The sequence below is a fragment of the Lagenorhynchus albirostris genome, chromosome 11 (genome assembly GCF_949774975.1).
Source record: "Lagenorhynchus albirostris chromosome 11, mLagAlb1.1, whole genome shotgun sequence".
NCBI lineage: Eukaryota > Metazoa > Chordata > Mammalia > Artiodactyla > Delphinidae > Lagenorhynchus > Lagenorhynchus albirostris.
In genome coordinates, this window is record NC_083105.1 from 99530082 (window position 1) to 99790832 (window position 260751).

The following is a 260751-nucleotide window of genomic DNA, read 5'->3' on the forward strand; positions in this document are numbered from 1 at the left end:
ATCGTGCCCTGAAAGTGTCAAATGGGGCGGCCCCGGTGAGGCGGGGAAGGAGGAGGCGTGGCCCCTGCGCTCGGGACGCTCTTCAAGGAGAAAACTCGGACCCAGGGGACTGGAGGGGGCGGGGACTAAGAGAGAAAAAGTAAGGATGAGAAAGGATGCCGTCGTGGAACCGGAGCAGGTTCCGTCCGGAGCCTTGGCTCTTGCTGTTCCTTTTTCCTGGCGTGTCACCAGCTCAAGTCTTTGCGGGTTGGTGACTTCGGAGACGACTTGTCTGACGTCTTCTATCATTCCACCTGTCCTTTAATTACTCTGATTTATCATAGCCTTTATCTCACCACCTGACATGAATCCAGGAATTCTTAACTTGGACTGCCACCCAGGAGTGGGCTTCAGGGGACTTCCCTGGTGGTCCATTGGTTAAGATTCCGTGCTTCCACGGAAGGACCCAACACAGCCACCCACAGGCGGTGCCCGTTCGAACACTGTTCTGGGAACTAAGGTCCTGCAGGCCGCATGGAGTGGCCAAAGAAAAAGGAGTGGGCTTCAGGAAGTCTGCGAACTTCCTGAAGTGTCATGTAAAAGTTAGTGGGCGTGTATGCCATCTGCACGTTTTTCTAGGAGGAAACTTAAGATGGCTCTCTCTAGGGCAAAGGTTTGCAATTTTTTTTTTAAACTGTGGATCCGTTGGGAGTCTACATTGTTCCAGAAAGTATAATAGTATCCAGAGCTTATGGAAATTCCAGAAAGATTTGCATTTTTGAATACTTTCTTCGGGGCAACCTTTCAAGCTCCCTGAGTAGGGACAGCGATCAGCAACCTGTCGTGAGACATCTACCTAGGGCGTATCAGAAAACAGAATCGTTTGGGGGAATCTTTCTAGGCTCGGTCATTTCTTCAGTGCTTTGTGTTTTCAGGAAGAAAGGAATGTGCGTTGCTGGGATAGACAAAAGACATGTAGTGATCAGAAGTGGCCTGTTATTAGGCTTGTAAGGTTGGTTGGTCCCACTCTACCCCACCCCCTCCGCTTACTGAAACGTCATCTTCCACAGTGAATTGGAAGAGGAAAGAAACTCTTGAAGAAATTTTATCAGAGAAGTTTACTAATGCTACACTATCACATTTCTTGGTCTCATCCTATGTTCACTCAGCACTTACATTTTGCTAATATTTGATTCTGGAGTCGATATGAATAAAAACATACCTTCCTGATTCTGATGAATTGATAGATCCCATTATCATTGGCCGCATCCTAACACCTGTGTAATATTGCCAATTATGTTTCATCTCCACGTCAAAGAGTGCTTCACGTTCTCAATACTACTTTCAAGGTGGCATGATATTGCTGAAACAGCATCGACTTAAAACTCAAAAACTCAGAACGTTAGAGCCCGGTTCTAGTCTACCAGGTATCTGTTGTGAGCTGGGTAAGCTTCTACATCTGTCTAACAGGGAAGAGAACACTTGTCCTGTTTCCTCAGAATGCTACCGGAAGGATCAAGTGACATGGACGTGAAGGCGCTTTGTCCGCTGCAAAGCGCTGTATGAGTGTACGTGTGTTCTGTTCACATCGCACTCAAGTGTCAAAATCACAGAATGTTAGAGCTGGAGGGGATCTTAAGAGATCAGCAAACTCAATTTCTTTATTTTAAAGATGAAGAAACTGAAACAATATAAAAGATTATCAGTAGATAAATAACCTTGTTGAAGGAAGCTTGTAAACCAGTAAGTCGTTTTTGAATTCATTAACAATTGTAATCTTTATCCTGTAGCGGTGTTCAGAGAGTCATTAAGAGTACCTAAGGTAACATTCCAAAGAGAGTGTACTGCTAATAAAGTCTCCTCAAGCCTAGAAATGGCCAACCAAACGCTCTTGGTCTGATCAATCTCAGTATGGTTCCTCAGGTCGAGAATTGCAGAGGATGGATTAGTGCTACTGCATATGACCATCTAAGATTTATTATAACCCAGAGATGGTCAGTTTAGGCAAAATATCTCAGAATTTTTTTTTAATATAAAAGTTAAGATGCTTATAGTCAAGAAGAGTCCAGGCTGGACCCCACAAAATGAAGTGATTCCATGGGCTTTGCATAAAAAAATTTAGTAGACCCTCAATTCCTTAATTTCTTATTCTCTGCACCCATCTGGATTTGTTCATGTGTAATACTTTCTTTGTTCTTTTAAATGGAATCCATTGGCATAACTTCCCCCTCCCATATCCCCTACCAAAATTAGACACTTAAATGAGAAAATTAATCTGGAGAAAGCAAGGCCAGTCCTTCCCAACTAAGCATCCGAGCCTTGGAATGTATCTTCACCCCTCCCCTTGGCCTTTGATCACTCAGTTTCTGGCAGCCTCAGCACTGTTGCCATGGAGACAGTGATATCACCAGTTGTGATTCTGATGTCACTCTCCATTCCCAACAAGGGGGAGGTACACGGAAGGCTGAGGGGAGGAAACAAGATCTTGAGCTGAGCACGAACATCCCAGCAACTTCATTGACTTTAAAAGTATACTCTGGAGTCTTCTGTGGTTCACTATTCCAGCTCTACAGAGGTAGGAAATCCCACTGGCCTGAGAAAACAGCCCATTTTCTGATCCTCTGTGGTTAAAAGGGAGAATTCAGTGATAAGTGCTGGGCTAACTTTTAATGTTCAACCTCGCCTCCCTCTTTGCCCGGTCAATTTTAGTTTCACATCAGAATCTTCTGGAAATAAATGAGCCTCTCCCTCAGTACCATGATAGCTGAATGTACCATCTTTGCTGTTGAAGTTTTAATTTTGTTGCAGACTGATCAGATCTCCTTGGCCATACTTTTGGGTACATGAGGGTGTCTTACTGTCTGCTTTCCAATTTCATGATGTGACTGGAAGCTTGACTGTGTGCTGACTTTTCCTATTCATGTGTGGCTGTTCCAAGAGTTGTTGTTTTTGTTTTTGTTGTTGTTATTGTTGTTCCCAGTGCTCTAATAGCAAAGTCAGACTGGTATAGCTCAGAGCCCCAATTCTCATCCACTTCCATCCTCTCACTGTTAGTTCTGGCTCGGTGGCTAGACAACAGAGAACTGGGGGAAGGCACGATATATGTAGCTCTGGAGAAAATGTCTGTACTAACAGGGCAATGGAGGAAGAGGTTATTACTAAGGGAAAGTGAAACTATAGGAGAACCACAGGAAAGCTGAACAGTGAGTGGTACCACTGAGAAAAAGATACACACACACACACACACACACACTTTTCTAATCCTTATTTAAACAAAATCGCATGAAACTGATTTCATCAACAACCAAATTTATTGAGTGTCTACTATACGCCAGGCACTTAGAGAAAGGGAGTGAGAGAGAAAAAGAGAATGGATGTAATAGAATATATTCTTCCTTTTTTAAACTAGTAATAAAAACTAGTCGAGGGGTGGGCTGGGAAAAAAAAACAAAACAAAACTAGTCGAATAAATTTCAAAACTTGATCAGATATGTATCAACCCTGCAAAAGCTTCATTTATGCTGCCTGTAAATTTGAGTTTTTCTGTGAGCTTAGGAACCTTGAGTAAACAAGAGCTCATCCTTATGATGAATACAGGAAACATGTCTCGAGAGGGAGCTGTGGTCTGGGATACAGCACCATAACCAAGCCCCTGTATTGTTGTGCACTCCTGATTCATGACAGGCACTCCTCAGTTATCTCTGAGGTAATAATCACATTGACATTTTTAAGGAACATTTTAGGTCAGTCCTTCCATTGTCCACAGGGTCCCTCTATTGGCCATAGAAAAAATTCTTAGCTTCCGGAATGTTAACCTGCAGAGCTGTAAATATTTCAATGAATATATCCATTGTGTTTTTTTAAAAATTTATTTATTTATGTATTTTTGGCTGTGTTGGGTCCTCGTTGCTGCGCACGGGCTTTCTCTAGTTGCAGCGAGCGGGGGCTACTCTTTGTTGCAGTGCAGGGGCTTCTCATTGGGGTGGCTTCTCGTTGCAGAGCACAGGCTCTTCAGTAGTTATGGCACGCGGGCTCAGTAGTTGCGGCTTGCGGGCTCTAGAGCACAGGCTCAGTAGTTGTGGCGCACGGGCTTAGTTGCTCCGCCGCATGTGGGATCTTCCCAGACCAGGGATCGAACCCGTGTACCCTGCATTGGCAGGCGGATTCTTAACCACTGCGCCACCAGGAAAGCCTTATCCATTGGTTTTAATATTCCCTTTATGGGCCTCAATTTCCTAATCTTTAAAATGAGTATGTTACAATAAATGGTTCCTAAGGTCCATTTATCTTCACATTGTATATAGTTAGCCTTCTTTCCTCATCAAATTTAATAGATAACACAAAGCATCCTTTGCGTCTTTTATTTTCCACCCTAACTCCAGGATATTATTCACCAACTTTGAGGTTAAGAAATGGATGAATCCACTCCTTGGCTCCATTAATCTCTAGACTCTGCTCTCTTTTCCATTTCGTTATGAGACAGGTATACAGATTTAGGAGTCTGAATATCACTATCATCCAAAGGTATTTAAGTACCTCTTTATATACACTATTATCCAGGACAGTTTAGGGAATTTAAAGTCTAAAACAAACTTCTTGGATGCAGACCAACATACAGAAGATATAGAAAATAGAATAAAAACCTCAGGACACATGTAAGTGGAAGTGTTTGCTGACTCTATATAACTAGCAGGTGTGAAAGAAGTACAAGAGTGCTTTTGGCATATTGATTTATTTGTTTTATTGGGATAGGAGGTCTATTAGTAAATCATTGGATAAATATTTACACCTTCGATAAGTCCCTGGGGTGAACATATCCCCAAAAAGAGTCAAGCTTCATGCAGGTCTTAACCAGCCTAGCACACTTGAGCAAGTCATTTCTTTTTTTCTCAGATTCTCCACCTTAAGAAAGAAAAATTGAGCCATCTAGAATTAGAAATAGGCTGTATTCGTATATTCATTCTTTCAGCAGGCAATTAGAAGGAAAATAATTGATCTGGAAGCTGGTTTTGAAGTTAATTATGAATTCCCTTTGTAACATGAGGATGTATATTTCTCCCGAGTCCTCAAAGGAGTGCCTACAAAGTGTTTTGATTTTTTGTTTTATCTTTTTGGCCGCTGCCGTGCAGCATGCGGGATCCTTAGTTTCCCAACCAGGGCTCTAACCTGCGCCACCTGCAGTGGAAATGCTGGAAGCGCGGAGTCTTAACCACTGAACTGCCAGGGAAGTCCAAAAGTGTTTTGAGATTCACGAACTCAGGGCACTTCTTCTCCATTCTAGCTACTTATCTTCTGACTTCCTATTTAAGCCAGGTTTGAGATTAGGCTAAAAACTTTCAGCATCCTCGTTGTTAAATTAGTCTGTCTACCAACGATTTGAAGGTGGAGAATAACAGTAGTCATTTCAGAAATTATTGGCCAGATGAGGAAACCTCTGTTGTCACGTAGGAACCGTCAGACTGCACCAAGAATGAGACCTGGAATTTGAATGTGAATGTCATTTTGTGCTCATCACTTATGTACCCCATGTGAAAAATCATAGGTCAAAATCATTATTTGGTAATAAGAGCAATAAAGTTCATATGTAAAATCAGCCATTTTTATTTGTGTCTTTCCATTGCAGGTTCCTTATATTTCATGGCAGGAGGAGTGGATAAACTTAGGAATAGTGAAGACAACAAGAAATTAATCCAGAGCTTTCCTCATAGCTCAGAACCTGTCCTCAGTAAGAGTAAGTGATCACACAACTTCCTTCCTTTCTGTACTTCATTTCCATCCTTGCTTTTTAATTGTGCTATATAATCTAAGGTCAGTAGATCCTATTGATTTTGTCATTTTCTATTAGAAGTCACTCATTAAGATGAAATGTAAACTGGAGATTAAAAGACCTGCACTGTCAACAGTCCAGGACAGCCTGTTTCCAAGTCTTCTGATTCTTTGGCCAAAGAACAGTGCCCTCCCTTCCTTATGCATGGTAATGGTTCAAGGGTTCGAATATATACACAAAATAGTGAGCTGCTGAGAAACAATACAGGGTTTAACTTCATTGACATTAAAAGCTTCCTTGTTAGGGTTTAAAAAAAAATTAAAATAAGGTACCAAGAAGGTTAGGAAATCTCAGAGAAAATTTTTAAAGAAAAGAATAATTATCTTTCCGGAGCTTGCAAGTCTACTGCGGAGAGGATCTCTCCATATAAGCCCAGGCCCAGGGGTTCTCAATTCTAGATGTACATTAGAATCACCCAGAGAGCTTTTAAGAAATTCAGTGCCTACATTGCCACAGCCTAAAACCACTGAAATAAGATTCTATGGGGATTGGTCTCTCAGATACAGTATTTTTAAACAGTTGATCCTAAGTTTCAGTATTTTTAAACAGGGCGATTCTAAGGTCTAATCAGGGTGGAAAACCCATTGCTTATTCAAGGAATCTACTGTATTGCAGTGTTAGGAAGAGAAAAGAAAGCAGTTTCCCCAGCTCAGTAATCTAAGTTAGTGGGGTGTGAAAACAGGAACGCATTCTTTTGGGAGCAAAGAACAGGTGGCTCTTGAAAGATCTTATATTTTCTTTTTAGTAATTACCCATAATGTTACGTATAACAAAAATAATAAATCCACTTACAATTAAGTTTAAATCATGTGTAATCTGTGTTTGAGTTGTGTTGGTTTTATCTGTGGGGGAGATGTATAGCCCACCACGATCTAAAGTCCTTTAAAGCAAATATTTCCAATTAACCAGATATTCAACCGCTAATAATGCTCCATTTATTTCAAGCAATTATTTTTACAACACAATTTCATTGTTAAAAAAATTAGGGTAAGCTTTTGGACTTTATTATAACAGAATTTTAAACCAGTATATTTGTTGGAATTAAAATATAAATATATATGCCTGTTTCACAAAGATGTTTGTGAGGCATTGGGGAGGAAAAATTGGCCATCTTATCCCATGTTGCTTATTAAGAAGTATAGATCTAAGCAACATTTATAACACAAGAAGGGAAACTTCAGTGTGGAAGCCTGGTAATGGCATTCTGTCATGGAAAAAGAGGGCAGAGAGAAGCTGCCCATACTTGTAGATGATCAGTGGGCAAATATGACAACTAGTCCTGTTTCCAAGAACTAGCAAAGATGTGGTGCTGCAGAAAGTGGATGAGACTAAGGCCAAAGGCCAAGGAGTAAGTGGATTAGGGACCATGATGCTCACTTGTGAGATGAGGCAGTGAGAGCAGCGAGTATAAGCAATTCTTCCAAGAAAAATGACTACAAATGAGAGAAGAGAGAAATAGTAGCTAGAGGAGGCTCGGGAGGGAAGAATACATGTAAAATAAATTTCAGCTTTCTGGAAGACCAAGTAGATGGCGGTGCCATTACAGAGGTTAGGGAACAGAGCAAAGAGTCGGGAAGCTTATGAAAAAATCAACGTCAGCGAAAGGACATCACTGCCTCCAGGGCCCTTTAGATGGTGCATATGACGTCTCCCTTCTCCTGGCATTCAGATACTTGGTGGAACCTTGGAGAATGAGAATTCCTCCAGGACCCCTGGCTAATTGGAAGAGGGATTAAGGAAGCCCTTAATCTTAAGGAAGAGATACTAGACTTGCTGCTAATATAAGTAAGTTAGTGCTCTAGGAATTAATTACAGTGAAGCCTACGTTACTGTAAAAAGTTGGTGGAGGCAAGAACAGAGAGGGACAAGTAAATTAATTCTACTCTGATCACATTGAGCTTTGAGCCCGTACTGAAAATCCAAGATCTGGAAGGTCTGTCAAGCCAGGACACAGAGAGCAGGACACGTCTGCTTAGGTTCATTCATGAGCAAATCTATATCAAGCACCTCTAGAATACACCAGCCTCTGGCCTCTGCACTAGAGATACATATGCTTAAGAAATCTTCCTGCAGTTGGGAGCTGAGGATGAAAAGGTCCAAAGTTAAGTGGGTGTGGAGTAGCTCTTGGGACAGGTCTCTGTGGAGACCTGTTTTCCACATCTCAGCCTTTTACCTTATTTCTCCTTCCGTATAACTAGCCCTTTTGATGACCCATTCTCATTTTTTTTTCTTCTTGCAGATGTCGGATAGGGTTGACTGGTTACAAAGCCAAACTGGAGTTTGCAAAGTTGATGTCTATTCCCCCGGAGATGACCTACCCCAGGACTGGAAAATGGTAAGTGTGAGCCACCTCATAAGTACTGAGTTAGGAATCTGTGCCATTAAGAGTAGCTTTATTCTCTCCACCACCACCTCTTATTCTTGAAGATGAAGTTATTGGGGGGAAAATGAACTCCTTTAGAACAAGTGATATTGTCATTCTGCCTACATCATTCAACTTAGTATCAGGCACCGTAAGTCAGAGTCCTGTCGGAAGATGGAAACCGCACCAGTAACTGAATATTAAAAACCTGTTCAGTGAAAAGTATTTAACTAAGTTAACTACTAAAAGCTGTGAAAGAAGACTCAAAGAGTTCCAGAAGCAGCAAACGCAGAAGGCAGCTACTACCCCTAGGCTGAAAGAGTAAACAAGGAAGAAACTAAGGCTCACGAAAGCTCCCTCGCCCTCAACCAAGGCTGCTTCAGATCTCCTTGGAGAGAGTGAGCTGCAACAGGACAGCCACCTGCATCCCAGTGGTGCTGAAGACACTTGCCAGAGGGTACAGGGGGGACAGAAGGGAAACGCCTCCCACCTGTGATGACCACATAGTGCCCCTCCAGTGCCCTATGTCAACAAAGCCAGCTGCCAAAGGAGAAGTGTTTAGAGAGTCCAGTTCCAGAGTCACAAAGCAAGACAAAAAAGGGTGGACCTGGAGTTGAGAGACAACAATGAATAACTGGCACAGACACTGTGCTGAGTCTTAGGGTCAGAGATAGATAGAAAAATAAATTAGAATTCTCTCCCTTTAAGGATCTCACAATCTAATGGAATCCCCATTGTAATCCTCATCCTTAGTACTAACATTTATCAAACATCTACTTGCATGTAATGTTACATGATCCATATTCTGTTTGTCCACAGTCTTTGGTCTGCCTTATATAGCCTAAGAAAGAAAACATTAACAAATCTACATTAAGACATTCGGACATACAGATACTAGATATCCAATTAATGTAGAATGAGTGCTAACCAAAACTGCTTCCACTAGATCTTTTATTTACTTCTGCCCTTTTCTTTAGAAAAACAACAAAAAAATGAGTTTCAATATTAAATTAACAAAAATTTCTCAATTTTTCAATAAGTGAGAAGCACTCTAGCGGATGTAGTAAAGAATTAAAGTTTCTGTCCTCGTAGACCGTATCATTCATTTGGGAAAATAAAAAATACGCATGTGCTCTAAATAACTAGTAGACACCAATTATAAGAAGTTCGTGGTAGTTGGCCAAATGGATTTTCTGGACAGCAATTGCTCTGGGTGTTTACAGAACAGATCATTTAGAAGTGGGAGATAGGGAACATTTTATAAAGTATGTTTAATTGAGTTAGAGGTGAAGAATAGGACGGGAGGTGTATGTGTTGACTTAACACTAAGCTACTGAAGCAGAAGACGGCTGAGGAGAGAAAATTAAACCCCTTAACCCTTTTCATATTCTCCTTCAGGGCCATGAAAATTTTCCCTGTTCTTAATTAAGAAAGACTCAGAAATAATGGGGCATCCACCTTCCCCAACTGTTCAAGATGCTAGTCTATAAGAAAGTTAAAGGATGCAAGAGGGCAAAAGGTTTGGAGGAGATGGGTGTTTGATTGTCAACTCCATCAACAGAAAAAGAAACAGGGTTAGTCTTTCCGCCAGTCACTCTGACTTCATCAGCTACTTCTGCAAAATTCTTCTGGATTGAGTGGAGTCATGCACATAGGGTGCACACATTTTAGTTTAAAAAACGTAAATAGAGACAATTGAAAAGCTAAAACCCACCAAGCTAACACAGCTCTTCAGACTCCATCACGAAGCTCGCTGCTGTGCTAGAGGGTTGTTTTTCCTTAATGTTCTGTGAAAAGGATTGAAAAGTAAAATCTACGTCTGCATTATAATAAGACTGTACATGTTACAGCCTAATTTTGGAAGCATGCCTATTTGCAAATAGTGTGCCCATCTGTAAAAGTAGGTAACATTAAGGAATAATTTTCAAAAGGCAAAATCGAGACTCTTAATTAGATACAAAAATGAATGCATGTTAAAGATTTTTTCAACTAATTAATGAGGAAATTGGTGAGACGTATTACAGCCAGTGCAAAGGAGAATTTTTTTAAAAGGTATACTTACAGATCAGGAATGTTGAAACGAATGTGCAAATCAAGGCAAAACTGGCCTCTTCCACAGCTAAACCTCCACTGGACAGAAGTTACATGTTTGTAGACACGTTGAATTATTTTGCATTGCTATCAATTATCTGCAGCATACAGAGTTGCAAAGTAGCTCACACAGAATCAGAATCAGGTTATGTGGACAGCTATATGCAATGCTCAGTCTACAGACTATGGACTATAGATAGTGCATAGTTTTCTATTGAAGCACAAATGTTTTTCCTACACTTACCTCCATTTTTATTGAAAAAATCTCAAAATAAGATAAATTTTGATCACAAAATAAGGCTAGTCTCGTCAGATTTGGTCTGATTATTTATATACTTGTAGCAACCAGATAAGCCCTAAGTTTGCTTTACTGGAACTTTTTATAAGGAGTCACAGATTGGCCTTTAACAGGATCTTTTATTTTATTTTAGTTTTGCCTGCGCCGGGTCTTAGTTGCAGCACGCAGGATCTTCACTGCAGTGCACAGGCTTCTCTCTAGTTGCAGCATGCGGCTCCAGAGCCATGGGCTCTGTAGTTTACGGCACGTGGGCTCAGCAGTTGTGGTGCGAGAGCTTAGTTGCCCCGTGGCATGTGGGATCTTAGTTCCCCAACCAGGGATCGAACCCACGTCCCCTGCATTGGAAGGTGGATTATTAACCACTGGACCACCAGGGAAGTTCCAAATTGGCTTTTAAAGGCCTCCATTGTTTGCTGTCCTGAGAGCAGGGAGTCAAAACTAAGAAACTCTCTCCACCAGGTTTCACCTGCAGTCCCTAGAAAAATAGGCATGCATTCTGTTGGATTCCTGTGAAACTATTGTTCCTAAATAGAGTCTCAGCCACTTATATTAATCATAATTTTTAACCTAAGTAGTTTCCAATCTATTTCACAAAGAAACCTGGGAGAGAGGAGGTTTACAATGGTGAACTGTCACATAGCAGCTGAAGTGCAGACTAACAGAGCTTATGGACCAGACAGGACGACTCTCTACAGACATACACATCCCTTATACAATCTAAGTGGCAAAAACAAACACATTCATTAACAGACCCAAAGATTTAACCTCTCTATAGTAAAAAAATAGAAAGCAAAAGCATATAAATTATGCTTAGCTATTAGTGTTTCACTATTCTTACTTAGAAATGATCTAAGTATCCAGTGAATATCCATTAATTAGCTCAATTTAATACCAGTCCAGTGTTTTAAGTTACATAAAGATGTTGGAACTTTATCATCAAGCTGACATACTATAAAACATAATAACTGTTGAAACAAAGTTGGTCAGGATAAATATTCAATTTGATTAAACACATTTATATTTTTCATGATCTTAAACATTAAGTACAAGTAATACTAGCTGATTGGATCTGCATAACCTGTATAAGTTTATGAAGAGCACATCAACATAAAATAAAAATGCATACTTAATGTTATACCTAACTCTGGTAAATCAGAAAAGATGTAGCTGTTTTTATTAAATCAAAGTTATTAAACTAATCTTATTTACCAAAAATTTACCCAACTATGTGAACTTAGACTCCTAAAATATTTCTGAGTTAGGCTCTATAAGAATACTTTTTCCAGTCAGAATAGAGATTCTTTTGCTCAAGAAACGTTATAATATTAACTTGTTAATACCATGTGGAGGTAGGAAGACATTATTACTTACACTTAATGCTTTTCTGAATGGCAGACACATAATGATTCAAACACTGATAAACAGCTTAGAGCCTCAATTCTAAACTTTCATCCAGTAGATTCAAATGTCCAGTGTTTTTTTTTTTTTTGTGGTACACAGGCCTCTCACCGTCACGGCCCCTCCTGTTGCAGAGCACAGGCTCCGGACGCGCAGGCTCAGTGGCCATGGCTCACGGGCCCAGCCGCTCCGCAGCACATGGGATCCTCCCGGACCGGGGCACGAACCCGTGTTCCCTGCATCGGCAGGCGGACGCTCAACCACTGTGCCACCAGGGAAGCCCAAATGTCCGGTTTTTAACCAAAAAAAATTCACAAGCCATACAGAGAAACAGGAAAGTATGGCCCATTCAAAGGAAAGAAAGAAATCAACAGAATCTGTCTCTGAAGAAGACCCAGTGGCAGATCTACTAGACAAAGACTTTAAAACGACTGTCCTAAAGATGCTCAAAGAACCAAGGGAAAAATGTGGAGAAAATCAAGAAAATGATGTATGAACAAAGTGGAAATATCCATAAAGAGATAGAAAACCTAAAGATAAACTAAAAGAAATTCTGGAGCTGAAAAGTACAATAACTGAAATGAAAATATCACTAGAGGGATTCAAAGGCAGATTTAAGCAGGCAGAAGAAAGAATGAGCAAAATTGAAGATAGGACAATGGAAATGATCAAGTCTAAGGAACAGAAAGAAAAAAAGGATTGAAGAAAAGAAACAGAGCCAAAGGGCTCTGTGGGACACCATCAAGAGAACAAACATGCAGCATGGGAGTCCCAGTAGGAGAAGACAGAAAAAAAGGGACAGAGAGAATATTTGGAGAAATAATGGCTGGAAACTTCCCAAATCTAATGAAAGATGTGAATATAAACATCCAGAAGTTCAGTGACCTCCCAATAGGATGAAATCAAAAGACCCACACTGGGGTACATCATAATCACAATTTCAAAAGGCAAAGACAGGGCTTCCCTGGTGGCACAGTGGTTGAGAGTCCGCCTGCCGATGCAGGGGACACGGGTTCGTGCCCCGGTCCGGGGAGATCCCACATGCCACGGAGCGGCTGGGCCCGTGAGCTGTGGCCGCTGAGCCTGCGCGTCCAGAGCCTGTGCTCTGCAATGGGAGAGGCCACAACGGTGAGAGGCCCGCGTACCACAAAAAAAAAAAAAAAAGGCAAAGACAAATGGAATATGGGTAGAAGTGATGTTTGTCACTTCCAGGCCTGGACAACAAAAGTTTCTCATTCAATCCTCCACAGTCTCTGGTGTTTCCCATACACTGGCTCAAAGGAAAGATTCTGAGTCCCTAAGGGAGGGTGAGACCATGCAAAAGCAGAGCCTGAGTCCCTGAGTCACTGCAGAGAAGGCTGCTCATCAAATGCCCTCTCTAAATGACATTACACACAGACACTATATACATATTGAATTGTTTTATTATAGTTTATGATACACATCATTCATCTCCCCTAAATCACCTCCGCAAAGTGGGCTATCAGGTTGGTCCCCCTGGTGAATAGTTTGTACACTGGAACCCACTGAGTTTTCCATTTCTTGGAAGTCTTTGCTCTGACTCCACCACCTTTTCTCTGTCCCTTTCTCAGACATGCATACAGGCAGCTCTCTTTCCTACAGCTTCTTCTTAAAACTAAATTTTGTCCTTTTAGAAGTTCACCCTTGTTACTGACCTTTGGTTCAGAAAAATAATTTTTTAAAAGATTCATATGGAAACTCAGTAGTCTCTTCACACCTCCCACCCAGGCTGATGGGAATGAATTGCAGGACACACCCCTAGCCATGCTCTCTTCCAGCACTTCTGTTTTCACCCAGAGCACTACTTCCCATACACGTAGGAAGTCAAGTTATATTCCCTAGTACTCCACAGTTGGTTAACCGTGTTTCACCACATTACCCTACGATCAAGCGTCTTGACTTCTCCTCCTCTTCTCTTACCCTTCTGAAGTCTAATCTTCACTTGACATGTTTAAGGAGTACTACCTGTCTGATACATTCCATTTCAAGGGTACAGATTATTTTGCGCACATTATCTCATTTAATCTTACAATCATATGAGGAAATTATTTAAAAATAATAGTAACTACCATATCCAGCAATTCCACTTCCTGGTATATATCTAAAGGAAACAAAGTCACCATCTCGAAGAGATATCTGCACCTCTGTGTTCATTGCAGCATTATTAACAACAGCCAAGACATGGACAACAACCCAAGTGTCCATTGACGGGCAATGAATAAAGAAAATGTGGTTCATATATACAGTGGAATATGAGAAGAAGGAAACCTTGCCATTTGTGACAATAGCTGCTATGTGAAATAAGTAAGACAGAGAAAGACAAATACCATATGATCTCACTTATATGTGGGCTCTAAAAAAAAAAAAGGACACATAAACTCATAGGTGCAGAGAACAGATTGGTGATTGCCAGAGGTGGGTGGGCAAAATGGGTGAAGGAGGTCAAAAGGTACAAATTTCCAGTTATAAAATAAATAAATCCTGGGGGTATAACGTACAGCATGGTGACTATAGTTAATAATACTGTAGTATGTATTTTGTATATTTGAAAGTTGCTAAAAGAGTAGATCTTAAAAGAGCTCAGCACAAGAAAAAAATTTTTGAACTATGTGTGGTGATGGTGGACGTTTGACTTGTGAGATGATCATCTCACAATACGTATACAGATATCGAATGATTACAGGTGTTGTACACCTGAAACTCATGTAATGTTATATGTCAACTATATGTCAATGGAAAAAAAAACTTTTAGTCATGTGTCAAAGGTAAACATAGAAACCCCAAACTCACCTGTCCGGAGGTTAAAGAACCCTTCTCCTTCCAACTAGGCACAAAATTCCAAACTGATTTGAGCTTAAGGTAGGCAAAAAATACTAGCAAAATAGATTTTCTGTTGTCTGTCACCAACAGAGAATAGATCTCTATAAACCATTAATCCATTAAAGAAATCACCAAATGGTGATACAATAAAACCACATTCTCAAGCATTGCTGCCACTGGTGATTATTGGCCATGGAAGAACCAAAATGAAAACCAAAACCAAAATTCGTAGAGAGGAAAATTAAAACTAAAAAACAGAACGTCTGCAAAGTTCTGTTGCCCTTTGGATTCACCTCTGGGGGCCTAAGGAAAGACGCACCTGGTACACCATCCTCATGATGACGTTTACCTCTGTTAGGCAAAGCTGCTGGACATCTGGCAGAGACTTCCAAAACTGTTAAAAGATCATTTTCAGAGAAAGGTGAAATAATGACTCTCCTATGAATATAAAAATAAATCGTGAAAGATTTTATTTAACTCATTAATGAGGAGCTGGTGCAGTTCAAAGGAGAATCAAAGGAAAGAGACATATATAGATCAGGAATATTGAAGTGAATGTGCAAACGGAAGCAAAACTGACCTTTTCCACAGTGGGAGAGACAGTAAGTAATTCTTCCCTGGTCAGAATTAACATGTGTGTAGACAAGAATTATATTGCATTGCTATCAGTTATCTACAGTTTACAGAGTTATCAAATAGCTCTGAGAGAATCAGAATCAGAAAATGTGGAAAGGTATGCTATAGATTATGCGTAGTTTTCTACTAGAGCACAAATTTCCTTATAGTAGCTATTATTCAAATTAGCAGAACCATTTAGGAGGACTCTGAACCAAGCTCGGTAGCCCACAAGCAACTTAAACCAGCCTGTAGAGGTCCAGCTGCTTTTCTCTTCTTCCCAAGTAATCCAAACATAACAGAATACTGTAGGGGTGGAGAGTGCCAATTTTAGAGTCCAAACTAGATTTGAATCCTAGCCCCCATCGTGTAGTAGCTGTGAGATGTTAGTCAGTATTTAACTTCTCTAAGCCTCTTTTCCACCTGTGAAACTGGTAGAGGGATACCCACCTTACAGGGTATGTATGAGAATTAAATAAAATAACATGCATAGAGCACTAAGCACAGTGCCTGGTAGTAGACCTAAGTATTGAACAAATAGTAGCCAGCAATTCTATGATACTTGGTAGTTAAAATAGCAAATTATGCTTTAAAGATGGGCAGTACCTGTGGTCATCCCCAGATAGATATAACTCGTTATTACAATGATCCCTTACATTTGATGGTAAGTAGGATACTTTTACATACATTCTTACTTTAGCCTATGTTCAAGTGAAGATTGTAGATTACAGTAGGTGAACATATAAATATGTCCATGTGCTTATCACAGCTAATGTCCACTGAAGAATCTGCATTCACTCAAAACTAATAAATTGTCCACAGATACTAAGTCCTCAATTACAAATCAGATTTTTAACTTCAGTCACGTCAAAGAGTCCACTGGAAGCCATTGAACATATCAGATTGTGCTTGTGTAGCCCAGTAAAGCGATGAATTGGGCACAACTGTCCTTGAATTTTCTAATTTTTTGAAAACTATGCTGGAATAAAGAGACCTAAACAAAACAGATCAACCATAAAAAAATAACAATTAGTAGCAATACATGAAATCTCTGATTCAGCTCAAATGCTACCTCTGTAGCTGCTGACAGTCAGATCTTTTTTTATATATAAATTTATTTATTTAATTTATTTTTTGGGCTGCATTGGGTCTTCATTGCTGTGCACGGGCTTTCTCTAGTTGCAGCAAGTGGGGCCACTCTTGGTTGCGGTGCACGGGCTTCTCATTGCGGTGGCTGCTCTCTCTTTTTTTAAAGTATTTTAAAAATTTGTTTATTTATTTATTTATTTTTGGATGCGTTGCATCTTCATTGCTGTGTGCGGGATTTCTCTAGTTGCAGCAAGTGGGGCCACTTTTCATTGCGGTGCCCGGGCTTCTCATTGCAGTGGCTTCTCTTGTTGCGGAGCACGGGCTCTAGGCGCACGGGCTTCAGTAGTTGTGGCACGCGGGCTCAGTAGTTGTGGCTCTTGGGCTCTAGAGCTCAGGCTCAGTAGCTGTGGCACATGGGCTTAGTTGCTCCACGGCATGTGGGATCTTCCCAGACCAGGGCTCGAACCCATGTCCCCTGCGTTGGCAGGCGGATTCTTAACCACTGCACCACCAGGGAAGCCTGCAGTGGCTATCTTGTTGCGGAGCATGGGCTGTAAGTGCGTGGGCCTCAGTAGTTGTGGCACACGGGCTCAGTCGTTGTGGCTCACGGGCTCGAGAGCGCAGGCTCTGGAGTTGTGGCGCACGGGCTTTGTTGCTTCTCGGCATGTGGGATCTTCCTGGACCAGGGATCAAATCCATGTCCCCTGCTTTGGCAGGTGGATCCTTAACCACTGAGCCACTGGGGGAGCCCTGACAGTCATATCTTAAGGACAGTTGTTTTTGGAGTCAGTATAGTGCAGTGGCCAAGAGCATGGGCCCTGGAGTCACTTCCTGGGTTGGAATTCCTCCTCCGTCAATGATTATAGCTGTATAACCTGAGGTAAGAAACTGACTTAAATCTCTCAGTTCTTCAATTTCCTCTTCTGTAAAATGTGGGTAATAAGAGAGCTAGCATTTAAGTTTACTGCCAGAATAATATTAAATGAGATAACAGGCCTAAAATACTTGCAGCAGTGCCTGATACCTAGTAAGCACTCAATAAATGTCAGTTACATCTATGGGGCTGACGGAGCAGTTAAGACTTGAGAGAGGCGACCATTTTTGTAACTGCTCTTTGAGGTCGTCCTGAATATCCCATATCTTTGCGTTGTTGTAGTTGGATGAATCCTTGTCTGTTTTTCAGGAAGACTCACATGATCCCATCAGGGTGCTCAGCTGGCTCCGCAGAGACCTGGAGAAAAGCACAGCAGAGTTCCAAGATGTTAGATTCAAGCCTGGAGAAGCATCATTAGGTGGGGAAATGGTCCACTCAGGAGACCCACACAAAAGTTTCTGTGTGGACTATTATAACACCACCAGCAAGGGCAGTCCAGGGAGATTGCATTTTGAGATGAGTCACAGAGAGAACCCTTGTCAGGGCCCCAGTGCCCACGCTGGTAACAGGAGCTCAGTAGACGAAGTTTCCTTCTACGCCAATCGCCTCACAAATCTCGTCATAGCCATGGCCCGCAAGGAGATCAACGAGAGGATTGACGGCTCTGAGAGCAAATGCATCCATCAGTCAGTGTACGTGGGGGATAAGCCCGCACCCAAAAAAAGCCTGAGCAAGGTGGCATCAGAGCTGGTGAACGAGACTGTCTCTGCCTGTTCCAGAAACTCCACCTCGGATAAGGCTCCTGGCTCCTATGACAGAGCCTCAGGAACATCACAGAGTCCCGTGAATGTAAAATACAAAAGTGCTTTGAAGATCAAGGACAGCACCAAGGAAAGCAGGGGTCCAGACGACAAGCCTTCTTCTAAGAAGTCTTTCTTCTATAAGGAAGTGTTTGAATCTTGTAACGCAAGTGATGCCACAGAGGGCAGAAGGTCCTTACCCGCAGAGGGAGAGATGTTGAGAGAGCAGGAAAAGCCCAATGACTTCACAGCTTCTGTCAGTCAAGGGATCATCACCTATGCTAACAGTGTGGTGTCTGATATGATGGTCTCCATCATGAAGACACTGAAGATCCAAGTGAAGGACACGACCATTGCCACCATCCTGCTAAAGAAGGTCCTGATCAAGCACGCGGAAGAGGTGGTCTCAGATCTCATCGACTCCTTCATGAAGAACCTCCACGACGTCACAGGGGCCCTCATGACTGATACGGACTTTGTCTCGGCCGTGAAAAGAAGTCTCTTCGTTCATGGAAGCCAGAAGGCCACAGATATCATGGATGCCATGCTGAGTAAACTCTACTCAGTGATATTTGCCAAGAAACCTCCTGAGACTGTCAGGGAAACCAAGGACAAGTCTGAGAGTTATTCCCTCATGTCCGTGAAAGGAACGAGTGACCCTAAAAACCGAAACGTCAGCTTTGCATCCATGAAATCTGAAGGTAAATTGAGGGAAAAAATAGGCTCTCCTGCACCCAAACCCGAGAAGGAGAAGACTTGTGTTGAAACTCTGGGCGAGCACATCATCCAAGAGGGCCTGTCCCTGTGGCATAAAAACCAGCAGAAAGAAGGAAAATCTCCAGACCTCCAGTGTGCACCGCTTGCAGCTTCCAACAAACAGCATAAACCTGCGCCAGACTCTCCCTCGGGAGTTCCTCTCGATCCTAGCAACCTCAGTCCCTCTACGCATCACCCAGAGAAACTGGAGAATTTTATGCATGACTCTGAGTCCTGGGCCAGGGACCTGATCGTATCCGCCTTACTTCTGATTCAGTACCACCTGGCCCAGGGGGGAAGCATGGATGCACAGAGTCTCCTTAAAGCTGCTGGTGGCACCAACTTGCAGGCCAACAACAAGTCCCCTGCAGTTTCTGATGAGTCCGGCCTTAGGTCTCCTCATATGGGGGTTGACCAAGAAGCAGCAGAAAAGAAGGATCTAATGAGCGTTTTCTTCAACTTCATCCGGAACTTACTCGGTGAGACCATTTTCAAGAGCGACCGTAGCTCTGAACCCAAGCCAACTAAGGAAGAAGACAGTCCCCAGTGTGAAAGACCTGTAAGTCCTTCTCCCATCAAACTAAATGAAGGCGATGAGGCTGGAGGTACTTTTGCTGGGCTGACCAAGAAGGTTGCTAACCAGCTAGATGACCACATGAACAAGCAAATGGTAGAACATCTGATGGACTCAGTGATGAAGTTGTGTCTCATTATTGCCAAGTCCTGTGACTCTCCATTGGCAGAAGTAGAAAGTAATAAGTCTGGGGATACCAACAGGCCAACTTCATCCTCCCCAGATAGTCTACATGAGTGTTTGTCAACCAAGGGCACAGGGGCAGCAGAGATCCTCCTGAAGAATGCTTATGAAGCTATCTACAACGAATTGAGAGGCATATCAGCACCGCTCCCCGAAGGGTCTGCAGCACCCAAAGTGATTGTCAGCAGTCACAACCTAGCCGATACGGTTCAGAACAAGCAACTCCAAGCCGTTCTTCAATGGGTGGCCGCCTCTGAGCTCAATGTCCCCGTGTTGTACTTTGCTGGTTATGATGAAGGAATCCAGGAGAAGGTAAGGAAGTAGAATCGGGAATTTGGGAAGATTTTTTCGGGGTTAATTAGGGTTTTAAGTTCTTTTTTTCTTTCTGAATGGAAAGAGAGCCACGAGAAGGGTAGAATGGGGACAGTAAAAATTTGAAGCTCATGCCTCATGGTAGAGATAACGGGTAAATTAAAATTAAATTTTGCCCACTAGGAGGCGTATCAAAGGGTAAAAGGGAGATAAATCATTTTTTTTCCTCTTTTTTTTTTCTGCGTATATTGATGGAAGTGCACAAATAAGGAACCTCCAAGAGACTTGGTGAAAGAATCAGATTAAGGTCTGGGCTCAGATTGAATTCTGCATGACAGCTTTGCCCAAAGAACGAGAAGGAGCTGCTGGGAAGCATCCCATCCTGGGGATGTGCTGCTGGGCCGGGGAGGCGGGGGGGTGAAGGGTGGACTGATGGCCTTTTCAAGCCTGTCATTCCTCTCTTAGCTGGTGGTCTAGGAAGTGTTGGGGATTTGAAGGGATTCAATAAATAACATCCCTCTTCCCCTCACCGTGGGTTCTGAGTCAGTTGAGAAGTAAGACCAAAGAATAAGGCAGATGGAAAATCAGCTTATTACTGTTCTTACTGGTAAAGGTAAGTGTGCCTTCTAACTCCTTTCTTCTCCCAGGTTAGGCCTTGGAACTGCTCACTGAAGGGAAATTTGGGGTCCAGAAAGCTTTTGTTTATGTAGTTGCCGTTTCATGCTAGTGTGGGAGAATTAAGAGAGGCCATCTCCACAGCACGCACGCACACACACACACACTCAGGATTTTTTATTATTTTCCCTCAATTGAGAAAAGTAGAACAATGGCATTTTAAGTAGTAGAAGGTGGCACGAGAGGCTGGGATTATTTATAAAAAGCATTCATCTTCTTAGAAACCAGAGGATGTGGAGAAAGAGGCTTTCTCTGTTTAATATGGGGTATTAGTAACCCTCGTAACTGGGTTACTTGGTTTATCTGATGACCGGGAAGACACAGAACTGTGTAGCATACAGAATAGGCCACACTCAGGCTAAGCGAGAAACTGTGTCATCTGTAGACTTGCTACTCGTGCGGTCTGTGGACCGACAGCATTGGCATCGCCTGGGAGCTCAGTACAAGTGCAGAATCTCAGGCTCCACTCCTGACCTACTGAATCAGAGTCTTCGCTTTAGCAAAATCCCCAGGTGATTTGTGTGCATATGTTCCACTTGGGCTAAAGGACAGAACGTGGAGATCCAATCTTAGGTTTATCCCTAAGAGTCCTCGGCCAGTTCTGTCTCTTTACAGTTTTTCCAGTCTGTACAACAGACAAGTGTTTTGGCACGTAGTAATTAGCGGATGGGCCTGTATTCACAAAAGCTGTAGACTGATGCAAAAAATCTAAAAAGCCTAGCTTTCATGTGTACAGTGTGAAACGGGCTTTGTTCTGACACCATCTTTTAAGTCATTCCCATCATACATAACACATTCTGATTTTAGGTTATTTTGAATTAGAATGTCTGTGATAGAATTCTCTAAAATGGGGACAGTGGACTTGCAGGCCTCCTTGTTCTACACACACGCACGTCTTTGCCCGAAGTAAAGACTGTCATCTCTTTCCTCGAAGAGTGGAAGGGTTGAGCAGCAGCATGTCCAACTTCAACTGAGTGGATTTGCTCTGAGCGTCAGTATATGTTTAAGAACAGCTGGACGAAGTATACATCAAAGAAACTACCTAAAAATGAGTCACAATTTGTTTTTGGAAAGAGATTTAATTAACATATGCAAACATTTTCATGCGATGCAGGTGATTGAACCTGGTAACACTGGGATGCCCATGAGCCCAATTCCTTTAAACAAATTTGCATCCATTTTTGAAGAAGTATGTGTGCATAGTTCAAAATCCAAAGGCACAAAAAAAGATGCACACTTAAAATTAAGGGCTTTTTCTCATCTTTATCTCCCATCCCATTGCCCTCCCTGGAGAAAACCATTCTGATCAATTTCTTGTTTATCCTTCCAGAAATGCCTATGCATGTACAAGTTAATACTTTTATATACTTATCTTTCTTTAAGTCACAAATGGTAGTCTTTTATCTATGTGTATATATTCTCTTCTGCAACATATAGAGTTGCCACATTCTTTTCTAATGGCTGCATATTTACTGTATGCAGGTGCTGTATGTAACCACTCTTCTATGGATGGACATTTCAGTTACCAGTATTTTGCTGCTATAAGCAATGCTATATGCACAGATTCAAATGTATCTGAACATGTGCTTGTAGATTGGATATGTATTCCCCAATGCCTTTTATAGAGCTTGCACCAACAATATGACAGTGTCTACTTGCCACAGTTTAACCAACAGTCCATTCCAGACTTTTGACCTTTGCCAAGTGTCGCCTTACTTTTCACATATCTTATTAGGAACGAGGGTGAATACCATTTCATATGTTTAAGAGCCATTTTTCAGTCCTTTTTCATGGATGAATTACTTGTTCATGCCCTCTGCCCATTTTTCTGTTGGGTTGTTGGTCTTTTTTTGTTTATCTCTGAGAGTTTTTTTATATACAAGGAAATTAGCCTTTGTGATATTTTTATCATTTGACTTTTGATTGGTGTTTTTTGTTGTTTTTGCCATACAGAATTTTGAAAATGTTTATGTAGTCAAATATGACAGTTTATCTTTTCGTATTTTGGAAAACATTCTCTACCACAAAATATTAACAAGACTTCCCCATGTTTTTCTTCTAGTATCTTTATGATTTTTTAAAAAAATGTTTAAAACTTTGATCCATGTTGAATTTGTTTTCACATAAGGTGTGATGTAGGGATGCAATCTCTTATTTTGTTTTCCAGATAGCTGTCTTTTTTTTTTTTAACATCTTTATTGGAGTATAATTGCTTTACAATGTTGTATTAGTTTCTGCTGTATAACAAAGTGAATTAGCTATACATATACGTATATCCCCATATCCCCTCCCTCTTGCGTCTCCCTCCCACTCTCCCTATCCCACCCCTCTAGGTGGTCACAAAGCACCAAACTGATCTCCCCGTGCGATGCAGCTGCTTCCCACTAGCTCAGATAGCTATCTTTGTTTTTTTTTCAAAGCCTTCTATTCCATTGAATCATTTGTCTATTCTTACTAGTTTAATACTATTTTCATAGCATATTGATTTAATTACTGTAATTCTATAATATGTTTTAATATCTGATAAGGACTAGAGACTCCTTACTTCTCTGTCTCAGAAATTTTCTAGGCGCTATTTCTCAGTTTCACCCCCAGCTGCAGGCAACCATCAACCTGCTTTCTAGCATTACAGATTTGCCTCTCCGACATTTTACATAATGGAGTCATAAACTGTGCAGCCTTTTCCATCTGCCTCTGTACACCTAGCATAACGTTTTTGAGGTGTATCCATACTGCAGTATATGTCAGTAGTTCATTTCTTTTATTGCTGAATATTTTATATGTTTTCCCTATCCACTCACCAGTTAACAGACATTTGGGTTGTTCCCACTAGTTGGCTATTATGAATAACACTTCTGCGCACATTCACATGCACATCTCTGTGTGGACATAACGTTTTCATTTCCCTTGGGTGACAAGGAGTGTAACTGCTGCATCTTACGGTAGGTGTACTTTCTTAAGAAGCTGTCAAACTGTTTTCCAAAGTGGCTGTACCATTTTACGTTCCTACCAGCAATTTTTGTTGATTTCAGTTTCTCATTATTCTTTTTTTTTTAAATTATAGCTGTTACAGTGGTTTCTGAGTGTGGATTTAATTTGACATACATACATTAAAATGACTAAAGATGTTGAACATCTTTTTTATGTGTTCATTAGCCATTCATATATACTCTTTGATGAGTTGTCTGTGGAAATCTTTTGCCCATATTTTGACTGGGTTACAAGAATATAAAGTTACAAGAATGCTTTATGTATTCTGGGTACAAGTCCTTTGTCAGATATGTATGATTTGCAAATATTTTCTCTCAGTATGTATCTTGTCTTTTTACTTAATGGAGTGCTTCAAAAAGCAAAAGTTTTTAATGATGACATCTAATTTATCACTTTTTGCTTTCATTGCTTGTGCTTTTGATGTCATATCTGATAAATCTTTGCTTAACTCAGTGGTTCTCAACTGGAGGCAGTTTTGCCCCCAAGGGACATTTGGCAGTGCCTGGAGACGTATTTTCTTGTCACAACTGGGAAGGGGGAGTCTAGTGGGGAGAGGCCAGGGATGCTATAAACATCCTACAGTGCACAGAACAGCCCCTCAGCAAAGAATTACCTGGTCATAAGGTCAGTAGAGCCAGATTGCGAAACCCTGACCTAATAACCAGGGTCATGAAGATTCTCTTGTTTCTTTTCTTCTAAATAATAATTTCAGCTCTAATATTTAGGTCTGTGACCCATTTTGAGCTCATTTTCATGTATAATATGAGGTAGGTGTCTAGATTCTAGATTCACACTTCTGCGTGTGGGTATGCAGTTGTCTTCAGCACCTTTGTCGAAAAGACAAATGGACATCTGGCCCTTTTGAATTCTTCCCCCTTTATACCAACAGAATCACCACAAATGTTGAGGTTCAAGCTCTCTTTTGATTGGTGTTTTCATGGTACGTCTTTTGCCATAATTTTACTTTTAACTTACCTATATCACAAAATGGTACAGCCACTTTGGAAAAGAGTTTGACAGTTCCTTAAGAAAGTATACTTACCATAAGGTGGTTCACGTTACCATTTTCCATAGGCAACGTAAGTAGGGTCATTTTTTTTAAACTATTCTGACAGCAGTTGGTGTGTTTAGACCATTTACAGTTAGCCTAATTATTGATATGCTTGGATTTAGGCCTATTATTTTAATGTTAGTTATGTTTATTCTCTCTGCTTTTCCTGTTTTTCCTTTTGTTGCCTTCTTTTGGATTATTTAAACAGTTTTTAGTTGTCCATTTTAATCTATCGTGTTTTCGTCTGCATCTCTTTGTGTAGTTTTTTAGTGGTTTCTCTGGGGATCACAATAACATACCTAACTTTTCAGAGTCTAACTAGAGTCAATAGTTACCACTTAAATTGGAATGTAGAAATCTTCCTACCATATAGGTCCCTTTACTCTTCTGCCTTAGGTTGCAGTTATTTTATGTATTTAGTTGCAAAAATCCTTAGGCAATGTTATTTTTGCTTTCAACCGTAAAGCACATTTTAAAGAATGGAGGCGAATCGTTTATCGTTTATCCTGAGATTTTGACTCTCTCTTTTGTTCTTTGTTCACTCCTTATGTTCCCAGTTTCCTTCTGATACCATTTTCCTTTTGCCCGAACAACAAGAGTGCATTTTCTGGCAATGAATTCTCTTAATTTAATACGAATTTTTCTTTATTTGACCTTCATTCCTGAAGTATATGTTTGCTGGACATAGAATTCTGGTTTGATAGTTCTTTTCTTTTAGTGCTTAAAAAGTGCTGTTTCACCTCCTCTGTCCTCTATGGTTTCTGACGAGAAACCTGCTGTCGTTCGAATTGTTCCCTTTCACAAAATGTGCCATTTTTCTCTGACGGCTTTTAGATTTTTTTTTCTTTTTCTTCAGTTTTCAGCAATTTGATTGCAGCGGGTCTTGAAGTGAATTTCTTTGGGTTCATGTTGTTTCAGCTTCACTACGCTTCTTGAATGTGTCAGTTATGTCTGTTGGCAAATAGGGGAAGCTTTCACTAAGTATGTTTTCTGTACTCCCCTCTTTCTCCTCTCCTTCTGGGATTCTAATGACATAGATGTAAAACCTTTTGGAATTGTTTATCTTCTCAGTCTTTTTGAAAGAGGTTGAATCAGTCTCTTACCCTGTTCAGTGCGACGCATTTCTATTGCTCTTTCTTCAAGTTTACTGGGTTTCCTCTCTCATCTCCGTCCATTTAGTTTTCATTTGGGATTTTGTATTATTGTTTAGTTCCAAAATTTCCATTTGGGTCTTCTTTATATCTCCTCTTTGCGGAGACTTTGTCTTTCCATTTGTTTCAGGAGTATCCTCATTATTGGGTTGGCCAAAAAGTTCATTTGGGTGTAGCCGAAGATGTGATGGGAAACCCCGAACGAACTTTTTGGCCAACGCAATACTTCAGTCTGCACGGAATTTCCCCTGAAACAGTTCCTGATTTTTGGCCTGTTCATTTGCCCTTTGACTTTCTCACACAGTCAGGTGCGGAATGCACAAAATATAAACTTTGATTCCTTTGTTGCTGCGAGGATTCCGGGTGGGATAGCAATGGACTGTGCTCACATTAGAATACTTGCTTTGGCTCATTGTTTCTCATTTTAAGCTTGGGAAGAGACCTGGGTATGAGTATTACCTCCGCTAATTTCTAGCATTGTATTACTGACAGTCTTCACCTCTCCGGGCAGCGTTTTCGTGGGGGTTGAATGGATCTTTGAGTCACCTTCCTGCTCTAACATCCCAGTGTTGTCTGGTCTATGGGGCAGGGAAAGCAGCACCCACATTTGTCCTTTGTCTCTTTCTCTCCTGCCCTTGTCAGTCTTGGGACAATGGTGGAGCCCGTTTTATGATGCTACAGTGAACTTAAGAACTTTAGAATCCTGAGAAGGCAAGAAGACCATTGACCAAACACCCACTGGGAGCAGGAGGTTTTTAGTCTTAGTGGGAAATCACATTTTCCGTATCACGGACAGGGGGATGTTACTTAAATTAAGGGCGATGTAACCACCTTTCTTTTGTCAGACAGGCCAGTGAGCGGCCCGGTTACGGACATCTCCTCAGCGTCTCCCTCGGGGTCCCCCCGCTGCAGGGGCTCTTTTGCCCTCGCCTCGGCAGCCCTTCCCCGCCCTCGGTGGGATGCTCGGCCGCTCACCACTGCTTTCCTTCCCTCCCTCAGCTACTTCAGCTCTCGGCAGCCGCCATGGAAAAAGGGCGCAGCGTAGGTGAGGTTCTGCAGTCGGTGCTGCGCTATGAGAAGGAACGACAGCTGCACGAGGCGGCGGGCAACGTCACGCGGCTGCAGCTGCTGGACTGGCTGATGGTGAACCTGTGATGGGGCCGCTGCCCTCCCCTCTTCCCGCGCTGGGCCCGGCCCTCGTCCCCTCCCTGCCTTCTCACCTCCGCAGCCCCCGCCTCCGTATCATCACAGAGCCCCAGCGTCACCTTCATACCACTCACATCCAAGACACGTCATCTTGTGCTAGTCCCTGGATTTCGCATTTTCCTGTCCATGTGAGCAAGGACATAAAAAAAAAAAAAAAAAAAGGCTTCGGGTATTTTGTTTCCTTGGCATCCAATGGGACGGTAAGGTGAAGCAATCTCAGCAAGGAGAAAGAACCCGATGGCTAATAGCAGAAGAAAACTGCTGCCGGCCTGAGAGACCCCAGCAGACGCCGTTTGGCCTGTTGTCTCTGGATCCCCCCGTCAGTGCCTTGCAGCTCCCCTGCGTTCAAGTGGTCCCTAAAAATAAGCCACAATTCATCAAGCGTCATTTCAGCCCTTTATAACCTTGTAAATATTTTTCAGTATCCGATCTAAATCCTCCTAATTAGGCTACCAGGACTTGGCTCCTTGTCCTGTCTCCGCAGCACAACTGTCCACCTCAGCTCTATCCGTGGTTGCAGACAGTCGGTGTCAAAAAAGGTCCAGAACACCTGAGTTCTGTTGCCAGTTCTGAACCTTTCTGGCTGTAGGACCTGGGACGAGTCACCTCTTCTGCTCTGACTTAATGTCCATGTCACCCCGCTTTAGAAGCATTTTCTGAAGTTTACATTCTCCAGCTATTTTTTATTCTCCATCCTTCCTTTTAGAAACGTCCTCCTCCTCTGGTTTCTAGTTTCCCTATTTTTCTACGTCTCTCAGGGGCTCTACTCGACTTTGTCAACCGCTTACATGTTTGTCTTTCCCAGGACTTTCTCTTGACCCTCTGCTACTCTCTACCATCTTCCCTAGGTGATCTCATCCAAACCCATAGCTTCAATTACCTGGTGTCTCCCTTCATGGACAGTTACACACTGATTAAAATGAAAACTACGAAGCCATGTATGATGTTTATGATGTTATGATCTTGAGTGCCTTGTACACATTTATCTGTACTATAATTACAACCATATACAGACTGAGTTCGTGTAGGTAAAGACTAGAAGGGCAGGTGGTGGATGAGTGGATACATCCTGTAGTTTGCTCATCTTCCGTCCTTTGGGAGAGCTGTTGTGTCCTACTCCACGTGGTCCTGGAGAAGCATCAGTCATGGCACTGCCACCACACCACACCACACTGTGGGCTTGTGACCCAGGCTGGCCAATCAGAGGACCCCAATATCTCAGACACAGTGATGAGTTCAAGTCTGATCAATCACCTCTGAGACTTTCCCACCAGCAGGAAGACTGCATCTTCTGACTGGCCGAGAGTGGTCACCTTAACTTCTGGGCAGAGCTTGTCTTCAGAGTGAAGTTAACCATAAAAAGAAGCAAGACTAACGCGGGAGAGGGAGTCTGAGATCCATGATCTTGTCTGAACTCCTAGATGTTCCTGTGTCTACACTTAGCCTCCTGATTCCCCAGTCACATAAACCGATAAATGTCCTTTAAACTAGTTGGAACTCAGCTTCTGTCATTTTCAAACCAGAATCCTGACTGTCTTGGGCAAGAGGAAAAAAGTGTTTTTTTATTATTTAGCGTCCTCTCAGTGATGCTGTAACACTGAGTACTTAACCCTCTCCCCACCCCATCTCCCCACACATGCACCCATTGTTGTATTTGATTGAGGGCATAAGGAAGGAGCATGGGTGCAAGGACATCCTTTCCAATCCCTCATCATAGGAATCATGCCAATAGGCCATGTGAATAGAGGGTTTTTTTTTAAAACCTTTATGCATTAAAAAACAACAGTCTTAAGTATTGTACAATATAAGTGCTGTCTCTAATACAAATCACTGGTGGAAAGAAACAGGACACACCCTCCTCTCAGGTCACACAATAGGTGGTAAAATGTTTGTGTTCTCGGGGGAGCAGTTTTTGTTTTGTTGTCCTGTGGAGGCCTTGGACTCCGCTGGCCCAACAACTGCCTCGGGCTTTCCGGAAGCTTCTGCTAGATGAGGCAGCTGGACTTCAGCTGTGTGCTGGACAGAGCCCTGCTGACTACCTGAGTTCTGACCCTGTTTAGTGGCGCCTTCGTTGATTTTGTCTTTAGTCTCTATTTGAAGGATCACCTCTGCCAAAGAGGAGAGAGCAGGAACAAGTAAGTGTTCAAATATGAATTACATTCTAACTGTCCATTAGGCTGTAAGTCATTTGGGGGAAATCTGGTTGTAATGATACAAAAACAAGTCATTTGTAAAGCACATTCTGTGTGCCAGGCATCATTCTAAGCCCTTTACACTTACTGGTTCCTTTGCTCCTTCCTGCAACCAGAGAGAATAGGCATTATTCTCATTCTCATAAATGGAGAAACTGCGGCACAGAGAGGTTAAGTAAATTGCCCAAGGGCCCACAGCTGGTAAGTGGTAGGGCCAGACTTTATCCCAGGCAGCCTGACTCCAGTGACCGAGTACATAACCATGAGGCTATATTGCATATAAAAGATCCTCGCATAATTCCATAATCTGATCAAAATTCAAAAGGTAATTATAGGGCTTGCAGAGGAGGACGCATTGAAAGAAAAGGAAAGGAGGGGAATAGGAATTGGAGATAGGAGAAACACAGAAATTCCTAACGATGAGAGGGCAAAAAAAGAGGAGAACCCAGCCACAACCAAGTTTCCTGAAAGAGGAAAATCCCCAAATTACGAAGTGTCAGGCCAGTAGTGATGAAACCAGAATAATTAACCGAGGTTGAGCTCAGAGAAATTGGCAGGCAATCCTCCAGAGACGGCTGACCCCCTGGATTATGGAAATAGGACTGGCTATTTGAGGGACTGGACCTTGTTTGCCCAAGTGATGTTGCCCTTGAACCTTGCCCTTCCTGGCCTCAGAAGGGAAACAGAGACTGGCTTTCCTCAAGGTCTGAAGCCTGGGCTGTGCTTTGAGGTTCCGCGGCTCATGAATCCAAGCATGCTTGAGGGCCTGGTCAGGGGTCACGCGAAGAGAAGGCTCCCAGCTACACACCAACAAAGCCCAGCATTGGTTAGGGTTTTATTTCCCTTTTTAATAATGAAATATTTTCAAAGACCCCAATAAAGAACCTAAATAAGATGTAAAAATGGTTCATTTTTAAAGAACCCATTTAAGCTATGTTAAAACTCAAAGATACCATAGAACAGAGCTCATGACATATAATTTTAAAGTACCTGGAGGCAACTATTGGAAATGAGCTTTGTAGAAAATGTGTATGACAAGCCGAGGAATACCTCACAGCCCAAATTCCGTTACAAGAAATATTATAGAAAATCGAAACCAGTGGGATTTAGGGTTTAGTAAACTAAGAACATCAAAATGAAGAGATGCTTAACTGTGATTCCCAAACTATGGAATTTGGACCTCCAAGTATATCACAAAGAACATTATAGAACACTAGAATATTAAGACCATGAGGGGACTTGGAGATAATCCAAACTGCTAATGCAGTAACAAGATACACTTGACAAAATACACTTGACCCACCATGGAATCATCTTGCCTTTCTTGAGTAATTTTAGTAACATGGCACTAACTCACAGAACTAGCTATTCCAGTTTTAAAAAACTCCAATTCTTTAAAAGTTGTTCATTTTGATTGAGCCAAGATTCACTTCTCAGGAACTTTTAGCCTAGTAACTTTGACCCGGTCTTAAATTCTACCCATTAGCATCATACAGAATGAGACAACTAATCCATCTTTTATGTCACAACCCTTCAACTATCTGAAAACATTTACATGACTACTAGTTATTGATCATATGACATGATCAGTTCCTTCCTAGATAGGAAATCTCAGCTGTTGTCTAACTGGTGTCCATCATGCTGGGAATAGCTACTAACTGCGAGGAGATGGCATTAATATTTCAGACTCATCGAGGTCTAAACAACTCAAGTTCCCAGTTCTTTGTCCAATGAACTGCTGTTAAGCTACACCTCGCCTCTCCTGAACTCCTAGAGTTAGCCTATAAAATCTAGACACAGAACTTTACCTTTATCCCTATTAAATCTGACCCAAAACTTTTAGTCTCTCAAAGACTTGCTAATTAGCCAAATACGAAGTAATAAAACAACAGGCCCTGACAGCATGACTGCCTCTTACAAGGTGTGAGCAACCAGCCCTTTGCGCTAAAAAGGAGAATAATTTCATTCCTGGCTCTGAGTTTCTGGATTACCCACCTCTGTCTCAGTACTGAGTTTCTGTTACGAGTTAATGGCCATTCATTCTATCGCCTCAGCAAGAGGCTGGGGTGGAGTGGGGGTCATGATGGGGTACAGGATCCTTCTCTGTCTCCAGTTTTCAGATGGGTAGCATGACCCCGCAGATTGGAAAACTTTCGGCAGGCCCTGGTGGTTTATTTTCTGAGCTAGTACCTAAACTCCAGATGCACAAATGCCAGAAGAGTAGTATTTTGCTAAAACTACTTCATCCCACTGAAGGAATGAGAGAACATAAAGATATGGTCCTCTAAAACTACTAAACAATTATAGGACTAATACAGCTGGAAGAGACCTTAGGAATACCCCACTCTACAGAAAAGGAAACTGAAGCCCAGAGAGACAATGACTTGTCCAATATCACGTGGCTAATTTATTTGCCACTCAGTGGAGACAGACTTGCATAACCTCTTTAAAATTGGTGACAACAGCTAGTATTTTCTAAATACCTTCTAAACTAGGTACAGTTCTAAGGTGCTTTATGGACTATTGGGTTTTTTTTTTATCAATACTATGACGGGTGAAGTACAGAGCCTACTATCTAAGATTCAAAATATGCCTATAGATTCTAAAAAGCTGTACATAATAAATGGTTTATAGATCACCCTTTCCCTAGTTCCCTAATATGAGAGGATTTAGACTCTAAATCCTAGGGGAATGGGTGGGAAGGGGCCTGAAACCAGCTTGTACTGGGCATGTATGCAAATAGTTATTGATACAACAGACTCTCTGAAGACCTGGGCTTCAGTCCATGAAACAGAAAACACGGAGGACTTGCCTACAACCTTGCTTCCAGGCAGTCAGGGCAAGAAGGAAGCAAGCTCGACCCACACGCTGTGTAATCCAGGGCAAGTCACTTAATCTCTCGAGCCTCAGGCTCCACGTCTCAAAACATCAGGTCGTCTGTCCCACTGACCACACAGGATGGACAGTGGAGACAGCAGTCTGATGAGGCAACAGATAGGAAAGCATCTCGTAGACCCTAAAGATCTATGGTCCGTGTTTATTATGTCCCATGACTGCCTCCCAGCCCCAGACTTTCACCCGCAAACGTGTGGGAAAGTACAGTGTTTAAGAGGAAACCCAGAAGCAAAGACACCCTGACAAAACTCACACCAAACACTTTCTCAGAAAGTCCAGGAAACCGGTGTCGTATGTTTTCAGCACCATGGTGAGATCCTTGGAATCCGGGTATCTTTTTTTCCCCTTTTGTTGGTTATATTTTTAGGAAAACCTTTGGAATCTTTAGAGATACAACATTATGTGTTTAGTTCCAGGTGTGAATATGCATTGGTCACATCACAGCTGTTCACTCAACCTTGCTGCTTCTGGGAGTGGTCTCTGCAGCTCTCCCGCCCCCTCACACACAGACAAACACACCCTCAGTCTTAGTTTAAAATAACCACATGTACATTATCCAATGAATACAATTTACTTTTACAAATAACTTCCTACTACTCGGCATGTTCTGAGCCACCACCTCCTCCTCCTGGAATCAATCAAATGATTTTAATGGTTTAACATTAACCAACGTAAAACAATAGTGATGATGATGATGATGACGATGATAATAGTAAAGTAAATCTGAAGTGACAGAAACGGTCCGCTGTGAACAAAAAGCATGTTGTCCATTCTTGGCTTTTCTATGCCCTTGATCCTCCCTCACCCCAAAACGTGAGAATTTGGGACACCCATGGGGAATAACAGCAAAGTCATTTTAGGAGAAGGATTGACTTTCAGAGCTCATGTACAAGCCACACAAGCAAGTTAACCTCATTTCTTATTTTTAGTCATGTCAAAATTTTGTCCGTAACTGGAATGATCAAACTTGGTGGTGGCTTAAGACACTGCTTGGAATGATTTTCTTCAGCCATTTCCACGGATTAAAGCCCTCACCAAATGTATCTTCTGTCATTGCTGAAAAGAAACCCCTGAAGACAGGTCCAAAGGTGGCCTGAGAACACAGTGCAATGCCTTGAAGGCAAGACCATTCGTTTGGACATCTAGGTCGTGGTGAGCATGTTCAGAAAGGTGACCACGTATGCTCACACCTTGTAAATATACATGTGAAAGGGCGGATATGTATAAACACACATGCAAAATGGACACATTCCATGAAATTCTCACAAAAACTCAGGGTTCATACAATGGACATCCTGGAAGGTACATAATGAAATGCTTCTAATTACTTTTGCAATCAATACAATTTGCAGGGCGTCCAACAGAACACCTGCTCTTACTGAATTCCTATAAGAGCCCATGAATGTGTGTATGTGTGTATATACACACATGGGTATCTGTGTGTTTATATAGAAAAAAATGGGCTGGGGGTACTGCATAGGGCATAGGTCCTGTGAACTCCTTTTTGACTGTGGCACCACGGCTCCCACCTTATCCTAGATTGTCTTTTCATAAATGGTCAAAGAAGAATTAGATTCACGGGCTTACAAATAACATAGCTCCTGCAGTCATCTTTATGTAATTGCTTTTCTTGTACAAGTTTTTCCTACCTCTCTGACCTTCCCCAATATCTCATTATTCTCCCCACCTCCTCTTGCTGTCTGGACCACCTACATATCTTGCTACCTTTGAACTTTCCTCTTAATTAAGGGTATTAACTAGGAGTGGCTAGGGGCTGAGGACCTGTTGGCAGCCCAAACCTGGGGAAGGGAGAGCCAAGAACTTAAGTGGATATAGTGTTTCCAAACTCGCCTCATCGTAAGCTGCTGTAAAAAACATACAGACTTCTGAGTCCCACCTCAAACACACTATACCATAGGAGGATCCTGGGGATTAGCATTTTCCCAAGAACCCAAATGATTCTTATAATCAAATAAAATTTGGGAAACACGGATGAGGATGCAGCTCCCAATAACGTCCTTTCTTACGCAGGAAGGGAAGATGTGTGCTTTTGCTACCAAAATCACATTCGGAAGCTTAGTGCTGATGGTAAAAATCGGGTACTCTATGAAAGGGACATGTGTCTGTCTTTGGTACCCTCTTACCAAAATGCCTATATTCCCTTCCTTTTGATTCCCCCAAGTACAATCTCTTGAGTTCAGGGTTATAGGCTTGAGATGTGACTCTTCCCACATTGTCTTTGTCTAGCAGGAGGGAACACCAATGCTCCTACTTGTCTTTCCCTAAGTCCTTTGAAATCCAAAAGGCTGAATTCAAAGTGGTGGATGGGAAAAGGACATCTGGGGTCAAGAGACCAGTTCCATTGCCCCATGCATAAGTTATACCAGCGAGTCGGCCAGATGCTCTGCTCTGGTATGGGACTGACCAATCCGAGTGGACGACAGTCTTGGCATTGGAGGGGGATCCTGGAGGACCTTTTCTTGCCAGACCTTAAAATTTTAGTTTCTGGATCGTGGGCTCAGGGCTGTGGCTTTTTAACCAACTGGTACAGAAATAGACTACATTTTAACCCCTAGGTGGCTGAACCAATATATACCGACTGCCCATCACCATGACTGAAACACTTTTGTCCAGGAGGGTCCCCCAGGGTGGTGTTTTTTGACTTTCCTATTGATGGGAAAAGATGTGGAGAGAAATTATGATTTGTCTACCCATTTTGAGGCCACCGTTGGGTGAAAATAAGAGGCAGGAGGGCTGGGAACGACAGTGTGAGCCTGTGAACTAAGCTGACGACAATGTCGTTCCGGATGGCAGGGAGCCCGTCTGTGGAGCCCTCGTTCCTCACATCTGGCTTCACTCCACTTGGCTGACATTAGGGCCACTACGGCTTTTTGTACACAGGAATCCCTTAGCAAAGGGATTTTAGATCTGGGACTGGCTTCATCTTCTGGTTCACAGTGGCTCAGAAGCCCTGCCCGAGTTGGACTTCACTGATCCCCCGGTCTGTCCTGTACAGCACAGCTTGGCTTGAAAGACAGAGGATCATAAAATCCAGGGTCTGGGAACTGGGATGGCGGGGGGGTGCAGCATGGAGACTGTGGATGAAGCTTCATTCCAGCTATTAGGCAGATGTCCTATACAAAACTGACAAGCCATAGCTGACAGCCCTTGCTTACCTATTTTATACCAAAGTTGCAATGAATCTGGAATAGCGAGGGACTGGGGGATTAGGAGAATTACAGCAGGAAAGAATAAGGCTCCATTAATGATAAACTGTAGCAATGGAATTTTCCACTGTTCTTGCAAAGACGCTTCTGCGCTTTGATTTCCTTCACGGTGCATAGTGCGCGCGGGCAGGCAAGCTGCCAGGGGAGGTGGGGAGAACTGTTAGGAGAGGGTAGAGTTCTAATCTTTTGGGGTTTCAAGATCTGCTGGTAGGCCTTCTGAGCAGGAACCTGGTCATTCTTGGCACCTGTGCATTTTCACTGCCGAGACCTCGCTCCCAGTGACTGCCCCACCCATCTCCATCATGCCCCTGGTACCACGGCTCAGCATCTTTTTACTTTTCTGAAAGAAACCTCTAAGCACAGCCTGCCTTTTGGGGTGTGGCCAGAGGAAGAGCATCATATGGGGTGTAGGGCATGGAAGGTGTCTTCCGGGGCTGGGAAACCTCATCAGCTACAACAGGAAAAAGAGAGTCAGACCTGGGACTCACCAAAGAACGTCTGTCTCCTGGAGGCCGTCTGGATGAAGTGGGTCGGTGGCAAGCCCAGCACCTTCAACAAGGACAAAGCAGTGGATTCACTCCTCTGGACTCACACATTCCAAGACTGTTAGAACTGGGTGGGACTTCAGCTAAATGTTGTCTTCTACAGATAAGGACCCAGGATATGAAGCGATAACCTCAAGCCAGTGGCAGAGCAGGTCCAGAGCCTGAGACTCGACTCCTGATCCAGGGCCGTTTCAGTACCCCGAGCACTGACACCACCCACATTATTCTAAACAGACATCAGCACCTACTAGACAGGCCACTCGTGATAGCAGGCAGATCACACTGTCCAAGCAAGTAAACCAGTGCAGCTGCGGACCACCCCTGAATTAAGGAGTGACACATCCCAGCTCAGAGCATGGGAAGGGAGGAAAGGAAAAGGAGATGGAAATCACCAGATGGGCATCAGACCACGATATGACAAAGTATCTCCTGAAAAGACAAGGGTAACACCTGCTTGGTCACCTTTCCCCACTGCCACCTATAGGGGTGCACACAGAAGAGAGAAACGACAGGTGTCCCCCTCAGCTCTGGGCCCCTGTCCTTGCAGCCAGGTTCCCAGGTTGTCCCTTCACGACCCTGCCCTCCTGTTCCTGAGCCGCGCTGACTGAGGTCAGGAGGAAGCTGCAGTTCAGGGGCAGCAGGAACCTCCACCCAGATCCCATGCCCTCCATTGGAGGAGAAAATTGGAGGATTGGCTCCGGGATGCTTCACTGAATCGTCCATCATCAACCTTAGAAGCCATGGACTCTGGTCCCCTCATCTTACAGACATCAGACCAGGGAAGTGACTTGCCAAAGAGGACTAGCCTCCGGGTTTACTGATCTCCAGGGCAGTGTTCGTCCCACCATAGCTATCATTTATAGCTACTGTTAACTAAATTAGTGGAATACTTTATTATCAGTTTCAACCATAAGATGAATCTCTACATTAATTCCCAAGGATGTATGTGTCTCCCCAACCAACCTTTAACTTTAAGACAATCTAGAAAATGGGGATTTGGGATGAATGGATAGATAGGTTGAGAGAGAGAGGAATTAGATACGTCTTTGTTCAGAGTCAAAATATCTTTGTTCCCTGGGGAAATCCTAAAATGTGAAATTTCCAATTTTTAGGATTATTTTCTCCCATGTCATCTAATTTGGCGTAACAAGATGCCTTTAGGCAAAAGAAGAGCAGGTATAATGAATAACCATGTGAGAGTCTTGGTAAAGCCTTTTCATGGCATGATATTCTTCCCAGAAAGTTAAGATGGTAAGTAACAACTGAACAGTGCACAGATTTCAATGGGTGTCATGTCAGCCTGGTTTTTAGATTCTTTGGAATATATTTGAAAGACCGGTATAACAGTTTTATTTTAAATGTTACTATTCACAATATGCTGGAAGTTACATCCTTTGCAGTTACTTACATTTATGATAAAAAGGTTAGATGTCGACTCAAAAGTGTACATAATTTCAAAACATCCAACCCTGTCCCGTAAACAGATGCAGGCCATTGCCCTAGAGCGAGTCCGGTGCAGCCTGGAGTCTGAGAGCGGAAGTTACCCCTCCCGAGGGCATCGGGGGGAAGGCAGCCGGGTCCGCCTCACCTCCATGATGCAGGCTAGCTGCTCCACCTCGTTCTCCCCAGGGAACAGGGGGGTAGCCCGTGTACAGCTCGGCCATGATGCAGCCCAGGCTCCACATATCAATGGCCATGTTGTAGGGATGGCCCAGGATCACCTCTGGGGATCGGTAGAACCGGCTTTGGATGTAGGTGTAGACTGCAGGGGAAAGAAAGAGAAACCTCACGTGGAAATCTCCTCTCCAGAGCACGCGGCTCCACATACCTGCTCAGGCCGGGGTGGACGATAATTAATTAAGAACCCCCCCTACCCCCGACTTCTTTTCACTCTCCGGGCTTTGCAGGGAGAAGGAAGTACAAATGGTCAGCACTTATGAGTCCCATCCCACATCTAATCTCATCACATCCTCAGAGCAAACTGATTATCATGAGGGGCTGTTAGCCTCACGTTACTGATAAAGAACTCTAAAGTAGGCATTGTTCTAGAGAAGTAAATTTGTCAGGAAAGCTTTCAAAAAAGAAAACATAAGACGCATATAAAGCTAAGTTTTCAAATTGTCTGATTAATCTGGGGTACACGCTCTCTGAAGTATTGCGATTTGGCAAGGGAAGACGTGTATGAAAGTTGAAAAAGCAGCGTGCAAAATGCATAATGTAAAAATGTATATTCCATATATTATGTGCATTGTGTTACATAAAGTATAGAAAGAAAAGTTCAACAAAATCTCAGCAGACGAGGATGTACAGAGGATATTTAGTATTGCAGGCAGTCTAGATTTTACAGAGGAGGAAACTGAGGTTGGAGAAATGGGACATTACAGGTATTTGCAAATGCTGTTAACTGGTTACCTAGATGGGGGCAGGGCAAGGGATTTTGTAGTCACTTCTCTGTTGTTTGACTTGGGTACAGTAAGGATGTAATAATTTTTAGTGATTTAAAACAAAGATTTAATAAAAATGACTTTGTACCCTGTCTGTTTCCAAAATGGACATGAGGCACTTTGCAATCAAAGTACGAATATACAGGAAAGATTTTTTAAATGAATTTAATGACAGAGGAAGACAAATACAGTATGATTTCACTTACATGTGGAATCTAAAAAACAAGTGAACAAACAAAAGGAAAGAGAAATGTCTATTTAGGTCTTCTGCCCATTTTTGGATTGGGTTGTTTGTGTTTTTGATACTGAGCTGCATGAGCTGCTTGTATATTTTGGAGATTAATCATTTGTCAGTTGCTTCGTTTGCAAATATTTTCTCCCATTCTGAGGGTTGTATTTTTGTCTTGTTTATGGTTTCCTTTGCTGTGCAAAAACTTCTAAGTTTCATTAGGTCTCATTTGTTTATTTTTGTTTCCATTTCTCTAGGAGGCGGGTCAAAAAGGATCTTGCTGTAGTTTATGTCAAGAGTGTTCTGCCTATGTTTTCCTCTAAGAGTTTTATAGTGTTTGGCCTTTATATTTAGGTCTTTAATCCATTTTGAGTTTATTTTTGTGTATGGTGTTAGGGAGTGTTCTAATTTCCTTCTTTTACATGTAGCTGTCCAGTTTTCCCAGCACCACTTACTGAAGAGGCTGTCTTTTCTCCATTGTATATTCTTGCCTCCTTTATCAAAAATAAGGTGACCATGTGTGCATGGGTTTATCTCTGGGCTTTTTATCCTGTTCCATTGATCTATAATTCTGTTTTTGTGCCAGTACCATACTGTCCTGATTACTGTAGCTTTGTAGTATGGTCTGAAGTCCAGGAGCCTGAATCTTCCAGCTCCATTTTTCTTTCTCAAGATTGCTTTGGCTATTCGGGGTCCGTTGTGTTTCCAAATTGTGAAATTTTTTGTTCTAGTTCTGTGAAAAATGCCATTGATAGTTTGGTAGAGATTGCATTGAATCTGTAGGTTGCTTTGGGTAGTATAGTCATTTTCACAATATTGATTCTTCCAATCCAAGTAATGGTATATCTCTCCATCTGTTGGTATCATCTTTAATTTCTTTCATCAGTGTCTTATAGTTTTCTGCATACAGGCCTTTTGTCTCCTTAGGTAGGTTTATTCCTAGGTATTTTATTCTTTTTGTTGCAATGGCAAATGGGAGTGTTTCCTTAATTTCTCTTTCAGATTTTTCATCATTAGTGTATAGGAATGCAAGAGATTTCTGTGCATTAATTTTGCATCCTGCTATTTTACCAAATTTATTGTTTAGCTCTAGTAGTTTTCTAGTAGCATCTTTAGGATTCTCTATGTATAGTATCATGTCATCTGCAAACAGTGACAGTTTTACTCCTTCTTTTCCGATTTGGATTTATTTCTTTTTCATCTCTGATCGCTCTGGCTAAAACTTCCAAAACTATGTTGAATAATAGTGGTGAGAGTGGGCAGCCTTGTCTTGTTCCTGATCTTAGTGGAAATGGTTTCAGTTTTCCACCATTGAGAACGATGTTGGCTGTGGGTTTGTCATATACGGCCTTTATTATATTGAGGTAAGTTCCCTCTATGCCTTTCTGGAGAGTTTAGCATAAATGGGTATTGAATTTTGTTGAAAGCTTTTTCTGCATCTATTGAGATTATCATATGGTTTTTATCCTTCAATTTGTTAACATGGTAAAAGCAGGAAAACTAAATAGTTGAATGACAGCAGCATCACCTGGAGGAATATACAGTCTGGTCCATGGAGGAAACAGACGTTCAAATAAAATTTTTTTAAGGAGCCAAGTTGATTTTCAGTCTTCAAGGACAAGTAGGAATTAGCAATGGAAAAAAGGCAAATAAGAACCATCTGAAGACCTGGAGCCATGGGTACTAGCACCCAGTGTGGCGTGGCAGGGGGTCAAAGGTGAACGTGGGCAGTGTACGTGACAAGGTTGAAGAAGCGGACAGGGGCCAGCCTGATTCGAAATGGCTTGTGAACTAAACAGTCTAAGGGGTATGTGTGTGGATTTTAAGCAGAGGGATGTTTGGGCTCAGATTTTATTTTAGGAAACTCCCTCTGGCTAGAGTGGCTTGATGGGTAGGCCCAAGTAGGTTACCAGTCAAGGCAAGGATGCCAGTTAGTAGTCAGAGTAAAGGCAGCAAGTGGAAGGAGAGAGCAGTTTTGAGAAACGCAGGAAATGGACTAGAGCTTGCTGAACGGATGTGAAGGGTGCAAGTGCCTGAGGCACCTCAGCTGACTGACGGTGATGCTATTTACTAACAGAAAATATAGGAGGGAAAACGCCTGGGGAGGGGGAGACGTTATTGATTCAGTGATGACTTACGTCAAATGATCAAGTGGTCTGTGTCAAGGGCAAGGTCTGGGCTTAAAGATCCTGACTTGGCAGTCACCGTCACACTGGTGACCATTGAACTTGAAGTTGCCCAAGCTTTGAAAGAAAAAAGGACCAGGGGGGAAAAGAATGGAATCTCACAGAATATGGTATGGTAGTGAGAGCTGTGGGTGTAGGTGACACAAAAGATTAGCAAGCCACAAACAATGAAGAGAGGCAGGGAGGCAGGGAGAAAAGTACAAAAGAATGGTGTCATACGCGCCCAGAAATAAAATGTACTAAGCAGGGTATAATGAATAGGGTCTATAAGATACGGTGAGAAAGTGCACCCTGGGTTTGGCAACAGAAAGGTCATGAGTGCTTTCTGCAAGGCCAGTTTTGACGCACATTAAGGTAATTTTCAGTGGAAAGTACTATCAATAGCATAGAGAAAACAGGTTCATCAAGCTCGTCCAGATGACTAATTAATGACATTAGTACTAACACAGGGTAGGCTCTTAATAAACGTTTATTGTTAAACTGCCGCACACAGAGTACCTCAATACCGTGTCCCTGGGAAACATGTTTCCAAGAAGGGGTGGGGCGGGGTAGGTAAGGGGGTGTAAGACAGTAGAAAATATATACTCGATAAGAAAAAATATATATAATAGCAGTAGGATCATAATTCCTACATAAAATCATCACTTTAATCACAATTCTAAATACTTATCTTCACATTAACATAGATATTTCATTAACCAAGAAGAACTGAGCTAAGTATTATGTATTTTTTAATGGTTAACATGATTCAAAGTATTTTTATTAAAAATTGAAATTTGGTTTGGTTGAAGTTCTCACCATAAAGTATCACTATTTTTACTCACAGTGAATTAGGATGTAAGCTTCTGAAAGGGCTGTACTATCTAATACAATAGGGGTGACAAGTACTTGACAGCCACCCTCTAGAGCACGGGCTTAATGTAAAAGTGACGACTTTAAGAAACAGCTCTTCCCTTTATATTTACAACAAAAAGGCTAACTTTTTTTGCAAAGCACTCATTTTATCATGAAATGTAGACAGAGACAGATGGATGCATTAGCATCAAGGAAAAGTGCATATCACAACTTTTTCACTTTTATTAAAGGTTTTGACAATGAGGGCTTCATAAAATGTCACAAAATTCTATTTGCTATCTAACCATCTACTTCGAAGTAGGAGACATACGCTATAGTATAGCAACTGTTTTGGGTTTTTTTGTTTTTTTTTTCTTTTGCGGTACGCGGGCCTCTCACTGCTGGGGCCTCTCCCGTTGCGGAGCACAGGCTCCGGACGCGCAGGCTCAGTGGCCATGGCTCACGGGTCCAGCCGCTCCGCGGCATGTGGGATCCTCCCAGACTGGGGCACGAACCCGTGTCCCCTGCATCGGCAGGCGGACTCTCAACCACTGCGCCACCAGGGAAGCTGATCAACTGTTTTAATATGGAAAATTATTCTGAATTCTCAATATAAAAACATTTGACTAAAATATGAAACATCATTGCAACAAAACTGACAATGCAGGTTAAGTAACTTATAAGATTTCAGAAATGTCTCCTGGGAGAAATGGGAATTTTCCTTTTGCCAGATAAACTGTGCACAGTTAAATTTCAGGTGCCATAAACTAGACAAAGCCAGAAAGAAGCATCGGGCATGTTACTAGGAAAGAACAACATGTAACGGGGACATCCTCCATGTCAAACTGACAGCCACGTAATGACAGTGACTTATTATATACATATAAGGGAAAGAGAATATGCTCTTCAGAAGGGGATGACATTCCAAGATAATTCTTATAAACAAACCTCTTACTGAAGTCTCAGATAGCTTTTCAGAGAACAATCACAAAACAGGTAGAGATCATTTATACAACTTTAAAGGATTCATTTATGTTACAATACCCTCCTCAAATATAAACACAAATATATACATGCTTATAAAAGTGAGATCTTCTCGATCAAACATTTTCTTGCCACTACACTCAGCTACTAGCAGCATTTGGATGCAAAGGTTTAACTCGTGCTAATCGGGACAAGCCAAGGCGGAGACTCTGAGTTGGAGACTTCACAGACACTCTGGCCAGTGGGCTACGGCTGCTGCTTCCAGACACCGCTGCAAAAAGACAGATCACCTGGTGCTGAGAACGTCAGAAATCTCGTAACAAAAGTCAGTTTATAAAACAGAAGAGGCCAAAAAAAGGAGTTAAGCATTATTCTGCTATGCAGGTTCTATCCAGGTACATATTAGATCAAGAGAATGGGAAGTACTAAAGAGCAGAAAATATGTAGCATTGCATATTTTCAAACATCCTCAGAGGCCAAGGTAATGACACCGAAACTTTAAATGTGAAAGCTAAATAGGAAAGTTGGGAGCAAAGAACACTGATTGTAAAGACATAAAAAAATGAATGGAATTATAATTTCTAAAGTAGTAGCAAAATCTAACGCATTTTTACAAAATTCTGCAACTTTTACAAGTACTCCTTACAGAATCTATTTTTTCAAATATCACATAAGTTTAAATATGACAAATACCATTTTTCTTTATTTATACTAGTTTCATTTATGCTACCACTCTAATACAGCAATCATTTCCAACAAGTATTAAATTTCAGAATTTATCCACATGTATGTCCGTAGCTGGTCATGATTTTAGCCGTAAAAAGTACAAGTGTGTGTGTACTTTTTTCATACAAAGGTTTTGTGAACATTGCCATGTTTCCAGCCATCTGATTTATCATTCTTAGTTGCACATACGTGCCACATATTGGTCAAATTCCTACAACAAACTTCTGGGTTGTTTCTAGTTTTTCACCACTTTTCTACAAATGGCTATAAAGAAATCACTTAGTATTGACCACTTGCTACTCTTCCTTCTTTTGAATTCTTTTTAAGGATAAATTCCCAAGATTAGTTCCTAAGTCAAAAGGCCGATTTATTTTTATGGCTCCTGTCAAGCTGTCCTGTAAAGGGATTATAAATTTATAATAAATAATTATACCTGCTACCCCACAACCCAGAGTGCACTGCTTGATACAGCTTTGTTATTTTCTAGTTTGAGAGGTATAAAACAGTATTTTATTATTTTAATTTACATTTCCGTGATTACCAGCGAGGCTGCAATTCTTTTCATATTGGTTTCTAGTTGTACTTCTTGGGGTCAGTGGTATGTTATGTCCTTGGCTCATTTTCCCATTGGAATCTTGCTGGTCTTCTCACATTCGTATAAGACAGGAGGCTAGCTGGCAACCTGAGGGTCAAATCCTGCTCTCAGATATACTGTTTGGTCCATATGGTGTTTTAAAAAGTCTACTTTTAAGAACTAGGAGATTTCACACTAAAATCTGTACTTCTGGCTTCTCTTGGAAAACTCAGACGTGGAAATCCGAGGTCCATAATCCTGCATGTTAACAGCCAGGTGGAGCAAAGGAACGGCGGCTTCCTTCCAGAGGGCTCACGCTCTCGAGGGCAGCAACGCCCACTCACTCACGCTTCCTCCCCAGGCCCAATTCCCTCACCTCTGTCACCTGCCCGGCCCGTCCCCACAATGAATTAATAAGCACTTCATGTTTTATGACGTGACTCTTTACCCATCAATCCATTATTTCTTTTTTATCTTTTTGCTTATGCTACCTTCAAATTTCTACAGTCATTATATCAATACTTTTAAAATTCTTTTGTTGCGGAATCACTAATTATTCTCATAAGAAATACACTAAGGATTATCCTTGAACTGACAGAGCTTCATTATTTCAATAACTAATCTTCCGGAACTTTCCTGGTGGCACAGTGGTTTAGAATCCGCCTGCCAATGCAGGAGACACAGGGTCGAGCCCTGGTCTGGGAAGATCCCACATGCCGCAGAGCGGCTAAGCCCGTGTGCCACAACTACTGAGCCTGCGCTCTAGAACCTGCGAGCCACAGCTACTGAGCCCACATGCTGCAACTACTGAAGCCCACGTGCCTAGAACCCACACTCTGCAACAAGAGAAGCCACCACGATGAGAAGTCTGCGCACCGCAACGAAGAGTAGCCCCCACTCGCCGCAACTAGAGAAAGCCCGTGCGCAGCAACAAAGACCCAACACAGCCAAAAAAATTTTTTTAAATAAATTAAAAAAAAAAATATGAGCAAGTGCTCATATGTAACATTTACAACTAAGAAAAAACAAATCTACTCGTGGTAATTTTCCAAGCCCCTGCCCTTGAGCAGTAAATAAATATACTGTACCTGGTGGGACCCACTTAGGTCTCTTGCTTTCAGCTGGAGGACTTTGTATTTGTAACGGCTTCCTAGTAGCCTCTGAAGAAGGAGAAACCTTTTTCGGTGAGGGCCAAGATTCTGACTTGACAGCAGCAGGAGCAGAATCTACTGAAGTCACTTATTTGAAAAATATACATAAAAAAGGGGTCACAGAGGAAGATAAAGTCTAGCATGTATGTGTGAAAATTATCAAGTTACATAAGCTTATAAGAATTAAAGAAGCAGAATCATAAATTTGAAAAACTCATTCATCAACATTTATTGGGAGTCTAAGAATAGCCATCTTTTATGAGCATTACATGCTAGGAAGTATGGTAAGCATATCATATACATTACCTCTAACCCGTAGAGCAACTCCGATACAGAACTGACTATCCATACTGTCAGTTAAGGAAACAGAGAGGTTAAACAATCTGCCTGTAGTATGAGAGCTAGTAAGTGTCTGAGTCCAGAGTCCACACTTGTAATCATCACACAATAGTGTCTCATCGGAATATGTCAGTGAGACATTTTATTAGGCTCTAGGGATTTACGGTCCAATCACTAGACTCTAGTAGAAAGGGCAGAAACGTACAGAGACGCATACAGTGCAACGTGGCGAGAGAGATGACAGACTCTAGAGGCGGTCACGGGGCAGGGAACCTACATCCAGAAGCATCTTGCCGATGGCGGTGTAAAAGCAGACCGCCTAGACGGCTCTACGGTAACCCAGGCGAGAGGGGATCAGGGCCTGGACTAAGGGGAGAAAGGAGGGAAAACAGCAGAGTGGACGGCTTTTAGTAATCAGAAGGGGGAGGCGTGCTGGAGATGAGGGAATCATCATGATTGGCAAGTTCCTGTCAGGAACACACCATCTGATGCCGCCATTTACCCAGAGAATGAACACAGAATGGGAGTGGGTTTGGGTTTTTTGTTGGTTTGTTTTTGATGGAGGGAGGAGAAGCAGAATACAAATTCACTTTCAGATAATGTTTGCTTCGAGATACCTAAGTGGCATTTACGTGCATGTGCGTATGAACATTTTCACTATACACTCTTCTTAACGTTAACATCTACATTCTCTAGGTCAGCCCCATCCCACAGACTTTTGTGCCGTGATGGGAACGTTCTTTATTTCGTGCTGTCCAATACGGTAGCCACAAGCCACATACAGTTAGTAAGCACTTGAAATGTGGTTAGCAAAACCAAGGAACTGACTTTTAAATTTTATCTAATTTTAATTAATTTAAATATGATAGAGCTACTTTGGCTAGTGGCTACCATATTGGACACCATAGCTCTTGCAATTTTCTCTATTCAGGGAAAAATTATAACACCTGCCAGGTCAGAGACGCTTAGAGGTTATCAGTACATTATTAGTGGGACTAGAAATATAATCCATCTTTCCAAATTCTTAATCTCCTTATTTAGCTGTTAAACTTTACTTCTAATATTACATAGGAAATTTTCTCGGGAAGCAACTTGCTCCAGGGTATATGGAAGACTTTAAGCGGCAAACTCCAACCTGGAAGCTGAAATTTTATCGTTAGTTTTTAGAATGTTTTGGTGAGCAAGCATAAACAAACACCTGAAGAAAATATGAAATATATTCATGTTAGGTTTTTTTCCTGTTGTCAATGACTTTTTCATATCAGTTTGTGGTAGGCGGTCCCTTAAAGAGACCTGTCTCCTAATTCCCAGAATGTGTGCACATGTTACCTTACACAGCAAAGGGACTTAGCAGGTGTGACTAAATTAAGGATCTGGAGATGGGGAGATTATCCTGAATTATCCGATGGCCCCAGTGTACTCACAAGGGTGCTTATAAGTGCAAGTGAGAAGTAGGAGAATGAGAGAGTTATGTGATGGCTCTGAAGGGAGAAGTGGACCACCCGTCAGAGAGCAGGCGGCCTCTAGAAGCTAGAAAAGGCAGGAAAGGGGGTTCTTCTCCCCTTGAACTTCCACAGAGGAACACAGCTCTGCCAGCAGCTTGATTTTAGCTGAGTGAGGAAAATTTTGAACCTATGACCTGAAGAACGGTAAAGTAATAAATTTGTGTTGATTTAAGCCACTAAATTTGTGATAAATTTTTACAGCAGCAATTGGAAACTAATACACAGCTTTATCTCTAAAAACCCCTACATTTAAAATCTAATTTCTGGAAACCAAATGAATTTGCCAATTGCAAAAAAACACCAATTAAAACCTGGCTAATTGAGAATACAGTGGTGGGAGGAATACGACTCAATCAGTACTTAGTTCTCATTTCTTAGGTAAGTACTCAGCACCACGCTATTTAAGGTGAGAGCAACGCCCACCCTTAACGAATCGGGTCTGAATAATGGAAGTTTAGTTTCAAACAGTACATATATTAAACAACCAAGACATAAAAATATCTATCAATAAGTAAAACAAAGCAGGTTAATGGAAGTTATATTTTACAATAATCTAATGTATATTATGAACTCAAAACTATCCTAACTTCTTTTACACAAGAAACAAATATTCCACATTCAAGCCTTCACAAATTCCAAAAGTTTTATTGTAAGACTGGTTTCTCCTAACTGAATTCATTCTGAAGAAACCACAGGGCCCTAAACACATGACAAAAGTGTTCTCAACTCAAAGACTGAGTCATGTGCAACAGCAGAAAATGAGAATCACGCCAACTTCCCCGTTTAATCGTGTGGAGAAAATGTGGTCTAATGGACAGATTTATGCTCTGAATGGACAAGCCTGGTGCAAATTCTAGCCCCTCGCTTACCAGCTATAAGAATTCCAACAAACGGTCTAACCTCTCAGAGCCTCAGTTCCGTCGCTGTGAAATGCAGGTGACAGGGGCCACTCAGAGGGAGGCCCAGCATGAAGGGGGACAAACAGTCTGTGATGGAAGGGTTGGGGGGGGGGTCAGTGCCCCTATCTGCCCTCTGCCTTCCCCACCCCAGCCTGCTCTCTTCCACGGATCTTAACAAGAAACGAACGCTGGCGAAAGGTTAAGGAGACTGAAGGCAAAGGTGAGAGAAGCACGGTGAGTAAGCGAGCACATATGAAGTGGCGTACGGGGGCTGCTCTTACCCACATCATGCGGTTTGGATTTCTTCTCTTTCTTTTCAACTGGAGATTTCCCTTTCACTTCTTTCTTTTTAATTTCTTTAACTTTACTTTTTCTCACAGTGAAACTTTCATCATCTTCACTCTCACTAAAATCAGAATCGTCCTCAGAATCCTCACCTGAAACAGAAGATTACATACCTCATCTCTAAAAAGTTCTAAAAAGTGAGGCTTCTAGGACTTCCCTGGCGGTCCAGTGGTTAGGACTCCACGCTTCCACTGCAGGGAGTTCAATCCCTGGCTGGGGAACTAAGATCTAAGATCCCGTATGGCGCTTGGCGTGGCAAAAAAAAAAAAAAAAAAAAAAAAATGGTGAGGCTTCTAGTGCCTCGACTTCATCTTCTGCACCAGATTCTTGTGCCCCTTTGTGCTATGCTGTTTCCAGGGGCAAAACAATGCATGGTGCCTGGGTCTGGATCCTGGCCTCTCCACTGACATGTCGTGTGACCTGAGACAGGTCCCTAACTTCACCGTGCCTCAGTTTCCTATGTATAAAATAGGGAGAGCCCTAAAACCTGCATCACAGGGTTGTTGTGCAGATTAAGTGAGTTAATATAGGTAAAGAATAACATCTGGCATATAGCGAACAGAAGAGCATTGCTTGCTATTGCTATTATCATTAATTTCCCATCAGTAATCCTTACTTCTGATTTTACCAGTTTAACTCAGCAACTTTTGAGAAGAATGGTTGGGTATAACATTAGCTGCTCTTCCAAAACGATACCCTTGATGGTAATAATAACCGTATGCCTTTCCTTAATCACACCAGCTTCAACATGCCAGAACAGAAACCCCCTGGGAACTGAGAAGAGACTGACCGTACCATAACCATCTTAACTGACAATCCTGTGTATGATTTCACCTGGGACACACCTCTGATTTCCCACAAACTCCTTTCTATTCTGCATGGGATGATACAAGCCAGTGATGGAATATGTTAAGTAGCTACAGGTTCTGGAAAAAAGCATAGAGAATACTCGAGAGTTAAGCAATGATTCTCCTATTTTTCGGGGGAAGAGAGGATCAGAAAATCATGTCCTATAAATACTAAACTCTGAAAATTAAGTGTAAATAAGGATTAGCCCTATATTCATAAAAAACCTTTTTACACTTTTTTTTTTTTTTTTTTTTTTTGCAGTACGCGGGCCTCTCACTGTTGTGGCCTCTCCCGTTGTGGAGCACAGGCTCCAGATGCGCAGGCTCAGTGGCCATGGCTCACGGGCCTAGCCGCTCCGCGGCATGTGGGATCTTCCCAGACCGGGGCACGAACCCGTGTCCCCTGCATCGGCAGGCGGACTCTCAACCACTGCGCCACCAGGGAAGCCCTTTACACTTTTTTATACATTATTAGAAATGCAGTACATGCTTACTGTAGAAAATGCCGACCATACCAAAAAAGTATTAAGGAAGAAGAAAGCCCACGCCCAAATCTCCTCACTCAGAGATAACCACTGTCATACCCACCATATATAATATCTACCTAACTATCTATATGGAATAATATATTTTATGTAAAAAAGGATATATATGAAAAATTTCAAACATACTCTACAGTAGATAATCATCAATATTTTGCAACATTTGTTTCATCTATCTATCTTCTCTTCCCTTTCCTTCTCAGAGTATATAAAAATAAACCCAAGGTACTGCATTATTACATTTCTACATACTTCAGAATGCATCTCTTAAAAACATGGACTTATAAAAAACACATTATTAGCATATCTAACGATATCAACAATAGTTTCTTGGAATCATCTTCTATCCAGCCCATATTAATCACTTTTAATATAGGGCAATATCCCATCCCTTTTTCCCCCATGCCTTTGACATGTTGAAGCAACCAGGTCAGTTGTCCTATGGAATGTCCTACATTCTGGATTGGTCTGTTTTCTTCCTCATGGTGTCATTTCACTTACTCCTGCGTTTCCTGTGAGCTGGAATTTTCTCAAGGCTCAATGAGAATCAAGCTCACATTATTATTATTATTACTTTTGGGGGCAAGAATACACATCATAGGTGATGCTCTGTTCTCCATATTATGTCAGTCATATCAGAAAGCACAGAATGTATGGCTGCCCCACTCCTGGTTGGTTCAGCTGACGCCGGCCTGAATTCTCCATTGTAATGATCCTCGCCAGCCTTCTATTGATGATCTTTGTCTAAATCAACAATGTCACTACAATCTTCAAATTGTGATGTCCTTATTCTATCATTCTTCCCACACAAATAAAATTTTAAAAACAGATAATCAACCCATGTATTCACATAATAGTTACCGTGTTATACAGAATTCACCATATAAGGCCAGCAGATCACATGAAGGCCGCTATATATAGTACCTTGCAAAATCAAATAATTATTTCTGGATTCCCAAGAGGATCTAGGTTCAGGGAGGGCAAGCAGTGGAGAAGTTTCTCCAAAATTTCAGACTATAGAATCTAGGAGGATACAGTTTCCTATAACCCCAACAGTTACGGTATCTCATGTGTTCTTTTCTTGGCTTGAGAGGGTAACTGTAGGAGCGGGCTATCATGCTATTTAAATAAACTGGAGGTGGGGAAATGGAGCTCCCAGAATCCCAAGTCATTAGCATCTCATACTGGGAAATCTGGAAGGTCCAGACACTCAGGTTATAGATTTGGGGTATCTTTAGATGTCCTTAAGAAAAGCCTTGATTCTCTCCACTTTCACTTTTCTTTCCCCACTGAAGGTCACAGAAGTTCCTTTCTCTTCTCATCTAGGGTGAGCCAGTGCAGGAGGAAAACTCTGAAATGTCACTTAAAGAAGGGACCCTGTCCCAGATAACTCAGGTTGTCTGAAATGAATCCAGCAGCACATTCAAGTATGATAAACAACCAGCTCTGAGGGGATGGCAGAGTGAGTCATTCCTGGCTCAGGGCAGATGGAAATAAACTGGTAGTATTGCTCCCTGAAGTACACTGAGTGTATCGGGGAACATGTCTGTCCTTCCATTTAAGGTAAAGCAGGCTGGAGACCGTTCACGATCTGGCGCCAGGCGGCCTCTCCAACCTCCACCACATTCTCCCTTCCCTGCAAACCTCACTGAACTCTGTGTGTGTGTGTGTGTGTGTGTGTTTCTATGTCTTTTTCTCTTGTTTCTTCCAGCTTTACTGAGATATAACTGACATGCAGCACTGTGTAAGTTTAAGGTGTATAACATAACGATTTGACTTATGTACATCGTGAAGTGACTATCACAAGAAGTTTGGTGAACCTCCATCATCTCACAGACACAAGATTAAAGAAATCGAAAAAATTGCTTTTCTTGTGATGAGAACTCTTAGGATTTACTCTCTTAACTTTCATATGTAACACACAGCTGTGCTCATCATCTTCGTCCTGTTGTATGTTATAGCCCTAGTGCTTATTTATCTCATAGCTGCACGTGTGTACTTACTGACTGCCTCCATCCCATTCCCCCTCCCCCAACACCTGCCTCTGGTAACCACAAACCTGATCTCTTTTTCCATGAATTTGTTTGTTTGTGAAGTATAATTGACCTAAAACACTGTGCTAGCTCCTGGTACACAACACAGTGATTCGATATTTCTATACACTTCAAAATGATCACCACGATAAGCTCGTTACCATCTGTCACTACACAAAGATATTACATAATTATTGAGTATATTCCCCACACTGTACGTTCCATGACTCATTTAATTTGCAACTGGATGTCTGTCCCTCTTAATCTCCCTCAACTATTTCTTTCCTCTCCTCACCCTCCTCCCCTCAGGCAACCACCTGTTTGTTCTCTGTATCTGTTTCTCTTTTGTTGTCTGATCATTTGTTTTTTAGATTCCACATATAAGTGAAATCATATAGTTTTTGTCTTTCTCTGACTTATTTCACTTAGCACAATGCCTTCTAGGTCCACCCATGTTGCTGCAAATGGCATGTTTTCTATGGCTGAGTAATAGTCACTGTGTGTGTGTGTGTGGACACACGCATATACCACATCCTCTTTATCCCTTCATCTACTGACGGGCACTTAGGTTCCTGTCTCTTCTTGGCTATTGTGAATAATGCTGCAGTGCACATGCGGGTGCAGATATCTTTTCTAATTAGTGCTTTTGTTTTCTTTGGATAAATACTCAGGAGTGGAACTGCTGGATCCTGAGGTGGTCCTAGTTTTAGTTTTTTGAGGAACCTCCAGTGCCACTGAGCTCTTGTATGTGCACTTGCCTGTTCTCTTGTTTATGCCCTTCTATCAGTCAAAAGTGCTATTTCACCCCTAAATGCTACTCACTTTTCAAGGCACGGCTTAAAGGTCTCCTCTAGATAAAGCTTTTCCCCCAAATGCCATAGCTGAATTGAACTGTCCTGGGTATTACTCAAGTTTGCACACACCAGACGTTTAGCAGTGCTTTGCATACGTTCATGGTCTCCAAGAGCTTTCTACTGACTCTCCGTAGGGTTAATTTTGAGTTAGGACATAACCTACCAGTTGCAAAGTCTGGTTCGGAGTCATCGGCACCGTCTCCATCGCTGTTTTCCAAAAGAATCTTCCTCTGCTGGACCACGGCTTGGGATGCCGCTTTTCTTCTCCGCTGAGGACCCTGGGAATCATCCTCCTCAGTGATCTTATCCAGATCTTCAGGATAAAAAAAATCAACGAAACTTTTTGTGCCAGGTAACATTTAAAGAACTGTGGAGTAGACGTCTGTTACACCTGCTCTTGTTATTTGCCCAGCTTTGTCCTTCCTGTGCTTCTAGTAACAGACCACACAGCCCAGTCTGGGTCAATCATAATACGTCAGTCTCCTGGCAATAGTCTGAGTTAAGCAAAAGTGCAAGGCCCACACTGAAAGAGTCTTTCCCCAAGAATTTTCAAACTGGAGCTGGGAAGATAGAGCCCCTTTCTTCAGTGTTCAACTGATGTCAACTAGAAGCCATGGGTAGTCGTGACCCTCCACCAGGGAAGAAACTGGGTCTGCAGTTAAAAGAGAGGAAAACTAAAACAGAAAGAAACAAAGGAGAAGGGGTGAAGAGAACCTTCACAAATGTGAAGACCTTGGTTCTAGTTACAGTTTCAGGAATTTAAATAAGAGTTAGAAAATGTCAATGGAAAAAATATTATTAATATCAAAAACTTACCTAAATAATCACTGGCTACACTGCAATTGGAGATATGAGGAGACTTACTCATTGCTTCTGTTTCACTACTGCCATGTTTGTCAATGTCTAAATATAAGGAAGAAGAAAGCACCCTAATCAACCAATGTCTAGAAATAGGAAGATAAGCACTAAAATCTAATACCATTTAGATACAGATACAGATAAGTGATCCCTGGGCCGTGGACTGGTGCCGGTCCGCAGCCTGTTAGGAACTGGGCCGCACAGCAGGAGGGGAGCGGCGAGTGAGCGAAGCTGCATCTGTATTTACAGCCGCTCCCTATCCTTGCCCATCAATCGCATTACGGCCTGAACCATTCTCCCCCCTCCCCCCCGTGGAAAAACTGCTTTCCACAAAACCGGTCCCTGGCACCAAAAAGGCTGGGGACCGCTGATCCAGGCTCGGACTAGCACAGTGACTTTACTTGGCGAGGCTAACATATGGTTAGAAGTTTTGGTTCTGAAATCACACAAACTTTAATCAGACTTAAGTTCAAATTCAGGCTCTTAAATCGGCACTATACCAGGGGAAAGTTGCTTATCCTCTACAAAACCTAATTTCCTCATCTATAATGTGGAGATAAAAACAGTCTGGGGGGCTTCCCTGGTGGCGCAGTGGTTGAGAATCTGCCTGCCAATGCAGGGGACATGGGTTAGAGCCCTGGTCTGGGAAGATCCCACATGCCGTGGAGCAACAAAGTCCGTCTGCCACGACTACTGAGCCTGTGCTCTAGAGTCCACGAGCCACAACTACTGAGCCCGTGTGCCACAACTGCTGAAGCCCGTGTGCCTAGAGCCCGTGCTCCACAACGAGAGAAGCCACCGCAGTGAGAAGCCCGTGCACCGCAAGGAAGAGCAGCCCCCGCTCGCCGCAACTAGAGAAAGCCCAGGCACAGCCACGAAGACCCAACGCAGCCAAAAAAACCCAAAAACCAAAAAAAAAAAAAACAGTGTGGGGATTAAATGAGGCTATTGTGGGGAATTAAATGTTGACTGAATGTGGAAATTGCTTATTGTGGTGCCCAGCACAAAGGAAACAGTGGACGAATATTAACTATCATTTTTGTGTAGGCAGATCTGTGCTTTTACTAATGTAAAGACTCTTCAATCATTATCACAACTTTAAAACGATCTAGAGTATTTTAAGAGAACTTTAAGTTATGATGATTGGTACTATTACTCTCGGAGAAGTGGTACTTCCAAGGAAACCTTGCTATACAATGCCACGATCTCTTACAGGAAAGAGATTTTCATTTTCTCAGTTTTAGATATATGACAATTCTCTTTTTCAGTTTGACTCCTGATTACTAAAAGGGCCCCCTAATCAACACTATCTCACTTATTTTCAAACAGGAGGCACTACTGACTTAAACATCTATACCCCTAAATAAGCAAATGGGCTAAAACTATCCTCCAAGATAAAAGAAGTTAGGCCAAAGCAGTTTAATCCAAAAAGCAACTGAGCAATTTTAATGTCATCTCCGGGAATAATGATTTCTGCTTCTCCAGAATATCAATGTTGCCATCTGCTGACCAATTGCCAGAAAAATCCACAGAGAAAAACCCACAGATAAAGCCAGCAGTCATAAATCTATCAAGTCTACTGAGCTTGCTAACCAAATTAGTACCTTTAGCCTCTGTAAGTAATAGAAATGACCACCATTAGATTATGTTTAACTAATCTGGATTTGGAGAGAAAGCAGGTGGATTGCTCGCATGTTGAGGTCAGTTTACTTGGTCATGAAATTAACTTCTCACTGCACATAAAGATGAGCTTCGGACATGCAGGGTCACGGCCCACGTCCTCCAGTTGGAGCTGAGTGTCAGGCAGAGAGGCATCTATGTGTGGATGAGATTTACGCAACTGAATAAACTGAATCCAACGGCACCCTCTGCAAATTGCTCCTTTTTAGTCCAAAGTTTTAAAACTACATTCTTCCCTCTGTAAAGGCTCATCCAACGAAATGATGGCAAAAGCAATAGAAGGTTTTAAAGACAATTATCGAAAATAAAGTTACTTTTATCTCGAGACTCCTCCACATCAATGGTGACGGCTGGAAGTTCCTTCACTGATAAAGCCAGTGCGACTTCTAGGTCTCTCTGGTAGAGCTTATCATCTAAAGGCATTCTAAAGTAGACACACAAATAATAATGAGTTTGAAAACTATCCACCTCAGCTAAAATCTGAGATTTTCCTCAGTGACTAAGAGTTTCTTTCCAGCCTCAGAAAGATGTTCTTCAACAATAATCATGATAATTGCTCCTTAACAAGTTAAGTGTCATGTTGGACCCAGCAGAACAGATTTGAAATAGGAGCATCACGTGACAATGCCTATTTCATTGTGATGTCTCTTCCTCACCACCAGCTCCGTCCCGGTGGGAAGCACCTGCCCAACTGAGAACGGACGTGGCTCAAACATCACTTCCACTTAGAAATGTTCCTTGACCTCACCCACACCTCTTTAGACAGCTGTTATAGCTCTTTTATTAAACTGAAATTACTTTTTTTTTTTTTTACATCTGTTCCGCCCAATCTGGACTTTGACAAATATTTCAGCAAGTACTTACCCTGTGAGGCATTGCACTAGACAGGATATTAAAAGTGCCCTCAAAGAGTCTGCAGTTAATGAGGAGGTAGGAAAACAAGTCCCATAATAATTACCCGATATAAAAAGATTATCACGTCTCCTGTTCAAGGCGGTCAAGAGTGCTATAGTGCTTGAGAGGAAGAGAAAGCAAAGAAAGGTGTGAAAAGGTGTGAAGGTAAGAAAAGGCTAAATAAAGGAGGTAATACTGAATGTACCTTGAAGGATTTATTTTTTAAAATAGCAATTTTATTGAGATATAAGTCGCACAGTATAAAATCCACCCTTTTGAAGCATACAATTCAGCAGTTTTTAGTATATTCAGAGAGCTGTGAAACCATCACCACTATGTAATTTCAGAACACTTTCATCAACCCAAAAAGAAACCTCATATTCACTAGCAGTCAATCCCCGTTTCCCCCTCCCCAGCATCTGGCAACCACTAATCTACTTTCTGTTTCTATGGACTTGTCTATTCCGGACATTTCGTATTACTGGAACCATATAATATGTGGCCTTTTATGCCAGCTTCTTTGGCTCCCTACAATGTTTTCAAGGTTCATCCATGTTGTAGCATATATCAGTACTTCATTTCTTTTTTTTAACATCTTTATTGGAGTATCATTGCTTTACAATGGTGTGTTAGTTTCTGCTTTATAACAAAGTGAATCAGCTGTACGTATACGTATATCCCCATATCCCATCCCTCTTGCGTCTCCCTCCCACTCTCTCTAACCAACCCCTCTAGGTGGTCACAAAGCACCGAGCTGACCTCCCCGTGCTATGCGGCTGCTTCCCACTAGCTATCTATTTTACATTTGGTAGTGTGTATATGTCCATGCCACTCTCTCACTTCGTCCCAGCTTACCCTTCCCCCTCCCTGTACTTCATTTCTGTTTACTGCTGAATAATATTCCACTGTATGCATATATCACATTTCACTTACCCAGTCATTAGTTGATAAACATTTGGATTACTTCCATTTTTTGGCTATTATGAATAATGCTCCTATAAATATTCATGTACAGGTTTTTGTGTGGGCATAGATTTTTATTTCTCTTGGGTATATACCTAGGCTGGGTCATATAATAGCTGTTTATTTCAAGGAGCTGCTACTCTGTTGTCCAATGTGGCTGCACCATTTCGTATCCACAGCAGCAATGTGTGAGGTTTCCATTTCTCCACATCCTCCTCGACACTTGCTGTTGTCTGTCCTTCTGCTTACAGCCATCCCTCTGGGCGTGACATGTGACATGTTATCTTATCGTGGTTTTGATTTGTATTTCCCTGATGGCGAGGGATGTTGAGCATCTTTTCATGTGCTATCGGCCATTTGCATATATTCTTTAAAGAAGTGTCTATTCAAATCCTTTGCCCATTTCTAACTTGGTTCATTATTCTTTTTATTGTTGGACTGTACGAGTTTCCTATATATTCCAGATACAAGTCCCTAATGGGTTCTATGATTTGCAAATATTTTCTCCCATCCATTGGTTGTTTTGTTAACTATATTTTAAAGGTAGTACAAGAAGCTCAAAAACAAAAAAGAAAAAAGTAAGGAGAAGGACATGGGCTAAGTCTCTCTACGTTAATTAACTTTCCTCACGTTTATTGTAGGAGTAAAGCATCCCACATCCCACGTTCCATTTGTCAGTATCCCTCCTCTGCCCATCTCCTCCCCATAGTGCAAGTCTGGGGCCTCTTGGGGCTTCCTTCCCTCATTTTACCCTCTCTCGGTACTGACTAATGGAACTCCAGGGTGGGTCTAGAAACCACAGGTCCTGCTCACTGCTGGACAAAACTCAGTAAGATAAAGAGAAAATATTTTTTCTCTCTAGAAAAATACATAGTTTAATTTTTTTCTTCCAGTTTTACTGAGATATAATTGACATCCAGCACTGTATACGTTTAAGGTGTACAACACAGTGATCCACAGTGATCTGACTTACGTGCGTCATGAAATGACGTCCACAAGCAGTTTAGGGAACATCCATCATCTCATACATTACAGATACGTGGTTTTAAATTTTATAAAACTGTCCTTACAAATGTAATTTTTAACGAAGTAGTCTTGTAAAACCTGAGGATTTCAGAGACAGGTACTAGCTCTTGTAAATGCAAGTCACACCTTCTAAACTGGTAATTATGATTGTCTTCATACTTAAATGGGTATTTCCTCGTACATTTGTGAACTTAAAGAAGTTCGGAAAGTCAGAAGGGGATTAGTGGTACATCCCCGTTCTCCTACATGCACTAAATAAAATAAGACCCATGATGCTGCTCAAATTCTAATTTAGACCAAGAATTGGAATTTATCTCTCTTTTAAATTAACACACCTAATGTCATATGTACTGTATGTCTTACCTCTCACCTTTTTTTAGGGGTTTTCTCTTGTAGTGGGATGTCTTTTTCCTGGAGATTCTTCAGTTTAGGTTCTGGTTTTTCTAGTTTTAACTCCTTTTGTGTACTTCTGGATTTTTTATTTAACGGTGCGGTTGCAGGAACAAAATCATCTATTCATGTGTGAATTAAAAAAAGAATATATGAAATTGCTTTTCCTTAGGAAGAAATAAATAAAATTACTTTCTTGGTAGCTGAGATTCATTACCACGTGTGTTCAAGTTTTAAAGATAAGCAAATTGGGGCTTCCCTGGTGGCACAGTGGTTGAGAATCCACCTGTCAATGCAGGGGACTCGGGTTCGAGCCCTGGTCCAGGAAGATCCCACGTGCCGCGGAGCAACTAAGCCTGTGCACCACGACTACTGAGCCTGCACTCTAGTGCCCACGAGCCACAACTACTGAAGCCCGCATGCCACAACTACTGAAGCCCACACGCCTAGAGCCCGTGCTCCGCAACAAGAGAAGCCACCGCAATGAGAAGCCTGCGCACGGCAACGAAGAGTAGCCCCCGCTCGCCGCAACTAGAGAAAGCCTGTGCGCAGCAACAAAGACCCAGCACAGCCAAAAATAAATTAATTAAAAAAAGAAAAAAAAGCAAAAACAAGCAAATTGCTTGCTTTCCACAGTTTAAAAAATACTGTTGGTACACTGTTTGTCTTTATTCTCCCTCAAGCTTCTCAACTTTGTTCTAGTGGCCTTGATTTTTTAAAATATCAATCTATCAAAAACGAATCCCCCAAAAAGCTGCAAAGGCAACTAAGCTAATATGTGCAAGTGGCAAAGAAAAGAACAATTAATTAAAAATCTGTAAAACCATTAGAAAAATTATTAAAATTCCCTTTATAATTTTATCATATTGACAAGTGGAAGAATATGATTTTTGACAAAGGGATGCTCTTTTCCAGCCCATTCTGTTCTCCCAGAGTCTTCTGTCCTACCAATCCTCAGAAGTGAGGTAGTTCTTCTATTGACACTCAAGCTAAGACTGCTGCTCTAGCGTTCTAACTCATACATGACACATGTATGCATACCTTCATGTGCGTGTAGTCTGAATCACGCACTTTCGCATTTATTAATACCTGTCGTCTCTTTTATGCTTCCCCAGGTAGGAATATAATAATCTGTGACGCGCCCCCCACCCCCACGCCACAGTCTCCAGAATACAACCAGCAATTTATAACAATTTAGTGACAGACTGATGACAATAATTAAGAAGCTAGAAGCTATACCCTATGCTCTTTTCTCCCAAGTATTAGACACACGTAAGACTGGGCTCACGGTGAAAAACAGATTCCTTCAAACTGAGGAATTACTAAATATCTGACCCGCAGAAAACTCCAATGGTCTAAGAAAGAAACACAAAACTTACCTTTAAGTATAATGTAATCTAACAATGTTTCTCAAACTTTTTGACCAAAGTTCTCTTAATAGCAGAGACAAGCAAATATATATGTACACACACACACACACACACACACACACACACACACACACACACACACACACACACACACACACACACACCATATATAAAAAACACAATAGGGTAAAGTTTATGCCTGATCTTTTTTCAATGTCTTGTTTTATTGTACAATTAATGGGGATTTCACATTATACTCTGTAACACATTTGTATCTCAGAAAGACAGTGTGTTCTTCTTACAGTAAGGGATAAAAGGGTACAAATCCCAGTGAGAAACATGGACCTCACAGAGTTTAGATACAAAAAGCCATTTTACCTGCCCTAGTTGGTTATGATTTATGCCAATAATTCTGGTCAGTGTAATTATCAACATAAGTATCCTAAGTGCTTAGAATATTATTTTTCCAGACCTACCTCATATGCAATTGGTACTAACCATATTGTAGCCATACACACACACACACACACACACACACACACACACACACCCTATAAATTGTGAGGAAATAAATTTCCAAATCTTTAAAGAAGACATAAGAAGCTCTACTTACCATCACTGTCAGAGTCCTCAAACTGGGAGTAATTCACTGGCTTCTTGTGCCTGTGAACAAAGCAGAAATTTTCATTTACACAAATGTCAATTTCTCACCTCCATTCTTTAAGGTCATTAATAGTCTTGAGTAAATAAAAATATGTTTGGATTCCCTTAAGAATATATAAATATATAAACCAAGATGGCGGAGCAGAAGGACGTGCTCTCATTCCCTCTTGGGAGAACACCAGAATCACAACTAACTGCTGAACAATCATCGACAGGAAGACACTGGAACTCACCAAAAAAGATACCCCACATCCAAAGACAAAGGAGAAGCTACAATGAGATGGCAGGAAGGGCACAATCATAGTAAAATCAAATCCCATAACTGCTGGGTGGGTGACTCACAAACTGGAAAACACTTATGCCACAGATGTCCACCCACTGGAGTGAAGGTTCTGAGCCCCACATCAGGCTTCCCAACCTGGGGGTCCGCCAATGGGAGGAGGAATTCCCAGAGAATCAGACTTTGAAGGTTAGCGGGATTTGACTGCAGGACTCTGACAGGGCTGGGGGAAACAGAGACTCCACTCTTGGAGGGCACACACAAAGTAGTGTGTGCTTCAGGACCCAGGGGAAGGAGCAGTGACCCCAGGGGAGACTGAACCAGACCTACATGCTAGTGTTGGAGGGTCTCTTGCAGAGGCGGGGATGGGGGCTGTGTCTCACCTTGAGGACAAGGACACTGACAGCAGAAGTTCTGGGGAGTACTCCTTGGCGTGAGCCCTCCCAGAGTCTGCCATTAGCACCAACAAAGAGCCTGGGTAGGCTCCAGTGCTGGGTTGCCTCAGGCCAAACAACCAACAGGGAGGGAACCCAGCCCCACCTATCAGCAGACAAGTGGATTAAAGTTTTACTGAGCTCTGCCCACCAGAGCAACACCCAGCTATACCCACCACCAGTTCCTCCCATCAGGAAACTTGCACAAGCCTCTTAGATAGCCTCATCCACCAGAGGGCAGAGAGAAGAAGCAAGAACTAGAATCCTGCAGCCTGTGGAACAAAAACCACATTCACAGAAAGATAGACAAGATAAAAAGGCAGAGGGCTATGTACCAGATGAAGGAACAAGATAAAACCCCAGAAAAACAACTAAATGAAGCGGAGACAGGCAACCTTCCAGAAAAGAATTCAGAATAATGATAGTGAAGATGATCCAGGACCTCGGAAAAACAATGGAGGCAAAGATCAAGAAGATGCAAGAAACGTTTAACAAAGACCTAGAAGAATTAAAGGACAAACAAACAGAGATGAACAATACAATAACTGAAATGAAAACTAAACTAGAAGGAATCAATAGCAGAATAACTGAGACAGAAGAACAGATAAGTGACCTGGAAGACAGAATGGTGGAATTCATTGCCATGTAACAGAATAAAGAAAAAAGGATGAAAAGAACTGAAGACAGCCTAAGAGACCTCTGGGACAACATTAAATGCAACAACATTCGCATTATAGGGGTCCCAGAAGGAGAAGAGAGAGAGAAAGGACCTGAGAAAATATTTGAAGAGATTATAGTCGAAAACTTCCCCAACACGGGAAAGGAAATAGCCACCAAAGTCCAGGAAGCACAGAGAGTCCCATACAGGAGAAACCCAAGGAGAAACACGCCAAGACACATAGTAATCAAATTAGCAAAAATTAAAGACAAAGAAAAATTATTGAAAGCAGCAAGGGAAAAACAACAAAAAACATACAAGGGAACTCCCACAAGGTTAACAGCTGATTCCTCAGCAGAAACTCTACTAGCCAGAAGGGAGTGGCATGATAAACTTAAAGTGATGAAAGGGAAGAACCTACAACCAAGATTACTCTACCCGGCAAGGATCTCATTCAGATTCGATGGAGAAATCAAAAGCTTTACAGATAAGCAAAAGCTAAGAGAATTCAGCACCATCAAACCAGCTCTACAACAAGCTGGAGAAGCAAAACTCATATCAGATAAAATAGACTTTAAAATAAAGAATGTTACAAGAGACGAGGAAGGACACTACATCATGATCAAGGGATCTATCCAAGAAGATATAACAATTATAAATATATATGCACCCAACATAGGAGCACCTCAATACATAACGCAACTGCTAACAGCTATAAAAGAGGAAATCGACAGTAACACAATAATAGTGGGGGACCATAACACCTCACTTACACCAATGGACAGATCATCCAAAATGAAAATAAAGAAGGAAACAGAAGCTTTAAATGACACAACAGACCAGATAGATTTAATTGTTATTTATAGGACGTTCCATCCAAAAACAGCAGATTACACTTTCTTCTCAAATGTGCACGGAACACTCTCCAGGATAAATCACATCTTGGGTCACAAATCAAGCCTCAGTAAATTTAAGAAAACTGAAATCATATCAACATCTTTTCTGACCATAACGTTATGAGATTGCAAATGAATTACAGTGAAAAAAACGTAAAAAACACAAACACATGGAGGCTGAACAATACATTACTAAATAACCAAGAGATCACTGAAGAAGTCAAAGAAGAAATCAAAAAATACCTAGAGACAAAGGACAATGAAAACACAACGATACAAAACCTATGGGATGCAGCAAAAGCAGTTCTAAGAGGGAAGTTTATAGCTATACAAGCCTACTTCAAGAAACAAGAAAAATCTCAAATAAACAATCTAACCTTACACCTAAAGGAATTAGAGAAAGAAGAACAAACAAAACCCAAAGTTAGGAGAAGGAAAGAAATCATAAAGATCAGAGCAGAAATAAATGAAATAGAAACAAAGAAAACAATAGCAAAGATCAATAAAACTAAAAGCTGGTCTTTGAGAAGATAAACAAAATTGATAAACCATTAGCCAGACTCATCAAGAAAAAGAGGGAGAGGACTCAAATCAGTAAAATTAGAAATGAAAAAGGAGAAGTTAAAACAGACAGCACAGACATACAAAGCACCCTAAGAAACTACTACAAGCAACTCTATGCCAATCAAATGGAAAACCTGGAAGAAATGGACAAATTCTTAGAAAGGTATAACCTTCCAAGACTGAACCAGGAAGAAACAGAAAATATGAACAGACCAATCACAAGTAATGAAATTGAAACTGTGATTAAAAATCTTCCAACAAACAAAAGTCCAGGACCAGATGGCTTCACAGGTGAATTCTATCAAACATTTAGAGAAGAGCTAACACCCATCCTTCTCAAACTCTTCAAAAAAATTCCAGAGGAAGGAACACTCCCAAATTCATTCTATGAGGCCACCATCATGCTGATACCAAAACCAGACAAAGATACTACAAAAAAAGAAAATGATAGACCAATATCACTGACGAATATAGATGCAAAAATCCTCAACAAAATACTAGCAAACAGAATCCAACACATTAAAAGGATCATAAACCATGATCAAGTGGGGTTTATCCAAGGAAGGCAAGGATTCTTCAATATAAGCAAATCAATCAATGTGATACACCATATTAACAAACTAAAGGAGAAAAACCATATGATCATCCCAATAGACGCAGAAAAAGCTTTTGACAAAATTCAACACCAATTTATGATAAAAACCCTCCAGAAAGTAGGCATAGAGGGAATTTACCTCAACATAATAAAGGCCGTATATGACAAACCCACAGCAAACATCATTCTCAATGGTGAAAAACTGAAAGCATTTCCTCTAACATCAGGAACAAGACAAGGATGTCCACTCTCACCACTATTATTCAACATAGTTTTGGAAGTCCTAGCCATGGCAATCAGAGAAAAAGAAATAAAAGGAATACAAATGGGAAAAGAAGTAAAACTGTCACTGTTTGCAGATGACATGATACTATACATAGAGAATCCTAAAGATGCCACCAGAAAACTAACTAGAGCTAATCAATGAGTTTGGTAAAGTTGCAGGATACAAAATTAATGCACAGAAATCTCTTGCATTCCTATACACTAATGATGACAAATCTGAAAGAGAAATTAAGGAAACACTCCCATTTACCACTGCAACAAAAAGAATAAAATACCTAGAAATAAATCTACTTAGGGAGACAAAAGACCTGTATGCAGAAAACTATAAGACACTGATGAAAGAAATTAAAGATGATACCAGCAGATGGAGAGACATACCATGTTCTTGGATTGGAAGAATCAATATTGTGAAAATGACTATACTACCCAAAGCAATCTACAGATTCAATGCAATCCCTATCAAATTACCAATGGCATTTTTTACAGAACTAGAACAAAATATCTTAAAATTTGTATGGAGACACAAAAGACCCTGAATAGCCAAAGCAGTCTTGAGGGGAAAAAATGGAGCTGGAGGAATCAGACTCCCTGACTTCAGACTATACTACAAAGCTACAGTAATCAAGACAATATGGTACTGGCACAAAAACAGAAACACAGATCAATGGAACAGGATAGAAAGCCCAGAGACAAACCCACACACCTATGGTCAACTAATCTATGGCAATGGATATACAATGGAGAAAAGACAGTCTCTTCAATAAGTGGTGCTGGGAAAACTGGACAGCTACATGTAAAAGAATGAAATTGGAACACTCCCTAACACCATACACAAAAATAAACTCAAAATGGATTAGAGACCTAAATTTAAGACTGGACACTATAAAACTCTTAGAGGAAAACATAGGAAGAACACTCTTTGACATAAATCACAGCAATATCTTTTTTGATCCACCTCCTTGAGTAATGGAAATAAAAACAAAAATAAACAAATGGGACCTAATGAAACTTCAAAGATTTTGCACAGCAAAGGAAACCATAAACAAGATGAAAAGAAAACCCTCAAAATGGGAGAAAATGGGGCTTCCCTGGTGGCGCAGTGGTTGAGAGTCCGCCTGTCGATACAGGGGACACGGATTCGTGCCCCGGTCCGGGAAGATCCCACATGCCGCAGAGCGGCTGGGCCCGTGAGCCATGGCCGCTGAGCCTGCGTGTCCGGAGCATGTGCTCCGCAACGGGAGAGGTCACAGCAGTGAGAGGCCCGCGTACGGCAAAAAAAAAAAAAAAAATAGTAAAAAAAAAACATTGAAAATATTTGCAAACGAATCAACGGACAAAGGATTAATCTCCAAGATATATAAACAGCTCATGCAGTTCGATATTAAAAAGCAAACAACCCAATCCAGAAATGGGCAGAAGACCTAAATAGACGTTTCTCCAAAGAAGACATACAGATGGCCAAGAGGCATATGAAAAGCTGCTCAACATCACTAATTATTAGAGAAACACAAAGCAAAACTACAATGAGGTATCACCTCACACCAGTTAGAACGAGCATCATCAGAAAATCTACAAACAACAAATGCTGGAAAAGGTGTGGAGAAAAGGGAACCCTCCTGCACTGCTGGTGGGAATGTAAATTGATACAGCCACTATGGAGAACAGTATGGAGGTTCCTCAAAAAACTAAAAATAGAATTACCATATGATCCAGCAATCCCATTCCTGGGCATATACCTGGAGAAAACTCTAATCCGAAAAGATACATGCACCCCAATGTTCACAGCAACACTATTTACAATAGCCAAGGCATGGAAGCAACCTAAATGTCCACTGACAGATGTGTATATGAAGAAGTGTGGTATACATATACAACGGAATATTACTCAGCCATCAACAAGAATGAAATAATGACATTTGCAGCAACATGGCTGGACCTAGAGATTATGATACTAAGTGAAGTAAGTCAGAAAAAGAAAGACAAAAAAACCCATATGATATCACTTATATCCGGAATCTAAAATATGATACAAATGAATTTATTTACAAAACAGAAACAGACTCAGAGACATAGAAAACAGACATGGTTACCAAAGGGGAAAGGGGATGGGGAGGGATAAGTTAGAGTTTGGGATCAGCAGGTACAAACTACTATAAATAAAATAGATAAACAACAAGGACCTACTGTATAGCACAGGGAGCTATATTCAACATCCTGTAATAAACCAGAATGGAAAAGAATATGAAAAAGTACATACATGTATATATAAAACTAAATCACTTTGCTGTACACCAGATACACAACATTATAAATAATTATACTTCAACAAAATTTTTTTAAAATTAAAATTAAAGTAGGGCTTTTCTCCTCCTCACTCTCTCTCACATTGCCATGTTTATTTTCCGTCTCCTAACTTCATCCCTTGACTAGACTGCAACCTCCAGCACCTAGTAAATATATATATCTAGTAAATATATACCTCCAGCACAAAAGTAAATATATTCAAAACTCTACTAAATGAGCGGCTGACCCTAGGCCTCCACGGTGCTCAACTGAGGTTAACTGGAGCAATAGTTTCAAACAGTACATTTAATGGAAAACAGAGGATCTGGCGCCAGCTGGCTTAGGTTTGCATGTTATCCTGTAACTTACTAGCTGTGTGACTCAGCTAAACTGGCTTTCGTGCCCAAAAGTTTAAATTGATAAGATAGGGAGACCCAAACTTTCTATCTCAAAGAAGTATAGGGACGAACAAATGAAATAACACGTAAGCAGAAGCTTGGTGAAATGCAAAACGCTGTAACCAGGCCTTATTTGAACGGGGTGGGTAAAAGAAACGGCAGTAACTGTCAAAGGAGCCAAGAGAAGGAAACAGCTTGGATGCTAGGACCTTTCCGAGGAGCGGCAGCTCTCCCTGGAGTCTAGAGCGTTTAGCTGTCGGTCCCACCATCGCTACCCTGGTCCTCGGGCCCTTCCCTCCATTCCATGCAGGTGACGCGGCCTCCAGCGTCTTCCTGCCCTTCCTCCCCATCCGCGCCGGATGCCATGAACTACTCACCTCGCAGGCCGCACCATGGTCCCCTCCAAGGCTGGAAACCTGCAGCTCGCAGCCTCCTGTCGGCAGCGGCGGCGGCCGTTCCAATTCCCGCGCAAAACCAGACTCGAAGCTCTCCGCCCCGCCGCCAGGCCTCCAATCCTCTCCGGCCATCCCCGCGGGCGCGCATGCGTTCTGAGAAGCGCGCGTTAGTTCACGCCCCCTCCAAGCACCGCCCTTCCGCATCCGGTCTGCCAGAGCCGAGCCGGTGCTTCGCCGCTGCACTTTCGTCACTTCTGCGCCGTCTCTGAAATGGACAATAACAGTAGAAATACACATTCTTACACTTTTTAAATGATTCAACTCAGGTATTATGGAACAAGGGGACACTTATACAGAGGAATTTTACACGGGGTGCCGGGAAAGAGGAAAAGATGCGGACGAATCTGCCGGAGCTGATCTTCCGGCTGTAAAAACAAGGCGGCAGTCAGCTGACGGTTCCTGCACCGCGGCTGGTTGACAGCGCCGGGTGTGCGGACAGCAGGAGACTCGGAACAAGGGGAGGTGAGCCCGCGACCCGATCGAGGAAGCCCCCTCAGACCGAAACCCTCTAACCGGGGGCTGTTCCCCTCACTCGGCCGTGGCTTCTCGGCCCTTTGTCTGCCCTCCCTTCCCTGACTCATTTAAGCCTCAGTACCTCCACTCGACTGGCTGCATGAGTTCGGTTCAGCTCTCCTCCTCGCATCCCATAATTGTACGGAAACCTTGCTTGATTTCAGCCCTGCTGTTCATAACAGATCGGGGAGAGAGAGCTAAAGTATCAATTTGTTGAAACACAATAAGGCTAAAGGTTGAACCAACTGAAACCAGAGCTAATGGTTTTTGTTTGCCGAAAATTATGACTCGAAACAAGATGAGACCATGAGCCCCTATTTCCGTAATTTTCAGTTCCCTGCAAAATGTTTTTTTACTGTCTTTGCCTGCATCATGTGTGCTCATTTAGCAGCCTTTGATTTTTTTTAATTGATATGTTCTTATAGAGCTTCCTGTTATTGTTTATTATTTTTACCAGCTTCCATTTATTGGTCATCTTAAGTTTGTCGGATGCTTCGTATTTATTATATGATTAAGCCTAATGACAGTCCTACAAGTTAAAAGGTTTCCTGTGGCCTAGCTCAGCTGAGATGTGGCCAAGGAAAGAAGGGCAGTAAGCGTGTGCTAGGCAAAGGAAAAACATTCAGAAAGGTTGGGAGTGGAAAGAGAGGTTTGGTATTGAAAGAAGTTTAGTATGGCTGGAAAATAAAGTTTTTGGATTTGTGTGTTGGAGAGGACGGGGTGCAGGTGCTGAAATAAGAGTTTGGAGGTATAAGCAGGGGCGTGGTAAGCTCCGTTAACGAGTTTGTATTGTATCCTGAGTCCTACAAGGAATGTCATAGAAGGATTTAAGCAGATGAGCAACGTGGTCAGATATGCACTTGAAAACGATTGCTGTGACTTCAGTGTAGAGAATAGTGTGAGAACTGATTTGATGGGGAAATGTCTGGGGACAGGAGTCCAGTTAGGAGGCTAATAAGTAAATCTTCAGTTGATGTATTCTTTTTGACTAGATTTTCTTCTTTATGAATAGTGTCCACTTTGCCTTGTGGGCTGTCCTGTACTTTCCACTTTCTGTGTATCTTTTTCCTTCATGGAAATCTTTCCAGCACCATCTCCCTTCTCTCCACCCCCAATCAGATCGCATACCCACCACCTCTAAGCTCTTCAAGATGAATTGGTCCCTGATCTGTTTCTTTGACTTTGTATTCACCAGCTGTTTCATGAACTGTATCCACCCACCATGCATCTGTTCCTAAGAATCCTCTCTGTTCTTCTCTCCATGGTCCTTACCTATTCCTGAGAACTCTGCCTAGGAATGCTAAGTATTTTGTGGGCATAATTTTTTTCTTAAATGAAGTTTAGAAGAACCTTTTCCTTAAAAGAAGAAGCATTTTGTTTTCATCATGAAGATGAAAATGCAGGGATAAACGTAGGGAAATAGAATAATCAACTCAGAGTCACACAAATAAAACCTCTGAGTGGGGGAACATCTTAGAAGTGGAACAGCAATAATGAAACATCATGTTTTTTTTAAATGGACTTATAACCCGCTGAGTTTTTTTGTTGTTGTCAGTGCTATAGAAATCCTGCCAAAGAAGATGAAGAAAAACAGAGAAAGATTCTGCAACAGAGGGAGGGAATTTGTGTATGAATTCAAAGTGGGAAGTCAGTGCTTAGAACTGACGGTGCCTCTCAAATTTCCTGTTCAAGAGAATGCCAGTCATTTACATGGCCGTCTGATGCTGCTGCACAATTTACCATGCTTTATAGAAAAAGGTGAGGGTTGATTTCTTTTAAAATATCACTTCGTTATTTTCCTATAATCTCTGTCATTAGAAGTTTTATATTAGAAAGCATAAACCTAAGAAGCATTGGAAACAACTACAAAATGTGAAGCTTTCAAGAATAAAAAGGTTCCCCAGACCTTTGTTTTATGGAGTGTTTTTTTTTGTATCCCTTGTAATTGTTTATTAGGCATTTTAGTATAAAAATTAAATTAAAATATGAAAAATCACCGAGTCTGGATTAGAACTCTTAACCTCCTAATGTAGTTGGATGGATTCATAAGGTGTGTCCGCTATCACTAGCTATGTGCTAAATGCGTTGCCCTTTTAATGATTCGGTCCTCAATTCCTGAGATGTCATGGGAGAGAAGGGGTACCTGTCTTTCAATAATCTTTGCTCACCTAAATTAATTCCATAAAGTCATTAATAAAGTGTGTATTAAACCATGTTAAAAGGTCTGTGTTCTGTCTACAGATGAGGGAAAATGTTTTAATTGAGAATATGTTGGATCATAGAAGGTCGAAGTTACAAGGGAACGTAGAAACTTCCCAGCACAATCTCTTTGTACAAATAAGGAAACTGGTACCTAGAAAGGTTAAATTATTTGCCCAACGCAATGATTCTCAAAAATTGTTCCCTGATCAGCAGCTACAGTATCACTTGGGAACTCGTTAGAAATGTGGATTATTGGGCGGGCTCCACCCAGTTCCCTTAGAATCAGGAACTCTGGGAGCGCATGCGGCAGTCTATTCCAGTAAGCTCTTCAGGGAACTCTGATGCATCTTAACGACTGAGAACCTCTGGTCCGAAGTTATATAATGACAGAGCCAAAACCAGAACCCAGGTATCCTGGTTTCTATGCCAGTGCTCTTCAATCAGTCTTTTTTTAAAAAAAAAGCGGCATAAAGCAACAAATATGTATTATCTTGTCCTTACTGTTACTGTCGTTCAGGGATGCAGGTGCAACCTAGCTGGGTGCCTCTGACTCAGGGTTTCTCATGGGGTTGCAGCCATACCATCAGTCAGGGCTACAGTCTCATCTGAAGGCTCTACTGACAGAGGATTGTTTCCAAGATCCCTTGTGAGGTTGTTGTCAAGCCTTGTCATGTGGGCCTCTTCATAGGGTCACCTCAGGACCTGCAGCTGGCCTCCACCAGGGCCAGCAACCTAAGAGAGTGAGGGAGCAAGTGTCCAAGATGAAAGCCATGGTCTTCTTATATCCTCAAAGCAGTCTCTGAATAGTGTCTCTAAAGTTGGAATTGTAGATCATCTGAAATAAACCAGTTTTAATATGCTAATCACTCAATTTCTCTCTCAGATTCAAAGACTGTAACAATATATACCCTTGAAAGTTAAATAGGAAACTCATTTAAATACAGAAACCTTTAGCCGCTCTAAATCTGTAGGAGGTCTTTATGTGCTTTTCCCTACTCACTTTCAGATAAAGAATCAGGCTTAAGAAATTAACATTTTTAATATTTTTTTGATGTGGACCATTTTTAAAGTCTTATTGAATTTGTTACAATATTGCTTCTGTTTTATGTTTTGGTTTTTTGCCCGTGAGGCATGTGGGATCTAAGCTCCCCGACCAGGGATTGAACCCACACCCCCTGCATTGGAAGGCGAAGTCTTAACCCACTGGACGGCCAGGGAAGTCCCAACATTTTAAATTAGTATCAGGGTTGTATATCAGAGTTAAGAATTTTGACCATTCAATAACCTGTAATTGTAAAGAAGAATAATTGTGAGATTAGTTAAATGATCCCCTAAGCTGATTTTATTTTAGTTAGACATTCTCTTAAGGGTTAAGGGTATTCTCATTGTCTCATTCTGTTAAGACACTGTTTTAGTTAGACATTCTGTTAGGCTTGATAAAATAAAGTTTGACATTGGAATGCTTAGCCAAGTAAAATGTTCCCTATTTATGTGTACTGACAATGGTATTTGCTGTCCCTGTTACAGACTTAAAAGAAGCTCTGAGCCAGTTTATCGAAGAAGAATCCCTCAAAGATTATGACAGAGATGCTGAAGCAGCCCTGGAAGCTGTGAAGTCAGGTGAAGTAGACTTACATCAGCTGGCAAGTACCTGGGCCAAAGCTTATGCGGAGGTAAAAAAATAGATCCCATTGTAAATTTTGAGGATATTCTGAACTTTGATGAAGATTTCTTTCCTTACAGCTTTATTGAGATGTAGTTGACGTGCGACATTGTGTAAGCTTAAGGCATACAGCATAGTGCTTTGATTTACACACATCACGAAGTGATTATCACAAGTTTAGTGAACATCCATCCTCTCATATAGATACAAAATTAAAGAAATAGAAGATGAAATACTTTTTTTGTGTGGAGAACGCTTAGGATTTACTCTCAACAACTTTCATATATACCATAAGGCAGTGTTAATTATATTTATTTCATTGTACATTACGTGCCTAGTACTTACTGTAACTGGAAGTTTGCATCTTTTGATTGCAGTCATCCAGTTTCCCCTTCCCCTATCCCCAGCTTCAGTTAACTGCAAATCTGATCTCTTTTCCTGTGATTCTGTTTGTTTGTTTTTAAAGTATAGTGATGGAGGAGACAGAGAAGTCCAGATGGGCCCGGTCGTGGAGTAGTTTCTCCACAGGCCCTTACTCAGTGCCCATTCCTCTCGGCTATCCCAGTCCCCTTTTTAGGGTCACCTCTCCTGAGGGAATATGGCGCGAGTTAGGTCAGATAAGAACTCCGTTCAGTGCTTCTCGTGTAGGTAGCTTCTGCCTATTCACAAGACTCACTCTAGGCTGGGTTTTAAATTGATGCTGAAAATTATGTAGTGAGCAGACCTGGTTCATGGGGTTTCCAAATGTCTGGTGTTACGTAGGGCCAAGCAGATCCCCGTGATTTGGCCCTGGCTCCTTCCTGCAAAACTTCAGCCCAAGCCTGATGTGAATTTGGAACAAGGCTTAAGTCACATGGGCTGGTTATAATTTCTAGAGCAGTGCCGGGGTCTAGAGATGTAGAGCAGTTATGAGAATGCGGGTTCAGGATTTCAGAGGCATGGGGTAGATGAAATCCGCCTTCTAGATTCAGCTGGTCTTCTGAAACTCTTCTCTCCTGATCTGGCAGCCAATCGAAGTATAAGTGAAAGGAAACAAGGGGAAAAGTTTACCCTATTGACCCAGTTCAAAATACCTGTTTCTGTCATTTATCCATTTGTTTTATTTAAGGTAAATTATTACTTAGTCCTGTCATAGATTCTAGTTTTTGACATTTTCCCTTTGAAAAGGGAAGAATTTAGATTATTCTTTTTTATAGATGTCTGTCTGCAAAGATCAATAATAGAAAAAATATTTCCACTTTTGCCTTTAAATTGTATGACCTTTGACAGGGGGCTTCCCAGCATGCCAGTCTCCTCCCCTGGAGAGCAGTGTGTGTGTCAGATGTGCTGGCATGGCACACGTCTGGGGCAGGCATCTGTCCCCTGGATGGATTTGTGTGTGTGCTTGGGGTGTCTCCATTCTGCCTCTCTGCATGTTTCTCTTTTTCTTGTTTATTGGTGTTTACTCAGTCCCTTTATCATTTTGATAGCTACTGTTTTCATACACTTTAAAACGTGCTTACATTTTATAAAGAAAACAATACTTGCGAAGTTCAGAGTAAGAAAATTGCAAATGTACATCTTGATATAAAATCCTGTGCATGAATTGGGTTTTCAAGGTCAGTGTTATTGCATAGGTAACCTCATTCTCTAAATATATAGCCTACAAAACCTTTCGTAGCAATATATTTTTAATAATGGAAAGCCTCTTCTGATTATATAATTAATATATGCAAGTTAGTCTGTTATGCAGCACCTTAGAATACAAAGTAAAGGTCTTCAGAAGTCCCACTCTGCCAAAACAGCCCCTTTGAGCGTGTTTGGGTTTCACAGAAATGGGATCTCAGCTTACTCACCATTTTTTTTTTTTTTTTATTGTGGGCATTTCCTATTTCTTCCTCCACATTAACGCCTTCCCCTTACCCCTGCCTCCAGGTAACCCACATGAACAACTTAGCTGACATCTTTCTGTATCTTTTTCATATATTCAGATAATCCTATGTAACCTATATACACATATATGGATGGAGGGTCTTTCTGTCCTTTGATGTACAGAAATGGAATCATAATATATGCACTTCTCTAGTAGTGTGTTCAATAAAAATACTACATCAGGATTTAAGACTGTTCGTGTCTCATCTCGTAGACCACATTGGAGCATGCAAGGCCCGAGGAGCCCAGCTGGGATGAAGATTTCGCAGACGTGTACCATGACCTAATCCATTCTCCTGCCTCTGAAACTCTCCTAAATTTGGAACACAATTACTTTGTTAGTATCTCAGAACTGATTGGCGAAAGAGATGTGGAGCTGAAAAAATTACGAGAGAGGTATTTCAGAGTTCTTGCATGATCATGATTAAATGTTACGTCATCAAATATTGATGGGCTGCAGGACAGCTTGTTCTCATTTTGTTATAAAATGGAAGAATAGAATAAAAAGAACCTTTAACTTTAGAAATTAATTTTCTTACGCGTTTAAATCTGTCATTTCATCTGGGAAGATGAGGTCCTCATAGGTTTATAGAACTTCTCCAGTGATTTACCTAAACAAGTACGGTGGTCTTATCTATTCTTAGTTCTAATAAGAGGAATAGCTTACCTCTTTTGAAGGTCTGCTTTGTTCCAGGCACTGTGCAAAGTGCTTTGGATGCTGTCTTAGTTCAGGCTGCTGTTGAAAAAAATATACCACAGACTGGGTGGCTTAAACAACAGAAATTGATTTCTCACCGTCTGGAGGCTGGAAGGTCCAAGGTCAAGGTGCCAGCAGACTCTGTGTCTGCTGAGGACCCGCTGCCTGGCTTGCAGACCGTGCCTTCTTACTGTCGCTCACGTGGCGTTTCCTCAGTGCGGGCTCCTGGTGTGTTGCTCGTAGACAGACAGCTGTAGCACCTCTTCTTCTAGGCACTAATTCCATCAGGACGGCTCCAACCTCTTGAGCTCACCTAAACCTACTTACCTCCCGAAGGCCCCACCTCCGGATACCATCACATTGAGGGTTAGGGTTTCAACGTATGAATTCTGGGGAGACACAAACATGCAGTCCATAACTGATGCCCTGTCTCACTTGATCTCTTAGCACAACCCTACTGTTATCATCCCCATTTTACTGAGGCAAAAATGTGATTTTCTTCTAGTTCTTTATTATGTAGACAGTAATATTGTGAACATACTTTAAGAATGAAATAGAGATTAGATTTTTTTAAATATGTAAGAGTATAATTACCTAACAATAATGAATTACCTTCTGTTGAACTACATTTGTTTGATTTTTCCTACCAGGGCTTCAAATAATATAACCTTTATCTCATTCTGAATCTGTCCTTGGATCTCAGGTTTTCTGGGACTGCACTCATTCTGCCCATCTAGGTGTATTAGAAAATGCCCAGCCTGGCTCTCTGTAGTTCCTGTCAGTAGCCATCACTCCTGCTTTCATTCAGCTGGTGAGCTGCTCTAAACTGTGGTCGACTTTGCTGCCTGCTCACTCCACCTCCCAGAAGATTTCATCTCTGGCCATCAATATTCTACAATTGTTTTTTTTCTAAATTGGAAGAAGATTCTCATTCCACAAAACTCTTCAGTTTTGGGGAATCTGAATTAACTTACTAATTATCTGCATTTACTGGTACTTCATATACATTTTCTGTCGTGGAGCGGTTTTTCATCAGGGGTTTGTCTTGGTTTACGTTATTTTTTGAAATGTCCTTTGGCCAGACTTCTTGACGGGGCTTTGCTTTTTCCCACCTAAACGTATAAACGTTATTTGAATACATTTATTTTAAGAACAGTTTTATAGTTTATTTTTCACAAGTCCAAACTGGTAGCTTAAAAAATAAAAATAAGCTATGTTCCCTTTAAGGTAGGTAATATTTTTTGCAAAGGTGAACAGTATAACTAATGGTGAGTTGGAATTCATTGATGGAAGTTCACCCACAATTTTGGTGCTTAATTCATTTATCTAATTCATGAGCAAAAGTGACACCTTTTCTCATTTCTCCTTTCATTTTAATTCCATTTTACATCTTTAAAATAACTTTTCTCAGTATAGCATCAGTAGTTATAATGATCTTCTTTCCTAAGTTTTTTCAAGATAATATACAGGTTGTCAGAATCACCCCACCAGACATACTGAGCCAATAGATAGTTAGTATTTCATCTGAAAAATAATAAAATTTTCTTTGATCTTAATCATAGAAAATATATATTGTATCATTAACTACTTGCACTTCTAAAACATTTAGGGTGAAATAAATGTTCGTGAAATTTTATTTGTTGAATTATTATTTATTGGTCTTCTTTTTCCTCACTGGAAATTTGTTTCTTTTAGCAAATCAGATTCAAGATATTTCTTTGAAACTTAAAAGTGGCAATGATACTCTTTATCCACTAGAGGGAACATGTGTAATATAAAATATTAATATATTTGTATCGAAGTTTATATTTATTAATGCTTAGTAGTTATTTCTGTTTTAAATAACAATCTTACTTGCAAGCACATCCTTCACCTGACCTCTAGTAGTTATTAAAAAATTAATGGGGTCACCTGCCCACTTATAGTTAAGTAGGAATTAAGTGATATTGAATATTTAATACTAGAAGGTACACATAGAAATGTATAGAAGTATAACATATGAATGAGTTTCATTTATCATATACATGTAAGTATCTTAATCAGTTGTTATAAATAAGTATAAGTTCTCTTTTAAGAGCAATTTACTTAAATTGACTAGAATGATAGTAAAATCCTTTTAGTTCATGTCTGTGTTTCATTGTTTACAAGTTTGTTTGAAATATGTTTCAGAACAAATTTTTTAAACACATTTTTATTAGAAGATAATTTTAATGAACTTACTAAAATATAATACACATACAGAAAAGGTAATAAACAATAGGTATACAGCTCCGTACATTTTCATAAAGTAAGTACACCCATGTGCTCATCTCCCAGATCAAGAAATGATTTCCAGCCCTACAGAAGGCTCCCTCCTGCCCATCCGGCAGTCACCACCCATTTCCCCCGTAAATAACCATTATCTGAACTTCTAACACCACTGATTAGTTTTTCCCGTAGAGAAAACCATTCTTAATTTCTGCATGTTTATTTGGATAAATGAAGAAGACTAAAATGTATCTTCAGAATGTATTTCATATTCCTCTAAAAAGGGAACCCTGTGACTTAATACCAGCTTGATTCTTAGAACCTAATTGGCAGCTTCTGGTTATAATATAAAGTACCTTTTGAAGGTTGAGGTCACTTTAACTCATGTTCAAATAAAAAGAAAATGTATTTAAGCTGGAATTGCAGAGTATCTTCTTTGTGTAAATCTGCAGCCTCTTAAATATTAGCCATGGAAGTTGAAAGATCACCTAGAATTTGAATGCTTTCATTTGTGCATTAAATTTAGATTCCAATTTAGCTGCACAAATGACGTTGTTCATATTATATGACATTATCATTATTATTTCCACATCTCCATTGGCAAGGCTTCAAAGTGCCTTCCAGTTAGTATAGTTGCCCTAACTGGACATAGTCCTAGAAAACAAAAATTTTCTTTTGACTTTGTAGAGGTTGTTCAATAAATCCAGAGTGGTTGTATTAAAAATTTGATGGATATATCTGATCTGCTTTATTTATGGTTCAGACAAGGCATTGAAATGGAAAAAGTGATGCAGGAACTGGGAAAATCACTGACAGATCAAGATGTAAATTCACTGGCTGCTCAGCATTTCGAATCCCAGCAGGTGAGTGAAGTATAATGACTTTTGGATTGCATTTTCCACTTATTTGTTTTTGTAAAAGAACTAGTTAGTCAGTGTACTGTCTCTTTTTAGGACTTGGAAAATAAATGGTCCAATGAATTAAAACAGTCGACTGCCATTCAAAAGCAAGAGTATCAGGAATGGGTGATGAAACTTCATCAAGACCTAAAAAACCCCAAAAACAGCTCTCTCAGGTATTAATCGGGTGTTGTTTTTATTAGATGAAGGTCATTCTCAGTAGTAGTTTGTATTTATTGTAAAACTGGACCTTTTCAGTTGTAGATATTTTTAAGTTGCCGGTGAAAATTCAAGATAATTTATACTTCCTGTAACACCTTTCATTTTATAGACTTTATGTGGGTGATTTGCGGGGTGGGGTGGGTAACTGGCTGTTTTACAGTAGTGATTTCCCTGCTAGAACTTAGCCGTAAATCTTGTGGGTGTGTATACCTAAATACCGCCATCACTGTCTCTTGTTTCCTTAAGTTGGTTTCCTTTCAGCGCAATACACACTGGTCGACTACACCTTAAATGCCAAGCACTCTTTAAGCAGAAGAGCAAAAAAAAGATAACTGCCCATGTGGAGCTTATATTCTAGAGACACTGACCTGTGAATAAAACAGTACTGTACAGAATGATGTGTGCAGTAACAGAAGCATGTACAAGGTACCAAAACAGTCTAGAGGACTTTCCATAAGTCACAATTTGTGTGGTGCCTTATGGCCTAAATACATTGTGTTTCATGTGTTGCCCTAGAGCTCGCCAGTGCCTGTTCTTTCCTGGCTGTGTACTCACCTTTGAGAATTTCTTCTTTCAAATCCTAAAGTATATCCGATTGGGAATATATTTAGTACAGTATAATAATCCTATTTCCAGCATCTTCTAGTGTATGCTATAAACATTTAGATATTGCCCTTTATTTGTCTAATGTCATTCTCCCCCACCTGTCTTGCCTTGAAGACAAAAACCATGTCTGTTCTTCTGCTGTTGTATACCCAGGTTTTGTCAAGTGTCTAGCTCTTGACACAGGCATATAAATAAATATTGATGGGATGGGTGTAAACCAGGCAGATGGATGGATTATCATTAAACTATTTACCTGACACAGTCTGTATCATCTCTTATTATAATCTGTCATTTGTGTTGTTGTTTTCCCCAAGCCAACACCTTAGAAATATTTAAACAATGTTTTATAATTAGAAATGGGATAACCTCCTGGACACTAACATATATATACCCCTCATTTCAAATGAAAATAGTGCTGAACACAATACAAAGGGACAGGTGAGGCGACAGACAGGCTGGGAACACCTGTGTACTATGAGGTCCAATGGTGTTTCTCAAATTGCTGGTTGCAGTCTGCCAGGGACCATGCTGGATCCTTTACTTTCCAATTGGACTTTTTAAAATGACAATAAAATGGAATGGAATTGAATGGAAAGAACTGAGTAGAATAGATTAAGGAAAAAAATATCAGCACGTTACTCATGTGTGCGTTGAGCCACAATGTGAAATATGTACTCTATACTGTGGTCAGAAAAGTAGGAAGTCATCAACCTATGGACGCTAGGAAAGCCCCTTGCTACAAAAATTATCTCCTGCTTTGCTACTCTAGTTTCAGAAATTCATTCTATAGGATCAATTCCTTTGTGTAAATACTGGCCTCTAGCTGCTGCTGCTTTAAAAACCAACTATTCCTGGGAAAGAGTATTTTTACTGTGACTTGGTTAGTTTGTTTTCCCTTTTGATAGGGATTTCCTTTGGGAGCAGAAACCTGTTTTCAACATAACTACGTATAGAACTCCTGTATGAGATTGATCCATTTAAAAAGTTTATTTATTTATTTATTTTTTAACATCTTTATTGGAATATAATTGCTTTACAATGGTGTGTTAGTTGCTGCTCTATAACAAAGTGAATCAGCTATACGTATACATATATCCCCGTATCTCCTCCCTCTTGCGTCTCCCTCCCACCCTCCCTACCCCACCCCTCTAGGTGGTCACAGAGCACCGAGCTGATCTCCCTGTGCTATGCAGCTGCTTCCCACTGGCTATCTGTTTTACATTTGGTAGTGTATATATGTCCGTTTTTGCCCTTTTGTTTAAAGTCAGGTCTATTGAAGGATAAATTACATAAAGTAAAAGTCACTTGTTTTAGGTTTACATTTTGATGAGTTTTGACAAACTTAATGAGTCATGAAACCATCACTGCAATCAGGACATAGCATTTCCTTTTTATACCTTTGTATTAACCCCCCTTCTCCTTGCCCAGCTTGTGGCAACCTGCTCTGATTTCTGTCCCTGTCATTTTGATTTTTACAGAATGTCATATAAATGGAATCAAACTGTATGTAGCAGTTTGTGTCTTGCTTCCTTCACTTGACATAACGCTTTTGAGACTCATTCATGTTGTTGCATTTATGAGTGGTTCTTCCCTTTTTATTGCTCTGTTATTCTTTGTTTATCCATTCACTCAGTGGTGGACATTCAAAGTATTTCGGCAATTATAAATAAAGCGGCTATAAACACATACTGGTCTTTCTATAGACATATGTTTATAATTTTCTTATGTAAATACCTAGGAGTGGGATTGCTGGAAAACATGGGAAGTAAAATCCATGGTGTGCTTAATTTTATAAGAAGCTGGTTCTCCAAGGTGGCTGTACCATCTTGCACTCCCAGCACCACTGTGGGAGGGTCCCACAGGCTCCTCACCCTCGTCAGCACCTGGTGTTGATATCTAGCAATTCTAGTAGGTTTTGTAGTGGCGTCTCATTGTGGTTTTACTTTGCATTTCCCGGACGGATACTAACGTTGAACATTTTTTCACGTGCTGATCTTCTATCCATACCTCCTCTTTTTTTTTTCCATTATTATTATTGAGTTGTGAAAGTTCTCTATATATTCTGGATACAGGTCTATCATCCGATATGTGTTTTACAAATATTTTCTCTCACCCTGTGGCTTATTGTTTCATTTTCTTAATGGTTTCTTTTGAAGAGCAAAGTTTTTCATTTTAATTAAGTGCAATTTATCAATTTTTAAATGGTTTGTTTCTTATCTCAGTTATCATTGCCTAATTCAAGATCACAAAGATTTTCTCCTATGTTTTCTTCTAGAAATTTTATAGTTCAGACTTATACATGTAACTCATGATGTATTATTTCATATATATTATATGTAAATTTAAATATATCCACTATAAAATAGTAAATAAATACATCCACTATATATATATTGGTCTGTAACTTTGTTTTTCTTATAATATCTTCATGTGGTTTTGACATCAGGGTAATGGTGGCCTCATAAAATGATTGGTGGTCTGCTGATGAGCCTGTCAAAGGAATTGACGTCTGTGATCATCGATCTGATAACATGTTTTATTTCTAGTACTTCTCTCTTTGCTGAAATTCCTTATCTGTCCTTGTGTGTTGTTTTACACTATATCTTTTAGCATATTAGTCATAGTTATTTGAAAGTCCCTTTCTTTTAGCCCCAGTATCTGGGTCATCTCTAAGTCTGTTTCTGTTGATTGCTTTCTCTCTTGACAGTGGGTTATTTATTTATTTATTTTTGCTTGCTCTTTTGGGTCTTTCCCCCTCTCTGTTTCTCTCTCTCTTTTTTAAACTGAATGCTGGCTGTTGTGTGTATTAGAAAAGAAGAGACTGAGGTCAGTAGTACTTATGCCCAGAAACGAGCAGGCCGTTAACGTGAAGGCTATGGAAATTTAGTCAGCAGTCGGGCTGTGTTTGGTTTCTGCTCTTCAGTCCACCATAGGCTTCATTTTCTACAGCAGTGCACTGCTGCCACTTTGTGTTGAGAGTGGGGCTTTGGCTTCTAGACTGTTCTCCTCTGTCATCCTGCTCCACCCTCAGCTTTCAGTAGCCTTTGCAGGCCTGTGCCACAGCAGGAGGTCCCCGTGTGTGCTGTTGCTCTGCCCACCCGCCAGCAGCAGACTAACGTTGTTGTTACTTGATGCCAGGCTCCTGGTCGGCGGTGGGAGGCGGGTCTCTGTGGTCTTTGTCCAGCTTCAGTCTTAGCCTAAGTCCAGCAGATCTGGGCCTTGGGCTTGGGGCACTCTTAGCACATCTGCCTGTGCCACCGAGTGGGCTGTCTCTTCTCTTGCCCTGCCCCCAAGGTTTTCTTGGAAGCGCCTGGTGGAGGCCAACAGGAAGGAGTTTGCAAGAGCATATGCAAAGTCCCCCGGTGCCTGGAGCTCATAGCTGTTCTAAATGGACATGCTAGCCCCTACTTGACCTTCAAGAATTTGTTAAAATTTTAGCTGATTTTTTCTTACCCTCTTACATACATTACAGCAACCTATTTCTACTGTGCCCTGCCCAAAAGAAAACTATCTGTGTGTCCTGTCTCTCATTCTAAAGCGTGTCACAGTTTAGAATTTAGTTTCTTGGTTGCCTTGTTACCTCAAATCTCTGATGAGCTCCAGAAAAGTTACGATCTTATAGGTTATCTGGGCTTTTCTTGCTATTAGCATGGGAACATCATTGTCTTGTGGCTTTCTGTGTCCTAAGATGAGGATATTTTATTAATATAAATTTATATGAATTTACTTCGGGGTTTAAATTTGCCATATTTACTAATGAAGTCAATCAGTGATGCTAATGAGACTGTTTGGATTTACCCCAAAAATGTAGTCAGGGGAGTGGATGACTGTTCCAGACTTATACCATCTTCAGATCACCATGAAATTTGAATTGAACGGTTGTACAGTTCTGGTGCCTCCATGGAAACCTTTTCCGGAAGTGCAAGGGCAGAGTAGAGCAAAGAGAGAAGTCCTTTAATGGGAGACTGTTGGTGGTGAAAAAACAGGAAATGGTAAAACAACAAAAAAAGAGAGGATGTGAATACATCAAAACGAACTACATCTCTTTTTATTATTTGACATTTATTTGACATTTTAATTTTTAATTTTCCTTTCTATCACTTCACTTATTTTCTAGTTTCGCCAGCCCTAAGGCTGATATAGGATATATTAAAATGTCATTTTAAACAAGTTAATGTTAGTCACTTCATTTAATCATTCTCTTAGGCTACTAAGAAATATTAAATGATGACATATAATCGATATTGTAATGACTAAAAAAATATGCATAACTTACTGAAAGAAATAACCAAAGAAATGAAAGAATAAGTAGGAATTTTACAACCTGTGTTAATGATCTTACTCATCCCCATGGATAAAGGATAAATTTAGGAATAAATTAAGTGCTACTTTCTGCTGTTTCATCTCATTTAACTGTAAAGCTTTCTTTCCTTTAGGAAAGGTTTTTGACAAACATACAAAAAAGAAAAAAAAAGCGTATCAATAATTTTTTCAATTTCAGTGAGGAAATTAAAGTTCAACCAAGTCAGCTCAGAGAATCCGCTGAAGCAAATGGAAGGATCTATGAGGAACAGAGAAAGTTAGAAGAAAGTTTTACCATTCACTTAGGTAAGTATATTAATTTTTTGCAGTCACAATTTATTGTAACCTGTGAAACTTTTTTTAATGCTGTAAGAGAAAACTCCCTAGCATGTGAGTAGAATATACCCAGGTTCTTTTTATTAAAAATTGTGTTCTGCTCCAAGAAAGCCTATAGTTTATTGGCTATAAGTTTTCTATTTTAGCTCATGTATTATTTCTCTGCAAATAGAAAGATGCAATGTTAATAGTTATTCAAATAGAAAATTGCAAAAGGCCCATTTTAATTATTCGTAGCACAGATGTATCTGGATTCTTGCCACAGAGATTTGCCTCCTGCCCTGCGGGCTTTCTGCAGCTGTCTAAGTATCTTTCTGGGCTTGTTGCCTACCCCCAGGAGCCCAGCTGAAGACCATGCATAACCTGAGGTTGCTGAGAGCAGATATGCTGGATTTCTGTAAGCACAAGAGGAGCCACCGAAGCGGCGTGAAGCTGCATCGACTCCAGACGGCGCTGTCGCTTTACTCCACGTCCCTCTGTGGCCTGGTGTTGCTAGTGGATAACCGCATCAATTCATATAGTGGTATTAAAAGAGGTAAGTTAGCATTATGCATATTTATGCCATTAAAGTTCTCCATTTAATGCCATTCTAAAAAGAAAGGAATTAGTGAAAAACTTAAAAAAAGGCTTGAGTCACCCCAGTATTCAGGTAGACCAAACAGCACACATACCCAGGCACTGCCATTTGAGGTTTGTTTCATACTTTAGCAGGCCTAGGGTGCTTCAGGGTATTTCATTTTTCTTAAAATTCTATCACATTGTAGATAATACTCTTACAGGATCCTTGTTTCAAGGTATAACAGAAAGAATAATCAAGATATAAATGTATTTTTCAAAAAGGAGCAGATCCTGACTCAGTGAATTTTAGTTCATCCATTTGTCCTTTTTTTCTTTCTTTTTTAAAATAACCTATTTCTTAAATATGCTAGGTAAAATTCTACTTTCCCTCTTAGTACAATTAATTTTTTACGATTATTTTAAAAATTTTAATATGTAAAGTATATTCAGATGTATAACTGTTTTTAAAAGAAGCTTGAATAGAGTTTATTTTCTATGATAAATAAAAGAACCTTATATTTCTTAGCACTTTTGGGGACTGGATTATGATCAAAGTATATATTATTTAAAGAAGGTTTGGACTTATATTAAAATTGCCTTGCCTATTAATTGTTTACTCTTCTGGGCGATTGAGAGATTGAGTTTCTGATCAAAACCAAATTGTTGTCCCCTAACTTAGTAAGACATAATTATTGAAAGGACAAGTATGAGAAGTCGTCCTTGTGAATGCTGTATTCTCTTGCTGCTAGATCTCATTGTCTGTAAGTAAATACTAAATACTTGATACTTCACCTTTAGAAGTTCGTAACTGTGTTGGGTCCCTTAGATTTCGCCACAGTTTGCCAAGAATGCACTGACTTTCATTTTCCCCGAATTGAAGAGCAGCTGGAGGTTGTCCAGCAGGTGGTACTTTACGCCAGAACCCAGCGCAGGAGCAAGCTGAAAGAATCTCACGGTCAGTGAAACTCAGATGTTCTTAAATTTCACTTTCAGGATGTTCTGTCCCTAAGCACTCTTCTAGCATATGGGCCATCTGAAGTAGAGAAAGTTGTATCGGTGGGAAGATGCAAGAAAGAAATTAAGAACAAAATTCAGGGTCTTTAGAAGTGTGAATTCTGTTCTTAATTTCCTTGTTTGTGTGATTTTGTTCAAGATCCTTAGAAAAACTGTGTTTAAAATTCAATTCACTAGTTATACTTGAAGTAGGCACTCAGTGGAAAGTTGGTGATCTTTTGATCCAAGTTCTGTATCTCTAAAATGGATATAATTAGTACTATAAAGGACATTGAAATCATAGGGTAAATAGCCCAAAATATACACTTTTTATATGTTCCATCTTTGATCCACTTAGGTAGCACAAAGTCAGTTACAAGAATTGGTTTTGGTTGTTCTTTTAAAAAATTACTACGTTTAGAATTATGTCCTGCTTTTTCTATATTTATCCACAATCTGAACATCCTTCTAGGAAATTTACTGGAAGATGATTTTAAAGCTATGGAAGAAGTTCATGGCATTTTTCTTCGGAAGATTTCTATTTATTTATGCATAAGGAGACCTTAGGGAAGACATAAAAGAAAACACTCTGACTCAAATTATGGAGTAGTTCTGCTCTTTAATTGAAAAATGAAAGTTTAAAGAGCAGTCTTTTTAAACATTAAATTGGCGCCATAAGTCTGTGTAGTTGGGAGCTGAACATAAGGGTGCGCTCATTTGAAAATATAGGGGGGCCTCCCTGGTGGCGCAGTGGTTGGGAGTCCGCCTGCCGATGCAGGGGACACGGGTTCGAGCCCTGGTCTGGGAGGATCCCACATGCCGGGGAGCGGCTGGGCCCGTGCGCCATGGCTGCTGAGCCTGCGAGTCCGGAGCCTGTGCTCCGCAACGGGAGAGGCCACAACAGTGAGAGGTCCGCGCACTGCGATGAAGAATGGCCCCCGCTCGCCTGCCGCAACTAGAGAAAGCCCTCGCACAGAAACGAAGACCCAACACAGCCAAAAATAAATAAATAAATAAATGTTTAAAAAATATATATATATATATATATATATATATATACACACACACACACATAGAGTGTGTTTTTCTTATTTTTCTGACATTTCATATTATGTCACAGGCATAAAATTATAATACATGCTCCCATCTGACTTGAGTGCATACTCAGTGTTTTATTATTTCTTATGGAAACTTGATGTCTTGCGCAGGAAATGAAATACGGCAGGGTTTTAAACGGTTGCTGGTCAGACCTTTAAATCTACCTCTGGTACTTTGGATGTCTGTCTTGTTTGTTTGTTTTGCAACTGCAGTGTTTCAAAGAAACCCTTATATACTTTGGGTTCACATGTTTTGTATTTTTTAGTAAACAGAGAGAGAGACTGCTGTATCTTTGCTTGGTGTCTTTGTTCTCTATCCCATGAGGAATTCCTCCCATTCTCTTGATGCTAGAATTCTAGAATGCAGCTCTCTAGGCTCAACTAGAGAGCTGTGATTAGCAGTCACGGTAGTTTTCGTGTTCATTCAGTAGATGTAAAAAAAAAAGCGTTTTATTTATATTTTAATCATTTCTAAAATAGGTAAAACAATCTGAAGATTCACAATTCAAACCGTACAGAAGAGCATACAGTGAAAAGTCTTTGTATCTCTGTCCACCAGCCATCCAGTTTCCTGCTCCAGAGGCAGCCAGTGCTGTGTCACATGTACCTTCTGGACGTGTTTATGTGTGTGTGTGTGTGTGTGTGTGTGAACGGGTGTATGTGTGTATTTATGTATTTTGCCTTTTCACACAAATGGCAACTTTCTCTGCACACTTCTCTGTCCTCTGCTTTTTTTCACTGAATAGTTTATCTTGGACATCATTTCATATCTGTACAGAAAGAGCATCCTTAGAGCTTTTCACTGCTGGATAGTGTTCCACTGCAGGATATCCCATTAGTGATCAGTTCCCTATTGATAGACATTCCCAAGTTTTGCTCTTATAAGTAATAGTGCATGAATAACCTTACACATATATTGTCATGCGTGACTGAGCATATCTATGGAATAGATTTGTAAAGAGAAATTCCTGAGCTGAAGGGCACATACACTTGTAATTTTGATAGTGTCAGCAACTGCTCTCCGTAGCGGCCCCACCAGTTTGTATTTCCACTCCGGGTAACATGGCTTTGTAGTGGCGACGTCTGTCACATACGACAGAGCCAGGCTGAGTCTTAGGAAATCAGTGTGGAAGTGTATCCCAACGAAGGGCCTTTCAGAAAATTACAGTCTGTCCTCTTATTCTTCTGCCATCTCCTTCCTCCATCTCATTCAAACTAGCAAGGATGTGATCAGACACATTCAACTCTTATTCTTAGTAGTAACTAAAAGCATGAAGATTGAGATCATGACAGGTGTGGGAGAAGGCGGAGGACGCAAAGTTTATGAGAGGAAGTTTTTAAACCACATACGGTTAAGGCAACGTGTGTACATCATGGTAGTATTTTGTTCTTGTTCAAGCAACTATTTTGTGGTTTAAGTGAGTCAGTGAAACAAGTAGGTTTATAAAAGACTACTTTCTTAGAGGAACCCGCGTGTTGTTATAGAAGAGTTTTGCGAAAATACTTTCTCCATCTTTTCCTTTTCTGAGCATGCCCACGTGTTTGTTCTACACGTTTACATCCTGATACGCAAGTACTGTCTATTCTAAGACATTCTGTTGTTTTTCTCACTGTGCCTATTATATCAGCATCTTTATATTTCTGTGGTTCATGATAAGCCAAAAGCAATTTCATTTTTTGTTTTATATACATTAAAAAATTTAGCCATCTTCTTAGTATTATAAGGTATTACCATTGAAACACGGAAAGGGAGATGGACTAGAAACTGTTCTTTCTTGTTTACTTAGTAGGGATTCTGTCTGTTCATATTCCACATGAACAAAATGAGAGTCTTCATTTATTGTTTTTGTTTTCTGCGCTGTGAGCAGACATTTATTCGAAGCCTGTCGATTACATGGGTCTGTATGAGAATCAGACTGTTGCATTACATGTGGATTCTGGCAACACAGAGCCTTCTCTCTATGCCTCTCTCTCCCTCTGTCTGTTTATAAAATATATGCATTTACAAGGTATGATGTTGTAAATCAGTTACTCACAGTAGTCAGTGGGTAAAAATATTAGGTTACTTTTATTCAGAACTTGTTTGAAACCATAAGGCTCCCTTGGTATTTTCAGTTTACTCATTTGAAGTTCTGACTGTTTTCAAGTGATTTTCTGATGTTGAAGGCCATTTCAATATAGTTTTATATTTAATTTGAATAAATATACAGCCTCTTAAAGATAGCTACTTTGAGTGCTAATATTCATCCTGCAGTTTTCAGTTCTCATAGAATTCTTATAAAATTCAGATGTATCTTGTATTAAAAATATATGTACATGTATAAAATAATTTGTGTTCAACCATAATAATGAATGATCAAATGTGATATATCTTATTTTACCAACATTTATCCCTCAAAGTAATATCATGCCTTCTAAAAAGGAAGAACTATTGAATATCTGAAAAAAAAATTCCATTTGAAACAGAATCTCACCTGTCTGTTTGAAAGAAATTGTATACAGTGTTAGATAAGAAGTAACAAATTTCAGGAATGGGCTGAATAGCAGGTGATTCCTGGTGCTGCTAACCATTAGCTGATCGTCCTGAACAAGTTATATCAACAGCAGTGACTCAGATTCTAAAAATAAAGCTGGCCACCCCACAACTGTCTAATGAAGTCATTTTATGTGTAGTTAGCTTAGTGCCCTGAACCTCCCAGATGAAAAATAGGGGATTGGCAAGTCTAAAGTGGTCAAGACCACAGGCTTTGGAATCTGAGTATGTGGGATCGAGACCTGGTTCCACCACTTACCTGTGTCTTCCCCGTTAAGTGAATTAACCTATCTAATCCTCTCTTCTCGTGTATAACGTGACGAGAACACTAGTCCCTCATAGGGTTGTGGTTAGAGGGGTTTTGTAAGAATTAAATGAGACCATCCATGTAAAGCATGTATCTGACTACCTGGCACCTAGAGATCCTTAGTAAATTTTTGCTGTTGTGGTGGTTGTTTGGGGAATAGTAGTAGTAATGTGTTTTCATATGTTATTGTGTTCTTTCCCGTTGCATAACTACCTTATGAATAGATTCTGGAAACCGAAATGGAGGAAGTGATGATAAGACTAAGAATGCAGATAGAAACTATTTAAACATTCTACCTGGTAAGTATTATTTTACTTTAAACTGCAATTTTCTTAGAATCACATACATTGAAATCATAGATTTGAAACATAAGTGCTTATGGTGTACCTTATAAAAATTTGTTAGTCAGTGTATCACTTTAGAACATTGTATCTATCATCTATAAACACACTGTCACAATGTTCTGCAATTAAATCTTTATTCTTATAGTAGCACTGACTTTTCCTGGATCCAGGAAAAATTGAGAAAAATTCCTCAAGCCGTTGCATAAGTCTAATCATTATTTGCTATTTCAAATGTCCTCTTTTATACGTTGTTTCTTAGTTTCTTAAATGAACCAAAAAATAATTTTTACTATGAAATAAACAATAGTAAGTAGAGGTGTGAACAGTTGAACATGTGGAAAGAACATGGGTCATCTGATTTAGCATCTTTCTTATTGCCATTGCCCGGTAAATTCTCCTGCTTTATTATTCTGGGATATATTGTTTATCAGCTGGAAATTCGCTCTCTTGATCCTCTTCCAGATTGAATGCACTCTGATGATCCTTAGTAGTGTTTGTATGACAGGGCATAACAGGGAAGTCCTATTTGTAGACGTTATAAGTGTAAAGTCTTTTAAACCAAACGGTAAATGTTGCAGGTTCATACACAACCAAGTTTGTCTCCTCACATGTCCTCCCCCGGATTTTCTGCACATAGGTCGTCACATTCCGTTTATTCCTGGTGCTCATTTTGTCTCCCGGCCAGTTCGCTTGTGGCCATCAGCTTCCGAATATGCTCCCACTTCAGATAGCCCACCTTCGCGGATAATGTTAGTGGCAGATTGCATCACCACATGCTGTTTCCTCCACTTTGTGGAACAGGAAACTGTCCTCTGCTCCATCTAAAAATACCTTCATTGAGACAGGATTTATTGTATTTCTCTTCGTAGATCCATAATTTAAATCATCTATATTTTGTGGCTTTCTTAAAATGTGCCAATCTTACCTCTTCCGGAGGTACCAACGTCTGATTTTTTTTAAACTTAACTCTTTACTGCTGTATTTCTGTTCCTTCTTGCTCCTTTTTGGAAAAAGCCTATAGGTTAGTATCTCATTATTACCAGCAAATCAGAAGACTATGTCAGAAGTCCTCATCAGCAAAGAAGTAGTGACAATTCAGTGAGCTATGCTGATAGCATCTGAATTTCCATTTGGGTAAAGGACGCTGCATGGCCAGGAAGTGTACAGGAGGTGAGAAAGATCCAAATCACAAAGTGCCTTTAGATTTTGAAGTTGCAAAGAAAAAGTTTGATTTATGTATCTTTTAACCAGTGGGTTTGCTTTATCATTATCTAAGTATTTGTAGTTTATATCATCTAATTCTCAAAACGATTTTGTAAGGAGAGCAGTCAGGCATTATTTTCCCCATTTAATTCACGAAGTACAGAGGATCTGTAAGTTGAATTGATTTGCCCAAGATCATTCCACCAATAAATGCTAGAGACCAGATCCTTTTAACACCCAGTCTGGTCCCTTTTCTACCATATTATGTTATTTTGATTACTACTACCAGCTCCAAGACCCCCGTCTTACTAACGGGTAAAATGAGGCCCAGGACAGGTTATCTGAGGTCAAGCGAAGCAGTGCCAGTTTGGGGGTTAGGAGCACCTGACTTGTCCACCAAGTCCTCGGCCTCAGTCCTGGGCCGTAGCCCACGTTTAATGCTATGAGTACCACCGTGTGAACCATCAGGAGGAGTTCAAGAGGTGACACGCTTCATTGGAGATACTGGGTCTCTGATAAGCAGTCTGCGTCTTGTATTGCCTGCCAGGGAAATTGCTATACTACTCCTCGCCGGACAATTTTTTTTTTTACTTTTCCTTTGTCTGGTTTGTTTAGATCTGTCACTGGCCTTTCTCTTTGTATTTATTTATTTATTTATTTATTTATTTTTGGCTGCGTTGGGTCTTCGTTGCTGCGCGCGGGCTTTCTCTAGTTGCGGCGAGCGGGGGCTATCCTTCGTTGCAGTGCGCGGGCTTCTCATTGCCGTGGCTTCTCTTGTTGCAGAGCATGGGCTCTAGGCGCACAGGCTTCAGTAGTTGTGGCATGAGGGCTCACTAGTTGTGGCTCACAGGCTCTAGAACGCAGGCTCAGTAGTTGTGGCACACGGGCTTAGTTGCTCTGCGGCATGTGGGATCTTCCCGGACCAGGGCTCGAACCCGTGTCCCCTGCATTGGCAGGCGGATTCTTAACCACTGTGCTACCAGGGAAGTCCCTGGCCTTTCTCTTTTACTGCTTATCTAGTCCTTTTATTGTGTAAGTTAAAGAAAAAAAAAAAAAGACCTTTGCCTGGGGCCTTTCAGTGGCATCCATGGGCACAGCTTCTGTACACTAGTAATTGGAAATGGTTAAACATTGTGCCAAAGTATATTCAGTACTTAAAAAATACTATGTGTTTATAAATAAATATAAGTAAAATCCTAAGGTAAGGACTTTGAAGCCAGGATGAGCAGAATTTGTGAGGACGTGGGTTAGTGATAGAAGAATAGTTCTTAGAAGAGCAGAGTTTTCCTAGAAGGACGTAACAGATTTTCCAGTGAGTCAGGTGTGTTTATAAAAACATATTTTTTATATATTTTATTTATTTATATTGACAGAAACTGCAGAATATAAAAGCCAATGGCTAGCATGGCTACATAGAAAATAGAGTGATTGTAGAAAGCCTGGATGTTAAGGTTCGATAAACACTGCACCGGCATTCAGTCCAAAACGTTTGTTTCCCATTCAGTGAACAGATGTTTACTGAGTACCTTCTATGTACCAGGCCCTGTTGTTCCACATGCCAGAGATAGAACATTAAACAAGAGAGAAAAAAATCCCTACAGTCATGGCATGTAAACAGTGGTCCCTTTAAAATAACCTCATAAACAAATAACAGAAGAATTTCAGTGCTGAGAAGAACATAGAACAATGTGAAAGAGAATAAGTGAGGGGTGAGGGAGTCCTATATCAGTCAGATGGGTCAGTCAAGGAAGACCTCTGGGAAGAGGTGACCTTCACTCTGAGGTGTGCTTGGCGAAAAGCAGTCAGTCAACAAGAATCTTGGGGGAAAGCTTCTCTCAGGGAGCAGCCCTGGATGGGGAACAAGCCCTGTGTGTCTGAAGATCTTAAGGAGAGTCTGTGTGGCTGAGGCAGGAACAGAGGGTGAGATAAGAGGACGGAGTTTGGATTTTTTCCTGAGTGTCATGTGAGCCACGTTAAATGGGAGAGTGATATAATCTGATTTATACTTAAATCGTTTGAACTGCAAATGTGGATGTGGTTTGTAGGTGGGCAAGAATAGGAGCAGAGGTTAATTAAGAGGCTATTACAGAAACCTAAGTGAAATGATGGTAGCATGAACTAGGGTGATAGCAATAAAAATGGAATGGTCAGATTTGAGATATTTGAGGTATGTGTTGCAGATAACACAAAATAGCTGGTGGTGAATTGGATTGGGGAAGAGGCAGTGAGAGAAAGAAAGTAATTAAGGGCAACTCCTGGTTTCTATCCTGTGCAGCTAACGGGAGGGGGACTGGACCCATAAACCGAGATGGAGAGAAGCAGGTTCAGGGTGCAGGAAAGACAGGTCATCAAGTAGCCTGTTTTTACATGTTAAGTTTGAGTTAAGTATGACGTTTTGAGCATTTCCATCAAAATAGCGATGATGAGTACTCATTTGACCTACTTATGAGTAAATAAGCTTGGTGGTCTCTTCATACCAATTTAGGAACCTAAGGTAAATTTGGCCTCTTTTTTCATCACCCTTCTTTCCAAGAATGAAGGAGCACTAATTATATTTGCTTCCTGAGTCCAACACAGGTTCGTGATAACACCTCTGCTGGTTCAACACATTGGCTGCCCACTACAGTTGTTTATGAAGCCCACTGATGACTTATGTGACTTATGCATTTGAAAATCATGATTGTATCTGCTGTTCACAGGAGAATTTTACATTACTCGGCATTCTAATCTCTCAGAAATACATGTTGCTTTCCATCTCTGTGTGGACGACAACGTGAAATCGGGAAACATCACTGCGCGGGACCCTGCCATTATGGGTCTCCGAAACATACTCAAGGTTTGCTGCACCCATGACATCACAACAATAAGTATCCCTCTCCTGCTGGTGCATGATATGTCAGAGGTAAGCAGGTAGAAAAATACCAACGTTTTCTGAAAATGTTAAAATATTGTATAATAATAATAATCCACTTTACATTTTAAAAGCTCTGTTGAACTAATGAGGCTTTGCATCTCCTATCTGCATCTCCTATATGTCATCAATAGAATTGAGTGACATATAACATGAAACAGTGAATAATCCTTAACCAAATGTGTTCAAAAGAATTCTAGCATTATCCTATAGTAGGTAAACTAGAAAGCCAGACTTCTTTTTAGCTTTGGGTAAGTCATGTGCCCCTAATCCTCCCCCTTCTCGTCTATTTTTGTCTTAAGTAGCTTTAGATTTACCTCCACATTTGTATTTGGCTTCGGCTAACATTAGAATTAGTAGGCATTAATAGGCAATAGAAAGAGAAGCTAGATGACGGGAAGAAGCCAGCCTCATTTTGACATTGTCTCAAGGATGCTCTTAGGATAATACAAGTACTGGCTTCTACGACCAAAATGTGGTGTCATCATTCATTCATTTTATGATGTACTGAACTTTATTTTACATGTTTAATTTAAAAATCTCTTTCCATGGCTGTTTGCTTTCTCTCCTGCTTTCGTCCCTTACCTACATAAAAACCAGTTAGAAGGGATAAGTTGTAGAAATAATACAGAGACTAAAAATTCAACTTCAGATAGTCTGGAGGAGCAAAGCAGCCTCTGAACAAACGGGTGCAGGCAAGTCCTTCTGGGAGAGCCAGTGGCCAACGTGGTGCCGGACCCATGTCAGCAACATGGTGCCTGCTTGTTCTGAGTGGCACTTTTTAAAAAAGCAAGATGGCTAACTGGCAAGCACAGCTTGTGAAAGGAAGGAAGTGCAATCATCGATTATTAAAAGCTGTCTACCAAAATAATAGATGTATATAAATACTGTATCGTAAAGTGCAGGGTAAGAGATCTCATACTGTACTTTTTAGAGTGACTCAGTCCCCAGTTAGACTCATCACGTTATAGGACACCTCATTTTAAATGCAATACTCTATATAAACACACACACAAAAATCAATTCCATATAAGACAGGATGATTTTAAATGGTTTCCCACTTACAATTCTTTTGTATTTTTACCAGACACACTATCGTTTTGATTAAAAGAATTCTGGCTCCATCAGATGCAAGGTGCATCAAACTCTTTAATTCCTCAGCCTCAGTCACACCTAATACGGCCTTAGGAGAGATTGACCAACATGTTTTGTTTTGTTCTATTTTTCCCACTGTAGCTTTATAAAGTTTTAGTCCCATCAGGAATTTTTAGCCATTGTTAGCGTCACTAACTAGTCCATCTATAAAAGAGTCTTTGGGGAGTGACAAAGAAAGTTTGTGATGAATTCCAGCCACACGGAAACATCCGAACGTTCCTGCAGCTGGACTCCTGGTTAACCAGTTTATAAAAATGGTCATATGTAGGTGGGAAACAACCTCAAAAACAGTGTTTCCAAAAGTCACTAAGTTCAGATTTACTTCCAGACATCTGATACTATAGCGTGCCCTCTCCCACAGTGTCACAAAGGTTACATGTTTTAAATTGGGACAGCCAGCTGCAGAACATTAAGTCTGTTTCCAGAGTGTCCATTTTAATTCACGAAAGTATATTGAGCCACGATCCTCCCATTGGTCGTATTTAAACATCCATTCAGGTCAAGAAGTTTATCCTACAAACTCAGACAACACTGCACAGGATATAGAGGCAGTATTTGTCTTAGCTTCCGTGCAAGGATCCCAAAGCGTTTCGGCTCTTGTTTTCTTCCTGTAACAGACTTGCCAGACTCTCAGTTACCATATTGCAGTGTGTGCAAGGTAATGATGACAGTGTCGGAAACAGTCCATGTCCCAGCGTCGATAAAAACAGCTGTAGAAATGAATTGCAGTTTAAAAAAACAGGAAAAGAAAAAATAATCTATCGGCAAGAAGGAAGACATCCTGCTCTTACCAGTTTTATCTCTGTAGATCTTTGTGATCTGAAGACACTGTCATCCTGGAGTTCAGTCTAACCTGATAGATGGGGAGTGAACCTGCAGGTCACAAATCCTGAGTTCCTGACCTTTCCTTTTGTTTGTGCTGTTAACTTGTTGAATCAGTTGGGACTGAAGGGTTTTAGTTGTTATAATTGTTGTGGTTGATGCAGATGTTGTTCTTAACCTTTTATTAGCATATAATACACATAAAGAAAAGCACACATAAATATACAGCTCACATTTTCGCCACCTGAACACCAACATCACCAACGCCCAGAATATGAAACAGAACGTCACCAGCCAGCACCCCAGCGTCGCCCTGTGCTCCCTTCCCCTCGCTTAACCCACATTCCCTCCCTCCACAAGGGTAACCACTGTTTTCACTTTGAAAAGCATAGGTTAGTTAGGTGTGTTTTTGTAATTTATGTGGGTGGAATCCTGTTGTGCATACTCCCGTATCTGGCTTCTTTCACTCAGTATTGTGTGTGTGAAATTTATCCATAGTACTGTTTGAGGTTGTAGATTGCTCATTCTCATCGTTACGTAGCGTTCCATTGCATGACTGGACCACAGTTGTTTAGTCATTCTACTGTTTGTGGACATTCGGTTGGTTTCCAGGTATTGATTATTGCGACGAATGTTGCTGTGAACATTCTAGAACATATGTTTTGGCGTTTCTGTTGGATACATACTTAGGGGTGGAATTGGTAGACGGTAGGCCAGGCACCCGTTCAGCTTTGGTAGATCCAGTCAAATAGTTTCCCAGAGCGATTGTTGAATGTAAAAAAAGAGAAAGCCAGACTGCTGTTGCTCACCTTCAGATGATGCTTATGAAACCGATTAATATGAGTATTTCAGGAACCTCCGAGGCACAAGCTTGAGATAAAGGATAGTCTTGCAGTTTCCCTCAGGGGTGCATAAACCCAGGAAATAATTCTTATATCTACCGTCTAAGACACACCGTGAAGACCTAAAAGTACATACCAGTTAGTCACCTCTGCAGTTCAGCCTTACTCTGATTGGAAGATTCAGGCTGGGTAGTCAAAGTGCGGCCACTGACTTTAGATACAAGATGTTGTCTGCGATCATAATTAGAACTGGCATCCTCATTTCAGTTTCACAGGTTTAGAATTTACTCTGTGTGTGCCGTGCCCACTTATCATCTAAAGTATAGCCACCGGGCCCAGTTTCCTGCCTCATTTCCAAAGTCTGAAGTGTTTCACATGATCCGTTCAGCTTCTTCAATGGATTTCTTTCCCATGTACTCTCACAGATGTGACGCTAAGATTTAGTCACTTGGCTGTTAGTTAGAACTCATGATCAAAAGCGTTCTGTGCTTCCCTGACCCACTGTGTTGTAGACGCCGCCTACTGTATGATATATACTAAGGGTTACTTCCAGAAGAGAGCTCCTTACAGGACTACAGGCCACATCCCACGATGACACCCAGTAAATCATGTCTTCTTGTGACCTTGTTGACTTCTCAAGCTTGCGGTTTAGAGTCCTCAAAGCCATTCTTTTTAGGCACTGCTTTCGATCAGAGAACAAATGACAGGGGTGCTTGGGGTGGAGCCTCTGTGTGGGCAAATGGGGGTTTTAAAAACCACCTGGGTGTGTATTTGTGCAGGTGCCTGCAGCTTTCTAGTTTCCTTTCTGATCCACCTGCTGCTAAGTAGCACTAAGCGAAGGTAAACAGAATATGAGTGTTCATATCATGTGAAAATTAAATTGTCTGTCACTTCGAAGATATCCTGGGATCCTGCCCGGAGCTGGTATTTTGGTGTGTTCTCTATATAGCACTGATGAAACTTTGCGTTAATTCACATCATTCTGAAGAGTTCGTATTAATTTGGCTCATAGATATTTGCTCTAGACCACACTATTAACCACACATACCAAAAGCAAGAAAGCAAGCTATTGAGGGATAAAAGGGGATGATCTTTGGAGAAGTGGGGCAGTGAAGGGACTTGATTTTTTCCATCTACTTTTGGTCAAACCACTAGAACTATCCCTGTTCTAACTTGTGCTTCAGTCTTTCATCATTTCCATCACGATCCTGACTTTAATGCAGTGAGATCATATGTATTCTGTATGTTGATGTTGAAGGCTGGCCCTTCGGAAGCTCTGTGCTCACTCACACTGCACAATGGCTGTCCTCGTGTAAGTAGTGCTTAGCCTTGGCCTTAGCCTGAGATGTTTCAAAGGCTAATCGTAGATGACAATAAATTACAGATAAGACAAGCTACTGTCAGATAATGCTTTTTTATATGTAAAAACAAGTGCTTTATTATAATAGTATGAATAGTAATAATTCCTTGATTCTGATTATTTCCATGGTATTTCGAAAAAATGTTATGTTTTAGAGTAGCATTTTAAAGTGATGCAAATACTCAGTTATACTTTAGCATTTATTCCCACATATGATCCTTCAATAAAATGTTTAACGCAAGTGAAGGGTAAGTAAATAAAACACCACTAATGAAAACCAGCAGAAACAACGAAACCTAAAAACAGATGCGCAAAGACTTTTGAGGCACTGGAATTGTGAGACACGGACCATAAAATAGTTGATTACTGTGTTTAAAGAGCTTGAAGACAAGCTTAAAATGTCTTCAAGTAAAAAGATGCTGTGAAAAATGACCTAGCAACTACAAAATTGAGTTTTTAGTTACTGAAAGAAATTTAAAAGACCTAAATAAATAGATATACTATGTTCATTGGTTGGAAGACTCAGTACTGTTATCTGTTCTCTTCAAACTGATCCATAGATTTAAATCCCAGTCAAAATCCTTATAAGGTGATTTTGGAGATAAAGCTAATTCTAAAATTTATATGAAATACACAGGACCTAAAACAGTCAAAACAATTTTGAAAAAGAACAAAGTTGGGGAACTTACAGCAATTGATTTCAAGGCTTACAAGCTTAGCAAGCTACAATAACCAGTGCAGTGTGACATTGGCAAAAGAATAGACTGTGGATCAAAGGAACAGAATAAAGAATCCAGAAATAAATCCGTGCATATATGGTCATTTGATTTACAGCAGAGATGCCAAGGCAGTTCAGTGTGAGAAAGTGTAATGTTTCCAACCAGTGGTGTTGGAAAAATTGGGTATTTATACAGGAAAAAACAACAACAACAACAAAACAAACCTTGAGCTTTACCTCACAACCATACATAAAAATTAACTTCAAATGGATCATAGACTTAAGCCAAAAAAGCTAATAGTGTAAAACCTCTAGAGGAAAACACAAAAGAAAATCCTGGTATCAGATTAAGCAGAGATTTGTTAAGACACCAAAAAAACATAAACCATAAAAGAAAAGCTTAATAAATTGTACTTCATTAAAATTTAAAACCTTTCTCATCAAAAGATACTGTTAAGAAAATGAAAAAATGCAGGTCTCAGACTGTCACATGACCTTGAGTGGTTCACTCTACCTTTCTCAGTGTCCTTTTTAGTTTATAAAAGTTGTTTTTTGTGAGATACAAATTATGTATATTGTAAAGTTCTATGTAAATGTAAGACATTATTATTGTAGTTTTCAGAGCTATCAGCATTTCCTCTTAGCCGCAGGTAGATATTTCTTAGTCACCTTGCTCCCTCTGTACATTTTTTTAAACTAGGCAGAAATAAGACAAAAGACAAAAACTTGTCACTCCATGCATATGTGTACTCCCGTAAGGCATCGTGGCTCTCTTATAACAGCCTTGTCAGTTACAAGGAAATATTCTTCCTGAACTTTGAAGCTAAGACATATTATAAACTTAATTTAAACATCAGGCAATTCTACTAGTCATTTTTATAAGCGTCCAGAGTCTTGGAAAAGAGGATTCTTTACTTTTTAGCCCTTTTGGCAACTAGACCCCTTTTATTTATCAATCTTAATTAAAAGTATCTTGGACACAAAAAAGTAGTTTCCTGAGAATTCCCTGCAGTTCAGTGGTTAGGACTCTGCACTTTTCTGCTGAGGGCCCGGGTTCGATCCCTGGTCGGGGAAGTAAGATCCCGCATGCCGCGAGGCACAGCCAAAAAGAAAAAGAAAACAAAGTAGTTTCCTCTCAAAGCCTAATTCTAGCTACAGAGAAAGTCACTTTCTTTTTAAATTTCCATGGATAATAAATGGTTCACTCACTCAACCTGTATGCCTGAGCATCTGTATGCTCAGTGTTGCAGGAGGCATCATCATAAAGGTAATAAAGGTAAATAAAAAGTGGTTCCTGCCCTTAGAGAGCACACACTTTAATAAAGAAGACATAGATCCCATCTCCCTACCTGTTCCTCTACCACCACCCCCTCCCCCCAAAAAAGAGTAAAATGTGATCATGGAGATAAAAAAAAACAAAGTACTCTGGGAGTTCAGAGACACCATTTGTAGCTGGGGAACTGGGAAGTACTTCATGAAGGAGAGGACGGTTAGGGAGGGAAGAGCAGGTTTCAACAGATGGGAAGAATGGGGAGGGCATTCTAGGCAGAAGAAATGGCTTGAGGAAAATGGGAGGAGTGGGTGACAGGCATTGCAGATCATGTTCAGGCAAAGGCGGACAGGCAGGCTGGAGTGAAACCTCATTTTTTTAATTTAAAAGTCATAGAAGCTGAGATAGTTTGGGTCCTAAGGTAATTAGCCTTAAATACTAAAGAAAGTCTTAGATGTTATTCATGCGGCAGCAGGAAGCAATTGCAACTTACTAAACAGGAGTGTAAGGTGATCAGAAAGGTATTTCAGATAAATCAACCAAATCAGTTAGCAGGGGAAATTCTGGGGTCCAGGAAACTACATGGGAAGCGATAGCAATACTAGACCTGAAATCACAGAGACCGTCAGAGATGGGAAGGCCTGGGATAGCTCAGTGACACTCAGCCCGGGAGAGGGGCTGCCACGTTGCATGAAGAGCGTGAATAATGCCGGAGAAGCCAGTTAGAGCAAGACTGAGAGAAGGTTAGGTAATTATAACCCCAAATATAAAGTAAATATCCATGAGTCCATACTGAGATAAACAAATGCTCGAATAAATAAATGAATAGGGGAGAAGAAACAAACCTCCCATGCAGAAAAATTCCAAGTAACTTACGTAGATACTCCATCCTCAAGGAGGGGAGCACAAAATCTCCACCGCTTAAGTGTGGGCTGCCCACAGTTAGTGACTTCTTCCCACAGAGGTCAGAGGGGAAGGTCAGGGCTGGGGACCTTAAAAACACCACCCCAGCCAGGTGTTCCAGGCTTACATCGCTAGTCATAAATCGCATTGATTATCTACCCTTGATATGGTATGATGAAAATGATACTTCACCTCTGTAGTCTTCCTGCCCAAATCCATAGCTCCTGTCTAATCATGATGCAAACATCAAATTCTAATAGGGGGCGTCCTACAAAATACCTGACCAGCCCTCCTCAAAACTCAGGCTCATCAAAAACAAGGGAAGTCTGAGAAACTCAGGGCAAGAGGAGCCTCGGGCGACGTAATGACTCAATAGAGTGAAGTGTCCTGGACGTGGTCCCCGAACAGAAAACGCCATTAGGTAAAAGCCGGGGAAATCTGCGTGCACTGTGGATTTGAGTTAATAATAAGGTGTCAATAGTAGTTCAGGTTTTTTTCTGGTTTTTAAGTAATTTGTTTATAGTACTGCATTTACAAAGAGAATAGTGCACCCGGTAGAAAGAATAAAAATGTATTTGGGGTTTTTTTTTTTTTTTTTTGCAGTACACGGGCCTCTCACTGTCGTGGCCTCTCCCTTTGCGGAGCACAGGCTCCGGACGCACAGGCTCAGCTGCCATGGCTCACGGGCCCAGCTGCTCCATGGCATGTGGGATCTTCCTGGACCGGGGCACGAACCCGTGTTCCCTGCATCGGCAGGCAGACTCTCAACCCCTGCGCCACCAGGGAAGCCCTGGGGTTTTATTTTTAACTGACTGCAAATAGAAATCCTTTAGTGACATCATGGCAATTTGACAGTTATGATTAAGTTCAATAAAAGTACATGGGGTACTTGGAAGATCACATTCAAGCTGCTGCTTTCTAACAGCCTCTGATTCATCTGGCTCCTTAAATGATACGGGCTAAAGCCCTTATTTGGTGGGGAAACATTTCCAAAATGAACTTTTAGGTTCTCCTTAATAATTTTCTCCTGTCAATTGTTAAAAATAGGACTTTCTGTTTCTGTGTCTGTGTGTGTGTTGGTTATTTCACCGAAGTGTCATCACCCGAATTCCTATAACTTCACAATAGTGATTTTACAATGTAGAAAAAAGTTCAGTTGTTGTCGTCTGCTATTGCTTTAGATGTACATATCGCTGAAAACCCAAAGTAGATTAGAACTGCTAAAGGATTTTTCTGCCATTGTTTGATGTAGTCTGGTTTCTTTATTCCTTTTTAAAAATTTTTATTGAAGTATAGTTGGTTTACAGTGTTGTGTTTAATTTCTGTTATATAGCAAAGTGACTGTTATACATATATTTACATTTTTTTCATATTCTTTCCCATTATGGCTTATCACAGGATATTGAATATGGTTCCCTGTGCTAAACAGTAGGACCTTGTTGTTTATCCATCCTATATGTAATAGTTTGCATCTGCTAATCCCAAACTCCCAATCCTTCCTTCCCCCTCCCCCCTCCCCCTTGGCAACCACAAGTCTGTTCTCTATGTCTGTTAGTCTGTTTTTGTTTTGTAGATAAGTTCATTTGTGTCGTATGTTCCCTTTACTCTTGATAGGTACGTGGACAGCCTCACTTCTAGTGCTCTACTAATATAAGATGTTAACAGGGGAACCTGAGTGTGGGAGGGTATGGCAATTCTCGGTACCATTTTCATAATTTTTCTGTCAACCTAAAACTGTTTCAAAAAATAAATCCTATTTTTTAAAAGCCATCAGGGTGATACCGTTTTGGATCTATTAAATTAGTAAGTATGTTAAATAATCTTTTAAATAATATTTAAGTGTCCAAATGCTGGTGGACAATATGATGAAATTGGATGATGGCCATCAGCCATTGCTGATGGCTAATGTAAATTGATATTACCTTTTAGGGAAAAACTTGAATTTTATTTCACTAATCTATAGGAGTAAGTATCCCAGGAAATTATTCAAAAAACAAGACATCTATAGATGTAGATACACACATGCGTCATATACATAAATATGTCCACTGCAGTGTTATTAACAAAAAGGGGAAATTGAGTTATAAGAGGCCATTTTAAATAAATTATGATGCATTAACTCAAAACAGCAGTTTTTAAATTGTGTTCTGAAGATACCCCCAGGATGCTAGCCCCCTCTGGGGGTCAGCAAGACTAAAAATATCTTCATGATAATACTAAGACACTCTGTGCCTTTTGCATTCTCATTCTTGCATGAGCGTCACTGAGTTCTTCCCGAGGCTGTATGATCACACAGCAGATTGATGCAGAGGCAGATGTGAGAGTCCAGATGTCTTCCGTGAGGCCAGGCATTAATGAGATTTGTAGATATGTAAGGCATTGCCCTTCTTCTCACTCAGATTTTTTTTGTTTTGGAAAAGATAGTAACTTTACGTTTTTAAAAAATACGTTACATTAACGTATGGTGGGTTTATCGTTTTTAAATGAAATTAAAATTTTCTCAGTTTTAATTTCTAATGCAATAAGTATCAGGAGACATAATCCACATAGACAGAAGCTCAGTGCAGTCTTCAGTGATTTTCAAGAGTGTAAAAAAGATCCTGAAGGATCACCGTAATGAATTAATAAACATATTTTATTGTTACAGTTACAAAGACTTGCAGCGTGGGAAAGTAATTCGGTAACAGTGAAAAGAAATAGAATTAAAAATGGCACAATCGCTGATCACGACCACAGAAAAGTATAAATGTGTGGGTTGGTTGGTTCGCGGCGCGCATGTGCTCACTTGGTCAAGGGTTAGGAAGGAGCATCCAAAAAAGAGCTCATTGGTCGGTTAGGTGGCTGGGATACGGCGCTTGTTTGTTTCTGGTACTTTGTAATAACATGTCATACACAGAAAACATTTTTTTTTAATTTAAATTTATTTATTTATTTTTGGCTGCATTGGGTCTTCATTGCTGCGTGCGGGCTCTCTCTAGTTGCAGCGAGCGGAGGCTGCTCTTCGTTGCGGTGCGAGGGCTTCTCACTGAGGTGGCTTCTCGTTGCGGAGCACGGGCTCTAGGCGCGCGGGCTTCAGTAGTTGTGACTCGCGGGCTCAATAGTTGTGGCTCATGAGCTCAAGAGCACAGTCTCAGTAGTTGCGGCGCACGGGCTTAGTTGCTCTGTGGCATGTTGGATCTTCCCAGACCAGGGATAGAATCCGTGTCCCCTGCATTGGCAGGCGGATTCTTAACCACTGCGCCACCAGGGAAGCCCCAAGGAAAACATTTTGATGCATTGCTTATTCAAATATTGTACAATTTAATAGAATTATTCATTCTAACATATTGAGAGAAGTAGGTGGGGTTCCTATGTCACATATATTTGTCTTTAGAGTTAATTATGTAGAAAGTTTTAAGGGAATGTTCATTTTTAACATTATACTGACTAGGCTAATTCAGTTAGTTTGCATTCCACAAGTATAGTCTAACAGCTGGAACAGGTTACATGCCTAAAAACCAGAGGAAATCTAGCTGAAATTAGCCAATGGTTGCCTGTAAGTGGATGGTCAACATTATAGATAAATTAAGATCTGACCATATATATATTTTTTTCTTTTTTACAAAGTTCAGTTAAAAACATGATTTGTTTTGTTTCTGTTTTTAGGAAATGACTATACCGTGGTGCTTAAGGAGAGCAGAACTTGTGTTTAAGTGTGTCAAAGGTAAACACAACCTTATATTTAACAACAACGACCTATATTTCTTCCTTGAAAATATTGAAAGTAGAGCAAACCAGGAGAAAGAATTGTAGCAGTTACCCCTGTCATCTGGTGCCTCAGTTAAATGGTTTAACAAGCACATATTTCATAGCGGCTTTTTTATCTACCTTTTTTCCAATCAAAAAATAAAATCTCCAGCCCTCTTTTTTTGGGCCATGTCACACGGCCTGCAGGATCTCAGCTCCCTGACCAGGGATTGAACCCCGCTCACAGGAGTGAAAGCCTGTAATCCTAACCACTAGGCCACCAGGGAGCTCCCTCCAGACCTCTTGAAATGTGAGAATATTTGGACATTGGTGGAGCTTACTCTCTGTTACCTTTTATTTTCTTGAAAAGAAAATAGAACCACGTGTTTAATTAATCTTTAATAACCTGTTTTGGCTTCATTGTGTGGAGGCAAAATAGGACTTAAGAAATGACATTACAAGTATTTTGACGGAACTATGTGCAACCTCTCTGGCCTGGAGAAATAAGGATTGCAGAAGTTTATCTGGCCTTCAGGCTTAACCTTTCCTACAGGCAAGTAGCTACCTTAAAAGTCAAGACGTGCAGCTCCACGATGAAAATTCAGTTTATTTTCAATAAAGGACTGGTAGGTTTGAAGACCAGAACTCATAATTCAGCAAAGTCTGTTGTTCTATTTTAGGTTTCATGATGGAAATGGCTTCGTGGGACGGAGGAATTTCTAGGACAGTGCAATTTCTGGTGCCACAGGTGTGTTATCTGGGTAGCTCTCACCCCAGTTCAGTCTCTGTTGTGATATTCCTCGCAGACATAGCTAGGCACGCTGCCGTAAACTCAAAAGAGCATAAGAGAAAAAAAAAAGAGAAAAAAAAAAAAAAGAGCATAAGAAAATGCTAGCAGCTTTCTGTGTTTTAAGGGGAGAAGTGTTTGCATGCCATCAAGGCACTTAGTTTACTGTCAAAGATGTTAGTATCTGCCACTCAGGGGATCTTTGATTAAACCCCAAAGCTGAACTTAACTGATCTTTCCTTCCCCGCCCCACATTTATGTTATATCGATTCATAAAGGACATGAGCAGAGGATGATTCCGTGTTCTATGTAAAATTTAGCAAAACTTATCACTGAATGCACTACTGTTATCTAGGGGTTTTTCTGGTAATCAGACTTATTACTTGACAGAAATAGCGTAGGTTCTCAGAGGCTGGATCCAGAGAAACAGCCCTGCCCACAGCTGTGCAGTTAAATCAGCTCTGAAAGATAGTGTTCACATATTACACTCCATGTCTAGAACTACTGCCATTACTTCCATGTTTTAAAATACTTAAACATTTTTTTTAAATCAGTGATGATTTAACAAGTGCAAACTTTTTTTTTTCTTACCTCTTAACAGAGCATTTCTGAAGAAATGTTTTACCAACTTAGTAACATGCTTCCCCAGATCTTCCGAGTATCATCAACACTCACCCTGACATCCAAGCACTAAACCCCCTAGATTGATATCTGGCAGAAGAGGATGCGTAAACTATCCAGGAACTTGAGATGTGCTGGGATTCTGTCAAGCAAAAGATGCCCAGAAAGAGGACTTGCCACCCAAGCCACGAATCAAATCATGATAAACATCTGTTAAACGTTCCAAAATCCACATGCCGTACAGACTAGTGCTCAGCCCCTTACTTATACATTTATTCTTTTTTTTCTCTCTCTCACACACACACACACACACACACACACACACACACTGTATTTTATTTTTACAAGAGATAAACTGACACCAAGCATTTTAAATGAATGACCACAACAAAAGCAACAATGACTGCAATTATCAAACACGAAACACACTCATACTATTTCATAATATTGACATTCAGTCCAGTAATCCTCCACTGTAACAGCTCCTTTACTTTGCAGAGAAAATTGATTTGTATATTTTTTGCCTCTGAGTCCTTGTGGGATTTTTTTTTCTTTCTTCAAACAGAAGGTCACAAAAATTATAATCATCCCCATCAGTTCACTAGTCCCATGTAATTGATTTTTTTTCATCTTTATCTTTTGTTAGCACTTTTATGAATTCATCAGTTTTCCATTAGAGTTCTGAAAATGCTTATTCATTCAGTTCAACAGTATAGTCAGTTACCAGAAACCTGTACTTGTCAGAGTCTTTTCCATGAATTCCCTGAAGATGAAACCCTTTTATAGGAACATTTTTGGGAAAGCGTCGGAGTACACCCAGAACTGTCTGTAAATGACAAAAGACTTAAAAATGACCACGGTTAAAGATTTGATGAAAGTTCATTATAATGCAATTGACAAGGAAATTTAGTTATTTGAGATATACATTTTAAAGTAATAACTAGAATTATGACTTATAACATTATACCAGAACATATAAGATTTTTAGAAATTTCATGTAATGTCTGAAACATTTATATTAACATATTTCCATACAAATAACCCAAAGAAAGTTTAGTATTAGTTGTTTTTTTTGTTTGTTTGATTTTTTACACTGCAGATTCTTATTAGTCATCAGTTTTATACACATCAGTGTATACATGTCAATCCCAATCGCCCAATTCAGCACACCACCATCCCCACCCCACCGTGGTTTTCCCCACTTGGTGTCCATACGTTTGTTCTCTACATCTGTGTCTCAACTTCTGCCTTGCAAACAGGTTCATCTGTACCATTTTTCTAGGTTCCACTTACATGTGTTAATATACGATATTTGTTTTTCTCTTTCTGACTTCACTCTGTATGACAGTCTCTAGATCCATCCACGTCTCAACAAATGACTCAATTTCGTTCTTTTTTATGGCTGCATAATATTCCATTGTATATATTTACCACAACTTCTTTATTCATATGTCTGTCAATGGGCATTTAGGTTGCTTCCATGACCTGGCTATTGTAAATAATGCTGCAATGAACACTGGGGTGCATGTGTCTTTTTGAATTATGGTTTTCTCTGGGTATACACCCAGTAATGCCAGTAATGGGATTGCTGGATCATATGGTAATTCTATTTTTAGTTTTTTAAGGAACCTCCATTCTGTTCTCCATAGTGGCTGTATCAATTTACATTCCCACCAACAGTGCAAAAGGGTTCCCTTTTCTCCACACCCTCTCCAGCATTTGTTGTTTGTAGAATTTCTGATGATGCCCATTCTAACTAGTGTGAGATGATACCTCATTATAGTTTTGATTTACATTTCTCTAATAATGAGTGATGTTGAGCAGCTGTTCATGTGATTCTTGTCCATCTGTAAGTCTACTTCGGAGAAATGTCTATTTAGGTCTTCTGCCCATTTTTGGATTGGGTTGTTTGTTTCCTTAATATTGAGCTGCATGCGCTGTTTATATATTTTGGAGATTAATCCTTTGTCCATTGATTTGTTTGCGAATATTTTCTCCCATTCTGCGGGTTATCTTTTCGTCTTGTTTATGGTTTCCTTTGCTGTGCAAAAGCTTTGAAGTTTCATTAGGTCCCATTTGTTTATTTTTGTTTTTATTTCCGTTACTCTAGGAAGTGGATCAAAAAAGATATTGCTGTGATTTATGTCAAAGAGTGTTCTTCCTATGTTTTCCTCTAAGAGTTTTATACTGTACGGTCTTACATTTAGGTCTCTAATCCATTTTGAGTTTATTTTTGTGTATGGTGTTACGGAGTATTCTAATTTCATTCTTTTACATGTAGCTGTCCAGTTTTCCCAGCACCACTTATTGAAGAGACTGTCTTTTCTCCATTGTATATCTTTGCCTCCTTTGTCATAGATTAGTTGACCATAGGTGCGTGGGTTTGTCTCTGGGCTTTCTGCCTTGTTCCATTGATCTATGTTTCTGTTTTTGTGCCAGTACCATATTGTCTTGATTACTGTAGCTCTGTAGAATAGTCTGAAGTCATGGAGTCTGATTCCTCCAGCTCCATTTTTTCCCCTCAAGACTGCTTTGGCTATTCAGGGTCTTTTGTGTCTCCATACAAATTTTAAGATAATTTGTTCTAGTTCTGTAAAAAATGCCATTGGTAATTTGATAGGGATTGCATTGAATCTGTAGATTGCTTTGGGTAGTATAGTCATTTTCACAATGTTGATTCTTCTAATCCAAGAACATGGTAGATCTCTCCATCTGTTGGTATCATCTTTAATTTCTTTCATCAGTGTCTTATAGTTTTCTGCATACAGGTCTTTTGTTTCCCTAGGTAGGTTTATTCCTAGGTATTTTATTCTTTTTGTTGCCGTGGTAAATGGGAGTGTTTCCATAATTTCTCTTTCAGATTTGTCATCATTAGTGTATAGGAATGCAAAAGATTCCTGTGCAATAATTTTGTATCCTGCAACTTTACCAAATTCATTGATTAGCTCTCGTAGTTTTCTGGTGGCATTTTTAGGATTCTCTATGTATAGTTTGTCATCTGCAAACAGTGACAGTTTTACTTCTTTTCCAATTTGCATTCCTTTTATTTCTTTTTTTCCTCCGATTGCCGTGGCTAGGACTTCCAAAACTATGTTGAACAATAGTGGTGAAAGTGGACATCCTTGTCTTGTTCCTGATCTTAGAGGAAATGCTTTCAGTTTTTCACCATTGAGAATGATGTTTGCTGTGGGTTTATCATGTATGGCCTTTATTATGTGAGGAAGGTTCCCTCTATGCCCACTTTCTGGAGAGTTTTTGTCATAAATGGGTGTTGAATTTTGTCAAAAGCTTTTTCTGCATCTATTGCGATGATCGTATGGTTTTTATTCTTCAGTTTGTTAATATGATGTATCACATTGATTTGTGTATATTGAAGAATCCTTGCATCCCTGGAATAAATCCCACTTGATCATGGTGTATGATCCTTTTAATGTGTTGTTGCATTCTGTTTGCTAGTATTTTGTTGAGGATTTTTGCGTCTATATTCATCAGTGATATTGGTCTGTCATTTTCCTTTTTGTAGTATCTTTGTCTGGTTTTGGTATCAGCATGATGGTGGCCTCATAGAATGAGTTTGGGAGTGTTCCTTTGCAATTTTTTTGAAGAGTTTGAGAAGGATGGGTGTTAGCTCTTCTCTAAATGTTTAATAGAATTCACCTGTGAAGCCATCTGGTCCTGGACTTTTGTTTGTTGGAAGATTTTTAATTACAGTTTCAATTTCATTACTTGTGATTGGTCTGTTCATATTTTCTGTTTCTTCCTGGTTCAGTCTTGGAAGGTTATACCTTTCTAAGAACTTGTCCATTTCTTCCAGGTTGTCCATTTTATTGGCCTAGAGTTGCTTGTATTAGTCTCTTAGGATGCTTTGTATTTCTGCAGTTTCTGTTGTAACTTCTCCTTTTTCATTTCTAATTTTGTTGACGTGAGTTCTCTCCCTCTTGATGAGTCTGGCTAGTAGTTTATCAATTTTGTTTATCTTCTCAAAGAACCAGCTTTTAGTTTTATTGGTCTTTGCTATTGTTTTCTTTGTTTCTATTTCATTTATTTCTGCTCTGATCTTTATGATTTCTTTCCTTCTCCTAACTTTGGGTTTTGTTTGTTCTTCTTTGTCTAGTTCCTTTATGTGTAAGGTTTGATTGTTTACTTGAAATTTTTCTTGTTTCTTGAGGTAGACTTGTATAGCTATAAACTTCCCTCTTAGAACTGCTTTTGCTGCATCCCATAGGTTTTGGATCGTCGTGTTTTCATTGTCATTTGTCTCTAGGTATTTTTTGATTTCCTCTTTGATTTCTTCAGTGATCGCTTGGTTATTTAGTAACATATTGTTTAGCCGCCATGTGTTTGTGTTTTTTATGTTCTTTTCCCTGTAATTCATTTCTAATCTCATAGCATTGTGGTCAGATAAGATGCGTGATATGATTTCAATTTTCTTAAATTTACTGAGGCTTGATTTGTGACCTAAGGTGTGATCTATCCTGGAGAATGTTCCATGTGCACTTGAGAAGAAAGTGTAATCTGCTGTTTTTGGATGGCATGTCTTATAAATATCAATTAAATCTATCTGGTCTGTTGTGTCATTTAAAGCTTCTGTTTCCTTATTTATTTTCATTTTGGATGATCCGTCCATTGGTGTAAGTGAGGTGTTAAGGTCCCCCACTATTATTGTGTTACTGTCAATTTCCTCTTTTATAGCTGTTAGCAGTTGCATTATGTATTGAGTTGCTCCTATATTGGGTGCATATATATTTATAATTGTTATATCTTCTTCTTGGATTGATCCCTTGATCATGATGTAGTGTCCTTCCTTGTCTCTTGTAACATTCTTTGTTTTAAAGTCTATTTTATCTGATATGAGTATAGCTACTTCAGCTTTCTTTTGATTTCCATTTGCATGGAATATCTTTTTCCATCCCCTCACTTTCAGTCTGTATGTGTCCCTAGGTCTGAAGTGGGTCTCTTGTAGACAGCATATAGATGGGTATTGTTTTTGTATCCATTCAGCAAGCCTGTGTCTTTTGGTTGGAGCATTTAATCCGTTCATGTTTAAGGTAATTATCGATATGTATGTTCCTATGGCCATTTCTTAATTGTTTTGGGTTTGTTTTTGTAGATCCTTTTCTTCTCTTGTGTTTCTTGTCTAGAGAAGTTCCTTTTGCATTTGTTGTAGAGCTGGTTTGGTGGTGCTGAATTCTCTTAGCTTTTGCTTATCTGTAAAGCTTTTGATTTCTCCATCAAATCTGAATGAGATCCTTGCCAGGTAGAGTAATCTTGGTTGTAGTTTCTTCCCTTTCATCTCTTTAAGTGTATCATGCCACTCCCTTCAGGCTAGTAGAGTTTCTGCTGAGAAATCAGCTGTTAACCTTATGGGAGTTCCCTTGTATGTTATTTGTCATTTTGCCCTTGCTGCTTTCAATAATTTTTCTTTAATTTTTGCCAGTTTGATTACTATGTGTCTTGGCATGTTTCTCCTTGGGTTTCTCCTGTATGGGACTCTCTGTGCTTCCTGGACTTGGGTGGCTATTTCCTTTCCCGTGTTGGGGAAGTTTTCGACTATAATCTCTTCAAATATTTTCTCAGGTCCTTTCTCTCTCTCTTCTCCTTCTTGGACCCTTATAATGTGAAAGTTGTTGCATTTAATTGTTGTCCCAGAGGTCTCTTAGGCTGTGTTCATTTGTTTTCATTCTTTTTTCTTTATTCTTTTCCACAGCAGTGAATTCCACCATTCTGTCTTCCAGGTCACTTATCCGTTCTTCTGTCTCAGTTAATCTGCTATTGATTCCTTCTAGTGTAGTTTTCATTTCAGTTATTGTATTGTTCATCTCTGTTTGTTTGTTCTTTAATTCTTCTAGGTCTTTGCTAAACATTTCTTGCATCTTCTCGATCTTTGCCTCCATTGTTTTTCCCAGGTCCTGGATCATCTTTACTATCATTATTCTGAATTCTTTCTCTGGAAGGTTGCCTATCTCCACTTTATTTAGTTGTTTTTCTGGGGTTTTATCTTGTTCCTTCATGTGGTATATAGCCCTCTGCCTTTTCATCTTGTCTGTCTTTCTGTGAATGTGGTTTTTGTTCCACAGGCTGCAGGATTGTAGTTCTTCTTGCTTCTGCTCTCTGCCCTCTGGTGGATGAGGCTATCTAAGAGGCTTGATGGGAGGGACTGGTGGTGGGTATAGCTGGGTGTTGCTCTGGTGGGCAGAGCTCAGTAAAACTTTAATCCACTTGACTGTTGATGGGTGGGACTGGGTTCCCTCCCTGTTGGTTGTTTGGCCTGAGGCAACCCAACACTGGAGCCTACCCGGGCTCTTTGTTGGGGCTAGTGGCCGACTCTGGGAGGGCTCACGCCAAGGAGTACTCCCCAGAACTTCTGCTGTCAGTGTCCTTGTCCTCAAGGTGAGACACAGCCACCCCCTGCCTCTGCAGGAGACCCTCCAACACTGGCAGGTAGGTCTGGTTCAGTCTCCCCTGGGGTCACTGCTCCTTCCCCTGGGTCCCGATGCACACACTACTTTGTGTGTGCCCTCCAAGAGTGGAGTCTCTTGTTTCCCCCAGTCCTGTCAAAGTCCTGCAATCAATTCCCACTATGCTTCAAAGTCTGATTCTCTAGGAATTCCTCTTCCCGTTGCCGGACCCCCAGGTTGGGAAGCCTGACGTGGGGCTCAGAACCTTCACTCCAGTGGGTGGACTTCTGTGGCATAAGTGTTCTCCAGTCTGTGAGTCACCCACCCAGCAGTTATGGGATTTGATTTTACTGTGATTGCGCCCTTCCTACCATCTCATTGTGGCTTCTCCTTTGTCTTTGGATGTGGGGTATCTTTTTTGCTGAGTTCCAGTGTCTTCCTGTCGATGATTGTTCAGCAGTTCGTTGTGATTCTGGTGTTCTCGCAAGAGGGAGTGAGAGCACGTCCTTCTGCTCCGCCATCTTGGTTCCTTTCCTCTATACAGTTATTCTTAAAGTCTCTTTATGAAAAAAAGTGTCCTTTTTTCCTACGATTATGTCCTATCTGTGAATATTCGTGAGTTAAAACTTCCTATGTGTCACACACAGATACTAGGTGTAGGAGACTATTCACTACAATTTCATGGAGATATTTGACTTTTCCAAAAGATTTGCATCATTCCGGGTACAAGGCTTAATTAACATACAAATAAAACCTTCCCTCTACCTTATTTTCCAATTAAATTTTAAAAATTACAAAGCAGTGAAATATACATTGCAAGTATGGATTTCCTGTGATAATCTTTTTATAGAAGTGTATGAGACAAATGTGACTGTTTTAAATCCCTCCCTTTCAAAAACTTGCTTTTAAGGTACTCTTTCTAAGATTTTATAAGAGTCAAAATAGGACTTTGGATTCTTTACCCCTGTCTCATCTTCCCTTTGTGACCTCGCCCTTGTCCATTAATAACGTTTTGTGGACTGGGAAAGTAGTGTGCCTACATGCAGGCCTGGTGGAAGTTGGTCTAAAGCAGCAACTGGCAGTGTTTTAGTGACACTGAGTCAACATGGTGATGATCAGACAGTGGGGAGCATCTTTATTTCTGCTTACTGTGCTCTCAGCTTCCTTAATCCTTTGGCTTCCTGCGTTACTTGGCCAATAACTGTGTCCCCGTTTCTGTCTCTGCTGTTTTGCCACCTTTTCCACTGTCTTTCCTTGTAGAACTACATTCTCAGATGCTCCCTATCCCATCTAGAACATATTTGCTACAAGTAGTGACTACAACGAATAAAGGCATCTACAAAAGCAATAGTTTCATCCAATCCAAATTGTATGCAGATTGTAACTGGCCAGCAGACTGAACTGGAGGACGTCTGACATCATCATAAGATGGTCTGTCTTGATTCCAAGAAACAAAAAGCACTCTATTAGTATGCCCAAATGTAATAACTTATGGAAACTCCTTTGGCACAGAGAAAACTTTCTCATAGAATGTGTCTTGATTTTCTACTCAAGGAAACAACTGTCCAGTAACAACCCTAAGGAGAACACCACTCCAGACTGGGTCCATTACTCACTAACACTTTCCACATCCTTTTCCAAAGAGCCTGGTGATCCCACCAAGAACAAGGTAGGTGCTCTGTCCTTGGAGCAAGAAATTGTCTTCTGAGCATGAATGCTACCATTGCAACTGCTTCTAATGCAAAGCCATGTAGACAGACAGAAAACTGGGCTATGCAGGACCAGGGTCAGAGACTGTCAGGGTTTGTACTATGACAGGTCGAGTTGAAGTGGGTGTAGTATGATCAAAAGATGTTCAGTTTATGCCTATTCAATAAATTAGGAGTTTGGGATTAGCAGATACAAACTACTATATATAATATAAAATAGATAACAAGGTCCGGTTACCTATAGTACAGGGGACTATAGTCAATATCTTGTAATAAACTATAATGGAAAAGGATCTGAAAAAGTATGTATCTGAATCACTTTGCTGTATACCAGAAACTAACACAACATTGTAAATCAACGATACTTCAGTAAAATCAAATTTAAAAAAAAATTTTAGTAAACGAATAAAAGGCATTCAAAAAGAGGAGGATGTTTTCACAGAATTCCTGTAACTAGGTGTAAAGCCAACAGCTTGAAGGGTGCAGTCAGGTGCAGGGATAAGGCTTCATTCACAAAAGGTGGGTGAGAGCTGCTACCCAGCTCTTCCTTTGTCACCTCAAGTCTGTTTTATTAGGTTTTATTAGGTATTAAGTGGTGGCTTTCACAGCAGGGCAATTTAAAGGTACCATTTGGCCTATGAAATCAAAATAAATGTATTAGGTATCTGTTTTTCACATGGTGCTGTATTATGAAATATACAGAAGCGGTAAGACTGGAAAAAATCAAGCTATGGTGTTATATGAAGACACACCAAACACTAAGCCAATAACAAATACATAATTTACATACTTTAAAATACTAAATGGTAAAGATTTTAGATGAAGTCTGTAGTTTTGTATTTGGACTGAGAAGGACGAGATTAAGACTATTTCCCTGAGTGTTCTAGAAGCCTTCTTGGACGGGAGTGGTCTCAGACACTCCAAGTATAATGTGAAGAAGATGGCTTGGCCGGCTGAGAAGACAAGGGGCATCCTCGGTGTCGGGTCCAGATGCGAGCAGGAGTAGATAAAGGAGGCGGGATACACAGCCCGGATGGTGAAGAAGCTGATCGCAAGAGCCTTCTGCGGATACCGGGCAGGGCCCGGGCCTTCGTGCAGACACTGGGGAAGACTGTCTCACTGAGCGTCGGGTTCTCTATTTGTACAAACAGTTAAGCATGCCTACGACAGACAACAAGGTCCTCAAGGCTTTAAAAACACACTTTGGAAATGAGGCAGGCACTGAGCCTGAGGTCTCCAGTCCCTACTGCCCTTTCCTCCCCTGCCCCCATTTCTGTTCTCAAAGCACAAAACCCGGCGAGGCTGTAACCTTGCCTCGATGGGGAAGGGTAGCACCAGCTGTTCCTCAGAATGCCACTGCGACGGGAATGGAAGAAATGCACGAAAAGGAGTTTCAAGAGAAACACAACTTAGGTTGCCTGGGCGCTGGCAGATCTCTTACTGGAACAGTCCATGCTGTCTGTGCCACTGCAGTTGGATCCTGGCTGATTCTCACAAGAAGAAAGAACGTTCCACAAAGGAAAGGTGAATTCACGGAAAGCCTCCTGTTCAAGAGGCCCTTGGGAGAATCAGCAGAGCCGTGTGGAAAGAACGAACAAAGCTGAAGGAGTGGCTCCTCAGGCCTGTTCTCCAGCTTCCAGGTGAAGGAGTTCGCTTCTGCTACTTAGTTTTCCCATTTAGGTGGAGTTGGACTGCTTTGCCCAAAAGAAGTCAGGGCAGTGTAAACATCCTTATCATTATTTAGAAACAATAAACAATATTTTATAACACCTATTTACAAAAAGGTCCGTGTGTTCAGAACCATTTAGATGGATGGTTTTCTATCCTTGAACCATCAAAGAACATTTCCATTATCTCCCCCATATTTCCCTGAAATGTTCTGAAAACTTTCCCTTAGCAAACAATTTGAGCAGTTATCTGTTTTTCATTCATCAAAGACATGTCTGTGGAGCTGAGAGATAGATGGTATTAGCAAGCAATAGATAGTATCATGGCATAGGATTATCACTGTACAGGGACTTCCCTGGTGGCGCAGTGGTTAAGAATCCACCTGCCAATGCAGGGGACACAGATTTGAGCCCTGGTCCAGGAAGATACCACGTGCCACGGAGCAACTAAGCCCGTGCACTGTAACTACTGAGCCTGTGCTCTAGAGCCCGTGCGCCACAATTACTAAGCCTGCGTGCTGCAACTACTGAAGGCCGTGCTCCTAGAGCCCGTGCTGTAAAAAGAGGAGCCACTGTAATGAGAAGCCCGCACACCGCAACGAAGAGTAGCCCCCGCTCGCCGCAACTAGAGAAAAGCCCATGCGCAGCAACAAAGACCCAACTCAGCCAAAAATAAATAAAATAAAATAAATAAAATACTGATGAATTACAAAAACAAAAAAAAATTGTCACTCTGTAGTTCCAGGCAGGTTCACAAAATCAAAAACAAAACCTTGCCATTTTATGTTAACCTGTGAAGTCTTGTCCTAGTGAAATGTATTTTTGGAAATATTTTTTTTCAATAGCTCAGTGACATATTTAAGACAACTCTAAGGACCACTAATTCCAGAAACCTCAAGGTGGGAAACACAGCTTTAGAAGGAAATGTTTACATGAGAATATGTTACAAAGGGAGGGTGGGGTAAGGACCACGTAGCGGCAGATTGACCTGAGTCCTGTTCAATACACAGCAAGTGTTTGCCGAGTTTCTTCTGTACACGAAGGCACAGAGCTGAGCAAGATGCAGCCTCTAGAAGGCAGTACAAAGGCAATGGACTTGAGGAGCGATTTGATTAAAGTAAGAAGATTTAGACTTTTCTGTGGCCTGTGATGCTGACAGTCTCTCATGACCAGAACAAAATCCCAACTAAACCCGGGAATGGATGGGTAGCCTCCTGAGGTTCCCTGCAGGACTAACACGTGAGGTCCTGTTCCATATGCACAGCTACAGTTACTACTACTGCTGCTTTTCCTGTCTTCCCAGAAGAAGCAGAGTTCCTCCCGTGTCCGAGTCTGAGAACTGGCTCAACTTCATGTTACGTGCAGTGAATCCTCACTCATCGTGGCCTCTACGTTTGCAAATTCTCCTGCTTGCTAAAATGTATTTGTAGCTCCAAAATAATAAAGCATTTACAAAAGCAATAGTCTCATCACCTCCAAGTTGCATGGATATTGTAACCGACCCTCAGGATGAAAGGGGGGCCCTTTGGCACCGTCTTGGGCATCATTTGTGCACATGCACAGAGCAGCGGAAAACCGAGTCGCCGGACACACACACACTCCCAGTTGAGAGAAGAAGGGTGACCCTCCACCTTCCGGTCTCAGCTCCACTAACATAAACAAGTGTCCTTTTCAAGGTCTATTTCCTGCCACATTTTTTACATTTTTGTGCTTTTTCTTGGTGATTTTGCTGTTTAAAATGCCCCCCAAGTGTAGTGCTGAAAGGCTATCTGGGGTTCGTAAGTGCAAGGAAGGTGTGCTGTGCCTTATGGGGAAATACAGGTGTTACGTGAGCTCTGTCCACTTAGGCATCAGTTGCGGCGCGGCTGGTCGTGAGTTCAGCGTTAATGGGTCAACGACCTGTATTAAATAGGAGTCTTTAGAAAGGATCGCACATAAGAAAGGGTATGTATTGACTGGCAATGAAAATGTGATGAGAGGCTTGCAGGATTTGTAACTCAGGGTCCACAGCGCCAGAGTCGACTGTCTGCCTGTCTTCTCTCACAGGCAGGAGAGCATGACGAGCTCTCTGCGGATGCCTTTGGCACATAGAGAATGAAACCCAGAACACAGTACCCAAGAAGCACGCAGATCCTTTCTGGAGGCGTCGAGGGATGAAGCAGAAACCGTGCAGTTTCAGTGTGACACCTGTGTTAGTGGGTCTCTCCCTCCCTCTGTGTTCTCTTCTGCTTTCTATCCTTCTTTCCTTTTCTTTCTTTATGGTGAAGTCCTGGGTCCTTGTTATCTGCTCCTCTGTGCTCAAAACTCTCAGCATGACAGTCTGACATCAGAGATGGGAACCCAGTTAAATCTGCCTCAAAGACTGCCTCCCTGATTTACTTGCCATGGCTTGTCTCCAGGCATATTAGCTACCCTCGGAAGCGTGTTTCCTCAACTGTAAGCTAGGAAACATTAATAATAGTATCTACCTCACTTAGTAGTTGGGAGGATTAAAGAAGAAAGCGCACACGACCTGGCATATAACCATTCTATAAATATGTGCTGCTATTATCCTTCCTTCCTTTCTTCCTTCCTGTCTGACCTTTCTCCTCTTTTCCTTCTTTCCTTTCACTGGATTGTAGGGACACGAAGTCACTTACCTCACTGTGTCCTGAGGCAGCGTGCAGCCCAGTTGAGTTGGGACAAGAACTCAGGGTAACTCGCAGGACCAGTCCGCACACAGGAAGGTACACAGTCAGTGCAGAGCGCGATGCACATAGTTGGCTGTGGACGTCCAAACAGAAACACGAGCAATGCGTTGGGCCAAGAGGGATGTTGAGCCCCTTGGGAGCAGACGGCCTGGCCCTTTCTCTCTCTGGCATGGAGTGCGTATCCCCTGGAGCTTTCGTCCCTCTCGATGGGCAAGCGCAGATCTCCTGGCAGACACACAACGCCACCTGTGCCAGGAGTGGCAACAAATTCAAAGGGCGGGGGGGCAGGTGAGAGTGTCAGGAGGAAGTCACAGGGTAGGTGACTGACCCTGTATTTGATGGAGGAAGGACTCTCACATTTTTATCGGGTGAATCTGGATTTTGGATGTAACGATAGTATGAAGTAGTTCGGAGGTTTGAAGTCCGCTGCCCCCGGAGCAGGAGCATAGAATTTGCCCCTGTGATGCTTTCTTCCCTGGTTCGTCCCTGAGGATCTCCTGTCTGTGAGCTGATCAGCTGTGTGCTGTTGTGCAGATGACTCACTGAGGCCAGAGGATTAAATACTGGCAAAGGATTCAGTTCCAGGACGGTTAGGGAAGACGTCCCAGGGATGAGAGAAGAGAATGTGAACTCAGAAATCCCTGGTCCACTCCTTCGGCTCTGCGTGTGGTGACAGTGAAGTAGGGAGGGGGCAAGAGAGCAAGTTCATCTCTTTGTTCTTTTCTAAAACCCTCTAGGCCACCTTGTCTGGTGTAGCACATTGGACATTTACTCTTCTGTGTAAATTTTCTTTTATTGTGAAATACTTCACACATACAGAGAAGCTAGGAGAATTAGATAACAAATCCTCATTTCTCTACTACCTATGTGCAATCTTAACATTTTGCTGTGTTTGCTTCGGGTCTCTCTTAAGACATAAAACATCAAAGACACAGTTGAACCCTTGTCCCTTTTGCCCCTCCTGCCTTCTGTGCTCCTCCTAGGTCAGCTATTTCTCAGTAACAAACCACCTGGAAACTTAGTGGCCGAAACAATAAGCCCTGTTACTCCTCATGACTCCTTGGTCGCCTCGGCTGCTCTGGTCCTACCTGGGCTCCGTCTTCAGATCCGCTTCAGTAGGTCAGGTGGGTGGCTCTGATGATCTTGGCTTGTCTCTCTCAGGTGGTTGGAGGTCAGCTGGCTGTAGGCTGGAATAGGCTGACCTCAGCTGGGACACCTGGACTGTCCTTCACTGGGTCTCCTCCTGCAGGAGGCTGGCCCCAACTTGCTCACGTGCGTCAGTAGTTCGGAAAAGACAGAGGGATCGTGCGATGCCTCTGAGGCCTAGACTCGGAACTGACACACATCACTTGTATACCACATTCCGTTGGTTAAAGCAAGTCCCAAAGCCATCGCATATTCTAGGAGTGAGGTAATAGGCTCCCTGTTTTGATGAGAAGTGCTACTAAAGTCCCATAGCAAAAAGCATGGACACAGGGTGGGGAGAAAATGTGGGAATATTTCTGCTACCAATGTGTCAGTCTTTCCTCAGTAGTGATTGCTGTCTTAACTCTGATGTTCTTCATTCTCCTGGGTTTATTTATAGTTTCAGTGCATATCTGTATAGTGTACATCCATGTCTATATAGTGTGGCCATAAAACGTGTCGTATTGAGATGTGCCGAAGGTGTCATACTGAAAGCATTATCTTCTACGTGTCACTCAACAACTTGCTTTTGTTAAACCCCATATCATGCTTTTGAGATTTAACCATACTGATACAGATAGAGCCACTTCATTCATTTTAGCTGCTATATACTACTTTTGAGTACTCTGAATTATATGCTTACGGCCCAGTTTGTTTATTTGTTTATTCTCCTCTTGATGGACAGTGAGACGCTTTGCATTGTGCATGCACGTTAGCTTCTCCAGGGTGTGTCTCTGTGAGTGGAATTGGTGGATTCTAGAGTATTAACAACTTCGAATTTGTTAGTTCCAAATTTAACTCCAACGTGTTTGTCCCAAATAACCCTCCCACTGACAGCATATGAACACTCCTTTTTTCCTCCATATCCTTGTAGAAACCAGGTAAGAACTTTCAGAAATTTTAATTTTTGCCATTCCAGTAAGAAATAGTGCCATTTGGTTTTGCATTTCTGTTGTCACTGGTGATGTTGTGTAGCATAGCAACATGTGTAGCATAGCAACACTGGTGATGTTGTGTAGCATAGCAACATGTTTGTTGGCCATTTTGATTTCCCTGGTCATGAACTGTTTGAATAATTTTTGAGGAACCTCCAGACTGTTTTCCACAGTGACTGCACCTGTTTACATTCTCATCAACTGTGCACAAGGGTTCCCTTTTCTACACATCTTTGTCAACACTTGTTGTCTCTTGTCTTTTTGATAGTAGCCATTCTCACAGGTGTGAAGTGATATCTCATTGCACTTTTGATTTGCATTTCCCTGATTATTAGTGATATTGAGCATCTTTTCATGTACCTATTGGCTATTTGTATGTCTCTTTGGAAAAATGCCTATTCAGTTCCTCTGCCGATTTTTTAATTGAGTTGTTTCTTTGTTTTTGTTATTGAGTTGTATGAGTTCCTTATATATTTTGGATATTAACCCCTTATCAGATACATGATTTGCAAATATTTTCTCCCATTCCATACATAGGTTGCGTTTTCATTTTGTTGATGGTTTCCTTTGCTATGCAGAAGCTCTTTAGTTTGGAATAGTCCCACTTGTTTATTTTTGCTTTTGTTGCCTTTTAGTGTCAAATCCAAAAAATCATTGCCAAGGCCAATGTCAAGGAGCTTATGCCATACGTTTTCTTCTAGGAGTTTTATGGTTTCAGGCCTTAACATTCAAGTCTTTAATACATTTTGAGTTGAATTTTGTGAGTGGTTTAAGATGAAGGTTCAGTTTTATTCTTTTGCCTGTGACTGTCCAGTTTTCCCAACACCATTTATTGAAGAGCCTGTCCTTTCCCCATTATATATCCTTGGCTCCTTTGTCATAAGTTAATTGACCATTTGTGTGTGGATCTATTTCTGGGCTCTCTATTCTGTTTCACTATTTTATGCCAATACCCTACTCTTCTGAGTACTATGGCTTTGTAATGTAGTTTGATCAAGAACTGTGATGCCTCCAGTCTTATTATTTCTCAAGATTGCTTTTGCTATTCAGAGACTTTTGTGGTTCAACACAAATTTTAAAATTATTTTTTCTATTTCTGAGAAAAATGCTGTTGGACTCTTGACAGAAGACTACATTGAATCTGTAGACTGCTTTGGGTAGTATGGAATTTTAATAATATTAATTCTTCCAATCCTTGAGCACAGAATATCTGTTTATTTATTTGTATCTTCTTCAGTTTCTTACATCAGTGTCTTAGAGTTTTCAGTGTAGAGATCCTTCACCTTCTTGGTTAAATTTATTCCTAGATATTTTATTCTTTTTGATGTAATTGTAAATGGGATTCTTTGCTTAATTTCTCTTCCTGATAGTTTGTTGTTAGTGTGTAGAAATACAAATGATTTTTATATTGATTTTGTATCCTGCACCTTTACCAAATTTGTCTATTGGTTCTAACTTTTTTGGTGGACTCCTTACAGTTTTTTAACATATAATACTATGTCAATTTTACTTTTTTTTTCTTATTTGGACACCTTATTTTTTTTCCTGCTAATTGCTCTGGCCAGGACTTCCAGTGCTATGTTAAATAAAGGTGGCAAGAGCAGGCATCCTTGTCTTGTTCGTGGTCTTAGAGGAAGAGCTTTCAGCTTTTCACCATTGAATATAATGTTAGCTGTGGGCTTGACATGTATGCCTTTTTTGCATCTATTGAGGCGATCAAATGATTTTTATCTTTCATTTTGTTAATGCAGTCTATGATGTTGATTGATTTGTGGATGTTGAACCATCTTTTCAATCCTTCAATAAATCCCACTTGATCATGGTGTATGACCCTTTTTATGTATTCCAGTTTGCTAATAATTTGTTGAGGATTTTTGCATCTATGTTCGTCAAGGATATTGGTCTGTAATTTCCTTTTCTGATTTGTTATCAGGGTAATGTTGGCCTCATAAGATGAGTTTGGAAGTGTTCCCTTTTCTTCTATTTTTTCGGAAGACTTTGAGAAGCATTGGTGTTAATTCTTTAAATGTTTGGTAGAATTCACCAGTGGGGCCTTCCTATCCTAGGCTTTTCTTTGTTGGGAGATTTTTGGTTATGGCTTCAATCTCCTTACTATTAATTGATCTGTCTGAGTTTTCTATTTCTTTACGATTCAGTCTCAGTAGAGTGAATGTTTCCAGGAATTTACCATTTCTTCTAGGTTGTCTGATTTTTTTTGTATATAATTGTTCATAGTAGTTTTTTATGATTTTTTGTACATGTGTAGTATTAGTTGTAATGTCTCCTCTTTCACTTCTAATTTTGAGTCCTCTCTCTTTTATTCCTGGTAAGTCTGGCTAAAGGTTTATCCATTTTGCTTATCTTTTTTAAAAAACAGCGCTTAGTTTCACTGAGCTTTTCTATTCTCTTTTTAGTGTCTATTTAATTTATTTCTACTCTGATCTTTGTTATTTTCTTACTTCTGCTAACTTTGGGCTTATGTTGTTCTTTTTCTAGTTCCTTGAGATGTAAGGTTCAGTTGTTTATTTAAGCTCTTTCTTTTTCCCTTAATGTATGAATTAAAGACCATTCAATTATCTCAAGTTCTTAGGAATCTCTTCTGTTTATGGAGTCTGCATGTTCTCATACACTGTTGACTGTGTCCTTGTTTGCTTTGTAATTTTTTATTATGAAGTTACCTTCATTGGATCTTTGTAGTAAGTCTGTATAAACTGGTTTGAGAATTTGTCCCTCCAGAAAGATTTAATGTATTTTTCTTTTAGGCTACCCAAGGGTATTTTTAGCCTCGGACCAAATTTTATATTAGTTTATTAAAAACTGGTTGTTCCCAAAACACATGGATAGTGTAAACTTGAACTCCAAACCTACTCATGATATGGACTTCTTCCCCACATTCAAATCAAGCTATGTCCATGTTAATGAATGAGGCTTAACAGAAACGTGCAGATTATACTTACCAATATCTTACCAGTATTAAACACTTACTCTCTTCTAAGCCCTACGCTCCTTTACCTACTGCATAAGTTTAAGATGTAAATTCAACTTCTGTGACCAAGTATCAAGGTTATGTTGGTGAAGGAAAGATACAATTTTACTTTACTTTTATATTCAAGTCCAAGTTAGAATGCCAGCTCTGCTCTGGAAAGGTATCAGGGTTCCAGGGCTCCATCTTCTGTTCAACTGTCGCTAAGGGGCTGCGCTTATTTCATGCCCCAAGAGATCCTGCCACTATGTCTGCATTCCACTCAGTAAGAAGGGGAAAGTGGTAATGGGATACAATCCAAAAGTCGTGCATATCACTGCCACTCACATCCCATTGGCTAGAACATAGTTACATGTTCACACCTACATGCAAAAGAGTTGGGAAATTGAGTCCCTTTTTTGGGTGCCATGTCCCAAATAAAAACTGGTATTCCTATGTCTATAGAAGAAGAAAACAAATATTAAGGACAACCAGCAGATTGCCTTACCTACATTATATCATTTTAATCTTTAAGCAAGCCTATGAGATAGATATTGTATCTGTTTTATATCTAAGGAAAGGTAATTTGCCCAAGGTAATACAGTTACTAGAGAGGAGTTTAGACTCAAAGCCAGATGTCTGTGACACCAAAATTCTTCAAAGTGCTGTTGAAAGTCAGACCTGAATGCGTGGCTGGTTACATTTGATTAGAGCTCTCTGTCAAAATATTGAAGGAGACTTTGGAGTCAAAAAGACCTGAGCTGATCCACCAGCAGGGCCAAGGCTAAGAAGAGGTAAACAAAATGCCAAGAGTGAAATATATAAGAAAGCATTCACTCTCAGGGGTGTGCAAGCATTCACAACCCTGAGAGTAAATGCTCCTTAAATTTGGTCCATAGCCGTCTCACTTACCTCACCCTACTGCCAACCCTACTCATCATTTCCATTACTAACCAGATATGGCCTTGGACAAATATTTCATGTCTTTGACTCTTTGTTTACTTGTCTCTAAAGTACATTTTCCCCCCTCTCAACTTCATAAAATCAGGCAAGAAAAAAAAAAGGAAATGTGAGAATGCTTTACAAATTATAAAGTTATGAAAAGATAAGATTTAATTTGATTCTTGAGAGCCAAAGCCATTTTTGCATATGAGGATCTTAATATCTTTTGGGGGGTGAGGCAGGACATGGATGGGTGGGTGGGAAGATGGAAGGAAATTAAATAAGTAAATAAGTATGTGTTGAGTATGTCTTTTATGTCACAAACTGTTTTAAATATAGAAATATTACATAAAGGTGAACAAGACACATCATCTCATCTCCTATCCAGTAGGAGAGATATATTAGATCAATAAACAAATACATATGTAAGCATATGGGAAGATAAGGGGAACATAAATGATATGACAATAAGGGAAGGCTTTTAGGATAAAATGACATTTAAGCTAAGACCTGAAAAGTTAATATTAGTTAGCCAGACAGAGTACAGGAAGATGCTTTCCCAGGTTGAGGAAATAAAATGAAACAAATAAACAAAAATTTTAAAAACAGCAGTTGCAAGTACACTGAGTAGGGAAACTAAATTCCCAGATTTCTGGTACAGGGTATGTACCAGGGAAATCATAGAGAGGGAGAAGTTGAAACCTACACCATAAAGTAGTTGATGAGCTCCAGAGACGTACCAGCATGGACCTGATCCTAAACCTCATACTAAAAACTTCGAGAGTGGAGTGACGAGATAGACCACCACCCAGATTCCAGGCTGTCCGCTGGGAAGCACCATGCAAGAAAACTTGTAATAGCACTGCAAAGACTTTGAAAAGGGAACTGTCATTCAAACCATAACCCACAACATGTTTGTCTGAACTTGTGGCCTGAAACAAACCAGGTTGATTTCCTGCTAGGAGAAAAATATCAACATTCTCCATAGGATTTGAACAAAACCTAGAATCTGATAACATAATATTTTAAATGCCCTGCATACAATCTAAAAACACTTGCCGTACAAAGAACCAGAAAAACCTCAACTCCCAAAAGACAACCTAAGATGGCACAGACGTTGGGATTACACCACAAAGCTATTAGTAAAACATGCCTATGAAATAAGTGCAGACTCTCTTGATGAATATAAAGAATTCTTAGCCAAGAAATAGATATAAAGAAGAACCACATGGAAACATCAGAGCTAAAAAATTCAGTCTTCAAAATAAAGGAATCCTGAATAGGATCAGAAGCAGAATGGAGATGACAGAGAGAGGAATTAGTGAACTTGAAGACAGATTGATAGAACTTCTTCATGCTGAACAACAGAGAGAAAAAAAGGTTGGTGAAAAAATGAGCTGAGCCTCAGGGGACTGTGAGAAAATAGAAAAATGTCCAACACTCATGTCATTAGAGTCCCAAGAGGCGAAAGAATGTGGTGCTGAAACAATATTCAGAGAAATATTGGCTGAAAACTTCCCAATTAATGAATGATATAAACTTACAGATTCAAGAAGTTCAGTAAATCCCAAACAGGATAAATTCAATGAAATCTACACCCAGACACATCATAATCAAACTGCTGAAAACTAAACACAAACAAAAAACATCTTGAAAGCAGCCAGAAAATAACAATGCATTACCTACAGGGCAACACCAATAGGAGTGGCAGTAGATTTCTCATTAGAAACCATGGAAGCAGGAGGAAGTGGAAAAAGACCATCAACCCAGAATTCTACCCAGTGAAGACATCTTCAGGCATGAAACTGAAATAAAGACATTCTCTGATGAAGAAAGACTAAGAGAATTTGTTGCCAGAAGACCTGCTTTAAAAGTATTGCTAAAGGAAGTTCTTCAGACATTAGAAGTTCAGGAGGAAACTTGGGGCATCAGGAATGGAGGAAGAGCCACAGAAATGGTAAATGTCGCGTACATATGATAGACTATTCTCCTTTTGAGTTCTTTAAAATATACTTGACCGTTGACAGCAAAAATTGTAACATTGTGTAATGAGCTTTTCAGTGTATGTAGATGGTATGCACAAAACAACTACAATGTGAAGGGACCTATATGGGGATAAGGTTTCTACATCCCATGAAAGTGGGAATACTGAGCCTAAGCAGACTGTAAAAACAAACAAATCCTGAGACAAGGAATTTGATGCATTCAAGTAACGAATGCAAAGAAGTCAAATTTACACAGATACTTGTCTGTCTTCTCCCACGTGTCTGTAAGCCTCTGGAGGGCAGAAACTATATCAGGCCCACACTTTAATCCCTAGTGCCTGGAAGAGTACTTGGCACATGTACGAACTAATAAAACTTTAATTTTTTCCATTGAGTGAATGGAAGGCCAGTAGCTCTCTGGCTGGCCCAGCCCCAGTCTTCAAACTTCAGAACTGGGAAAACACTGCCTGGCTAGATGGTTGCATCGTCATGGAAGCTGTGGTCTGTTTGGTGTAAGCCATCCCTTCCCTTTGGCCTGGCTTCCTATTCCAGGGAAGCAGAGGTCCAAAATTAAGGGCCAACCCCTCTATCTCCTCTCAGACAGCACCCATCCCATCCACCGGCAGCTCAGAGCTGTCTGACCCCACTTCTGGCAGGCATTCTCAGCCACTGATTTTAAAAATAAGCCCCGTGGGGGAAATTACTACATCTCTTTCCAAAGACTGTTGTAGATGCCAAAGTGGTGGTCAATGAACAATTTGTGGTTAAGGGTGGAGCAACGACCATTCAACCAGGCATCCTGGGGACTCTCCCTGCCTGTTCAGCATCCTCCCTTTCCAGCCCATCACCAATGAAATGGGAAAGGGCAACTTTCTCTGCTAAACCATCAGGTAACTAGAGTAAGTTCCCTACGTTCTGAGAGCGTGTTCATAAGTTCAGTGTGTTCATAAGTCCAACAAAATTAGCCTAGGTACCCAACTAACACAATCAGCTATATAATACTATACTATAATAGGTTTATAATGCTTTTCACACAAATAATACATAAAAAACAAACACACACAACAAATATAGAAAACATTTTTAATCTTGCGGTACAGTACCTTGAAAAGTATAGTAGTACAGCACAAGAGCTGGCATACAGGGGCTGGCATTGAGTGAACAGGTAGGAAGAGTTACTGACTGGAGGAGGGAGAGGAGGTGGGAGATGGTAGAGCTGAAGGATCGCCAGCAACAGGAGATGGAGAACAAGCTGCAATTCCACTCACGCCTGACGTTGATGGTGCAGGTTCTGGTTCCTTGCTGGGTTCAATTCTATCTATAAAGATACTGTACTATATACAGTACTGTACAGTAAAAGCACAAAAGCACAACCACTTGTAGAGGATGCATGCACGTGACAATGTACGCCAGACATGTGAACTAACTTAACGTGATTGGACACGCAAATGCACATTCACACCTTTGAAAGTTCACAGCTTGAAGGTTCGTATGTAGGGGACTTACTGTAGCTGAAGGGTCAACCAGGTATCCTGTTCTGATCCAGTGCTAAATATCAAGTGAAGACCTGGACCCTTCCTGCAGGACCTTACAGTCTAGTTGAAAAAACAAGACAGGCACATGTGAACCATTTAGAGATTAGGGAAATGCATTTATTCATTCACTCATTCACTTTTTTTTTTTTTTTTTGCGGTACGCGGGCCTCTCACTATTGTGGCCTCTCCCGTTGTGGAGCACAGGCTCCGGACGCGCAGGCTCAGCGGCCATGGTTCACGGGCCCAGCCACTCTGCGGCATGTGGGATCTTCCCGGACCGGGGTACGAACCCCTGTCCCCTGCATTGGCGGGCGGACTCTCAACCACTGCGCCACCAGGGAAGCCCCACTCATTCACTTTTAAAAGTGGCTACTCAATGCCAGGCACTGTGGGATGCTGAGTCACAAAGATAAAAAGGAAGAGTCCCTTCACTCAAGGAACAGTCTACTAAAGTTTATGCCAAAGTAGGAATACCTCATGGAAAAGGGGTTAGAATAGAAGAGATCCATGAAGCCTAAGGTCAGAGAAAGTTCCATCAAGGAGGAAGAACTCAAACTGGTCTTGAAGAAACTATGAGATAGAGATTTATGAACGGAAGGGGAAGAGGATTTTAGGTCGAGGAAGTGACAGGACCAGAGGTCGGGAGAACTGAGCTGAAGAGTGGAGAAGAGAGGTGAGTAAAGGGAAATAAGTCTGGAGAAATAATGAAGGATCATATTGTGGAAGACCTTGAAGACTGGGCATTTAACTCCGAGGGTGAAGACGATAATAGCCTTCTTTTAAAAAACTGAGCTCTAATTCACATGCCATAAAACTCACATTTTTAAAGCATAAGTTTTTACTGTTGTCACAAAGTCATGCAACCCTCACCATGATCTAATTCCAGAACAGATAGTATCCTTCTGAACAGAAAATGCATGGGATAAAGTTGTGTTTCAAGCAGATCACCCCAGCTACAAAAGCAGGGATGGTTACGTGAGGAGAAACAGGGCACAGAAACAAACTAAGAGGCTCAGAGGCATGGGGACCTGGACAGGATATGACATAGTGCCACCTCCTGCCTACAGTCTTCTCACTCCATCCAGGACAGCAGGATGTGTGGCAGGATAATTTATTGAGATAAAAAGCTATGTCTTCTTTCCTTTGTATCTCCCTCCCTCATTCCTGGATGGTGGAGACATTGTGTTCCCTCATGGACGCAGTTTGGGGGAACGAGGCCAAAAGCAACTTGCCTGTGGACAACCCTCCTGTTTAGAAATTCTGAACTCAATGTTGGGATGCTGTTGGGATGAGGGAGAGCAAGGAGACCCTTTGAGAGTAATGAGAGCTGAAACTGAGAGGGCAGAGAGAACAGAGTGGGAGGTTCCCCCAAACTTTGAAGAACCAGTGATTTCTTGTTCTGACACTAGTAGGGAACTCAGAGCGGGTGATGGTGCTGCATCTTGGAAGCTTGACCCCAAGCCCTAGGGCTCCAGGGCTCCAAGCCTCCAAAGGGACTCCTGTACCCAAGGGAACGTATGAGCTCGACTAAGTGGACCAAAGACCAGAAGGGCCTCTCTCCTAAGCATTCTGTTCTGCATAAAACTCCTGGGATTTTGTCCTGCCCTGAGGAGTGAGGACCCAAAATGATGAAGGGGCCTCCATTAACCAGCATGGCAGGATGGGGCTCAGTGTCACAATTAGACAAGTTGAGGTACTGTGGACCTTCTTGAGAGCTAGCATAGCATAGTGGTTAACAGCACGGACGCTGGAGGACTGAGTCTTGGCACTGCTACTTATTAGCTGTAGAGCCTGGGCATGTTACTAAACCTCTCTGTTCCTGGGTTTTTCCTCAAAATGGGGATAATGAGAGTCAATTACCTCACGGTGGTGTCATGAGGATTAAATGAATGAACATATGTAGAACAGTTATAACCCTGCCTGGTACATAGAAAGACTGATTGCTTGTTATTACTAACTAATGAGAGGAAAACAAATAGTTACGGGGAGAGAGGAGTTTCCCTGTAAAGGAAGAATACTATTGCATGGAAATAAGGGTGGGAAAAAGAGTAGAGGGAATAAAGAAGAAAAATTGGGCGAATTTTAAGGATGAAAGACTTAATTAAGGTAGATAACCATTTAGACATGAAGGAGAAAGGAGAGGAAATAAAAACAGGTGGATGAAGATAAATGAGGCTCGAGAAATAGATGGTTTGATAGACAACAGATAGATAGATAGATGAGAATAGATAGATAGATGGATAGTAGATAGATAGATAGATTGATATAGACAGATAAAAAAATATTGAAAAATAGGGCTTCCCTGGTGGTGCAGTGGTTGAGAGTCCGCCTGCCAATGCAGGGGACACGCGTTCGTGCCCTGGTCCGGGAAGATCCCACATGCCGCGGAGCAGCTGGGCCCGTGAGCCATGGCCACTGAGCTGGCATGTCTGGAGCCTGTGCTCCGCAACGGGAGAGGCCACAACAGTGAGAGGCTCGTGTACCGCAAAAAAAAAAAAAAAAAAAAAAAAATTGAAAAATAAATAGATCACAATGAAAACGTTATAGAGGTAGAAAAGTGGTGGCAAAAAGTAACTGATTAAATTATATAAATGAGAGAGATCAACTATTATAGATGATAAACTCAGAATAAAATATAAACAATAGCATCAGATACTAAAAGGAAAAAAATCATACAGGGAAAACGAAAGGGAGGGTGGCGGTGAGGACCAGGTCGGGAGGGACTGGATGACTTAGTCTGTGGGTGGAGGGGCTGCTCTCCCTCTGCCTAGCCCTGCCCCGCTCCTCTCCACCCACCCCACTCCTACGATGCTCAGCCCCGGCTTCTCTGGTTTCCAAACCATGCTCCTCCACTTGGGAACTCCCTGTTCCCTGTTCCACACAGTTCAGAAATGGATTTTCTTCTGTCTGGTTTTCTAATTGCTTTGTGGATGCAATTCTTGTCTCCATTCCAGAAGACTATGTCCCCAATGGGAGTAAATCCACCCCTCACTCCACTTTCTTGGTATCCCGCCCCATGTGGGGCTGAGAGAAAAATGGGTTGAAGCGAAGTCCTGGTGTAGAAGTGGGGATCGTAGGGGCAATCCAATCTCCAACTGCCACTGTTACCCCCCTGCAGGACATCATCAACCACCCCTGGAAGGTTCAGCTCTAAAATCTTAACCTGGAGGAGATTGTTCAGCCTGCCCTGCACAGAAAACACGCATACAGTATCTGATGGGCCTTCTCAATTGTGCCTCTCAAGGGTCCAGTCCTCTGTAATTCAGCATTTTCCTATAAACAATTGGTCTCCCTTACAAAACTGTGAGCTCCCAGAGGGCAGAGACTATGTGGATAAAGTTACAAAAATGGTACAGGATGAGGGACTTTCCTGGTAGCTCAGTGGTTAAGAATCCGCCTGCCAATGCAGGGGGCACAGGTTCAAGCCCTGGTCCGGGAAGATCCCACATGCCGCGGAGCAACTAAGCCCGTGCACCACAACTACTGAGCCTGCATGCCACAACTACTGAAGCCTGCGCCCGAGTGCTCTAGAGCCCGTGCTCCGCAACAAGAGAAGCCACCGCAACGAGAAGCCTGCGCACCGCAACAAAGACCCAACGCAGCCAAAAATAAATAAATAAAATAATAATATAAATAAATAAATAAATAAAATAAAGTAATAAAATTTAAAAAAATGTTATAGGATGAGCAGGTGCTTGTATTCTGTATCCATCACTTTTAAGCATCTGAAAATTTCCACCACCGTGCAGTTAATGTGCTTCGTCCTAAGGACAGAAATTGTGGGGTAAAGAGAAGGGAAATGTTGGTATAAGAAAAGAGACAGGAGATTCTCTGTTTACATAGGTACTGAATATAGGACAGAGGCCCTGGTAGTATCCAGAGAGGGTTCTGGTCACCTCAGCCAAGTGAAACTCCCCCAGATTGATCTAAACCCGTTCCTTTCCTTCTAGACAAGAGGAAGGAAAAGTCCCATTCATAACCATGGACAAATAAAAGTCTTCCTCCCTGATTATATACAATTTACAGAAGAGCATTTCATTTGGTGCCCAGGAGCCTGTAATAGCTGGAATTACCCTTGTTCCTCTTCCTCTTTGAAGGGCCAGAGCTGAGAAGTGCTCTGTGATTATGGGTCAGGGTATGACATCTCCATGCCAAACTTACTTGGCCTGGTTTTCTGTGTGAGTGTGAGTATGAGTGTGTGTGTATGTGTGTTTCCAGAGTAAAATTTTCCCCTCTCCTTGCATTGTTTCTCAATTCATAAGAAATGAATTAAAATATTTTTACCACTTCACGCATCCTTAGTGGAGAGAAAGAAGGAAGGAAGGAAGGAAGAAGGAAAGAAAGAGGGAAGGTGAGAGGCTGGGAGGGAGGGAGGGAATGGAAAAAATAAAAAGAACCATTCCCTTACCTTGAAACCTCACATGTGGATTGAGAACTCCAGTATCAACAGAGCAGAAGAGCTGAATTAGTTGGGCTGTGATGTGCTGATGTCTACAGAACAGGAGGTGAGACCCGGAGAGGAACAGAGTCCCTAGATTGGGAAGGTGAACACTGCCACACAAAGGTGGTTGTGACTGGTTCTCCCCTGGAGTTTTGCAACACGTATAAAATACTGGAAACCCTAATGCTGGGGATGCAAGCTTTTTCTGTTAAGGGCCAAACAGTACATATTTTAGGTTTGTGAGCCACATGGTTTCTGTCACAACTACTCAACTCTGTAGTGCAAAAGGAGACATAGACAATAAGACAAGTGAGCACGGCTGTGTTCCAACTAAACTTCATTTCACAAACAGGCAGAGGGTCGGATTTGGCCATCAAGATGTAGTTTCCTGACTCCTGCCCCGAATGATTTAATACTATGAGGACCTGGTTTTGAAAAATCTAGGAAGGAGAAGAAAAGGAAGAGGTGAAGACTAGGCAATAGTTGTTTTTAGAACAGGGACCATGTGGTGCATCTGGACTTATGGGCTGGGTGCAAAAGGACAAAAAATCGCCGTGTGAATCATTTCTGGGGGAAATTTAGGAAATCAAGAGGGGTTTTGTGTACTTGCAAGGAAAGCATTTGTGACCAAGTACTGAGGAGAAGTATTTGGGTCCTAACATAAAAAGATTTTCTCCCTGTATCCATTATCTATTTCTGTGCAACAAATTAGCCCAAAACTCAGTGACTTAAATGGTGATCATCTCCCATAGTTTCTGTGGGTCAAGAAGTCAAGAGTGGCCTGGCCAGGTGCTCTGGCTCATGGTTTCCCACAAGGTGAAGTCAGAGATCAGCTTCAGAGCTGTAGCCATCTGAAGGCTTGGCCTCAGCTGGAGGACCTGCTCTACTCACATGCCTGATCAGTTGACGTGGCTGTTGACTGGAGGCCTCAGCTCTCCTCCACGTGGTCCTCTCCCCAGGGCTGCTTGAGAGTCCTCACAACACGGCAGGGACAAAGCAAACCAAGAGACCCAGATGGGAGCTACAGTCTTTTCATGACCCAGCATCAGACATCATACACCTTCACATCTACCATAGTCTGTCGGGTCAGAGTGACCTGTCCTGATTCATTGTCGGGGGAGGCTAGCCAAGGGTGTAAACACCAAGAGGCAAAGATCAATGGGGCCCATCTTAGAAGCTGGCTACCTACCACCTAAATACAAAGAGAGCTAAAAGATGTATCTCTGGTCTCAGTCTAGGATCTGCATGTTAGGATGGCTTAGGAATTTGTGTTTAGTTTGAATGCATCTGTCTGGGGAAAAAGAACAAAATAGAACATCCAACTTAAAGGTACTTCAACAATGGGATTTATTTCATTGTTGAAAGCGTCTAGATGTGGGAGATTTCAGAGTTGTTTAATTCAGCAGCTCAACGATGTCAGGCTCTTGTTCAGCCTCCTGCATTTTTCTTGGCTTTGTGGAAACTTCATGGTCACAAAAGGGTTGCCACTGCCCATACTACATGCATACACAGCTGCATGTGAAAGCAGAAAGAAAAGAAATCTGTTGGGTAGCCAGCTAACATTGCTTGTCACAGAAGCCTGATATGTATGGCCATGTGTGACACTCTGAATTGACTAGTATGAACAGTGGATTGTAACTTTCCTAAAACCACAGGATCTCAGAAATCACTATGTCCAGCTCCCATCAGATGTTTGCATCCCTTCTTTCGAATCGAGGGATTACACCAAGATTTCCTCTCCCGTTAATAAATTAGCTTGGGCACCATAAACATATGACAGAGCCTTTTGGTCAAAGTGCAGAATTGCAAGAAAGGTAAAGAGTTGAGGCCAAGCTAGTTGAGGGACAATCCTTGAGCCCCTGGCTGTTAGCAGGAGCGTGGTAAGCACTAGTGGAGTCTTTTATTAGGGGCAGCACTCTGACCGCCATGGAGATGGATATCTCTCTTGCCCTGAAAGTGAGTTTCAGGAGAGGCACATCCCCCTAAATGACGTTTGCTCATAACAGTAAAACACCAAAATTGGATAACTAAGACCCATGGATAAAAGTCACCAGGAGAGAGATTACCAGTTCAAGAATTTTTAAACAATTAGAATAGACCAAAAATGGATTAACTTTGTAGGGTGGTATCTGCAAGAAGCGGCTCTGTGATGAACTATAGAAGATTCTATCATAGGGATTCCTAAATAGAATGCAAAGTTGTATAAGATGACCACCAATTTCCCTTCTAACTCCCAAATCAATTATTCTATATTTACTCCTAGGAATTTCTGAGCTTTCAACCTCTTTCATGAAGTTGTGGAATATTGGAGCTGAGGTCACCTTGGGACTGTGTATGCCTTTATTTCTCAAGTATCTTGAGTCAGTGCTCAGTCTGTTTTATCTATTCAGATAGAATCAATAATGTATGGCCTTCCTTTCATTATTTGAAATTTCAAAGTCATATTTCATCAACTTTCTTAAATATAATTTACATAGAATAAGATACAGTCCTTTGAAGTAAACTATTCAATACGTTTTGGAAAATGTGTACCACCACAGTTAAGATATAGAAGATTTCCACACACCCCAAAATGTTCCCTCATGCCCCATCACTGGCTGAGGACACCACTGCTCTGCCTTCTGTCATTTTAGACTTTTTGGGGGGCCTGTTCTAGCATTTCATTTTCCATAGGCAGTCATAAAGTATGAACCCTTTTGCGTAAATTAGCTTGGGCTCAGCAAATTGTTTTTCAGATTCATCCAGGTTTACTTCATATTACAGTAGTTCCTTCCTTTTTATTATTCAGCAGTCTTTCATTGTGTGGCTGGATCGAAGTTTGTTAATCATTCTCTTGCTGATGTGCGTTTGAGTTGTTTCCAGTTGGGGCAATTGTGTATAAATCTGCTAGAATTTCCACATAAAGTTTACCATTTTCATGTACAAGTTTACACTTCCAGTGTGAAACATGTTTTCGTTTCTCACAGGTAAAGACCTCCAGGTGAAATTGCTGAGTCGAATAGTAGGTGTGTGCTTTAACTTCAGAAGAACTACACAGTGGTTGTATCATTTTACATCCCCAGCAGCAGGGTTTGAGATTTCTAAGTTGCTCCACAGCCTGTCCACCACTTGGCATTATCAGATTTTTAAATTTTAGCCATTCTAGTAGGTGTGAAGTTGTATCTCCTAGTGGTTTTAATTCGCCCTTCCTTGGCAAACATTGATGTAAAGCATCTTTTCATCTGCTAATGGACCATTTGTGTATTTTTTATGAAGGTTCTGTTCAACTCTTTCATTCGGTCAGGTTATTTACTTTATTATTGAGCTGTCAGAGTCCTTTATTTCTCTTATGCTGTGGCTTGGTTTTCACGTTCTCAACATTGTTTTTGAAGAGCAGAAGTTTTTAATTTAGATGAAGTCCAATTTTAAAGTCTTTTCTCGTATGGATCCTACTTCTGTGTTATACCTAGAAGTCATTTCCTAAGGCAAGGTCATAAGTGTTTTCTCATATGTTTTCTTTTGGAAGTTTCACGGTATTAGTTTTACATTGAGGTAGTTTTTATATACGATATGAGGTATGGATCAAAGTAGCTACAATAACAAATTACTGTATATTTAGTAACTCAAAACAACACAGACTTACTCTATCACAGTTCTCTAGTTTAGAAGTCCAACACAGGTCTCACTGGGCTAAGGTCAAGACGTCCGCAGACCTGCGCTCTTTTCTGGAGGAGATGAAGGACAATCTATTTTCTTGCCTTTCTGGCTCCTAGGAGCCACCCACATTGCTTGGTTCATGGCCTATTCTCTTCATCTTCAAATCCAGTGATGTTGCATTGCTCTGTATCTTTTTTCTGTAATCACATCATCCTCTGACTCTTTTTCTGCCTCTCTCTTCTATGTTTACGGACCCTCGTAATTACATCGGGCCCACCTGGATAATCTTGGATAATCTTCCCACCTCCCCAAATCTTTCATTCAGTCAGGTTATGTATCATAACAGTGAAATAAACAATAATATCAGTACTATTAAGGTCTTTAATTTAATCACATATGCACTATCTCTTTTGCCATGTGAAGTAACATATACTCAGGTTCCGGGGATTAGAACATGGACATCTTTGGGGTGGGGGGATATTATGCGGCCTACCACGTTTGTGGATTGTCCTGGCACCATTTGTTGAATGACCTTGGCATCTCTGAGGAAATCAGTTGTTTTTACATGTGTGAATCTATTTCTGGGCTGTATTCAGTTCCATTGATCATGTGTCTGTCGCAAGCCAATACCACACCCTCTTGATTTCTGTAGCTTTAAAGAAGTCTTGAAATCAGCTGGTGTAAGTTTTCCAACTTTGTTGTTCTCTTTCAAAAAAACAATTTAGCTATTCTAGGGCTTTTACATGTCTTATAAGTTTTAGAGGCAATTCATCAGCTTCTGCGAGAAGCCCTCTTTTCTTTTTAACAGGTTTATTGAGGTATAATTTGCATACCATAAAATTTATTCATTGTAAGGGTAAAATCCAGAGTTTAAGTACTTTATAGAGTTGTACAACCAACACCACAATTCAATTTTAGAATGTTTCCATCATCCCTAAAAGATCCCTCATGTACATTTGCTATAACTCCCCTTTCCAACCCCCAACCCCAGGCAACCACTAGTCTTCTTCTGTGTTTATGGATTTGCCTTTTAGGGACATCTCAGGTAAATAGAGTCATATAATATGTGATTTTTTTTTCTGGCTTCTTTCATTTAGGATAGTATTTTCAAGGTTCTTTTATTTTGTAGCATGTTTTGGTACTTTGTAACAGTTTATTGCCAAATGGTATTCATGTTTTGTTTCTGCCTTCACCAGTTGATGGACATTTGAAGGTTTCTACTTTGGGATAACTGTGAATGATACTGCTACGAGCACTCATATACAAGTCTTTCTGTGGACATATATTTTAATTTCACTTTATGTTTATCTTTTTGAGGATCTGCCAAACTGTTATTCAAGACTGCATCATTTTACATTCCCACCAACAGTGTTGAGGGTTCCATGTTTTACCAGACTCTCACAAACTCTTGTTACTATCTGTTTTGTTTTGTTTGTTTTGTTTGGTAAAGTCATCCTGGAGGGTGTGAAGGATTATCTTGTAGTTTTAAATTGCATTTCTCTGACAACTAATGATCTTGAGCATCTTTTCATTTGCTTTTTGGCTATTCATATATATTCTTTGGTAACATCTACTAAAATCTCTCGCCTATTTTTAATTGGGTTATTTATCTTCTTGTAATTGGTTGTAAGAGGGCTTTATATATTCTGGATATAAGTTCTTTATCAGATATATGATTTGCAAATGTTTTTCCAAGTCTGAGGCTCCTTTTACTTTTTTTTTTTTTATACAGTAGGACCTTGTTGTTTATCCATCCTATATATAATAGTTTACATCTGTTTCTTTTACTTTCTTAATGAAAGTAAAATGAAGCACAAACACATTTAATTTTGAAGAAGTCAAATTTATCAGATTTTTAAAGTTAACTTTTGTGTATGATGTGATGTTGTTCTAGAAGAATTCATGTTCTTACATATGGACATCCAACTGTCTCAGAACCATTGTTGAAAAGATTACCAGCTCCCCCCACCCCGACCCACCCCAGCCACTGAATTTCCTTGGCCACTGTGTCTAAAATCAACTGACCGCAAATGTACAAGTTTATTTCTGGACTCTCAGTTCTGTTCTATTGATCTATGTTTCTATCCTTATGAAAAAGATTTATTTAAAAAAAACTTACTAGAAATCGAATCTTGCAATCAAGATGGTAAGTTTTAAAATCAATAAGTTCTCCCATTTTGTTCTGTCTCAAAAAGGTTTTCCTTTGGCTAGTAGGGGGTTTTGCATTTTAATATAAATTTTAAAATTACATTGTCCATTTCTGAAAAAAAACAGTTGAAATTTTATAGCTATTACACTGAATCTATCACTTAGGGAAGAATTGCCGTTTTAATAACACTGAGTGTTACGATCCATGGTCGTGGAATGTCTACCCATTTATTTAGCTCTTTAATTTCTTCCAGCAGTGTTTTGTCTTTTCAGTGTACAAGTCTTGAATGTCATTTGTTAAATTTATTCCTCAGTACTGTATTCTTTTTGGTGGTGTTGTTGTGAATGGAATTATTTTCTTAGTTTCATTTGCAGGCTGTTCATTGTTAGTACATAGAAATACAATTGATTTTAATACATAAACTTATGGAACTCGCTTATTAGTTTTAATACTGTTTTGTGTGGTTTTTTTTAACTTCTTTAGATTTTCTACCTACAACATAATGACATAATGTCATCGGCAAATACAGTTTTAGTAGCTCCTTTTCAATCTCAGCACCTTTTACTTTTTCTTGCCAGGTTGCACTGGTTAGAACCTCCAACGGCAATTTTTTTTTTTTTTTTTTTTTTTTTTGCAGTACGCGGGCCTCTCACTGTTGTGGCCTCTCCCGTTGCGGAGCACAGGCTCCGGACGCACAGGCTCAGTGGCCATGGCTCACGGGCCCAGCCGCTCCGCGGCATGTGGGATCTTCCCGGACCGGGGCACGAACCCGTGTCCCCTGCATTGGCAGGCGGACTCTCAACCACTGCGCCACCAGGGAAGCCCCTCCAACGGCAATATTGAATGGAAGTGAGAGAGAAAACATGTTTGCCTTGTTCCTGATATTAGGGTGAAAGCATTCAGTCTTTCACCATTAAGTATAAGGTTAGCACAGGTTTTCATAGATACCCTTTATCAAGCTGAGGAAGTTCCAATTTATCCTTGCTTGTTCTGAGAACTCAAAAGCTGAGGTCATTGATTTGAGATCTTTCTTCTTTTCTAATATAGGCACTTAGTGCTGTAAATTTTCCTCTAAATACTATTTTAATGGAATGCCACACATTTTGGCAAGTTGTATTACCATTTTCATTCAGTTCAAAACACTTTTAAATTTCCCTTTAGATTTCTTCTTTTACCCATGGATTGTTTAGAATTGTGTTATTTCATTTTTAAAGCATTTGGGGATTTTCCAGATATTTTCTGTTACTGATTTCTAATTTCATTGTTGTCAGAGGACATACTTTATATGACTTGGATCCTACCATCACTTGTTTTCTGGCCCATACCCTAATCTATCTTGATAAATGTACTATGTGCCCTTGAAAATAACAGTATTCTGCTGTTTTGGGATGGAGAGTTTTATAAATGTCAGCTAGGTCAGGTTGGTTGATAGGGCTGTTCACGTCTTCTCCATCCTTACTTATTTTCAGTCCCCTTGTTCTGTGAATTGTTGCAAGACAGTATTGAAATATTTGCATGTAATTGTGGATTTGTCTATTTCTCACTGTAGTTAAATCAGTTTTTGCTTCATGCTTCCTGAAATTCTAATGTCAGGTGCATAATAATTTATGGCTCTTATGTCCTCTTAATTAATTGCCTTTTCTCCATTATGAAATGATCTTCTTTATTTTTTATGCTATTTTTTGACATGAAATCTACTATGACTGACATTAACATAGACATTCCAGCTTTATTTTGATTTATTTTTAATGAATTTGTATATTTATAGTGGGTTTTTCCTAGGCAGCATCCTTTGAGTCATGCTTTTTTTATCCAATGTGACAATCTCTACCTACTAATTGACATACTTAAACTTTTTGCATTTAATGTGATTATTGATACAGTTAGGTTTAAATCTAACATATTGCTATTTGTTTTCTTTGCTCTTTCATTTTTTTCTTCTGCCTTCTTTTGAGTTAACTGAGTATTTTTTAGGATTCCATTTTAACTCATTTGTTAGCTTATTAGCTGTAACTCTTTGTTATTTTTTTTAGGGTGTATAGGGTACATTTTTGACTTACACCCTACCTTCAAGTGATATTATCCTACGTCACATACAGCATAAGAACCTTATTGCATTTCTCTCCTCCTGGACTTTCTACTATAGTTGCCATACATTTTATGCAATGTACATTCTACATATATTATAAATTCAAAGATAAAGATAGTTGATGGATTAAACACAAATAATAACAATAATCCATCAACTATCTTTTAAAGAGATTTAAATAACAAATTTAAAAATCTTGTGTTTTTGCCAACATATTTACCATGCTGGAGCTCTTCATTCCTTTATGTAGACCCATACTTTCACCTAGTACCATTTTTCTTCTCCCAGAAGGACTTCCTTTAACATTTCTTGCAGTGTGGGTCTGCTAGTTATAAGTTCTTTCAGCTTTTGTTAGCTGAAAATGATATTATTTTTCCTTTTTTTAAAAAAAAAGATGTTTTGCTGACTATAGAGTTCTAGATTGACAGTGTTTAAAGTATTTTAAAGATGTTGGTCCACTGTCTTCTCATTTGTCATATTTCCTATGGGGGGAAAAAAAAACTGCTGTCATCCTTCCCTTTGTTTCCTGTATATAATATGTGTTTTTTCTTTGGCTGCTTTTAAGATTTTCGGTTTGTCACTGGTTTTCAGTAATTTGATTACGATTGCCTGATAGTTTTCTTTATATTTCTTGTGCTTGGGGTTTATTGAGCATCTTGAAACTGGGACTTTATAGTTTCCCTCACATTCAGAAAAATCTCAGCCATTATTTCCTCAAATATTTTTTGTCCCTTCCCGTTCATCAGAGGCTCCAACTCCACATATATTAGGGTGCCTGAATGATGTTCTGTACAGTTTAAAAATTATCTTTTCCCTCTATGATTCATTTTGCATAGTTTCTATTATTATGGCTTTGATTTTACTAACCTTTTCTTCTGCAATGTCTAATCTGTCATTGATCCCATCCAGTGCAGTTTTCATCTTAGGCATTGTGGTTTTCATCTCTAGAAGTTCAGTTTGGGTCTTTTTTATATCGTCTGTGTCTCTACTTAACATTGTTTATTTTTTCCTTTAGCATTTGGAATTATAATAACTATTATAAAATAGAATTATAATAGCTATTTCAGTGTGCTTATCTGATAATGCTAGCATCTGTGTCAGTTCTGTGTTAGTTTCTACTTTTAAATTTTTTCTCCTTATTATGACTCTCATACTGTCCTGCTTCTTTGTATGACTGGTAATTTTTTATTGTACGCCAGACATTTGAACTTTGTCCTGTTGGGGTCCGGATAGTCTTGTATTTTTATGAATATTCTTGAGTTTTTCCGGGAGTGAATTTAAGTTACTTGGAAACAGATTGATCCTTTGGGATTTTTCTTTTAATATTTGTTCGGTATTAGAACAGCATTTGGTCTGAGGATAACCATCTCCCACTATTAAGGTGAGACCCTTGTGAGTACTCAAACCAATGTCCTGTGAATTATTGTATATTTCCCTCTGTCTGGTGGGAACAGGAGCTGTCTCCAGTCCTATGTGAACTCCAGCTACCGTGCTGTCTAATTCTTTGCGGGGGAGTCTTTCCCCAGCCTTGGGTGGCTTATACGTGCACTAATCAGAATTCTGCTGATCCCTCAAGGGGGCTGTCCTCTGCATGTCTCTGAGTTCTCCACGCATTCTCTCTTCTCTGGAATTCTGCCCTGAAAACTCTCTTTTCCTTGGTCCCCTCAGTCAGCTTCCCCTCCTCAATTCATGGTGTCTACCAGGCTCCACCTAGGTTTCTCCTCCCTGTGCCATGCCTGAAAACTCTCTTAAGACAGTAAGTGGGGCAAGTGTAGGACTCACCTTGCCAACTTCTAATTTCTCAGGAATCACTGTTTTTTCTTGCCTGATGTCTAATATCTGGAAAACTGTTGTTGGACTAATCTTTTCCAGTTTTTTAGTTGTTTGGATCAGGAGGGTAAGTCCAGCTCCTGTTATTGCCTCTGGGCCCGAGTAGAAGTCTTGACAATGTTGGGGAGAGTCCAGAGTCTTACCCCAGATCCCATTTATCTCCACTGCTAAGGTGTGGCTCTTCTGTGCTCTCTACTGAGAAAATCTAGTGCTCTCCACTCTGACTGGTCTGAACACACACAGCCCAGGGTGAGTGTTGGAAATCGTTCCGCTTACAGCTGTCTGGCAGGGCTTTTCCTGGTTTCATGGAGTTTCATCCTGTACTTGTGTGGCTTAGTATCCAGCAGTAGACTTAAGGGAGGATGCATACCGATTTCTGGAGCTCTTTCTCTACACACTGTCTCTTCTTTGGTACGCAATCCTGCAAATTCTGCCTGCCTCATCCTCCCCACACTCTGGTCTCTGTATCCTCAACTCAGGGGCCTGTAGGCTCTGCTTAGGTTCTTTCCTGCTCTGTGACCCAGAAGGTGCCTCCACACAGAAAGAAAAGGTGACCCTAGGGTCCATCTCATTTGTTTCCTTCCTTTCAGGGGTCACGGTCCTGGGCTGCCTGTCACCAGTATCTAAAAATTTGTTTCATCTATTTTTCCAACTTTCGCTTATGGGAGCACAAGGCCAGTACAAGTTTCTCCATCACAGTGGAAGCCGATGTCACCAGTGTAACTGTTTTTTTTAATGACAGAAGGCAAATCGTAATATCAAAAGTGGTTTTTCAAATGAATATGCCCCACCAAAATTCTGATCACACCTCCACAGAGGGCTTGGAACTTGTTTGAGAATCACTCATCTAGTGAAATCCACAGATTCAAAGCCTTTAATTCAATACCATTTATTCAAATATTTCATGAACCTTATTATGTGGCAGGTACTGTGCTAGGTTCTGAACATACAGAGACGAATACGGCTCCATTGCTGCCTCCAAGACTTCACTATCAGAACGATTACCTAATCAGATTATTACGGTATAAGCCGGTAGAGGTAGTGATAGAGAAACATGCAAAACATTAATGAAGGGGGAGTGGGGGAGGGGAGACAGAGGTACCAAGTCCAGCTTAGTGACAGGTGGAAAGTTGTCAGGGATTGCTTCCGGAGGTGACATTTCAGCTGAGTCTTTAAAGATGGGAAGCAATTTGCCAGGCAAAGAGAGGACAGCTTGAGCAAAGACACGGAAGCAGAAGCAGCACAAAGCGTGCCCAAGAGCCACTGGCCATTCCAGCAAAATTTCCCAAAGAGGGAGAGACAGGGGATGGAGCAAGAGAGGCCAGCAGAGGTCAGGACGTGCAGGGCCTGTCCTGCCACACTGGGGAGCCTGCCACCGAGGGCTGAGTCTTTTACATAACTCTGTACGGTGGCTGGCAGGGTGCGCTCCTGCCTCAGCCCGCAGCAGGTATTATTCGAGGATGATCATGAAAAGCAAATCTGAGAAACCTCAAAACTCTGAGCCAAGCCAAGATCCCTTACGTTCCCAGGTTCCAGAAAGTTATCTGACTCCTCTGCCCCTTTGCAAATTCAGCTGAGGTGTTTGGCCCTGGTGGTCAACCCACCCTGAGGTGCTGCCTCCTTGGCAGTTGGCTCACGCTCTAGGCTTGTATATGAGGCTGGAGAATAGTCAGAGGGAGAGGGGAGAGGGTGGGGGGAGAGAGAATCGGTGAGACCCAGAGAGAAGAGAGAGAGAGGGAGACCGGGAGACACAGTAGGATGGGTTTCAGACTGAAGGGGGTCGATCAGGAAGCCCTTGAACCCACAGTGGTGATTTCTGGGGTGGAGAGGATGACACGGCCCCTCCCAGCAGACTCTGCAAATCCTTGGACAACCAGGCCCCAAAGCTGAGCACCCAGCCTCACCCCTCCCCAGCAGAGGACGCCTGGGAGAGGAGCAAGGCCTCTAGTCTGAACTTATGCATCTAGACCACGGGTGGGCTAGCCCCAGCAGAAGTCTATTTGCCTGAGCTTTGAGGGGCCCCCTGAGAAAGAACCCATCCTATGGGCTTGACCCATAACGAAGATTGGTCCTCTGCAGGCAAGGAGTCTGAATATAAAATCCCAAAGAGGAAATCCCCAGGGCACAAGTAGCTCTGGTCAGACATTCCTCTAACAAGCATCACTATAGGAAGGGACAGAGGTACTCGTCCTGGTTTTGAAACAGAACATAAAGCAGCACTGGCTCCCTGAGGGCTTGGGGTCCTCAGCTTTGGAAGGAAAAGAAATACCCATCAGCGGCCCAGCAGGAGGTGGAAGGCTGGTGGATGGGTGTCCTGGCAGGTGCCCTGTGGTGGTCCCAGACAGTGCTCACCCACATGCATGAGGCGTGCTCTGGACTTCTAGAAATAATTTGGGGCCCCTTATAGTGGGGTGAAGCTCCACCTAAGCTGGTAGAGGTCAGAACTAGGGAAACTTGGGTTAGACTTCTAATGGGGTCTCACTTACGTGGGTGAGACCTGGGGAGAGCTGAGTTCCATTAGGAAAGTGAAAAGTAGGGACCAGCTAGCAAGGTAAGACCTGACCCCTCCCACAGAAGTCCAACCTGGGGACCTTTGTTCTGGAAACGTTTTCTCTTGAATCTTCCCACTTGTAGCAAGTGTCACGGGCCCTAAATGTCAGCTTTGGACAGGGTTCTTCCTAGTCTCTCCCCTCTGCCCGTGGCCATCTCAGACCCATCAAGACCCCTGATCAAACGCTACCTCTGAACACCAGGTGTGGGTGCATGGGTGTCTGAGCAAGAGAGAGGGAGAGAGCAAGTGAGGCGGCAGCCCCATTGCCCAGGCAGCTCTGAAAGACCAAGGTAAAAGACAGGAAGACGCTAAACACAGCTATTTTATTGTCTACCTGATAATTTTCTGTAATTTCCGAATTACTTTCTGTAATTCCAAAAAGGCAAATGTTGGGACTTCCCTGGCGGTCCAGTGGTTAAGACTCCACGCTTCCACTGCAGGGTGCACGGGTTCGATCCCTGGTTGGGGAACTAAGATCCTGCATGCCGTGTGGTGTGGCCAAAAAATAATAATAAAATAAAAAAGAAAGAAAGAAAAAGGTAAATGTTACTTTTTCTAAATTAAATGTAAAAAGTACAAATAAGCAGTACTTTCCACAAGTTTCTGTGCTTTCCCTATGGTCACTCCTGAGGTGTTTGAAGTTCTTTATGTAATAACCAGCAGGCGTAGAAGGCATCCTGCCTGGTTGTGACAGAAGCCGTTCGGCTGGGCAGGTCAAACTTGACCAATGTCTACCACGTGGTACCCCACTTGGGGACAAGGACCTGTTGTGGAAGGAGACGGACATTAGCATTTTTCCCCACTCACCTCCACCGACTCTCAGCTCATCCAGAGAGAGTGATTGACAGCCCCAAAGGCTGCTGGACAGCTATTTGAAAGAGGGGTCCACAGAGAGGCCTCCTCCACCTGTTACTCTTTTCTCTATCACTTCACATCCATAGGGGTCCCTAAGCCCCGGGAGAAGGGTCAGGTGCAAATCTGGTAAACCAAGAAGCCCTAGCAGTTGTCAACTTAATTAGTCTTCAGGAAAAATCTATGGATATATGAGCACAGTGGAGTTGCTATGGAGACAGACCCAGGAGGCGAATTTAGAACAGGGCCTCATCACATCACCTGATAAAAATAAGACCCAGGCTTTTTAATAGAATGAATTACTTAAGTTTTATATTTAACAGGGGACAATACCAAGGCTATTACTGGTTTTCAGAATATTTTAGGAATCCGAGCTGCCTGCTTCTGCATATGTTGGCAGCCATCATAGTATATGCTTGGCTGGCCAGCATTTAGGAACTGGAAGGCCACGTGTCTCTCCCATCCTTGAGATGAGAGATGGTCCTTCTCACTTTGGGCTTGTCCTCCTTTAACTGGGTGAGTGATTTTCAATGTGTTTCTGAGAAAAGACTGTATTGTGCTCTGCATTGGCCCCTTGCATGTATTGTTGCTGATATATAATAACCCTATGTAGTAATGGTCTCATTTTGCAGATGAACAAACGAGGCTCAGAGAGGTTCAAAATTTTTCCAAGGTCACACAGCTAACAAGTGATGCAGTTGGGATTCAGATCCAGGCGTCCCCCATTCTGAAGCCCTTTGTTTTATAAGATGCCAACCACGATCTCTGCCTGAAGAATCTAAATGAATCTAAAGAGAGTCACTATTTTTGTTGATATTTGACACGGACCTTGTCATGGTTTAATCTCTCCTCCAAAGTGGTCCCACAGTGGGTGGGTTCCAAGAAGAAATCCGCAGAGATTCTGACCCCCCACTGATGAGCACCTCTCCAGTCATTCAAGGCAAGTGTTCATTTCAGACTAACTTCTTACCATCCAACAGGCTGCCAGGCTGCCTCTTCCTTAAGTCAGAACACCAGCATCATGAACACAAGATCCCGAAGTGAACACGGGTAAGGGAGTGTCTCCGCTGCTCTTGCATGCAAGAGAATGTAAATGTATGAAATCTAGCTGGAAATCCAACATGACGGTTCTTTTTCTGACAGTTTTGCCTTTGGATTATTCAAGACCCTCCTACTTTGCAGAGAGATGCTTTCTTATTAATTATTTTTTTTTTTTTTGCTAGTTTTCTAACGAAGACCTACCTGTGCCCATAGGGTGCAGTCTTTCCTTGTTGTGGGAAAGATGGTGCTGGTGATGATAAAGCTGGGTGTGAGGTAGTGCAGGTGACAGGGAGGGGAAAGGTGGTAGGGAAGCTAGGGGCCCAATGGTGAGGGCTATGCTAAGCAGAGGTTCGTATATTCCCTCCCCAACTCCCCACATTTTAGCAGCTGCAGGTAATGAGAGAAATCCCCTGGGCTTCAAGGGATCTGGGCAAAATTGACATGCCAGGCTTGGTGGAAATCCTAAGCAAGACATCAATCCAATGGACCAGGCAGAGGGGCAGAAGGCAGGTAGACTCCACAGACTGGAGGCCGGGACCCAGGCCAGGGCAGGAGCTTGGAATCAGAGCGGAGGGAGTGGGGTCTCAGGGCAGGCCCTGAGCAGTGTGCCTCATCCTAGGAGCTTCCCCAGGCTGCCCACAGCCTCCAGCACGGGTGCTGGGCGAAGCATCCTGTGCTATTGAAATAATGCCATGAGTACCCTTGGCATGTAATGAGCTCAGTGGACTCCGTGCAAATCGAACTTCTACATCAGGCCATCGCGCAGAGGTTCAAAGCACAGGCTTTGGACTCAGGCCGACTTTATACGTTCTGGCTTTGCCACTTACTAGCTATGGTTACCCAGCACCTAAGCTCAGTCACTTAAGCTCTCCCCACCTCAGCTTCCTCATCTGTAAAATGGGAATGAATGACATCAGTCAGATGCCAAGGGTGAGCCCAGACAGGAAAATGGCCAGTGGCCATGGCAAGGGCCAGATGCAACTCCCACCCTGTTGGCTGGGTGAATTCCATGCCCGGGACGGAGAGCACAAGACCGCCCCTAGCCTTGCCTCCCTCCACGATCCTCAGGACCCTTGCATACCGCACCCCCATCTCTGTCCTCTCTTGCTAAAGGGGTTCAGCCTTTCAGCATCCCCCCAGGCTCTGTGGCCCTCAACCATGAGCTCTTTCCATGAATAGGGTAACGCGTGTGCCCCGGTCATTGCCTGCCACCAAGACTGCCCCATCCCTGTCTTTACCCTTTGCCCTCTAAATGAGGAAGCCAGCGCTGCCAGGCCAAGAACTTCTGCCCAATTTGGGTCTTGGGTGGCCTCTGGCCTCCCTCTTCCCCGGGTCCCCTGGCCAACTCCTCCCTCCCCTCAGGGATGCTCGCTGCTCACTTCATTCCTGCTTCATAGTTGGAATGACAGTGGCTCCCAGCATCCCTGGGTGCCGGGGGTCTGGGGAGGCCGCCAGGCCCAGCAGCAGGTTAGTGTTTCAGCCCTGGATGAGTGAGCCAGGCCAGCTGACGTCAGGGTGATGAAGGGCAGCGGGGCGGGCCAGGCTGCTGAACTATAAAGATAGGTCAAATCGAGCAGAACCAACTCGGGTCGGAGTGAGCGGGCCAGCTAGACCGCGTCCCCAAGCCATGGTCCGTACCGGCCGCGGCTCAGCCCGGGTCCCTCTGCTCCAGACCCGAGTGCCCAGAGCAGGCTTTCGTTTCATGTCAGCAGCCTTCAACTGCCTTCCAAAAATAAGCCCCTGCCGCCATGCGGAGGGGAGGAAAACAAGAAGGGCGGTATTTTTAGGGCCATTAATTCCGACCACGTGCCTGAGAGGCAAGGTGGATGGCCCTGGGACAGAGGCAGCTCATCACTATGTCCCGGGGAGCAGGACGTCTGCAGGGCACGCTACGGGCTCTCGTCTTCCTCGGCGTCCTCGTGGGCATGGTGGTGCCCTCCCCTGCGGGCTCCCGCGCCAACAGCACGCTGCTGGCTTCGAGGGGCTGGGGCACCCTGCTGTCCAGGTCTCGGGCTGGGCTGGCTGGAGAGGTTGCTGGCGTGAACTGGGAAAGCGGCTATTTGGTGGGGATCAAGCGGCAGCGGAGGCTCTACTGCAACGTGGGCATCGGCTTCCACCTCCAGGTGCCCCCCGACGGCCGGATCAGCGGCACCCACGAGGAGAACCCCTACAGTGAGTGCCGGTTGCAACCGGTTGGGAAGCTGGGGGCTGGGGCTCAAGCAGGGATGAAGGATGGAGGGGCCTCGCCCTGGTGCCTGGAGCCCTGTTATGAAGGGGGAAGCGTTATTCTTATGGATGCCCATAAGCTTAGCCACCGCCCCTGACTCGCTTTGACCCTGCCTCGTGCAGGCTTAAGTGTGCTGAGGTCCGAGCATCCTGGTGTCTTCTGCCATCACCCCACAGAGCCCCTGAGGCACTAATTCCTTCAGCATTACGGGCCCAGCCAGGGCCTTGTAGGACCACAGGGAACCCCCAACCTGGGGGAGCCATGAAACAAGGGTTGGGAGAACCGCTGAGGATGCTTGGACCGAATTAGACACACGCTGCTTTTTATTTAGCGCTTCTCTTTGAGAGGAAAGGCAAGTTGTTTGCAAAATTTCCAGCTGAAGCACATCCTTTTTTTATTTCAACTTGCCCCCTCTGTCCTACAAGTTGATGGGTTGCTGCCTAGGTGGGCTCTCCCCAGGAGGGGATAGGGCTGCAGGATCCAGTGTTTGCAAGATATTTTTTTGTTTGCAAGATTAGATGGGCTATTTGTTGAAACATGAGGCGTATACATTGTTAACAAAGCTAATCAGAATTCACTTCCTTTACCCACGTCAAGGATGTGGTGTGATGAAGCCCAGATTCAAAGCTGACTTTAGGTAGATGCCTAAGTGGCCACTGTGAACTCTAACTCTGACGTCAGAACTTTCCCCTGCAGAGCTGGATTTGTAGCAGGACTGGCCGAGCCTGGCAGCCGATTTCCCAAAGTGAGATCAAGGGTGGAGGTGATGGAGGGTCTGACTTTCTAGAAGCAGGGGGACGGGCCTAGATGCCCTTGGAGGGTCACCTTTAGGTTGGCGTCCTGCTCTGATCTGCACAAGCCTGGGGTAAAGCAGCTCCCATTTCTTTGTCAGGCCTGCTGGAGATTTCCACAGTGGAACGAGGCGTGGTGAGTCTCTTTGGGGTGAAAAGTGCCCTCTTCGTTGCCATGAACAGTAAAGGAAGATTATACACCACGGTGAGTTCATCAGGCCAGGGGAAGCTTCAGGCTGTACGAGGCCTGAAGATTACGCAATTGAAGAAAATAATGCAAAATCTTGAAGAGGGGCGTGAATGTTTATCTAGAATGGGTCGGGGGGTTGCTGTGGAAGGAGCTGGTGCGAGTGAAGGGCTTATGCCTTCTTAGCTGCACGGTGAGTCAGCCTGTGCGCTGGACCATGTCTTCCCTGATCCCACCCACCGCCCCTGACTCACCTTGACCCTGCCTCGGTGCAGGCTTAAATGTGCTGAGGTCATTTAAGACAGAAACCGTAGCTCAGAGGGCTTCTGGGTCCGAGGGAAACCCACGTTCTGGCATAAAGCTGTTTGTCCAGGCTTACGGTCAGGTCCTGAGCAGGAGAGGCCCAGAGAAGCAGGCCTGTCTTTCAGCCTGGGCACGCTGTTCCCACGGCTCACCCTCCGAGGCCCCCAGCCTGGAGCACAGCAGGAGGAGAAGACACGAAGCTCTTTTCCTCGCCTTCATCAGTGCGTGGACATTTTACTTTAAGGTTTTAAGTCCTCTGGTCTCTGATCCCAAGAGCTGGAGAAGCATCCTCCCCTAGGGGATATGAGACTCTCTTGGCTGGCCCCAGATCCCACCCCCTGCCTTCTCCCATCACAGATCATCCCTGGCGGGGCGGAGTGGGGGGTGTCAATGCTAGCACTTTGGTTAACCTCACCAACTTCCATATTTACCGAAATCTCTGACCTCTCTGACCCCCTCGTTCCTGGGTCTCTCAGCCCATAGTTTGGCATATTGCAAAATATGGGCTGGGAAAGCGTCCCTACGAAGGCAAAGAAACTGGGTGTTCTTTCGGCAGAAATAAGGTTAGAAAGGAAGACCTCCGAGCCGTGGTCAAGGAATAGCAGAGTGGCCATTTATGGGGAGGGTTTGGAGGGCTGTTCTACCTTTGCGTGGGGACAGACAGGATCCGAATGTGAACAGGGGCGTCTGGGATCGGTGCTGGGGTCCGGGGAGGCTGTCCCAACAGACCAGGGCTGTGAAATACCCGAACGGGGTGCTCGGGTGGCCTCGGCCGGTGATCTGCAGTGCTGACACCTCTCCATTTGGGCTCGTTTACGTGGAGACAAGACGTGCATCAGAATCAGTGGGCCTCTGGAGACAAGCGCTGGAGGGGAGGCAGGCGGGAGCTGGAACTAGGGTCCTGGTCTGTACCGCCAAATGCTCTCCTCCTTCTGGCCTGCAGGCATCACCTGCCGAGCCCGGAGACAGGTTTGCACACAGCCCCGATTCACCTGAGACCTGGGAGAGCCAGGTCTGCAAAGTGAGGATGAAGGTCAGATGCACCTCTGGGGGTGCTGGGGGATAGTGTGCTCAGAAAACATCCCCAGGGCACCTGACAAACAGGAGGTGCTCAATACAGGGGGGTCATTTATATTGTCTGAACACTGCCATAGGCTCTGCACCCCTCTTTCCTAGAGGTGGGTCTTGTGGGAGGACCGTTTGCATCCACATCGCCTTGGTAACTTGTTAAATGTCCAGATCTCTGGGGGCCTTCCTCAGAGATGCTTAGTCAGTAGGGCTGGAATGGGGACCTGCAAATCGGTTTGTTTTTATTTTTTAATAAGTTTCCCAGGTATTTCTGAGGTGCAGGCAGGCTAGGGACCACCAGGCTACCTGGCTTTCCGAGGGCAAGGAACCCTCCCTGCCCCAGGGTTACACTAGCGCTGAGGGCTGCTGGGAGATGAAACAGCCATGAGATTGGGATTCTCAGACGCCCTTTTCACCGCTCTCTGCGTATGTGATGGAGAGGACGAAGCAGCTGGGACCAAGGAGGTCCTGGTGGATTAAGTGCCCCCTCCGTGTGGCGGGTCGCCCCAAAGAGCCCCTTCCCTGCAGCCGGCGTAGTGCCTGGAATCCCACTCGTCGCAGAGCCAGGAACGGAGGCTGTTGGCTCTGGGGTTCTACGCAAGGTGAATCTTTTGGAAGGAAGCACAAATTACATCAACCCTTATCTCTGCCACCTTCATTAACAAGCTATTTAGTATTTTTTTCTCCTTATCCCGAAAGAAATTGAACTGTGAGCTGGGGAAAGGGTGCAAAGAGAAGGTCAATGCCTCCACTTCCCACTTGAAACCTGGGGTCCCCGTAGGAGAAGCCGGGGAGGCTGGGAACAGGGGACCTCACAGCGAGAGTGCTGCAGGTGGATAGAACGTTCCAGGAGCACGAGGAAGGGGGCAACTCTGAAGTGTGGGCTGACCCCTGATGTCGGTGACGCCCCTGACCCCTCACTCCTGGGCAGATGACTTCAAAGGGGGTCCGCAGGGCTCACTAAAGGAGAGGAGTCCCGGAAAACGGGGGCTTCCGTAGGAGAAGCCCCCCCCACGGTCTACACCCCAATCTCCCCCCCACACACACACACACCCGGGAGCATCTGGCCCAAAGGCACCTTCTTGGAGGCGGAGATTGCCCTCCCTGGCGCCCCGAGCCCGGCACCAGGTGCTTCTGAACCACCTATCCACTCCCTGCTACGCCCCCCAGAGGCCATTATCACAGTCTAAAATCCAATGCCCCCTGATCCAAAGAGCTGGGAAAACTCCCACTGGGTGATGATTTCATTCACACTATTTCCTTTTAAGACCCAAGAGCTGCCTCCCCTCCCTGTGGCTCAGCTGCTATGGCCCCTCAGTGGGGTTTCTCCTGGGGGGAGGGGAACCATGCTGGGGGGGAAGGAGGGGGGAGCAGGGGCAAGGTAGGAAAATAAGAGCCAGGAAAACCCACCTAGGTGCCTCCCGCAGGTCTCATCCCTTGGAAAGAGGGGTGCAGAGCCTGTGGCCGTGTTTCGACAGTGTAAGTAGCTCCCCTGTATTGAGCACCTCCTGTCTGTCAGACGCCCCGGGGATGCTTTCTGAGCACACTATCCCCCAGCACCCCTGGGAGGCGCATCTGGCCTTTATCCTCACTTTGCAGATGTGACCGTGGGTCTCCGGGGTCTCAGGTGAATCAGGGCTGTGTGCCAACCTGCTTCCAGGTTTAGCAGGTGATGCCCGTAGGCCGGCAGCAGAAGCGCACCTGGTGTGCAGACTAGGAGCCGGGTTCCAGCTCCTGCCCGCCCACCCTCCAGCTACTGTCTTACTTCGGGCAAAGTCTGTGACCCTCTCTGAGACCAGACCTCTCTCTGCTCTCTCTGATGTGGACCGAGGCAGGAATCAGTGAGTTCCAGTCTCCTTGATCTTTTTAAAATTTAAAAGATAAAAATCAAAGATCTCCACCTGGCAGTGGTTCTGTGAGAATCCCTGTGCTTTAGAATCAGTTATGCTTCTGAGCGATTTTGGTTTTACTAATTAGAACTGTGTCTCCATCCTTTTCATCAATAGTACTATGACAACTGGCAAAGCACAGCATTTGTTTCATCCACAGAGGCCGTTGACCATTACCTAGGACGTTACAATTGGGGAGGGGAGGACCAAGCCTTTCCCTCGCTCAGTTAGCTGCACCCCTCCCCTAGAGGAGAACGCATTCCTGAGGGGATGAGGCAAAGGGTCCCTGGTGTTAGACTATGTGGAAGGGCCGGGAGATGGGACCCCTGAGCAGGGAGGGGCTGGTGCTACAGCGAGGGGCCCGGGGGACCCTGCAGACGGTCTCACAAACAGCTTTGTCTGCAGCCCGCCTGCTACCCAGAGCGATACAGGAATGAGAAGCCATGATAGGCCTGGCGGAGACATCTTCAGACACTTCTAAATTGCTGGTGCGATTGTGTGTTAGGAACGGGGATTAGAGCAGACAGATGTCTTCAGAGCCGGGAGATGTTATTTCTCCATTTCAGCTAAGGACCAGAAAAGTAGCAGTCAGGGACTGCAGGAGGAAAGGGTCTTAGGACAAGGAGTTTTCTGGTTTTTTCTCACCACCCGCCTCCTTACCCATCCACACCCCTCCCCAGCTCCCATGCACACACGCAGCCAGGAGTAACGGGGGCAAGTGGCCCAGGGCAGGCCTAGAAGGAAGAACTTTAAAGATAAAAAGACACTTTCATTAGTCCGGGTGACCTACTGACCAAAGACAAGATGGGATGGATGTCTGGTCCACCGCAGACTCTAAGGGGTATTTCCGCCAGAGGTAACTCACGCTGAGAGACACCCCTGTATGTACCCCCCTGCAAAACGCCCTTCTCCACTGCGAGAGCCAAATACTTTAGAGTTTGGGTCCTCATAAGTCTGATTAGACCTATGTGGAATTGAAGACATTGTCATGCTGGGGCTTGGGACCCGGCAGGCCCAGGCAATGTGATCTGGGGGAATTCTTTTCATTTGTTCAAGTAATAATATACGGTAGCTGCTTTTATTAACATGTCGTTCGCTTGGCTTTTCTCAGCAGAGCTCAGGAGCCAACGTTCCTGAGCCATGAGACTCAGCGCAGGGGCACGAATGGAGAGATGAATCGAGGGGCTGGTCCTGATGCCAGCTCGAGCCTCCGTGTGGGCAGTGGAGCATCGGGCTGCAGGGAGCAGTTCAGGGCCATGGTCTTGGCCTCGCCCCCAGCCGCGTGGCCACCTGAACACCAAGGATGGGGTGGAGAGGGGTGCGGGGAGGAACGGGCAAGGGCGAGGTAGAGAGGCTTCCATAGCAAACTTCACGCATTTCTCCTTTCTCACTTCAGATGGACACAGAATTCGGGGGAAGGCTAGGGACGTGAGGTAGGCTAGGGAAAGAAACAGGGGTCGGAAACTTTTTGAAAATTTGGGGTTGGGGGTTGAATAATCAAAATCTGACCATCAGAGAACAAAGCACAGTGTATATGCAACCACTGTCTTGCACATTTAAACAAATGTGTTTTAGGAGACTCAGACCTTAGCAAAGGCTGGATTCTTCAACTGGACACATTCTAGATCAGAGGATCGGGGCAAATGCCCTGAGTTTCTGGTCCCCAATCGCTCAATTCCTCCCCCTCCCCCACCCCCACTCCCCCCAGGTCCTTCGCCCCAAGATCTGCATTCCTCTCTAGAGTTTGCAAACCACACGCGAAACCTCTCCCTTGACCACCATCCAGATCAGAAATGAAGTCTCCTGGAAACTGGTGGGCAGGGTGCTCTCCAGGGTCATAAACAGTTAGAACAGAGGGGAGAGAAGCAGGGGATGGACAGGGGGAAGGACAGGACCCGGGGGAGAGAACGGACCAGTCTCTGATGCAAAGGTTCTCTCACTCCATTTTCTGGCCCATCTTCTATCCTGAATTCCCTTCCCATTTTCAATAATCTACTAACATGACGAGGTAATACATGGACGTGGTTTAAGGGGGAAAACGTGCAGAAGAATATACCACGGAAATGAAGTCTCCCTCTCACTGTTGTCTTGAAGCCACCCAGACCCTCCCCAGAGCAGCCACTGTTGCCAGGCCCTGTGTACCTACCGTCCCAGGAAGTCCCAATGTCCCTGTGCCTGTTCTCACACTGGCCTCAGTTTTTAAAACCACACGAACTGGGGCAGACTAGCCACACAATTTGAATCTTGCTTCTTCACTGAACAACATGCCTTGGAGACCGTTTCAAATCCGTGCGCAAGGAGGTTCTGTTTCTTATGGCCGAGAGTATTCCATTGGGTGGCTCTCCCAACACTGAGCTAACCACTGCCCTCCTGGTAGACACTTAGGTTGTTTTTGGTCTCCCACTATTACAAATGGTGCCGCCGCACGTGACTTTTGTACATGAGTGGGAGTGAACCAGTAAGATAAATTCCTAGAAGTGGAATTACTATCCAAAGCTGTAGTTATTATTTTATTCTAATAAATATTGTAAAATTTCTCTCTATAGCGGTTATAACAATATACACACCAACAGACAACAAATGAGAATTCCTAGTCCCCTTGCCCTCATCAATGAAAGCCCATTGTCAAACAGTGTTCTTTCTGCAACCTGACAATTAAAAATGTGATCACACAGTTATGGTTGATGTTTCTCTGTTAGGCACATGTTCTTATGTTTAAATGCTATGTGTATTTCCTTTTCTGTGAACTGTCTGTTCATAAACGTCTATTTTTCAGTGAGTTCAGGGTTCTGGATATAGTAGCAAAATTCAATCTATTGCAAAATATATTACAAAATATAATGCATTGTAAATATTTTTAATCCGGTTTGCTATTTATATTTTTATTTTGTTTAAGGTGATTATTCTTTTCCAAGCAGAAGTCTAATTTATTCATCTTCGTTTTTAAAATGCCTTCTAGTTTTTTGTGTCCTACTTAGAAAGACCTTTCTGACTTATTTTAAGGTTCTCTTCTCTTTCTCTCCCTTATTTACTTACTTACTTACTTACTTACTTATTGCTGTGCCCACGCGTCTTGTGGTGTCTCAGTCTCCCCACCAGAGATTGAACCCGGGCCTTGGCAATGAAAGCCTGGAATCCTAACCACTCAGCCACCAGGGAACTCCCCTTAAGGTTCTCTTTTTAACATTTAAATCTTTGTTCCTTTTGGAATTTATTTTAGTGTTAGGAATAAAATCATACATCAAACCTTATTATTATTACTATTATTATGATGATTATTAAAGATAGCATCCAGTTCTTCCAACACCACGTTTCGCCAGTGATTGGAAATGCCACTTGTATGTTATGTTCATTTCAGATCCACCTTTATTTTATGTTCCTGTTTGGATTTACTTCTGGACTGCATTTTGTTAGTTGATCCACACCAGACTATTAAGCCATGTATCATTACTTCTACTCAACTTTTACCATTGATCCCAACTTTATTTTTCCCTTGTGCTGTTTCTCCAGAGTTTTGCCCATCGACAGCCTTAGGTCCTGTGGCTGCCCCGACCCCCCCATGTCCAGAGAGGCCCCAGGGGTGCGGGGCCAGAGCCCAGTCAGCTCTGTGCCCTCCTCCCCCAGGCTCACCTCCTACTGCCACTCAGGCAATAAATGCAGGACTTAGAAGGTAAATTGTCCTGCAACCCACAGCAAGTTTTACAGGAATGATGATTCTGGGTAAGACAAAGTCTTTTAGTGCTTTTAATTTAAACTAACTCATGAATCAATTGGAGAAGCATCACTATGGCAATACAAATAATTTTTTATTTTACTGTGTGCCAGGCATTATACCAAGGACTCTCCGTGCATTATTTCAATGAATGCTCCCTCCAGGGCTAGGACGGAATTATTCTCACTGTTCCCATTTTACAGATGAGGAAGCGGAGGCTTAGGAGGTAAACTCATTTGCCAAGTTCACACAGCTGTGTAAGAGGTGAATCGTCACATGCTCTTTGCCTATTTTGATGAGTTTTTTTTTTTCCTACTTTGGGACATTCCTTTCTTCATTCTACAAGTGTTTTTGAGCACCCATAACAAGGGAGATGAAAACTTGTGAAAACAGAGCTTCCTGGCATGGTCTTCAGAAGCCAGTTGATGTGGCTGGTGGAAGCTCGCAGGGTCATCTCAAGCAAATTCACATCACAGGAAGGTGCTCTGTACACAGTAACCCAGGGGCGTGAGAGGGAAAGGGGGGATGCGTTCATTCAGCTGGGGCAGAAGGGACCAGCGACTGGTACTACCCGACGTGTTTCCTAAACAACGCCGCCTGTCCCTTGCCAGCTCTCGCTGCATCAGAGAGAAGCCACCCCTGCAGGGGCATCCGTGGGTGGCTGTGCCGTTCCAATTAGACCATCATTCATTCAGCATCACGTGCTCAACAGGACCCAGTCCTTGTCTCAGGGAGCCGGGAGTCCCCTGGGATGGTGCACTGTTTTCCGTGCTGCCGGACTGGTCCACTCGGAGCCCCAAGGAGCTGGCTCATCCTCCTCCGTTCATAACAGGAAGAGGCTCTCGTCCACCCTACGGCTGACAAGGCCAGGTGCTCATAGTATAATTCCTTTTAAGAAGGTCAGGCGATACCCCTAGCACAGCCGCTTAGCCACTGAGTGGGTTTTTTATAGCCGATGGCCTCAGTCGGCAGGAAGGAGTCGGGTGTTATGCTCAGCTCTGTTTCGGTTTCATTCTACATTTCTTTAATGACTAGATCCCAGGCCTCCTGGCTCCCAGGGAGCGACCCCCATCGGAAGCCCAGAAACCCCTCCAGTCCGGGGCAGTGACCCGGGTGGGCTTGGGAGGAAGTGGTTCTCTTTTCTAGGAATAAAGGAAGACTTGGGTGATTTATTGGGGCTGAACTTGTTGATGTGTCCTTGGCACTGCTGGTCACAGAGGGAACCAGGTTCTTTCCCCCATGAAAGTTGCTGCTCCTCGCCATCTCTGTCCCTGCCCTTCCCTGGCGACCTGTGGACGCCCAGGAGGCACTGGGCATGTTGTTCAGTGAAGAAGCAAGATTCAAGTTGTGTGGAGAGTTTGCCCCAGTTTGTGTGGTGTTAAAAACTGAGGCCAGTGCCCCCCATTCTGGGCTCAAAGGCAAAACCGAGAATGGGCCCCTTTAAGGGCCAGCAAACTTGGCCCTTAAACTGGGAGAGACAGGGTGAGGGAACACAAGTGGAGAGACAGTTACCATATTAAACAGATGCGCTGGGAAGGACTTAGAAAGCCATCCATCTCGCCCTCCACTCGCCGCCCCCGCCCCCCGCAAATGCTCCGCAACCGTATGGTTTGCAGAAAAGGGAATCAGGCTGGGAGGGGAGGCGCCTGCCCCAAGGTCACACAGCTAGAGCCACCAGGCAAACCCCAGCTCTCTATCCTGCCGCACTAGGTCCTCTCGCAGTGGACTTGAGAAAACAGCTTCTTTTATCCTTCCCTGGTCCTTTCTCTGAATAAACCATCATCCCTGTTCTTGGGAGAAAGTGTCTGGGACTGGCAGTCAGGAGAACCCCCAGCCCCCTTGTGACACAGGCTGTCCACCCCCATCCCCGGGCCTGGGCTTCCTCGTCGTGAAGGAGGGGAGGTGAGGGGAGACCGTGAGAGCTAAGGCTCCCCTGTTCTCAGCTTCCATGTTTCTGCTCACCCAGGATGGCCCAGGGCTCCTGGAGGCTGTCTGACATGGGAAAGCGAGGGACCCACCGCAGATGTGCCTGTGGGCCTCACGCATCACTGACGCTCTGCCGTTTGTCCATTTCTTTCACAGCCCAGCTTCCAAGAGGAGTGCAAATTCAGAGAGACCCTCCTGCCCAACAATTACAACGCCTACGAGTCAGACCTGTACCGAGGCACCTACATCGCGCTGAGCAAATACGGGCGGGTGAAGCGGGGCAGCAAGGTGTCCCCGATCATGACCGTCACTCACTTCCTCCCCAGGATATAAGGACCCTGAAGGAAGGCTCACAGGTGGAAAGCAATGTCTTTTCTGTTGGAATTTTGCACAAGTGAACAATTCCCCCCTCCCCCCATGCCCCCCTATTCGGGCTCCTTTTATGCCTGGGGGGACCTGAGTCGGTTCCCTTGGCCACCGGACCCCATGACACGTGACCCACCCAAGCGAGGGGTTGCAGCCGGCATCCTAGAATGGCAATGGATCCCATGCTCTGACCTCATCTGAGGAAAGACGGTCCAGAGACACTTGGGGGGTGTGACCTTGGGCACAGGAAAAGGCAGGGAGGAAGCGTGTGTGTGCGCTGATGCGTATCTGTACATCTTGGTATATATCGTCAGAACCAAGGCATCTCGGAACAGCAGGCTCCTTCCTCCCGGGGTCATCGCTTCAGGAATCTGCCTGCAGGAATGTCACCTGTCAACCCAGCAGGATTGACACGTGCTCCCGTTCTGCCTCTTTCCAATCACCTTTCCATTCAGAGGCCACTGACTGCGCGGGTTGCATGGAGGTGGGGGCAGCAGCTGTCCTCTAAGTGCAGGGAGGGCAGGGTGCAGGCAGTAAGATTTAGCTGCTGACCAGAAGGAGTGGGCAGGTACTCCGGGCATCCTGCGTGTGAGGGCTCTGGGGACACTGGGACACATCGTCAGGGAGGCTGGGGGAGAAGGGATCCCCCTCTCAGAGGAAAGGGTAGAGCAGCGTCTCTGGCAGCGGGGGGAAACCTGCTCGAAGCAGCGGGAGAGACTGAGTGTTCTAGAGAGAGCCTTTCTGCCTGGAAGTCAGTGCTGCGCGTAGCTCGAGAACAAGCTGGGGCCAGGCTGCCTGCCCATAATTTTTCCTCACCTTGAACCAGGTCTTATTTTAACCTCAGATGACAGGGATCCTAATAATGGCAACCTCTTTGGCGAGGGTTGAGGGGGTACAAAATAGGCCACGAAGGAAGTAGAGAGGCTTTGGACTACAGATGCTAATTCCTTTCCAGCAACGTCCAGGAAACTCACCCAAGTTCTCATCTGATACTCTCACTTCCTTCTCGGGCGTCCTCTGCCACATGCGCTGGTGCCTGGGCGCAGCGGAATGGGGCATCGTGACCTCCGGAGGTTGCCCCCTCTGACCCCCCTACAGTAGGAGAGGAGTGATAATCCCGTGAAACAGAGCAGCCCAGCTGAAGCAGCTCCTTGCCGTACCATGCCTCCTTGCCTCCTGTCCTCGGAGAGTATTTAAAGAAGAGGTGCCCCAAGCGACTATAAATGTTGTCCTCCTGGAGCCTTCAGATTCCTGAACCATTGGAACGTTCCTAAACCTGAAACAAGAGAGACCCGTATCAGAGCACAGATATTTTCAGTGTCTGTGGCTTTGCAGAACGAGCTGACACCCTCTGCGACTCTCGGGGGCCCCAGCCTGCGAGACAAGCCCTCATCTGCTGCAAATACCTTCGCCTTTGACATACCTCTCTATTTGCAGAGGTGGCCATCTATAGATTGACCTGAGATGAGCTGAGGATAGAGGCTGGCGATCCAAGGAAGAGACGCCCTACCGGCTGCCTCCCCTGCCTGGCACATATCAGGGCAGGTGCATGCTGGGGGAGGAAGGAAAGGCTGCACCACGGGGGGCGAAGACGGAACGGACAGTAAGAGCTCAGGACGAGAGTGGTGAAACCTTGGATAGAAACTGGACCGAGTTGAGGTCTTGGTCAAGCAGAAGGGGGAGAAAATTGGTCCATCTTGACTGTTCAGAAGATTTCAAGTGTAGGTCTGCTTGGAGGCAGGGGACAAAGCTGATTGTTTTTCAGGAGGTCTTGTCCTGAGTAACTGGTCTTTTTTAACAGGGTACCTCGGAAACAGATGCTCTCAGGACCTGAGCTGCATGTCAGTTCCAGATGAGACGTGGTGGGCATGTAGGAGGGCTGGGTGGACGGATGGACCGCGATCTGGAGAGGAGAAGAAAGTCACAGGTCCCAAACCGTTCATTCCCTTCTTCCCAGGTCTTGAGCTCCCTTGCAGGAGAGACTCTTCTAAAGAGAGTCGAGAGCCTTCGGATGGTTAGATCTTTCCTGCAACTCCCTAAAGGCTTATAAAAGTGCCCAGATCCTGACCAGGAGTTTCCCCAAATGTCCACTCCCATCTCTCGTGTTAGGAGTGAGAATGAGAAACTCTGAAATCCCAAAGCCAGCCGGGCTTGATACCCGTCACTCTAGCATACGGGTTGTCTAAGGTTGGCATCACTATGGGCAGCTGGGCGTCTGTTCTCACTGGTACCAGGGCCGTGCTGTACCAGTGGGTCCATACTTTGAAGGTCACCTCTGGAGGTAGGGATGCATCACTGAGTGTTTCAAATCCTTCCCATCCAAAGGAATTCTCCCAAGGGCTTTCGCTTTGACCTGTGAGTGACTTAGACTTAGGAAAAGTCAATCCCCATCCGCAGAAGTGGGTTACGGGGCGGGAACAGAGTGAGATCAGCACAGGTGTGCAGAATCCTCTCCTAGCTGATCCCCATCTGAGTTCTGAACTCACCTGTCAGCCCCATCGGACCCAAAAGGCTGCAGAAGAGGTGGCAGAAGCAGGAGAACAGGGGTGTCCCCACCTTCCCACTGAGGATGTACTAAGAATGACTTGGGTCTTCCCTCCCTCCCCCAGATCCTGAGCTTTGACCCTGGTTCATAGAGTTTTGTAGATAACTGGCCTCTCTTCCTTCCTGAACCTTCTCTAGCAGCTCCATGCAAAGGTGGGGCTCCAGGAGCCCAGAGGCTGCCTTATTCCCTCTTCAAGAGCAAACGATGAAGAAGAGAGCAACACACGTGCACCCCTTGAGATGGCTTCCTAGCTGGGACGAGGTTAGCTCAGAACAAACTGGGGGCCCAGGACCACAAAGAATCGGCACCCTCCTCGCGGGGCCGTGGATAGAGCTCAGAGGAAACCAGAAAATGCCCTGCTAGTTCCTGCTGTTGACTACAGTGACCATTTGCTGCCTTCTAAGCCCTTCCCTCCCCGCTTCCCAGATGGGTTTGCACCTCCCTGGGAAAGCAGCTTATAGCTTTGTGATGGATACCCTGCGGTTCTCCTTCACAGCCTCCTCTCCGCCCCCACGTCCCCTGCACCTCCTGCGCACATAGCCCAAGCCCCCAGTCAGAGCCGTTCTATGGCTTAAGAAAAAGGGGATTTTCTCCTTCCTCCATCCAGGCTGTAAACCTCTCTCCTTAAGACGCACTGCTTTCTCCCCAGGCCTGGAATTCTCTCCCAGCCCCATCCGACCCGGGACAGCTGGGGTTCTCCTGCTCAGGCTGGCTCTGGTCCTCTCTTGTCCAGGACCTCGGATCTTTCATATTCTGATCCTACAAGGGTCCTGGGGGAGGAAGGAAACACAAAAGGCCGTGAGCTGTCGGTCTCCTTCTCCCCGGGGTTGGACATCCATTGCCTCGGCCCACTTTGGACCACAGCCACTCGTACAAAGCAAATGCGTCTGGCCTCCAAGACACCAGGATGTCCTCTCTGCCCTCCCTTTCCTTTTTTGCCCCTTTTCAGTGGACACAAGCTAGAAAACTCCTACATATTTCTATCCCAATGCTTTCCCCCAAGGGCTCTGTGTCTCTTGCCACAGAGAAGGTATTCTCTGCCACCCGCCATTCGTGCACCTGTGAAGTGGGTCTCTAATACTTGCCCCCCACCTCTCCTCCCAGCAAGAACCCAGCCACTCGTTCTGCTACCTCCCAGGAAAACTCCAATGGTAGGAATGTTTGGGTCAGGGCCGGAAGGATGGATAGAAACACTTCAACCTGCACTTGCCCCTCAGCTGGTGTTTGCTCTTCCCAGGACGGGAGGGAGCGGTAATCATGCCCAGAACATCCCGAATCTAGTCCCTCCTGCGGGTAGCTAACGCAGACCCACGTTTGGATGCCTCATGAACTACCAAAATTCCACCATCCGGACAGCCGCGTCTTTGCACGGGTTTCCCTTTCTGAAAATCCATCAGTACCTCAGGCTGGGTCCCAGGGCAGAGCTGTCCTCAAGCTTGGGTCTAGTGGGTAGGAAAACTCAGACTTTGTTCAGTCACGTGTTTGTAAGATGTGAGGCTTCTATTTTTTTAATATGTATGTGCTGTGCACAAACCGTATCGTGTTCCAGCAACAAAGGAAAAGCTCTTTTTATACGATCCTCTAAACTGTTTGACTCCACCCCTCTTCCTCTAAACTGTTTGACTCCATCCCTCTTCCTCTAAACTGTTTGACTCCACCCCTCTTCCTCTACACTGTTTGACTCCACCCCTCCTATTAAAACCGACGACGCATCTCTGGGTTGCGGTCGCTTCTCACCTGGATTCTTCTTCACCCGTCAAGGAGGCAGGCGTGTTGGAAACAGAAAGCATGATGGCACGGTGCCGTGGACCTTTAAGGCCAAAAGTCACTTCAGCCAGTGCCGTATTTTACAAAAGGGGAGCTTGGCCCAGAAGAGAGGAGGGAGATCCCGTCGACCATAGTGGGGCAGGAGCCCTGTTCCACCTTGTCAGAGCCGGTTAGGCACATTTCTGTGACTGTCACGTTATTCACTCATCCACTATTCACCCGTCAAGGAATAGCTCTGGAGCAGCCGTCTCTGTGCTGCCTTGCGCTAGGTTTGGAGGTATGTGAGTGAACAAGGCAGAGACAGTCCTCTGGCCCCTCACGAACTTGCATTAAAAAATAAAAATCACCCATGAGTGTGTTAAAGTGTAGATTCCCAAGTCACACGCGCAGAGTCCAGGCCTGGGTGGGCTCAGGAATCTACCCTTGTGACACACACCCCAGGCCACCCTGACGTTGCAAAGCCCTGGCCTAGTAGGATGACTGGACTCGTAGGAAAAAAGATATCTTTTCATAGGTTAAAAGAAGAAGGCCAGGGAGTTTAAGTTTCTTAGCCAGGATTGCCCAGCCAGATGAGACCCCCTTCCCTCTTCCTGAGTCCCCCTTCCCCCGCCCCACATCATCAGCCTGGGAAACTCCCCACAGTGCGTTCCTGCACCCACCACCCACCCTCTTCTATCTCGTCACGCAGCCTCTGGGGGAGATTGCAACGTGCCTTCTGCTGAGTGATGCCAGGTTCTGAATAAACCTGTACGCTCTTGGAAGAGCTGCCTGGCCCCATGGCCTCTGCACCTCACTCCCATGTTTATTCATGCAGTTGACATCTCCGAGATCCTACTACGTGCCAGAGACCACACTGGGCCCTGCAATAGCGCTATGACAAGTTATCTGTGGGCTCATGTACTAGCAAGGAAGACAGACATTAAAGAAAGAATTCAGCAAACAGTGGTAAGTGGCATGAAAGAGAAAGTCCAGGGGTAGCACAGGGGCACAGAACGGGGTCCTGATCATCTGGGTGGATAAGGCAATCCACCCCAGGGAGAGCTGAGCTGTGAGGGGCAGCAGCCAGGTGTCGGGTGGGAGCCAGCAGTCAGGGGAGGACGGGTCCTCTGGGGGACGGAGGCTGCAGCAGGTGTTTGAAGGTGCAGGTGGCTGAGCGGGGAAGATGTAGCCCCTCTGAGGCTCTGGACCAGGAAGAGAGTGAGGAGAGCTGGGCAAGACAGGCCTCGAGACAGGTCTTTAGGAGCCATAGTACGGAGTGCCTGCTGGCTAGGATGAGGTGCTTGAATAATTTTTAATTTTGCATATCATATAATTCACCCTTTTCAAATATACAATTCAATGATTCTTAAGTACATTTACCAAGTTGTGTGACCATCACCATAAACCAGTTTGAAACCCTTTTATGACTCCAGTAGGATCCTTCCCGCACATTGACTCTGAATCCCCACCTCCCCGCTTCCACCCAGGCGACCACTAATCTGCTTCTGTCTCCACAGTTTTGCCTTTTCTATTTCACGCAAGGGAATCATGAAATATGGGGTTTCTTGAATTTGCCTTCTTTCACTTTAATCTAAAAAGGAGAGCTCCTTGCTGAGTTTCAGAAGTGACAGGACCGGACAGGGGCTTTAGAAAGGTCCCTGGAGCCGTCTTGTGCAGAATGACTCCAGGGAGAACAGTTTGGAGGCGGCTGGAGTCCCAGGCTGGAGAAGACAGAGGCTGCACTGAGCGGTGACAGGCGACGGAAAAGGGCTGTCATTTCTCAGTCCTGACTCCCCGGGGGCTCTCTGGAGTCTCGATACCGACCAGGGGTCCTGGCCTTCCCCAATCAGTAGAAATTGACCAGAGGCCAGACAAGAAATTCAGGCAAGGCTTTATTGGGGTCCCTGCTGCAGCAGGGGGGAGCAAAAAGAAGTAACAAGTTCCCTTGCTCACTTGCTCTCTGAAGCGGGTAGAGCTGGTTCCTTATATGGGGTGAGGGCAGAGGTGTGTCCAGGGGTCGGGCTGGAGCGGCAGCTTAGGTGTTTTGCCCGCCTCTTTGTGGTGTTCAGTGCAGAGGGCATGCCCAGTGCCCTGCTTTCGCTCCCAGCTCTTCAGAAGTGGCAGTTGGGGTTTTTTTGGGTCTTTTTGTATCTTTTGGTCCAGAATTTGCCTCAACTGCACATGCTCGCAGTTATTTTTAGTCCCATACAGTTTCTTTGTACAGTAAGTCCCCTACATGTGAATGAGTTCCGTTCTGAGAGCGTATTCCTAAGTCCAATGTGTTGGTAAGTCCAACAGAGTTAGCCTAGGTACCCAACTAACACAATCGGCTATATAGTACTGTACTGTAATAGGTTTATAACACTTTTCACACAGATAATACATACAAAACAAACACAAAAAATAAGAAAGCATTTTTAATCTTACGGTACAGTACCTTGAAAAGTACAGTAGCACCAGTACAACAGCTGGTACACAGGGGCTGGCATCGAGTGAACAGGCAGGAAGAGTTACTGCCTGGAGGAGGGAGAGGAGGTGGGAGATGGTAGAGCTGAAGGGTCGCCAGCAACAGGAGACGGAGGAAGCTGCAGTTTCACTCATGCCTGACATTGACGGAACACACATTCGCATCTATGAAATTTCGCAGCTTGAAGGTTCATGTATAAGGGACTTACTGTGTTTTGCTGTTCCAGAAGACGTTTGCCCAGCTGCAAGCAGAGCAGCACAGGGTGCCAGGTCCCAGGCCTGTCTCAGGCTGAAGCTGATTCTTCTGAAATGCGGGAACCAGCCCTCACCATCTTCCGAAATGAGTCTCTAGAGATATCCTTCTCTCTGTCTGACACTCGAATCCCTCCATGGACCCACCAGGAGGCTCCCTTGCGGGAGTCTGTGTCGGTCACTGGGGGCCCGACGCCAGCAGGATGACACAGGCGAGAGGACCTCATTCAGTATCATGTGCTTGACCCGGACGGCTGCTACGCCTCCTTCCCTCGGGTGTGAAGAGAAAGAGCTGGAATGCCAAGACGACACACTAAGAAGAGGTGTCCAACTGCTTAGGATGTGAAAACAATATCCCAGGGATATTCCGGACTCGGTCCACACTCCGTCAGACTCCCCTACCGCATTTCTGTCTATACTACAGAAATAACGCTTGGGGTGGAAACCCCGAGACCTGCAAAATCCTCGGTCGACAAAGGTGCTTGTGAAGGAATAAATACATGTTTTTTTAAAAGATTTTTAACACAAAACTTTGGACGCTCCTCCCAAAGAGTTTCATGCTCAGTTTTAAAAAAAAATCAGCCCAAATACTCCATTTCTTGAACGTTCCTCCTTTGTTGCCCTGAAAGAGAGAAGGGAGACTGTCGACTGGCCCTTTGGGAGGCTGCAGAGCCGCTCGCCCGTGGCTGCAAATACCGACGGTTAATCGCTACTTCCTCTTACGAGGAACACGAGAGACCTCCCACCCGTTCTGGTGGGACGCCCTCCACCCAGCCGGCCAGCGTATGTCCCCATGAGGCAAGGCTACTCGGGGTTTCCAGGGACCACAGGGACAGCCTCTCCCTCCCTCTTGGAGCAGCTCCCAGCCCGTCTGGGTCTGCCCGGCTGCCTTCACAAGATGCCACAGACTCGGGGGCTCGAACAACAGACATTTACTATCTCACAGTTCTGGAGGCTGGAAGTCCAGGATCAAGCCCAGCAGAGTCCGTTTCTGGCGAGACCTCTCTTCCTGGCCTGCGGACAGCTGTCTTCTCATTGTGTTGTCACGCGGCCTTGCCTCTGGGCGCACACGTGGAGAGAGGAAGAGAGAGCATTGGTGTCTCTTCCTCTGCTTATAAGGACACCAGCCCTGCAGGATTAAGGTCAAGCCCTTATGACCTCATTTAACCTTAATCACCTCCCTAAAGGCCCCGTCTCAAAATATAGTCACACTGGGAGTTGGGTCTTCAATGTACGAATTTGCAGGGGACACACTCAGTCTATACAGTGTCCGCTGCCGCCTGGAGATGTCTGACCCTAGACATGCTGTCATCCTAACAGAATTCCAGAGGGAGATGGTCAGTCATGCCATCTACTGGACCCCAAGGGGTCTGTTCTAATCACACCTAGCCCTAATCCGGAGGCCCAGTTTTTTTGAGCGGGTAAGATAGGCAGCGCCCTCTAAGGGAATGGTTGTCGGCTGGGGGTGACATGGCCTCTGGTAACTTCTGAAGACATTTTTGATCATTGCAAGTTGGGGTGCAGAGTGTGTAGTGCTACTGCTTCTAGCGCGTAGAGACCAGGGTTGCTGCAAGACATCCTACAATGCATAGCACAGCCCCGGACCACAGAGAACGTTCCAGCCCTAAACGCCAGTAGTGCTGGGGTTACGAAAGCCTGCTGCCAGGTGTGGCCCGCCTCTTACTTGGCCTGAAATTCTCTCTCTCTCTTTTTTTTTTTCGGCCACATCACACGGCTTGTGGGATCTTTGTCGCCCTAACAGGGATGGAACCCACGCCCTCAGCAGGGAAAGCATGGAGTCTGAACCCCTGGACCGCCAGGGAATTCCCTCACTTGGCCTGAAATTCTTCACTGACTCTCACTGGAGACCCAGAAAGGCTTTTTTCAGGCAGAAGGGCTGTGAGAGGAGCATCAGACGGCGTTATCAACCTTCACACCTCCTTCCCATCTCCAGGAAGTGCTGTGCAGAGGGGATCAGGCAGTGGTTGATGGAGAGCTGTCCAGAGGGGAGGGTTGGCAGATGTGCCCTGAGGAATTCACACCTGGGTGTCACGGAAGCGTTTCTGGGTCTAAGGTAAAGCATGAGGGGCAGGTGACTAGGCCCCAAGGGAAATGACGTGAAGACACCACACAGGTCCCCTTCTCTTCCCTCTCACAGCACCTTACTCAGCTCAGGCCCCCCCCCACCCCCCCACCCCGCATCCCAGCCAGCGGGACTCTTCTTACAACTTTGCCCATAAATTGTTCTTGCCTATATAATCGAAGCATCTTCATTCAGTTTTCAAAGAATACTGTTTATTTTCATTTCCTCAAGATTATAAAATTAACATGTTAAATTAACATTATAAAAATAACATGTTCGCAGTAGAAAATTTAGAAACCGCAGGAAATGAAAGCAATCACCTCGTCGCTCATAATCGCACTCCCCCAAAGGCCACGGCTGTTAGGATTTTGTTGTGTTTCCCTTCAGCCTCTCGAGTATAAGACAGAGCTAGCACAAGCACGGCTGATGGGATGCTACGGAAAAGCCGTTTTATCTTCGTCTCAAAGCCATAGGGTCATTTCAAGTTGCAAAAGCACCTTTTTCTTTAAAGATTTTTTTTGGGGGGGGTTGTTTGTTTGTTTTCAAGTTGCAAAACACAGCTGCAATTCAGAAACTAGAACATCAGGTAACACGGAATAATCTGCACTTTGTTCTTCCTTCAGAAATGAGAGCTCCCCTCCCAGCTCCAGCGTGTCGGGCCCATCTCTTCTCTCCTCCTCCGGCACCTCCTCCCTGACTTGTGGGCTGCGGTTTCTGGCCCTTCTGTGCAGAAGGGAAGCCGGGAGGAAGGGTAGGTCAGCGGCAAGGCTCTCAGCTGAGTGGCCCTGTCGTAAGCTCTCTGGGTCTAGTAAGTGCCTAAAACTGAGTCTCTCTCAGACTCTCAATCTGTCTGTCTGTCTGTCCCTCCCTCTCTCATTAGGGGCTGCTTTAGATTTTTCAGAGACCCTCTGTCTCTGGAGACCTCTTGCCTCTAACCTCCAGGACCCAGTGAGTTCATCTTTTTTTCCGAGGGGAGCCCTTTGCCCCCTCTTCTCCCAGACCCCTTGAAAGCCAGCAGTCCATCCGCAGCCCCCTTTTGCCACGTCCCATTACCTCTCTAAGCATCTGTATGGGACCCTAAGTCCCCCCGCCCCTCCTGTGTGGCCCACAGCCAGACCCTGGGAAACACGCAGACAACCCTGGCCCCTCTGAGCTCTGGGGGTGAAGGGGGAGCCCAGAGCAGCCCACCTGCCCATCGCTCTTACCGCTGGAACAGTTTGGTGGCCCCTCTGTCCTGCCTGGGAGACTTTCCAGGCAGGAATCGCACAGCTGCCCTCAACCTCAGGGACAAACGTCCAGCCGTCTGTGGGATCTCACCTAAATCTCTCCTTTGACTTAAGGCACTCCAGGCCCACCTAAAAAGCCCCCTAAAAAGGTTACCCCTAAAACCCACTTCTCAAAATCCTCTTACTTCCCGACCCTCAGTGCGGAGGAATCCCATGAATTCGTGAGCCGTGGCCACCAATGTTCTCTGGCCTTTTCCATTCTTCTCCATCCGACCTGCCCGCCCAGGTTACTGCGGGGCCTCTGATCTCCAACAGTGCCAGGAAGATAACACATCTGGACATTTTTATGGTCTTCTGTTCATTGTTAATTGGAAAAACCCAGCCAAACAACAATAACAAAGCAACGAAAAATAAATAACACATAATTCTTGATTAAAAACATTTTAAATCCGTACACAGCAATTAGGAGGCTGGAGGGAGAAAGGTAACAACATTTGGAGAGTAATAAGAAATAACATTAATTATATTTTTAACCCTCTTTATGGATCTAAATGTACTTTTTCCTTGATAGAATGTGTTATGCGCTTCTTGATTGGTTAATAAAATTGTGTTTGCAAAACTTAGGATGTAAATATTTTGTAGAGAAGGCGAAGAATACTCAACGGAAAAAGCTATTTCCCCATGTTTTCCAAATTTTTGAAAAACTCCTCAAGTTTTCAAAAACTTCCAAAAAAATTTTTTGGTAACTTTCATCCAATTTTTCTCCCACACTTCACATTGTCATTTACCCTTCCGGCTGAGCCCTTTTCATTTCTTTTTTGCGTTTGTTCCTCTGCCCCGCAGGGTCTCCCAGGTGAAGTCAGGGCCATCCATCGTCAGACCCTTTGGTACCGCCCCCTTGTGGTCACTTCCGTAATAACGACGGTTAAGAGCCAGCGAACACCGATGGTGAGTTGGGACTTGGATGCTACTTTTAGAAATGAATAGACCGTAGTCCTTGCTTAGAAAGAGCTCACAGTCCTGAATGGAGGAGTCACCTGCCCAGCTGACGCTGCTTTCAATCGGAATACATCTGAGGTTGCAGAGGAAAAGGTGACTCAGCAGAGGGGATGGGATGGAAAGACTTGCGGAAGAAAGGCCACTGGGGCTGGGACTGCAGGATGGCAGACACGTGGAGAGGAGGAAGGGCTGTGCTAGGCTCACAGAGGGCCCTGAGCACAGGCTGAGGTCAGGATATAATGACACACGGGAGGTTCCGCTTAGTAGGGGGTTAAAGTGTAGACTTGGGGGGCGGACAGGTGGAGGTGAGGTCAGGGCTTAGATGTGGCATTCAGAAGCTGCCCCATCTTAGGCGGGTTATTTAAGCCTCAGTTTCCTCTTCCATAAAAATGGGGAACGTGAAAATTGGGCATAACGCTAGTGCCTATCTCACAGCACCCTTGCAAAGGTTAAATGGAATAATACACGTACAGCGCTTCGCACGGGACGCGGTGTACGGACGCGTTCAGTAGGTAGCAGCTGCGGAGGGCAAGCAGTTCAGGGTGTCCTAGAGGGTGGAGGGCGCGGACAGGCGTGGAGGGCAATGTAAGCTGCAGGCACGCCTCGAAGGCCAAGCTCAGGAGCCCCAGATTATCCATAGACGAGGGGAACCCCCGCAGGGCTGCAAAGAAAGTGGCCTGATGAGATCCTGCCTCAAGAGGAGGATTCTGTGGTGAGGGTAGAACAGTGAAAGCAAGGAAGCTACTCATTCATTTATTACTCAAATGTTTATTTACAGCCTCCCAGCTTTAAGTCAACGCGCTTGTGCTTGTGAAGGTCACTGAACTGCAGAGAGAGCGGCCTCTGCTGCTGGGAGCTTTCGTTCCGATGGAGACAAGACGGCCACGAAATCCCCACACAATATACCGTTATCAGACGTCAGGGGGAGGGCGACAGGGGCACGCATGCGGGGCTAGGACGGAGCATAACCCGGGGAAGTGAGTCACTTCAGCTCCTGAGCCTACCGGGCAGAATCAGTGTGCAGAGGCAAAAGACGTGATGTGTTAGGAGTTTGGGTTTAGCGGATACACACTACTATATAGAAAATAGATAATGGAAACCTGGTAAGGGACTTCCCTGGTGGTCCAGTGGTTAGGACTCTGCGCTTCCACTGCTGGGGACGAGGGTTCAATTCCTGGTCAGGGAACTAAGATCCTACAAGCTGTGGGAAGTGGCCCAAAATAAAAATTTTTACAAAACCCAACATGTGAAGCATCTCATAACATGCTTTCATTATATTAAAATATACCAGTGTTGTTTTCTAAGGAATAATACTCCCAAAATTTTACTGGCTATTTCTTCAACTCTTTTTTGTTTGGTGGAAATAAACTGACATTCCTCCCCAAAGAAAAATAGATAAACAACAAGGACCTACTGTACGGCACAGGGAACTATATTCAATGCCTTGTAATAACCTATAACAAAAAAGAATATGACAAGGAATATATATGTGTATGTATAACTGAATCACTTTGCTCTACACCTGAAACTAACACAATCTTGTAAAGCAGCTATACTTTAATTAAAAAATAAAAAAGAGAGAGAGAGATGATCCCTAGAGAGGTGAGAACGATGTGCTGCCTCTTCTTTCCTGGCTCATCCTGGGCTCTTAGTGAATCTTTGAAGCCTTTGCCCCCAGGTACCCTGGCGGTTGACTCATCTGATCCCCCCTCAGTCTTTCCTGTGGCTGGAGAGAATCAGCCAGCTTTAAAATGCCATGGAAGCCAACCTCCTGTTTATGACCCTCAGCCTGGAATCCAACCCTGTTTTACATAAAGCAAAACGCATTTTTCCCATCATATACACCAAATTCTCTGACCTGGGTGTGAGTCCAGGAAGCACTGTACTTTGTTTGGTTTGTAACTTTTCAAGAGCAACTCACCATTTTGGAAAACCATCTCTTGACTGTGCCACCCCTGGTACTGATTTCATCTGTTTAATGAAACCTTGGTCGCTCCCACATTCACAGTGGTTCCCTCTTTATGTACGTACACCAACATACTTATTTAACCCTTATTCCAAATGCCAAAAAGGCACATAAGTTTTAGTTGAAAATTTTCTTGCTACTCTTAAATCCAAATGTATCCGTTATAAGTAGGTAGGAGCATCTCAGTACTCCAGTATATCTGGAGTACCTGAGTATTTAGATATCGCTTTAGTATTTTAAGTTACTTTCTTTTTATTTCTCCTACAGTTGTGGCAGTATGTTGGGGTTTTTTGGTTTTTTTAGGGCAAGAAAAGGAACATGATGATAGATAGAATTCTTATTTTTAAATAATATTACATACAGATTATTATCAATAAATTTGAAAACTTGGAGTAAATGGATATTTTCAAAGAAAACATGAAATAATTGTCTCAACAGAAGACATAAAACACAAAGAGATCAATAACCACTGGAGAAAATAGAAATGTAATTTAAAAATTCTGTCCCTGAAAAGGCATCAGGAAGATTCAGATGGTTTTACAAGTGATTTCTAGAAAAATGTTAAGGAAAAAAAGTGATTTCTGTTTTAGACAAACAATTCCAGATCGAGTACAGAAAGGTGAAAAGTTTTCCTACTTCATTTTACAAATTAAATATGACCATGTTGGGACTTCCCTCGTGGTCCAATGGTTAAGAATCCACCTTCCCATGCAGGGGACGTGGGTTCGATCCCTGGTCGGGGAACTAAGATCCCACATGCTGCAGGGCACCTAAGCCCACGTGCTGCAGCTACTGAGCACATGGGCCACAACTAGAGGGCCTGCGCACCTCAACTAATGAGCCCACATGCCGCAGCAGAGGAACGCGCGTGCCGCAACGAAGATCCTGTGTGCTGCAACTAAGATCCGATGCAGCCAAAAATAAAATGAATAAATAAATATTTTTAAATATATAGATATATATAACCATGTTACCAAAACTGGACAAAAATTGCAAGTTGACTAAGACAGTTATTGACAGTATGATTCAGAAATGCAGATGAAAATATCCTAAACCAAATATTAGCAAACCAAATACAGCACTATATTAAATATATATATCTGTATGTTGATTTTTTTTGAATGGTGTGTGTAAGTTATATTAACTAGGATTTTGCATTACGATCGTAAAGACGGTGTTCTAAACTATTTGTTGTTAGAAGAGCTGTCTTGTGTGATAGGGTAGAGAACTGCTGTGTTAGTTCATTTAACTAGAGAAGGGACAGGTAAAGCTCTCAGAAACCCCAGTGACAATGACTGGGGCAGATGAGAGCTGTTGCTGAAACGATTCACCCCTGCCTCCCTGGCCTGGTGGCTTCCTTGTAAGGTTTGTCTGAGCAAGTCCGTCTGGTCTGAATTTAGCTGGGCCCAGGCTCTTTACAGCAAGGACAAGGGAAGACATCCTTATGGTTGCTCATGAAAATTCATACCCTGTATCCAGACCCCCGCACTCATCCACTACACTCCCAGGCTGAGACTGGGGGCAGGGAAAGCCCCCCAATTACAGGGAATGAACAGGATTCTCCTGATGGTTCCTACTGGGGATAGCACACAGGCTGTCACAACCTTTGACCTCAGCTGAGTTGTCTGGGCTGAATTTAAGTCCCTCGGGGAACAGGCCAAATTAGTCCACAGCGAGGGAGCATTTGGTATGTTGGTTAATTCTTTCTCTGGAAGCAGGAACCTGGACTATTTATCAATCTATTAACTTCTTCATCAGTCATAAAGGATGTGCTGGCTGTTCACACGGGTCCAGCCCTGAGCTGGGCTGTATTTATACAACTTCCTTCTGAGAAGGGTTCCATGCTCCTTGAGGACATTAGCTCATCGCGGCAGGGGTGGAGGGAGGAAAGAGGGACCAGGATGCTGGTGTTTCCCTCTCCCTTTAAGGCAGAGGGATGCGCCCCCCACCTCCCACCAGAGGCTGGGAGACTGGGCTCCCTGAGCCTCTGTCCAGGGTGACTTTCACTGAGTCACCTAAGCCTCCCCGGCACTGGCACTGAACTCCTGGCCCCCACCCAGGAAACACAGCCTGAGCTTCACAGAGGCTTCACATCCACAGCTACCCGGACCCCCGCCGGCTGCAGCTCCCTCCAGAGCTCTTTTAAGGACACTGCAGGACCTCGAACTGAATTCTTTTTTAAAAATTGTGGTCAGGGCTTCCCTGGTGGCGCAGTGGTTGAGAGTCCGCCTGCCGATGCGGGGAACACGGGTTCGTGCCCCGGTCCGGGAAGATCCCACATGCCGCGGAGCGGCTGGGCCCGTGAGCCATGGCCGCTGGGCCTGCGCGACCGGAGCCTGTGCTCCGCAACGGGAGAGGCCACAACAGTGAGAGGCCCGCATACCACAAAAAAAAAAAAAAAAAAAAAATTGTGGTCAAATATTTATAACATGAAACTTACCATTTTAAGCATGTTCAAGTGTGTATAACGGCTCAGTGGCATGAGTACGATCACATTGCGGTGCCACCATCACCACCATCCAGCTCCAGAACCTTTCCATCTTCTCAAACCGAAACTCCGCATCCATTAAACAATAACCTCCCATCCCCCACTTCTCCCGGCCCCTGGGAACCTCTAGTCTGCCTTGTGTCTCCAGGCATTTGACTATTCTAGGTACCGCATGTAGATGGAGTCATACAACATTCATCCTTTGTGTCTGGCTTATTTCACTTTGGCTTCAAGATTCATCCATATTGTAGCATCAGCCTGAATTCTTTTTTTCTTTTTCTTTAACATCCTTATTGGAGTATAATTGCTTTACAGTGGTGTGTTAGTTGTTGCTTTATAACAAAGTGAATCAGCTATACGTATACATATATCCCCATATCTCCTCCCTCTTGCTTCTCCCTCCCACCCTCCCTATCCCACCCCTCTAGGTGGTCACAAAGCACCGAGCTGATCTCCCTGTGCTATGCGGCTGCTTCCCACTAGCTATCTGTTTTACATTTCATAGTGTATATATGTCCATGCCACTCTCTCACTTCGTCCCAGCTTCCCCTTCCCCCTCCCCGTGTCCTCAAGTCCATTCTCTACGTCTGCGTCTTTATTCCTGTCCTGCCCCTAGGTTCTTCAGAACCTTTTTCTTTTCTTTTTTTTTTTAGATTCCATATATATGTGTTAGCATACGGTATTTGTTCTTCTCTTTCTGACTTACTTCACTCTGTATGACAGATTCTAAGTCCATCCACCTCACTACAAATAACTCAATTTCGTATCTTTTTATGGTCAAGTAATATTCCATTGTATACATGTGCCACATCTTCTTTATCCATTCATCTGTCGATGGACACTTAGGGTGCTTCCATGTCCTGGCTATTGTAAATAGAGCTGCAATGAACATTTTGGTACATGACTCCTTTTGAATTATGGTTTTCTCTGGGTATATGCCCAGTAGTGGGATTGCTGGGTTGTATGGTAGTTCTATTTGTAGTTTTTTAAGGAACCTCCATACTGTTCTCCATAGTGACTGTATCAATTTACATTCCCACCAACAGTGCAAGAGGGTTCCCTTTCCTCCACATGCTCTCCATCATTTATTGTTTGTAGATTTTTTGATGATGGCCATTCTGACTGGTGTGAGGTGATACCTCATTGTAGTTTTGATTTGCATTTCTCTAATGATTAGTGATGTTGAGCATCCTCTCATGTGTTTGTTGGCAATCTGTTTATCTTCTTTGGAGAAATGTCTATTTAGGTCTTCTGCCCATTTTTGGATTGGGTTGGTTTTTTTTTGATATTGAGCTGCATGAGCTGCTTGTAAATTTTAGAGATTAATCCTTTGTCAGTTGCTTCATTTGCAAATATTTTCTCCCATTCTGAGGGGTGTCTTTTCATCTTGTTTATGGTTTCCTTTGCTGTACAAAGCTTTTAAGTTTCATTAGGTCCCATTTGTTTATTTTTGTTTTTATTTCCATTTCTTTAGGATGTGGGTCAAAAAGGATCTTGCTGTGATTTATGTCAGAGTGTTCTGCCTATGTTTCCCTATAAGGGTTTCATAGTGTTTGGCCTTACATTTAGGTCTTTAATCCATTTGGAGTTTAAGTTTGTGCATGGTGTTATGGAGTGTTCTAATCTCATTCGTTTACATGTAGCTGTCCAGTTTTCCCAGCACCACTTATTGAAGAGGCTGTCTTTTCTCCATTGTATACTCTTGCCTCCTTTATTAAAGATAAGGTGACCATGTATGCATGGGTTTATCTCTGGGCTTTCTATCCTGTTCCATTGATCTATATTTCTGTTTCTGTGCTGGTACCATACTGTCCTGATTACTGTAGCTTTGTAGTATAGTCTGAAGTCCAGGAGCTTGATTCCTACAGCTCTGTTTTTCTTTCTCAAGATTGCTTTGGCTATTCGGGGTCTTTTGTGTTTCCACACAAATTGTGAAATATTTTGTTCTAGTTCTGTGAAAAATGCCATTGGTAGTTTGATAGGGATTGCATTGAAACTGTAGGTTGCTTTGGGTAATATAGTCATTTTCACAATGTTGATTCTTCCAATCCAAGAACATGGTATATCTCTCCATCTGTTGGTACCATCTTTAATTTCTTTCATCAGTGTCTTATAGTTTTCTGCATACAGGTCTTTTGTCTCCTTAGGTTGGTTTATTTCTAGGTATTTTATTCTTTTTGTTGCAGTGGTAAATGGGAGTGTTTCCTTAATTTCTCTTTCAGAATTTTCATCATTAGTGTATAGGAATGCAAGAGATTTCTGTGCATTAATTTTGTATCCTGCCACTTGACCTAATTCATTGATTAGCTCTAGTAGTTTTCTGGTAGCATCTTTAGGATTCTCTATGTATAGTATCATGTCATCTGCAAACAGTGACAGTTTTACTTCTTCTTTTCCGATTTGGATTCCTTTTATTTCCTCTTCATCTCTGATTGCTGTGGCTAAAACTTCCATAACTATGTTGAATAAGAGTGGTGAGAGTGGGCAACCTTGTCTTGTTCGTGATCTTAGTGGAAATGGCTTCCGTTTTCCACCATTGACAATGATGTCGGCTGTGGGTTTGTCATATATGACCTTTATTATGTTGAGGTAAGTTCTCTCTATGCCTACTTTCTGGAGCGTTTTAACTTTTTGTCAAAAGCTTTTTCTGCATCTTTTGAGATGATCATATGGTTTTTCTCCTTCAATTTGTTAATATGGTGTGTCACATTGATTTGCATATATTGAAGAATCCTTGCATTCCTGGCATAAACCCCACTTGATCATGGTGTATGATCCTTTTAATATGCTGTTTGATTCTGTTTGCTAGTATTTGTGTTGAGGATTTTTGCACCTATGTTCATCAGTGTTATTGGTCTGTAGTTTTCTTTTTTTGTAACATCTTTATCTGGTTTTGGTATCAGGGTGATGATGGCCTCATAGAATGAGTTAGGGAGTGTTCCTCCCTCTGCTATATTTTGGAAGAGTTTGAGAAGGATAGGTGTTAGCTCTTCTCAAATGTTTGATAGAATTTGCCTGTGAAGCCCTCTGGTCCTGGGCTTTTGTTTGTTGGTAGATTTTTATTTTTTAATCAAAGTTTCAACTTCAGTGCTTGTGATTGGTCTGTTTATATTTTCTATTTCTTTCTGGTTCAGTCTCGGAAGGTTTTGCTTTTCTAAGAATTTGTCCATTTCTTCCAGGTGGTCCATTTTACTGGCATATAGTTGCTTGCAGTAATCTCTCATGATCTTTTGTATTTCTTCAGTGTCAGTTGTTACTTCTTTTTCATTTCTAATTCTGTTGATTTGGAGGGAGTCTTCTCCCTTCTTTTCTTGATGAGTCTGGCTAATAGTTTATCAAATTTGTTTAACTTCTCAAAGAACCAGCTTTTAGTTTTATTAATCTTTGTTATCTTTTCCTTCATTTCTTTTTCTTTTTCTTTTTTTTTTTTTTTTGGCTGCATTGGGTTTTCATTGTTGCTTTCTCTAGTTGCGGTGAGCAGGGGCTACTCTTTGTTGTGGTGAAAGGGTTTCTTGTTGCAGTGGCTTCTCTTGCTACGGAGCACAGGCTCTAGGCAAGCAGGCTGCAGTAGTTGTGGCATGTGGGCTCAGTAGTTGTGGCTCGTGGGCTCTAGAGCACAGACTCGGTAGTTGTGGCACACGGGCTTAGTTGCTCCATGGCAAAGGGGATCTTCCTGAACCAGGGCTCGAACCTGTGTCTCCTGAATTGGCAGGCAGATTCTTAACCACTGCACCACGAGGGAAGTCCTTCATTTATTTCTGATCTGATCTTTATGATTTCCTTCCTTCTGCTAACTTTGGGGGGTTTTTTGTTCTTTCTCTAATCACTTCAGGTGTAAGGTTAAGTTGTTTATTTGAAATTTTTCTTGTTTCTTGAGGTAAGATTGTATTGCTATAAACTTCCCTCTTAGAACTGCTTTTGCTGCATCCCATAGGTTTTAGGCCATCGTGTTTTCATTGTCATTTGTCTCTAGGTAGTTTTTGATTTCCTCTTTGATTTCTTCAGTGATCTCTTGGTTATGTAGTAGCGTATTGTTTAGCCTCCATGTGTTTGTATTTTTTACGGTTTTTTTCCTGTAATTTATATCTAGTCTCATAGTGTTGTCATGGGAAAAGATACTTGATACAATTTCAATTTTCTTAAATTTACCGAGGCTTGATTTGAGACCCAAGATATGATGTATCCTGGAGAGTGTTCCACGAGCACTTGAGAAGAAAGTGTATTCTGTTGTTTTTGGATGGAATGTCCTATAAATAGCAATTAAGTCCATCTTGTTTAATGTATCATTTGAAGCTTGTGTTTCCTTATTTATGTTCATTTTGGTTGATCTGTCCATTGGTGAAAGTAGGGTGTTAAAGTCCCCTACTATTATTGTGTTACTGTCGATTTCCCCTTTTATGGCTGTTAGCATTTGCCTCATGTACTAAGCTGCTCCTATGTTAGGTGCATAAATATTTACAATTGTTATATCTTCTTCTTGCATTGATCCCTTGATCGTTATGTAGTGTCCTTTTTTGTCTCTTGTAATAGTCTTTATTTTAAAGTCTATTTTGTCTAATATGAGAATTGTGGAGCTCCCTGCAGTTGGCCATGTCAGACTCGGAGCAGAGCTTAGACTTCCTGATGGAGCAGAAGCTAATCCACATGAGGAGATTTGAAAGTGATTTTACCCTCTAACTCAGTAATTCAACTTATAGGAATCTACACAGAGGAAATAATCAGAAATGTGAATAGAATTTATGTGCAAGAATATTCATCAAAATATTATCTGTAGTGATAAAACAACCTGAATGTCCAACAGCATGTAATAGTTAAACAAATTCTGATAAAGCTGCTGGCTGCTTAGAGTGGTTTTCTCTTGAGGTGAGAATATCAGGAATGTTCATAAACATGAATGTTTTACAGCAAGCATGTGTAAGTTTGGTGATATGGGAAAAAAGATGATAAATAATAAAAAATAATTATGACTTTGAAAAACTTTAATGGTGTGGGAAGATACAACACTGAGTAAAAAAAGGATGGTACCATACTAAATATGTCATATAATATCATTTACATAGGTGGGGAGGGGATTTCAGGAAAGAAACATTCCAAAATGTTAACATTTGACATTATCTCTGGGGTATGAGATTATTGATGATTTCACTCTATTTTTTTCCTGAATTTTCCACGGCTCTAGAATGAGCATTTTCCTCTCTTGTAATCATGAGAGAAATGAAAGTTATTATGCAAATAGATTGGTGCAAGAAGAGGAGAAAATGAAGCAGAGCCAAACATCACTGCTTATCAGGCAAGCAGTGGAAGGGAGAAGCCTGTGGCTGACCTACAGCAGGCACTGTTGGTTGCCTTGCTATGGAGCCCAATTTGGCTTGGGTCAGTCATGTGCCCAGCTCCAGGCAAAACACTCACTTGCTCAGCCCCTCTGTAGCCAGAAGTGGCCGTGTGATGTGTTTCTGGCCAGTGAGACATGAGCAGAATTCTATCCAGGACTGTGGGAAGCAGCTCCTTCTCTGTTTCCCTTTTATCCCTGCCTTGAAAATGTATATGATGCCTGGAGCTGGAGTAGCCATCTTTCAACTTCAGGGTAAAGGCTGAGGAATCACAATGATGTCAGACCTGATGTTGAGCCACTGAACCATCACCAGCAGGCCCCTACCAATGCTTTCTTATTACGTGAGAAAAATACCCCTCTCTGTGTTTGAGCGCTTGTGAGTTGGGTTTTCTGTTAATTGTAATGGAATACCTAATAATTTGGAAGAAATGACCAAGATTTGTCATTAAGTGGTTTAAAAAAAAACAGAACACAAAATTATTTGTAGAGTTGTTTTGGTTGTCTATTTCTACATAGCAAACCACTCTTAAACAACAATCAATCACTGGCTATTCCTCACAATTCTGTAAATCGAGAATGTGAGTAGGGATTAGCTGGGGGGTTCTTCTGCTCCACATCACCAGAAGGGGTCAGGTACTTGGTTGCATTTAGTTGGTGGCTGTGCTGGACCAGAAGGTCCAAGAAGTTTTCACTCACATGCCTGGCGCTGTGGCTTCTCTCTCTCTTGCTGGGTGGCTTAGACTTCCTCACAGCATGGTAGTCTCATGGCATTCAGAATCTTTATAAGACAGCTGGCTTTCAAGAGGGAGCATTCTAAGCATGCCAGAGCAGAAGCCACATACCTCTTGAGGCTAAGGCTTGGAAGTTATACAATATCACTTGAGCCATAATGTACTGATCAAAATAAGTCATGGGGCCAACTCAGGTTCAAGGGGAGAGGATATAAGCTTTGCCTCTCAATACAAGGAATGGTGAAGAACTTGAGGCATATTTAATCCACCACAACAGTGTTATCACAATTTTAAAAATATGGTTATATGTATTGGAAAAAAAAACCCAGAAGGTAGAATAGCCCTGGTACAAGACATTTAACCAAATGTCAGAAGAAGAAGGAGAGCTAATCTAACAAAGACCCGTATAGACTTTTCAGTGCTATCCTCAGCCTCATCCCCAAACCCAGAGCAAACAGAGTGGCTCAGATGTGAATAAATAAAAAGAAATGACATGGATATTATGCAGACATTCTACAGAAGTTGAGTGAAAGAAAGAGAAAAGAAGGAAGGAAAGAAAAAGAGAGGAAAGAAAAGAAAAAAACAAAGTCAAAGGAGAGAAAGAATCATGCAAAAGACAGACAACTAAGCCAGTTTGGAAGAAAACAAAACCCAAGGAAAAGAAGGAAATCCTTCATAAGTGTTACACACTAAGAGACAACCTAAAAAGAACTTGTATTCAATAAAAACAAGAACTCAAAGATGAGATGAGAAAACAATATAATAGAAGAAGAAGAAGAAGAAGAAGAAGAAGAAGAAGAAGAAGAAGAAGAAGAAGAAGAAGAAGAAGAAGAAGAAGAAGAAGAAGAAGAAGAAGAAGGAGGAGGAGGAGGAGGAGGAGGAGGAGGAGGAGGAGAAGGAGAAGAAGAAGAAGAGGAAGAAGAAGGAGGAGGAGGAAGAAGAAGGAGGAGGAGGAAGAAGAAGAAGAAGGAGAAAGAAGAGGAGAAGGAGAAGAAGGAGAAGCAGCAGCAGCAGTTGGGGGAGAGGGAGATTGTAGAGCAAGGAAACAAATAGAGAAGCAAAGCAAGATCATTATAGAATTAATAGATAAGAAACAGGATAGATATGCTGCATATGAGAATATTTGTTAACGGAAAGACTGAGCCAGTGCCAGTGAATACAGAAGATAAAGACAAGAGCTAAAAGCAATTAGAGAGAAAAAAACAGATATGAAGGACGGTGAAGACAACTCAACATAAGATATTTGGTACCCCTGAGGTAGAGAAGCCAAGAAATGAAATAGAATACTAGAGATATAATACAAGAATTTTCCCTGAAACACAAGAAGAATCCAATCTGCAGATTGAAATAAACACTCTGGTTCCATGAGAAACTGAAGCTTTGACACCAAGAAATATCCTGTGAACTTATTAAACCTTAAGAATTCTTCATACATCCTGAAGATGATATAAAATGTTAAATCAATTAATATAACTCAAGTATTTAAAATGGTTAAACATGTAACATATTATATTGTACATCAACTATAGTTTTTTGAAAAACTGAAAACAAATGGTTAAACAGTGCCTGACAGTTCTTTCAAGTATAAAATCTAGGCATAAAAAACAATTCATCTACAAGGAAGAAAAGTCAAGCTGACCTCAGACTTCCAAGAGCATTATTTAACTGATAAATAATGGAACAATATTTACAAAGTTTTGAGGAAAAGAAAATGGTACCCAAAATTATAACCATCAAGAAGTCATTTAGTATAAAAGCCAAAAAAAAAAACCCCAGAATTTATCAAACCTGAAAGAACTTAGGAGGACAGAACCCAGCAACTCTACCTGGGATGGGGGGGAAGCTACTTTAATAACATTTTACATATTAAAATATGAATCCAAATAAAAATTCAGAAAAGGAGAAACAGCTGAAAGAGTACAGGTGATAAACACTAATACCATTAGATACTGACTGAAGACTAAACAATCGTAGAACAAATTTTGACAATGTAAAATTAATAATATAATTAACAAAATTAGGGAGTTGTGAGGAGAGCGCAGACACATGAGAGATACTGGTTATCTTATTTTTCATAGCATTTACCCAATCGAAACCGCCAAACTTAAATCAGTGAACAAAAAATAGATAGGTGATGATTCTAACCTCTTAATGTTTTTCATAATATTTTCATAATCTGTTTTCTTAAATGTGGAAGGATTTTATCAAAACAATATCTCTTGTGCAAACGACACATTTAACTGAAGTTCACCAATTCCCTCACCACTTTCAGTTCCATTAAATCCAAGTAATAACGAATTAAAACATTTTTGTGTGAAAAGTAGAACATGTAGTATGATCCCATTTTTGTAAATATAATTCTGTTAACATTTCTACCCATTCTTCTGTCTATAAAGATACACATGGAGATTACTACCATAATGCTCATTCAAGGGTGGAGACCAATGGGCGGCAGGTTTTTTTTAACTTTGTTCTTTTAGTTTTATTCTTTGTTCATTTTTTACTTTATTTTCTTAAATTATTTATGACTAACTTATTTTCATAAAACAAAAAAAAAGTGTTCAAGAAAGGAAGATCAGAAGAAAATACACTGAATTGTTACCAAATAATTATTCATGTTCAGAGAGTGTATGGGTATTTTTTTTACCTCTCTACTTTTCTATAGTTTCCAAAGCTGCTCATCTTTCAGATCTCGGTCCTTCATCATTTCCTCCTGGTTATTCACTGACCCCTATGCCTGGATGGGACCCATTGCCGTACCTTCTCCTGGGTCAGTGTTCCACCCCTACTGCAACATTTATCACACTTTAATGTGACTTATAAAATTGTCTTTCTTCGCTGCCAGACAGTAACCACTTTGAGAGCAGAGGTCATGTCTATCTTTTTTTTCTGATAAACTATCACATAGCAAAGCTACTCAATAAATATTTATTTGATAAATGTACATGCTGAAGTTATATCACACAGCAAATATTATAGCAGCACACAGCAATTGCCTTCTATCTTCTAAATTCAATCCTCTGGTTTTGCCAGACTTATCAAGCTGTAAGGTACATGGACAATGGAAGGAGAAAATCTTTTTTTTTTTAAGAATTAATATTTTTAGAGCAGCTTTAGGTGCACAGCAAAATTGAGAAGAAGGTACAGAGATTTCCCATATACTCTTTGACCCCAACATGCACAGGCTTTCTCATGATCAACATGCCCCACCAGAGTGATACATGTGTTACAAATGATGAACCTACATTGACACGTCATCATCACCCACAGTCCACAGATTACATTAGAGTTCACTCTCGGTGTTGTTATAGAGTCTCTGGTTTTGTACAAATGTATCAAATGACGTATATTCATCATTATAGTATCATACAGAGTATTTTCACTGCGTTGCCCTAAAAATCCTCTGTGCTTTGCCTATTCATCCCTCCCGCCCCTAATCCCTGGAAACCACCGATCCTTTTACTGTCTCCATAGCTTTGCCTTTTCCAGAATGTCATATAGTTGGAATCACACAGTGTGTAGCCTTTTCAGATTGGCTTCTTTCACTTAGTAATATACATAGGACGTTCCTCCATTTCTTTTCATGGCTTGATAGCTTATTTATTTTTAGCGCTAAATAATATCCCACTATCTGGATATACCACAGTTTATTTGTCCATTCATCTACTGAAGGACATCTTGGTTTCTTCCCAGTTTGGGCAATTATAAAGTTGCTATAAACATCCATTTTCAGGTTTTTGTGTAGACATTTTTGGATAAGTACCGAGGAGTGTGATTACTGTATCATATGGTAAGACTATGTCAGTCTTGTAAGAAACTGTTGAACTGTCTTCCAAAGTGGGGTTACATCCTCACCAGCATTTGGCACTCAGTGTTCTGAATTGTGGCCAATATAGTAGGTGTGTAGTGACACCTTATTATTGTTTTAATTTGCATTTCCCTGGTGACATATGATGTGGGGCATCTTTCTGAATGCTATCTGCCATCTGTATAGCATCTTTGGGTGAGGTTCAGGTCTTATGCCCAATTTTTAATCAAGTTGTTTGTTTTCTTATTGATGAGTCTTAAGAGTTATTTGTATATTTTGGATAACAGTCCTTTATCAGATGTGTCTATTGCAAATATTTTCTCCCAGTCAGTGGCTGGTTTTCTCATTGTCTTGACTTTGTATTTCTCAGAGCAGAAGTTTTAACTTTAATGAAGTCCAGCTCACCAATTCTTTCTTTCATGAATGATGCCTCTGGTCATGTATCTAAAAAGTTATCACCAAACCCAAGGTCATCTAGGTTTTCTCCTATATTATATTCTAGGAGTTTTATAGTTTTAAAGAGAAAATCATTTTTAAATTCAAAATGTAGCCCTTGGTTTCCCATTTCCCTGATTGGAGAAGACAGTCAGTCACACATTAGCCCTGTAAGTCCTCCCAAAGTGAAAGCCTTATGATTGGAACAAATGTCAAAACTGGCAGTGATATTCTTTTAAATTTTTTCTTTTTGTGGTCCGACAAACACATCATTTTGCTCTTGAGTTTCTTAATTAATCAGCTTGGACCATCACCTTACGGCCCTTCCTATTAATGTCTCTCCAAACTTTAAAGGAGTGTCCACACTCTCTACTTTCATCCCCTCATTTCTTGTTTTGCCCTCAGTCCACACAATCTGGTCTCCAATCCTACCCTGTTGAAGCAATTCTTTGCAAAATCATGAATGAAAAATTGCAAAGTCTGGGCCCTGAGCTTGTGTGTCCCCTCTGCAGCATTTGGCATGGTTCTTCATGCCCTCTTTCTGGAAATCTTTCTTCCTCGGACTTTCCCAAGACCCCACTCTCCTTTTGTTCCTCTCCTCATTCCTGATCATTAAGAACACACACTGATCTTGACAGGGAGCTGAAGACTTCCTCTTTATTCCAGCCCTGGGAATGGAATCTCGGATGTGAGTCAATAACAAAATGGGCTTCTTCCTCTGAGGGGTATACCCTGGGGTCCTGACGCTAGCAGCTGGAGCTCTTTAGTAGAAGGAATAAATAAACTGTAGCTGGAAGCGGCATCACATTACATCACATCATGCTCTTCTCTGCCACTAAGATCTCTTTTGTTCCTTCCTTTCTCTCTCTACCTCCTTAGACACATGGCGGGCATCAGGACAGGGCTGGAGGGAGGAGAGACCAGATCAGCTCTGCTCCAGCCTCTCAGAGAGGGGTCTTCAGTTCTTCCCTTTATTTAAATGTTTTCATTCATTTCCTTCTTTGGGGATTGGAGAGGTAAGACCCCAGGTATCAAGGGCAGAATGGAAGCTTAGAGGAAAGAGGCCAAGAAGAAGCTGCCTTGGTGTCAGTCAAGATCTCAAATTAAAGTTAGCGATGCCCTTGAAGCTCACACACTGCCTAGGACCACTCACTGGTGTAGAAGTTCTGGCTCCTAATAAAGACGGTGCATTTGCCTGTGGTGTTTTCTGCACATCTTCAATCAGGAACCCACTGCAATCAGAGGTAGTTAATCCAGGAGTCAGGAACACAAGCTTCTCAGCCAAAACTCTCTGAGTAACATTTCTTGATCTCAGTTGTCAGCTTGTTAAACGCCGTCAACCCCCGGATACCCAGGGCCCCCCTTTGCCAGTCCACGTGCTCTCCCTTGGTGGCCCAACCTTAAGATTGCTTCCACTACCACCTGCATAAAAACAACTCCCATGTCTCTACCACCACGCCTGATCTCTCTTCCCCAGAGCCACATACCTCCCAAGGCCCCCAAACCCACCACCCTCAAACTCATCATCTCTCCTACCAAAGCTACTCCTTTCTGGTGTTCTCTAAACTGGGGATGATTTTTTTTTCAAATAAATCTGATTCTTGTATGCACAGCGTACAGGTGTGAAAGCCCTCCAATCCTGGGCCCAGGCAAACAAATGCATGAGGAGCAAAATCCTGTGTAACCCCCTCAGTGCTGTCCTCTACCCCCATCTCCCTCTTGAATTGACTCCATTCCACCCCCGGCCTCCAGTGGTCCCAGTTCACCTTAATCCTCCCACCCCAGCAGGATTGCAGTTTCCTGTTGACAGAATCACCCATCAGGCTCTGCCTGCCTGCATGACTAAGTCCCCCTTCCGAGTCTCCCTCACCCACATCTTCTGATGCTGTCCATGGGGCTCTGGGCCTAGCGTAATGTGGGCACACACCTGCGTTACCCATCTTCTCCTTCAGAGACGGCGGAGGGGGCATCAGCACCTTGGCATCTCATCCCGACAGCCTTGCCAGCACTGCCCTGCACAGTTCCAGGGACAGACAGATGCCACCCCATCTCCAGCCATCCCCCAGGGGCCCTGACTCAGCTCAGCTGAAGACGCCCAACTCAGAAACACAAGGGTCATCCTTGACTTGACCCCCCGTGTACAATCAATCATTTCTTCTTGTGAATCTTCTTTCTAAAGATTTCTCATAACCCTATTTTTTTTCTAGCCCCAAATGAGCCGTGTTTTAGTCCAGTCTATTACCATTTGTCATCTAGAATATAGTTGACGCTTGAACAATGTGGAAGTTAGGGGCACCGACCCCTTGTACGGTCTAAAATCTACGTATAATTTTGACTCCCCCAAACTTAACTGCTGATAGCCCCCTGATGCCCAGAAGTCTTACTGACAACATAAACAGTCAATTAACACATATTCTGTATATGTATTATGTGCTGTATTCTTGCAATAAAGTAAGCTAGAGAAAAAGAAAATGTTATTAAGAAAGTCATAAGGAAGAGAAAAGACATTTACAGTACTGTAATGTATTTATCAGCACCATAAGTTTACAAGATGAATTGCCCGTCTGTACCTACCTCAATGTTGTCTTATATGACACAAAACACTGTAGATGTTATACATGTTACTAACGTTACTAACACTGGATATCAAAAATGAAAAATAATGTGAAAAAGAAAGTCACATTTTACAGGTATAACAATGCACGCACAGGTAACGAAGATGCAGCAATAGGATTGCTTTAGAGTCTCCTAGTGTAATCAATACCATTACAAAGTGATAAAACAGTAAGAAAACTAAGACATTATTAATTTCATATTAAATATCACTCGACTTATGCCTCTGTAGGAATAGACTAGTATCTACAAATATGAAAAGATATTTTATGCATTCATGGCAAGACTTTTTCTTAATTTTTTCAATATTTCTAGACTATGCAGTTCATCTTCAAGTTTTTTCAAATCTCCAAAAATGTTTCCACTATACTTATTGAAAACAATCCACGTATAAGTGGACCCACGCAGTTCAAACCCATATTGTTCAAGGGTCAACTGTATTGTGAAGTTTTTCTAACTGGCCTCCCTACATACAGTCTTACCCCTCCTCAGATTTATTCACCACACCGCTACTAGTGATCACCTTTAAACCCACATTTATTTATTTATTTGGCCAGACCACGTGGCTTGTGGGATCTTAGTTCCCTGACCAGGGATGGAACCCGGGCCCTCGGCAGTGAAGGTACAGAGTCCTAACCACTGGACGGCCAGGGAAGTCCCCTTAAAACACAGCTGTAATCCTGTTGATTCCCTGCTCAAAATTTCCAGGGCGTCCCCCTAGGCTGAGACTATAATCTAAATTCCTTAATATGTCATCCAGGTGCATGTGTAATCCGTCTCTGCCCACCTTCTTTTCTCATTTCTCACTGCTTCTCACCTCCTTTTATACTGTGGTTAGATTGAAATTCTCACAGCTCTCCAAAGATGCTATGTCCCTCCACAGCCCTGCATTTCCACATGTGATGTCCCCTTTTACAATAATCTCTCCTACAGCATGCCTTGCCCACGTGGCTAGCGCTTCCTCCTTCAAAACTCCACTCCGCTGTTGAGTCTTCTGGAAGGCCAGCCTGACGTCCCCTGGCCAGTTTCGAGGCTCTTCCTGCTGCTTCCCAGAGCTCTCCAAACACATCTCCCTTGTGGCCCAAGTCACACTCAGGGGAGTTTTCTCTTTGGCAGGCACAGGAAGGCAAGAATAGTGGCTTCACCCACTTACCTCTGAACCTACCACAACAGCTGGTGTACATTAGGCACTCAGTATATAGTCACCGAATAATTGGATAAAGATTCAGTCCACCTCACCTTGAAAGCCCTTCATGCGGGTGGGAATGGAAATATAATACAATATGCACACACTTATTAGAAACCGTTGGGGACCAGAGGAGCTATAAGGAATGGGAGGGAAGGTTGAGGACCTACTATGAATCAAGCACTTTGCATATGAGGTAGACAGTATATCCCCATTTTACAGACATCTTCACTAAGCTCTGAGACCACGTAACTTGTCCCAGATGGCAGGCAGTAAGAGGGCAGAGGCTGGAAACCCCGGATGTATTAATCAGGGAGTCGGAACACCCATGCTCTATAGCCCATCCAAAGAACCCTGGTAGGTACCACCTCACCTCAGGATTCCCCAGTTGAGGAAATGGGTACAACTCATTGGCTGTGAGACATTGGGTCAGTCAATCACCATTTTTAGGTCTCAATTTTCTTCTCACCTACAAAATGAAGGTAATAACCCATGTCACCTCTAACGCAGAGCTGAGGTGAAGTTTTCTTTTTTAAAAAGTTTTATTTATGTTTTTATACAGCAGGTTCTTATTAGTTATCCATTTTATACATGTTAGTGTATACATGTCAATCCCAATCTCCCAGTTCATCACACCACCACCCACCTCCACCGCTTTCCTCACTTGGTGTCCATACATTTGTTCTCTACAACTGTGTCTCAATTTCTGCCCTGCAAACCGGTTCATCTGTACCATTTTTCTAGGTTCCACATATATGCGTTAATATGCGATATTTGTTTTTCTCTTTCTGACTTACTTCACTCTGTATGACAGTCTCTAGATTCATCCACATCTCGACAAATTACCCAATTTCATTCCTTTTTATGGCTGAGTAATATTCCGTTGTATATGTGTACTACAACTTCTTTATCCATTCATCTGTCAATGGGCATTTAGGTTGCTTCCATGACCTGGCTATTGTAAATAGTGCTGCAATGAACATTGGGGTGCATATGTCTTTTTGAATTATGGTTTTCTCTGGGTATGTGCCCAGTAGTGGGATTGCTGGATCATATGGTAATTCTATTTTTAGCTTTTTAAGGAACCTCCATACTGTTCTCCATAGTGGCTGTATCAATTTACATTCCCACCAACAGTGCAAGAGGGTTCCCTTTCCTCCACACCCTCTCCAGCATTTGTTGTTTGTAGATTTTCTGATGATGCCCATTCTAACAAGTGTGAGGTGATACCTCATTGTAGTTTTGATTTGCATTTCTCTAATAATTAGTGATTTTGAGCAGTTTTTCATGTGCTTCTTGGCCATCTGTATGTCTTCTTTGAAGAATTGTCTATTTAGGTCTTCTGCCCATTTCTGGATTGGGTTGTTTCTTTTTTTAATGTTGAGCTGCATGAGCTGTTTATATATTTTGAATATTAATCCTTTGTCCATTGATTCATTTGCAAATATTTTCTCCTGTTTTGAGGGTTGTGTTTTTGTCTTGTTTGTAGTTTCCTTTGCTTTGCAAAAGCTTTTAAGTTTCAGTAGGTCCCATTTGTTTATTTTTGTTTTTATTTCCATTACTCTAGGAGGTGGATCAAAAAAGATCTTGCTGTGATTTATGTCAAAGAGTATTCTTCCTATGTTTTCATCTAAGAGTTTTATAGTGTCCTGTCTTACATTTAGGTCTCCAATCCATTTTGAGTTTATTTTTGTGCGTGGTGTTAGGAAGTGTTCTAATTTCATTCTTTTACCTGTAGCTGTCCAGTTTTCCCAGCACTACTTACTGAAGAGGCTGTCTTTTCTCCACTGTATATCCTTGCCTCCTTTGTCATAGATTAGTTGACCATATGTGCATGGGTTTATCTCTGGGCTTTCTATCCTGTTCCATTGATCTATATTTCTGTTTCTGTGCCGGTACCATACTGTCCTGATTACTGTAGCTTTGTAGTATAGTCTGAAGTCACGGAGTCTGATTCCTCCAGGTCTGTTTTTTTCCCTCAAGACTGCTTTGGCTATTCGGGGTCTTTTGTGTCTCCATACAAATTTTAAGATTTTTTGTTCTAGTTCTGTAAAAAATGCCATTGGTAATTTGATAGGGATTGCACTGAATCTGTAGATTGCTTTGGGTAATATAGTCATTTTCACAATGTTGATTCTTCCAATCCAAGAACATGGTATATCTCTCCATCTGTTGGTATCATCTTTAATTTCTTTCATCAGTGTCTTATAGTTTTCTCCATACAGGTCTTTTGTCTCCCTAAGTAGATTTATTTCTAGGTATTTTATTCTTTTTGTTGCAGTGGTAAATGGGAGTGTTTCCTTAATTCCTCTTTCAGATTTTTCATCATTAGTGTATAGGAATGCAAGAGATTTCTGTGCATTAATTTTGTATCCTGTAACTTTACCAAATTCATTGATTAGCTCTAGTAGTTTTCTGGTGGCATCTTGAGGATTCCCTATGTATAGTATCATGTCATCTGCCAAGAGTGACAGTTTTACTTCTTCTTTTCCAATTTGTATTCCTTTTATTTCTTTTTCTTCTCTGATTGCTGTGGCTAGGACTTCCAAAACTATGTTGAATAATAGTGGTGAGAGTGGACATTCTTGTCTTGTTCCTGATCTTAGAGGAAATGCTTTCAGTTTTTCACCATTGAGAATGATGTTTGCTGTGGGTTTGTCACATATGGCCTTTATTATGTTGAGGTAGGTTCCCTCCATGCCCACTTTCTGGAGAGTTTTTATCATAAATGAGTGTTGAGGGCTTCCCTGGTGGCGCAGTGGTTAAGAATCCGCCTGCCAATGCAGGGGACACGGGTTTGAGCCCTGGTCTGGGGACATCCCACATGCTGTGGAGCAACTAAGCCCATGTGCCACAACTACTGAGCCTGCACTCTAGACCCCATGAGCCACAACTACTGAGCCTGCGTGCCACAACTACTGAGGCCTGCGTGCCTAGAATCCGTGCTCCACAACAAGAGAAGACACCACAATGAGAAGCCCGTGAACTGCAACAAAGAGTAGCCCCCTCTCGCCGTAACTAGAGAAAGCCCGCATGTAGCAATGAAGACCCAACGCAGCCAAAAATAAATAAAAATAAAATAAATTTATTTTTTTAAAAAATGGGTGTTGAATTTTGTCAAAAGCTTTTTCTGCATCTATTGAGATGATCATATGGTTTTTATTCTTCAGCTTGTTAATATGGTGTATTATGAGATCAAGTGGTCTCGCCTTGAAAGGCACCATGGGCGTGACGGGTGCCTGACGGCTGCCATAAAGTTATGGTGAATGGATGAATTCCTCAAAAATACGAGAGCATGACAAAGGAATAGACCACGTGCTACTCAACACATCTGTGCAGGGAGGGCTGGAGTGATGATTGGTTGACGCCCTCGGGTCTGGGGAAGGCTGGTGGGGGTGGCTTCCTTTACGAGGTGAGTGGGCTCCTTTCTGAAGGGAGGGAGCTCTGTGTTTTGAGGAAGAGAAGGAAGAGGAAACAGCTCAGGCAAACCTCAGCGCTGGTTGAGAGCATGGGAATATGAAACTGGGTTCGACAGAAGAGATGTGGCTTCCTGGAGTGGGAATCAGAAATCACTGGAGGTAAAGAATAATCTGCCTGGAGCTGCTTCCAAAGCAGAGCCACACCCTTCGCCCATGTGTCCCCACACCCTCAGGAGAAGCCTGGGCACGAGCCGTGGTCCCACCGACAGGGAGCCGAGTGAGGGGCACCGAGACGGGATGCTCTCGCTGACATGGTTGGTGATGCCACTAGCTGTGGGGTAGGCTGGGACTTGAGCCCAGGTTTTTGTTTTGTGTTTGTTTTCATTCCAAGTTCAGTGTCCTGCCATCACGTCAAGCTCAGGGAAGAACTCATCGCTTCATTCAGTAGATACTTAATAATCTCCTAACACGTGCCAGGTATCGGAAATAACTCTGAAATGACGATGGCTCTGAAGGTCACCTGTGAGGAATTCTGAGAGCAGATGAGAGCCATGTGGGAATCGTCTGAAACTGCAAAGGGAGGTTGGGGAAAAGGAACCCTAAACACAAGAAACATTTACCGTCTACCAAGCGGGGCTATGTGACCCCTTCCCATGAAATTAAGTACCACATATGTCATAGTATTAAATCTGGTTGACTATCTAATGAGGCAGCTACAATTATGACCTTTCTTTTTAACTTTTTATTTTATATTGGAGTAGAGTTGATGAACAATGTTGTGTTTGTTTCAGTTATACATATACGTGTGTCTATTCTTTTTCAAATTCTTTTCCCATTTAGGTTGTTACGTAATATTGAGCAGAGTTCCCTGTGCTATACAGTAGGTATGACCTCCTTTCTGACAGGTGAGGAAACAGAGGCTCAGAGCGGGGAAGTGGCTCGATGGGGTAGAGCCCCGTTTCTGGCCTGAACTGTCCAACCCCAGGACTCTGCTTACTCCGAGCCACACTGCAGACAAGTGACTCACAGATAGAGAGGGAACAAGGGGTCTGAGCACGGAGCACAACGGGAGGGGCGAGAAGGTTAGGTTCTTGCCTCTCCCGGCGGACTCCCACCCCCTCCCCATCATGCGGGCCGGAGCATCCTGTCTGCCCCAGCCCTACGCCTCAGCAACCTGAGGGGATGCCTGCCTCCGGAAGCCCCGGCTTCCTGCTTTCTGCTGAACCCACAACGCGTCAGGCCGGCTTTCCCAGCTGCAGCACGCAGACGACCTGACCTTACAGGCTGGGGCTGAATCACCAGCCCCTCAGCTAGAAATAGCCTTCGCAGAAGTGTGTGGAGGCCACGTGTACACCGGGAGGGGAGGGGGCAGGGCAGTGTGTCCAAGGAGTCCCAGGACCCCAAGATAACACGGGTCCGGATGTGCTGCATCCCAAACACGGTAGGCTGGCCTTGGTCACAGGCTCCAAGGAGGTGAGTGGGCACCAGGATGTCTGCTCTCCGACGTGGGCTGCGTGACGAGGCCCAGGCATCCTGTGAGGGCGGGCTGGGTTCCGATGGGCAGCCCTCGAGCGCCAATCAGATCAGGCAGGCTGCGCGTGCGCGCGCGCACACACACACACACACACACACACACACACACACACACACACACACACACACACACACACACACACACACACACACACACACACACACACACACACACACACACACACACACACACACACACACACACACACACACACACACACACGACTCTGCAGTCCACAGCTCCCACCGTTCTTCCCTGAGAACAGTCCCAGCTTGACAGGCATCGCTGTCTTCTTTCTGGTTTTGGTCAAAGGAGCAGAGTGGGGTATTAGGAGAAGGCGGTAGCCCGGCAAAGCCCGGCAGGCAGAGCCACGGAGGGTTCTAGACTTTGCTCCTTCTTCCCCACCTAGAAGAGAGCAAACCTCCAAAGTTCACCCTGTAGAGCTTGTTCCCAGCGTACCACGTCCTCCCAGCTCTCCCCTGGTGGTGTTCTCTGCCTACCATGTTCCCATCCCAGCAATTCAGTCCCTGAAAACAGGAATGTTCACAGGACAGGGGGGTGTCGTTGGCGGAACTCTGAATTCAAAGCAAGACGGCCGGGGTCTGACTCCCTGTTCTGCCACAGTCGAGGCGTAGAACCTCGCACAAATCCCAGATTGATCCTTAGTTTCTTCATACGTAAAATGGGATTCTTATTCTCCCACGGGGTGGTCGGGAAGATCCGACAGGAGAATGCACGTGAGGATGTTCCGTGAAGAGTATTCCGTTAGGAAAGGTCTTTGTAAATGTCAGGGGGGCTTCTGTTATTACACAAGACTTGGGGCATGGGGACCAGTCCTGGCTTCAGTTCAGATCACCATGGGAACGCCGCTGAAATGTCTCCTGCTGTGACACTGCCCTGGCCTCCTCCCTGGGGTTACACGTGGGCCCAAGTAGGTGTGAGAAAGCACTTTGTCACTGGGGTTGTTTTATACCTGGGGCAAGGTCCTACCTGGTGACCTTGGAACAGGGCTTCCCAATTGTCTTCACATGGTGGCCGACATAGAAGGTGACATCTGTCGGCACACTGGACGCCCATCCTCCTAGGTCCCTGCCACTGCAGCCAAGAGTCAACGGCCCTGCACACCTGCTACCCCTGGGGACTTACAGGACGCACAGCTCAGGAAAGCTCCACTTCGAATTATAAACTTCTTTAAAAAAAAAAGTGAGATTGGTTGGTGGAAGTGTGGGAGGTACAGATTGATAAACTTCACACAGAATCCTTATTCAAAAGCTGTGTCCCCGGTTCCTCCATCCCCACCCCCATGCTTCCCCAGCAAGTCTGACCTAAGTCTCTGACTTTACTCTGAACGGAACCAGCACAGCCCTGTTCTTTTCACCCAAAGTGAACCCTCTGTGAAATCACTCCCACAGCCTGGGACACACAGCGTCGTCTTATCTCCCCCGAGCTGTAGTGGTGGAGGCCAGGAGAGGGTTTCCAGTAAGAAGCGTGTTAGCGGAAAAGAGGCGGGGGAAGACGTAGGGAAGGAAAGGGGACTTGAGGCTGCAGCCACTGGTCATTCTCTGTCCTCTGCTGTCAGGCTCTTCTGTGACCTTCCCTTACCCGGGGTCCCCAGAGAAGGCATCTGCAGGGCTTTAGCCCTCTTTCTCCTGCAGCATAAACTTTGTTCTAGCACCAAAGGAGAGACCGCAGAGGCATGGATTCTGTGATATTACAGAAGCCCCTGTATTTCATTGGGGAATGTATAATGAGGGTTTTATTTATATATTTGGGTTTCCTTCTGAGTACCTCTATTATAATAGTGACCTATAATACTAAATTATAAAAAAACATAGTCCTATGTATGATATTAAATATTAGATTAGAGGCATCTGTAATTAAAAAACTAAATAATAAAGATCAGAGAGGAAATAGATAAAATAGAGATTTAACAAACAATAGAAAAAAATCAACAAAACCAAGAGCTGGTTCTTTGAAAGGATAAACAAGATTGACAAACCTCTGGCCAGGCTCACCAAGAAAAGAGAGAGAACCCAAATCAACAATATAAGAAATGAAAAAGGAGACATAACAACTGATACCACAGATAACAAAACACCATAAGGGAATACTATGAACAATTATATGTCAACAAATTCGACAACCTAGAAGAAACGGATGAGTTTCTAGAAACACACAGCCCACCAAATTGAATCAGGAAGAGATAGATAATTTGAACAGACCGATCACTGGAAGTGAAATAGAATCTGTAATGTAAAAAACTAAATAATACAGATCAGAGGGGAAATAAATAAAATAGAGAAATAAATAAAATAGAGATTAAAGGCGTCTGCCTTGCTTGAGCTGATCCCTCATCCACTGTGGACATTATAAGCAAGGCAGTGGGAGAGAAACAAGGCCACCAGCAGAGAATGTAAACACTTCCAGTCACTGTCTACAGGTGGGCAACTCCCAGTCGATCAGGTCAAGTGTAGCAGGTGATTAAGCAAACAATGCAGGAGGGGGTTGGAGGACAAGACGGTGTGCAACCCTCAGAGAAACTCTCAGACTAAGGCATCCGGGAGGGACTTCAGAGACTGTTTCATTCACCATCCACCACCTCATCAGTTTACAGATGGGGAAACAGGTCAGAGGGAGGACATGGTCCCTCAGTTTGCACGCACAGATTTCAAAAGAAACAGGTTCCCTTTGACGGGGAAGCTGATACACATGACGGGGGCGGGTAAGGGATCTGCTCACGTCTTATCTAAAGGAACGCAAGGTAACTAATTACGCAGGCAGATAGATGCTGTGCTGACACATTTCATTTCCCTGACCCTGGAATGAATTATTCCAGGTAGTGACTGTGACACTGATTCAGGCAAACACCGTGGCCGAGTTTTGTTCTCATTCTTTTGAATGTACTTTCGTTTTTAGAGCAGTTATAAGTTAACAAAAAACTCGAGCAGACAGCAGAGAGTTCCCATATACCCCCTTTCCCACCCTACACACAGTTTCCTCTGCTACCAGCATCTTGCATTAAGTGGTACGTTTGTCACAGTCGATGAGGCAATAGTGACGCGTGATGGTTAATAAAGGTCCAGAGTTTACGTGAGGGTCCACAGTGTGTCGTGAGCTCTGTGGGTTTTGACAAACGCACCGTATTGCGTTTCCATCATCACGGTCTCCTACAGAACAGTTTCACTGCCCTAAAATGCCCCTGCACTCCAGTTCTTGGCTGTGGGTGTCCTCCCAGTGCACAGTTCCCCTCACTGTCTCAGACGGTGGCCAGGTACCACCAGCCCCAGACAACAGGGTGCAGTGCGTGCATGGTACACTCGCAGGGCTGGTCCTGCCACTAAAGCATTTGCTCCCAAGAGATGCTCTTGTCCTAGGAAGACCTCCATCTCCTGCTTCTCCTCACCTCCAGCCACTCCCCCTTCCACGTTCTCACGACAGCTTCCTCTCGGTCACCGTCTAGCAGAGCCCCTCCCGCCAAGTTCATTTCTGTTATATTTGAGATTCCACATATAAGTGATATCATACGATATTTGTCTTTCTCCGTCTGACTTACTTCACTTAGTATGAGAATCTCTAGGTCCATCCACGTTGCTGCAGATGGCATTATTTCATTCTTTTGTGTGGCTGAGTAGTATTCCATCGTATATATGAACCTCTTCTTCTTTATCCATTCATTCAAATGTAGATGGACATTTGGGTTGCTTCCATGTCCTGGCTATTGGGAATAGTGCTGCTGTGAACATTGGGGTGCATGTATCTTTTTGAATTGTAGTTTTCTCTGGATATATGCCCAGGAGTGGGACTGCAGGATCATATGGTAGCTCTATTTTTAGTTTCTTGAGGAATCTCCATACTGTTCTCCCTAGCGGCTGTATCAATTTACATTCCCACCAGCAGTGCAAGAGGGTTCCCTTTTCTCCACACCCTCTCCAGCATTTATTATTTGTAGACTTTTTAGTGATGGCCATTTGGACCAGTGTGAGGTGATACCTCATAGTAGTTTTGAGTAGTGAAGTTCTTGAAGTGACCTGCTAGCACTCCTCACAGGACTGTCAGAGCATCAGATGGGATGCTGGGTGTGTGTGTGCATCGTAGGTTGGGAAGAGCCAGACAGAAGCAAACGGTCTTCTGCCCAGAGCATCGCCAGCGCCTTGAAGAACAGGACTGTGCTTTTTCATTCTTAGGCTTCCCTAAAGACTTTCTGCAAAGCACTAGCCAGAGAAGAGACTTTCCATAAACAGTTACGTGTGGGTTGATTGGACGCATTAGAGGAAGAGAGAATAGGATTGGATATTAGGAGTGGAGCTTTCATCGTCAGGAGAAGAAGACACAGGGTGGCATTTTCAGGAAGGCTGTAGCTCTTCCCCTATGACCATTCATCCTGGAGGCTTAGACATCCATCTGCCTGACCCCAGGGATTGGATGGGCAAGATGCCAGGGAAACCACTGCTGAAATGATGGAGCCAGAATCATGAAGACGTGGGAATAGGGAGCAGAGACCTCCGTCTGCAGACGGAGACTTTAGACAGAGTCCAACAAAGCAAAGAAAACCGTGGCCCATCCTGAGACCACCGCCCCATTCCCTGGTCTTTCTTTTACCAAGATTCCTCGAAATTTTTTTCATCATAGTTTAACAACAGTCAAAACAACATTTTTTTTTTTGAAAATTGTTGAAAACCTTCACATGGAGAGAATACGACCTTGGGAGAGAATTCTCTGCACCTTCTCAGAGAGGATTCTGAGAAGTCAGGGGATGAGGGGAAGGAACGAACTTGTGGGAATACAGATTTGTCTAGTCCCCAGGCCATATTCAGAGCCTCTATTCTATGACTGTACAGGCAGGGTCTGGACCGGAAGTCCTCCACAGAGCTCCCGGGGCAAATTCTCCCAATGCCAGGACAGATGTCCCCACCTGCTGCATCCCAGGCAGCCATATGGGATCCAAAGACAGAGATATCCAAAACCCACAAGCCGCCGGTCTTGTCCTGAGCTTCCTGTTCCCATCTGGTACCAGGGTTTCACACCTGGTTCCCAAGGTCACACGCTCCCAGATCCTCCGACCTGTGCAGTGACAGCTGATGCCCTCCAGGGGTCAAGAAAAGGAGCACACTTACCCTGGGCTCTGTCATCCTCACCCTCGGAAGCTTCTAAGGAGATGCCACAACTACAAGCTCAGAGCACTGTACGGACTTAGCATTCAGTGCTAGGACTCCCCAGAAAATCCCATGTACATCTTAGGCTGGAATCCTGGAAGGGGATGGACAGTGAGATGTGGCTCGGTCCCTGTGTATTGACTCCAGCGCACAGGATGGGTGCAAAATCTGTTCCTTGATAAGAACTGTAGAGTCAGGCTTAGGGGTTGCAATCTCTCAGGGAGCTTTGGAAACAAGTGCAAAGAGTCTCACCTTCATTCAGCAGGGCGAAGGATGGTCCTGGGGGAGTTATGGTTGTTCTCTCGGGCAGCCAGGTTGGGAGCCCCCGGCAGGAAGTCTAGCCAGGAGCTGGAAGGTCTGCCATCCCTGCTACTGGGCAAATCCCTACCTCCAAGCTCAATGTTTCCTTATCTCAGGTGGGAAGAATTACTCTGAGATGCTTGCACCTTATTTCACTCTCACCAAGTGGGGGATCCTTCCTCTCCCCGAAATCAGCCTACTCCCCTGGGCGGTCCTCTGCCCTCAGATCCACCTGCCAGGCATTCAGGGCTGGTGGGGAGTCTTCGGAAGTGACGTAGGCCGGCACGTCAGGTCTGTCTCCTAACAGGACACACGGAAGTGGCCAGGGAGGTTCCACCTCCAACCAGTCTGGGACCAGAGCGCATGACCACATCCTTCTCTCAAGACACCTGCCCTGCCCCCTGCAGCGCATTGGCAGCGGCTGGGAAACCCCTCTCTGACCCACCCTGCAAGTCTCCCTCAAGCCCCTTTGCCCCCAAGTCCCCCTTGACCACGGTGTCCACTACCGAGGTCTGTCCGTCCTCCAGATGCTCTGGTATGTCGCACCCGTCCTGGTCACCCAACGCCTCTCACATGGTGGCGCCTTGTATGGAACAAGGTCTTCTCTGCTCACTCGCATCGTGGGCCCCTTGAGGATGTTTGCGCTGCTTTGCATCCTGTGGTGAACACATGTACAAACCATTCTGTGGCCGTCACTAAAGAGAGCTGTCTCACACAGCACTGAAGCGTCCTAAATCTTCTCTCTAACCTGGGGGGGCAGCACCCCGTGTCTTAGAGACACATCCTGGGTCCAGGCAAGGAGCACTATGCCCCTTTGCTCCTGGACCTGTCTCTCCTGCTCTTGTGGCTTCAGCCCCAACACGGGGACGGCTCAGGACACCCGGATTCAAATCCAACCTCTCCCGGCGTGAGCTGCACATCTTTGGGTGCGTTATTTAAACTGTCTACATTGGCCTCCTAATCTATACAGAGGAAGTACCTGTACCTCTCCAAAGGGTTATTATGAAAAGTGAATGAGTTACTATAAGTAAAGCACATCATAAATTCCGTAAGTGCCAGGTGTCTCTGAGATCATCATCGGAGGGGCAGCGGAGGGAACCGGAAGACCCTGTCCCGGCTCTCCTGTTGATTTGTTTTGTGACTCTGGACGTGTGAACCCCAAGAGTTCCATTTCTTCGTGTCTAAACTTAAAATATGGATGACACCTGGGGAGTCTACCTCTCAGAGTGGCAGCGAGGTTCAGATGAGCTCATACCCGTGAAAATGCTTTGTAAACGATAAAAACACGTGCATGGGCAGGATAACCAATGCCACGTCTTTGTGCCCGCGTCTGTGTGACCACCCTTCCCATGGTGCCTTCTGTGTTAGCTGGGAGCGCCTGGGGCGGGGATCACATCGCTCCCCTCTGCCAGCAGCCCCGATCTCCAGCCTGCCGCCCGCACGTGGTCTGCACTCAGTAGAGGGGACGTGGGAAGCGCGACAGTCCCCCCGCACGTATGTTTTTCTAGAAGGCGTGCAGTGGCCTGCCCCCCAGGGGTGGCCCGTGATAGGACTGTCGCCCCACACGAGAGGGCACATCTAGTCCCAGGAGCCAGGCCCCCCACAGACACTAAACTTGGGGACGCCTGGCCTGCCGCTCTGCTCCCGGGACCCTCCCGGGCTCCGGTCCCTGGGCTTAGCCAGCAGACTTGTCATCTTCATGAGGTTTCTGAATTCACCTCCACGCTATTGGAGAGACCACAATACCAGTGGAGTTGCCCTCGGCAGTTCAAATCAGGGAAACCGAGCAATCAAACCTCAGCATTCCGTAAAGGCGCAGGGACTCTGAGGCCTTTCTCCTTCCCTCCAGTCTCGAAACCCTCCCAAGGCTGCAACCTTGCTTTTGTGCCTCTGTCTCGGTCTCCCACATTTTCACGAAGAGGGGGTCTCAGAGGACGCCACTGCCTGGTACTGACCTGGATTCCTTCTGTATCCCTCAGAACACCCACTTAGGGCTGTGCACAGACAAAGCTCTGGGCGCTTAGTTCCGGATTGGAATTAAAAAGACTGAGAAAAACAAAATGAGTGGACTTGATGGGAGATTAATTGCACAGGCATCTGTTGACTGCATGAGTGAAGCTGGATTTTTTCGGAACCACTGGCTGCCTTCGCATTTCCTGGTGGAAGTGGGGCAGGTCAGCAGACAACCCAGTGTCGTAGATAACTTTTGCCCACACATCATTCACTTTTGGGAGCGTTGGCTTGAAATTGAGGGGTGTGTGTGTGTGTGTGTGTGTGTGTGTGTGTGTGTGTGTGTGTGTCTGGAACCGACGTGCCTTCCGTGAGCCTCAGAGATCCCTGTATTCTCTTCAAATGGGCTGATTACAACACAGAGGATGTGGACGGTGGAGTTTTTCCTGTTTGATGTCACACTGCTACCCTTTAAAAGTCCGAGGGAAAAAAAGGAGGGAATGCAGCCTAGGAGCCTCAGGCCAGAAACCAGCAAGGAAGAGGAGAAACAGTCCAGGGAGGCCAGGCGCAGAGCCAGGGTCGGGTTTCAGACGCCACACCAGCCAGAGAGCCGCGATGCTGGGGGCCTGCCTGGGCCTCTGGGTCTGCGCCCTGGTCTGTGCGGTCCGCGCCTATCCCAACACCTCCCCGCCGCTGGGCCGCAGCTGGGGCGGCCTGACCCACCTGTACACGGCCACGGCCAGCAACAGCTACCACCTGCAGATCCACAGGGACGGCCACGTGGACGGCTCACCCCAGCAGACCATCTACAGTAAGTTGGGGCTCCGTCTAGGCTGGGAAGAGGGGGCACGGATCTGTGCCTCCACCTGCAGGGACTTGGGGAGGCCTCGGCTGGACCAGAGGGCTACTCCAGCCTCCTAGCTTCTCGCCCAGGATCCGTGAGTGCGTGTGTGTGTGTGTGCGCGCGCGTTTAAACCTTGGGAGAAGATTCTTCCACCTCCCCAATTACTGTGTATTGGTTTCTCCCAACGAGAATAATTTCCATCTTAACTACAGTCCATCTTCCCACAACGGCAGCCACTTTCTCTGTGCCCTCTCCAAAGAGTCAAAAAACGTACAAGAGACAGGCAAGGAGCCTGGGAGCAAAAAAAGTCAGATCGGTCAGTAGACACTGAGTTTGGGCACATGAACTTTGGACTGGGTTAACGGTAGAGGTTGTGAAGATTTCGGTACCAGACCAGGCCTTGGAATAGATAAACCCAGAGGCCCTTTCCAACTCAGAGCTTCTAGTATGCTGGCCTTATAAAAGTTCTCAGGGAAAATGTATTAAAGACTAGACTGGCCAGGAATCCTGTCTTGATGAGTCTGACCCAGTGCCTCCATCCATCCATCCACGCACACCCTTCATCCAACAAGCTTACTAGGGGCTTCAGTGGAACCCAGGATGCTATGAGCTGGGGAGTCTTCTCTGTGGAGCTGGAAGATCCACTTATTAGCAAATGAATCTGGTTGGGAACTCACTGAAAACACGAGACAGCCGGAATGTTTTTAAAGATTAGGTTTGTGGAAAGTTGGACCACAGTCCACAATAGTCAATCCATTAGCTGTGTTTCCGACGTCCCCAGAAGGAATAATGGGGTGGGGGGATGACGGATTTTGAGAAAGACAAGGTCTTCTATTTGAGGAAAACCTGTAAAAATTAAGGATCCAGAAAAATGCCAACCGATTCAAAATAGATCCAATCAGAGGAAGGGAAGAGTAAGCACAGTCTCTGTTTAATTAAAGACAATTTCTTATAGGAATAACGACTGGCCCTTTATTGTTGCACTAAATTATTCTGTCATTTTGCTGTGGCCTTGCTATACGCAAGACATTCATCTGCTAAGAGTCAAAGGACCTTAAACCTGGTAGTGAGAGAGAGGCATGTACAAAGCCAGAAGTTCACACCTCTTCAGGTGCTCAGTGGATGGTGACAGGGGGTGAAAGAAAGGAGGAAGTTCTCCCCAAATGCCAAACAGGTTCCAGAACTTAGGGGAACACAGTGGATTCAGGAGTCAACATCTTGGAAGCCAAGTTTGAGTCCCATGGCAAAAATTCTGAAATAAATCTGGATACAGCTGATGCATCCGAAGTATTGCCCGTTTTAGTCAATGGGTATTTAGCAGAACCTACAACGTGTCTGACATCGTGAAAAGCTCTGTGGCTTCAAAGGAAGACCAGCCCTTCACGCACCTCCAGGTTTCCAACCTTCGTGTCTCCCAGCTCATGACCAGCTTTGAGGAAACACAGTTTTGCCCTCTCGTGGAAGGCCGCCCTCACTTCAAGATGAGAGGCGATTTAAAACGCAGGACGGTAGATTATGGTAAATTATTTTGATTCCCCTACATGGAAAGGGCTGCAGATAATTAGAGAATGCTTATAAAATTTCTCTATAATCACAGAATCCTTTTGATGAAAGGAAGCCCCCGAAGACACGGCCTGGTGGGGGGAGAGGGAGGGCTGTGAGCGGTGCCCGTAGTGGGTAGGGCTCAGCCCACTGAGTTTGCAGCATGAATCATAGAATTTTCCCTGTTATAGCCACCGACCTCGGGCCCCGAGAAGGCACAGAGCGCTAGCTGGAATGAATTAAAATGACTGAGAGGAAGCAAAGTGAACTGAACTGATTTCAGATTTTTTTTTTTTTTTTTACAGAAATGTGATTTTGTTTTGTCATATAAAGAACCTACTAAGCCTTGTGTCTCTGGCAATTAAGGAACCTGGGAAGGGACTGAGTCAGGGGCGAGAGAGAGACACTTTTGCTAGTTTATATAACATTTATACTATTCAGATCAGTTATCATGAGCATTATATATATAGATAGACAGACAGATATACACACTAAGATAAAAGTTACCCCAAAAGGAAAGAAGAAACACGGATGCCTGTAGCTCCGTAGGACAACTAAGTAACAGGCTGGAGAAGGATTTGTAATGACCTCCCCGATGAACGCAAAGCAACGGTTTCACATTGATGGCAAGGCGTGGAGTGTTTCTTCCCCTCCTAATTAATTACAGCTTTCCAGTGAAATGTGGTTCACTTGATTACTGTGCTCTACCAAATTCTTGATTAATAGTTGAGTGCTCAGCCCATCTCTGGTTTGCTGATCGTTGTAAAATTATCTGCCTACAAGATTCAATACCCTCGTGACTTGCAGCTGGTGTCAGGGAGTGTGTCTCCAATGTCTGTCTCCTTCCTACTATGAACACGGCTACCCTCCCACTCTCCATGAGCCCCACTTTGTGGCAACAACAGCAAAGAGATGCTTATTTCCCCTGGTTAATATTACTCCCTGGCTCCTGGTCTTTTTATTTCCTCTCCTTCCCCAACGTCACTTTCTTGTGCCGAACTTGAAGCCGAACTATCCCTGGGCTCTCTAACCCTTCAAAATGTTATCTTCCTTTGGGGAGCTCAAAGTCCTTTACATCCATCATCTTATTTATCATTTATTGACCATGAGACTAGAATAGGGCAGATAATTTTCTACTTTTATAGCAGAGATTGAGGCAAAGTGGTAATAGTAACAATCACCGGCATTTAGAAAGTGGGTTTATAGCAGATAAAAATGTTATCTCCTTACACCCCAAAGATGACCAAATGAAATAAATGATTCTACTCCATATGAGAAAACAGAGGTTCAAGGACTCAGATAACTGGCTTGTGGTCACATAGGCGGTAAATGACCTCGGGGAGACCTGGACCCGGGTCCCCTGCTTCTTCTGTATCACGTGCACAGACACGGCATCACGAAAGGAAATGTCCTTTACGCCTGCCGGGCTCCAACAGGTGTGGTCCCAGCAGCCAGCGGTTGGTGCCTTCTTTCTGCCAAATGCTGCCCTTGGGTCGGTGCAGAGCTGCCTCAGTCACCTGCACGGGGAGGACAATCAGCTCTTCCTTTTGCTGGACTTTTGCACCGGCTCCTGTGGGTTTGATTCAAGCCTGTGCGTCCTCACGGCAGCAGCTCCCGGTGCCCCTGAAGGCTGTCGTCTGTCCTCACTGGCCCTGGAGACAACGCACACTGCTCACAGGGACCCAGGCATCGGCTGGCAGCTGGCAGGGTGTGGGCTTATCGTCAGGGGCAGGCCAGCCATCCTCCACAGGGCCTTCCATCTGCTGAATGTTTTCAAGGCACCTTTTTACAGCATCATCCCATTTGATCCTGGTTGCAACCCTGGGAAGCAGGCAGGACAGCTGTGATTCTTCTCTCTTCCCAGCTGAGGACTCTGAGGCTCGAGTGATGAGCTGCCCAAGGCTACAGAGTTAGTACAGGGCATAACAGGGACCAGAATCTTAGCGCCCCAGTTCCGGGCTCCTGGCTCAGCCCCTCTCCCCTGACCCCCTCGGGGGTACCGTGACCTGGGGGCCTCATGGCCGTGGCCTGGATCTCGGCCCTTGACTTCATCTTCTGAGGCTTGTCGTGACGTCAGCTGGAGACGAGCTCCAGGGCTGTGGGCAGAAGATGTTAGGGTCACTGACCTGAGTTTCCTGAGTTTGAATCGTGCCTTGGTTTCCTCATGATTTAAATGGGGAGGCTGCTACTTCCAATATTAATACTGGTGACATTAACAACATAGCTGGTTTTGTGGGGGGAGGTTTTTGGAGGTGGGATTCTTTTCTTATTTATTTATTTTTGGCCGCGACCCATGGCATGTGCGATCTTAGTTGCCCGACCAGGGACTGAACCTTCACCCCCTGCAGTGGAAGTGCAGAGTCTTAACCACTGGACCACCAGCGAAGTCCCACAGCAGCTATTTTGAGAGTTTAAAATGTGTCAAATACTCAGAGTGCAACATCTCAAAAACAGTTACGAAGTGTAATTTTTTTTCCCCCCAAGTAGACTGAAAATTCATCAGGGAAACAATTTCTTCCATGTTCCTTATGTCTCTCTCAGGCCTTCTCTCAACATTAGCCATAGATCTGAGACTCACAGGCAAACCCCGTTATGGAGCATTTAATATCTTCCGCACCTCCCATGCCCCACCCCACTTCCAGAAGCTTCCCTCAAGCCTAATCCTTAGCCGAACTTGGAAACCAGTGACCTCTCCTCTTTGGCCCTCTGCCTGGGCTTGTTCCCAGCCTGGCGGCCTCTGCCCCACATCACTCTGACTTCTCTGTGCTCAGCTAGTGTCTAGTACTGCCTGCCGCTCTCCTTGGAGGGCTCTGTACTGAGCCTCCGTGGGGGTAGATCTGGGCTATGAGTCACCCCACGAGGCACCATCACTTACTGGGCACAGATGCCTGGCGTTTCCACCCTCTCCAGGCTACATTTCTAGAAGACTCGATCCCCTGCCTGGGCTACCTGCCTGGGAACTGTGAGGCCAAATGAGATGTGTGGGGAAATTCTGTGGTCGGCAAAGGGAAGAGGCCCCAAGACCTGAAAAGATGATTCTAGTAGAAAATGTCAGGTAATTAAACAGCATCTGGGGAGGAGTCTTGCTGAATTAGCACTCATATCACACCTTTTATGGTCTCATTGTACCCTTGCTACAAAACAGAGACTTTAACTACTCACTGGTACTTGTTAGACTTGCACATCCCCATGGGGGTGTGGGGGGGTCATGCTTAAAACTGTTGTCAGTTACTCAGGGTGTAGGTAGTGTGAATGGGTTTCAGGCCTTTGTCCAGGGCTAGTTTTTGAGAGGGGCTGCACCTGGGGGCACCACCAAGTGAGAAAGGGACCAAGAATAGCGATGAAGAAGCAAGAAGTAATTCCCTGCATCCCAGGATCTACTCGACATGGAAAGATACACCATCTGCTTCTAAGTGGCTCACCCTAGGGAGGCACCAGACATGTGAACTTATTAAGGCAGGTGAGGAGATACATGCTCTGAGAGAGGCGAGTCGGAGCGGCTGAGAACAGGTCATTCTGATTAGGGAGATTAGGAAAGTCTCCATAAAATAGTGACATCTGAGCCTGGCCTTGAAGCGTGAGTGACCTCGATAAGCAGAGGGGGGAGGAGAACCATTGGAATACAGTTCTTGACACATAAAGGGTGCTCGCTGCTGTATCACTGACTCCTGCACGGCTCCCTGGGTGGAGGGTCAAGCTGGATGCTTGAAAGACATCTGGGCATAGATTTAAACATCACAAAAGCAGAAGGCTTGGGAGGATGTGACCACCACCACAGACATTAAGAAGTATGAGACAGGCAAAGGGGAAAATAAAGAGAGTCCAAGCAGAGAGAGAAACACGTTGGTACAGGTGGAAGGAAGCTGGGAGTTCAGGGTGCTCCTTACAGGCAGGACGACACGCAGGAGGCAAGGGGGGGAGGGGGAAGGGGGGAGGGGCGGGGGAGGGGAAGTCAGAAGAAAGAGGCTGAACAAGGACAAGAGGAGGCTTCTGTGAAATCATCACCACCCTTTAGATCAATCAAGGGAGGGTCCTTGGAGGTAGGGGCTGGATGTGAAGCCTGGTTTTGACTTGAATGATTTTCTCCATAGGTGCCCTGATGATCAGATCTGAGGATGCGGGATTTGTGGTGATTACAGGGGTGGTGAGCCGGAGATATCTCTGCATGGACTTCAGAGGCAACATTTTTGGATCTGTGAGTTTCTCTGTGTGCTGGGTAATTCTTAAAGATTCCACTTGCACATTACCTGGGTGATGTTTTCACTGAGTACTTTTTTCCATCTAAGTATCAAATGCTCAGGCTTATACAGCTGAGGTCTGAACCCAAGCCATCTGGCTTTGGAGCATCTGGGCTCTCAGTCTCTAGTCCTACCTGCCCTTGGTCCCCATTTTTTAACTAGCACAGCACCTTGTCTGCAGCCCAGGTCCTCAAGTCACATACGTTCACGTTGGAAAGTCCATTAGAAAGAAAGGGTGAGAAGCCACTGGGGTCTCATGATCTTGTTACTAGATATCCTTGACCTTGGGCAAGTCCCCTATTTCTCTCAACTTCAGTTTCCTCACCTGGAAAAAGTCAAGTGGGATGGACCATGTGCCCTGTGGGGCTCCCCCAAATCAAGATCTGTAACGAACTCCCTCGGCCCCAGCTGTGATGGCTGGTCTTTTGGACTGGTGAGCAAGGGCTTTCCCAAACTACAGGGCGCGGCATATTCCAAAGCACGGGGGGCATTGGACAGAAGCAGGGCTGTGCATCTCAGAAGCTCCTCCCACCAGAAATTCCAAGAGAGCAATGACTTTCTGTTTTACTTACTTCTGTGTCCCAGCACCCACCATAGTATCTGGCCCAGAGTACATAAATATCTGTTGAACAAATATAGACAAATAAGTACATAAATACCTGTTGACCGCATACAGGCATCTACAGAGTCCCCTCATCTGTAAAATACTTACTTCGTGGACTTCTGAGGATTAAAGGACATCCTACGTAAAGGCCCTAGCAGGCACTTAGCAAAACACAGCACCAGTTAGTGGCAGAGTGAGGGCTCACGTGGGTCACCTGGTGATGAAGTTCATGTCCCTTAATTCCCAAACTCTGTTCTGCCTCCGAGGGGGAGTCTCCTTACTTATGTGCGGCCCTACAAACCCCAGCCCACCTTTGTCCAGGTGAGGAGACAGACCGAAGCCACCTCCGAGCCAAAAACAAAAGGCAGAGAGAGGGCAGGCCTCCGTCCAGAAAGCAGACAGAGGCGCCGGCTCCGTCCAGCCCGCCCCAGGCAGCCAAGTGCCGGCGGCGGGTCCGCGGGCGGGGCCGCGAGCTCCCCAAGCCTGTCCCCACCTGCCAGTCGTAACCGCAGTTTGGAAACGAGTGGAAATCACTTTTGCTCAGCAGGGCACGACAGGGTTAAAGGCAAGGCCCGAGGAGAGTGGGTGGGAGAATTGGGGTCCCCGGATGGAGCTGGTCCCATCCAGCCCGCCGAGGACTTCGGCCTCACCCGGTCGCCCCGCCCCGCTTTCAGCATCACTTCAGCCCCGAGAGCTGCAGGTTCCGGCAGCGGACGCTGGAGAACGGCTACGACGTGTACCACTCGCCGCAGCACCGCTTCCTCGTCAGCCTGGGTCGGGCCAAGCGTGCCTTCCTGCCGGGCACCAACCCGCCCCCGTACGCGCAGTTTCTGTCGCGCAGGAACGAGATCCCGCTGCTGCACTTCGCCACCGCGCGGCCCCGGCGCCACACGCGCAGCGCGCACGACGGCGGGGACCCGCTGAGCGTGCTCAAGCCGCGCGCCCGCGCCACGCCCGCGCCCGCCTCCTGCTCGCAAGAGCGCCCCAGCGCCGAGGACAGCGGCCCTGCGGCCAGCGACCCGCTGGGGGTGCTCCGCGGCCACCGGCTGGACGCGCGCGCCGGGCCGGGGGGCGCCGAGCGCTGCCGGCCCTTCCCCAGCTTCGCTTAGGGCGGCCCAACTCGGAAAGCCAAACCGTCTGGGGCGCGGGCTGGAGGTGGGGCGAACCGGCCCCCCCTTCCTCCCTTAGCGGGAGGTCCCCGGGGATTGCCCTTGGAGGCCGGAGTGGTGGCGCCCCTCGCCTTCCTCCTCCCACCTGGACGCGCTCCTTTGGGAGAGAAGGTGTTCCCTCACCCCCATCCCTTCCTCTTCCCTCTCCTCTCCTCTCCATCATCTAACATTAAGAACAGGGGCTTAGCGAGTTGACCAGCCGGGAGGTGAAGCAGGGAGCCCAAGCCAGCGGCTTCTCCACCGCCCCCTGCTTTGTGCCATCTGCCTGGACCCTGTTGGCAGGGTTTGAGTTTGCAACCTTGACCTGGGGGATTAACAGCTCGACTGAGCAAAACCCATGAAAATCCTAACCTCAAGCCTTCGTTCTTCCTTAAGCATCTCTGGAGAAGGGCCGTCAACAAGACTGGGGGTAGGCTGGTCAAAACTTAGCCAGAATGAGCGCCCGGAGGACGGAGGCAGGGATCAAGCTAGAGACGCGAGCTCCTTACAGGATGGCCCCTTGCCCTGCTCTGTCCCTCTGTGCAGCCAAAGCCCGGCCCAGAGTGACGCTGCGCTTCCCACGTGGCCCCTGCCTCTTGGCCCTACCTTTGGCTTGAGTGAATTGGGCCTGAGGAGTTTTGGTCTTGGCTCCTGAAAATCTACCCTGCTAGGATTTGTTTTTCAAAATGGAAATAAATTCAAACTCTCCCAAGAGGCCCTTAATTAAACCTCTGCTTTCAGGCTGAGTGGTGATCCATTCTGGATGAATCTGACAAATGTGCAAGGAGGGGCCTGGTGACACCGGGACTGCTCTGGGTTGGGTTTTTGTGCCAATTGTGTCTTTTTTTTTTTTTTGCGGTACGTGGGTCTCTCACTGTTGTGGCCTCTCCCGTTGCGGAGCACAGGCTCCGTACGCGCGCAGGCTCAGCGGCCATGGTTCACGGGCCCAGCCGCTCCGCGGCATGTGGGATCTTCCCGGACTGGGGCACGAACCCGTGTCCCCTGCATCGGCAGGCGGACTCTCAACCACTGCGCCACCAGGGAAGCCCCAATTGTGTCCTTTTGTGAAGTGGCATCGGGGATTCCGGGGAAAGCCCAACCACCAGGGATCACAGTGTAGGAGTCAGGAAAAGCCAGCACTGTCAGCTCTTCACCATGACCGCAACCCGCCCTGTAGCCGTGGCTAGAGGCTTAGCTAAAACACTCCTAGGCGGGCGTGTCTGGGTCTTACTCCACTTGGACGTTCTGGGGGCACCAAATGAAGACAGCTTTCAGTCCCAGGAGCCCCAGCACTACCCTGAGGAAAACCAACCCTCACAGAACAGCTGAGCACCAGGCAGGGGGAGGCTGATACCTTAGTCACCCTCAGGGGCCCCATCTCCTACCTCTATTTAAATGGCCACCTGAACAGCAGAATATGCACGAGCAGAGTAGATGCGAACAGCAGCTCCCTCCCAGTCACCTTCTCCCCCTGCTGCCATCACGCACCCGACCTTAGAAACGGATCCATTCTTTTCCTTATGAGAGAAACATTGGCCGACTGCTCTAACCTATGGTTTCAGGCTGATCTAGAAGGATGAGTTCCTATTTCAAAACACTCAGACTGTGTATAATAACTATATAGCAGTGCACGGCAACTATTTTCTTTATAGTTTTCATTTTCCGTTCGAGATATTATAGTGTATAAAAGCTACTGGAAACCTAAATGGAAAGGACTTCGGCAGAAAACTGGTTCCTTGGGGTTTTCTCTTTGGCAGAGCTAAGAGAGCCTCACAATGTCTTATGTCACTTAGCACGTGGCAATATTTATTTATTTATTTGGAAGATTTTTGCCTATCGCTCTATATTTATGGATATTTATAAAAATGTAACACCACCTTTTTCCTTTCTTCTTTTAAAAAAATAAAATTTATCTCAGCTTCTCTTAGCTTTTCCTTTTTGTATTACTACACGAAAGTGCATCGAACTATGAGAATAAAAGGAATTACGGGAGGAATTACGGGAGGGAAGCACTGGGAAAATCTAGAGGGAGCAAAGTTGAAAATTTTCAGAATTTTAAAATAGTCAAGGTTTTTTCCATACACAAATTAAGTCAGCAATTTTGCCTAATTCAGACAGAATTATTGAAAACAAGGAAAAAATTTTAATGCTGGATTTCTGATCACTCTAGCTTGTGTTTCCTTTAAAGAGAAATTTTTTTTTATTTGAAAAATACCCACAGACACAGCCACCTCAAGATCCCAGTAAGCTTCTAAAGAAAGATGACACATTCCAGGCTCTGGAAGAAATAAGGGGAAGTGGCCCAGAGTCAAGAGAAAATTCAATCGCTAGAAACCAACCGTTAGATTCCCCAGATCTTGGAATTAGCAGCAGGATCGTTAAAGCAGCTATTATAAATATAGTTAAGGGTTTTAAAGGAAGGAATGGTAATAAGGAACAAAGAGATCAGGAATCTCAAAAGAGAAAAGAAATAATAAAAAGAACCAAGTAGAAATCAAAAACTGAAAGATACAATATCAGAAATAATAAATTTATTAAATGTGCTTAATAGTAGATGGAAGACGAAAGAACAGTCATTGAAGATAATAAAGTTAACATGTAATCTAATCTGAAGAAAGAAAAAATATGTTAAAAAAATAATGACCAGAGTCTCAGTGATCTGTGTGACCATATCAAACTGTCTAAAACATGTGTACGTGGAGTCCCAAGAAAGGAGCGGAGAGAGTTGAGGAATAATATTTGAAGATACAATGGCTGAAAATTTCCCCCAATTGATGAAAAACTAATGTACTGATAAAAGAAGCTCAGCAAACCTCAAGAAAAATAAAAACAAAGAAAATCACAGTCAAACTGTGATTTGAGTATATCACAAACTTCCGAAAGCAAGGATAAAATCTTAAAAGCTGCTGAAGAAAAATGAAACTTTAGGTGTACGTGAACAGCTGTGCGCAGCTGAGTTCTCACCATAAACAAGGGAAGCCATAAGGCGCTGAGAAGCTTGAAAGAAAATAAAGCTACATGCCCAGAATTACATATCCTGCAAGAACATCCTTCAGAAGTGGGGAGGGGGGAACGAAGGTGAAGTAAAAACTGACAGAACTTGTTGCCAGGCTAAAGAGAAATAACACCATGTAGAAAACAAAGAAGGGCAGCAGAAATAGTAAAAATGTGGGTAAATTCAAACAACTACAGATATGTGATACACTTTCTTCTCTTGGTTTCTTTAAAATACCACTTAAAGCAAGAATTACAACACCGTACTGTGTGGCAGAATTTCCACACGGGATGGGAAGGGTAAATGAAGGAGACGGTTGCAAGATTGTAACACTGTATGTGAAAGTCACACAACGTGAATTCTAAGTACACTGTGGTAAGAATATATGCATAATTCCTAAAGTACCTCCAATAATAAAAACAATGAAAGGGGTGTTGACAAAAGCCATTAAAAGTATTAAAAGAGAATACTAAAAAAATACTCAATTATCCCAAAAGGAGGCAGAAAAGGAAGAACAGTAGAAGAAAAATCAGAGGGGACCAACAGAAAAATGACAAGACTAAATCCAACCATATCAATAATTAGATCATATATAAATAAAACACCACGACTAAAGGCACCAATGGTCAGACTGCATGAAATAAAAACACCCATTTACATGTTGCCTATAAAAGATGGACTTGAAAGAAAAGAAGGGAAGGATATTATATTAGTTCGCTGCCATAACAAAATGCCACAGACTGGGTGGCTTAAACAACAGAAATTTATCTTCCAGAGCTCTGGAGGCCAGAAGTCCAAGGTCAAGGTACCAGCAGGTTTCATTCCTTCCGAGGCCTCTCACCTTGGCCCAGAGACACCACCTTCTCGCTGCGTCCTCACCTGGTCTTTCCTCCGTACTCAGGCATCCCTGGTGTCTCTTAGTGTGAACAAACTTACTCTTCTTTTTAGAACCCAAGCCAGACTGGATTAGTACTTTCCTTACTGGCCCCATTTTAACTTAATTGCCTTTTTAAAGGCCCTCTCCCCAAACACTTCCACATTCTGAGTTATTTGGGGCTAGGACTTCAACACATGAATTTGGGAGGACATAATCCAGTCCATAACAAATATATACAGTGAAAACAGTAAGCATAAGAAGTATGGCTTACTATATAAATAGCAAACAAAATAGGCTTCAAGTTAAGGAATACTGCCATTGGTAAAGAGGAACGTTTCTTAATGACAAAAGGGCCAGTTCATAAGGAAGCATAAAAATCACAAATGTTTATGTCTCTAAAAACAGAGTAACAAAACACATGAAGCAAAACTGACAAAACTGAAGGGAGGAATAGACAAGTACTAATCTGAGTTGGCAATGTGAACATTCCTCTCTCAGTAACTGACTAAGCAAACAGGCAAAAAATCAGAAGGATTAGTGGTATCTAAGCGACACTGTTAATGAACTTCATATAACTTACATTTATACGGCATCAAACCCAACAACTGCAGAAGATAGTCTTTCTGCACAGATGGAATGTCCATCAACATAGACCACATACAGGCCAACAAACAAGTCTCAATTAACTCAAAAGTTCAAAATCTTACAGAGCAAAATAAATGACTGGATAAATAAATAAATAGGGAGAAGAGTACAGTCTCTCAGGCAGAGTTCCGAGTGATGGATGTGGATACCGTGTCCTTAAGAAGGGAGCATAAACCCCACTGTGCACAGACTTCCTTCCAAAAGGTATAGTCAGAAGAGGGGGAAAGAAGAGCCTCTTTGCAGTGGAGAAACCTCACGAACACTGCCGCAGGCAGGTGATCAGCTCAATATCAAAATCAACACCAACAATCAAACGAAATAAGTCACGTTGACAGTGTGTACTCCTGAGATGATGTGATAGAAAATGGTACTTTGCTTCTGTGGTCTTCTCCCAGAAAACCATAACCCCACTCTAATCATGAGAAGAACACCAAATTCCAACAGATACACATCCTATAAAACATGATACTAATCCTCCTCAAAACTGCCAAGGTCACCAAAACACAAGCAAAGTCTGAGAACCTGTCGCAGCCAAGAGGAGCCTAAGGAGACGGAACCCTACGTAACACCATGTGGGATGGGGCTGGGAATCCTGGAACAGAAGGAGGACATCAGGTAAAAACCAAAGAAATCTGAATGAACTGTGGACCTTAGTTAATAATACCGATCCATTGGTTAACAAGGGTACCATACTAAGGTTAAGATATCAATAACAGAGGAACTGAGCACAGGGTATATGGAACTCCTGGTACCATATTCTCAACGTTTCTGCAAACCTAAAACTGTTCTAAAAAATAAAGTCTATTTTCAAACGTACATGGAGATAAAAAGGTCCTGTAACAGCAAAAGAAAATCAAGATAAGGAATTCAGAAATAGACCCCACTTATGTGATCAACTGATTTTTGACAAAGGAACAAAGCAAGTCAAGGGAAGAGGAGTCTCTTCAACAAATGCTGTTGGAACAACCGGACATCCACGTGAAGAACCACGCCCCTCAACCCCTCATCTCACACCATACACAAAAATTAATTCCAGAGGGATAAACTGGGAGATTGGGATCGACATATACACACCACTATATATAAAATAGATAACTAATAAGGACCTACTGTATAGCACAGGGAACTCTACTCAATACTCTGTAATGGCCTATATGGGAAAAGAATCCAAAAGAGAGTGGATACATGTATATGTATAACTGAATCACTTTGCTGTACACCTGAAACTAGCACAACATTGCAAATCAACTATACTCCAATAAAATTTTTTAAAAATAAAAATAATTTGTATCATGAAAAAAATAAAGTTGACAGTAAAAACAAAAACAAAACAAAACTAATTCCAGATAGATTAAGACCTAAACAAAAAAGGTAAAATTACAAAACTTCTAGAAGAAAACAGAGTATCTCTATAGTCAGGGGGTGGGCGAAGATTTCTGAGAACACAGAAAGCAATAACCACAAAACAAACACAGTGGTACATCAGTCTCATGAAAATGAACAACTTCTCATAAAAAACACTGTTAAGAAAATAAAGTTATATTTTATAACAAACATATAGGCTGGCATATTATAAATATATAAAAGCCTATGTGTGTATACATACACACAGACCTGGAGTAAAGGTCTGACAACTTTCTTGTATATTAAGCATACACCCACACCTACGCTACAACCAGCCCAAGAGAAATGAAAACACATATCCAGAAAAAGACTTGTAAAAAAGAAGAATTTGTAGCAGCTTTTTCAAAATATTCCCAAACTGGAAATGGTCCACATGTCACCAATAGAACAGATAAACTGTGGTATATTCATTCACACAATGGAATTCAATGCAATAGTAACAAGGAAGACCTAGATTAGCAGTGAGCACATCTGACATCCAGACCTTGGTTTCTAAATACCATTTCTGTTGAAAGCAAATGGCTCCAGGGCTCTTTGCAGAAAAAGCTGATTCCCAGGACTGAGGCTGGGAAAGAATAAGATGATTCGGGAGCATCTTGTTCGTCAGAAAAGAAAGACGTGCTTAAAGAATGATGGGAATATCCCAACCGAACACAAGAAGCAGCTGCGAAGTGTTCCCACAGGACAAATCTGGGACAATCTGAGCATCAAATAATGATAGCACTGGAATTTAAGTCATTGGATAAGAATCCCTGAGTTCATAGTGACAGAAATAAATAAGTAGAGGAGAAGGGAAAGTTCTTCCTTACTGTATAATACCAACTAATACATAAACAAAAATAGAGATAGAAAATAATCAATGGAGGCTAAAAGTGTGGGTGACAGTTTAATGAGGAACCAGATAAACAGTCATTTCATGGCAGATGGACTTGGTGATACCACTCACGCACCTCCTGACAAGACTCACCAAGGACACATCCTTCCTCGGGTGCTTCTGACAAAGAAGCATAACCTGAATCTAAGAATGAGAAGCACCAGAAAAACCTAATAACTAGCCTGTAGCCTCTAATTTTTCTTTTAACAACTGGGTCAAGAAAGACAAAGAAAGGCTAAGGAACAGTTCCAGATCAGAGAAGAATGAAGAGGCACGACAATGAAACGCAGCACGTGGTCCCAGACTGGATGCTGGGTTGGGGGGTGAGGAAACAGTAGGCAGAAGGCACACCGATGGAATAACTGACAAAATTTAAATACAGTCTGTTGCCCAGATAATAAATTCTATCAGTATCAACCTTCCTGATTTTGATATTTATTCTGTGGCTGTATATAAGGACACCTTTGATCTTAAGATTAACACACATTGGGGCTTCCCTGGTGGCGCAGTGGTTGAGAGTCCGCCTGCTGATGCAGGGGACATGAGTTCATGCCCCGGTCCGGGAAGATCCCACATGCTGCGGAGCGGCTGGGCCCGTGAGCCATGGCCGCTGAGGCTGCACGTCCAGAGCCTGTGCTCCGCAACGGGAGAGGCCACAACAGTGAAAGGCCCGCGTACCGCCAAAAAAAAAAAAAAAAAAAAAAAAAAAGATTAACACACATTGAAATTTTGCAGGGGAAAAAGGGCATGATGTCTCCAACTTACTCTCAAATGTTTCTGGGGGAAAAGACACACACGAGCGTGAACGACAAAGCAAATGGGGCAAAATGTAAGCAAGTGGTGAATCCGGGTAAAGAGATTAACCCAAGGAGTTTCTTGGATCACTCTCGCCATTTTTCTGTAGGTCTGACATATCAAAACCAAAAGGTTACCAGAACACACATACAGAATTCTAATTATTCTCCATTTAACATGAGGAAACAGCAGCTCGGGGATATTAAGAGACTTGCTTGGCCACAATACTAGAAGAACTTGGATGCAGGTTTTCTGACCACAAACCTTCCCTGTGTCACTGCCCGGTCCCACCAGACATGAATCCATCAACAGACAACCCCTTGGCACAGGCCACAGAGCCATGCCTCCCTCCCCCATCCCCTCTGCTCTCTGCCCCCGTCTCCTGTTGCCTGCCCAGCGCCCCCCAAGCTCGGGTCCCACACGCAGAGCTCGACCCCTCCTCGGGCCCCTGCGCCCCCCATTCCATCTAGGTTGCTTTCCTCCCACAGATGAGCAGAGTCGCCTTGGGTCCTCCAAGCCCACCCAGGGAAGCCCTTCTGCACGTCCCCCAAAGAAAGCAGCACGCCTCCCTCCGCGCCTGATTCACTCCCTTCCATTGCATCGACCACAATGACAGGTCATGTATTTATCCTCCCTGACGGGGTATAGGCTCCACAAGGATGCGGACTTGGTCTATTTTTTGTTCATTGCCATATATTCGCAGTTCGTGTAATAGTCTAATAGTTCTTATAATAGCCTGGCATGTGTGTGCCATGCTCGAAATGTATTTACCAAATGACTAAACAAATGAATAGAGGCATGTGATTCCAATTAAATGTGCAACAGAATTTTTCTGGAAATTGACCAGTTGGTTCTAACATGTGTATAGAATAGAGGTGCTCACCCTACAAGGTACTCAGCTGCAAAGCGAACGTAACTGAGGATGCCAGTGTGACGGGAACCCAGAGCTTGCACTAAAACAGAACAGAGTCCACACACTCCGGCAAATGTGGGTACGTGGGGGTCTGACCGAGACTCACCAGACACCTGGGAAAAGAAAGACTCCTAATAGTGATGCTGGGGTAACTGTTTCCCCATACGGAAAAATAAAAGATTGAATTCTGACCTTACACAAGAATAAATTCCAGATAATTTAAAGATTTAACATTTAAAAAACTCCTGTAACACTGTAAGGGAAAGGAGATTAGGATATGACCTCATGGTAAAGAAGGCTTCTTAAAGACACCCGCAACTCCCCCCAAACCATAAAGGACAAGGTGTATCGGCAGTTTGACTTCAAAATAAAAAACACGTGAAAAAAATGGATGGTAACACATGCAAGAGATCAGTGAACTGCAGGATATTTGCAAGGTCTCCTGTAACTCACTAAGAAAACGCCCCACAGCCCAACAGAGAACCAGACCAAGAATGTACGGTGGTGACTCGCCAGGGAGGGAAGCCCCATTGTCAACATGCACGTGAAAAAACTGCCCAGACTCCAGCAGTCACAGAAAAGCTCGTTGTAACAGTGACATACTGTTCACTCATCAGATCAACAAAAGTTCATCAGAAAAGATTTCCAGAGATGTGGAAACCAGGAACTTTCAAATACTTCTACCGAGACTGAAAACTAGTACAGCCCGCTTTAGAGAACCACTGGCTCTTGTCAAACTGGAGATGCACATTTTTTATGACACGGCACAAGGCTATTCCATGTAAGCATTGTTTCTATAAGAAAAGAGTGAATATACTGAAACACCCACTGATATGAGAATAAAGAAATAAAAGGTACTACATTTATTTTGTACGATACAGTGGTTACAAGTAACCAGAGCTATCTATACATACCAATATAGAGCCCCAAGATATATGTAATAAGTGAAAATACAGAATACAGACAGCTTGATATTTTGAATCAAGAGCAGAAACACCAGAACAATGCCATTGTTCCCTTATGACACTAGGGGGCCACGTGAAGGACGGATGGGTATATGGACTCGCGGTGCTGGCTGTCTCTGCAGAGAACAGGAGGGAACAGGACAGCAACAGCTGCTTAAAGGAACTCGGCTTACATCGCAGTGTGTTATTTCTTTTTTTAAAAAAAGCGGGGGGGAATATTACTTCTGGATGGCAGGGATGTGGACGTTTATTATCTGTCCTTTCTGGTTACTTTCCAACTTTTCGTCTGCGGTGAACCTCCTCTGCGCTCAGCCACATGCTCTGCTCGAGCACTGGCAGCGCTGGACACACTAAGGACAGCAGGATCCTGAACTTGAAATATGACTACACATGATTTTAGCCTTAACGGGCAGCCTCAGTCCTACCCTCTGTGAGCTGAGACTCACAGCATTCATCAACATGATCATTTAAAAGCAAACTGCATGGAAAACACGTTCTCCATTTACATGAGGGCCTCAGAGCGACCCATCTTTTGTACAGAATTCAGGTAAGCAAACTCCCTTTTCTCCAGTGCCATCTGGTGGAAAAGAGAGGAAACCTCATCTGCACCTTCCACAAAAAGCCACGGTTCTTTTCAGTGAAGCCCCTCTTTTACTCTGGGGCTACTGTGAAGCAACCGTTCACTTTCTTTAGCGCCACCTTCAAACTGAATTCCTCAGCCTACCGCTTAGATGAGGAAGATCTGCTCTTTCCTCTCCCTCCGCTCAGGTTCCTTCTCTAAAAATTCTGTGATCAGATGACGCTTCTCCCCACGAGACCGTTCTGCAACCACAGTCCACATGCATCTGCACCTCGAGCCCTCCAGAGTAAACAATTCCAACAGCTGATTTCTGTATTAAACATTTAGTGTCGTTTGCGTTTACATGAACCATGACGGCAAGCATTTCTCCTTTAAAGGACTGTTTGAATATAACATATTTTCACATAAATATGGAGTGGAAATTACAAATAGTTCCCTCTTCCAAGGACTGGATGAGACAGTAAAAAGGAAAACATACAGTATCTTACCAAGAGCCAATAAAACAGGCCAGATTTTTCAGACATTAAAGAAAAATACCAAAAAAACCAGGACACTAAAAAAGCAAAATACCACAGTAACAGGATTATTACTCCCCCAGTTTGCAATACTGAGTTCCTTCATCCATTTACAATCCAGAGATGTCACTGAGCAGGGCGGTAAGATTACCCTGGAAAATTCCAACCGTGCTCACAAAGAAGAAGTCAATTCTCAATGGTTTTCCATTAGTGTTTCATGTGGCTCTGATTCCACCCGAGCTTTATAACCTGCTCTAACAGACAGCTTTTTAACTGTTCCCAAGCCTGCATTAGCAGAGAGTGGAAATACAGTCAAAGGCCCCCCTCAGAGGTTCACATTTGTTAGCTTTCGATGCAGATTTAAAGTTAGTGAACTTTGGTCACCCCGGTCAGGTGGCCCTGGAGGTTCACACACACACACTGGGTGGTTGGTTTCACTTCTCCTTTCTCACAGTTTATGATAAAGACACTCATCCCTGTATTAGGGCTGACTGATGTGAGTTCGGACCTGCTCAGGGTCACCGGGAAGGAACACTTAAGGTCGGTCAGGAAATAATCCAACAGGCTTCTCATGTAGGCGCCGTGACTCACAACTAAGACACTGGCCACTAACCCTGGAGCGCCGCTGTCCGAATTAAACGTGGAGGTACAGTTTTTCCCTAAAGGAAATATCTCTGCCAAAGAACTTTCCAGACAGTCGCTCGGGGCTTCTTGGGAAAACTGTTCATTCTGACCCGCTTCTTTCAGGATCAGCTGACAAAGAAATTCAAAGAAGTCTTTTCCACGCATCTTCACCTACAAGGAAAGAAAAAAAAAGTGAAATAAAGTGACATTAATGACTGTTTTAAGACGTAAACGGAACTGAGTTTTTCTACACGTCAGCGTCCATGACTACAGAAGCAGATGAAACGCTGTGTTTCTATTCATTCAACCAGTGCTTCCACAGACACTGGTAAGTAAGCACCCACCTTATTTCTGGACCCATGAAAGCATTGTGGGGACAAAGGTGAGTAAGATACAATGACTAATTCCTGACTTCAAAGCACTCGGAGTCTAGCTGGGGAAATCTACACGCAAACAGAAGCCCATAAAATACCGGGAAACTAGGAATACCTAGGAAGCTGCATCGGGCACTTCCGTTCAATTAGAACAACGAGGATAAGAAGCCTTCCCTCACTAAACTGATACAAAGTCTTTACAAGAAATTTATGAAAATTAAAAATGGTGTGGGGGAAATCACCAATAACACAACTCAAAAGCAGAGCACTCCAGAGCAACGCAAGCAGGGCTACAATGTCACTCAGAGCTGCAGGTGCAGGAGAGGCCTGATGGTCTGCCACCCAAGTTGTTGGGTTTTGCCCACCATCCCGCTGACCAGCACCATGCCTGCTTCACCGACTCCACTGCCACTGCGAAGGCTACTCTGCTCCCTTTTCAAGGAGTTTTCTTAACAGACCCCTCTAATAACCCATTTCCTCAAATCCATTGTCGGTAATGACTTAATAAACGAGAAAGACAGGACAGCTCAGAAGGGGAAAAAATGGTATGATGCAGAGCTGTTTTGTGAACCAAACAACTTCCAAACTGCTTAGCTACAATTCAGAAACATCTTGCTTACGCGACGAGTCAAGATTGCAGCTACTTTGACGTCGGCACGCTCATGGACGCGGCGACTTTCCCCAGGGCTACGTACCTGGTCCAAGGTCTCTCCTCCGGGCGGTGTGAACACAGGGCACTCCTGCCCAGCTGCTTTGGCCATGGCCCTTAGCTCACTCAGCGGCGAGCCTTCTGCAACCCCATATTTCTGCAATGATCCAACAGACAAAAAGGCCTCAAAGGAATTTGCAATACAACAACTAAGTACATGTTTATGGCAAATTCAGAACAATCATTCTGGGGATGAGCTTAGATTTCTTTGGCTTACTTTAGCCTGTCTCCTCGGAGAAAATGCAAACCCAGATCCATGTGACTTCAAAGCTCATTCGCTTTTTAGATTCATAAAAATTGAGTCTCAGCAAAGGACACGCAAGTCACAAAGGAAATGCAAATGGCCAATAAACATGGGAAATCTACCTCACTAGGAATCCAGAGAGTGAAAACTAAAATGACACCTTTCGTAAGTTATTAAATCAGAAGACCACAGAGATCACTAACAGCCAGTGTTGATGTGGGAAAAACTCTCTCCTAGATCATTCATGCAAGTATGAATTGGCACAGATTTTCTGGAAGGAAATGTAGCAATACATACAAAAGTCTTTTTAAAAAGTACACACTCAGCAATTCCGTTTCTAGGAAATGTATGAGATATGTGTGTGAAGGATCAACTACAAAGATGTTCATATTTTAACATTATTTACATCAGTGGAAAATCTAGTCACAGCCTAGATGTCCTAAACTAGGTCAGTAGTAGCTTGATCACACACATGACGCAACAGCAATATCTTAAGAATACAGAGTCATTAATTATGTGATCATATTGATGTGCATTTATGGGCACTGAAAAACACAGTACGTGAGACAAGCCAGTTAAAAAACAATGCACAGAGTAGGATTTCATTTCGAAAAACATATACACAAACAGACAGACAGATAAAAACAGACAAGAAGGAAAAAGTCAGGAGCACACATACCAAAATATTCAGTGTTTGTGTGTGGTAGAAATTTTAATTGTATTTTTTTCCAAAGTGTTCTTAGTTTTAATTCCCTACAATGACAATGGATTACTTGCATAAGAAAATATTGAAAGAGACAAATCGTCACTTAGGGTTTGCGCTGATGATGCCAAAAGATTCTAACACCACCATCAGATAAGAAATCCAATAGTGAAATATTACTTTTTAATAAGAATACATGCACACTTTACCAGCTGCTCTCCCCATCTTCAAGCCCAATTTCTTACACTCTTAATTATATCTGGAGCAACCTATTACAAAGAGGGCCACTAAAAGCCATCAGTTGCTTTGTTTTCACAGGAATGGAAGCATCCTTTGTCGAATCCCAACGCTTTGCTGGGGCAGTCAGGAGGGGGGGACAGGCGGCTGCACAGCTCCCACCCTTGCTGAGACCGCAGGGTGGCGGGGATACCAAGTAACTGCAAGTGGAAAAGTGCCAAGATGGAGAGAGACCGACAGATACGGCAGGGATGTCTAATCTGGACTCGGGAAACCACCGAGGGCCATAGTCTCTGGCGAGTGGAAGCTGGCCAGGCCTGGGAGCAAGCATTCCAGGCAGAGTGGAGGACAGATGCGGAGGTTCACTGAGCACAGGGTGTTCGGGAGATTCCGGGAAGAGGCTGAGAAGCGAGTGACCAGCGGTCCAGAGCACGGACTCCAGGCCCAGAGGCCTCAGTGTGAATCTGAACTCTGCCACGAATGAGCTCTGGGACCCTGGGCCCGGACTTGACCTCCATGTGCCTCGGTTTCTGCTTCTGTAAAACGGGGGTTAAGAAATGAGGTTTTTACATCTTCCCGGCACCGGGGTTCTTGTGAAGATGAACAAACCCGCGGCTCTTGGAAGAGTGGTGGGATGTGGTGAGCGCAGCGCCAATGCCCACTCATGTGACTGCTAAACCCAGGCACCGAGCACCCGGCAAGGGGCAGGAGGCAACAGATCAGACCCCGCAGCTCCCAAGAGCCGGGTCAGAGTTATGACAACTCCTAAGGGTAGAAGAGAAGCAGTGAACCCGTTTATACAGGGGTGTGGCAACCAAATTCTGCCAAGATTACCCTGGCTGCAGCGTGCAGATCAGACTGGGAAAGCAGGAGACCCGCTGTCCCAGCGCCCCAGGCGACAGGACACCGAGCGGCAGCAGGAGGGCGGCGGGGGGCTCGCAGTGGCCCAGGCGCCAGGATGCCGAGCAGGAGGGCGGCGGGGGGCTCGCAGAGACATGAAGCATTCAGGAACTTCTCAGAGGCTGAGCGGACGAGACGAGGACAGGATGCGCAGTGCGAGAGACGGTGAAGAGCCGGCAGGAGGGTTTCAGCCACTGCGTGAAGCAGGGCCACGTGGAGAGGGGGGCGCATTCCACTGGCCGGATGCGGCCGCGGGGCAGCTGAGCCACAGGCGGCTCGGTGTGTGTGTGCAGCTCAGAGAAGAGCCATGGACTGAAATCACTGCAGAGGATGAAGTTACTCAGGAGAGAGCGCGGGTGGAGAAGGGACGGCCCAGACGATGACAGCACTTTCTCCTTCACGTGATGGCGGGCCCTGGGCAGCGTTCCACTGAACTCAGGACATTTTCTTCTTTTAATCTATTCAGATTTAGTTTTGGGGATAGGTGTATTTTTCGTTTTGTTTTGGTCGCGCTTTATTTTATTTTTTTGGCCACAAAGCGCGGCTTGCGGGATCTTAGCTCCCCAACCAGGGATTGCACCCGCGCCCTCCGTGGTGAAAGTGTGGAGTCCTAACCACTTGACCGCCAGGGAGCTCCCAGGACATTTTTCTTTAACAACGTTCGAGCACTGGCTCCTGGGCACACAGTGAGCCTTTCCAGGGACAGTTTATGCTGGAGCTCTAGCCTATACGCTGAACTATAACAGTGAACACACGCAAGTTATGAAAAGCAGTTCTTTGAAGATGCCCTGGCCATTCTGTTACATTTCCCTCCAGGGGTAGAGGAAATCACAGGGCTGGCAGGACAGCAACCAGCTTACACGTTAGTATTATAGAGTGCACTAAAAACACTGCTCGAGGAGGAGACTTGGGGCCAAATCTCAGATCTGAAATTGCCGTCTTTTAGCTAAATCACCGTTTCAGGAAGATTCATTTCTGGTAAAGTATATAAAGTTGGCATAAAGAAGTCTATTCATGCTTATAATTATGGGGTAGGATTAGGAGACTGGGAAGAGAACTTTTCACCTTTAACTTTAAACTCTTCTGTACTAAGTTCTCACAAGTATGCCTTGCTTTTATAATTTAAGATGCCTCTTTCCTATGATTTTAATGATCAAAAAAGACACTATTTATGAGAGTAAGTAACAGTACTGCCACACAGTAGATTCTTCACGTAATAGCCGATATCACATCCCTAGCAGGTAGGCATTTCATTTCTAGCCATGGGATAAACTGAGTTGGTTTATTGATAATTTATGGTAAAAGAACAATATGTAAGTTACTTACCCTTTCTCGAAGTCTTGAATCATACTTTACTGTCATATCTTTGCAAAATTTGCTCTTCTCCAAAATTCCATGCACGGTCTGCAAATCAAAAGACAACTATCTCTTTTCTCATAAAAATAATCATTCTTGGGGAATTCCCTGGTGGTCCGGTGGTTAGGACTCTGCACTTCCACTGCAGGGGGCCTGGGTTCGATCCCTGGTCGGGGAACTGAGATCCCACAAGCTGCACACGCAGCCAAAAAAAATATCATTCTGGCAGTGTTCAGGATGGTAGCACAGGAGGTCACTGAACTCACCTCCTCCCAAGGACAAGGAAAACCCCATAAGGCTAACAGCAGATTTTCCAGTAGAAACCTTACAGGCCAGAAGGGAGTGGCATAACATATTCAAAGTGCTGAGAATTCCAACTAAGAAGCTTTTCTCTACCCAGCAAGGTTATTCAGAATTTAAGAAGAGATCAAGAGTTTCCCAGAAACAAAAGCTAAAGGAGTTCATCACCACTAAACCAACCCTAGAAAGAAAGAAATATTAACGGGGGAATGCCCTGGTGGTTCAGTGGTTAAGAATCCACCTGCCAATGCAGGGGACATGGGTTTGAGCCCTGGTCCAGGAAGATCCCACATGCCCCGGAGCAGCTGAGCCCGTGCGCCACAACTACTGAGCCTACATTCTAGAGCCTGTGAGCCATGACTACTGAGCCCACGCGCCTAGAGCCCGTGCTCTGCAACAAGAGAAGCCACCACAATGAGAAGCCCGTGCACCACAAGGAAGAGTAGCCCCCGCTCGCCTCAACTAGAGAAAGGCCGCCCACAGCAGCAAAGACCCAACGCAGCCAAAAATAAATAAATAATTACATTTTTTTTTAAAAAAAAAGAAATATTAAGGGGACTTCTTTAAGCTGAAAAGAAATGGCACTAATTAATAATAAGAAAACATATGAAAGCAAAAATCTCACTGGAAAAGGTAAATATATAATAAAGGTAGTAGATCAATCAGTTGATGAAGATGAAAGACAAAAGCAGTAAAGTTACAATAATTAGCTAAGGGACGCATAAAATAAGAAGATGTAAAATGTGTCACAAAAGGTACAAAACATGGCAGGGAGGACTAAAAAGCTAGTTTTGGAATGTGTTCAAATTTAAGTTGCTACCAACTTAAAACAGGCTACTACTTATATAGGATGTCATATGTGAACCTCACAGTAACCACAAAGAAAAAATTTACACTAAATACACAAAAGAAAATGAAAAAGGAATCTAAACATAACGTTAAAGAAAACCACCAAACCACAAAGGAAGAGAGAAAGAGAAGAAAGGAGCAGAGAGAAACTACAGAAATAGCCAGAAAACAATGAACAAAATGGCAATAAGTACGTACCTCTCAATAATTACTTGAAAGGTAACTCAACTAAATATGCCAATCAAAGATACAGAGTGGCTGAACAGATTGAAAAAAGAGCCATTTATGGGCTGCCTACAAGTGACTCACTTCAGAACAAAGGACACAGACTGTAAAAAGATGGGAAAAGATATTCCATGCAAACAGGAATGAAAAGAAAGCTGGAGTGGCTACACTCATATCAGACAAAGGAGACTTTAAAACAAAGATTGTAATAAAAGACAAAGAGAGCATTACATGATAAAGGAGTCAATCTAGCAAGAAGATATAATTTTATAAATGTATATGCACCCAACAGAGGAGCACCAAGATTAAAGCAAATATTAATGGACTTAAAGAGAGAAACTGAGAGCAATACAATAATAGTTGGGGACTTTAGCACCCCACTTACACAAATAGGTAGGTCATCCAGAGAAAAAATCAGTAAGTAACATCAGTCTTAAATAATGGATTTAATAGATAAAAACAGAACACTCCATCCAAAAGCAGCAAAATATTCTTAAATGCACATGGAACATTCTCCAGGACAGATCACACATTAGGTCACAAAACAAGTCTCAATACATTCAGGAATACTGAAATCATAGCAAGCACCTTCTCTGACCACAACTGTATGAAACTAGAAATCAAGCACAAGGGAAAAAAAACCAGGAAAAACCACAAAAATGTGGAGGTGAAACAACATGCTACTGAACCACCAATGGATCATCGAAGAAATCAAAGGAGAAATCAAAAAATACCTAGAGACAAATGAAAACAGAAATACGACATACCAAAATCTATGGGATGCGGCAAAAAACAGTTCTGACAGAAGTTCACAGCAATACAGGTCTACCTTATGAAATAAGAAAAACCCCAAATGATCTAACTTTACACCTAAAGGAACTAGGGAAAAAAAAGAACAAAGCCCAAAGTTAACAGACAAAAGGAAATAATAGAGATCAGAGTGGAAATAAATAAAATAGAGACCAAAAATAATAGGAAAAATATCAAGGAAAATAAGGGCTGGTTCTTTGAGAAGATAAACAAAATCGACAAACCTATAGCTAGACTAACCAAGAAAAAAGAGAGGACCCAAATAAATAAAATCAGAGATGAAAGAGGAGAGGTTCCAACTGATAACACAGAAATACGAAGGACTGTAAGAGACTACTACAAACAATTATATGCCAACAGATTGAACAACCTAGAAGAAATGGATAAATTCCTAGAAATTTCAATGATTTTAAGACTAAATCATGAAGAAATAAAATATATGAATAGACTGATTACTAGTAAGGAGACTGAATCAGTAATCTAAAATCTTCCAACAAAAAAAAGCCCAGGACCAGATGGCTTCACTAACCACCTGGAACGCTACAAAACATTCAAAGATTTAATACCTAACCTTCTTGAAATCTTCCCCAAAACTGAAGAGGAGGGAGATCTTCCAAACACATTTTATAAACCCAGAATTACCCCTGACACCAAAACCAGACAAGGACATCACAGAAAGAACTATGGCCAGTATCCCTGATGAACATAAGATGCAAAAATCCTCAACAAGATATCAGCAAACCGAATCCAACAATACATTAAAAGGACCATAAACCATGATCAAGTGGGATTTATTCCAGGGATGCAAGGATGGTTCAACATATGCAAGCAACTAACATGGTACACCACATTAACTGAAGGATAAAAATCACATGATCATTTCAATAGATGCAGAAAAAGGATTTGACAAAATTCAACACCCATTTATGATTAAAAAAAAAAAAAAACTCTCAACCAAGTGGGTATAGAGGGAACATACCTCAACATAATAAAGGCTATATATGACAAGGCCACAGCTAGCATCATACTCAATGGTGAAAAGCTGAAAGCTTTTCCTCTAAGATCAGGAACAAGACAAGGATGCCCACCATCACACTTTTACTCAATATAGTTTTGGAAGTCCTAGTCACAGCAATTAGGAAAGAAAGAGAAATTAAGAAAATAGTCCCATTTACAGCTGCATCAACAAGAATAAAATACCTAGGAATAAATTTAACCATGGAGGTGAAACCTGTACACTGAACACTATGACACTGATGAAAAAAACTGAAGATACAAATAAATGGAAAGATATTCTGTGTTCATGGACTGGAAGAACTAATATTGTTAAAATGTCCATACTACCCAAAGCAATCTAGATTTGATGCAATCCCTATCAAAATTCCAGTGGCAATATTTCACAGAACTAGAACAAATGATTCTAAAATTTGTACAGAATCTCATAAGATCCCAAATAGCCAAAGCAATCCTAAGAAAGAACAAAGCTAGAGGAATCATGCTCCCTGATTTCAAACTATACTATAAAGCTACAGTAATCAAAACAGTATGGTACTGTCATAAAAACAGACACATAGATAAATGGAATAGAATAGACAGCCCAAAAATAAACCCACGTATATATGGAGCAAAGAACATACAATGGAGGAAGGACAGTCTCTTCAGCAAATGGTGTTGGGAAAACCAAGCGGCTACATGCAAAAGAAGAGACTACACTACTATCTTACACCCTACACAAAAGTTAACCCCAAATGGATTAAAGACTTGAATTAAGGTCTGAAACCATAAAGGTCCGAGAAGAAAACACAGGCAGTAGTAACTTCACTGGCATTAGTATTTGCAATGTTTTTGTAGATCTGACTCTAAAGACAAGGGAGCAAAAATAAACAAGTGGGACTACATTAAGCTAAAAAGCTTCTGCATAGCAGAGGAAACCATCATCAAAATGAGAAAGCAACCTATTGAATGACAGAAGATAACTGCAAATCATATATCTAAGGGATTAATATCCAAAATATACAGTTGATCCTTGACTATGGGTTTGAACTGCACAGGTCCACGTATCCATGGATTTTTAAAAATACATACTACAGTACTACACGATCCTCAGATGTGGAACTGTGGATACAAAGGGCTAACTGCAAAGTTATATGCAGATTTTTGACTGCAAGGAGGGTGGGGGCCCCTAAGCCACACATTGTTCAAGGGCCAACTGTATAAAGAATGCACATCAGTCAACTACAACAGAAACCCAAACAAGCCCGTTAAAAAATGGGAGGGCATCTGATTAGACATTTTCCAAAGACACACAGACGGCCAATAAGTACATGAAAAGATGTTCAACATCACTATTGCGGAAATGCAAATTAAAACTACATGAGCTATCACCTCACACCTGCTGGAATGGCTATCATCACAAAGACAAGAGATAAGAAACCCTGGAGAGAAAAAGGAACACTTGTGCACTGTTGGACTGTAAATTGGTGTAGCCACTATGGAAAACAGTACGGAGAGTCCTCAAAAAATTAAGAATAAAACTACCATATCACCCAGCTATTCCACTTCTGAGTTTTTGTTTTTGTTTTTTTTTTGGTCGTGACATGTGGTTTGCAGGATTCTCAGTTCCCTGACCAGGGATTGAACCTGGGCCATGGCAGTGAAAGCCCGGAATCCTAACCACTAGGCCACCAAGGAACTCCCCCACTTCTGAATATTTATCCAAAGAACACAAAAACACTAATTTGAAAAGCTATATATACCCTTATGTTCATTGCAGCATTATTTGCAATAGCCAAGATATGGAAACAACCGAAGTGTCCACTGATGAATGGATAAAGAAGATGTGGTAGGACTTCCTGGGTGGCACAGTGGTTAAAAATCCGCCTGCCAATGCAGGGGACACAGGCTCAATCCCCGGTCCAGGAAGATCCCACATGCCGCGGACCAACTAAAGCCCATGTGCCGCAACTACTGAGCCTGAGCTCTAGAGCCCGCGAGCCACAACTATTGAGGCCGTGTGCCACAACTACGGAAGCCTGTGTGCCTAGAGCCCGTGGTCCGCAACAAGAGTAGCCCCCGCTCACCACAACTAAAGAAAACCAGGGTGCAGCAACAAAGACCCAACGCAGCCAATAAATAAATAAATAAATAAATAAATAAATAAATAAATGGCTTGTTCATAAATAACATTTTATTAGAACTCAGCCATTTATGTATCATTTACGGCTGCTTTCACAGTACAATGGCAGAGTTCACAATTGTGACACAGACCATACAACCCACAAAACTTAAAAATTTAACTAACTAGCCCTTTACAGAAAAAGGTTCTAGTTCATTAGTTCTCCATTCAGGTGTGTCTAAATTGGTTTTAAACCCATCCACTGAATATTAATTTCAGTTATCTTTTCAGTTCTAGAATTTGCATTTGGTTCTTGTTTTATAATTTCCAGTTCTCTGCTGAAATTCTCCATGTCATTTTTATCTGTGCATTCAATGATTATTTTAAAGGCTACATCTGATAACTCCAGATACCAGATAACTCCTGTGGCTCTTTCTGCTGCTTTTGCTCATTTTTGTTCATGTTTCCTTCTCTCATTGTGTACCTGGTTACTCTGACAAGAGACACTGTATTTGCAAAACGGTAGAAATCATTAAAGTCCATAAGTCTGCCTTGTTTTTTAACTCCCTTCCAAAAATCAGACACTGTTTTACATCGTCAATATTTGTTTATATTTACCTATACCTGTAACAATTTCTTTTGCTCACTATTCTTTTCTGAATCTCAGACATCTCTTCTGGAATTTCTTTCCTTCTTCAATTATCCTTTGAAAGTTTCTTTCTAGCTTGTTTGTCTGAAATGTCTTCACCTATTCTCTAGAAAATGTTTTGCTGGTATAAAACTCTAGATTAATCTTTATTCTCTCTCAGCACATCAAATTATTGTTGATATTGACACATTTGTTGATGGTCTAATACTGGTCTTTAATGGATAATGTTTTTTCCTTCATAGTCTTTGGAGTTTTGCAATATTGCTGTAAGTGTAGACGTGTGGGTTTCTTTCTTTAATTCTGACTGGGATTTGTTTATACTTTCTGGATCGGATATTTTGCTATCTTTCAATAATTCTGTAGTTTATTAACTGTGACCTCTTCGAATATTGCCTCTTTCCCATTCTCTCTGATACTTCCTCTCGAAAGACGACAGACCTTCTCATCGCATCCTTCTGTCTTAGTCTTATTTTTAACCTATTTTATCACACTGCGCTACACTTCAGTTGCTATCTTACATTTATCTATAAGCAAATGACCATTTCAGCTACATCTAGTCTATAATTTAGTACAGCCACTGAGGTTTTCATTTTTGGATAAACTTTTTCCATATTTTAAGTAAATTTTATTGAAGTATATTTCAAGTGTACAGGTCACCGAGCTGTGACAGATCTAAGTACCGCCAAAATCAAGACAGAGAAGAAGTCTATCAGCCGAAATGATTCCTTCGTGCCCATGCCAGCCAATGCCTCCCACTCCTGGCCCCCGGCCCTCACTACCTGCTTTATGTGTTCTAGAGTCTCATGTAAATGGAATCACACAGTCTGTGCTCTTCCACATCTGCCTTCTTTTGCTCAGATCCTGTTCTGGGGACTCCTCTGTGCTGCTGATGAGGTGTATTCCACAGTATGAATATACCATGTTCATTTTATCCATTCACCTACTGATCAACACACGGGTCGTTTCCACTCTCTGCCCATTACAAATAAAGTTGCCATTAAACAGTTGTGTACAGGTCTTTGTGTGGACATATGTTCTTACTTCTCTTGGATAGACTTCTGGGATTGAAACTGCTGGATCCTAGTTAGTGTGTGTTCAACTTTCAAGCCGTTTTCCAAAGCAGGCGTTCCGTTTTACATTCTCACCAGCAACGCCTTGAGTTCCAGGTGCTCCACATCCTTTAGCTTTCTAATTTTAGCCACGCACACGTTGTGTAACGGTATCTTGCTGTGGTTTTAATGTGCGTTTCTGTCGCGATCAGTTATGCTGAGCACCTTCTCATCTGTTTACTGGCTTTCCCCGTATCTCACTTTGTAAAGCGCCCGGTCAAATTCAAACCTTTTGCCTATTTGTCTAATTACTGAGTTGGAAGAATCTTACATATTTATACAGCTAAGAGATATATATTGGTAATACATACATATGTGTCAGATATATACACATATGTTACATACATGTAACACACATTTACAATTTTCTCCCAATCTGTGTCTTGTTTATACTTTGTCCCAAGATGCCTTTATAAAGATCTTCCCCGTTTCCTTATAGAATTTTCATAGATTTAGCTTTTAGATTTGTTCTACGAACACCTGCAAGTTAGTTTTTGTGGACTGCGTGAGGTAAGAGTCACATGTCATGCTTTCCTGCTTGGATGGTCCATCGTTTCAACACCCTTTATTGAAAAGACCATGTTTCAACCACGGAATTACCTTGGCACCTGTGTCAAAAGCCAACTGACCAAAAAGACTAAACGAAAACAACTGACCATATAAGTGTGGGTCCCTCAACTTGTGCCTGAAAGAAAAAGTCTTTATTTTGCCTTAATTTTTGAAAGTATTTTCACTGGGTATGTATTTGGAGATTTTTGAGTCATTATTTCTTCAAAATCTGTCTTTTTACTTTCATACTCACCCTCATCCTTCTCCCCACTTCCCTTCTGAGACTTCAACTACACGTATATTGCACTGCTTGATACTGTCCTCCACGTCACTGAGACTCTTCACTTTCCCTTCTTAGTCTTTTTTCTTTCCACAGTTAATTTTGGAATGTTCAGTTTCCACGTCTTCATGTTCACTGACGTCTTCTTCTACAGTGTAACCTACAGTTAATCCCACCCTATGAAATTTTCATTTCAGAATACTGCATTTCTCACCTGTAGAAGATGAAATTTGGTTCTGCTGCCTCCTACTTCTCACCTCATGCTCCTCTGAGGACAGTTTAGCCTCACCATTAAGGTGTAACATGCTCTCTGTATCCAGCAAAGCCTCCCCTTGCGCTGGTGGGAATTCTGACTCCGCACCCTGTGTGAGCCCCAGGAACTGAGTGGATGACAGCCACCCGCCAGGGACCTTTTCCCTCCCGCCCGAAGCCGTGTTTTCTGCCCTCGTGCAGTTTCAGCCACACGTGTGCAGATTAACCAACCGTCCAACAAAGAATCACGGGGATCCCTACACATGTCTATAGAGTTTTCTCTGTGCAGCTCTCTCTCCAGCACTCTTCCCCACAAATTTTTCTTACTTAAACTCCCCAAATTCCAAGCTCTGTCCCCTCAATCACTGAGACCACTGTTCTCTATTTGGCTTCTTCTGCCAGAGTCTGGGAATTGCTTCAGCTGGAAAACCAGGACAATCAAGGGCTCACCTGTTTTGTTCCACTTCATTCGGGGATCGCAGCCCACGCTGCCTGGAGTCCAATGTCTGAAAACAGTTGCTTCACAGATTTTGTCCTGTTTTCTAGTTGTTTATGGGGGGAGGCTGCATTCCAACCCTGTTATTCCCCCATGGTTGCCACAAAAGTCTCCTTCCACCGACCTTTTAGAAGTTGATTTGGTTCTTTCTTAAATCTCTGGGATAATTTTTATAGTAATCTGTTCCTTAAAGATATTTCACACGTCTTTTATTTCTTTAGAGTAACACAGTTGTTTTTCAAACTGTATCTGGATTCTAAAATCTGACGTCTCTGTGGTGTTTCCACTGGCTCTCTCTCACGACACCTTCTTTGCCTTTTTATAGGCCTTTTGTTAGACATTTTCCCCAAGCTACTCTAACTTAAAAATGACCACAATAAAACAAAGCACAAAAGTAAAATGAAGGGAAAAGAAGTAAGTTCTGTCAGGGAGAGGAGGGCTGGGGCTGACGTCTCGTGTGAGTTAATTCCCTGCGGACTCTGGCAGCCAATGTTTCAAGGTTACGACTGCTGAGACTTTTGACTCATCAGCCTCAACCTTGACTCTAAGCTCACCTGCTTTGTCCTCATGAGGTCGCTGGAGAAAATGTGAGTAAACTTCACGTTATTAAGAAATATACCAGCAGCAGCTGCTTGTTTAAATCCAGTTTCTGAAAGAGGCTCATCTATTCCTTGTCCTGTGGTATTAAGAGAAAGAAGAGTAACATTCAAATATACATACATATATATGGGATGCAATAAAAATCACACCTAAGAGAATATACAGAGCATTTATCTATACTTTATTAAAAGAGTTCCTTGGGTACTTTTCCACATAACTTTTCAGAGAACTGAAAGCAAGCAAAATTCAGCTAGGATCCTGGAAAAGCTCTTCTGTATCTCCCAGAAGAATGTGTGTCTGGCGAGAACTGGGTAATGAGGAGGCTGCCCCGAGCTCTCCCCCCACATCGCCCATCACTTCACCACGTGTTTTATTAATGCTGTCCCCAACCTCTCGTTTTCAGCTCAGCTGCTGCATTTGGGTAGTCGGATCATCACCTAGAAAAGTTTTCCTTCTTTATCTCCACTGTCTGAATTCAGGAATGTTCAGTATTGCAAGTCATTCTCAATAAACGCTGACAAGTCTTCTACTAATTTAGAGCAAGTAACAGGTCAGCCAATGACTCAACACACAGGAAAATAATCTGTCATGAATGAGAGTTGGCAGAAACAACAAGTAACAGATTTGGAACCACTAATACGTCAGACGTGTAAATCAGCAGAGACTATAAACAGAGTCACAAAAATAAGCGACAACAAGCGATCAAAAACCAGACAGCTTTCCAAAAAACCAGACAGGTCTTCTAACAGTGAAAAATGGAATTGCTGAGGAGGGGAAAAAAACATCCCTCAGTGGATAAAAGGAGATTCATTAAGCTGAGAAGCTTCACGAGCCCAAAGGCAGGGCTGAAGCTGGCCCCTGGCACAGACACGAGGAGACGGAGAAGCGCAGATGTGTCAGAGACATGGAGCAAGGACGAGGATTCCTGAGCACAGCCAGTGGGAACTCCAGAAAGGCGAGAGAAAATGGAGAACAGAAGTGAGGGAACACATAAAACTACAGATGAAGGAAACACAGTGTACACCAAGAAGGATAAATTACTAAAAAAAAAAAAAGTACCTTCCTAGATTTAGTAAGAGAAACTGTAGAATACCAAAATAAAACACAAAGACTTTAAAAGCAGTTACAGAGAAAGACAGATACCCACGGTGGGACACCAGTTGGATGAGAGAAGACTTCTGAAGCCAAAAAGCAGCAGATGAATAGCTCCCAGGAGCTAAGAGGACTGTGAGTCTAGAACTGTCTGGACTAAAAAAGATCGAGGAGAATAAAAACAGAATCGTCTGGAATAGAATCAGTTGAAACTATCTTTACCACAAATTGATTTACACAAGAGGACTTTTCAAAAAAGATGTTTCAGGAATGAAGGTCTGAGACGCAAAAGAAATGGTGAGGAGAGAAACTGGCAACTACAGATGTCAATCTAAACAAACACTAGGTAACAGATTAAATCATAATGCCTACACCGCATGGTTAAAAAAGGACAGGACCGAGATACTGAACAGCAGCACACACTTTGTATTTTTTCAGGAGAGATGATATTCCTCTTACACCTTGTTAGGCACAAATGGTAAAGGTATAAAGGCAACCATCAAAAGGATAGAGATGGCTTAGTTTGAGGCCAGGAGGGAAAGTAAGAGTGGGCTGGATAAAGAGAAGAAAAGGAAAAGCAGGCACCTAAGAAGTAAAGGTGAGTGAGAAGGAAAGGACTAGATAAAGAAGGGAGAAAAGAACCACAAAGGAAAAGTCCAAACACACCAGAAACCAGAGTCAATGTGGACAGACCACTCTCACCAGTTAACAGAAAGATCATATTTCTTTTTCTTTCTTTTTTTTTTTTTAAAGAATCAGAATCAGCTGCCTACCCTTTACAAGGTAACACTTAGGACATCAGTACACAGCAAGGCTGAACGGAAAGGGACAGGAAGATCTATACCAGGCAAATCCCAACCCCAAACAGCCGGAGCTGCCGTATCACTCTCAGACATGCAGACGTTATGACAAAAGTCTTAGTAAGGACTGTGAAGATCACTACAAACAATCAGCGTTCCCATGCACCACGAAGACAGAGCAATTTTAAAACTTGTATGTGCCTAATAAATTAGCCTCTAGCTGCATAAAAGCAAAACACATAAAGCACAAGTTGACAGAACTTCAGGCATTAAATGATGAGCTGGCCATCACAGAGGGAAATGCAACATATCTCACTCATAAACTGACGCTTAGCTCATACAGGCAAATGAGTAAATTTACAAAATTAGTAAAGTATGGAAGATTTGAACAACAAAATCAAGGTCAAGTATTTGATATAGAACTCCACACCCAACAATTAGAAAACAGATTTTTTCTCAAACACACAGTAGTAGGTTTATAAAAACTGACCATGCTAACCAATTTCAAAGACGTATTATCAAATAAACCACATTGTCAGAACACAAAGCAATTACAGTGGAAGCCAATCACAAAAGATGAAGAACAAAACCAAAAAGCCCATTCATTTGGAAATTTAAAAAACAGTTCTAAATAACTCACGGGTCAATGAAGAAATCATAACGGAAATTTAAGATACTTGGTGCTGAATACTTACCAGATTACTACAAATCAAAACTGCAGGTATGTGACAAAAAAATGGTACTTAGAAACATATAAGGCTTGAGGGTTTTAAAAAAATAAAAAGGAGGCTATAACTTAAAGAACTAAGCATCTAATTTCCAAAGTTAGGAAAACACAAAACAGACCTAAAAAACAGGTGTGAACATGAAAATTTTATTCATGTTTTACCGTCAGCTTCGAATGAAATGAGACCAAGGAGCAGGGCCCACGGACAAGGCGGTACTGTACGTGAGCCCAGAGGATGCTCTGGGTGGGGCCCAGGTCAATGGGAAATAGAGGTGCGTTTAATTATCAGACTGATTTCCAGAAGAGGGAGGCAAGCACACAGGGTATGAAAATCAGCTTCTGCAAACCCCAGATGTCCCTAACCCAAAAATATAAAACTAAATGCTTGTATAATCCAAGCAGAGAAACAGCACGTCTAGCTGAAAGATATTCTTTAAAGGCCAGGCCAGCTGGATCACAGGGAGATTAAAAGATCTGAACCCAAATTAACAGAACAAGGCAGGGGGCAGAGGAGAGTCTATTCAGAATAAAATAACAACCCCATGTGAGAACAGGAATTCTCTTTTTAAACCATTTCTTTGTTACTACTAAAAATAATATAAGTATCTTAGCAGAAAAATACCATTAACACCAGCCAGTAAATTTTTTGTTTCCAAATATGAAATCATTTAAAATCCTGGCAGATACATTTTAAGACAACTAGACTCAATATAACTCCTTAATCAGCTTTGAAGCTGCCCACGAACAACTTGGAGCACTGTTCTTTACATCTAATTCACTCAAGAGACTCTTGGTTACCATCTGCTCTGATCGTATTTCTGTGACCATGATGATTTAATTCCGTAATCCCAGTTCACAGTCCAGAGCGGCCCCCGGTCCACCCTACCCCACCGGATCTGATTAACCCATATTTCACATTAATACTAACAGAGAGAGCTAAAATAAGAGTCAGAGCATACCAACCTTGAAGGATTTTCTCCTTGTTAAGTCTTGTTTCTCCACTAAAACAGGGAGGGAAAAAAGCCTTTATTACCAAATTAGGTTATTTTTGAAATGAGGAAAAAAAAATCAGCAACAAAAGGTAATGATACTTGTAAAGACAGCATATCGTACATACGTCAGAATCTAACCTGTAAAGATAAAATTTATTCTAAACTACTGTCTGCAATCATCTATTCTATGTGCCTAATCGATAAGCTAAAAATTTCAAATTGCCCCAAATTCAAATGTATAGATCAACAATCTTAAGTGAACTAAAGGTAGAAAATGCTATTTTAAAAGTAGTATATGTATGTATAAAAAATTTTTGTTAAATAATCTTCTTAAATATGTTGATCAAAACTACTCCCACAGGCATCGGGACCAAAACACAACAGCTGGTCCATCCGTCCGTCCGCTGCGCTGAGCGGACAGGCGCGAGGGACGGAGAGCGGAGCGCAGACCCGCAGACCCCGGCCCTGCCTCCTTGGTCCTGGAGCTGCTCAAAGCTGCTGCACTTCGCAACACCAAGGAATTACAAAAGCAAACCCAACCCACTCTGAAGCAACCCAGAGAGCGATGGGGGAAGTGGTGTCCCAAAGCAACTGGATTGAGGCTGGAGGGGGAAGGTGAGGGTGAGGGCACCTGGACCAGACCAGACAACAGAGTGCAGGTGGGAGCTGGCGTGTGCTGTGCGCACACTGGACAGAAAACTGGAAACGGTGGGGGGAAACACCCCACAGGCCTCTTCAGATCGAGTTATCGCCTCATCTGGAATCAACTGTCCCCACAGCCCACGCCCACACCCTTTCATGTCGGCGAGAGGTGAAAATCCGTGAGGGGAAACCTCGCTGCCATCTTTCGGGCCCAGGAGCAAGACTGCTTGGCGCTACACTCACCTGCTGGGTTAAGCTCAATGCCTCAGCTTCCTCATCTGTAAAATGGGGATAATAGACGGTCCCAACCTCACAAGATTCTCGGGATGATTGGATGAACACAGGTAAAGCACCCAAAACACTGCCTGGCTTTAGGAAGCACTCAGTAGCTGTATTTATAAGCCATTTTTTGGACAGACTATATAGATATCCAAGACTTAATGCATTTTTAATCTTTTAAAAATTATGAAATAAATAGTAAATAACATAATGATAAAGCCAGCAGGCACGTAACACCACCCAGGTTAACAGATCACTGCCGGCCTCCAGGACCCCGTCCCTGTCCACCACGATGTCCTCCCTCCCCAGTAGCTCCCCTGCCGGGACTTTTGCCCGCTCCGGTGCTCACCCTTCCTCTTCGCTTTCCTGCCCACGTGCAGCATAGATTAGTTTGCCTGTTGTTGAACTTTACAGTGACTTGCTTCTTACTCTACGTGGTTTTCTGTGTTGCTTCTTTTGTTCAACATTTTGGGAGATACACCAGCGTTGCTGAGTGTGGCCGCACTCGATTCTCGTTTTTACTGTGTAATCTTCACTGTAAGGATTTACTACAATGCAGTACATGGTCCACTGTGATAGACACCTAGACTGTTTCCAGTTCCGGGCTACAGTGCCATGAACATGTTTGTTCAGAGCGCAGCAGACTCTCTAGGGCAGTGGTTCTCAAAAGCATGGTCCTTGGACTTGCATCACTGGCACTGCCTGGAAACTCACTGGAAATGCAGCGTCTCAGGCCCCACCTGCCCCCAGACACACTGACTCAGGAGCTCTGAGGTGGCGGCCAGCAGAGTCTATTTTAATAAACCCGCCAAGCGATGCTGATGCGTGCTCATGTCTGAGATCCACTCAAGGACTGGTAAGCGAGTCTTTCCGTGAACCAAGTTTTGTTGGAATATAGTCATACCCATATGTTTATTTATTGTTTATGACTGTTTTCACACTCTAATGGTGGAAGTGATCACAGACAGACCATGCGGCCTGCAAAGCCTAAACTATTCGCTCTCAGGGGTCTGTTGACCCCTGCCGAGGGACCCGTGCCTAGCACTAGAACTGCGGGGCCACGGCGCATCCAGTTTTATTCGATAAGGCCAAGTGGTTATACCAGTCGCGACCCCTCTGCAGCGTTCCACATCCTCACTATAATGTGACAGCTTTCAAATTGTGCCAAGACGGAACCTGAACAGTTTACCTCACCTTGACTTTAATTGGTGTTTCCCTGATTACCATGAAGGCTCATCACTCCTGCTTTGTTTTTTACGTGAAGCAGTAGTTTAAAAAGAAAAATATCTCGCGTGGGACTGATTCACTCAGATCCAGAAAGGAATGCCACCAGACCTTGGTCGTGATCACAAACTCGCGTCTCTGCCCCTTGTTTATACCTTGCCCCTCGTTTATAAAAACAGGGGTTTTTCAACCTCACCTAGAGCACAGGTTCTCAAACTTGAGTGTGTCTCAGAATCCCCTAGGGGTCTTATTAAAACAGAGACCGCTGGACCTGGCCAAAGTGTTCTCATTCTTCAAGACCCAACACAGCCAGATGACTCCTTGAAGTAGCTTTCCCTCTCCAGCACCGTTCCCTACCGCCCCATCCCCTTTAACTACCCCAACTCTGCGCTCGCATTTTTCCCGGCACTACTGTAGTTAGTTACCTTCTGTACTACGCTAGTTAACTTTTGTAGTCGTGCATCTATCCTGGCCCCAGGTCCTTAAAAGGCACGGCCAGAGGCTGCATCACCCTAACATGCCTGGTCCCTGGAGAAAATCCTGGGAAATAACAGAACCTCAGTGTACATGCTCTCTGGATGGAGGGTCATCTGGAAATATCCACCAAAATGACAAGTCTGTTTACCCTTTGATTCAGCAGCCCTGTTACTGGAAATGCTTGCATTCATCTAGATTTAAAAGAATATTTGCTACAGTATATTTCTAACAGCGAAAGATGGTAAATAACCTAAATTCCCTTTAGCAGGGAACCCGTTACTTTAACAAATAAACAGTGGGATATCTACCTGATGGAATTCGATGCGGCTGTGTCTGCGGGAGAGTGATTTACGTAAAGAGATGGAAAAATCACCAAGACGTATTCAGCAGAAAAAGCAAGGCACAGAATAATATACAAAGATTTCTACCTTTTTAGAAAGGCAGGACAGGGACTTCCCTGGTGATGCAGTGGTTAAGAATCCACCTGCCAATGCAGGGGACACGGGTTCGAGCCCTGGTCCGGGAAGATCCCATATGCTGTGGAGCAACTAAGCCCGTGTGCCACAACTACTGAGCCTGTGCTCTAGGGCCCACGAGCCACAACTACTGAGCCCTTGTGCCACAGCTACTGAAGCCTGCGTGCCTAGAGCCCGTGCTCTGCAACAAGAGAAGCCACCGCAAGGAGAAGCCCGAGCACTGCAACGAAGACCCAACAGAGCCAAAAATAATTTTTAAAAAAAAGAAAGAAAGGGGAGACGCAAGCGGGAAGAGATATGGGAATATATGTGTGTATATGGCTGATTCATTTTGTTGTGAAGCTGAGGCTGACATACCATTGTAAAGCAATTATACTCCAATAAAGATGTTAAAAAAAAAAAAAAAGAAAGAAAGAAGGAAAGAACAAGAAAGGCAGGACACAAGGGTAAACGTTTGCATCTGCACGAGAGATGCCGGGAGGACACAGAGGCTGTGGTCACCTGCAGGGTGAGAGGACAGAAAACTCAGGAGAACTGTTCTGATTTCTAAACGTGTAGATGTAGTGGCTTAAAAAATATACGACAAGTGAGTGAAATTACACAGCACTACTAGCCACTCACTTGCCAGTATTATCATTCTTGAGGTGAGTATTAATAAAAGATGTCTTGCAGCATTCCAAAACCCATTCAGAATCGTATGAAATGGATAAGAAAGAGATTAGGCTCTGCGGTTCAGATGAACAAAGCATCCAGGGAAGTGATGGGGAAGGCACTGCTTCTCATACAGAAAACAGTTCCCAAACACTGGATCCACTTCCTGTCTGTCTCAGCCTCACAGTCTTGCCGAGACCAAGAATAAAAGGGCTGTACTTCACTTCTGTACGAGTGACGTCCTCTTTAGGCAATGGCTTTGTAACCAATTCAATGACCAGCAAAATTCAAATAACGCCTCCCTGGCCCCCAATCCCATATTTACTTTTATATGGGAACCTCAGAAGGTTTTGCCCACTTACTGTGTGGATCACAAGCTCTCTTGCTCATTGTACAAATTTAAAATCAAGGGTGAGAAGAAATTTAATAATTACCCTGGACCAGGTCTTTACAAATCACACAAATGATTTGCCAAGATGATAACTTTTTGTATGCTAACTGAAAAGGTAGCTCAAGATTTTAACTTAATCCCAATAGCTGATTTGATCACGGATTCAGAATAACCATTATATCATCAAAATGTCATCCTATTAAAAAACAGGATCCCAGTACTTTGATAATTTGTAACAGTACTGCCCCAGCATCTCACCAATTCCAGCAAAAGGAGAAAAAATAGCTGTAATATAATAAAAGATTTCCTTTAGCTGTAAGTCAGTAGAGACTTCTGCAGACATTAGTGCATTATTAATAATCCCTGGTGTTCTACTGGGCATTTTTTGCTTTCAAATCACTTTATAAACATTATAGTGTAAGAATCTAGAAAGAGAATTTTTTTTCCAAAAATGTGCACAAATATTTAGTTTTACAGCTTTTATCAGCTTTTTCGAGAGGTCTGTACAAATGCTTGAAGCCACTGTTCAGTTTGTTTGGGGAGTGGGAGAGGAAAGTGGGTGGCTAAACTAGGTTTACTATGAAGCTACTTCCCTAACCGAAGCTTGGCTTGTAGCGGTGGCAGGGAAGGCAGGGGGAGTGGAAAGGTCAGAGGAGTGTATTTTAAAGGAGTCAGGAATAACAGCACTGATTCTCAAAACCTGCAGTGTGACTCACTTCCAAGACAGACGCCCGACTCCGCGAGAACGCAGACACTTAGGCCAGGAAGTCAAGTCTGTGACCGGCCGTTTAAAGGCCCACAAATATGCACCATTTATTTTGTGGATAATCATGCTCTTCTCCCCTTAAAAAGACGTGTTATTTTGTTAGTTCTGGTTTGTATTCTATAGCGTTTCTCTAGAAATCATATAGAAAGCTTAATTTCCCAATCACATCCTTTTTAATATTTCAAATTCCACGGACCAGGACTCGGTTTGCTGCAGCAGAGACAAATCATGGGAAGCCAGTATATATTTGGGGCAAGTTTTCAAAATAGATATGCTTTGGTGGACACAGGAATGGAGTGTACTCACCTGATATTTAATCATGCATATACAGCTTTATCCTCATTCCTCCACACCAGTTAATTCATTTGAAAATGGATTAATAATTTGAAAACATAGAAGATTTCAAGCACTAGTAACATGGAGAGTTTCACCAGATGGTCTGGGGGCAAAAATGTAAAATACTCAATTCATGATATATTTTTGTCTATATGTAGATTAGGCCTAGTTGCATAGGTTCTCCCAGTTAATCAACCCTACTCCCAGAAAACAAATATCACAGTAACATAACAATTACATGCATCTTGATAAAAGTTGACAGATGATCCAATATTCATCTGGCCTCTGCTTTATTAACAAACAGAACAATGACTAGCATTCATGAAGACTAAGTGCCGACAGAGGCAGAGTAAGAAAAACCAATCAGTTTTGCTGTCAATACCTACACTGATTCATCATCTTTTTTCGAAGCACAGGCTCCAGACGCGCAGGCTCAGCGGCCATGGTTCACGGGCCCAGCCGCTCCGCAGCATGTAGGATCCTCCCGGACCAGGGCACGAACCCGTGTCCCCTGCATCAGCAGGCGAACCCCCAACCACTGCGCCTCCAGGGAAGCCCCATGATTCATCATCTTTAAGTAGTTAAAAGTAAAGGAAATTTACTTTGTAAAAATGTTTAAAGAGCTAGCTAAAAACGGAAGTGAAATGGGATGGTTTTGCAGGCAACCAACTGCAAACTCCTACAAAGAACCTTTCAAGGGAACTAGGGCCTTCGATGTGCCGTGTGGGTGATGGCAGTGCCGACCTGCATATACTGGGGTTTTCAACCATGCTGCTCTAACGCCACCAGACGCTACAGCTCAATCAGACTAGTAGACTTGAAGTTTGAAAGGTGGGGTATTCTGTTCCAAAAATGATACAACTGGTAACTCTCCCTTTCAAGTATGATGATGAAGACCAACACACAGATGGTAACACCACAGATTCATAAAGGATTTGCCTGAACTTAAAGAAACTGCATTTAAAAAGTTTTCTTGCATTATCCAAAAATTATCCAACACACTGAGTTGCAAAGCGTTTGACAGAGTCAGGTAAGAGACAACTCAAGGTAAATTCCCACTATTATGCTCAATGATTCAATCTTGCTGATTCCAGTAAGAGTCATTACATTGAACTCTGGTGATCAAGTTTGAAACTGTTTCTTTTCCTGAAAGAATCATCCATTTTTAGCTTTGAGAACTCTGAAGGAGAAAACTAACCCTATCAATTATTTCAGCACTTCCTTTGCACTTTCCCATGAATAAAACAGAGCAAAGTAAACTATTCTTATCACTCTTCATGGTTATATCACAGGAAATAAAAAGTAGCCTCTGAAATGGCTGATGATATTTAAGCAACCTACAAACACTAGGTTTCAACTCTGCAAAATTGGAGGCAGAAGGGCATAGTATATAGTTAAGAGGATGGGCCGCAGATCTGCTGCCTTGGTTTAAAGGCCACCACCCCAACTTGTCATGTGACTATAAGCAAGTCACATGCCCTCCGTGTCTGTTTCCTCACCGGCAAATTGAGAAGCCAGTCTTTACCTCACCAGACTGTTGTCAGAATTTAATTACAACAGTGCCTGGCACATACTAATTTATTAAGACTTATTTTTAAATTAATTCCTCATAGGAATTCTATGATGAATCCATTTTAAAAATCAAGCCCTTTTTAAGAAGCAGGGAGGGGATAAAATCCGAACTCATGTAACTATTGTTTATTAAGAAACTAAATCGGGATCATCTTGTTTTTCAAGGGGTGGTTTTGCCCAGATTTTCTACGACTTCTGAGTGGCAATTGTGTCAAGGCATTGTGTCAAGGCATCCAGAAACTTCAGAGGAAAATGAGGGCAATCAAGACACTTAATTCCTGTTCTGCTACTGACTAGCTGGATGACCTTAAGAAGGTCACACGACAGTCATAAAGCCTTCTAAAAATGGAGAGGGGTGGGGCGGAAAGAGAGGAGCTCGATTTCTAGCTCAGTCATTAAAATCCTGTGAATCCTAACAGAACAACTTCAGATGGTTGCCAAGATAATCTTCCTATAAAGTAAAAACAGGACCAAAGACGATAGCAGCTAAAGTCAGCTTGACAAGGTTAGACCATATTGCTGTTCTCCACAAGCTCCACGATGTCAAAAACGGCATCTTAGTTCCCTGTAACCCTGTAACCCTTAGTTACCTGCTGACACACAGCACCCGCTCAGAATGCTGGTCCCATTAACACACAAATTGGAGGACTCCCTGCATCTGTATTAGAGCTGTCCTTACAGAAACAAAAGTTAGTTAATTCTCAGATATATTTCTCCCCCTCCACTGTGCTGTACGCTTCACCTTTCTGACATTTCATTATCACACTAACCCAGCGAAGTGGGTCCTATCACTAACGCCATTTTATAAATCAGGAAACTGAGGTCGTAGAGATTAAGCCGGTAAAAGGAAGCCCAGGTTACAAGGCTCCTAGCTGGAGCCCAGATTCTAACCTACGTCGATCTTTCTCGAAAAATCTGTGCTCCTGACCTCCCTGAATTCCACCTCCCATTAACACCGGGCCAAGAAGAGTCGAGAAGGAAAAAGGAAGAGACGTAAAGACTTGTCAGCATTTAGCTCCCTGTAACGTTATATGATAAACATATTTATTCGGGGCGATGCAGGCGGCTGAGAGCAGGGCGAGGCCCCCTCTCCTCCCCCAGCGACAGAAGATCTGCGGAGAAGAAGCGAATCTCAGACACAAGCCTGGGGGGCCGAGGCGACCGAGGGGACAGGGACGGAGCCGTCGCAGAGCCTGGAGCGGAAACGTCGGCCCCGGACCAGTCACTCTGCAGACCCTGGGGGACCGGCCGGGGGCAAACGCGGGGCCCGGGAGGTGCGGCGACAGGGCTGTCTCTTCAGCTTCAGCTGCCACCCGGAGACGGGGGCCCTTGACACTCACTCCTCCCGACCTCCCTGTCCCCATCGAACGCGGGACCGCTGCCATCTGACACCTGGCTTCCCGCTCAGCTTCGCTGGGGCAGGAGGGCCGGTAGGGGGTAACTCACAGCAAACACCTAGAAATCGCCAGGCCGAGCCTCGGAGGAGCAAATGGGACGGGCAGGGCGGGGCGGGTGCAGATCTTCGGTCCCCCAGCCCAGTCCGCAACACTCCACGGAGGGGAAAGGGCAGCCCGCGCAGGCCATACTCACTGCCGGACCACTGTCAGAGCGAAGCGCGTCATCCCGCCGGCGCCGGGACAGAGCACAGCAAAGGCCGCGCACGCCGCCCGAACCGTCTCCCACACTCCGCACAAGCCAACCGGCACTGCGCCCGCCGCAACCCGCAGCTTCCGCACCCCGCCACCGGCCGGCTCCGCTGCCATAGGCCGAGGCGGCCGTCACGTCACTCCAGGACAGCCAATCAGGGAGGCCGGGGGCCGGCAGGTCGCGGAGACTGATGTGCGGCGAGGCCCCGCCCAGGGCCGTGGCGCGTGCGCCCCTACGCGCCGGCCCGTGATTGGTGCACGGCAGGTGCGGCGGCCCCGCCCCGGACCGGGAGGCGGGGCGTGCCCGGGGAAACCCGGTCCTGTAGGCTACGAACGGCTAAGGGGCCGCCGCTCCGATTGGGGTTGGTCTGATTGGAAGCTGGAGTGCAGCCAGCAGTCCTGCTTCGTGGGTGTACAGCGCCAGACACGTTCGGTCCTGTGAGGTTTGCATTAACCCCGGCACTGGGGGCGTGTAGGGTCAGCAGTGTCTGCGCGCTTAGACTCGCCCGACTTGAGCCCCCAACTCCGCCTAGACCCGCTCCGGGAGCAAACTCTGGTCTGGTCCTTTGGAGCCCTCGTGTAGACTAGGCCTCGTGCCTGGCCTGCTGAGCCTGATTTTACCAAAGAATCCTGCGAAGCCACTCGATCGAGGATCCCCCCCACCCTTGGTACCTAATCAAGCTCCTCTTCCTCCACTCTCGATTTCTGATCACGTTCCTCATCCCACCCGCCACCCTACCCCCCAATATCTCACCAAGTTCGTCTTGGTCATTTTTTTCCGTTCTCTCCTTCACCCTGCCCCCTGGCTGTAAATCTCCGTTGGTCCCAGCTGTGTTCAGAGCTGCATTCAGTCTGTTTCCCCCATCGCAGCAGTCTGTAGTAAAGTCTTCCCCGCCGGTTTTTAAAGAGGATCTGGTGAATAATTTCTCTTTAACAGCCTTCAGGGCCTTGAGACAGTTACTTAACCTCTCTAACCCTCCATTACGTGATAGGTAAGATGGGATAACGGTACTCAGCCATGACACAGGTAGAGTGTAATCATGTAAGCTTTACAATGATCTTCCATGCATTTTTACTTATATTCTCATATTTAATAATGCATTTGTTTCCTTAAATCCCCAATTGTATAAGAGAAGATGGGACCCTCAGAACAACTCTGAGGTCCACAGGTTATCTTCACTTAAGAGATGAGAAATCTAGCCTAGAGAGAAACTAAGCAGTTTGTCCAGGTTCACAGCTGATTGTGGTGACTCAGGACTAGTTCAGAGATTCTCAAACCTACCTGCACATTGGAATCATCTAGGATTTTCTGAATGCCAGGCTGCACCCCAGAAAAATTAAAAAGGAATCCCTTTGCGAGGGACCCAGGCATCAGTAATTTTTTAAATCTCCAGCTGTTTCCAGTGTGCAGCCAGTTTTGAGCTAGAAGTTTAAAGCAGTGCTTCTGAGACTTGAACTGTGCATACAAATCACCTGGGGATTTTGTTAAAATGTAGATTCTGATTCAGTAGATCTGGAGTGGGGGACAAATTCAGCACCTCTAACAAGGTCCCAGGGAAAGAGTCCATCTTCAGGATGAGGTTGGAGGGATCATTAAGAGGTTCCTAACAGGGGGTGGGGATTACCACGGGCGTCCACTGCCTGTCCTTAGTAGATACTCCATGTATGTGTTCTGAATGCCTGAATGAACAAATCGATCAAACAGATTCTTCTGGAAATTTGAACTGAAAAATTAAAGGTAGTTATCTGTGAGGGCGAAAGAAGAAAGAAAGCATGGAGATAGAGCTCAAGGCAGTGTGTAGACTGAAGCTATGAAGAAACGGAAACCACCAGCAATACAAGCTTGAAAGCAAAATTACGGAGTAGAAGGTAAAAGCAAGCAAAGATAGTGGGGGAACTGAGTAGACAGACAGAAAGAAGACACAGTGAGCAATGCAGAGACCACCTGGTCTCTACTTCCTCTCTCCAGCTGCCCGAGCACCAGGTACCTTGTAGATTCTGGTTTTTCCAGTAAAACCCCTTTGTGTTAAGATGGTCTGAGTGCATTTCTAAATGTAACTAAAAATAGCCTTCCACTTTGTCTCATTTTATTACTACAATACCTCTGGAGGGAATGAGTTACTATTTCCATTTTACAGATGAAGATATTAAGGCACATAGAGGTTAACTAATTTCCCATCTCTCAGGATCTCAGAACTGAGTTTGGCCGTAGGTAATGCTCCAGGTGGTATCAAAACCATAACTATGGGCTTCCCTGGTGGTGCAGTGGTTGAGAGTCCGCCTGCCGATGCAGGGGACACGGGTTCGTGCCCCTGTCCGGGAAGATCCCACATGCCGTGGAGCAGCTGGGCCCGTGAGCCACGGAGAGGCCACAACAGTGAGAGGCCCACGTACCGCAAAAAAAAAAACAAAACAAAACCATAACTATGAGGGTAAGTACTGGATCTTTTCCTTATTTCCCTGGCTCCTATCAAAATGTTTAGAACAAAGTAGGGGCTCAATTAAAATTTGTGAAATGAATGAATGAGGAATCTCTTTTATCGTCAATTTGTCAAATGAATCAAACATCTAAAAAATTAGCTGATATAAGGGGAGAGAATTGTTTTTGGAGAAATTTAGAAAATTATAAAGCATCAATATTACTTTTTTAATTATCCAAGAACTATGTATAAAAACGATGTTTTCATAAACCTTAACAATCAGGAAAAAACAGTTGAGAAATGAGGATCTTTGAAAGAATGGACGTTATCCTGCATTATTCACTCAACAGTTCAGAGATTACCCTTCAGCTTATAAAATGAACAAGGAGTTCATTTAAATGTTGTTTAGACAGAAGCTAGAAATAACCACTGCTACACTTTTGTTGAAAACATATCAAATCACATATGCTATCTTTTTTAAGGATGCTTTGTTGTGGCAGCTCATATGATGGAATTCTGAATTAGTCAGGATAGGCCAAGTTATGCTGAGGTAACAAATTCGTCCTGAAATTTCCATGGCTTACCACATAAAAGTTTATTTTTCTCTCATGCTACGTGTGTGACATGGAGTAAATTTGTGAATTTACTCTGCAAATTCCCTCAGGGACTGGAGTTAACAATGACATTAGTACATGGATTCATGATAACTGTGGCAGGAAATGAGGACAACTGAGGGTCTTGAACCAGTTCTTAGGTGCTTCCTCCATTCACTGTCCAGAGCCACTCACACAACCCAGCTAACTGCAAAGGTGATGGGGAGTATGGGGGAACACATAAATGTTTAGTGTGTGGACAATGCCATACGGACCATGCATGTCTGAGTCTCCCAGGTGACCTCACCCAGTGTATAGGTCTTATTTGTGCCTCTGGTCTGCAACTTTCCCCTGATCTCCTCATTCATTTTTTCTTCTTCCAATTTTACTGACATGCAGCAGCACTGTGTAAGTTTAAGGTGCATAACATAACGATTTGACTTACGTACATCATGAAGTGACTATCACAAGAAGTTTGGTGAACCTCCATCATCTCGCAGACACAAAATTAAAGAAAAAGAAAAAATTGTTTTTCTTGTGATGAGAACTCTTAAATTTACTCTCTTAACTTTCATATATAACACAGCTGTGCTCATCATCTTCATCCTGTTGTACGCTACATCACTAGTGTTTAATCTTCTAACTGGAAGTTTGTACCTTTTGACTGCCTTCCTCCAATTCTCCCTCCCCTACCCGCCCCCGCCTCTAGTAATCACAAATCTGATCTCCTTTTTCTATGAGTTTGTTGTTCGTTTTTGAAGTATAATTGACCTAAAACTCTACGTTAGTTCCTGTTATGCAACATAGTGATTCAATATTTCTGTACATTTCAAAGTGATCACCAAGATAAGTGATTAAACACGTCACCTATATTCGCCACACCATACATTTAAAAAATATATTTAATTTGGTAGCACCGGTCTTGGTTGCAGCAGGCAGGCTCCTTAGTTGTGGCATGTGAACTCTTAGTTGCAGCATGCATTTGGGATGTAGTTCCTTGACCAGGGATCGAACCCCAGCCCCCTGCCTTGGGAACACAGAGTCTTATCCACTGGGCCACCAAGGAAGTCCCCCCTCACTGTACATTTTATACCCATGAATCATTTATTTTGCACCTGGAAGTTTATACCTCTTAATCTCTCTCACCTATGCTTTCCTCCCAGCACCCCCTTCCCCACTGGTAACCACCTGTTTGTTCTCTGTATCTATACATGTGTTTCTGTTTTGTTATGTTTGTTCATTGGGTTTTTTTATATTCCAGATATAAGTGAAATCATACAGTATTTGTCCTTCTCTGTCTGACTTATTTCAGTTAGCATAATATCCTCTAGGTCAATCTACGTTGTTGCAAATGGCAAGATTTCATTCTTTTTTTATGGCTGAGTAGTATTCCAATGCGTGTGTGTGTGTGTGTGTGTGTGTGTGTGTGTGTTTATTACATTTTTTTTATCCATTCATCTATTGATGGGCACTTGAGTTGCTTCCATATTTTGCCTATTGTAAACAGTGCTGCTGTGAACATTGGGGTGCATGTATCTTTTCAAATTAGTGGTTTCATTTTCTTCAGATATATACCCAGCGGTGGAATTGCTGGATCATGTGGTGGTTTTATTTGTAGTCTTTTGAGGAACCTCCATACTGTTCTCCATAGTGGCTGCACCAATTTACATCACACTAACAGTGTAGGAGGGTTCCCTTTTCTCCACACCCTCGTCAACACGTCGTCTTTTTGATAATAGCCATTCTGACAGGTGTGAGGTGATATCTCATTGTGGTTTTGATTTGCATTTCCCTGATTATTAGTGATGTTGAGCATCTTTTCATGGGCCTATATGTCTTCTTTGGAAAAAATGTCTATTCAGATACTCTGCACATTTTAATCAGGTTGTTTGGGTTGGTTTTTTTTTTTTTTTTTGATGTTGAGTTGTATGAGTTCTTTCTGTATTTTGGACATTAACCCACTATCGGATATATCATTGGCAAATATCTTTTTCCCATTCAGTAGATGTCCTTTTTCATTTTGTTTATAGTTTCCTTTGCTGTGCAAAAGCTTTTTAGTTTGATGTAATCCTATTTGTTTATTTTTGCTTTTGTTTCCCTTTCCTGAGGAGACATATCTAAAAAATATGGGACTTCCCTGGTGGTCCAGTGGGTAAGACTCCACCCTCTCACTGCAGGGGGCCCAGGTTCAATCCCTGGTTGGGGAACTAGATCCCACATGCATGCCGCAACTAAGAGTTTACATGCCACAACTATGGAGTCTGCATGCCGCAACTAAGAAGTCCGCACGCTGCAACTAAAAAAAAGATCTCACATGCCGCAATGAAGATCCCGCCTGTCGCAAATAAGACCTGGCACAGCCTAAAAGAATAAATAAATAAACTTAAAAAAATATGTTTCAAATAAATGCCGTTAAAAAATAATAATAAAAAATTAAAAATATTACTAAGACTGATGTCAAAGAGCTTACTGCCTATGTTTTCTTCTAGAAGTTTTATGGCTTCAGGTCGTATAATTAAGCTGTATATTTAATCCATTTTGAATTTATTCTTGTGCATGGTGGGAGAGAACAGTCCAGTTTGCTGCTTTTGCATGTAGCAGTTCAGTTTACCCAACACCATTTATTGAAGAGGCAGTCTTTTTCCCATTGTCTATTCTTGCCTCCTTTGTCATAGATTAATTGTGTATGTAAGTATGGGTTCATTTCTGAGCTGTCTGTTCTGTTCCATTGATCTATGTGTGTGTGTTTGTGCCAGATCATACTGTTTTGATTACTCATGCTTTGTAGTATAGTTTGAAATCAGGGAGCATAATACACAGCTTTGTTCTTCTTTCTCAAGATTGTTTGGCTATTCAGGGTCTTTTGTGATTCAATACAAATTTTACAATTATTTCTTCCAGATCTGTGAAAAAATGCCATTGGTATTTTGATATGGATTGCACTGAATCTGTAGACTGCTTTGGGTAGTATGGTCATTTTAACAATATTAATTCTTCCAATCCATGGACACAGTATATCTTTCCATCTGTCTATGTTGTCTTCAATTTCCTTCATCAGTGTCTTACAGTTTTCCGAGTACAGGTCTTTTACCTCCTTAGTTAGATTTATTCCTAGTTATTTTATTTATTTTGATGCAATGGTAAGTGGAATTGTTTCCTTAATTTCTCTTTCTGATAGTTCATTTTTAGTGTATAGAAATGCAATAGATTTCTGTATATTAGTTTTGTATCCTGCTGAATTCGTCAATGATCTCTAGTAGTTTTTTGGTGGTGTCTTTAGGATTTTCTATGCATAGTATCATGTCATCTGCAAACAGTGACAGTTTTACCTTCCCCTTTCCAACTTGGGTTCGTTTTATTGCTTTTTCTTGTCTGACTGCTATGGCTAAGGTTTTCAATACTATGTTGAATAAAAGTGGCAAGAGTGGGCATTCTTGTCTTCTTCCTGATCTCAGAGGAAATGCTTTCAGCTTTTCACCCTGGACTATGATGTTAAATGCGGGCTTATCATATATGGCTTTTATTAAATGTTGAGGTATGTTCCCGCTGTACCCACTTTGTTGAGAGTTTTTATCATGAATTGATGTTGAACTTTGTCAAAAGCTTTCTCTGCGTCTATTGAGATGATGATATGATATGATTTTTATTCTTCAATTTGTAATGTGTGTCACATCAATTGATTTGTGGATATTGAACTATCCTTGCATCCCTGGGATAAATCCCACTTGATCACGGTTTATGATCCTTTCAATGTATTGTCGAATTCAGTTTGCCGATATTTTCTTGAGGATTTCTGCATCTCTGTTCATCAGTGATATTGGCCTGTAATTTTCTTTTTTTTTCTGTGATATCTTTTTCTGGTTTTGGTATCATGGTGATACTGGCCTCACAGAATGAGTTCAGAAGCATTCCTTCCTCTGCAGTTTTTTGGAATAGTTTGAGGAAGCTAGGTCCTAGAGTCTCTGGCTGTAGGACCTGGGGTTCCAGAGCTCGTGTTGACCTGCTGGTAGGTGGAGCCAGGTCCAAGAATCTCTGGCTGCAGGGCCCAGGGGTCCTGGGCCTAGCTAGCTGCTTGGCCTGAGGCATCCCAATACTGTTGCCTGCAGGCTGGTGGGTGTGGTTGAGTCCCAAGGGTAATAAACTCAAGGCAGGATTCCAGAATGGCAGCTGGCAGCGCCCGTGTCCACGTGGTAGAACAAACTCCCCAGAATGCCTGCTGCCACTGTCTGTGTCCCCAAACATTCTGGGGCCTTGTCTTCCTGGTGCTGGGCTGGGGAGCCTGATGTGGGGCTCAAACCACTCGCTCCTTGGGGAGAACCCCTGCAATTGTAACTATCCTCTGGTTTGTGGGTCACTCCCTCACAGGTGTATAGGTCCTGACTGTACTACATCTCTGCCCCTCCCACCCATTTTGTTCTGGGTCCTTTTTAAAATCTTCAGTTGTGGAAGATCTTTTCTGTAGTCTTCCTATCTTCCTCATCAATAGTTGCTCTGTAAATAGTTGTAATGTTGGTGTGCCCCTGGGAGGAGGTGGGCTCAGGGGCTTCCTACTCTGCCATCTTGGCTGCCCTCTCCTCTGCTCATTCATTTATCCAGTGACCTGCTCAGCATCTTCCCTGGGATCTCTAGTATACGCATCTCAAGCTAGCTTTATCCATGCAGAACCTTTGATTTTTGCCTCCAGAGACTGCCCACTCCTCTCATCTCAGTAAATGGCAATACCTCTACCATTGCTCACATAATCCGGATTCTTCACTGTAACCTTACATTCCCCATCAGTGTCATCACAAATTTCTGTAGGTTCAATAGTACAATGACTGCTGGACTTTTGCTTTTATTTTCAAATAAAGATCTAATCCCAGTCTTCACTGAGGATAAGCCAGGTGTGAAAATACCTGATCTATCTGGAATGTGGGATAGGGGAGGCTAGTGAGGGTGGGAGTCCATTTGCAGGGCATCTAAATGGTTTCAACAATAGAATTGGGGCTGAAAATAATTCTATTGCGACCAAACGTTGGCCTGTTGGTTACTCAGAGTCAGTGAAATTTCTATTCTTCTTGTTTATAAATATATATTTTTAAACTGAAGGTTTTTCCTCTTTCTGATAGTAAGACTAAAATATATACAGTCTTAAATCTCCAGGACTTCAGAGCTCTTTAAAGATACACGTCTTTGAAATTTGCAGACTTGTTCCATGAATTTGTCCCCAGTCCTGTGGTGTAAATGTTTCATGTATGTTTGTGAAGAATGTGGATTCACTCATTATATGGTGCCGAGTTCTATATGTGTCTGAAATAATTGTGTTGTTAATTGTGTTGTTCAGATCTTCAATAAGAAAGAAAAGGAAGGAAGGGTGGGAGGAAAGAAGGAAGGAAGGGAGGGAGGGAGGGAGGAATTTAAAACCTAAAAAGGGGGCTTCCCTGGTGGCGCAGTGGTTGGGAGTCCGCCTGCCGATGCAGGGGATGCGGGTTTGCGCCCCGGTCCGGGAGGATCCCACATGCCGCAGAGCAGCTGGGCCCGTGAGCCATGGCCGCTGAGCCTGCACGTCCGGAGCCTGTTGCTCCGCAACGGGAGAAGCCACAGCAGTGAGAGGCCCGTGTACCGCAAAAAAAAAAAAAAAAAAAAAACCTAAAAAAGAAGTTTCTGTGGCCTCTCACCAAATTATGTCTTGAATCCACCACTTCTTGTGGCTTCACTACATCCTCCACTAACCCTCCATCATCTCTTGTGTGAACAACTGTTAACATAGCTTGTCTGGAGAGTCTGTTCACATAGCTCTGCTGCCTGCACTCTTGTACCCCATAAACCATCCCCTCCCCAGCCAGCAAAGCGATAGCTCTGTAATCATCTCATGTCACCCCCCTACTGGAAAATTCTCTCACGGATTCTCATTGCCACTGAAGTCCCAGCCCCTCCAAGGCCTAGGTGACTTGGGCTCTCTCTGGGTCTCTGGTCCCATTTCCCTCCTCATGGCCCCTCTTCACCGAGCTCCAGCCATAACGGCTTCCCTCTGTTCCTGGACCACGTCATGCTCATTCCTGCCTCAGGGCCTTTGCATTTTCAGTTCCTTCTGCCGACAAAGCCCTTTCCCAAGATACTTGCATGGCCTACCTCCTTCTAGCCTTCAGATCTTAACTCAGAAGTTAAGGCCTTCCTTCCAGTCCCCGCCCAGTCACTATGTGTTACCCTATCTTAGAGCACTTAGGCCTGAAATTATATCATCTATTTACTGTTTTCACAGGTTTATTGCCTGTCTCTCTCTGCGGGAATGTAGGTTTTTTTGAAGAAAGGGACCCTCTTGTTCTCTTATACGTCTTTAGTGCCTGGAATGGTGACAGTCACGTTGTAGAAGCCCAATCAGTATTTGTCATCCAGAGAAATCATGTTCCTAAAGAATATCTAATGATACTGGTAAGTGGTTAAATGGAAAAAAAAAAAGGAAAAAAAACTATTCAATAGGATAGAAAACTATTCACTGTGAGCCTGATTCTATAAGAAAAGACACATACATTGTAACAAGATAAGAAGAAACGTATAGGTTGTGTCAGGGGTTTGTCTAGGTGATATTTATGTTAAAAATGCTTCTGCTATTCTACTGTTAAAGAACTTTTCAGCTGTATGCGTATAATTAAGATTTTTTTCATAAAGAAAATTACCCAGAGGGCGGATAGGGGAGAACGCATATACCGTTGTATGTATGTGGTCACGCATATATACTGAGGCAGGCCGAAGTTCTAACATAAAAGCACTTACTAGAGTAAAACTCCGAATATTCAAAAAGAAGTCTGAGTCGGTGGGTGTGTGTGCTCCTGGGATTTGTTCTGTTTACTTACGATTGTTACGTTACGATTCTAACATGAAGCTCGTCAAGGCTCATCAGAAGAGAGACAAGAAGATTTTAAGGCTAAAAACGGGCAGACAAAACAGACATCAGGTATTAGTATAAACTAACAAGAGTCTTCAGGACCAACTGAGAATTGTGGTTTTGCAATTACCCAAGTTATTTCTTACCCCGCGACCTTGCTTTTTCCTCCTATTGCTTTTAAGTTGGAAATTGTCGTGGTTTATGCAAATTTAATAAAAGAGAAGGTCTTGGACTTCTATTGGCAGGGATTTTCTTACACCACCCACTGTCATAATTGATTACATGCTGTACCCTGATGGAAGAACAGAATTTCTAGGCCAACAAAAAAAATCACAAATACACGGTAAACCATCTGTTTGTCCAGCGACTGAGAAATAACAATGTGAGCAGCGATCCGAGCCGGAAGGGGCTGCCGGTCCAGCTGTGCCCGGTCCTCCATCAGCCTGAGGTCTGAAGGTGGAGGGAGATTGGTTCTGGCAGCCGCTCTGGCAGCATCTGACATCTGTCACCCAGAGTTCCCCATGATGGCTGGTTCCAAAAAATCGTATCTGCCAGACAGCTTTTCTGCTGATGGACAGTCGAAGGAGGCCTTGTCAGCCTGCTTCTGGGGACCTCCTTTTTATCTGAATTCATGTATCCAATAATCCCTTTTCATGCCTTGCCTTATAGCCTGTCACTTAGCAGGGAAAAGAACTTCCCCTGAGCCCAGGTTCATTGCTGTTCGGAAGAACGGCAGCAGAATGAAGGGGATACTGTGGAAGTTGTAAGTGCTTATGGTTTCATAAGCATTTACAACTTCCATAGTTGTAAATGCTTCATAGGCTGTAGATGAGAGCGGTCTCCTCCATCAGGATCCACAGGAAAACACTGCCCCCCACCGCCCCCGCCTTTTTGGAAAATTAACATTTGCATTGTGAACACCTTTAAAAATCATTAACAAGGTGCTTGATGTGTTTGCATATACAGTCAGTGTCTGCTGGGAATTGTTTCCAGGACCTTCCTCGGATAACAACCCGTGGATGTCCAAGTCCCTCATGTACGGTGGCACAGTATTTGCATGTCACCTGTGCACATCCTCCCGTATACTTTGAATCGTCGCTAGTTTACTTAGAATACCTAACACAATGGAAAGGCTATGGAAGTAGTTGCCAGCGCTCTGCAGATTCACGCTTTGCTTTTGGGAACTTGTGGAATTTTTTCTCAAACATTTTCAATCTTCGGCTGAACCTGTGGATGTGGAAGGACTGTATTCAGATTCTTGTTGAAGCTTCCAATGTATTAGGCGCTGTACATAGACCACCTCATTTAATCTTTTTAATAAACCAGCAAGGTTTCCCAGCTAACAAGCAGCAGCCCTGGGATTCAAACACAGATCTTCTTGCTTAAGTGAGATTCCCTCTCCACTGTGGCATCCTGACTTTCCCTGTCACCATATTTGTGACAATTTTTATGTAACAGATAAATGTACAGCACTGTCAGTAACACGCCAGACAGATAGCGAGCAGTGGGGGGTATTGATTGGGAGGATCCCCCCCCACCCCAGACACCTGACAGAGTGCTAAGGAAAACCCTGGAGTCCTGTTCTCCTGGTCCAAGTATCTGGAAAGATGTAGGATGTGAGGCAAGTAAAGCCATAGGAAGTGCCCTACCGAAGCAAACCTTCTGTAGACTCTTCATTCTGATCTATGGGGATGTGTGGAAGACAGAAGTGAATGATTTGCTGTCAGAACATCTGAGGTGTCAAGACTTTCCAGGAAGGTACTGAGCCAGGTATCCAGAAGGTATCCAGACTCGTTAAGCCCAGCCATGAATGGAAAACTGCACAAGCCAGGAGCTCCCTCAGCATGTTAACACCTCCGTTGCTGGGCAACCCTTTGCTGAGAACAGCAGGGAGCCCTTGCAGGGTTCAGGTTATTGTATCCATGGTAGGATACATTTTTGGAAACAGTACCAGTGTATTTCTTCCAGCATTTTTCCCTTGCATTTTTGGCCCTTTATCCCATGTCCCCTTTTCAGGGAAGGGAAGGTGACAGAGAGCCAGGGGAATGACCACCTGGAGGATAAAGAAAGTAGTCTTGACATGAGCAAAGTTTTGAGAGACTGTGATGAGGTCTTCCCTGATCCCTGGACCAGAAAGATTCTCTGGACTGTTGGGGGAGGGGAAATGATGAGAGCAGCGATGTTGGTGGGTCCCTGAGGAATAAGGACAAACTAAAGATGTGATTTTTTTTTTTTTTTTTTTGGCTGCATTGGGTCTTCTTTGCTGCACGCGGGCTTTCTCTAGTTGTGGCGAGCGGATGCTACTCTTCGTTCTGGTGCGTGGGCTTCTCAATGCGGTGGCTTCTCTTGTTACGGAGCACAGGCTCTAGGCATGCGGGCTTCAGCAGTTGCGGAACGTGGGCTCAGTAGTTGTGGCTCGCGGGCTCTAGAGTGCAGCTCAGTAGTTGTGGCGCACGGGCTTAGTTGCTCCGTGGCATGTGGGATCTTCCCGGACCAGGGCTCGAACCCGTGTCCCCTGCATTGGCAGGTGGATTCTTAACCACTGCGCCACCAGGGAAGTCCCAAGATACGATTTTTTTTAAATGACATACGTGTGCGGGGTTGGTAGGAGAGCAGAACCCCTGCCCCTTCCCAGGCAGAGCGCCCCTGGAGGTGGCGAGACCCCACAGAAGCAGTGGCTTTACAGAGCCTTAGACAGAGTCTGGGGTAATCTTTTGGCTCCAGGCCCCAGCATAGTATGGGAGCAGCAGAATGTTTCTTTTCCATCCAGAAGAAAACCACAGTTACAGTGTTTGCAATTTTCTTTAAAATATTTTGGAATATGCAGCCCATGTGTGTGATTTCGGTACGTTATAACCCAGATGCTACAACCATTCTGCCTTAGCCACCTGGCACTGCTGTAACAGAAGACTGCAGACCTGGGGGCTTCAACAGCCAGCATGTATTTCTCACAGTTCTGGAGGCTGGAAGTCTGAGGTCGGGGTACCAGCATGGTCGGGTTCTAGTGAGAGCCCTCTTCTGGTTGCAGGCTGCCGGCTTCTCACTGTGTCCTCACCCGGCAGAGAGAGAAGAGACAGCTAGGCTTCCGGCCACTGCTTATAAGAGCACTCATCCCATTCATGGGGACTCCACCCTCAGGACCTCATTATCCCCCAAAGGCCCCACCTCCAGATACCATCTCACCGGGAATTAGGTTCCAACATATGACTTTGGGGGGACACAGACATTCAGTCTGGAACACATTCTAATCAAGAATGGACAGTCTAGGGCTTCCCTGGTGGCGCAGTGGTTGAGAGTCCGCCTGCCGGTGCAGGGGACACGGGTTCGTGCCCCGGTCCGGGAGGATCCCACATGCCGCGGAGCGGCTGGGCCCGTGGGCCATGGCCGCTGAGCCTGCGCGTCCGGAGCCTGTGCTCCACAATGGGAGAGGCCACGACAGTGAGAGGCCCGCGTACCACAAAAAAAAAAAAAAAAGAATGGACAGTTCTAAGGTTGGTGCACTGGTGTCCTAATCAGGAGAACCGCAGCCCACGGGAACTTCTATCTGTATTTCAATTGCAATGGATACTTAATTAGCATCCTGAATTAAAGAAAATAGATTTTGTTGGTGCAAATGGTAACGTGTGCAACACAAGTTAGACGGGGGCCTCGTTGAAATTGTGTGTATTGGCTGAGACGTTTTAGGGACCCCCCCTCCCCACCAAATGACCAGTAAAGGGTCTAGAGAGACCGGCCTCCATCCTCGGGGTGCTGCTGGCCGAGCCTCGTCTCTCTAACAGCCCTCCATCCAGCTGTGGGAGTGGGAGGCCCTCTGGTTGCTCCTTGCTGACTGTAAAGGAAGAGAACCCTTCCTTTGGAACATTTGCCTGGAGGAGGGAAGCCTTCCTGCGAGGTGGTGGTGGAGGCAGAGCCGCACAATGTGGCGGAAGATTCCGGGTCCCAGTCCTAGCCTGACCCTTGCTGCGAGCTGTGTGTCCCTCGAGTCACTCGGCTACAAGACGAGGTGTCAGATTCATCGGGGGTCGTGAGGGTCATGAGACGCTTGTGAAAGCTCTTTGAAGATTGCACTTAGCTGCTAAGAAGTCTCCCTCATCTCAGAGCTTAAGCTGGCGGTATTGAGTGGCTAAACCGTCGATACCTGTCTGGAAAATGAACTTTTGAAAAGACTGAATTAGGCGCCTCTCTCACACTCCGCTTTATTTATTTATTTTTTAACTTTTTATCTTATATTGGAGTATAGCCGATTAACAATGTTGTGACAGTTTCAGGTGCACAGCAAAGCGACTCAGCTGTACATATATATGTATCCATTCTCCCCCAGAATCCCCTCTCGTCCAGGCTGCCACATAACATTGAGCAGAGTTCCCTGTACTGTACGGTAGGTCCTTGTTGGTTATCCTTTTTAAATATAGCAGTGTGTACATGTCAATCCCAAACTCCCTATCCCTTCCCTGCACCCTTCCCCCACTGTTAACCATAAGTTCATTCTCTAAGTCTGTGAGTCCGTTTCTGTTTTGTAAATACGTTCATTGGTATTTCTTTTTAGAGTCCACGTATAAGCGATATCATATATTTCTCTTTCTCTGTCTGACTTACTTCACTCAGGATGACAATCTCTAGGTCCATCCACGTCTCCACAAATGACCCAATTTCGTTCCTTTTTATGGCTGAGTAATATTCCATTGTATATATATACCACATCTTCTTTATCCATTCCTCTGTCGATGGACATTTAGGTTGCTTCCATGTCTTGGCTCCTGTAAGCAGCGCTGCAGTGAACATTGGGGTGCATGTATCCTTTTGGACCATGTTTTTCTCCAGATATATGCCCAGGAGTGGGATTGCTGGGTCGTACGGTAGCTCTATTTTTAGTTTCTTATGGAGACGCCATACCGTTCTCCATAGTGGCTGCACCAATTTATCACACTCCGCTTCAACCTTGACAATGGCTGACATTTATCAAGCTCTGGCTCTGTGCCAGGCACTGTGGACGTGTTAAAATGAGTAACTCAGGAGGTACTGTGAGCGTTGGACCCCATTTCAAAGATGAAGAAACCGAGTCATGGAGGGGCTCAGCAGTGATGCCCGAGGTTACACAGCCAGGGGGTGGTCCAGGGGTGGGAGGGGAAGGGGGGGAAGAGGGGATCCCAGAGCAGGCACTTGTGTTCGTTACCACTGCATGAAATAGCAGCCGTCCTGCGACTCCTTGTCTGTTTCTGCAGGGAGTGCAAAGACATCGTACCTGGAACACTAGGTGCCGGAGACACATTTGTCGAATGGGGTGTTTGGTGCAGGATATGCCCGGCCCGTGACCAGCCC

The 260751-nt window shown here is 43.2% G+C and overlaps 6 protein-coding genes across 22 annotated transcripts; 4 read left to right on the plus strand and 2 right to left on the minus strand.

Annotated features, from left to right (window-relative positions):
* The first annotated feature begins 2437 nt into the window (after nt 1–2437).
* AKAP3 (A-kinase anchoring protein 3) lies at nt 2438–27217 on the plus strand. Its single transcript, XM_060165551.1, has 5 exons — nt 2438–2554; nt 5603–5710; nt 8046–8141; nt 17684–19999; nt 26867–27217. The coding sequence occupies exons 3-5, from the start codon at nt 8046–8048 to the stop codon at nt 27020–27022; spliced, it is 2568 nt and encodes an 855-aa protein (XP_060021534.1). The 5' UTR covers nt 2438–2554; nt 5603–5710; the 3' UTR covers nt 27023–27217.
* Nucleotides 27218–37273: 10056 nt separating this feature from the next.
* RAD51AP1 (RAD51 associated protein 1) lies at nt 37274–67188 on the minus strand. Of its 9 annotated transcripts, none has more exons than XR_009543396.1 (10): nt 67040–67188; nt 60220–60269; nt 58217–58358; nt 55278–55387; nt 53242–53328; nt 52589–52738; nt 48085–48240; nt 44998–45147; nt 43863–44017; nt 37672–37694 (listed from the first exon to the last, which is right to left on the minus strand). XR_009543396.1 is itself a non-coding variant. In XM_060165553.1 (9 exons), the coding sequence occupies exons 1-9, from the start codon at nt 67054–67056 to the stop codon at nt 37432–37434; spliced, it is 1125 nt and encodes a 374-aa protein (XP_060021536.1). In that variant the 5' UTR covers nt 67057–67188; the 3' UTR covers nt 37274–37431. The 9 variants fall into 9 exon arrangements, 6 of the variants coding, with proteins under 6 accessions (XP_060021536.1, XP_060021537.1, XP_060021539.1 ...); XR_009543394.1 differs by lacking the exon at nt 37672–37694 and adding an exon at nt 42769–42880 and having other exon boundaries at nt 43877–44017; XR_009543395.1 differs by lacking the exon at nt 37672–37694 and adding an exon at nt 42773–42880.
* A 254-nt stretch (nt 67189–67442) lies between these two features.
* On the plus strand, nt 67443–145520 carry C11H12orf4 (chromosome 11 C12orf4 homolog). Of its 3 annotated transcripts, none has more exons than XM_060167163.1 (14): nt 67443–67579; nt 69186–69388; nt 71360–71505; nt 73621–73802; nt 77114–77213; nt 77304–77425; nt 82579–82685; nt 83053–83250; nt 84100–84228; nt 88428–88502; nt 92450–92652; nt 103377–103434; nt 104138–104205; nt 145402–145520. In XM_060167163.1, the coding sequence occupies exons 2-14, from the start codon at nt 69211–69213 to the stop codon at nt 145423–145425; spliced, it is 1590 nt and encodes a 529-aa protein (XP_060023146.1). In that variant the 5' UTR covers nt 67443–67579; nt 69186–69210; the 3' UTR covers nt 145426–145520. The 3 variants fall into 3 exon arrangements, with proteins under 3 accessions (XP_060023146.1, XP_060023144.1, XP_060023145.1); XM_060167161.1 differs by lacking the exon at nt 145402–145520 and adding an exon at nt 104846–106195; XM_060167162.1 differs by lacking the exon at nt 145402–145520 and adding an exon at nt 104846–106195 and having other exon boundaries at nt 92486–92652.
* A 165-nt stretch (nt 145521–145685) lies between these two features.
* Nucleotides 145686–166804, plus strand: FGF6 (fibroblast growth factor 6). Of its 5 annotated transcripts, none has more exons than XR_009543640.1 (4): nt 145686–147634; nt 148582–148685; nt 157722–159858; nt 166703–166804. XR_009543640.1 is itself a non-coding variant. In XM_060167165.1 (4 exons), the coding sequence occupies exons 1-3, from the start codon at nt 147289–147291 to the stop codon at nt 157896–157898; spliced, it is 627 nt and encodes a 208-aa protein (XP_060023148.1). In that variant the 5' UTR covers nt 145686–147288; the 3' UTR covers nt 157899–157921; nt 162238–162583. The 5 variants fall into 5 exon arrangements, 2 of the variants coding, with proteins under 2 accessions (XP_060023148.1, XP_060023147.1); XR_009543639.1 differs by lacking the exon at nt 166703–166804 and adding an exon at nt 160614–162194; XR_009543638.1 differs by lacking the exon at nt 166703–166804 and having other exon boundaries at nt 157722–159652; nt 159733–162194.
* A 33974-nt stretch (nt 166805–200778) lies between these two features.
* On the plus strand, nt 200779–208500 carry FGF23 (fibroblast growth factor 23). The gene is made up of 3 exons (XM_060167082.1): nt 200779–200974; nt 206641–206744; nt 208066–208500. Exons 1-3 carry the CDS (start codon nt 200779–200781, stop codon nt 208498–208500), a joined length of 735 nt encoding a protein of 244 aa, XP_060023065.1.
* A 10319-nt stretch (nt 208501–218819) lies between these two features.
* On the minus strand, nt 218820–245633 carry TIGAR (TP53 induced glycolysis regulatory phosphatase). 3 transcript variants are annotated; one of them, XM_060167182.1, is made up of 6 exons: nt 245499–245633; nt 237066–237103; nt 233438–233559; nt 224220–224297; nt 220796–220906; nt 218820–219897 (listed from the first exon to the last, which is right to left on the minus strand). In XM_060167182.1, the coding sequence occupies exons 1-6, from the start codon at nt 245528–245530 to the stop codon at nt 219469–219471; spliced, it is 810 nt and encodes a 269-aa protein (XP_060023165.1). In that variant the 5' UTR covers nt 245531–245633; the 3' UTR covers nt 218820–219468. The 3 variants fall into 3 exon arrangements, with proteins under 3 accessions (XP_060023165.1, XP_060023166.1, XP_060023167.1); XM_060167183.1 differs by lacking the exon at nt 237066–237103 and having other exon boundaries at nt 220796–220933; nt 245499–245610; XM_060167184.1 differs by lacking the exons at nt 237066–237103; nt 245499–245633 and adding an exon at nt 233921–233940 and having other exon boundaries at nt 220796–220933.
* Between the last annotated feature and the right edge of the window lie 15118 nt (nt 245634–260751).

Coding starts and splice junctions, on each gene's coding strand:
- AKAP3 (XM_060165551.1), top strand. CDS start 8,046: ATGTCGGATAGGGTTGACTGGTTACAAAGCCAAACTGGAGTTTGCAAA. Junction 8,142..17,683: donor TACCCCAGGACTGGAAAATG/GTAAGTGTGAGC, acceptor TCTGTTTTTCAG/GAAGACTCACATGATCCCAT. Junction 20,000..26,866: donor ATGAAGGAATCCAGGAGAAG/GTAAGGAAGTAG, acceptor TCCCTCCCTCAG/CTACTTCAGCTCTCGGCAGC.
- RAD51AP1 (XM_060165553.1), bottom strand. Junction 58,359..60,219: donor TGAGGACTCTGACAGTGATG/GTAAGTAGAGCT, acceptor ACACATGAATAG/ATGATTTTGTTCCTGCAACC. Junction 55,388..58,216: donor GAGAAAACCCCTAAAAAAAG/GTGAGAGGTAAG, acceptor TGTCTACTTTAG/AATGCCTTTAGATGATAAGC.
- C11H12orf4 (XM_060167161.1), top strand. CDS start 69,211: ATGAAGAAAAACAGAGAAAGATTCTGCAACAGAGGGAGGGAATTTGTG. Junction 77,214..77,303: donor AGCATTTCGAATCCCAGCAG/GTGAGTGAAGTA, acceptor GTCTCTTTTTAG/GACTTGGAAAATAAATGGTC. Junction 104,206..104,845: donor TGCAATTTCTGGTGCCACAG/GTGTGTTATCTG, acceptor ACCTCTTAACAG/AGCATTTCTGAAGAAATGTT.
- FGF6 (XM_060167165.1), top strand. CDS start 147,289: ATGGCCCTGGGACAGAGGCAGCTCATCACTATGTCCCGGGGAGCAGGA. Junction 147,635..148,581: donor CCACGAGGAGAACCCCTACA/GTGAGTGCCGGT, acceptor TTTCTTTGTCAG/GCCTGCTGGAGATTTCCACA. Junction 148,686..157,721: donor AAGGAAGATTATACACCACG/GTGAGTTCATCA, acceptor TTTCTTTCACAG/CCCAGCTTCCAAGAGGAGTG.
- FGF23 (XM_060167082.1), top strand. CDS start 200,779: ATGCTGGGGGCCTGCCTGGGCCTCTGGGTCTGCGCCCTGGTCTGTGCG. Junction 200,975..206,640: donor ACCCCAGCAGACCATCTACA/GTAAGTTGGGGC, acceptor TTTTCTCCATAG/GTGCCCTGATGATCAGATCT. Junction 206,745..208,065: donor GAGGCAACATTTTTGGATCT/GTGAGTTTCTCT, acceptor CCCCGCTTTCAG/CATCACTTCAGCCCCGAGAG.
- TIGAR (XM_060167182.1), bottom strand. CDS start 245,530: ATGACGCGCTTCGCTCTGACAGTGGTCCGGCA. Junction 220,907..224,219: donor ATTCAAGACTTCGAGAAAGG/GTAAGTAACTTA, acceptor GGATCATTGCAG/AAATATGGGGTTGCAGAAGG. Junction 219,898..220,795: donor GAGGAGAGACCTTGGACCAG/GTACGTAGCCCT, acceptor CTTTCCTTGTAG/GTGAAGATGCGTGGAAAAGA.